Source organism: Serinus canaria, chromosome 11, assembly GCF_022539315.1.
Source record: "Serinus canaria isolate serCan28SL12 chromosome 11, serCan2020, whole genome shotgun sequence".
Lineage (NCBI taxonomy): Eukaryota > Metazoa > Chordata > Aves > Passeriformes > Fringillidae > Serinus > Serinus canaria.
The window spans coordinates 6600976-6886808 of NC_066325.1; the positions used below are offsets into that span (position 1 = coordinate 6600976).

The window sequence follows — 285833 nt, forward strand, 5'->3', positions numbered from 1 at the left end:
TGAGCACAGGTGAAAAGGATGCTGTAGCACAAAGCAGATCCTTACCTGTATGTGCCATGGGTCTCCAAACTATCCCACATCATCCCAGCAGGCTTCCACCCTCCTGTACAAGGGCACTTCCTTCCTGCACCTTATTTTTCCTGATCTGTTACTTCTGCAGGTGCTCCCATTACTAAGAGCTGAATATAAATCTCTGTGGTGCTTCTGATTAACAAAGTGGTGGCACAAAGAGGTCTTTTCTCCTCTCCATTCCCACACCACATTGTTTTATTCAGGTACTTCTCCAAGGTGGGGGCCATGCAAGTGAATGTCTCTCCCTACTGAGCAGCTGGGCACTGCCTCCAAAGGTGGTGGGTTCAGCACACAGAGGGCAATTCTCTTCATCTCTTCTGAACAGCAGTAAGGCAAGCTGCCAAGTCAGAACCTTATTCATGTCTCAGCTTGTGAAAAATTGTAACAGAGCTGGTCCTGGTATCACCTGCAGGCAGTTTGGGGCACCAATGCTAAACCTGCTCTATGTGAGCCACATAGTTATGTTCAAGTCCAGAGAAGTAGAAACTTTTAAGTTTCCATGATGGAAGTTAAATTCAATGAAAATGATGAAAATAAAAATGCTGCATCAGATTAGGAAGAGGCCCTAAATGAATGAGAGGCCATTTCCACACTTGCAGGTATGAAGGTGGGAATGTGAAGCACAGCACAAAAGCCAAGTTTCCCTTTAAATAAGTTGCAAGTTAGGCCAAGCAAATGTCTGCTGGTTCTACATGCACACTTGAGCACTTTGCTTCAAAATTGTGGCTCACAATCTGGCTGGTCTTATGAAATTAGAAGCTAGGGACACAGATCTAATCCCAGCTCTGATTCTGCTTCTTCTATATGGCCTTGAGCAAATCACAACCTCTCAGTCTACATTTCTTCATCTGCAAAATGGGGATAATAGTATTAACCTACCCACCTCAGAGTGTTTAATGATGATTAATTAATGTGAGAAAAGCACTCTAAAGATGTAAGAGCACTATATAAGTGATAAAGCATTATTTACCACTTGAAAAGTAATCTGAATAAAATCAGATATGCAAGTAATTTGTTTACATGTAGCAATAATATAATTTGTGACTATTTAATCTTGAATTAGTCTCACTTTAAACATCCCTTTCAATCACATTTCCAGTTACTTAGGGAAAAATGACAGTATGGAATACTTTTTGTGGAAGCAAAGCAAGTAATGAGGTGGTAATTAAAGTAAGGGTCTAATAAAGTCTAAAACCAATGACTTGCCTTCAGGAGACTGTCCCTGCCATTTGGGACTATAAAAATATCTGTTTCAACCTAGGTCCTGTTGATCAGAACCTTCCACCAGTGAATGCTGACACGTGTTTTCCTGACATGCAGATCCATGTTTGCAAGGCTCATGATAAATCCAACATCATTTCCATTACTGAGTTCCTTCAGGTGACTACAACTCTGCACAGCTCTAAATGTTAAATATTCCACACTCAAGTATTTACTGTGGTTCATACATGCACATGAGCTGCCTCCATCTGGAAATGTTTGCAGTATCAAAACCCTCTCTGCCATGCAACTCATGCATGAGATTTCCCCCTTGTACCCCCAAACACTAAAATTTTACCCATGAAATTACCAGTTCACATACCACTTTACATTACAGAACACTAACGGGTGGTCAAATATTTAATCATCTCTTGGTAACAAGGATGTAACAAGCCACAGAAAAAAATAAACATTTTAAATGAATTTTCATTTTTTCCTCTAGGAAACTACACAGTACTTGCCTAGAACACAGCAATCACTGATGGAGAAAGACAGAATTAACATTTGTACAATTGTTTTTCCTAGAGCCCCATTTTCAATCAAAAAAATGAAATAAAACTATTAAAAATTCTTCAGTCTGTTGGCACACTGTACGATCTAATGCAAAAGGAAGAAAGCACTTCTGAATTCTCATATTCATTTATTAAATCATATTACTCAAAAATACTACATTCCAACAAATTATTAACATAAAACCCCCTTTGGGTGGAAACTTTTGCCTTTTGAAGAAATGGGTTTGGGAAGAATACTGCAGGAAAAGAGAGAAAGAAATCTGAATCATGGCAAACATTTTTTTCTAAAGTAAAAAATCTGACTTAGAAATATAGCCATGATTTTGACTTTTCTTTACAAGAAACCATGTGAGATCTACTATTTTTCTGTTAATTGTGTACACACCTGTGAGTCTTGCAGTTTTTCAGAATAAGCAGTACATAACTATTATTTATCAATAAATAAATACTAAGTTCTGACCAAAATTATTTTGGGGAGTTCAAAAATTCTACACAGCAGGATGTCTTCTGCTGAGTGAGTTCACTAACTCCAAACCGATTGAAGTGGGGCAAGCAAGGAACACAGAGTAAGATCTCATCCTTCACTGGCACCACTCCAGTGTCCATGTCCTGTAACCTCATCTTGAGACAGAGATAAGAACTCAAAACTTACTATTTCAGCTGAGGTCAGGTAAATATATCTGTGTGGCTACACCACAGCCAGGTTCACTCAGGGACCTAGAGAGCAGCAGACCAGCACAGGCACAGAACTCCTATGATCTAAGCCGCCCAACATCTCAAGCAGGTTTTGCAAGTTTTGATGGAGTTTATGGTACAAAAACTATGCTGCTAGCAAAACCTAAGCTTAACTGGCTTAAAACTGCCATGAGCTGTGACACCTGCCTCACAGACATAGCTGCAGGCTGTGGTTCAGCTTTCAGCCACAGTCCTGAGTAAACTCAGCATCATCCCTCCCTGGCTCCTGCTACTCAGCTCCACTGTCTCATCCTCCCAAATCTGACACGATCTGCTGACAGACATTTGTAACCACATTAGGGATCCACAGTGGATGAAAAATAGTCCAGGAAAGAGGGGGGGAAAAAAGGGGCAAAAAGGTCAATAAAGTTTGGTTTTAAGCTGGATCCCAGCCCAGTTCACTAAGCACTGCCACAAATGTGCCACCCTAAAACTGCTAAAGAATTGAAAGAAGTACACACAAAAAGATTAACAAGTTGTTCAAATTTAAGTCAGTTGGACAACTTACATGACCATTGCTGAAAACTTTGAGCAAGGGTCTGAGGCTGTTGTTCCTGTGCTGAGGCTGTTGTTCCTGTGTTAACAGACAAGAGGAACTACAAAAGCAGCACCTGCACAGTGCAGCAGTGTCCCAATGCAACCAAACAAACACAAAGCCTTAACATACCTGCTGATCTGAGGGCAAAAGAGGTAAGCTCTGAGCCAGCAGATCCACCTGCAACACTGCAGGCTCAGACTAAAACAAAATATTATTTCACAACCTCAAAGGATGAAAGAAGTACTTGAGACATGGAGCATCCAAACAGACCTGAGAAGACAGGTTACAAGCTGAACCTATGGAATGGAGATCTGCAAAGGTACTGAAGACCATTCCCAAATGGTACCCTGGTCACTGCATCTACTCACAGCCTCTGCAGACAGCTGTAAGAGCAGTACAATTCAGTAAGACTTCTATTTTTGTCATCTACACATATAATCTCATCTGCACATTTTAGTTACCAATGAGGTTGAACACAGGTTTGCCCTGTCCAGCATAAAGGCAATGATCTTTCAACTCTTTTGTCAAGTCTCCTCCAATTACCATTAAAAAACCTACTGAAGATCTGTTAATTTATTTCACAGCTCTTGGTTCTATATAAACTTGTGGGTATTTAACTCATACTAATAAGAACATGGACAAATATTGACTAAAAAAGTTAAAGTGATGATCAATTAACATTGAAGGAACAATACATATTCCATAAAAAGCTTCCAGATCATGATTGAATTAGCCCTTTTACTTGAATGCAGTACCTGAAAAAACATTACTGGAACCAGTGGACAGGGTGGAGTGTATGTCATCACAATTTCCAAAAAGGTAATTATCCAGGTAGCTCTTAAAAAGGAATAGGGCAAATAAAGCTTCACACATGTTCTTTTTAAAAGGAGCACATCAAACCAAGCTTTAGACACTCTGTTCCCCTTTCTCAAACAGTTACTGTGCAAAATGAAGTCCTGCTGCACTGGTGGCTCATACCCAGGCGTTCTCTGGATTCTGTGAACTTGGACATAGGTTGGAAAAAGTACAAACCATGGGAGACACTGCACTGGAAAGCACATCTGAGTCTCATCTGTGAGTCCACAGGCAAGCACTTCCTGATTTCCAGTGGCTCCCACAGCAGCATCAAGTGAATGAGACCCTACTCTGCTTCACTGCTCCTTTTCAGACTGCAGGAACAGCTCTAAAACTGCCAAGTTGCTGATTTCATAGCACAGATATTACTTGGAAAAGACAAACAGAAGCAGTCAGCCCCAAAGGTAAATCATGTAGAAGAGGAAACAATTTAAAAGAGTGTAAGCTTAGGATTCTGTGATTTGTTTCTCTATAACCCACCTACAAGTTTTTTAACTGTCAAAAAACTTTAAGTACCCGGGATATTGAAAATCATTTGGAAATTAAAGATTATACAACTCTACCATTTAAATTCATAAAAATTAAGAATATGTCATAATGCACAATGGCCAACGAGTTACAGTAAGAGCTGCACTCAATCTACTTGTGCTTTGCTGTCATGGTGAGTGACAGGAGAGTCACTTCCTTGTCCTAATTTTTCTAACAGGAAAATAAAAAAGTGTGTTTGTCAGTGCAATACAAAAAAAAGATCATATTGCCATCTAATACTGGAATCCTTTAGATTCTCCATGCCCGTGTCTGCACTCTGCAAATGTCTCTTGGGTCTAATTGGCTCTGTAATGTCTCCCATTACACGTATTGTCATTGCATTGCTCAGGAACTATAGAACCTATCATCCCACTGTAAATTCACTGTCTACACAAGTCTTTCCACATCACACACATCTGACTTGTCAACTTCCCATCAGTTAGTAATCCCAACCCACTTGACTGCAGGAATAAATGTATATCAAATATTATGTTTAAACGCAGGGCCTATAGCATGAGAAACCTCCTATTTAAATATTCATTTTCTAATTCCTCTACTAACTTGCAATAGATTTACTGCAGTATTTTCAGCTAACATATATTGCTTTTACAAGTAATCCATGACACATACATTATATTCTTCTTACAGAAATATTCAAAACTTTACGCAGGCACTGTGCTTCCAATGATGGTCTTTATCATGAAAATTACTAGATATTCTTCTATAATTTATCCCCAAGATACACATTCTAAGTCATGTTTTTATACAAAGTGCCCTTAGTAGGAGCACTGAAAATTGCTTTTAACAGTTTGGTCTTACTATCATCACAAATTAACAAGATGAAATCTGTCCAACAGGCAAGCACTCCTAAACAAAAATTAAAATTACTTTTCACCAGGGGTCCTAAACCTAGAAGTTGCAGCCTCCATCTGATTAAAAACAGAAAGTCATGGGCATCCTTTTCTTTCAGTATTTTTAAGCAGGAAGGAAGCCTCAGTTCACAAGTTCTCCAGGGCAGCTCTTTAGCATTTAAAAGCTCAAACCCATAGCTGAACCAGGGCTGTACAATGGCCTGGGTGTTAAAACAACCAACCACAAATCAAATATTATCTTTAATGCTGCAGATAGGTACTGCTGCATTCCATGATTTCACTAAAGGTTGCCCTCAGATTAATGGGAATAAATAGGTTTCCTTGTACTTAATCAAGCATCACTGGGACAGCACAACATCCCAGTAATTAAAAGAAATGTATTTGCCTGCCAGTATATAGAGATATTGTTCTGGCTAAGTAACTTCACTCTTTTCTATGATCCTCACACTACAATTACTAGTTTACTGAAGTACTGGGTAACTAATTCTCCTTCATCTTTGTGCTGAGACAAAACAGGAGCCTTCAGTGATTCTGTGGGAAAAATACGGATCTCTAAGAAGAGGCAGCTGAAATGAAAAGACCTCCTCCATCTTAAAATACAATATTTTTGTAACTGAAAATACCGTTGTAATCCAATTATATATATTCATTGCATAGAGGGAAAGTCTACTATATCTTCATCACGACACTCCATTGTAACCAAGATATGTAGTTCTTTAGTATAATTTCATCTTGAAGCTGAAGTGTTCCATTTTTTTCAGCCAATTTGCAGAAATTATGTAAAGTTTCCGTATGATAAAATATAACTTTGGTACATCAGCCTAACAGAGGCTTAATTAATGGTCTCCTGGGCCTCTTTTCCACTGGAGCAGATCTGTTTAAGAAGAGTCTTAAACTTGCTTACAGAGGGGTCTTACCATGAACTGGGAATAATTCTCTGTGCCTATGGCAGATGTGTGCTTACACATTAGGCCTGACACTAATGTAGAAGGCAAATTATTCTTCACCAGATTCCACCACCCTGAAAATTAACTGAAGGAGCCCAAGCAGGCGAGTTCCTATCCCCAGTTATTGGCATGATGGGCTCCAATCTGTGCAGGGCAGATGATTCCAGCAGACCCTCTCAATGTCCATCCACAGTAATGGTCAGTTGGCTACACAGGTCTTCTAGTAACGATCTAATGGGTATTCAAAAGTAGACTCATTTGTGCGCACAATATTCCAGACAAGGCACATTTCTATACCCCACAGGTGTTACTCACTTTTTCTCAACTAAACCAGCATGTGACAAAATACAGGCTAAAGATAAAATCTTCCATTATAACTGAGGAACTCTAATGTGCATCTTACCATCTGCTTAAAATTTTTTTAATCACACGAACAGAAAAAGTGAAAGGTCTGTAGACTGTATTTGTGTCAACAACACCCTGCACATGACCACAAGTTATTTCCAGTGACTCCTGCACCCACACAGAGTGGGGTGGAAGGCTGGAACCTGCAAGTCCCAAATCGCACTCCTTAGGTTTTCAGGACCCACTTGAGTTAGATCATGAGCGTAATCAATGCGAAAAAGTATCCTGAGTTTTGTGCTATGGTCTCAGGTGGAACCAGCCTCTGACCTCTTGGGAATAATTTCTGCAGAAAAATCTGGTTCTTTGAAACCCATTTCAAATATACCCAATGATTCCTAAGAAAAAGTCATGAACAACTAAGTTTTGACACACGGTCTCCTCAAGCTGGCCCAGGAGCACGCTGGCCCCCGGCATGACGCAGGTCACAGACACTGCTGGGAGGTTTTGGAGGCGTGACTGTCCCGAAGGCCGGAAAAATCACGGAGAGGCGTGTAGAGGATAAAAACACGCGTTCATGGGCGCGCTGCTAACCGCGGCAGCGGGGCACGGCGTGCGGGCAGGGCCTTCCCTCCTGCCGCCTCCCGACCTCGCTCCTCGCGGTGTCCCGGGGCGCTGTGTCCCAGGGGGCTGAATTCCGGGGGGCTGTGTCTCGGGGAGCTGAATTCCGGGGAGCTATGTCCCAGGGACTGTGTCCCCGGCCCGAGGGTCTCCGGGGGTCTCCGGGTGCCCCGGCCCGCCTCGCCCGCCGCCCGTGACGTCACGCGGCCACGTGCCCTCCCCGCCCCGGGCCCCCCAGCCCGACCCTGGCCCCCCGCGCCCCCCGGCCCGGCCCCGGTGCCCCCTTTACCTTCTCGTGCTCCCGGCGGAGCCGCCCCACCAGCGCGGGGCTCAGCGGCGAGGCGCCGCCGCCGGGGGCCTCCATGCGGGCCGGGCCGCGCCGGCGGTCTCCGGGGCAGCGGGGAAAGGGAGGGGAGGGAAAGCGGCCGGTCTGGGCCGATCTCCTCAGCAGGGAGAATGAGTCCTATAGAAATGTTTGTGCAGGGCGAAGCGCCGGCTCCAGAGCCGCATCCACGCGGGGGCCGCCGCCGCCTGGGCCCGGGGCGCCGCCGCTGCCGGGGGAAGAAGCATCTCAGTGTCGCATTCTGGGCCGCGCCGCCGCCGCCTGGGCCCGGCTCCCGCTGCGCCGGGGGAGAGCCGGCCGTGGGTGCCGGCGCTGGGTCCGGCCGCGCCGCCGCCCGCCCGCCTGCTGCACTCTGGGTACGCGCCCGCGGCCCGCGGGAGGCACCCGGCTGCGAGCCGCGAGAGGCGGGCGCTCCACACCCCCTGCCCGGCCCGGCCCGGCCCCCGCGCCGGGGTCCGGCACCCCCGGGGCTGCCTGGCAGCCCGGGCCGCCCCGGTGCTCCGGAGCGCAGGCCCCGGGCGCCAAGGCCTCGGCGTCAGAAAGCGGAGCGGCGGCTGCGAGGCGCTCAGATGGGCCTGCACTAATCCCGGATCCACGCAGAGACAGAGCCGTGTGTCCTTTGTAACTGCGAGGTGCTGTCACAGGCAGAGCCCTCGGGATGCCGGCTCTGGAGAGTGCGTGTGCCCTGGCAGGGCGGCTGGCCCTGAACAATCACAGAATCATAGAAAGGACCTTAAAGATAGAATAGAATCATCACGATGAGAAGAGACCTTCAAGATCATCAACTCCAACTATCTGCTTAGCACTACCCCTGTAACTCGTAAACCGCATTGCCCAGCACTTGTGCCCGACACCTCTTAAACACTCCTGGCATGGTCACTCCAGCACATCCCTGGGCAGCCCGTGCCTAACACCTGAATGTTCCAATGCCTGACACCCAGTGAAAAAAACTTTTTTAAGTCTCTAATCCAAATCCCACATCCCCTCTGCCATGAGTAAGGACACCTTCTGCTAGACCAGGTTGCTCCAAGCTCCATCCAACCTGGCCTTGAACACTTTTGGGTAATCCACAACCTCTACGGGCAGCCTGTGCCAGGGCCTCACCACACTCACGTGAAAGAATTTCTCCCCAGTATCTAACCTGAATTTCCCCTCTTTCAATTTTTACCCATTACAACTTGTTCTTTTTCTACAGTGGGCTGCCATGACTTGGCAGATTGCAAAATACTCATTTAAAATCAGAGTAGCGCTCGGACTTGCCTACATGGAAAACTCCCTGCATGGGAAGCGAGTGGTGTACAGCCACCCTTGGAATACCACAGGTAATTTATGTGCAGTGAACTCGCTAGCCAGCTCTGTGAATGCCACTACACACCTCTGGCATAACACACTGCTGGAAGAGAGCCATGCTTTAACAGCGTGCTGGATGGCAGCGCTGCTGAAGGCCTGAGCAGCTTCTCGTGGTGCTTGATGCCACCCTAGCAGCTATATGTCAACTCCAAACACCACAGAGGCCTGTTTATAGATCTTGTGTTTAGTGCTGAACCTTTCCCTTGAGTGAATGAGGTTTTATGTTTGCTGGAAGAGTTGAGGGGCTCATACTGTCTCCCCCACAGGTTTACTGAGTATGTCATAAGATGGAGGTACAAAGGGGCATCATGCCCACATTTAGATTAAGGATTTCCTTCTCCTGCCAAAGAATCAACGCTTCCTTTCCATGAGCAGAACTAACCCCATACACACCACAAAACAACTATTTGTGTTATACACACGACACAGTATTTGCTGTGCACTTTTGTAAATCCGTGTTCCCATCCCCCTTGAAGAGCTTGTTAAAGCTCTACAGATGAGGAATTTAGAAACAATTTTCTAAGCATGGTTACTCAAGCTGGAAGTTAGCTTTTAGCCAGACTTTAATACAGCTTGCAATATTGCAAATAAAAATTTGCAACTGCAGCTGGGTAGTTTGGTTTTTGAAATAACTACATCCATAATCTTCAAGAATAATTGAAAGTTAGCTAAAATCTCTGGCACGTGTTTGTCACTGAGGGAGGGATTCTGGATCCTTTAAATGGACAAGAGAGATCCATATATTTTTATCAGAAAACAGCTCACCAGCAATAAGATATCTCAAGTTTAAACAGGTTATACAAATCTTGCAGTCCTTCTAAATGCCCATTGTAGGTAATTCCCTTTAAACCTGCTCAGAACCTCTTCAGAGCTCCACTTCAGGGCTCACAGAGAAGATAGTATAAATACAGGTAATTTTTAATGTTCTGGTTGATTTCATTTCATCTCAACTAGATCGGAAGATAAAACAGATGTACAATATAAAGATACAATATCTTGAGATTTTAATTTTTTGTCTTACATAAAAAACCCCTTAAGTAACAAGAGGAGCCAGGAAGTAGAAATTCTATATCACAAGACACTATTTTCTAAATAGAATATAAAGACATGCAATCATTTCTTTTGGTTCCTCTTCCAAAAACTTCACCATTTCCTGTGCCTTGAGTAGACCATTTAGTCACTGAATGTGTTGGGTTGAAGGCCTCTGACAGTTCCAAAGTGAGAGGCTACATCATTATCAGAGTAATGACTGCTTGCCTTTGGTTGCACTGATGATAGTATGGAATAGTTTATGGCATCCTTTTGTACATTTTGTTTTTCAGCTGCCAATGAAGAAATGTTCTAATAGTGACAAACAGATGGGATACAGCATTTGCCAAAGATGAGCATGAAGCCTCACATTCTTTTGCACTTATAACCTGTACAAAACCACTGCCACCATTGAAACTATAGATTAAAAAATAAATCAAATTGAAATTTGGCCTTCTAAGCTGCAGATTTTTGTTTACTTGTTTACAACATTAAATCTTTAGATGCCCTACCAGATGATTTTCATAAAACCTTGGAGAAAACTCTGGAGGACTCTAATTAAGTGAGGGAAAGGCAAATAAGCAAAGCTTACATGTTCTCTTCCAAGTGTCTGGCTTAGCGCTCAGCAGACATGCCCGTACTGGAGCTGAAGACAGAGCTGCTGGCAGAGCTTCTTCCAATCCCCAAGCTGGTCAGATTGGATGAACTTTTAAAATGAGAAATCAGTGTCATGTTTTCAATTCTGATATGAACAGGTCAGCTGTACCTGTGAGAGCAGCGGATTAGAAGCAAAGTCTTGGAGAGGTCAAGTTAAGTTTGCAGCTGAAAACCTCACACCAGGGCTCCAGTGTAAAGACATTCTTCTTTGGCAAAGAAGTCTGTGCCTTCTCCCATATTCATTCAAAGTCATTCACCACCTCTCTGCACAGACAGCAGTCACAAGGGAAGAGGAAAACAAGGAGAGGGGAAAACAAAAAGGAGGCACTGGAGAAAATGCCCCAGCCAGTCTTTCTGCAGAGAGAAACAAAGCTGAATCCATGACCCCTCTGTTTTACAAAACCAGAGCTTAGATCTTAAAAGCAGGGATTGCAACAAAAAGTTGTGGATGAAGAGAAGAGGGTTAAGAATCATGGAGCTCACACGTGTGCAAATACATGCAGAGCTATGCTAAGAAAACCAGTTGTGTGGAGATTGACTGGAAACTGGGTACAGGGGAAAAGCTACAAGGAGCTCATCATTATCAAGTGGGAGAAAAAGTTATCCTTAGACAGAGCTCCCACAAGTGGAATGCGTCTTTGGAAAACAAGATATGACCCATTTGGTCAGAGATGTGACCACCTCTGTAGTCAGCACACGGAGACAGTGTGAGAACAGGAATAGTGAATGAACTCCCCAGGCCATGAGCAGGCTCCCTGATCTGCTGAAGGGAAATTTCATACTTAGTCTTATGTCATGAAAAGCACATGCTAGAACTGTTGGGAAAAAACCCCAGACTAGTATCCTTTTGTTAAAGCTAAATCATAATCAAAATGCCATAAGACCAAGTCCATCTTAGGATTGTATATATAATTCTGGCTGCAACACCCACCCTGCATGCTTATTATGAACTTTTAGTGATTCTTAAATTCCTGTGAAAGATTAAAAGCCTTTCCTTGTTGCTGTGATTTGCCAGGAGGGTAAGTGCCCTAGCAAATATTTAAGAATAACTGTCTCCACTCTGCCAGCAATAATTGAATATTTTTTTCTATCCAAAAGTTTTATTCTGAACAAAATCACAATTATCTTTTCTAATGAATGTTCTTTATGTTGCAGATAAGTCCTTTTGGGCCTTCCTGTTGAAAAAAAAATATGGCCATGAGTACCTCTCTTTTGGTAAATCAGGAAGGCAACCCAGTTCCACTTGAGCTACATAAAGGAGTGTAGCTCTGCAATGCTTGCAGAGCCATTGTCAAAGCCTGCACCACCCTTAGTTTAATCAGCCTGAAACAGCCAGTGGTTTTTGTTCAGATAATGACAATGGAGTCAAACTACAAGACACCTTTCATTGTCCAGACATGGAACAAGAAAGGCTTTTATTTGGTTGTTGTTCTGAAACATCATGGTGCTGACATTAGCATGTTCCTCCCTCCTGTCTTTTCTCATTAGAGAAAGGTGAGAGGCTTCAGGGATGACACCAACATGCTACTCTCTTTTTGGTTACATACTTAAATACCTTAACTCATGCTTGAAATGTAAGTTATGGGGCACTAGGTGACGGCTAAATATTTATGTACTCTCTGTCACCAACTTAGCCTCACTCTTGCTATCCATCCACACAACTATCCCACGTTTAACATTCTGATACCTGAGAAGCATCACCTCAGGTTCAGTTTTTGGACAGGGTTAAGTATTAAGTTAATGTTAATTTGTTTCTGAAGGGGCCTGATTTTCTGGTTGAAGCTACTGGACAATAAAGTCCATCAATACAGTGTGTTTTGTTTCCACATTAGTAATGATGAAGAGGAGTCTGGATCTGTGTATTGGATTCAGTCAGGATACAGAAAATTGTCAGAAATAGCCCATACCTATGCAAGAACATACATTACCATACACATCTAGGGCCTGCTAGTTAAAAAAAAAAAAAGCTGGAACAAACTGTAAGCTGTCTGGTGAGACCATCTGTAGAAATTTCATTTTTCCTGATAAAAAAGGCATCTATGTAAAATATACATAACGCAGGATAAGCAACTATTAGTGTGCATTATGCTTTAACCTTATTACATGTTTGCTAATAATAACAACAGAGCTTGTTTTCATGTTACTGTCACACAGCAAAGTTCTGGGCCCCTCGCAGCAACACAGCTGACTGTAGTCTAGCTGCTATTCTGTGACTACTGTCATGGTTGGTTTGGTACATGAAACTTGGATGCTTTATTTGTATGCTTTGTAGTTGCTTCTGCCATCTTTGATTAGTATCACCTGGAAATCCCTGCTTTTCTGCATGTAGTCACACCCAAGAGGAAAGCCTGACTCGGAAAAGATTAGTGTCACTTTGCTTTTTCCCCTCATCTTTTCCCTGTAAAGGAGGAGAGCTTTCTGATCATGGCAGTGTATCAGTAAAGATAGCCTAGATACCAAATACCTTAAGGGCCTCAATCTCCTCTCATATGTCCCAGAATTAAAGCTGAAATAACTCTGTTGACTTCACTGGTGATTTATACCTGTACTAGTGAAAGGAGAATCATGTTCTGAGCTTTGTATGAGGGGTACTGTGAAATTTATTCTTTTAGCTTGTTAAACAGACAGTACCAAAGGCAAATTTCCATTAACAGGAAGATTGTGACATTAAAGATGCCTGTTTTTCTCACAAACTATTTCCTCTCTTGTGTTAAGGTGCTGATGAGGGTGGCAGTGTGAGAGCAGCCCTTGTGCAGACTCAAGGGGCAGATTTAGAGGTCTCCCACACCACAAATGCACAACTTCTTGTCTGATGTTTGGGTCACTAACTCTCTTCAATATAGCAACTGTCAAACAAAGCTGGTAGCACAAAGTGTGAGTGAAAGCAAAGCCTGCACTTCACTTTTGCAAGCTAAAACCTTGGCCCACTACAGTGTGTTTAATACAGGTCTTGCATCAGGTCCAGCATGAGCCAGCTGGGCCAGAGCCAGACAATTCTCAACCAGAAGTGGCCTTGTTAAATACTCTTTAGTGGGTATGTTTTTCTGCCCATTATTGATCAAGAGCAGGTTATACACCATTATTTTTTGCTGTAGCACAGTTTGATGCTGTTAATGTCTCAAAAAACTCTTCCTCAGGTTTCCAGTTTATATGAGGGGTACCTGCTAAGTGGACATTCCCACTGCCTTCTTTCCAAGTGATCAAGGGACATTTCTCCAAATAACTGGGTTCTTGTCTCTACAATGCAGCAAGGCAGCACAGAAGCCCTAAACTGTTTCTCAGATTTTTTACCTCAGTTTCTGTGACTGAAGTAAAGCTTGTAACTACAAAGGTTGGGTTTATCATTATTTTCAATTAATAACTTTGTCTATCCTTTTAATTGTAATTTCTTATTCACTTCAGGGAACTATTTACATATATTTACATATATTTATTTATACACTTTAACAAATGTACTCATATTAAAACAGGGCATTTCTCTGACAAGCTCAAACCTGTTTCCCTATCATTCAACTTCCCTTTCATTTCACCTTTTGTTTTCTTTCTTAGCATTTTTTCTACTTTAAAACACTGCATTTTGTTGGTAAAGGCACCTTTGGTTTCCAGATATCCTTCCAATTTTCTTTGATTCTTCTCAGTAAAATCGCAAATGATATTGAGCAATTCATTGATTTTTAACAAAATAACTGGAATGGGAATATGACAAACCTAAGGAAGCCAGAAACCACAGTACTACTTCTGCTGTTACAAACCAAAAACATATTACAATTCATTCCTACAATTCATTCCTGCAAGTCCTTTCTTAAGCATGTAATCCCAATTATGGACACAGTCCCCATGGCTTCAGGGAAAGTAACTTCATGATCCAGGACTCTCCTCAAGAGAGAAAAATTCATCAGCTTGCCTAAGAAGGAGTTTCTCTGGAAGCTGTAGACTGAGGAGAGTCAGAGCACGACTGGAACTCTTTTTTGCATAACCAGATCAAATCTGGCCTTGGTAATAGTGAGAAATTATTACCATCTGAATTCTAATCCATGGCATATGCAATTGGGGCTGGGTGGTCTCATTATAACTTCTAGGAGAGCAAGCCTCATCTCATAAACCACCACTGCAGGTGGCACTTCAAATGGAGGTCTGCAGGCTCAGCAGTGTAACTCCACTTCTTGTTGAACTCACAGAGCATTTTTAGCAAAGGAAATGCAACAAAGTCAGTTGTCTTCATATTTTCTGACCCCTGAAGATTCCCACGAGATGTTGATCATCATTATTTAGAGAAATAAAGAAGAATAAAAGACTTGAAGTACATATTTTCTGTGGAGTGATGTGAACTACAAATATTTAAGCAAACATCAGTAAGATGACCCCAACACATAAGGCAAGCAACAATGAGCCCCAAAGAGGGGAATGCTTCCAAAAGATGCAGTCTGTGTTTTCAGGACACATGTACAAATAATACCAATTTTATAAAACACAACTAATTAGGATTTGTTAGACTCCTATGCTAAAGACAAGTGGGTTTTTCCATATCAAATGCAATTGACCTCATTGAGAGGAGAGACATTCAAAGTGTTTTAATAACCTGAGCTGGGCTCCATATCAATTTACATGAAGAGCCTTAACTGGTGTCTGTTTACTGGCATTTATTGGGTTCCATTACAAGGAAGGTCCTGCCTGCCCATCTCACCTCATTTCTGTTTTCATCTCCATGCAAACCTGGCCCATTCTGCCACAGCAACAGCTAGCAGGCATCCTTGAGTGGCATCCCTGTGGTTTAAAATTTGCATGGAAAATTATAGCTGGCCCAAAAGCAAGTCCAAAACATCATCACCCATGGTGGCAGGACTGGAAGGGCAGCACTTCTGTACACCCCCTCAACAAGAGGGTGGAAGCTCAGCAAAGAGAAGATGCATCAATATTTGCCATTCTTGGGAACAAAGATGTTAGGGCTACTTGTCCATGAAGAGTCCTGCACTTTGGGCCAGACATGTTTGCTCTTGGCTAAAACCCAAGTTTTTGACATGAGACAGCCTTGATGGAGAAGTTGCTGCTAAGGCACAAAAGTGATGCTGGTAGATCCAAGACATTAGTGTAGCTCAGTTAAGAGCAGATGCTACTTTTATATTTGATTTCAATGTATTTTGAATTTATTTGTTTTCAAAAGCATCTAGAATTTAGGAGACATGTATATATATATATATATATATAATAAATCAAAATAAGTGAGGAAGTGACAGCATAAAGAACTGAAGACTTTGAATAATATGTTTCATTTTAAAATTACAAGAGCATAAATGCACAAAGTCTTAGAGGCCTCCATCCAACAAAGCACTTACATGTATACTTAATTTTAAGTCTCCCTACAGTCACGCTTTGCTGAATTGAGGCATAATAATGGTAAACTTATAGGCCAAATTCTGGACTGAATTCAGTAGATGCAGATGGCTTTAAAAGGAAACAATATGTGTATGTAGAAAGCACATCTCTAGACACGCATGCCTGATCACTTGCATTCATGTTCAGAAACTGTCAAATGCAGGAACATTTGTTTCCCCTGATTTAAAATACTTGCCTTGTTTGACACAGAGCCACTTTGCCAGCAGAAAAAATGGTCTCTGCCCAGAAGACCTTACAGTCTGAAATTTGGACAGATGAATAGCAGGTAAAATATAGAAAAGGATGAGAATGGAAGAGAGCTGAAGTAATAAGCTCACATGGTTATTCATTATAGACATGTGCATTCCGTGGTTGCCAAGTTATAAGTTTTAAATATAGAAGTTTACTTTTATGTACAAGTAATAATTATTAACAGAACACAAATCTTAGGGGGCTCTACAGATCATTTTGACAATCCAGAGTGAATGGGAGCCTTGCCACTCATTTCAATAGAGTCAGGCTTTTATCCTGAGACTCTGCTTTAACCCATATGTCCCCAAAAGAGAGCACACACAAACCTTTACAGCCCTGACCTACAGAGCCTGGAAACTGGGGTGCAAACATCTGGTAACTCCCAGCTCTCAGAAAGAGGAAGTGTCATTCATCACACATCTGTAATAAACAGCAGCATGCCAAGCAGCAACAAACCTTCTCCAGCCTTTCTTTACAACCAAGCCTCCCAATTAATCTCCTGTCATCCAGAGATCAAGTAGGAGACTCTCACAGAAGAAGACTTGCTCCAGAACACCTCTGCCTGCAATTCTGCCACACTTTTATGAGATGAAAGGGGAAGAACACAGTGGAGAACTGCTGGGGAGGAATGGTCTGTGCACATGGCCATGCTCATGGCTCCCCCCACTCCTGCAACACTGGGAGCTCCTAATGCCTCATGCCCCCAGCTCACATAGGAAAAGGGATTTAAAACTGTCAGGCAGCAGCTTTCACTATTAACTTTCAGTTTTGAAACAGCTGAAACTTAGAGCCTTTGAGGAAATCTGGGTCTGATTTTTATTTTTAGATAAACTGCCAGGGAAATAAATCACACAATAATGATTTTCAGTAATTTTTATAGGAGAACTGACAACTCACTGTGGTGACTCAGTATTTGCAGAGTACTCTACAATATTGTGTAAGCACTTTAATTTCATCCATGATTGAATGAATTCAAGGGGTCTGGGCTTTGTTCCTTTAGCACTTTGATGGTGTCTCAGCATGAGGTAGGAAGAAGGTAGCAAAGGACAGATTTTGTCCATGTTTTTGCAGTAGATAGTTTCAGGAATCATGCAAAGTCATATGGAATTCACATTTCTTCTACTACATCAGAACTTTCACCTCACCCAAGAGAAAAAAAAATCAGTTATTAGAGAGATAGATACTACCTTTAATAAAGTCACTGTAAGGTTGGAGTGATACAGGGGTTAGCCATGCTCTTGCCCTGTTTCAGTGAATCTGTTTGGGAGGAAAGCTTTCCAGAACAATGATTCTGATAAGCAAAATAGCTTTGTAGTAATAGCAAAGAAAACCCCCTAAAAATTGGTTTGTTTTTTTTTCTTTGTGAGTTTGGTTTTTTTCCTTTGGGAGTTTTTTGAGGGGTTTTTTGGGTTTTTGTGTGGGCATTTTTAAACTTCTCTCAAAAAATCCAAAAACTGACACCCCTCTGAACGGAAGCAGGCTCCTTGGGCTCTGAGTAAAGAAACTGGCATTAGTTCAGTGACTTCCACCCGGCTCCACGCTGTCTGAAAGGTCCTTTCACAGGGAAGTTAATGCAATATCTTGGCCTGAATTACCTCCTTTTTATCACCACCTCCATGCTATTTAGATATAGATTTTTTAGTTAAATGTACTTGTTAAATTTTAATGTTCTTTTGAAACACTGATGAATTCAAATACCACTATATGCAGCTTGCTGGGTCCCACGGTGGGAATGAAGCTGTACTTGAGCCATGCTGAAGTAGTTTAGCTGGAGCAGAGGATTTTTGTTTTTTCACTGGAGGCATGATGCAATAACCACCCAGCTGATAAGCTTTAACTAATTTGCAGTTTCCCATTTATTCTTATAAAACACTACAGTGAGCTATGTTTGGAGTGGGTCTTCCCCCAGATTCCATACACTGTGACCTGATTTTCTCCCTGCCACATGCTCAGCACCCCCAGACACTCAGCTGTCTGTGTGAGACAGGCATGCCCTTGTCCAAGGGGTTGCACAGACAGTCACTGTCCCCTGGGCATGGGCCAGGCTGAAGGCAGCCCCAGCCAAGTACACACAGCTGCAGTGCATTTGGAGTATTGCACAAACTCAGATTTTGGAGAGAACTAACCCTTAATGTAGCTATAGGAGCAACCAGATATTATGTGAATGAGAGGAAATAAATACTGGGTTCTTTACTTGCAAATGTTCTTTTGGTTGGAATGATGGTTTGTTATGCAACTGAAATGTGAGAAAAAACAAGGAACCAGTAATTTCCTCTTGCACTCGCAAGACAACACCAAATATCTCTTGAAGCTCAATTAGGATGGACAAGGAAGTATAATGGCTAGGTCTGGTTATATCAAGGCAAGAGAGGAATATTAGATCAGCTACCCCAACTTGCACAGCAAAAGCTCCTAGACCACCAAAATAGGTTTGCTTTAATACTTTAGACTTTGATTAACAGCTTCTACATGACTAAATTGTACTGTTCAGAGACACCTTGTGATAGTCTGAAGACCACCAAGACAGGCAGAACCCATCATGAAACCCAGCAGAGTTCCAGCAGGCCCTTGGAAACAGCAGCTTCATTTCCAGTTTCCACTTCAGTTTGCAGACATTGGTTGCTCTGACACATTTCCTTGCTAGCTGAAAAAGCTCCCTGGTACCCTGTATTTTCTTCCCATGAAGGTGCTTATACATTATAATTGAGTCACTTCTCAATCTTCTCTTTATAATGAAAGATAGACTAAAACAGCCTGCAGCCTTTAGAGCACAGGCAGCTTTCCAGAAGAGTTTATGAAGGAGCAGAGGAAGTCTTAATTTCCCTATTTACAATACAGTATCAGTCATCTCCCTTTTCAAACTTGCCAGAAGCTTTTGATTCCTTTTGGAAAAAGCTGTATACTCACATTAAAAGGCACATAAGCACATATCAGCTCAGTTAGCCCTTGGTCCCTCAGCCTGTTTTTGTGGACATGAGCACTATTTATGACAAATCAATTTGGACTTGCATGGCAGGTGAAAATGTAAATCTTATCTAAAGCCAAAGCTCCAGTGCTACTTTCAACAGCAGCTTTTATTTCACTGAAGTATTTTCTTTTCATAGAAGTAGATTTCAACTAATCTTACACTGATTTGAGAAAGCCCTTTGCAGATCCCAGTGTCATAACAGATTGTTTGCAAGGGCTGGACACTGATTGCTGCCAGCACAGTCATCAATGGACAGGGGCTGCTCCCCTCCCAGCACCTTCTGGAGGGCCTGCCAAGACCTCTGACACACAGCTATTTTCTGAACACAAGAACCAGCATGCTTTGGTTGGTTTCTAGCATAAGCACCTGTATATGTTCTCATTATTAAAGAAGGAGTCAGTGTGGAAAAGAGAGTTTCCCCTCTGGTGGCCCATGTAGCATCCCCCAAGAGCTGTGCCTCAGCCTCCCCTCTGGGGGCTCAGGGTGGCACAGACCAGCTCACAGCCAGGTGTGTGCCAGGAGGCCCCTCCACAGCCACCTGAGGTGCTCCTGAGATGGTTCCACAAATCCATCCCAGCCCTTGCTGGTGCCCAGTGGGGCCCAGCCCCTGGAGCTATAGCCAGCAGCTCCCTGTGAAAGCCTTGCTGTCCCCTTCCTGCTTCCCTGCTGGTGGCAGCAGCTCCCCTTGCTCATCACTGGGGACCCATTTCCATGAAACCTGCCAGGGGAGGCTCCCCAGTGCCCTGGCCAGCCTGCAGGGCCGTGCCTGAGCCCCTGGTAATCATGGCTTGTAGGAGGAAAGAGCTGCTCAGTTCCCTGACACAGCACAGCCACTGGCACCCACGGTATCACAAATCCTGTCAGGGCTTCCCTGTCTGGCACTAAAACCATACCTATTATTTATGGATACCCCTTTTTAAAATTAGATGATTACAAATTAGAAAATACATGTCCTTAAATCTGAAAGTGCAAAGAGGGGTTATAAATATGTTAAGTCATTCTTTTATGTGACCTGAATAATTATGGAAACTGTAAGAGTTGCAGTTTAAAAGGATTTTGAAAACACATCATCTTTCAAAAGATACATCAGTAGAAGGTCATCTGTGACCCCTGCATTGTGTGAATTTTCTGATGGAATAGATAGACCTAAAGTAAGATTACAGCTGCCCTCTCATAATTAACAAGTAGGAGGCTGAAACAAACTGAAAGCCACCCAAAATATCAATATCAAAGTACACATAAAGGAGTCAGCATGAAGATAAGCACTGTGCTTAAATCTCAACGAGATGCTGCACTGGGCTTAAAGGAAGAGGCTGATTTTAAATGCAGACACAATACATCTGTAATTATGACATACTACAATTATTGCACAGCAGATGCAGACACTGCCCTGTGCAGCCTGAGAGCAGGCTGAGCACACAGCCCAGGCTGTGCTGTGGGGCAGTCCCAGCCCGGGCAGACACAAACCTGCACGTGCACCTCCAGAGCCTCCCTTCTGTGCCTCTGTCACAGCAACCCTCAGCCAGCCACACATCAGCACTGTCACTTCTAATGGTGAGGGACACGTCCCATTGTCTTCTGGCATATCACATTTTCTTTGAAATGGCTTGTCCTAGATTTTTAGATTAAAAATAACGAGTATATAATTCATATATAACACATAAATTTTATATTAAAAAAAAAACCCTTAAAACCATACCTACAGTACTTTAGTACCTGACTTGTATATTTATGTGACTATTGTTAGAAGTGACTAATTGGGTTTGATTAGCTTCATCATTAATATTCTGTCCATAATTTAACATGCTTCAATAAAATACCCTAAAGCAGTATAATGATTAGATTTCAGGAATATGTGTTTTGCAATTAAGTTGCTCTTGATTTTGATATGCAGATTAAGAAATGGTGGTCTCATTTAAAAAAAACTGCCCTTATTAACTCAGCAGTATACTCTGAAGATTAGGTAAGAAATCCAAGATTTTCTCTTTGTATATGCTAGTTAAAATGTATTTCAATCAAGCATATGTGGGCAAATCAGATTTGATTAGTTTAAGTTCACAGTCATTCTATCTAAATGAATAATGTGTCACCTAACATTGCAAAAATTTGATTAATAGTTTATCAGTTAATTAAAAATGGGGTTTAATTTTTCTTTTTTAGGAAAATGCAAGGTAGATATTCCTTGTCTTCATCATAAATGCAAATTATTTCAGCTTGAATCTATTGTTCCTTGCTCGCTTCTTAGCCAACTGGCAAGAAAATAAAGCTTTTAAAACTATCTCTTTTAGAGAAGCAGTAAAACTTTGTTTGCTTACACATATGGCTGCCAGTTGTCCAAGTTCAAGTGGGATTGTTCCTGTACATGCTTATTCCTCCCCCAGACTCTGAAGGGACTTTTTGGAGAGAACTGGCTTTGCTCCATCCCACAGCAGGTCCGGGAGGACTCTGTGAGTGAGGAGTCCAGGTGAGACCCACCAAAGGGGTCAGGGAGAAGAGAGGAGATTCCAGCTGTGCTGGGGAGTAAAAGGGACAGCACCAGGGGACAGGCAGCCCCAGCCAGCCCCGAGGGGGGAGCACCACAGCCATGGGCAGCCCTTGGTGACTCCTGTTGGCCAGCATCAGCCCAGCATGAGCCCTCAGGGGCACAGGAGGAGGGTGGCAGGCAGGGCTCCAGCCAGGCTGGGTGTCTGAGCACTGCTGCTGTGGGTAGCACCATGTGTGCGTCTGTGTCTTATTGATGATGTATAGAATATAGAATATTACACAAGCAGGGAGGAGAGGAGAGCAGGATGGAGCTCTCAGTGGTGTGGGCATTTGTGTGAGCACTCTGGACTTGCCTGCTCTGTGTCCCCAGCTCTGTGTGTATACACACACACACAAATCTATCTAGCTAGATATCTCTTTGTGGTACATGATTTGCTTACTGTAAATTTATCTTCAGCCTGGCTGCTGGTTGGACAAGAACATGAAGCTGCAGCAGCTTCACCTCTCAGGCCCTCAGATCCTGCTTGGCATGTTTTCCTCTAACATTATGTCCACAGAACAACATGGAAGGAAGGGAGGGGAAACTTCCTCCATCTAAGGAGCTTTTCACGTTGTTTACAAACACCAACATTAAGAAAATGGCAGTGCTACAAAAAGAAACTAATATGAAAAGCTAAAAACTGGGAAAACAGACAACTGGTTTCTTCAAGAACTCAATTAAGTTATTTGGTGCAACCACATCATATAGTTTTAATTATATTCTCCCACATTACACTTTCTACATGATTTTACATTATCCAGGGCACAGCATGAATGGCACTCTGAGTTAGCAAGCGTGACATATGTACAACTACACACGAGTCAAGCACACAATCAAAGATGCTCAGCACAGCCTCTCCTAAAGATGCTCCTACATGTCCCCATGACACCCTGAGGAAAACAGCCAGGATTTTAGCAGGGAACACAGCACAGCCTTCACACTGCAGGAAACACCCACTGGAGGTGCCTCTCATCACTCTGAGGGTGGGGCTGCTACACAGAGCAGCCTGTGCTCCCTGTCAGCATCACCACTCTGAGGGTGGGGCTGCTACACAGAGCATCACCATCAGAGCAGGTGAGATGGGCAGGATGGTGGCTCCTCTGGTAACTCTTCAGCAACAACCAAGAAAATTTGCCTGCTTTTCTTTCAGAAGCCTGTTCCATTTTTTTAAAATTTATTTTTAAAGTTTAATTTTAATGTTAAAACCAGTCCAGAATATTAAAACTACTTGCTCCTAAACAGTTGGATGAACTCATGCATTCGAGTTCATTGCTTCTCCCATCCAGCACTGTCCTCCCTCTGGCTCACACACACTGCCTTCAGTGCTCCAGGAACACAGACTGCTCCACCCTGTTTTCATCCACTCAAACATTTCTACATTATTTTCAATCTGTGTAAATCAAACCTCCTATTTTAGTCCTTTTATCACTAACTCTTCTGTTCCCTTGTCACCTGTGCTTTATATCTTTATTTTCTTGTATAAGGCAGCCTCACAGAAATGACTGCAAAAACTATTACCCTTTCTCCTTCTCTCCATAGCCACTGTTGCTGCCACATCAGGAAGAAATCAGCTACTTAATTACAGTGTATGAGACAGATAAAATGCCAATTTTGCCTCCTATTTATAATGATCACTTAATTTTGCAGGCACCCCACAAAGAGCAGAATCTGCATGCTGGTCCCTCGTATTTTCATATTGTTATTAATAATCTGAGCATGAGGGGGGTGAAAGACAGAAGAGATCATATTTGCTGCTGTACAGCTCTGCACTAGCTATCATAACTGTAGCACAATAATCCTATTTGTGAGCAACTAAATGTATCTATATTAATCACTGAGTGATACAATTATTGAAGTTAGAAAGGACCTTTAAAATCGAGTCCAACTGTTAACCCAGCACTAACAAGCCCACACTAAACCACAGCCCTCTGTGCCACATCCACATATCTTAAACCCAGCCAGGGGTGGCACTGCCCCACTGCCCTGTGCAGCCTGCTCCAGTGCCTGACCACCCTTGTAGTAGAGAAATCTTTCCCACTATCCAACCAAAAGCTGTCCTGGCACAAGGTGAGGGCCTTTCCTCTTGTTGTTTCACTTGTTCCCCAGGAGCAGAGCCCACCTGGCTGCACCCTGCTGTCAGGGAGCTGTGGAGAGCAATAATGTCCCCCCAAGGTTCCTTTTCTCCAGGCTGAGCCCCCCCCAGCTGCTCCTCATAATGCTTGTGCTCAGGGGGACCATCACTGCCCTGTCCTGGTGGCCACACAGGTACAGACCAGGTGCCACTGGCCTGTGAGCCCACCTGGCTCGTGTTCAGCTGCTGCCAACCAGCACCCCAAGGTCTTTTTCCACAGGCAGCTTTCTAGCCACTTTGCTCTCAGCCTGGAGCAGCACATGCTTTCCTGACATAAACAGTCCCTTCTGACCTTACAGACATCTTTTGATTGATTGATTGAGAAGACAAATAGAAAAGGAAAGAAAAGCATTATTTGATTATCTATTGAGTAAAAGCAGAAGAAAACCATTAACAGTAAAAGAACTGAAAAATCTCCAAGTGCAAGTGGAAATGTAGAGTTACAGTGATGTGCCCACAGGTTGTGTTAGGGGCTTTGAGTAACCTGGAAAAATGGATCCATCAGGAAACACAATTCACTTCAGTGGAAGCTAGGAATGCTCAGACTTCTTAAAATCAGGTCCATAAAGACTAACACCTAGAGAAGTGTGTCCCTAAGATAGCCAGAAGCTAATTGGTCATGGATAATAATATAACATGCTTGCCCTCCACCATTAATATGGGGCTCTATTAATATATCCTGGCTTGGTAACATAGTATGACTGGAATCTATAGCAAATGATTATGTCAATGGTCCATTAAGCAAATAGTACATTAAACCAATAGAAGAGCATTAGGTGTTTGCTCCATAAATGGGTATATAACAGCAGGTTTAGGATTTAAGACTCCCCAATAAATGCAATATTATATAAGCTGCAGGTTAGCAAGGAATTTGCTCTAGCTCGTTGATTTCCATATAGAACCAGACACAAGGAGCCATTTTCTATCCTAAGGTTTGCACTGTAGCCAGTTAATATGAAATATTTTCCTATGAAAAGCCATACAAACACGACCATGTAATTCCCTTCTAACAGAAATGTTTCATTAGTGTTTCTGACAGAGGTCATCAATTCTTCTTCATCACATTACTTCCATCTTGTCCAGCAATTATTTACAGTACTAATGACACCAAACACCTCTCCTATGCTTTTTTCCCCCCACCAGTGTTTGAGTTCAGCTTGTCACAAAAGTTTAGAGATGATGAAAACTCTTGGACAGGAGCCTGTGCAGGGTGAAACCCATCCTGTAGTGCCCTGATGTTGAAAGGAAATTATTCAGATGAAAGGGGTTTGACTCCTATACCCATTCCCTTTGCAGGGTTGGAATGAAGACTTAAAAAAAAAAAAAAAAAACCACCACAAAACAAACAAACAAACAAAACTACCACAACAAATTCAAGTTGTAACTGGAGATATTTATCCACAGTTCCAGGAATGCATTGGAATTGCAACACTTGCACAGGTCACCAGGCTGCCATCAGCTGGCATCTGACCCAGCCACACCAGGTGGAAGCTGGACAAGTGTCCAGGTGAGGGGCACCACATAACAACAGGAAGGTCACAAAGAGCTGAGTCCCTCCGATGTCAAGCTCTGTCTCTGGGCACAGCATTAGCCCCAAAGTCACTCCAGTTGTGTTTTGCTGCACAGCCTCTGCCAGGCACCCCCCAGCTTTGCCTGGCCTCTCTCACTGCAGCTGCTGAGAAAATTCTGACAAGAGGCTGGGCTGCTCTTTACCTCCCAAGTCTCCTCTTCAAACCATCTGCAAGGAAAATCCCTTCCACCTTATAAAGAAAACACAGGAGACCATTCTTCAAACAAACAAAGAAACTGAAATTAAATTATAAAAATCTTTAAGTGGGTTCCTGTGTCCTGTCCCACCAGCAGAGCACAGGGCTGATGTCCTTCAGCTCTCAGCTAAGTCATGGCAGCAATCACTCCCCCACCAGCACCTTCCCAACCTGCCTGTCCTGGACTCTAGATCAAGAGTCACCTTTTTTGTGTATCCTTTAACAAACTCACGTAAATAAAAGCCATGTGGTATTGATAGACACTGTTACTCTATAACAAAGACTTCAATAAAACAACATGGATAGGAGATGCAGAACCCAAAGGTTCAGGCCCGTTATTATAAACTGAAAAGGAATTCAAAAATAAACCAGTAAGTCACTCAGTACAAGCTGCAGCTGGGGCCGTGTCTCTCCCACTGCACGAGCTGAGGAGCAGCAGAGCTTTGGGGGCACAGACCCTGCATCCCAGAGCTGCCCCACCATTGTCTGTGTGGTTCAGGTGCCCAGCCCTGGTTTTGGGCAGCTCAGCTGCAGGTCCATGCCGTGTCCCCAGGCCAGGCAGGCTGCCATCACTCAGTGCCTCTTCTCCACAGCAGGGCTGTCACCACCACTCCCTCGCAGCACGCTCCTGGGGTTCCTAACACAGCTCTCCCCACCTCCACGCCTCAAGGGCTGCCCAGAGTGGTTCCTATGCACCTCTGCTGAGGCCCCCATGGCCCTTCCCTTGCTGGGGTTTTTCCCCAGCACACCCAAGTTACAGCTATTCTGCTTCTCTCACACATCAAGCATAAACTGCTCCCCTCCACATGTGTTTCTGTTCATCAATACACAGATCTGGTGACAGTAATCCTCTCCAGTTTCAAAATGGTTAATGGTTTTGGGCTCAGCTTCTCTCCACTGTGTGTTCAGCTTTCTGGCCTCTACAAAGAGAGCATAAAACAGAGTTTCAGACACTTCTGTTCACTGTGCACAAGAGTAAAGTGCTTGAAAAGATGCAAGATAGTGAAAAATCAGTGCGGTGTGTTTCTGCCTCATTCATGCCTGCCAATATCATTTTAAAAAAATCAATAGATTGCAATTTGCATTCATTTTAATACATTTGCATAAACTCAGGCAAATACATTGAAAGCTTTGTCCCTAACAACTTTAAAGTTATGCTGGAGCAAAAACACCAGCACGGAGAGCTCATTGCAAGCTGCTGCCTTGGGGGGTGGTTGAAGTGGGCAGGTTTTCCTCTCCCTGCTCAGCTCCACCTGGGCAGGCAGCGTGGGCAGGGAGCAGGGCTGGGCTCTGCCCTGGCAGCACGCTTGGGAGGGATGAGCTCGTCCCTGCTTACAGCAGGGCAACCCCTAGGTGAGCCCAGACTGGTTTTATGACTGCAGGTAAGTTCTCAGGCTCAGACTCTGAGCAGTCTGCTTTGTTTCACTCCCACGCTTTGGAGCCTGGTGTTAGGTCCCTGAGGAGCTGATCAGGCTCACACTACCTGCAGCAGTCACTGAGCAGGAGATAGTTCAGGGATACACAGAAATATGATTTCACATTGGGACACTGAGGCTGGAGCTGGCCAAAAATATTTCTTCCCTTTGCTGAGCCTCTAGGTCAGACCTGTGAATTCACCTAGCTCCACCAGCAGCTGTTTCTCTTTCCTAGAAGGTGTGTTTCATTTCCCAAACCCATAGCTGATCAGGTATAAAATTTGTTGCAAGACTATGGGGTTGCTTTCAAAAGCACCAGGTCTGCTGGCTCTCAGCTGAGTTCAGCCAGAGCAGCATCCCCTCAGCCTGTGGCACAACCTGCTGCCCAGTGGGACTGTCCCTTGCCTTGCCAGGCACTTCCTGGCATGGCCAGGTAAACCCAAGCAGGCAGGGCACTGCAGCAGTGGCAGGGAAAGCCACAAGCCCCCATATCCACCCTGCCCATCCCAAACTGGCACTGTGCAGCTCAGTCCTTCAGCAGGGCACACAGCCCACCCCAGCAGCCCTCAGCACAGAGTCTGAGCAGACACAGGGCTTCTCCAAGGTTTCCAAGCCACGTTGCTCTGCAGAAGTGATGCTGGTGGCACACGGGCACAGCGTGGGGCCCTCAACCTCAGCAGTCAGCCACGGGCCATGAGCAGCACCACCAGAGCCTACCAAGACTTAAGGAGAAGAAAAACGGTGCTGCTTACAGGCCTAAAACAAAAAATACAGGGGTAAGAATGGAACAAGTCATGGCTTTTCTGCAAAATGTGTAAAATGTCATCGAGAGAATAAAATCTGCAGTTGGCTGGAATATGAAGAGTAAAAAAATTCACAAATACACAGAGGCCTTCAACATTGCTCCTTTTTGGTCTAGATGCAATGTGTTGGAAAAAATTCTTTCAAATTCAGTTCAGAGAAACTGATTTCTGATGTTCTTCAGCTCAGAACTTGGAATAATTTTTTCCCCCCGTAAGAACTTATACAAAAATGACAAAGAAGGAAAAATATATAAAAAGCCAAGAAATAATGACTTTTTAATCTTTGATGATATCTACTCAGAGGGTAACTATCTACAAGGATTGCAAAATTTAACCTATCATTTCCATAGTGACAACAGAATTTATAGATTAATAGATTTATAGAATTTAAACATTTGGAACGAAACCATCTGGCTCTGCAATAGCCAGCCCCAGACTTAGTGCTTCAATAGCTAGAGCTCTTCTCGCTGAACAAAAGCCAAACCTCAAGTCATCAACAGCATCTGGCTATGATAAAGCCCTGCTCCAACACCAACTATTCAGAGATGCTCTGCTAAATTAGCAGGATGCGCCTGAGAAGCTGAACTGCACAAAGGGCTAAGTGGAGACACAGTAGGTGTCCTCTGGGAAGGCTGGAGAAGGTGCTGAGCATGTGCCCCACTGGGGCAGGAAGAGGATGATTGAAGAGGAGGAGACAGATTCAATTTTTTGATCCTGCTCTCACAGGGGTCAATTGCTGTCTGGGTGCTCACAGATGTTTCCAGCTGGGCAGGAGGCAGCTCCTTGGAGCAGCCAGAGGGATGGTGCCATGCCAGGGAGGGTGACAATGCAGAACCCAGCTCCACTTGCCCAAGGAAGCCACCTCCACACTCTCCCTGTCCCCATCCTCGGCCTGGGGACACAAACCACCCAATTCCCCATCAGGGAAGCAGCATCTCCAGGGCTGGGGTGGCCAGAGGCTTGCTCCCCACCCAGCCTCCAGCCCATCTGGAAGCCACTTTCTGTCCCTCAGTGTTAAGGTAGAAATAGAAAACTTGAAACGAAGCTCTGACATTTTATAACTGCATTTGCACTAACAAATGTAGACGACACATTTATTGACATTGTAACAACTCCTCCAGGACAACTACATTTTTTAAAAAATGGGAGAATAAAGATAAATCTCCCATAGATATTGCAATGAATCTTACCCTGACATCCTAACAGCTCTGATTCAATCCTTGAATAGGGAAGAGCTCATTAAAAATATCTTCGCCAGCCGCTGCATGGGGCCGATGGCTCCTTCAGCCCAGCCCCAGCGACTCCGGCATGCAGCTGGTGATGCCAGACAGGCACAATTTATGGTTTCATGAATTTGATGAAGTGATATATACACTCAGATTAGTATGTTTGTAAGAATTGTAAAGGTTTCAGGCCCAGATTTTGTGAACTACAAGTTTAATTGGCCCGCGATTACTATGACTGCATATGCAAATTAGATCAGCGCAATTTCACATGTAAATGGCCATAAATTGGGCACGAAGAGCCTGCTGTGGACTCACTGCCACTCGAGCCAGCCCCTGAGCTCTCTACACCTGCATCTTGCTGGTGCTGCTGCCCCCAGGATCCAGCTACACAGCTCTGTCAGCATTGCTGGGAAGCGTGGCTGGAGGTCAGGTCTGGGCTGGGCAAAGCACAGAGGGATGCACGGCCAGAGCATGGCAGGCAGCAGGGGCTGCCACCCAGAAACTGAGCCAGAGCCTCTCCAAGGAGGCTGCTCTTCCCTCTCACCTCATTAAATCCTCCCCCAGACCTCTGCCAAGGGCTTGTCCATGCTGGTAACTCTCCAGCAGCTAGAAACAAGTTTTACCCCAAAGTTTTTCATACAGGCTTGGTTGCACTTCAGAATTTTCACAAGTTTTCCAGACTTCAGCACCTTCCCCCAGGACAGCCTCTCCCTCCTGGGTTTTGATTCAAGCCAAGGAATGTCCACAGTCAATGGGAATCCTGAGCCACAGGACTGAGACCAAGCCCTCATTTTAAGGCCGTTTGGTAGATTTCAACCCAGGCTGGTGCATTTCCAACCAGGGCTTGGAGTTTGGTGCACTGCAGGGCAGCATCTTGTCTTGCTGCAGAGCTGGGGACACCCAGCTTTGGGGCCCAGGGGGAGATGCTGCAGCACCTGGGGACACTGCAGAGGAGCAACCCAACCCAGACAGAGCAGAAGCTGCTCTGTTTCCCTAAACATCTCATTTGCACACTGTAGTTGTTGTTGCTCTTTTTAACAGACTTCAGATCTTCAGCCATGGACTCGGAGTGCTTCAAAAAGAAACTATTCAAATGCTAAAACCCTGATATTAATGAAGAAAAACAGAGCTTTGCAAGCCTGAGACCACTAATAACCTGTGCAGAGCTATAAACTGATAAAGATTTGCTGGTCTTTAGCAAGAAGCAAAGCACCAAGAGTTTTCACATAATAGGAGGACTCCTGCATTCAGTCTATGTGAACAAGGTGCTTTAGGCTTAGTTTCCTCAAGACTTTTGTGCCATTTATGGACCATTTCTGCATGTAAAACAGGAAATTAGTGCACTAAAAATGACTTACGCACCAAATTAGTCTGTTTTCATACCCACAAAATCCCAAAGCAGCTCTATTTAACTCTGACCCAAGTATTCACCTCAGGGGTGAATTACCTAGAGAAGCTGGAGTCAGATGGAAAAGCACTTGCAGCTTTAGGAAGCTTATTTTACATATTCACCAATAACTTCATTTTGTGGAAACAAGTGCAGATTTGGTGCACGTTGTGCCATGACCCAACGTGGCAGGAACCCTTCCCATAGCACCAGATCCCCACACTGCTGCCCCTTCTGACCATGTCTGCTCTTCTCATGTCTTTCCTTTTTAGATGAGCCCTAAAAACGTATTCCAAAATAAAAATGAGTCCAAGGTACCCAACCTCAATAACCTGCACACATCACAGTGCCACAGTTTCAGCATCTACTGCTGCTGGGCTGTGAATCTCACATGGGAATTGGGGCACAGGCCTTTTATTCCCCTTCCATGTCATCCTCTGCCTGACACAGCAGCTGAAGCACTTGGGAAGGAAAGCTGAACATGTTGTACAACAGCCTCCCAGACTGCAGAATTTGTTCCCACCCATTTTGGGAGCATTTTCCAGGAATATGGATCTCCTCCCAGTGCAGGAGGCACTGCTCAAAACTTCCCTGTAACTGTTTCCCAGCCTCTGGGTGTGGGGTGGCTTTCAGGAGGTCACAAGCAATAACTGGAATAGAAATTTGTATCTTTTACTCCCTTTAACTCCATGCAATCTCCTCTGTTTACATCTGCAAGCTACATCAGCAAAAACATCCTGCACAGATGAACTCTACAAGTACATAATAAATAAATAATAACAATAACCGTTTGTGTTAATATAGCACCTCTAATCCAATTATCTGAAAGCTCTTTGCAAATACTAATTAATTAAGTCTTGCAACACCCCTGTGACATAGGTTATTATTATCCCCACTTTATATATGACAAACGGGAGTCACCAGAACTCCCCTTCCCTCCAGCACGTGTTCAGAGCAGCACGGCCAGAGCCTGAGGGCTGTGCTCCAGCACACCACATCACTCTGAAAAGGGTTGCTTTTGGTAAAGACCATCACCCTGCAGCAGCAGAAAGGTGGGAAGCTCCCCAGCCATTACAGGATACAGCCAGAGCCAGCCCTCAGGCAGAGCCCAGCGCCAGGCTCCTGCTCGCTGCCCTCCTGCCCCAGAGGATCCCTGCAGAGCCACACCGAGGGAACATGAGCTCACACCTTAGCTCTCCAGCCAGCAGCACAGCATGAAGCAATAGTTATTTGCCTTGGGTCCACTCCAAGGCCAGGCTTGCAAAACACAGGTGCTGAGAAAGAGCCCAAGCCCCCAAAGCACTCACAGGACTCTTTCCTGCCTTTAGTTTCCTTCAGGTGCTTTGAATTTCAGCATCCCCTGAAAGCTCTGTAATTTATACCAGGTGGAAACAATTGTCTTCCATCAGGAAATGGTCCATCCCAAAAGCACAAGTGGGTGGAGGTTGGAGGGAGTGGTGCTGCCCAAGGGCTCCTCACCCTCTTGCCTGTGGCTGCTGGGGAGGCTTGGGCTCAGCCCCAGATACACAGGTAATCCATCCTGCTGCCTTTTACATCTCTCAGCAGTTTCAGCACTCACCTTTTTCATAAACTTTTAGAAGATATCCTAACATGGAAGCAAATAATTTTTTAGCTTGCATTTTATGGGAAATTGTTTAAAAGAAAGAGAGTTGCTGCTCTCTCTCTGTGGAAAGCAGGCTGGGTTACTTTATGTATTGGGAAAATTGAGGCAAAATACCTCTGGAAATGATTCTGTTTTGCTCTCTTCTGACAGGGAAGCACATATGAAGGCCTATGACTTGTTAGAACTCCTTTATGCCCACACTGTTTAATCATCTGCTGTAGTCTGGAAGAGCTTTTGGAGTTCCCTGGACCAACCATCCAAGTCCTCCTTGGTGCACCTTTGGCAGTGCGTAGTTGGAACCATCCATCACCTCATTTCAGCTTATCCCAACACCAATGAAATGTGGTGAAAATGGAAATATTTCACATTACAGTTGTACCTTTTCAGGAACATGCTGACCTTTGCCCCAGAAGTGTGTTTCTAACAAACTCATCCCTGCAGTGCACTGAGCTATGGTCTGCTTGGTAGTAACAAGGAGGAACCACCCTTTCATCTGCAGTGAAATCCATCCTCCTCATTTTTAACATCCAAGTAATAAAATTCACACAGCTAAATGAAAGATGTTGTTAATTATTTTATGGACTTGCTGCCAATTCATTCTCCTCTGTGTTATAGTGAGGTCAGGTGGTGAGGTGTACAGTGAGGTGCTGCTGGGGAGGCAGCAAAGCTGCAGCACCACACGTGCCACGTGGAGAAAAATGGGCAAGAAGGTGTGCTGCTTTAAGTCAAACAAGATAAGGCGTGTTTGCCAGTTGATTGCTAAACCCAGGAAAGATCAAACGGCTCCACTGGAGGAGAACTGGGTACAGCAGCTCGTAGCAAGTGCTGTGGCTAATTCCAGACCAAAGGGGAAGCAGGATAAGAGGAAATTTATGAGTAAGCTCTTGAAGTAATGAAACGAAAGTAATGCTGATTGGCCTCATTTGCAGCAGTTCAAAAGCTGATCAGCATCGCTGAAGTAGCGAAGGATCAACTGACAATCATTTCCGTGGTGAGGAGCGGGGCTGACCCGCTGAACACGGCCCGGGGGGTCCGGGCACGGGGGCCACAGCTGCTCCCAAATTCCCTCTCTGCATCACCCGCACATCCTGCTGGCCCTGCCAGGGCAACTTCCTTGGGAAACGGGGGATGCAGCGCTACGTGGTGACCGGAGCAGCTCACAGGGCGCTGTAAAATGGGGAGACAGAGCTGGAGAGTGGGGAGTGCCCGGAGACACCTCCCAGGAGCTGAGTGCATGGAAAGCACTGCCCCAGGGCAAAGAGGAACCTGTCACCAGGTGGGCTTCACAAGGACAGGACATGGGCTGAGATCCCAGCAAGAGCTCCTGTCCTTGGAGCTGGAGGGGCTGTGGCAGCCCGGGGGGTCCATGGTCCCTGCAGCACATGATCTTCCCTGTGTACAACCACGGGAGCCAGGAACCAACAAATCCACATGAAAGCTGCTGGATCTTCAACTGCCCTAGAGCCTATATTTCAGATAACAACAGTTTGTAGTGTGCTCACTCAGAAATGGGGTGGGGAGGAAAAGTGGCACATTTGTTACTAATATGCCTTTGCTTCAAGACTGAGTCTGACCCGTGTCCTGGTCAGAGTTGTATGGGAATACATTATTTGTGAACATGGAGCCATCTGGAACACATGTGATTCCACTGAATTTGGAAAAAACCATCTGCCTATAGGTTGCAATGAAACGCTGATGGAACATGCAGTTTATGGAAATGTTTGTCTCTTCCTGGCTGATGTGCTGTATTATGACTAATTTTTGAAGGCCACATTGCATTAAGTCAGGATGTGCAGTGGAAACAACATGCCTGATAAAATCTTATGTGAGACAATGAATTGTAATATGTACATTTTAAGACTGTAGAGGGAAAAAAGGGCCTTTTTCATCTACATATTGATTCAAGTTCTTACATAAGCACAAAATCGCTGACCATAAACAAATACAGCCAAAACCATTGTGTTTCCAGTAGTGTTTCACATACCTGGGAGGGAAAAAAAATATTAACCCCAAACTAGTAGAGTACATTTGAGCTTTGTATTTTGACAAGTGACCTGGTTTAATTTAGTCACTCTAATGGAGAGAATACTAATCCACTCCTGCACCAGCAGGATTGCAGGATACAGTGGCTGTGCCTCAGTGAATCTCTTCTACACCAAACTTTATTGTGTGAAGAACAAAATCCTCTAAGCGCCCAAGAGTCCCCGTGTGTCTGTGCGGTGGCCCTACGTGAGGCTGGGCCGGGCCGGGATGCTGGGCCAGAAATTCCCTGCACGAGAATCTTCTTCTTGTGGGGTGGGAGAGGTGGAGGGGCAGGAGGATGGACGGGAGTCTGTGGTTGCTGTGGGGGTATACGGACGCGGCGGGAGCATGCGGTGCCGCGGGAGGGATGCGGGATGCAATACCGCGGGAGGTTGTGGTGCTGTGGAAGGATGCAGTGCCGCGGGAGGATGCGGTGCCGCGGGAGGGATGCGGGATGCAATGCCGCGGGAGGATGTGATGCTGTGGAAGGATGCGGTACCGCGCCGGGGATGCGGTATCGCGGCGGGGATGCGCGGCGGGAGGCTCTGCGGGGCCGTGCGGAGCTCTGCGCGGCGGGGCCGGGCGCGGCGCGGCCCACGAGGTGGCAGCAGACCCTTTGGAATGCGGCGGCGGGGCCGGCGGCGGGCGGGGGCTCCGCCGGGACTGCCCGGCCCCGCCGCGCCGCGGGACCAGCCGCCTCCAGAGGGGTCGGTCCCACGGAGCAGCGGCACCGGCCCGCCCCGGCAGGGCTCTGGCAGGGCTGGGCCGTGCGGGAGCATCCCCAGGCCGTACCGGAGCATCCCCAGTCCGTACCGCACCGCAGCCCGAGGGGCAGAGGGCTCAGCCCCAAGAAGCGCTGCCCGGGCTCCAGCCCCCTCTGCCGCCCGCCCCGGGACGCCCCTTCCCGCTGCCGGCACAGCTGCTGCGAGGCTGCCGGAACGAGAAGGAATTTAATGCTGTCGAGATCTTTTAAACGTCACAGCAGGAGGAAATTGTTCCTGGAATACCTGTGGTTCCCTCGGGGCAGTGGGGCTGCTGAGGACTCAGCAGTGCTGGGGCTCGCACGGCCCCTCGCCCACCCCGTGTGTCACAGGCAGAAACAAGTTCCTCCTTTCCTCTTTTTCTGCTTCGTCTGCCTGCCGGGGCAAAATTGAGACCAAGCAGCCCTGCACTGTCCCCTGCACTGTCCCCTGCACTGTCCCCTGCACTGTCCCCTGCGCTGCCCACGCTGCCGTGTCCTGGGCACCGCTGCCTTGGGTACGCGGGCTGTGACCGGGCTGAGCGGGCGGGCTGGGACCGCTGGGGCTGGGTTTAACTACAGCTCCACGGCAAACCCAGACACGGCACCGTCAAAATTCAGCGGCTGCCAAGGCTATCTGGGGACCTGCGGGCTGATGGCAGATGGCGGAAGGAGTTTCTTTATAAACTGAGAATGCAGACGTGGAATTGCTGTCCGCACTGATTTTCCCCCCAAAAGAGCTCACTCGCTGTTAGAGACTGCTACACATCTCCGCAATTAAGCAGTCAAGACGTGCTGAATAATAAATGAGCACAGGAAGGCCTGGGCTGCAGCTGGGGCCGGGTCCCCGCTAATGTGACAAGTGCAGCAGGCACACGCCGCGCTGGCAGAGCGCTCCCAGCACGGCTGAGCCGGGGAAGCTCCCTCCGAGGAGAGCGGCGTTCTCTCCAGCCCAGTGCCTTCTCCATCCGCTGTGCCTCCCCACCCAGCACGGGGACCAACCCCAGCCCCGCAGTCGCTGTCCCCTCTCTGCTGACAGGGGCCGGTTCCTGCCCCCTTCGCACCTCTGACACACAGCCCGCTGTACATGAGCTGCGGAGGCAGTCTGTGTACACGTGAGAATAAAGGAAAAGGTAATTAAAAGACATGACCTACATCAAGCTAGACCATCAAGCGCCTGTTACATTAAATGAGGAGGATGAGTCCTCCATCCTGCCCGGTTTTAGCCTTTATTTTTGGGCAAAGCATTAGCACAATGGCATTTTACCTCCCCCTCCGTACTTTGGGTGGCAATATACCTTTGTTTAAAAGACTGTAAGGAGCAGAGAAGTGAAAGGAATGAATGTAGTTTGAGGTTATTGCTTGAGTGGGCAGAAGAACATGAAAATTCAAAACATCCCAGTAGCCTATAGATGTAGGCAAACTCCTGGCTGTTCAGGCAACTGATTGTTCAATAAATGCAAATGGACAAAGCAAAGCATCACTGAACTTGAGAGATAAAGGTCCCCTAACAATAGAGGCTTTTTACAGCATTGAGTCCAATTTTTTTTTTCCTGTTTGTATAAGTAAAACCCAATTTGAGCAACTGAAGCATCAGCTCTTTACAGTGAAAGATAATTTGTCTGGAGCAGCCAATAAGATAGTGTAAGATCCTCTAAAGAAAGCCCAAAATATGTATCCTCATTTCATTAATAAATGGCTTGAATCCAAGCATAAAAATGATGTGACTTTAATGGTTTTTCCAACTGGTAGCCACATTCCTTGTTAGCGAGAGATCCCATGTGGGAACATTAAAGTGAGACAACCCCACACAGGCTGGGAGTGATGAAACATGACCTAGCAGCTTCAGCATGCATCAGAGGATGGAGCTTGGTGATAAAATATTCAGATAAGCAATTCAGCCCCAAATGATGCTCACTGTCCAGATTTTGAAACTGGGGTTTATTCATTTTTTGAAGTGCCAAGTTTCCATAAGTACATATGAACCTGGAAGTCAAAAGCTAGTAATTACAACCTGGTTGTGCCTGGATATCTGTCTGGTTAATTTAAACATGTGTTTTGGGTTAGTCCAGGAAAACCATCAAAATCTAGCATCTCTTTGTGAATAAATCTTTGTGAAGTTGGCATGCCACAGGTAGGAAAGGGGTCACGTGATATGGCATGTTCTCATTTTTTGCTTCAGTAGACTCATTTTTTATTGAATAGCAGAGTAAATATTTAAGCAAAACTAGTGTAAACTGCTGGCAGGTATGCCATGCTAAGTAGCAATCATTTACTTTTAAATAATTAAAAGTCAATATACAAGCATAGCATTCTTGTTGCAGTGCAGCACACGGTGCCACTGCTCTGCCTGTGTGTCACTTCAGAGCCTGATTTACTAACAAAGCATTTAGTTCAGCTCATTTGGAGGGAAAAACAAAAAAAAGGAGTGTTTGTAATAACCCACCTTCTCTGTTGTGTGTGTTTGCAGGTATTCTGGCTATGCAGACCCCAGCTCTTTCTGAGTAAGGCTGAGTCTGCATTACTTGTGGGGCTGGTAAAGGAAAGCCCTGATTTCCTTTGCATTATGCATAGTGGAAGTGTCAGGATGGCTCTGATGGTGTTTAATTAAATATTTGGCAGTGTTTAATTAATTAAATATTTAAACATTAAATACTAAATAGGATGTGATGTCTGCTTAGTGGACATTATGTCTCAATAGCCATTAGTCATTAAATAGGACTCAAATTGGCCCTAGAAGACTCCCCTTAGCTAAGCAAGGTCTTAAGTACATGCACTTTTGGATCTTCATTAATAAGTAATAGAGGCCAATTCAGACTATGTAGCAACACAGAGATCCCTATTAATGGAAACATTAATGTCTCTGTTTGAGACCAGGCTCTCAGTCTAGACAGCAGATGAGCTGCTGGGGGCAGAGGGCTGGGCTGGTCTGTGGCCAGGGCGGGAGGGCAGCGACAGCACACAGATCCCCACCGTGGCTGTGGGGTGCCTGCAGCACAGCACCTTCCCTGGCAAGGACAGGGGTGCAGCCAGCCCGTGCCTGTGCTCTACCAGCACCACAATGCCTCTGTGGGACTGTTTTGGGTTAACCTGGGGGGGATTTTAAATTCGTTACATGGTTTTGTGTTCACACGCACTTAGGCTCACCCAGGGAGCCCTGTGCAGCCACCTCGAGGTAAATGAGAATCAGGCTCCTCACACCCACCCTTGGCCACATTCCCACGAGTGCTGATCCAGCCAAACATTCCCACGTGCCAGCTCTCTCAGCCTGCACTCCTCCCACAGGCACAGCAGCTCACAGGCTGAAAACTGAGCACAGGCAGAAGGGCCTGTTGAAGTGGGGTCTATAAAAGTGAAGGGGACTGATGTTTTTAAGATTTTTCTGTAATATAATTTCAGCAGGGAAACAACATTTTACAGGCCCATGTGGTTTTGAATTTGCTAATTTATTATTCTCTATTCCCCAGACAACCACTAGTGGCAAACACTTCATACTTTTCACCTCGGTGGTATTTTTGGTAAGATTTATTGGTTTTACCATTAGATCCAGGGCTGCACTAACACACACTGACACTGCCTTCCAGCAGCACACTGCTCAGCAGGGCTTGTGTAGCCCACACTAGGGACTCAGACTCCCTGGGGACAACAAGTGACCCTGGAACCCACCCTGCCAGTGATCTGGGGCTTTTCAGGGTGTGATAAACTGATTGCAACTTGAAGCAAGCCTGAGATTGTTTTAATCGGTGCTAAAGTCAAATTATTATCCAGCAGAGGGATCCCTAATTAACTCAAGGTTTTACTTCTTTAGGGAACTGTGGTAACAAGCCACATGCCAGCAGTGGGACCAGGGTAGGCAGCCACTGCAAGGGGCCTGGTGTGCTCCTAGCCTGGTGCTCCTCTGTGGATTCAGCATCCATAGATCTCCCGTGCCTGCCAGGCTGCAAACACACTGGTAATCAGATTGTGCTTCTGCCTAGTAGTTCTTACTTGAAATATCATTGAGTTAGCTCTTGAGGGATTTGTGTCTGGTGACATATATATTGGTAGTGAAGTCAGAGGTCGCCTATTGCACAGATCATCTTGATAGGATGATTATGAAGAAAGCCATGCTGGTTAGAAGACCCTCTAACTAGATTTGGCCATCTTCTTTCAGCGTCACATTAGCGGGTCCTGGTTTCTCTCTCAGTTTTAGTGATCCAATCTTTCTTCTCCTGAATTTCTCCCTTGGGAACTTTCTACACAGACATTTTAATATATCACACTATTCTCTGCAGAAGTCATTTGCTTAATAAAGAGACTGGCTATTTTTTAATTGTAATGTTAGCAGTGTTCAAGAGCAGCCACGATGCCCGCACCTACGCCTGGCATGGGCTGGGAAGGGCTGGTCCTGGGCCAGAGCCATCCCAGCAGTGAGTCAGGGGTTTCACCTTCACATTTCCACCAGGCACAGCTCCCAGGGTGGCTGGGAATGGCTTTGGAGGGGATGGTCTGGCTGCTGGGAGCAGTGCTCTCCACAGGATGTTCCTCCACCATTTTGCTCCACACAGACTCCAGCAGGACCATTTGTAGTTTTTAAGAAATTGTCAGTGATGGGATGGGCACTCTAAAGGGAGCACCCAATCAAATATTAAGTAGCACAGTCAGTGAATTGCCAGCCAACTGCCAAACGCAGGGTTCTTTTTCAGTTTTAACACTTCTTGTTGCACAATGTCAAGCTGTCAGAAGACACTGTCTGCAGAACACAAAACAAATATCAGTGCCACGCTGCCTAGCAGCTCAGACAGCCTGCTCAGCATCTTCTGCCCACTCCAGGTGACACGAGGTGAGCCCACACGAGCTGCAGGTGGGCTGTGCTGCTCCCCACTTATTTCTCCTGGTAGCTTTGCATGCTTGTTGCGTGCTGTTAAAAGGCTTTTCATTTCCTGACAATTTATAAATATGTATTGGGCCTGAAGGATGAGGGTAAAGCAACTGCTGTTTCTTTTTTTAAAGAAAATTAAACATGACAAACTTAGTTATTCATGCAAACCATCCGCCTGTTATCTCTGATTATGCAGGATCCAAATGGTGAAGCTGAGTGAATGAGTGCATTCATCAAAGTAAACTGTCAGAGGCAGGAACACTGGGTTTAACCTACCCCTACCTATTCTCTTTTGTACTTCTGTTTCATCATCTTCAACAAGGCAGTGCAGTTGCTTGGTATCAGGAGCACCTATTTCACTACCCCTCTCTTTAGGGGGGTTAATTAACCTCCAGAAAACAGAAGAGACCCTGTCTGTAGTGCTCTCCTGCTTTAAAACATCACTTCACCAGGATATTTTAGCCAGATCATGTGGTATTTCAGGGGCAGAAATTTCAGGGTATTTCAGTGCTCTGTGTCCCTGCACTCACACAGAGTGAAAAGATGTGCAGTGTTTTGTTAAGCCTTGGCACTCGTGCATGTGTACACGTGTGGGAGAAATACATAGAAATAAACTTCACACACTGGGAAGTGACAGATTGATTCCCCCCCTTCCACCAACCTGCCCCACAGCAGCAGAGAAAACCTGGGACACATAAACATGAGAAAACAAGAAAGTTTGTATCATACTGTCTGCAATTTGTGGCAAGAGCCACTGTTCGCCGGTCTGTTTCAGTGCAGAGAAGCTGCTTCAGACACCAGCTCATACTCAGGAACAGCTTTGATGGATCTTATGAGGAAGATGCCCCTTACCTGGCCTGGGAGGATTGGATGGGGCCAGGTCCCTTCCTGAGGCTCCAGAATCACAGAATGAGCTGAGCTGGAAGGGTCCCCCAGGGCTGATGGAGTGCAGCCCCTGGTCTGCCCAGCACCATCCCCAGGAGTTACACCATGTGCCCGGCACCATGTGTCCAAATGCCTCTCAACCCCTGACAGGCTTACAAGCCATTCCTCCTTTTCCCCTACAAGCATTACCAGTGCCCTGAAGGGCACCTCCTAACTGCACCATGCCTAGGTGCCCCCTGAGGCCCCCTCTGTCCTGCACTCCCCTTCACTGCCAATTCTGCTCATTTTGGTGCAAGCCAGGGACCAGAATTTTAAGCCCTGTGGTGCTGTGCCATGCCAGGGGGTTTAAGGTGTCCAAGGGTTTTTAGGGGGGGGCGGAGGGCAAGGAGGACTTCCTGCAGCTTGCAATACCTTCTGTGGTACAATATAATGCTTTAGCACCAGGCAGAAGCCACAGCACTCTCCCAGCATGATTTACACTCTGCTTGAGTCAGTGTGACAGCAGGACTACTTAACGCTACCCTCCGCCCCCACTGTTACAGAGTTATGACTTTAAACGCCAAATATGAATCAAAAATTTCCTCTCCATTCAAGTCCTCCTTCTGCCCTTCTTATCTGACTCATTTCCAGGCTGCCCACTGACCTTCATGCTAATTGATCATTACTAATAGATAAGGGTAATGCAGCTTTTGAGCTGTGCTTACTGTGTGCTTTGTGCTTCTTGATTGGCACCGGCGGCATCTTTTTGCCTAGACTGAAATTAAGTCAGAGGCCCGTGGACAACACCCCTGCACGCTGGAGTGAGCTGCCATGCTGCTGGAAAAGCCCAATTCCATCAGAGGTGGGCATTTGCAGGAGGCTGGGGCTCTCTGACACCCCCAGAGAGCACAGTGAGCATCACCGAGCCCTCTTACACCAGCAGGTACCTCCCTGAAGGTGCCTGAATTCACTGCTGTGGGTGCAGCACTCACCAGCCGCCCTTTCCTGGAGGCTGAGGTGTTTCACAGGTGTTAGTGAGCTCAGGAAGCCACACGGCAGCCCAGGTGTCTGTGGAGCTGAGCCTTGTGTGGATCCAGGGCACCGGGGAGGATTTAGGTGACTTGTCAGGAGTTATCGGGAGAGCCCGAGGTGCAGCTCAGATCACACTTGCTGCCTGCAGCCCCTCTGCAGCTATCAGATAATGCCAGCCCTCTGCTCTGCACTGATGCTGGGGAGCATGTTTCAGACTCAAATGGATTATTACTGCAATCCTATAGATAAAGCCATTCATCTTCTGTGGCCCTTGGGAGTCTGAGAAGCTAATACACACCACGCAGCAGGACACATAAAGCATGCAGCACAAAGACACAGTGAGAAGCACCTGCAGGAGCACTGAAAGGGAGACAGGAGCCAGAGCAGGAGAGCAAATTGCACGAGATACACAGATGTACACACAAACTTCACCAAAAATCCCACATCTTCAAGCACTTTCAGGTGAAGCCTTCAGAAATATCAACAAGAGCTAAAAGCTTCAAACTCCTTTTGTTCAGCCACCGATTTTCTTGGCGACACTGTCGATGATAGCAGCAATTATCAGCCTTGTTCTCAGACTTGCCCATGCGGGAGCAGTGCAGGTGGAGGCAGGTGCTGGTGGCAGGGGACACCCGGCCTGCCCAGCCCAGGTGTTTGTACATCTGCCCCTTTATCCACCCACGGGACAAAAGTAAGAGCAGAAATCCCAACGCCCCGTTTTCACCAGCTTAAACCCTGGTGATGAGCACTCTAAGAACCCATTTCAGGCAGAATAGAAAATTAATGAGGGAATAAAAGAGGTTGAGTCACACATCTTACATCTCAAATATGCCTTGCACAAATCGGCCGTGATGAATTGTTGTATGAAGTCTGGGCAAGGCTCCTCGCCGGTCAGAATACTGATAAAGCATGTGTGGGGCTTCTCACATGTTAAACAGAGCTCATTAAGGGAAAGATGCTGTTTATCCTTTTAATTCTGACCACATCATTCACTCGTCATCTTATTTAGACCCTATTTTTCCCCAGACTGGCAGGTGATATGATTGCATTGGCCTCAATACAATCACAGCTCACACTTTGCTTGACAATCCAGCAGCAGTGACCAGAGCTTTTGTGCTGGTGCAGCTGGGAGAGCCGGGTGCCTGCTCATGGACATCCCAGCCCAGCGGCCAGCACGGGAACAAAACCAGGCAACTCTCGGGCCATGAATATACATCTCGTTCAGAGCAAAAAGGAGGCTCTCCAGCAGCAATGCCAAACATGCAGATTAATGACAATGCTTCGCCTGTGAAAATGGCCTTGCTGAGTCCAAACACGTTCTCCCGAGATGCCAGATTTTCTAAGTTAGCAAAAATGTTGAGCTGTCTGTTTGCTTTAAACAATTATGTCAGCTCTGCAAGTAAAATATGTTCCCTTGCCTGACCTCCCCATGCTGCTAGGTAGGGCAGCATTTGGCTGGCTCTTGCTTTAACACAGACATCAGGGGACAGCTGGAGATTTCCCTGAGAGGAGAAGGGCACGGCCAGCAAGGGGAGAGGTGGCGGGACCAGCAGCACCGACAGGACCCTGCAGCAATGAGTGTTATCACCTGCTGCAAGCCCTAGTACCCTAGCACAGGTAAAAGCCCTGGTCAGGTGTGGGTTTAAGCCTTCAGCAACAAGTGAAAACAGACCTGTTTTCAGAAGGCAAATCCTGAGGTAGAGATCTGGTGCCACACTTTATTAAAAATACAGACCTAAAGCAGACAATACAAAGGAGCCTGGTGTTGCTGCTCCCACCTCTCTCCCCAAGGGAGAGCTGCTGCAGAAAGAGAGATTAAATGATTTATCCCAGGTCGCAGTAGAAGTTAGTGGCAGAACTGGGAATTGCAGAGGCTCCCCTGGGTGCCCACCCAGTACATTAAGCACAAACTGAGCCCTCTCATCCTCAGCAGTGGGTGAGAGGCCAGGTCAGGCATTCCCTGCTCTGGGACAGGCTGTCAGAGCCTGGCTCTGGGCTGCTGAGCAGGAAACACTGGCTGTCAGCACCCAGGGCAGAGCAGCAATATTTATATCAGAGCTAATGGAGGCAAACACCCCTCGCCTTCCTGTGATTTACACCCAGCACAGCACGGCCAGGCTGAGCCACAGGAACCCATCCTTCCAGCTCCTTTCCAAAGCCAGCACCCCAACCAGTGGGACAGGGCTGGGGCCAGCCTGCAGGGCGTTTTCTCATGGGGACAAACACTCACTTGACAAACAATGAGTCACACAAGCACACTTACCCCAGGGCTGGCACTTAATGTGACACCACTGGGGCTCCCAGCCTGGAAAACACTGCTTGGACAAACCTGGGCAAGATGGCAACAGCCTGGGGTGAACTGCAGTGGAAATAGAACTAGAGGGCAACCTAGTGCTCAAACACACATCCCAAGTATTTCCTTACCAGCATCTCCAGAGCCCATCTAGGCAGATTTCTGGTATGCAGGAAATCAGGTTTGGGAGAGCCAAAAAAAATCCAGAATGTTACTGGGGGTTGTGCTGGGATGGTTGATCAGAACTGGAGACAGTTCTGAACACTGTGGGGGAAAAATAAAAAACAAAACCATGGCGAAAAAAGCCATACAAAAAACACACAAGAAAAATAAAGGGGTTGTTCAGTTGTGCACTGCACTGCAGGGACTGTGGGGTGGCACATCTGGGAGTCCCTGGGCCACAAAGCTCCTGCACACTCTGGTACCTCAGCCTGCTCTGCAGGTCCCTGCTCACACAGAGCTCCCTGGCCTCTACATGGAACCTCCTGCACCTTTGAGCTGCCAATTCACAGAAGTGGCTTCTTGGGATGCAGCTGCATACAAAGCCTATATTCATCTTGTCTCAAACACAGCAAAGAACTGTGTGGAAATGCACAATTGAAGGTACTTCCCGTGCTGTAATCATGTGACAGTTCTGAGAGAACAGAACTGTGCAACAAATCCAAAAGCCATGACACTTCTGACTGTGATGATCTCACTTCCAAGCTTAGCAGCAGGTGAGGACAACACAGTTTGCTCTTTCCAATATTCAAAGACAGTTTAGCATCAAAAAATCTTTCAGAGTGATCACAGTCCAGGAGAATACATCTAATTCCCTTTAAAATAATTTGGAGCTTCACTGGGTAGAAAATTGCTATTTCTGCTCCAATGCCAGAGAATTCTATTTTTAATTATAGAAATTTCTGTTATGCACAATTATAATATTCTTTCATATTCTCCCTCACTCTTAGCTGGAACACACTATTAGCTACTTAAACTGCTGCAATGCATCAGGCAGACACAGGTCACTCCTGCTGCACAGCAATGCTGATGGTCCTGCCTCCAGAACCAGCTCAGACCAAAGAACAGAGGATGAAGCACCTTTTTTTCTGTATATTCCAGGACAAATTACCCTAAGAATCAATGACTCTTTGGATGCAACCTTCAGCCAGATGCAATTAGAAGGTAAAAATATTAAATACTTTCTCCAGAGTGCAGCTATATGGACTGATGCCTTGTGGAATGCAAGCTAAGGACCAAATTCAGTGAGCAGAGTGAGAAATGCCAGGTGAGAATCCACAGCAGAAGTCAGTGAAAAAGAGCAGCCCCTTGCTACTACCTCTGTTTGCAGGATCAGGAAATAGAGGGATAAATTCTCATGTCCCAAACCAATAAACACAAAATTGTCTTTACACACAAATTAATCATCCTGTGGAATGAATCAGCTGAACCAAAAAATATCAACCTGTTTCTGAGGAGCTGTTAGGGGCAGCAGCTGGAGATTCACAGCTCAAACCTGTCCCAGTCAGATGAAAGAAGAAGACTCCAAGCACACAGGAGTGTGTCCAGACACACATCCCTGGGATTAGTGCTTGCAGAGGTGCAAAGATGATGAATGAGTTGCTGTAGTCTGTGGCTGCATTAAACAGATTGTCTCTGTACATTTAGTACCTGCTTTTTCAGTTCCAGGGGGAATTTAGTACCTTTGCTGATCAGAATCGATAACTTTAATTGGTAGTTTAGAGTTAGGTGCAAGGTGCATTGACACTAATGAAAATTAGTTGCTTAATTTGCCAGTGACACCAGGGAGCAGGCTGGGGAAGGCAGTGGGAAAGCCAGGCAAGGCTGCTGCTCTGTGTGCCCCCTTCCTTGGGCATGGAGGGACAGAGGGATAGAGGACAGAGGGATGGATGGGAGGGGGATGGCACAGAGGGATGGATGGGACAGAGGGATAGAGGACAGAGGGATAGATGGGAAGGGGATGGCGCAGAGGGACAGAGGGATGGATGGGAGGGGGATGGCACAGAGGGACAGAGGCATGGCTGGGAAGGGTCTGATGCAGTGAGGCAGCAGGAGGGTGTGCAGGCAGCTGGCCAAGCTCGTCCAGGAGCCCAGCCAGGGGCCACATGGCTGTGTGGGTGGGCACAGAGCACAGAGCAGTGACTCAGGGACTCAGGAGAGCCGGGTTTCTGCTGCTGCCCAGGGAGCTTGGAGCACACACCGGGTGCCCCAGGAGCCCAGGGAGGAGGGCTCCCCATGCCCCTGGCACGGGCAGGCTGCTCTGTAGCCTTGGGGCTTTCTGGGCACCCAGCAGGTCCCTGGCTCCTCGAGGAGCAAAGCTCTCCTTGCTACCCAGCCCAGCAGTGCCCCGAGGGCAGCAGGGGAGGCAGGGGCTGTGCCCTGGGCAGGGGGTTCCTGGTGCCAGCACAGCCACCCTACCTCACCAGAGCCACCCCTGGCCTCTGCTCCAGCCACAGCCTCTGCTCTCCAGACTGAAGAGGCACATGCATCAACCCCCTCAGGGTCTTCCCATTAAGCTCTTTTGGTGGGGATCAGAGTGAAAACACAGCTACCTTGTGGGCACGTTGGAAGCCCTCACTAGCCAGCAATTGAAGGGTTCTGGCTGGCCCTGCTCCCTTTGAAGCATGCCTGCTGGCTGTAGGTTTCTCTTGTGCTCCCTCGCAATTACAGCACTTTTCAGCTTCTCTCTCTCCTTTTTTCTTTAATTTAAATAGATTGAGAGGAATTAAAAAACCCTCATCAATCAGATTTATCAAATAAAACTGTTGAGGTAGGGCCAGCTGCAGCTACATATGTCAAACTCAGCTGCAGATATGAAAGGAGAGGCTGTAATTCACAGGGTGCTCAGCTTTTTGAGGGTTTAGCAGCAAAGCTAATCCCACTGCTATATTCCTAGGCCTATACAGATGCCTCCAAGCCAGGCAAGGACCAGTCCCTGCATACACAGGTCTGTCTGGACCCTGCCCCCTGTGAAAGGGGGTGTCCATACTGTACTTGCTGCCAGGGCACATTCCTTCATGAGCTGCTGCATTGTCTCCCTTCTCAGGGCTTGGGAAGGACTCAACAGACCTTTGGCTTCTTTCCTTGTCCTTGTACCACTCGTGTGGCTGAAGAGCCTGGGTGCATCATCTGACTGAGACAGTGTTACTGCACTTGTAAGGGCTCAGGTGAAAGAGAAGAGTAACAGCAAAACTTCTCATTGATTAACGTGGGTCAGCATGTCCCCAGCCTTGGCAAATGTTGGTTCAGAGAGGTCCACTTTTGTTGAACACTATTAGCTGAGTGACAGTGCAGCCAAAGAAATCCAGAAGCAGGTAACATCCCCAGATACCTGCACAAGGACCTTGAGGTGTGGCTGAGAGCAGTCTTCAGGGGCACAAGCTGAAAATGATGAGGAACAGATATCTTGGCAATGGAGAAAGAGGTGGAGCAGCCTTTCCCCGCTCTGTTTAAAGCACTGCTGCTCCCATGCCAGCCCCAATGCCCCTGCTCTGGGACACCAGGGATGCCCATGGTTCTCCTGCAGCTCCTGCTGGCCGCTGCTTTTTGCCAACACCCTGATCACAACCCTCCTTCTGTCATGGCAAAGTGTCAAGGGGAGCACTGAGAAGCCACAGCACCCTCTCCTCTCCCTCTGCTTTTCCACACTGCTGTGGAAGGGCCAGCTCTGTGCCAGGAGCATCCCAGCAGCTGCTGACCACAAATACACCCCAGGACATTCAGGGACAGACACGTGTCCAGGGATGCAGAAGTGTGGAAGGGCTTCATGGTTTTCCTCGTGGTTACTTTAACAAAAACAGAGTCTAAAAGCTGCTCTCTGCAGAGGTCGCTGCTGCAGCATCCACCACCTTCTTCAGCAGAGGTGTCCAGAGCTCATCTCTCAGGGTAAAACCGAGCTGCTCTCCCAGGCTGCTGCCAGGCCCTGTGTCCTCCAGCAGACTCCATCTGCTGGTTTTTCAGACAAGCAGCTCCTGCAAGGACAGAAATCTATCGAGTTAAATAATACACACTTCATCTTCTGTTTCTCTCAGCAAAACCGTGCAATTTTTGGAGATATTTTGTAAATTCAGATTTATGATGATTATTTTTCATGCTATGGCTACCACAGTGACCATAGAGAATTTATGGAGGTAATAATGTATTTAAATAGCCAATTTTGAAAAAAAACTGAGCCATTGCAATGGATTAACACTCAAACCATTAATATTCAAACGTATTAAGTCACTTGAAGGATTTTTTTTGTGTGGATGCATATTTTGGGGTATATTCTCCTCATAATACGTGGAGAGGAGATATGCTTTACTGTTGACATTTAACACATTTTCTTTATTGCTTTTCATTTCATTGTGAGTAAAAGCGTTATTTGTCCACCCAGCCTTCCTTAGGACGAATGCCATCATTTCTGTTTGCAGAAGCAACCAAAAATTAAAGGAAATATTTCAGATGTCAACATTAAATGTCAAAAACTGATTTCAAGTAATTAGTAATACCCTGGCACATATGCATTTTATTCAGAAAACTCCTGTTAAAAATATTCATCGGGGGATATTCAAATTTATTATGTAGAACAACATGGCATTAACGTGCTGGCTTCTATTTAATGCTTTGGTTCATAGCAACAAAGATACCAATGGGAAATCATTAAACAAATATGAGATTTTTTGCAGCATAATGGGTCTATGTTTGGTATCACTTGAAAAAAGAAGAAACCCCTCACCGAGCTCAAACTGGCAGAAAAAAATGCAATGATCAGGCGAAGTTACAGCAACATTATACATGTGAACAGATTTCAGAAAGTGAATTTATGTTAATTCCGATGTTAACGCTGTCCGAGGCTGCAGAAGGGAGCGCGGGGCTGCGGGAGGAGAGAGACGGTGCCGGCAGGGAGCACAAAGCGCTGCCTCTTGCTGGGGGGCGGGGGGGCTTTTATTAATTATATTTCCTTTGGAGCCCTAACAATAACATGTCAGTAATGCACACATTCTGTACTTAATTGACGCTAATGATTTGGCCGGCCTGGAGCCTCCCCGCGCCGTGAGAATCGCGGCGGTGCCGCGTTCCTCGGCCCGCGCCGCAGCCCCAATTAACTCGATGAGCGTGGGGCCGCCGAGCATCCCCCGCCATGGCCAGGGCCCCCAGCTCCCACCTTCCAGCCCTCCTGGGCAGGAGCACAGCCCCCAGCACAGCAGCCCCGCACAAAGGGACATTCAGGGACGCACCCGCAGGAATGACCGCCAGCACGCACGGCCACCCTGCCTGGTGGCACAGGCGGGGCTGGGGCAGCTCCTCTGGCTCCCCTCTGACACCACAGCTGGGGAGAGTCTGGCACTTCTCTCTCATGCAGGTGTGCAGCAGGTGCCATAGCCATCCATCCCAAAAAACCCAGCCATCCCCAAAGAGCCCATCCATCCCCAAAAACCCTATCCATCCCAAAGAGCCCAGCTGTTCCAAAAACCCCAGCCATCCAAAAAACCCAGCCATCCCAAAGAGCCCAGATATCCTGAAAAACCCAGCCACCCCAAAAACCCCAGCCATCCCCAAAGAGCCCATCCATCCCCAAAAACCCTATCCATCCCAAAGAGCCCAGCTGTTCCAAAAACCCCAGCCATCCAAAAAACCCAGCTGCCTCAAAAACCCCAGCTATCCCAAAAAAACCCAGCCGTCCCAAAAACCCCAGCCATCCAAAAAACCCAGCTGCCCCAAAAACCCCAGCTATCCCAAAAAAACCCAGCCGTCCCAAAAACCCCAGGTATCCCAAAAAATCCAGCCCAGCCCCAGGCATCCCATGTGCCTGCAGCCACCCTCGAGGTGCCATCCGCCCGCAGGCACTCTGCCAAGTCAGTCACAGCAGGGAAGTGATGCCTCTCAAAGCAGCCCCTGCCTGGGTTGCTGTAGTAACTTCACCTGTGGTGCCACTCAGCCAGCACACAGTGCCCCAGATTCCCATGATTTTCATCTCTGGAGCCAACTCTTTCTGTGACAGCAGCCCCTGGAGAGGTGGTTTGTCTGTGGGCAGGCAGCTGGGGAGAAAGCCCACTGGGCAGCAGCAGGATGCATACCCACTGCAGCTGCTGGCACTTCCAGAGCTTGTGCCAGTGGCAGGCAGTCCTTGGAAATGGTAGGAGAAGCCTGGAGTCCTACCACAGCCCAAAAACACATGGAAGTTACAGCAACAGCACCACTGGATTGCTCTGGGCAGATGCAGGATGGCCTCCTGGTGTGCTGCACCAGTGTATCCCCTGCATCCTCCCAGCACAGTGGAATGCAAGGAAGTCATGCAAATTCCTCCCTGAGGACCAGTAACAAACCTGCTTTTGTGTATGGCATGTCCTCCCTCCTTGGGGCTACTCTTAGGCTCAGCCCACTCCAGTGCCAGATGGGCATCACATCTGCCAGTGCTACAGCCCCAGTTCCTGCTTCCTCTCTTCCCACCTTTGATCCTGCCAGCACAGAGCCTCCACCATCACTCCTCCAGGCTGTGGCCAAGCACAGAGCACGGTGGATGAGCCTGTGCTGCTCCTTCACAGGGGATCAGTAGCTTGTCTGACTCCTTTTTCTTCTCACCTGCACTGGCAGAAGCCAGATCTTCTTTAAGTTATCCAATGGAAGCCATGAGACAGGGAAGGGGGGAGAGGAACCACAAAAAAACCCCATGAGTTGAGGTTTGGTAGGAAATCAGGTTTAAAAACCAACCAACCAACCCAGTCACTGCAAGCAAATACCACCCCCTATTTAGGGGTGTCTGGAGCAGCCATCCCACAAGCAGCACCTCTCCCACTCCCAGCAGAACAGGGTGGCCCAGGCAGCAAAACATCCAACAAATTGTTCCGTTGCCACTTCTCAGGGGAAAACATTTGCTTAAAACCAGTCAGATGAATTTGGAGTGATCTATAGGGCACTTTGTTATGTTAATGACTGTTACCAACTGTCTGTTCTTTATATTAAAGTGTTGACTCATTGTCAGCTGGGGCGAGACAAGACAGCTTGCTTGTGCCTTGCAGTCCTTTTGCACTCACCCAAACTACTCATGTGAAGACACTTTAATATGAAGAGACACTGTCTGTGGCTATTATTAATCTCCTGACTGAAGCCCAGAATACTAATAACAGCATGCAGGATCAGCTAACCTTTCCTCAGAGCATCCTTCATTCTGCAAGATTTTGGCCAAAACGAAAACATTTTTCTCTGCTCTCACGAGGCTGACAACCAGACTTCCCAATCAGAGATGTAAAAAGGTTTTCATTTGCCCTCTCCTGTGCTCAAATAACATCACCATCATCATCATTCTGGCAGAGGTAAGAGGGGTGCCTCCTGCAAGCCCAGAAACATCAGCTTTACCCACATCAGACAGCAGCATTTGGCAGGTCTGGCTGAGGTGAGAAGCAACTTGTTTATTCTCAGACTGATCTTAAACCCAAGTGTAACAACCAAACCTCACCGTGAGCTGTACAGCCCAAAAATGGCATTGGCATCTGCTAAGAACTGGAAATGGATAATGGGATGAAAAGATAAAAGTTATCTTTTAAGTCTTGTAATGGACAATAACTCTTGATATGTAGAAAAATTGGGCTGAGGTACAGAGGCTGGTACCCTGATAGAGTGCCCTCCCTCAAAAAAATCCTTGCACAGAACTGCAAAACAAAGCACCATATTACTCTTCTCCATCTGATGCTGCTGCTCTGGGATCCAGTCCAAGACAGCTCAAACCATTTATCCTGGCTGCACACAGAGCACACCATAGGTAAGTTTGTGTAACTGGAGTCTGAACACGATAACCTGAGCAAGTCACAGCTGTCCCTACTTCTCCTTTTGCCTTGGGAGGAGCCCAAACACATTCCTACACAGTTTCATTATATTTTTATTCTCTTCTTTCCAGCCAAGCCACTTATTTTTAGTTGTATGGGAGGCCTCTTCCATCCATAGTTAAGAACAGCAGTCCTAGACCCAGAGCAGTGTCTGGTCCCTGCTCAGGCACACCAGCCACTCTCACCCTGTCAGCTTTAGGGGACTTCCCATCCTTGTGTCACCAACAGCTTCTTTCTAGAAACACATCTGTACATAAGTTACTTTGGGCTCCTACTGAAATTGAAAGAATCTGCCCCCCAAAGGAAGAAAATAGACCCAGCTTTGCTTTTAGCACCAGGAAAAACAGCCACCCCACACACATGATAACTGCATGATTTTCCAGAAATTGTTTAGGCTTGTTGCTTTTCTCTGTCAGGAAAATTGTTTAGCTCTTGATTGAGAGCTAAACAATTGTTTAGCTCTAGATTGAGATCTCAACCCATTATTTCATTTCCAAGGAATGCTACTGTATACAGTTTGTGAGAGACCCAAACATTTGATGCTTTGATGTTGCCTTTATAGCATAAAAGTATAATATATGTGACCAAATACTGATTTTTAAATGAAGAGTGACCAATTGTAGTATTGCCAGAAAGACATTAAGTGCATTTAGATTTACAGAAGCATTTCCCCTCCCCAGCCACTGTCTATAAACAAAGTAACTTCTCTTTTTCCAATAGTCATGGGAATTTAAGAAAGCAACAAAACTCTTACTTCTTTACCCAAGCCAAGGCAGAAGTTAACATTTGAGACTTATAACAGCACAGGCTGATAACGAAAACCTTTTCCCCTCAAATAAAGACAGCTCTTGTCAGGCACTGCTCTCCTCCACGCCAGGAGTAAGGCTGGGGGGCACATCTGACAGAACAGGCACAGGTGGGAAAAGCTCCACACATAATTTTTTCTCATATCCCAGGCAAACACATATGCTGAGGCAAACATTTAGGATTTCATAATTTTCCTCCTTGAATATTATTGCCATCATGCTGAAAATCAAAAAATCAGTTCATTATAAAAACATTTGCTTTCTTACTATATGAGTTACATGAGAATATGTTTGGCTTGGTAAAACAAACCCAGTTTTCAAGATTTGCACCTCCAGTAGACACTGTGCTCCCCTGAATTGGCAGCATCTGTAGGACCAAAGCCCCTGGGATCAGAGAGGTTTTCCTTCCTTCCTTGATAGCCACCTCGTTTGATTTGCCCTCCAACAAGCCAGTCTGTGGAGTTTTGAAATCCCTGGTTTTATTCTGCCTACAAAGAACACTTCCTTTCTTTTTCTAATGTGAAACTCACCTTTAACAGAAGTGAAAAGCTTCATATACAAACCTGCCCTTTCTGCTGAACATAAACTTCTTATTCCAAGAGATTGAAAGGGGATAGCTCATATAGCATTGCAATATTCTGCAGTCTTAAATGATTGATTATGTCCAAGTTGTGGCAAGAGTGGACTACTCAAAATTTGAGAGAAACACATTTTGTACTTTAAAGCTGGCTTGCAGATAGCGTGGCTGAAAGAGCACAGGATCATCATCAAAATTCTCACTGTTCATCAACTCAAGCCAGGTGGATGCTCTGCTGTAATTTTAACTTCAAAGCAGAAAAGTTTCACAAATTGCTATAACAACAAGAAATGAACATGAAAGTCTGCTCATATTTGTACTTGCTTTTCTTCTGCCATCTCACAGACACAGAAAAATAAAATACAGCCCCCAAACCTCTCAGTTTGTCCACCTTGTCTGGCCACCCCATGGCTGGGGCGAGGGCAGGATGACCAGAAGGGGAAGAGCCCTGGCTGCTTCCTGCCACAGGCAGCACATGACAGAACTACATCCCCTATTTAAAATGCCAAACCTGAACAGAGACCAGAGTCCAGGCCAAGCTGCCCCTGGCCTTGCCAGCAAGGCAGAGCTGTTGTTAATCCCCAGCAAATTCAAGGCTAGACAAAGCTAACCTGTGCTATTTCACAGCATGTGTCAGTGTCACTTTTTTTTTTTGATAGTAGAGGCTTGTGGAAGATGGAGTATAAATAATCTGGTGTTTTAAATGCTTGTTGTTAAATACCCAGAGAGAGCAGTTCTCTGAATCCCCAGAACAGAAGGTTCATGCCAACAGACTAGGGGAAGTGGCATGAACATCCATTGTCAACCTGCACGCTCACCAGCCCCCTGCTGCACTGCACACTGACCCCAGCTGTTCCACAAGGCTTTGCCTTGCAGGTGTTACTCCAAATAGAGCCTGGAAAAAGCCCTTTGCAGCCTATGGCAACTCCCAAGGCAAGGTTCAGGTTCCCTGACACTTCCTCCAGGAGTGGATGGTGCTGTGAGCCTCAAACACTGGCAGTGAGGTGTGCCCTGACAGCCTGGCTGAAGAAGAGTGTCCCACCCAGCCAGCCTCCTGCACTCAGGCTGCTGGGCTGAGCTGTGGGCAGCAAACAGCACCCAGGAACAGAGAGAACCCTGAGCCAGGCCTGAGGGCTGGCTCTTGCCTCCACCTTGAGCAAGCAGGGATGTAACAAACCCCTCATGTTGCAATTCCTGAGAACCAGGAGGAGATGCTGACCTGAGACCTAGAAATAGAACCAGAGAAAACACCCTCGTGCTTTAGGGCAGACAAGCCATGCACAGCTATTTCTGTGAACTATTTATACCAGTAACTATTTCTGTTAGGTACCTACAGCATTTACAGGAGCTGAACATCTGGCTGGCTCAGTGGGGACCACCATGCCTCCATCCTTTCTTCTCATCACCAGCCCTGTTCCCCTCCACCCCAGCTCACAACTGCAGCCTCAGCTCACTCATTTGGGGCTATTTCCTTCAATACACCCACAGCAACCCCCAACTTCCAATTTCACAGCAGCAGTAATGCAAAATTAGCACTGGATTCATTCCTGTTGTTGTTTCTCTGATGCCCCCAGCTTTCAGACCAAGGTGAGGGTTTGATGCATTGTTATGACAAACCTTTCAGGAGGAGAAGATAATCATGCACCACCTGGGTTACTGCAAATTCAATTTACTTTGCAGCATGCTTTATGCTGGTCTGGAGCTATTAAGGAGAGACAGTTTCCAGTTGAGGAGCGTGCAGCACTGCACAGCTAAATTGCTTTCTCAGGATGGCCCAGTGCTACTCCTCCTGCATCACCCTGGGGCTGTTCCCTCCTGGAGGCCTCTCCCCACCTCTTGGGGTGACACACCTGAGGTCAGAGCCTGCAGGAATATTTGGTATCAGCCTATCTTCTTTGCACAAACTTCAGCCCAACACCCCAAACCTTTTTCTCTTATCTAGCCAGGCAGAGCTGACTTCCCCCTACCAGACTGGGCCAGGAACAAAATTTAGAATAGGATCCACAAGCAAATAAAAAGGGAGGCAACTCCCTCTTGGAGGTGGATGGCTTTTTTTCTAATAGGGACAACTATCTTCCTTAAAATTACCTGTACTCTTCTCCTCTAAATAACTTCTTTTCAGCTTGTGGTAACCAATGCCATTTTTTTTTTTTCAATCCACCCTAGAAAGACAGCACTGGACAGAAAACACAGTATCCATGTGTTGCAATAGAAAACCAGAAACAATTCTTATAAAAGGTGAGAAAGTAAGAAAATAGCTCTCAAGGTAGCCCCCCCACCCTCAGTTAGGATGTGACAGCATTCCTACCTGGGGAGCTGCAAATCACCATCTCCACATTCTGAACACACTGTCTTCCATCAGAATAAAGGAGGCTGGCCTTGCACAGAAGAAAGAATTGTCAAATTCACAGAATTACCATCTGAAGCAGAGATCACACCTGGAGAGAGGACTGTTGTCTGAACAAGTTTCATTTACAGGTGTATCAGTCTCTCAGCTCCTGGTTTCCCACACAGCTCAGGAACACATGGAACATCTACAGACACTCTTGCATAGGTATTAACCACAGCTAAATATTCAGCTTCAACTGAAAGTTAAGACTTTCCCCTATCTCTAATATTGCTATGGGATATTTTCTTGAACAGTTAAATACAATCCCCATTTTGAAGAGGACAACTAGAAATTTAAAAAATGGAATTGTGGTTTTGCTGTGAAACATCTAAAAGGGACTAAGATCTGAAAATAAACACCAAAAGGCCTAGCACTGAAGCATGGTTGCTGATTTAGGAATTAAGCCTGGAGACTACCTTTCAGGAGGATTAGTTTCTCTCATCCACCCCCATTTTGTGTTCTACATTTAAGGACAAATCACCAAAATAAGCCTTGGTAAATCCTTTGATAATCAGCAAAAATTACATCCCCCTTGTCTAGGGCATGCAATTCTCTGAGAAATTAAAACCTCTCTAAACTGGCACCAGCAAACATGTTCAGCTCACATTTGCACTTGTTAACACAGAACTTACAACCATTCATTGCAAGGAAAAAAGCCAGCAGCACCAAAGAACTTGCTTACCGTTAATTACCATAGGCATTTTTATTACATTAAAGCTTTAACATTTATCAGAATACTGGGTCAGGGAAGAGAAAATAGTAGAATAACTTAAAATAATCAAAAGCAGCCTGACTGGGAACTATTGTTTTTTTTAAAAAAAAAAATCTAACCAACAACAGAAGAGAAGCTTCCTGAAATATTAAATGTCGCATTTAAGTTATCTGCAGCAGGACATGAGGAACCCTGGTAGTCTCACAAAAGTTTTCAGTGTTATGGAACAGTCCTTCAAAATAAGCACCAAAAAACACACAAAAAACAAAGAACCATTTATTTCTGTGCTCCCCTTCTCTCCAGAATCATGAGTTTCCAGAAAACGTCCCACTAGGACCTCTGTGATTCTCACATTGCAAAAGTCAAAGACTTTCCTGTAACAAGGCACATACCTCTCCAGAATTAAACTCTGCACACATGATTGTTTGTCAAATACTGTGCCAAACCCCCAATGTTTAAATGACTTTTTAGGAAGAGGTAGACTTTTCCTACTGATCACCTCAGGGTAACAATCTAGACAACCGGATTCAAGAATTTCCCAGTAAGCTGATCATTACAGAGTGTTAATTCCCCATGTACTTTGTCATGTCTATTATCCCCTCCCCAGCCTCCTGCACCTGGCTAGAGGAAATCCAAGTAGACCAACATGACAATTTTACCTTAGTATCCAAATAAAAGTTTCCATGGATAAGCCAATAGTGGTAAATAAATAAAGCAATAGTTACTACACTATTCATCCCCAACTCCCACACTTATTAATGGTCACAGTCTGAAAAAACCTTAACTGATCATAGTTAAAAGAAATATAGAAATATACATAAAACCAGCTGTCTTAGACAGCATTTTTATTAAAAATGAATACACAGAGACATAGCAGCTTTTACAGTAAAGAGATTTTTAAAAGGCATCAAGTTGTAAGCCAACCATTCGAAAAAGAGGCTTTGAAATGTTGTTTTCCACAGCACTTTTTGCCCATTTGTCAACAAGGGAGAGAAATCTGCAGATTACCCAAAGGACAAACAGGCACAGTAACTAATTTAAACTTCAAGCCCTTTTTCTGAACAGTTGATCAAGCATCACCCTCCGTAGCAGCATCTGGAGCACACTTCAGTGTTCTTTCAAGTGGCTGGTGTACTTGATCCATTTCTTTAAAATACTTTAACATTCAATAAAACTATTTCAAATAGAAAAACTTCTGTCAGATGAAAGTAAGGTTTCCTTTTCAGATTCCGTGAAAGCTTATGAACTTCACTGGCAGCATTTCTGTAATGGAGCAGGAGCTAAAACCAGCAGAACAGGCACTTGAGCAAATTGTCCACCAACAGTTCCTAAAGTCAGATTGATTGCAGTCCAGAAGACAGTTTCTTACTACTTTGTGGTGGTGTAAGGACACCAGTAGGGAAAGGTGAAGTCCTATTTTGCTCAGCCAATATGGCTTGTTTTGCTTGAGCTCTGTCCTGAAAGCACATGAAAAAGAGGGAAAAAAAAATTAAATCTTTACTTTGGTGTGCCTATGCAACAGAGCAACAGAATTCAGTGTTTTATGATCTGATGGACTGTTAATCTGGAAATGCATATGCATATCCATATCTAACTCTCCTAACAGTAACTGATAAATCACACAGTACACAGTAGTTACTTGTAGTACAACTCAAAGTGATCAGTATTCATTTTTGGAATCTGATGATTAGCATTAGGCATTCATAACACACACACACTCCTGTGCCTTCAAGAAAGCAAAATGGAGAAATAATTGAGCAGAAAGAACTTCAACTTCCACCTAGAATTCAATAACCTTAAGAGAAAAACTAACCCCAATAGCTTAAACCACAATTCTTTGAACAAGATTTTGATCCTCTACAAGTTTCTCACACTAAAAACCACTCTTGGTCCACTGCTTGTCAGTGACCACTGTCACGTAACAATCCCAGCACATCAGTCTCAAGTGATCAATCTTTGTTTTTCTCCAGATCAGACAAGACTCTATTAGTGGTATTTCCTAGAGAGAATGGTCTAACACATGGTATTTGAAGTACCCCAAAGGGTAGAGAAATGCTTCTGATTTCTAGGGTAATCAGAAGTCAAATTTTCATATGAGAGGCTGAAGGCATATCTTTTTAAATAAAATACTGAACAAGTCAGTCCCAAGAAAAGTCTTTGTCTCAAGAATTTTGTATCTGGACTACAACTTTATAACTTTTGTAATCTAAATACACTCAGTCTCAGCCTGCTCATGCATTTCTTAAGCTAACTGTATGTTCAAACCAAAGAAGCAAGACTTCAGAGACTTCACAGACAGCTTTTTGTCTTTGTTTGCACATACATACCAGCAAATCAAAGCTGTTGATGTGTGTCTGTATATTGTGCAAATCTTCAGGAGCTATCCCACTAAAGTGTTTGAGTTTGGAGCTTCCTACTTCCCTCAGAGCCATGGCAAATGGGACCATCCATTTCACACAGTCCTCTATCTCACAGAACTCATAACCTGCAACACAAGACACAGGCTTATCTGCCTGAATCAAGACAATGTTTGTCAACATACAAGATTAAATCTATAAATGCCAATACCTGAAACTTTCTGCATCAACTCAGATGAGGAGAAGTGATACAAAGCAGAGGCTGCAAGTATTCCATAGGTATATTCCAAGCAGCCAATATCCAGCACACAGAGATCCAAGAGCTAAAAGACAAGAGATGTTGAATAAGCATGAGAGAAAAACACTTGTTCAGGTGAAACAGCATTTGAAGGAAATCAGTCTCACCTCTGTTATTTGTACAAATATCTGCTGTGGATATTGTGGCAGCATTACCTCATAAAGATCATTTAAATATGCAACTTGCAGGTAAATGTTTAGCCATGATACAACTGTCAGTGGATTTAAGTTCCAATTAAGAGCCTGAAAGAACAGACATACACAAGATTTCAGTGCCAATAAAGTTCCTAACTTAAACCATGCAAGATGGTTAAACAATCAAAAGCTCTAATCCCAGTTGGTTAAGGCATCTTTAGAACATGCAAATCAAATACTCTCCTGTAGCTCTACCTGCTGATACAGCCAGGGAACAAATAATTTTGTTAATACACATACTGGTGGATGCTTAGATCACTTGTTACCTAAAGAAAACACTGCTTTCTAATTAGCAAGAGAAACTGTGCCTCTTAGCAGCACCTAAGGTTAACTGAGAAGCTCTGCTTTTAGTCTGATTATGCTATACATTTCTAATAACTAATTCCACTTGTAAATATTACCTTCATAATGATCAATTCCATACTGATGATTTCATCTTCTGTACAGGCTCCATCTGTAACATAGGCAAACTGGTGCAACTTTGGTGGATAAATTTCCTGAAAGATAGGGGATCAAGTATTTAATCTGTGGAATAGGTTGCAATTACATTCATGTGTTACTTTTTGTAAAAGTAAAGAAATAAACAGAACAACAACTGTTTCAGGCTGCCAAAACAGAAAGGGGAGAGGGGATAGTTCCTTATTGCCCCATTTTAAATCTTGTGTTCTCTGCCTTTAATAGACACAGATTTCTTGTCCATCACAGCCTTCAACTCTCACTTTGGATGGATCAGTACAAACCTACATTATTTGACTACAGCACCACTGTGACTGCATCACAACTGACACCAGGATTTTTTTTTAAGCACCCTAAAGAAAAGGCCTTTTATTCCTTGCTTAAGAACAGACTGAACATCAGCTCTTTTAAACAACTAAGAACTTAAAGCACTGTGTATGTTAGTAGTTCAAAATGTTCTAGTAAATAATAGCTCAGACTATCATGCAGTAGGTACTCTATTGCAATGAAATTGCAACAAGTGGTCTCTGTATACAGCAGCCAGCCAAAAATTCATTTAGCAACTGCAACTAAAACTTTAGATTTACTCTAACACTGAATTCTCTAATGAGAAAACTAGATTACATCCCAGCATAATTTTACCCACTTCTAAAAAAACCAGGAATATTGAAAACAAACAAACAAAAAAAAATCTTTGTTGTCTCCCAGTTGAAAAAAAATTACAGCAAGTAACTCCATAAAGCTTTCCACAATACATCCAGCATCCAAGAATTCTGCTGTGTGTCCATTCAGATTTTTATGGCAAGCAAAGCTGGAGACACTTACCTCAAGCTTTGCTGCTATGAATAGAGAAGTGACACCAATAAGCTGCAATAGTGTTTTTACAACATCCTGTTGCGTTGCCATAAAGCGATCAAAGAAATCTTGTGCTAAATAAAAAGTTTCTCTATGAAGTTTGTAGGCTTCACAAACCTGGACAGACAGAGATTACAAAGGTCAAGAACAGTGTTAAAAAGTCAAAACTAGATGCTACATATGTATCCAAAAAAAAAGGCATTAAGATAGACATAAAATTTATATTGGCTTTCTACTTCACTGCTATTGTGAAGTAACATGTTAACTAACTGCAAGAGTTAAACAGTTTCCTTTGACACAAGATGACTGTCATTACACTAACTTCCAAGAAAAAAAACAGATCAGAGTGAAAATCCTTCTAGGAAATTCAGGCACATATTCCAAAAATGTCAGAACATCAGTTCCTCATTTTTTGCAAAGATCCATTATTCCAACACCTAAAAGAGAAAATTCTCATAAGCACTTTACAACAAAGAACAAGGATTATGCCACCAAGTCATCCAAATAGTGAAACAGACTCAGACACAAGAGCAGCTGTAGCACATTCTGCATGACAAAAACAGATAAAAAGGCCAGGAGATGGATCTGATCTCAGAACTACCCACCTTCCTTCTTACAGTGACTTTTGTAATTATTTGTTCAGCCTTTGTCTGCAGTATGACCTTAAAAGCTTACCCTGTGTTAGGGACAAATTGATTATTGCCCACTATCAATCTAAATGAGTAACAGAATGTATTGACAGTCTGAAAATCATCAGCTCAGTACATCATATATTCTTTAAGTTTGGTGTCATTCATTGACAAAATTTAAGATGAAGACAAGTATCTGGAGCTAAACATGCTCCTGAAGTGCACTCATGACAGTTATTAGTGCACTCAACAAAAGCACACTTGAAACACTCAGAAGCACAGAAAAGCTTACCTCCATTAGCCAGTCTAGAAGGATGGTTCTCATCTTAGGCTGCAGCTGGGGGTGCCTTTGCATGTAGAATTTATCCCTCACGTAGGTCTCTTCTTTGTTTATCATGTTTTTCCATACATCATCCCTGTTTGCCCAGCTAAAAGAGATCAATGTTTAGTCTTGGCTCATTAAACAGGAGGAAGACAGAGCAGCAGCAGCCCAGCACACTCACCCTAGAGCTGGGAGTGGGGTAGCTCTGGTGGGAACAACGCTCAGATGGATAAAGCGCGAGTAATCGACACGGACAGGATCGTCGTCATCTTTATCCGGAGTGGGAATCAGCATGTGGGCATGCTCGTGGATGTTAGTCCAGGACTTCTGTCAAACCAAACACCACATTTCACACTGTGCTTTTTAAAGTAACCATTTTAGCTGTAGATAGATAATACTCATAACCTCTGTCAGAATTTCTTTCCAGAGTCTTATCTCCTTGAACTGCACAGAATAGTAGAGGCTGGAAGGCACCTCTAGGTCTTTCCATCAAGCTCCCTGCTCACACAGGGCCACCAAGAGCCAGTCACCCAGGATCATGACCAGAAGGTTTTAGAGTATCTTCAAGGATGGAGACTCCAGAATTATTTTGGACAACTTGTGCCATGCTTGCCTGTCCTCACAGTAAAAAGTGTTCCATGATATTTAGAGGGAACCTCTTCTGCTTCAGTTTGTGTCCATCTCCTTTTGTCCCATCACACAGAGAAGAGCTTAGGTCCATCTTCTTTACATCTTCCCTTCAAATAGTTATAAAAAATTGACACAAGTTGCCACAGACCTTTTCTCCAGGCTTAACAGCCCCAGCTTCCTCAGCCTTTCCTTATCAGCAAGATGCTCTGGTTCCTGAATTACCTTAATGGACCTTTCTGGACTCTTTCCTGTATGCTCAAGTCTCTTTTTTACTGGGGACCCCACAACTGGACACAACACTACAGATGACCTCACCTGTGCTGAGTAGAGGGGGTGCTGCTTATAAGCACAGAAGAAAAGTTTGGAACTAAAGCTGAAGAACATTCACCCTGCTCTTTTGAAGGACCACAAGTGTTTCATGGAAGGATACCCAAGTCAGAACCTCCTACTCATGCTGTGCTTTGTTTTTACCAAAATTATACTTGCCCTCAAGTAAAGAACAAGCAGATGGAACTCAAAGACCCAAATATGAGGTCAGGATTTCTGGTCAGGAATATGTAGATAATGTGCCTGAAGCCATGCTTTCATTCAAAGCATCTCAGATGGTGAACACAGCAAAACATTTTGTAGGATTTTGTACTCATTCATTTAGCAGAGTTAAGATAAAAAACCAAAGCACTTATGACCCAATTTTCAGAATATAGCCAAGTACATGTTAAGCAATTGCTACTAAAATATCAAGCTGACAATTTTGTATGTCAAATTCTGCCATGGTCTGCAAACATCAGCTATGCAAAACTTCACCTGGCATGTCCTTTCAACTTAGATTTAAGTTCTGGCCCAAATAAAAGTTTACTCTTCTACCATCTAACTTTTAAATAGGATCTTGTACACTTCACACAGTGCCTGAGGAAAACACTATTTTATTTGCAGAATACAAAGCCAGTACCATGTCATCATGCCTAAGCAAATTAAAATATGGTATTTCTGTTTAATAATGAAGTCAGCCATCTTGCTGCAAATTGATCAGTTTTGCACCACTAAAAGAACAGAACTCCCTAACAGATTTCTAATATACTGAGAAAAAAAAAATAAAAACAAGTTCAGAAGAATCATTAGGCACTATCAAATAACACTATGTGAAACTTTGCCTCTTGCAAAAAAGCTTCCACAGCTGATTTTTGCCATCTTTCTTACATGTGACATCACTTTCTAGCAAAATGGCTCCTTCCTGCACCAGATTCACAAACAGAAACCACTGACTTGATGAAACCAAAACCACATTTCACAGTTCTCTCACAGCTAAGACTGCTTTGCACTCTGAGTTACTGACACACAGATCAGTCTTTTTTCTTCCTGGGAGTTCTACATGCAAATACAGCATAGCTACATACCCAGCCATGCCAGGATTTAATTTGGGTAGGAAGGCGGCAAAACAAGGGAATAGTATCCTTATCCTAAAAATGACAGACTCCTTACAAACTGAAAGTTCAAATGAAAATGTCACATCAGCATTGCTTTAAGTTAATTTTTGTCCTCCCTCAAAACTAGACTTTAGTCACACTTTGTTCTCAAAATGCACAGCAAGCCCAGCTGCCAACAGCCTTTGCAGAAGTGCTGTCTTATCAGTTAATCAGCAAACAGAAAAGCAGTAGATTATACAGTATCTATTTAAAGGTGCCTACTACACCAGCAGCTTCTGAAGGACAAGAGACTTGCTCACAAAGCTCTCAAAGCAGACACATCACATGCAACAATATTAAAGATATTTCACCACCCTCAACTTTCTAAAAGGAAATAGAAATCAAAGCTCAAGAGCCTCTTAGGTGTTTTGACAAGAAGGGAAAACACAATTTTTGACAACATAATGTCACTTAACAAGACACTGGGGAAGAGATGTGAGATGTACACTACAAGTACACAGCTCAGCTAGAGAAAAGAATGAAACTAATGTGCAGGGCCTCAAAAGAAAGCAGCCTATGGGGAAGGAGACAGGAATTAATTAGTGTGGGTGAGGGAGCACCATAACTCTGGCACAGATTTTGGCTGAGAGAATGAGAATATCAATCAGGCTCTTGAGTCTTTAAAACAGATTTAGCAAGACACTCAATCGAAAGCAAGAAACACTATCAAGAAACTGCATTACCTCACACTGCAACTGTGAGGAAATAGGAGCCACTACTGAAAAAGAACAGTTTAAGGTGGGGAAGGTATGAGGAAACCATGAAGAACTTCCTTTGGTCTTGCACAGAGCCAATCCAAAAGTAGAGACCTGTCAGAAAGCAACAGATGCTACCCAGAATCTCTGCAGCCTAACAGAGGAAACACTGCAGTCCTGAGCTTACTTCTGAGACAAACAGGAGCTGAAGCAGCACGCAAGCAAAAACATCAGTGGGGACAACAGCCTGCCTCTTCAACTCTGTGTGAAGCCCAGCAAGAAAGCTTGGTGAATGACTCCACAGTAATGTTCCAGGTACAGGAGCAGCTAATCAGATGCTGATCTCTATCTCAGACCTAAGAACAAAAGACAGACTGGAGGAAAAAAGCACCTGAGAAGGCTCATTAAGAGAGGAGGTACAAAGAGGGAAGATGGTGGATAAGCCCATTACAGCACCCAAGCCCATACAGCTCCAAATACAGAAAACCCAGGAGTTCAGAGGTGGGGGTCTTTATAAAGCTCAAATCAAACATTAGTAGGCCTCAGTTCCCTGCAGCATGCCACCATTCACTGATACATCAAATACTCACAGAAAATCTTTTTGAACAACCTTCAGGCTATAGATCAGACACAAGACAGAGCAGGTTGACCACTGGGGTTATTGGTTACAGGCCAGGCAGGGCCTTCAGTGAAGAACACCTAAAAATGCAAATTGCTGAAATACTTGTGTGCCTCAACGTGAGCTAGAAGCCACCAGAATGAGCTTCCACTGACAAGCAAGGAGTGCAGCAGGAGGAAGAGAATGACACAGAACTGCATTCAAACAGCAGCATCAGAGGTTATTCAGATTGGAACTCAATGGCAGGGGAACAAGCCTGTTTGCCACCCTTAATGCACCACCTTATACCATAGACAATGGTATCACTTCCAAGTCCACAGCCTTAGTCTGCCCATCAGAAATAGCAAGATCTACAATTTTAGCCACTTTTCACTCATAGGATGCATTACTTTGAAGTACTGAACTTTGCCATCAGAAGGGAATTCCAGATTCAGCAAACAGGACAACAACTGAAAAGAGCAACTCACACTATTAAGTTGGTCCAATCCTCTTCTACACCTTTGAAATAAGAGTCTAATCCAGATTAGAGCCAAGTCAGTTCTCAACCAGTGTATAGTTTAGACTCCTCTTTTGTGGGCTTTGTTTTGTTTGGTTTTTGTTAATTGAATCTTCAAAAAATCTAGATTAGTAAAAGCAACTTTTTTGAGGTTATTTTCAAAACACTTAGGTGGAACACTTTGACAATGCTGAAATCAGATTCTGAAAAACATCTAGTAAGAAACTGATCAAAACTCCTTCCTGAGAGTTTACTCCACCTTTACATGTGAAAACATTAGCTAGTTTCATCTAAAGAAACTAACTTACAGATTCCATTCTTCACTTTATACGGAGGTGACCATGCAACTTGCATCACAATTACACAAATTATTCTAATCTAGTTAGATGAATTTTGTTTTACATGGAGCCTCAGAAGTGTACTCATCCCCACAAAGCAGCCAGAATTAGTATGAGAATTGCTAGCAGAATTACAGCAGTGCCAGTTCTCCAAAATCAAACACAGAATTTATGCAATATTCTGCTGTCACAGACCTGATGATATAGCCACCCTTTCATTACATAAAGGGTAACGGCATCCTAATTAAGAACTGAGGCCTTATGTTCCACAGAAGCAAACTAATGAATTGACTATGAAGATGTCATAAAGTGGGATGTGACTCTGATATTTTGCCTTGTGGATAAACTAGTGTCAGTAAACAATTTATTTAATGCAGAAGTCATGTGGTATAGGCTGCAGTGGATTTATAGCTGCTTGCATTTTAGAACTGTCGTGTCTCCACAGAATAACTGTCGCCCTGGCTATCATTCCAGCCTGCTATACTGCTGCTGGAACCGTAAACATATTCTCATTAGTGGTCCATGGCAATTTATATCAGAGAATAGCTTGTGTCACACCATAGACTGAAGAGCTGCTGCTGTGCAGCCAAATGTTAGCTTTTTTAACCAGATCTGGAACAATCTGGCTACTTTGTCGCAACAAAAATACCTGATCTATGCAGGGAAAGATATTTAGGTGTGATATTATTTATTGTTTATAGAATGAAAGGGTCAAATTCCACCAGCATCCTATAATGACCTTGGAAAATTACCAAGAAATATTTTTGATGCCTACTGCCTAAATCTAAGTTTTAGTTTACCTATCCATCTTGAAGTAACACTGAATGGCTACCAGGCCAAGAGCACAAACAAGAAGACAAAATTGGAAGTCTTTATCTGCTTTGAAAGTTGAAGGTCAACATATGCAAAAGATACTTCAAGTTTCCTTCCACTGCCTTCCTGGAAGATAGTAATATTGGGTGCCCATTGAGATTTTCTAACAAACACCCTGTTATTATGCAATAAACATGCACAAGAAGGCCTTGCTCAGTTTGAACAGAATGAATCTTCTGGTGAAGGAGAAAGCTGCAGTGAAGGACAGGCAGCTCTTCCTTGTCAGAAGTGAGAAATTAGTTTAATATACTGTGCAAAAGAAAGACAGAAGGGAAGGAGAGATCCCCTCATTAAATGCTCACCATTTGAGCCCTGCTTAATATGTTGACTGATAACTAGTGTACGCAGTTGCAACAAGCAGAGGCCATTCCAAACAATGATGCCCATCTGTTATGGTAGCACTTCAGTCTTAGAACTTCCAGCTGCCACTTCGGCTTAGATGTGCCACATTATGCACAGCCTGGCCTACCAAACGAGGACAGGCTGCACACCCTGCCCGTGACTTCTGCACCTTCAGCATCACCCTGGGGGCAGTGACAGGCTGAAGTGACAGGGACTGAGCAGGAATGCACGTGTTCAGGGAAAAAAGGGGAATGCACCTATTCCTAAACACAGGCTACTCAAGGTACAAAAAGTGTCACGCTTTCTACATTACACACCACACAGCATCCAACAGAGATACCAAAAGCATCTGCTTTTTCAGGAATATGGAAAGCACACAAATGGAACTAGAGGACACCAGTAAAACTAACTTTGATTTTTTAAGCTGGTTCATTCTACGTGTCTTGCTGAGAAAGGTGGCAATGGTCACTATTAATCTCCACTGCAGAACTGATTTTCACAGACAGAGTGACTTTATAGAAATATTCCTTTGTTCTGCAGAGAAACAGAGCCTGTTTTACCACACCATGAGCATCAAGTATACACTTCCAAGTTCTAACTAGGAACCCCTTACTTAATCTGTCTGATAACTACCCCTGTCAATAGGAATAGAGCTGATCTAGGAGAAAAGGAGACACTTTCCTCTTTCCCAGATGACAGAGAAGTAGAGACATGACTACAAGGAGAACCACCTCAAGAGATGATCCTGCCTGCATGCTTAAGGAGCACATGTACAAGGTACATGTGCACATGACTGTACTTTTGCACCTCTCTAGAGAAGTAAATGCAGAGTAGGCCTAAAGGCTTGACAGGTGCACCCTTGCAACCCCAGGACAGCTGAATTCACTTCAGCATTAACATAATGCTTCAGATCAACACATGCCTTGTATCTTACAAAGGCTTCATAACTACATATATGAAATGAATTGTTCTGCACACTCCATCATCAACCAGGGCCAGCAGTCCCTCTTGCCCACTGTTATGCAGCATGTGGCAGCAGCATACCTGTTTCACCAGGCTGCCATAAATAATGAGGTGCTGCAAAGTAAGTACAGGGTTAAGTAAGACTACAACACTTATATATAAGGCAAATTTAATTACCTGTTTTTCGCACGGCTTTTTTCTAGTCATCTCCATTTTGGCAATTTCTTCATCAGGATCCTGTAAGAACTACAGAAAGCGACATATGATTTCCGGAGTACAAACCGCGGGCCCAGCAGCTGTTGGCCGCTGTGACACGCGCCTGGTCCCGCAGGAGCACAGCCCCGCAGGCCCACCCTGCCCCGGCCCACCGCGTGGGGCCCGCACCCCCAACAAAAGGCAGCGAGGCCGCGGGAGCCCAGCCCGGCGGGCTCTGGCCCGCGGGCACCGAGCCGGGCCCGCACTCACCGTGGCCACATCAGCTTTCCTCTTGCGGGCTCGCATGGCGTACTCCGCACCCGCGTCCCCCTTGGCAGGACCCTTGTCGTCCGCGCAGTCGCTGCGGAGAGAGGAGAAGCTGAGCGAGCGCCGGCCGGGGAGCCGCCCGGGGTGCCCGGCCTGCAGGGCCCCACGCAGGGCGGGCCCGGCGCACTCACCTCTCCCGGCGCATGGCACCCGCCTTGGCCGGCGGGCCGAGCCGAGCGCCGCGCGGGACGGGGCCGAGCGGGCCCGAGCCGCAGACCCCCCCACAAAGCCCAGCAGAGGCGCGCAACGGGCGGCCGGACCAGCCCCACCGGCTCCCCCCGCCCCGCGGCCGCCCACCGCCCCCTGCCCGCCCGCGCTGCCGCTCACTCACCGCCGCACCGGCCCTTGCCGGCCGGGAGCGGGTGGTCGGCGGGTGCCGGGCCGGTGGCGCAGGGCGGGAGGCGGGCGGGTTCCGCCGGGCGCCTGCTGCCTCACGGCGCGGCCGCTCCCGTCCCTGCGCGCGGCGCGGGCCGCGCCCGGCGGGACATTTAAACGCGCGGCGACGGCGCGGGGCCGCCTCCCGACCGCGCACGTGGGCCCGCGCGCGGGCCGGGGCGGGGCCGCCGGGGCGCGGGAGCCGCGCGGAGTCCCGCGCGCGGCAGGGGGCGGGGCCGGAGGCGGGGCCTGCGGATCCCGCGCGGAGCGGGCCGGAGGGGCGGGGCCGGGGCGGGGCCCGGACGCGGAAGCGGCGGGAGCGGCTGGGGCACGTGGGACCGCGCTGGGGTGGGCCGGGCCGATCCGATCGGGGCCGAGGGGCTGAAGATCCTGTCCCGGACTCGGTCCGGGCCCTGGCTCCCGGCTCAGTCCCTGTCCCAGTCCCGGTCTCGGTCCGCGGTGGCAGGCGGGGCCGCCAGCACGCTCGGCCGGGCTCCGCTCACGCCCTCCTTCCCTCCCCGCAGGCCATGCAGCGGCCCGGGCTGTTCGGGCGGCTCAAGGCCGCGGTCGTCGGAATGGTGCACGTGGGAGCACTGCCAGGTAAGCGGCGGGCGGGCGGCACGGCTGCCGGGACCAGGACCGGGTCTGTGTCGCCGGCGCCAGCCCTTAGCCCGGCTGCGGTCCCCTGGAGCGCCGTCAGTTTGGGCGCTCCCCGTTCAGAGGTAAAAAAGGCGGGAAACAGTTCCACACAGGGTGCTCGGCTGAGAAAACAAGAGTTTGGGCTCAGTGAGCTCTGTGTTTCAAGCAGCGAGGGTCAGGGAGTTGCACGGATGGGTATTGGGATGGGATGGAGGTTGGATGGAGCTCTCCCATACCCTTAGAGGCAGCGGGAAGCTCAGACAACAGGCGGGATCTGTTCCAGCCTGGCTCAGGATGGGCAGGGCTGCTCAAGACAGCCCACCTTGCTCTCGACAGGCTGATGCCCGGAGCTCAGGGTGCCCCAGAAGCAGCCCCAGGCGGTAGGGCCAGCTCCCCCTGTGCTGGGAAATCAGGCCAGCTAACAGAGCTGGCACAGGGCTCAGCACAGTCCCCATCTCAGACTCCCACTGCCTGACCTTAGGGGCCCAAATGTCAGAAGAGACTTTGGTCTTAAGGCAAATTCATTGAACTCAACAAAATCTGTATGTGTGTATTTCTGCCATCCAATCATCCTTGCAGATTAAGGAGAGCTTTAACTGGTTTTAAACTCACTGTTTAGTACAGGTGTTCTGTGCTGTCACAGAGGTCAGTCTTGCCCATGGGTTGTATTGTCTGGAGCATCACTAATGCAGGATAAATTACAAGTATGTGAATAGCAAGCTAAGAGCAGACAGGGGATTATAGCAGACATTCTTTAAGTTTGTGAATTAGATTTAGGAGCTGAATGGTTACAGCAGTTCTGCCAAGTTCAGCTAAGGAAAGAGATGTCACTAAGGCATGTCACAAGGAGACAGGGCAGCCTTTGGACAAAACTTGCCCTATATGTCTCTGTATGCTATCCCCATGGATGTCCTGCCCAAAGCTGTTACTGTCCATAGGTTTGATTTGTGCATGCCCTGGGGTTAGCAGCATTATTCTTGCTTGCAGGGACACCAAGAAGTTCTCTTCCACTGACCCAGATCATTGATCAAGCTTGTCAAGAGGCAGAAGTTTACAAGGATGCTGGAGTTGTAAGTTTTGGTTTCGTGCTTCGCATGATGGCTCTTACACTTCTGCATAGCCAGAATTTTAAATTGAGCTATAGTTCATCAAAAGCATCTTGAAGCTCATAGATTAGAGATGCATAAATCCATATTGTTTATTTCAACATAGGAAGTAGGTCTTTAGATTACAAAAAAAACCCTAAGATAAGTATCACCTGCACCCAAAACAATTGAAAAAGCTTGGATTTAAATAGTACAGTTCAAGTTGTTTGAGTTGGACGAATCAAGTCAATTTAAGGAGTTAAAAAAAAAAAAGTGGCCTGAAATACAGGCTGTTGCTGGCATTCAAGGTCTCTGGCTGTAGAAAGCTTCATCAATCTAGTCTGACAAGGAACTGTATTTTTAGCTCTGTGCAAGCCTCTGGTTTCCTGAGGTCGTGGAGGTGTGCCATGTGCACAGCTGATACACTGCATGCACACCTCAGGAACCTGGAGAGTGCAGGATCACCCCACAGCTGTGTTTGTAACAAAACAAGACAGATAATTCAGGATCTAAAAAAAAAAAAGGCTCAGGCCCTTTTCTGCCCTCTCTAAGCCTCTCTCCAGGCCCCTGGCAGCAAACATGGCTGCTTTGCACGTCCAGAAGAGCAGGCCCAAAAGGCCATTCTCAGCCAGAGGCAAGAAGAGACTGCTGTCAGAATTGCTGTTGGACCTGAAGTGGTGTAGTAATCTTCATAGGTCAGTACATTTTAACAGGGTGTATGTCCTTTTGAAAGGTCAGATATGTTTTAAACATTTCATTACACTTTGTCTTGGGGTGTTGATGTGCTTTTTCTTTGACCTGCCCACAGCATTATGAACATTTTCTGGTGGTGTACTAATGTCCAAGGTTTGAAAATGTCTTCAGTGAACAAGCAGTCACTGCTCTGAGCTGCTGTTTTCAGAAAAACTTTATTGACAAGCAGGTTGAAGCATCTATTTTAATCTATAAATTAGAATGATACTCTACAGACAGAACAAAATTAAATACCGTAGAAGACCAAGGTCAAAATGCAAGACAAGTCACACAAGGTAGGTTATGGGCAGAGCCCTGGTAAGGCTAAACTAGGAAAGAATGCTGAGAATAGAATCATTGAAAGGATAAACAGCACCGGGGTAAAATGGGTAAATGATGGGGTAAAAAGCCTAGTGGGCTTTAGTACCTGTGAACCAGATGAACATGTGTGAGATCTCCACCCAGTTAGAATAGTCCCTGACTGCAAGCTGAACAGAACAAGGAAGTTTTCTTCCTTTTCATTCCTCCTGAAGAACAGGTGTGCAATAACTGTATTCTGTACTGTGCCTTTATATTTTGTTGCAATATCACCATGAGGTATAATGTGATTCGATCTACATCAGAAGAGTAGCAAACACTAATCTCTGCCTTCCTGTGCCAGAGGAAGTGCTTGCACAGATAATCTGTAACTCATAAAGCCATTGCTCCACACTGCAGTGCTTGTTTGCCCATTTCCTTACATAATTATTACACATTGAAAGCTTCAACAGCAGGGGGAAGACACCAAATACTCCTGAAGATGAAGGAAGGTACAGAAGCAGTTACTGCCACTGCTGGCATGCACAAAGCTGGAGCAGCTTTGAGATAAGCTCTAAAATTAGTACTAACAAGTTTTAATTTGGCTTTTATACTTTGTCTTTTCAACAGTAGTACTGAATTCTGCAGTTCCAGCTCTAACTGGTTTACCTTTTCTGCAAGTGCATTGCAGTCTCTGAACTTGAATATATCTTTAAACCTACCTGTCAGGAGACACCTGAGGTGCAGTCATTTCTCTACACATTTGGACTAATTCAGGGCTTAGAGTTGTAATTAACCCATTTTCCTATAGAAGTCACAGGAACACCAATATATTTCCACACCAGTCTTCATTGTAAAGGTCTGCACAGTGCTAGAGAAAAGAACAGAACAGAGTCAGAGCAATACATGAAACAAATCTTTTATTAAGGAGATAAGTCTCAGAGATAATCAGGAGAGCCTCCATAAATACCAATGGGGTTGTTTTACACTTTCTGCAATTCAATTCTTTAGTTTTTGTGTTACTTTAAGAGAAATGCAAATTTTCATGATAGGTGCTTTCAGGAGCTTCCCAGCTTTTACAGAGAGGCCACTACTGCCAAACTATTCTGGAATGGGAATCTATTTGGGTTTCTTGCTCAGTATTCCAAAGGAGCTGTTAAGTATAGGGGGATATGGGTAAATGAAGGTGGTATAGAAGGTGATCTTATCCCCCAATGAGTTGCAGCTGAACCAATTACTAAAGATTAGAAGCAGGGCTGATCTTAACAGGCCACACCTGTAGCAAATAAGAACAAGTGATATAAAAGAGTGGATTGGTGGGATCTGGAGTCAGATGGCTGCTCCAAGCACCAGGAACAGTCAGTGCTTAGAAGAGCTGCCTGTGAGAAACATCAAGGAGGTGCGGAGCTCTGGAGATGTGAAATCCTTGCACTATAGTGACATTAGAACTGGTGCTATATAAGACAACAGTTAAGCTGTCCAATTTTCTTGTGAAAGAAGAGCTAGAGAAATGGTTTTTTTTCCCATAGATATTTGTACTGACAGTGTTCCCAAATGCTGCCCACAGTAGCCCTTAAAAAGATACAAAACCATTTGCTGCTATTTAGATGTTTACATATTGTCTCAAATTGTTCAGATTGGTGTTAACACTTAAAAATAAAGTATATGGTCTTGCTCATTCCATCTGTGTTGCACTTGGAAGTAAATCCTGGTATATTCAGAGTAAGGTGACTTGTCTGGCACATTCACAGCTTCACATAATAAATATGAAAGATTTGTGATATTAGAGCATAGTAATGAAAACAAGTGAGTGCTCAGTTAGGAAGCCATCTGTGCTCAAAATGTATATGCTTTGTACTTGTGTGTTGCTAAACAATGAAATTCCCTAGACAAGATTTTATAAGCAGCAGGCTATGAGCCATTATAATCCCTCCAATTTGTACCTGCTTTTCTTTAAGGAAGAGGCAAAATGTATCTATGCAGGTTAACTTTTATTCATTCTATTCAGCCTGGCTGACATTTGTTTTGGAGCTAGAAAATAGAGCACAGGTTTCCACTTGACTGTTAGTTACTGTTCCTAATTGTAGCTACTGGAGAACATTAAAAACAGTTACTAGTATATGTTTTATATTGGTGTTTTTAAAAAGTAAAAGAGTGGTAAGCCTGTTGCTCTTATAACTACAGTGATAACTGGAATTCACAACACTTAGAATTTAATAACAGTGGAGACAGAATAAAGTAGTATTTCTGCATAAAAACATGTAGGTAGCTTTCACTTTGATTACAGAGTTTAACATTTCAAATCTCAGCTGTATTACAGGAAATAAAATAGCAGACAGACTGCCCACAGCTACCTCCTCTGGCATGTGCAGGAGAACATGAGATAGCAGCTTACTTCTGTTAAGGCAGCAATCTGCTCTGGAGGTGAGTTTTTAAAGAAGTTGCTAAGAGCTGTGCTTACAAATAGCAATTAAATGCTCTGCAAAGGCACCTGATTTCCTCTCTAAGGGGTGCATGAGGGGTGTGGGGGTAATTGCTGCCACTGTCTTAGTCCCCACCTAAGCCTCTATAATAACAGGGATGGTGCCAGCCCTGCTCCCTTTCTGGAGGAAGGAGTAGAAGTGTTGAGCTTGGAGAGGTTGGTACTGAGGTGCACATGTTTGCAGGTAAAGCCTTTCTCTGGGAGGAAGCACTGGGGTTAAAGTTGCCTGGGAAAAAGTTATGTTAGGCATATGCTGAGTTAAAACTTATGCAATTGTTGCCTCATTTGTGGTTTGTTACTGTTTTGAGGCTTTCCTGCTGTAATATGTGTGAGGCTGAAGTATTTTAAGAGGTTATTTCTGTAAGCAGAATACAGCTAAGGAAATTATTTTTCATGTAGTTAGAGAGCTAATTAAAGGATCTATTTTTCAGTAGCTAACTGTGATACAAAGGGCACTTCATGTGTAGCACTTCAAAACTCTTTCAAAGTAAAAAGGAAATACATTGCTTGAAAATTACTTATAATAAGGCTATTGCATATAAGCAACACTTAAATTATCTTAACATTCAATGGAAAAGGAGCACAGAAGGCACTTGCAAGAGTTTTATCTCATGCTGTCTACCTAAATCCTGCTTTGGAGGATATAATGCAGAAGCTGTTTCCATAGGCTTCTAAACCATAAGCTTAAGTTCCAAGAATTTTAATTTAGCATAACTGTTTTCTTCCCCCCGTTTTAATTAGCTGTCTGATAGTACTGAAGTTTGTTTCCTATACATATCAAGTCAGTAAACACAAATCTGTGGTGTTATATTTTTATATAAAATATGAAAGAAAGCTTTGACTTAATGCATCTGTAATTCAGCTTTCTGTATTGCAGAACATATGTTGTTCTCTTTTTAATTAAACAAAGCATAATATGCAAAAGAACAGTCGGATGGTACCAAAAGAATAACACATTATTAAAGTTCTACCAAAAATATTCACTGTAACTGTGGACCTTAAGGCTATAGGAAGAGGCAGTTGCTGAAAAGTGAATATAGTAAATTTAAAGCAGGAGAGAGAACTGTTGCAATCCTCCCATATGCCTGCACTTTGAGTTAGAATTTAATGAGACACTTTTTATGTGTAGTACTATGGCTAGGGGTTTTTATAACTTATTAAATGAATTAATTCATTAATGTAGCTAATGGAATAATTTGCTTTATGCAAATCCAGAACGGTCAAAGTAGTAGCAAGTTGTGAAAGGCTCAGTTTCACTGTGGAATTCTGCCAGCCCCTTCTCTTGCTTTTTTTTTGGCTTCTAGTGTGGCTCTTTCGGAGCTGAGCATTTTGAAACCCCATTCCCAGTTGCCTTTCTTCCTGTTGAGATTGATTCTTGGTTGCCTGGAAGCCTGGGGATGCTGTTTTGCAGATCCTGATTCCTGGCCTTTATGATAAGCTTGGAGTTTCCCTAATACCCAGATTCTGCTGAAATCTGCCAAGTAGAGCATTTCTGAGCCAAGGGCTCCCAGGCCTTTTGGCCTCAAGGAATTACCTGTTTTGATAGCTTGTTGCATTTTTTTTTTTGAATTTGCTTTGTTAAAGTATTTTAGTTCTACATTAGTCTTTTTGCCACATGCAACTTCTGACCAACTTTGCATTCTTGCTGAGACTGACTTAATATGTTTATATGTAGTGAGAAAAAGAGGCTACAGGGTTTCTGTTTCTGTAGGTACCCCAAGGGATTCAGTAGCTGTGCCTCAGAGACCAAGACCATTTGGTCAGTTCAGGAGCAGTCCTAACCCAAAAAAAAAGACTAAACATTGTGGGGTTTTTTTGTGGTTTTCTTAGGACAGGTTGTGATCTTGGTCATATGGCTACCTCCCATCACAGGTACAGAAGTGTGAATGTTCCATATTGGCACACAGCCAAGGTCAAGTGCAGATGTTTTGATTGGTTGCCATACCTGCTGCTCCTTTGCCTAATTCAGGTGTTCCTGGGCTGAAATTATGTAATTGAATATGTTGGTGAATGGCATCACATAGTGCAAAGGTCTGATGTGGAGTGTTATCATATCAGGTCACCCTTTCTGTTAACAGCTCACATGCCATTGATTTCTGGGTAGCATGTCTCTTGCGTATTTAAATACTGAGCTGGGAGTAATTTGGAGAAGGCAGCGGTGCCCTAGTGCATTGAATGTTTGCAGGTTCTGTGCTTGGACTGACCATGTTGCTCCACTGGATTATTTCCTTCTCACTTTTCCCCACCCTCTGTGTTGGGGTGTTCATTTATGATGCCTGTGCCATAGCCTGTAATTCAGCCATTAAATGCTGACACTATTTTATATACTGTTGTATCTTTTACTACCAGAAGGCCTTCCACACTACAGCAAAGATTAGAGAAGTGTCACATATAAAAGATTTTTTTAAAAGGAAACTTTTTTTTGTTTCCCCTTCCTGATTCTCTGGGTTATTAAGAACCAAACTGCTATACTTAATCTCTAATTGTATTTTTTCCCAAAAAATGTTCTTTCTAGTCTTGTTCAGTTACCATCTCTGTGAAAGGTAAAGTTCTCATTTTAAAGGATTAAGATGTCTGGTAAAACTCCAGAGAGAGCAGAATTTATTTGCTATATATACAATTAGTTTGTCTATTAAACTTTTTGCATTTGTAGAATTAAGCTGGTGAAAAAGATCTGGTTTTCTTTTCATCTTCTTACTGCTAATGCAAAATACCAGGCATGGAATAGGTTTCAAGGCTTTACTTTTACTCTTATTATTAATCCTTAACAAAATTATGCATTATGTGCAGCTGTTGCAAACTTTTTGGTATAGCCTATACAATGATTAGAAATGTGTGTGGCATCAAGTAATGTACAAATTGTATCAGCAGCGTGTTTTGTCATCACTCCATTGTTTGTAAGAGTATGTCCATGTGGATGGAGAGGTATAATAGGCAAAAAATAGCAATATCTTCTTTCCAGTAGAAATTCTGAATACAGAATGGGGGAAATATCACTAGTTCATATTGTGGCATTTGGCACAATAACAGTCAAACAAAAAATTCCTTTATTTACCCAAAGTAACACTTATTTTCTGACATTAATTGAATTGAAAATTGCCCTGATTATCTCAGAGTCCTCTGTTATCCAAACATACTCAATATTCTGTATTCCCCTTGGATAATTGAAGTTTGACTTTACACTATTTTTAATGAGGTATAAGATTTAACTCATTTGCCTATAGTTCACATTTTAGGATGGATCAAAGGAACCCAAATTGATGACTGTATAATTAAAATCACATTTATTTCTCTTCATGATTTCACTGCAAATACCATGCTGTTGATGAAAGCACTTTCATAAGTGGCTGTGTGCATCAAATGCATCAGCCCAACTTGCTGTAGATAATCCTCCCTCTGAAGGAACACCTTTACACTTGTATGTCTCAGTGCACAATGCATAATGGTGAGCTAGCCATGTTTGTCCAGTGCAGTGATATTTTTTCTTGTTCTTTGCCCAGGATGGGTTGATCCTGGAGAACATGCACGATGTGCCGTACATGGTGCACCCGGGCCCGGAGGTCACCGCAGCCATGGCCGTGCTCAGTGCTGCCATCAGACACAGCTGTCCCCGTGTCCCTCTGGGTGTCCAGGTGCTGTGTGCTGCCAACCAGCAGGCAATAGCCATTGCTCTGGCTGCAGGTAATGCAAAGAGCTCCTCAGGTATAGATGCTGTTCTGTGGTGTTCACTCTCCACAGCTGCACCTTGTGCTGGCATAGATACCATGCAAAGCTGACTGTGCCCTGAAACAGCAGCAGTTAGGTTCTGAGAATGATGCCTGCTTGATTAGAGTGGTGGTTGTGCACTGCTTCACTTGGAGGCTGCTAAAGGCTGCCACCACAGCTTTCTAGGTGAAACTTGTCCTAATGTAATCATTAGTTGAAATCTGCTGGTGTCTAAAAGCCCCCTTTGGTGTAACTCTTATTTATTTCAGTTATATTATATGTGAGGATAAATTTAACCCACGGGGGTTAAGCATCCTGTTTCAGTATCTATTTATATGTTGTTGCTGCTACTGCTGTCCATGAAAACTAAGTTTTCGTTGTCTTTTTTAATGAATGAGTAGAATCAAACTTTATATAATGACAAAAATTGAGTGTATAGATAGCCAAAGTACTTAAAATTAAATTGCCTTTGGGGGAATTAAATATAAATTAATCTATCCTTATTGCATGAATCCTGGGCTTGGCTAAACTTCTTGCTCTTACTGTTTGCTGAAGCAATTTTGGTTTTTCATATGTAACCCTCCCTGATGTAAAGGTGTAGCCTGGCTTAATATGGAAAGCCTGTACTTTCTAAATTCACAAAATGAGGTTAATGCATGTTTTTGCCCAAATTGGCTGGCATTATGCTAAGGCTGAACATTTTTGCATGTACCAGTTTCACAGAACCAGGCAGAAGATGCTGGTGTTAAGTGAAAGCCATACTTCAGGTACAATCATGCAGGCTAACCCATCTGCAGTGGCAGTTGTAATTATGCCTAATATGTTCTAAAAGCTTTAAATTCTTGTTAATAGATGTTTTTTGAACTGGCATTTGTTTTGTGAGCTTTAAAATCAGATGTTGCCATTTTCAAAGTATCTAGCCGTTTGACAAATTGAGAAAACCTAATTTTTATTGCTGCCTTGGAATCTATATAACAATCTCAAATAGAAATGGTAACAGAAACCAGTTTTAGTTTTTAAAGGTTGCTGCATGTGGGCCCCTTGAGGTACATAGGTATTTAAAAAAAATAGCACATATATACCCTATTTTTAAAAGCAATCCTTTGAGGAGTGAAAATCATCACTAAATAAGGGATATGGTCTAGGAACAATGTATTTCTCTTCTTTGCAATTATTAATGAAGGGGAGAATTCCTGGAGGGCTTGGGTTTTGCTCAGCTCCACTACTGTTCTGCACTATTTCCTCTGTAACTGTAGAACACCAACCAGGAAGGGCCTGTGTTTAATGCATTTCATTGCACTTCTCTAAAAATGATTGTCTCAAGTTCACTGAACAGGGAAGCAAAAAGAAAATCACTTTAAGCAAAACCATAGTCAAGTGGGTACTACTTTGTAGATAGCAAATCTTTAAACACAACTTAGTAGTGGCTTTAATGTCAATACAATTTTGATAGGTAGCTATTAACAAAGCAAATCCTGTATGCTCTCACTACACAAATAACTTGTTGAAGGTGTTCTAGCTAAAAACGATATGTAGCATCTTCTGCCTACTGTACAGTCATTTCATTTTCCCTGTGGAGATCCCTGTCTTTGGTAGGAATAACTGTTCTTAAGAGAACCATGCAGGGAATTCCTAACTGGTCTCTAGGAGAAGGTAATGATTTTATTTGGTAAAGGGTGGGGGGAAATCCACAGGTCTGCAGTGTGACTAGGAGCTCAGCTAGCTTGAGCAAGATCTGTAGGATCCTGTGCCTAGGTGAGCCTGGGGCACTCAATCAGGGCTCAATTTTTAGTTTATCTTACCTCATAAATTTAGAAAAAAATGTTTCAGTTGGAAGGGACTTTAAACAGTCATCTAGTCCAACTGCCCTCTCTACCTGAAACTGCCCTTTTCCCTTTAAGAATCAATTACTGAAATTCCAGTTCTGGATCAGTCCACATCAATGATGGTGGCACAGCTGATAGCTGATAAATGAGGCTTAATTGTCAGGAGATATCCCAGATCTCTCCATGTCTTTTGCAAACACAGCTTTGCTGTCTGAGCCCATTCCTTTCCCTCCTGCACCAGCAGAATGGGAATTCAGCTACTGTCATCCACAACACTGTTTAGGATAATACAGAATTAGGCAGAGCTGTGTGCTGTGGTTTTTGCTGCCCCTTTTAAGTGCCACCATATTAATGCAGTGGTGAGGGGAGGCAGCTCAGCTGAGAACTGCAGCAGGGAGCACCCAGAGGTGCTGTGAAAGGCAGGGAGTGCTGTGGGTCCTGCTGGGAGAGCTGCTGGAGACCCTGCTCCTGTGCCTGCAGCCCATGCTGAGCACGGCAGGAGCTGCTGCAAGACTGTGTCCTGAGAAGTATTTTTGCAGCACAGACACACTGTGCCTCCAGTGTCAACAGCAGACAAAGTCAGTGCTCCTCTAAGAGTCCTGTTTATTAGTTTTTATTGGATATTCCCTATTCTTGTTTTCCAATGAAACTACAAAATGTGTTGTTCCCATAGAAGTCAGAAATGGGACTGCCTATTAACTATTCAGTGGTTATTACTTTTCAACTTGCCAAATGTTCAAGTAAGCAGTAGTATCATTCTCACAATTTTATGAGCATAAAAATGAATTCATTAGCAGAATCTGATTATGGCTTCATAAAACAGAAGGGTAATGATATGGTGTCTGCACCTATTACACTTGGTTAAAAATTGTATTTTCATGGCCTCCAAAAACCCAGACTGAGTGTGCAGCCTTGTTAAACTAACAATCCAATGTTTAGCAGAAAGTCTTATATTACTGCACTACGGAAACACAAACCAAACATCAACAAAGAAGGTGTAAGCAGTGGCTTCAATTAATGAAATTACTCAATGAATAGCTCCTGTCCCGAGTTAAACCTTGATTGCTGTGAAAGTGTCATGTCTCTAGGCTTAGTTTTATGATTAGAGAAATCATTTTTCTTATATAACTCTGGATTGTACTGTGAGCTTGGGTGATGTAATTAGAAGCTATAGCTTTTGTTCCTAGATGTAGAAATCTCAGTTTAGCTATTTGCACTGTGTTTATCACCCAGTGTCTACAAGCACCTGCAGTGGTACTTGTGGCACACTCTTGTCTTTGGATCCTGGGAATACTGTGTGCTTTGCACTAATCTCAAGGCACAGGACAGCTTGCATTTGATTTGGCATCCATCTGTGATGTTTCTTGTGAGCTGGAGTCTGTGTTGCTAAGCAATGCAGGCTCTTCTCTATCAGGCAGAGCTTCTGTTTCTGCAACTTCAGGGCTTTTGGAATGAAACTGGAATTTTAAAATAAACAGACACCTTGTCATTTGGTAAATAAATTTTCAAGATCAGCTATGTTTATAGTTGGAATGTGCTAAGGTAATGCCTCTGTTGCCTAATCAGTTGTGGGTAGGATTGCATTCTTGATGACTGTTTCCACATGCATTGCTTTCCTTTGAATGATGTCAGCTCTAATTAAATGTGCATCTGACTCCAAAGTTGGAGCAGTAGCAGAGCTTCAGAAGGGCTTGGAAGACACCTCCAAAGCAAGCTGGAAGAGCAGCAAAACTGCCCAAGATGAGTGCAGAGCTTTTACAAAAAAGTGTAAAAGAGGCAGGATTTAAGTGACAGGTTCAAGGCTATGAAAGCCAGGAGAGAAGTGGGGATTGCAATAAGGGAGTCAGAATTAAATCTTGTGCCTCTCTGCTGTGGGCTTACTGCTCTGTGGTCCAAGGCTTCAGTCTTACAGCAGAGATATTTCAAGGCTGTGGAGGGGGGCCCTGAATGTCAATGACTGGCCCTTATGAAGTAATTACAATTCATAATCTTCCTCTTCAGTATCCATCCCACAAAACCTTCCTAGTGACAAAACTTAATGAATATGGTGGAACCTGTGTTGCTAAGGCATGGCAGAATTGATGGTTGGAGTAGAATGGCAAATGTTTGACTCTTCCTAAGCCTCTGGCACAGCTCTAGAAGCAATTTGTTGATGTGGTGCTGTGTAGAAAACACAAGCTAAGTTCAGATGAAGTTACATGGGTTGCATAGAACATGCTTCAGGCTGTGTTTTCTTACCTAATTTCCTAAAGAAAGATGACAGTGCTATTCCTCTGTGTCTGTAGCCTGGAAAGGGGGAAGAGATGCAAGTCAGTGACCCTTTTTGGAGAGAAAACATGTCATTAGAGTATTAGAGCTGTGTTTTACCCACCTACTCCTCTGCATGGCACATCATGGCAGCAGACAGGGCAGGGTGTGCAGCTGCCTGCTCTGAGCCACACAGGGACAAACTGAGGGGGGGGAAAAGGGGGAAAACTGGTGGGATCAGTGGGAGAGATGAGAGCTGAAAGCCATGAGATGGAAAGAAGTCAGAGAGAATAGAGGCAAAAATAAAGAATGGAAAATATGTGGAAAAATGAGGTGGGTTAGTCCTAGGGCACATGAAACAATTTGTGTTGAGATCAAATATGAAGGGCAGTAAGGTGGATTTTTGTTTGCTTTTAGTGTTTTTCTTTTAATGTTGCTTTTTGAATGTTTTCAGGTCTTGATTTTATCCGGGCTGAAGGGTTTGTGTTTTCTCATGTGGCTGATGAAGGGATTATAAATGCCTGTGCAGGTGACCTGCTACGATACCGAAAACACATTGGAGCAGACAGCATTCAGATTTTTGCTGATATTAAAAAGAAGCATAGGTAAATACAAGCAAATTTTTATGTAAATATGAATGCAATAATGATCTCGTATTTTTCTCCCTTTTCTGTTGGTTTTTTTTTTTTTTTTTTAATGTCAATTTTCTTCCAGGAAAGTTAATCATATAGGGAGAAGTTTATTATTTAAGCACAGACTTGCACTGCTGTAAGGGGATACATTTGGAAATAAATTTGCAGCTGTAAGTTGCAAGTTGCTTTATCTGTGATGTTTGTAGTTGTTTAACTTTCAGGTTTTCAGTATGCCAGCTATGAAAGCCTTGCATCTGGTATTGAGACTTTGTATGCATGTGTAAATGTCTATTATTTTTAAAGAAGTTTTGTTTCTGAAAGTTAGGTATCCAAGGTTATTTTTTATGAAGGCAGTTGCCATATAAAAGCATCCAAGTGATCATAGTTTGGCATTTTAAAAAGCCTTTCTTCTCCTTCCTGCCAATAATACTGATTCCTGCTACTTAAATCAGTGCTGCCTATGTATGGGTTATGTTCTATGATTATCAAACAGAAGGAACTTATGACAGATAAATTCAGTTTCTTTTCTGCTCATACTTTATCTTACCTGTCACATGGTACTTTCAGCTATTTAGATGTCACTCTTTGGATTTGTTGTTTTTTTTTCCCCAGAAGAACTGCTCAAGTGCTATGTATTATACATGCTAAATAACCTAATTAAAATGTTTGTGTGTAGTATGTGAGCAATCATGAGAATAATCAAGTTTGGAAGATCTTAAATATGTAATAAGCAGGTAATAAATTTCAAAAGAGAAAGGAAACAATGCGGTGTCGTGGTCAGATAAAGCTTTTCAGGTCCTTTCTGTGCAGTTTGTTTCTGATTATTTTTTATGTATATATATAAATGCAAATACACTGCATGAGACTTTTTGTAAATGAAATTGCATCATGTAATTTTTATTTTTAGTCTTGATAATTTGATGAATTGATATTTGGATTATACTTCCCATTTTTCAAAGAGTTGGCATTTAAGAAAGGCAAAGAAGTTTTTGTTTCAGGCAGAAACATAAAAGGAAATGCTGAAGGACTTCTTGGTCGAGCTTTTTAATGTAGATAAGTGCAGCTGCCACTGAGAGCTGCTATGCTCCTGTTCTTTAAATGAGGAGAAACTGTTCTTGTGCCATCAGCACTCAGCAGTGCAACATGTTTGCCATAGCTGTTGTTTTCTGTTTAAATACAGAAAATCCAACAGTGTTGGATGTTCAACCAGCAATGGCTGGAATTCTCTCCAAGTTTGGGACCACATAAATTAATAGTTACTATTGCAATAGATTTCAGACAAAGTGTGTCACCCATACATCAAAACCTGCTGTTGAACAGCTGGGATGCAGGTGTAATTGATGCTTGTAATTGCTGTGTAAAATGATTCCTGTGGTTATATCATAGGTATTAACTATACTTTCTGTTATTGGACTTGTGGAGGTTGTTGATTCTGCCCTAAGCAACAGGATCTGATTTATGAATGAGGGCACATCCACAACTCCCACTTGAAGTCAGAGAGCTCTGTGTGCTCAACACTTCTGAAATACAGGTGCTTGACATGTAAGCAGCTGTCTCAATTGACACTTGGTGGTTCACACTTAGCACTCCCTCTCTAGAGCCAGGAGACCCGGGGCAATCACCGATCAATGAAGGAAAGGGTTGGTTTTTAACTCCTGCTCAGGTGGCAGTGGCCCCTGGTGGCAGTGTCACCTGCCAGTGTGAGGCTGGACGCTGCTAAAGCCGCCCCTGGGGGTTCTGCCAGCGGGAGGGTGGGGACACAGGGCGTGGGTCCCTGGTGTGTGACAGGCTGTGTCCCTGCAGTGCCCATGCCCTGACGGCCGATGTCAGCGTGGCGCAGACGGCGAGCGCAGCCCAGCTGTTCCTGGCCGACGGCGTGGTGCTCACGGGCACGGCCACCGGGCACCCAGCTGACCCCCGGCAGCTGCAAGGTGAGCCAGGGCACCCAGCTGGGAGGGGGCAGCTGCCAGGTGAGCCAGGGCACCAGCCCAGGCAGCAGGGAGTGGGGATGCTGGGGACAAGGAACTCTCACTGTGGTATCACCAAAGGGGTATCGGGACAGACAAAGGTGATACAGAGACTCCATCATCAGAAAGCATGAAAAGGCACTTCATTAGTGAAATCCACAGTTCTTATAGAAACAATGGTGGACCTAAGACCTGATTGGCCTTTAGGAATCTTCTCTCACCTATTGGTCAAGAAGGGTCAGCTCCTTCTTATAAATGTCTTTGACAAACAGAGATTACCTGCCTGGTGCAGAGATTGAGATAATAATTGTTTTAATTCTTTCTCTGAGCTTTCTCACAGCTTCCTAGGAAAACCCTGGGAGAGCTATGTCTCTCTCTGTTCAGAGGTGATGTGATACCACACTGTGGGGTTTGATTTGATCACAATGATCATATTTGAGGTGTTACTTAGATGGGCTGTGATATGTTTCTATACAACAGTTTGGCAGGGCAAAAATGACAATTATTCCAAGCTTTTATAACACTGGGTGATGCTGAGGCTGGAAGAAAATACTGTTTCATTTGTAAAAACCCCTAATATGAGAAAAAGCCACTTTATAAACCTAGAAAACTAGCTATACCAGAACTAGCCATATTAAACTAACTAGCCAACCATAAATCTTTTCATTGAAGGGTTCAGTGTTTTTAACTTTCACAATGAAAATTGAATTCCTGCAAGAAAAGGGGCATTTTCCTAAGGCAACATTCCAAACATTAATACCAGAGAAAGTACTGCTTGGAAGATTTTCAGAAAGAATACAAATTCATTGCTAGACAGGAAGATATTAACATCAAAATAATTTTTAAATAGTGTGGACTTTTGTCAAGGGAGACTCATTTGACCTATGAGTTCTGACCTTTGCAGAACTGCTGTGATTCTTGATATTTTTATATTAGCATCAGTTTGGGCTGTGTTCATGAAACAGTATTGCTCCCATGCTAGAATTAAAGGTCTATCATGGGGACATTTAGTTTTCATCACTAGTTTTAATTTAGATCAATGGCTTGAATTTGAATGTCTCACTACATAAAATAGAGTGTGTATTTTTTTAGGTTTTTCTTTACCCAGCACTCTAGCTTGGCATGTTTTGAAGTTCCAGTGCACTGTATTGTATCCAACTTACCAGCAAGAAAAACATACTTTACCTGTCAGAGATAACCTGGACCTCAACAGGCTGTATTTCTATCTTTTGTTTTGTATTTTTGCATCTCTTGAACAACATAAAATCATTCCATGTTTTCAGGGCTTTATGTATATCACACATGCTTAAGAGCATTTAAAATGAATGTTGAACTTGTCAGAATGGTTTTCTTATTTCATACATATTAAACTTTTTGTTAAAAAAAACAGATTACAAATTGCTCAGTCACCAATGCTAAAAAGAAAATGATGGCTTGGTGTGAACACTGAGCCTCTTGAATTAGCTGGGTCTTTGGTACAGCAAATCAGAAATGATCTGTGGAACAGGTGATACTGGAAGCTATGCCTGCTTTGGAGACTGCAAAATTTTGTTAATCTAGAGATCCATCCCTGTTTGTACTTAATGTCTCCACTGTTATTAGTGCAGATCAAATAGCTTTTAAAAAATATTTGATATGTCTTTGGGCAAAATCCTAGGTTAAATTCTGCTTTCATGTATGCACATGCAACCTCCATTGATTTACTGCATCAGAGAGCAAAACCTGACCTGTAGGCCCAGAGGCTTTTTTGTCACAGGACCCCAGCCAGACAGAACCACAGCTTCTGCTTTTCTTTCATGTGAACAAACTTGTCAGTCCCTGTCTCTTTCTCTTTCTGGGTCCAAAGAACAAAATGAATCAGAGTTGGCAGCTGTAATGAAGTACACATTAATTCTGTGTTTGGATTTGTGTTATGAAAGCAGGAGCGTGCAGATCATTGTACTTAGATCACAGCATTTTGGATGTTAGCAGGTCTCTCATGAGAAAGATGTCTTAAAACAGGTAAGAGAAGAACTTAAGAACTTAAAAATTCCACAGTATAAAAAAATGACAAATTCGGCATATCTATGTCAGGAAATTCTTAAAAGGGATCAGATCTACAGTCTACAAAGTTGGTGTTGATGTGAGTGAGATTTTGCATTTCAGGAATTTATGCAGCCCTGGCAGTGCTGTATTACAGTGATACAATTGGGCACCTTTCATCACACTGCAAAGCAGCTCTTGAAAGCAAAGCTGAGAGGCAGATGAGATTTTTGTCATGTCTCTTTTTCAGCTTTGTTGTGCAGTAATATAGAAGTGGTTTTGTCTTTGTGTAGAATTGATTGATTTGTGATGGGCTGTGGGAAGTGTTTCCCTCTCAGGGCAGAGATGTGTTCAGTCAGGTTTTGTTTGCAGTTTGTGTTGCTGCCTTCTGGAGGCTGGCAGGCTCTGCTCCAGGGCTGCCTGGGCACTGCAGGGCACCAGAGGTCGAGGGAGTACCAGGTCTGAAAAATCAGGCTTCCTGTTGTTAAGGAGCAAGAATTATAGCTGAGCATTTTGAATTCATTAATAAACCATCTTTTCATCTTAGAGGTTATAGGAGTTCCAGTTTGCTGCCTTGTGGAATATTCTTTGGTTGGATGTGTGATGTGTGAACCCATCAGGTTTTTTCTTTGGCTCTAACTGCTGAACTACCTGCTTTGCATCCAGTTTGTATTTGGAGTGACCAAAGCTTTGCATAATGACTGCTCAGTTATCTCTTTGAGCAAAACAAAGTGTCTCAGCTGAGTAACCTGTGGAAAACAGGTACATAATGAATTCCAACAGCTGGCTGTGACTGTCACCTCCTTAATTACTGTTCCTAAAAGGGGCCTCAAGACTGGCTCACCCCCTCTCATCTTTTGATGGCCAAAATAGAGACTGCTGCCTGTGTGATACCCTCAGAGACAGAAAAAGTACTGATCACTCACATCTCCTGTTTAAGCCCTAAATTTAATGACAGAGAAAAAGTCCTTTGAATTAAAAACCTAAAATGTGTTAAGAGGGGGAGCATTACCATAAACAGAGTGTTTTGTATGGTACAGTGATCACTGCAATGAGAAAGCTGTTAGAGAAGAGTAGTCAAGCAAGTTATTGGCACAGTGGTGCTTATTTTTACACCACTCTTTGCCATTGTTTTCAAGCTAGGAGCACTTGGCCTTTATTTCATGAAACTTGTGCATACCATAGTTCAAATGCTTTCATTGTGCTTTGCAACCAAGCACGATTTCATTGGCTTTTATTAAAGACCTGTGTGCAGCTGTGCTGCCACAAGAAAGAGCACAGTGCCCTCTAGTTACAGTCCACTGGAACAGAGAAATCTGTGTAAACTTCAGCATTTTGTACCTGTAACATGAAAAAATTTTCTCCTTTTTCTCACTGTGTCAAAAAAAAAAAAAAAAAAAAAAAGAATGCCAGGAAAACTGAGGGATTTGAAGCAGAGCTCCATGTTTAGAGGTATTTTGACAGTGACTGAACATTGCCACACAGAAGCACATCTCACTGCTGTTGCTTTATTTTCTTTTACAGGTTAGAATTTGTATTAGCACAGCCAATAGACAAATCACCTACTGATCAACTTTAGGCCCTCATGTGCTTGGAAAGGACTTAAAAGTAGCATCTGTAGCATACTTAATGAGGTAACACATCTCAGTGCACACTGAGCACTCCCTTTGCCATTCTTCACATTGTCATTCTGGATAGATCTGCAGCCCAGGAGACGTGTGTGCAGTCTGTGTGCCACGTGTAGAGCACAGCAGCACTTGATGCCTTCCACTTTGGAAGGCTTTGGGTTGTTCTGGAGTTTCTCATCAGTCTCAGGCTCCACTGGCTTTTTTCCTTTGCCCAGTTGTTTCAGACCCATATGAACTTGCTCTGTTTAATTATTTGGCTCTTTGTTTTTCCTGCTGATGTGAAATAATTATGAAGCAGCTCCCTACTAACGTGCTTTACACACTTGTAAGAACAAATATTGACTTGGAGCCTGGTTCCTCTGGGGATTCAGTCAAGTACTGTCACAAATCTGTGGTCAGATGCACCTTAATTGTGTGCTGGTAGTGATGTAAAGCAGATAGGATAATCCTAAGAGCATCTAGATATTATAGAAATAAAAACTAAAATTTCAAGGAAATATCCTGGTTTTAGAACAGGATATTCATAATAATGCTATAAGTAACTAGAAATTATTTTGTTGTTGTAAGCAGAATGACTAAGACGATCAAATATGCCTAGAAATAACCTAAGTGTTAATCATATATGCATGAGCCATTTGATTTGTTTGTATATTTTCAGGAAGGGCTCTGTTGAATGGTTTTATTTTCATGTTAAAATCTTTTTAAGAGGGAGTTATTGTTCCTAGATGGAAAAATGGAAGAGCATGTGACCTAAAAAGAGATTCAAGAACATTTTAATTGATCCCCTTTCTTCAGTGAAGTAGGAAGGTGATAAATAATTAGTCTTCCCTGAAGCATAATTAATAAGTTAGGCTTCTGATGAAACTTCATTTAAACAGTGTTTTGAAGCAGACTTTTATTTGTTGCATGTGTGCTTTCCAAAGTTACCTCAAGCTATAACTACCTTGCCATCAGCTTATCACTAATTAAGCCAATTTATATGTTTTTAAAGGTCAGAAATAATGGCTCACATCATTCCTCTAAGGGATGAAGCATCTAGTCCTATGAGTCACTCTTTGGATGGTCAGTTTGACATAAAATGATGAGAAGGCTGCTTAAGTAATTCTTGAACTGGGCTTTTTTTTTTCCTCCTCCCAAAGCTAGGATGTTATTTTGAGCCTTGTTTTGGTCTGTTTTTCCTCTTGAAACCAGGTAAAAGATTAGGTAACACTGTGTATAGGAAAAATAAGAGGCTTTTTATTCCATTGTCATTCCTCATACTGATAAAAGACCACTCTTCTTTCTGGCTTTTGCTTTCTGGCAAAACTAGCTGAGCTGTCAGTGGTGCCTGGATGATCCTTGCTCTCTTTCACACAAGCAAATATAGGAAGCATTCCAGATAACAGAATGTAAAGTAAGATTTTTTTTTTTCCTCTCTTTTTAGAGCTAGGGGTGTTTTTTCTAGAGAGCCTGTTTCATTCTGCAGTAGAAGTAATAAATACCACAATCACAAATTTCTCAATATATTTATCTGCTGAAAAACTAGGCAAATTAAAGTCTTTATGGGGAGTTTCAAAGACAGGAATTAACCCTGATTTTGGTTTTCTTCTCCTCAGAGGTTAAGCATGCTGTGAAGATTCCTGTGCTGATTGGGTCTGGAGTGACTCTGGAGAATGTCAGCAATTACCTGGATGCAGATGCTCTAATAATTGGTTCATATTTCAAGAAAGAAGGATACTGGGCAAATGCTGTTGATCCTGACCGAGTCAAGAAATTCATGGAACACATCAGTAAACTGAGGGGATGAGTTTGTCAGCAAACACTGTTTGTGTTTGTTTGTAGAAATGCAGTGTGGTAAGTCCTACAGAATTAAAGCACAAATGTGTGGCCAAATGGCAAATAATAGCAAACAAAAATGCACATCATCTCCATAACTAGCTGGGAAGCCTGGTGACATACTGCACAATAACCTGGTGCTCTGATGTTTGCTTCTAGGCAGCACATTTCTGTGGTGCTCAAAGCTACCATCAATGCAAAACCAGCTCTGAAATCTTGTGTGAGATATTCTCTCCTATAAGTCAAACATTTCCAGAGTTTAGGAATTTTTAGAAATGTTCATCACAGGTGAGCTGAGTTCTGTTTTGCCTTTAAGTACAATAGGATGCCCTAAGTTTACAGCTAAAAGTGTTGTAAATTGGGCAAGTTAATTAGCCTTTCAGTTTCCACATCTGTAAAATGATGATAATAGCACCTACATCACACAGGGGCCATAAGACATAATGAAGGAAAGAATGTACAGCACTTTCATCTCTCCAAATGAAGGGCTCTTTTAAAGTTCAAGATCATTATTTTTTCATTAGAATTGTGTATTTATACAATTGCTACATTTTTGTAATACCACACAAAAATTTAAGATAATTGGGGTATTGATTTACTTACAATACTTATTAGAGAGTATATGTAAATATTTAATTACATTTTAAGTAGATTTGGAATATAGTCAAAATGCTTTTGCAGAAACTGGAGATTTTAATAAAGGTTTATTATTTTTCAGCAAGCACCTGCAGCTTTGTACCTCTCTAGACTAGTAATAGTGATGTAAAAAAGTTCCTTGAAATACACAAGGTATAATTACAATAGAAACCTTTCTACCAAAGCCACAGGTGAACACAGATTTTTTTATTTTTCATGTAAAATGTAGAGGAAAAATATTGCAGTCTCACTGTGTATGTTGTAAGACAATCCCTTGAATTTGATCCTTTAGCTCTAAGGAATCTTAGAAGAAGCCAAGGAATACCAGGTGTGTCATGGCTGCACAGAATGTGGGCATTTATTTTCATTCCTTGGGACTGGGAGCTGAGTTTGTCCTCTGGGATCTCTTTTTTCTTGATGTGTACACATCAGGTTTGTGCTGATGCCAATGAAAGTGGAATTGTGGATATCAAAGCAAGCATACAAGCATGGGGTTTGTGGCAGCTGGCAGAGCACCCATGCTTCTATGAACAAGATACATCCTCCTTCCAAAGACAAAATGATTTTCAAGATACTTAGTTTTGTTAACATAATGGTGATTCCAGAACATCACAGTATGAGACTGTCTTCTCAGGATTCTTTTTTCTGGACTGATCTGTTTCCCACATGACTCCCATCAAAAGCAATGAAATTTTTGGTGTGTTGCCCTGCTGGAAAATATGTTCTTTAGGTTCTGTGGCAACCATGGCTTAACTCCCTTTTGCTCCTAAATGCACTGACACAGCTTCAGAGCTCAGAAATCCTTTCAGGTGTCTGTTTTCTGTGGCTGGCACTGCTTTGTCAGAGTTCACATTTACACAGGCACTTTAAACCTGTGTCATAGTGCTTTCCTCAGAACCAACCCCATCCCTGTGGCCTTACAGGGCTCAGGAGACTGGTTCTAGCTGGAACCTAACCCAGCTTGTACCAGCCATACTCAGGGGCTGGGGAAGGGAGAATTGAGGTTATCTTCCTGAGTCCTTGCATCTGCAGCTCACCAGGTTCTTGGTAGAGGCAGTCAAGGATCATGAAGATGCTTTTTGAATTTTGATTCCACACAGACACAGCATCTTTGCTAGGTAAAGCAATGATCTGGTTTAGTCTTAAAATTCTTAGCCTGAGTGATAAATGTTATTTTATGTCCTCTGTATTGTGAAAAACAATTAAACCACATTAAATTAAAATAAATTCACTTAGATACTAGTAATATCCATCTGTTTAAATCAGTACATGTGTTTGATCTTTGTGCATTTTGGACTGTCTTGTGTGTGTTTCCATACAGCATTGCACAGAAGATGCAGTGAAGGTTGTCCCAACAGGTATGCACTATTACAGTTGTTATGAGCTTTGGAAGTTGTTTTCAGTAAACCTGTGAGCTTGAAAGGCTGATGTGCAAGCAATGAGCACTGGTGCTCTAGTGCCACAAGAGTAAAAATCTTTAGTCAGCTGAAAACTACAACAGATCTACTGATAAAGATTCTTCAGTGGTGATAGTTGTTTTCAAAGAAACTGGTGCCTGTTGTCAAAAGTCACATGCACCACTGTGAGTATAAGAATTTTGTGTTTGCCAGTATGTTTCTTGAATTGGTTTCTACTTACATCCTAAAAACTCATAAGTGCCTGAAACTCAAATGGGTTTTCATCTTAATAAGAGGAGGGGGTAAGTGAGAACTTCCTCAGTGCTGTGTGCAAGGTCCAGAGGCAGTGATGTTATACACAGTAGTTGTTTGAAACAGAAGCCTCAATGAGTTGGTGTAATACTCAAAATAAAGCAGTGAATACTGTAGACAGCACTTCCACTGCTAGGGTTTCATGTGTGAGGGACACCAGCACTTGTGGAAGGAACAGGTCATAATTTGGGTTTGTATTGTTACATAGGAAAGGTAAGTGCAGGATTTAGGGAACAGAAGCAAAGGAGAGCTGATTTTCAAGCCTGAAAATGTGACTGATCTCCAGCTCTATGTCATTCTTTGTGCCAAAAGTATTTGTCTAGCAGCATTAAGCATCTGCTTGTCTGTTTCACACAGATGCTGTAAGTAGAATTTGACCTTTTGTTCAGCAAGTGTTTGAATATTTAACGTGAAAATATTAAGTTATCAGAAAGGCTGACTTTTGGGAAGACTGTTCAATTTTTATACAGCCCAAGTTGTTAAAGTACTTTGGAGCATGAACAACTTCAGAGCAGAACAAAGCAGCCAGTGCTAATGTGTAGAAACTCCAGAAGTAAATAACAGCTGTTCAAGAAGACTTCTATTAAATATGTATTAATTAACTTGAAGTGCATCACTTAAACATGTGAAGAGATTATCTTGTGTTAATTTACATTAAAACACACAGCACTTGTTAGCCTCATTACACCACCCTAAGTATATCCTAAGCTATCACCTCATCTTACACTGAGCGTTTTGTTGGGTGTTGATTGCTTTCGATTTGCCCTTTTAAAATGTCAGACAGTGGCCTCCTTTTCTTGTTGGATCTCTTCTCTCTCTCAGGTTTTGCTCTTGCATAGTAACTGTTCTTACTTGTGTCTGTTCTGTGCTGAGCAGAAAGAAAAATAACAATAGGTTGTGAAAATATAATAGTAATTGCACACCCAGACTTCACAGGTGGATCCTGCTGTTAACCTGTGCACCAGCAGAGAATATAAGTGTCCATTTGTATAGGAAAATTGTTTTATTTGAAGATTCAGTATCACCTTTGGACCAAGAAAGATAAATAGTGAAATGGAGTCTCTTTAGTGAAATTATAGATAAATGAGACACAGTGCTAATAATAGTGGTCTAGATCAATGTGTCAGTCTTCATAAACTCTCATTCCATCCATAAAACAAGTATTTAGGTGGATATAAGTAAAAACCCATCTTTCTTACTATTTTGGTGCTGAAAATGTATAAACTTACAAGATTTTATTTAGTTTCATTTTAGCAGCAGATCCACCTGCTGGGCTGTTCTTTGATCCAGCATTTTGACTCCACAGACTCCCTGATCACAAGCTGGAGTCCAGTTGTTGTTTCTCACACCTATCCCAGCACACTCCTCACTAGGGAGAGACTGAGGAATGTGAGAACTCTCAGGCAGGCCCTGGCAGAGCAGGCAGGGCAAATGAAACCAAAATATTTGGCTTTGGCAGAACCTTGAAGTCCTGGACAAGTTGCTTCATTGCACGGCTCTCCTGAGGGAAGTGAGTGGGGCTGTTTGCTCTACTTTCAGGTTGTTTGCAGCCTCTTCAGTTAAGATTGTGAATTTGCACCTAGATTGTGTTTCCAAGATTCTCTTTGCTGTATTTGTGCTTAGGGTGACATTTTTCTCAAGTGAAAGCTGGTTTCCAAGGTAATTATGGCAATATGGGAAGTGCTACCTGTAGAGAAATCCAGGCTTGGAACTCACAGCCTTTTGGTTCAAGAGCAGATTTAGATACATGCATCTTCAAACAAACCTTTCAAGGTGACTTAAATTAAACCTTCACTGACTGTGCCCTACATCCAGGCAGTGTTTGCTGTGCTGAGGAAGTTTGAGCTTAGGAACAGAACTGACTGTGGCTTTTTGTTGTGCATTTACAGTGCTTATCTCTGTGACCTAAAGGATGTATTTTTCAGAAAGGCTGGAGAACTGGGCTGAGATACTGCTTTTGTGGGCTGAAATGCCGTGGTGGGTGTAGTAGAACTGACCACCCCTGCACTGAAGATGCTTTTCCTAATACCCAACCTAAACCTCCCCTGGTGCAGCCAAACTAGAATGCCAGGTGGTCTCCAGTGAAATCTTGAGAGTAGTAATCTGGAGAGATGCTTTTTCACCCTAATTTTTTAAAACACAGAAAATTATAGGTGGAAAAAAATCTCTCTGCAATGCAAACAGGAAAGCCTTTCACATGAGGTAAAAGGGTTGCAATTCCCAACATAATCTGGTTCTTTGCTTACAGTTGGAAGCTTTAGAAGTAGTAGAGCTAAGGAGAGCCTAAGATGTTTCTTGTTAAACACTTAAGGATAGGAAAAGATGTGTGAGGGTAATTATCTTGATTAAAAAAATTGATCATCTTAAATAGGTATTTTTCAAGGTGCTAAAAAGGGATTTTGCTGATTTGGGCTGAAACTACTACTCTCTATGTTTAACTCCTCTCTTTCCTGTCACTCAAATTTTTGTTTCATGAAGTAAATTCAGTGTCAGCAGCAAATGTTAGTGTTTTATAATTCCTTTTTTAAAAAGATGTCGCTCCTTTAAAAATGAGTGATCAGTGAATGGGACAGTGATGCTGTTTAGTGCATGGGTTACTGGGTGTTTTGTATGTTAAAATGCAGTTTCTCCCTCTGTCCTATCACCTGTGCAAAGGGAGATGGAATATTCAGTGTAGAGAGTAAGAGCTGCTGAATTGGTGGGTATTTAGGACCTTTTTATTACTCAGTGAACAACAGTAATTGTAAAAAAAAGATTATACATCTAAATTTGGCAAATCTGATATGAAACCAAGTGTTCAGGATAGTAGTTGAACTGAGAATTCTTTGACTTTGTGCCTGGTCACTGTGTTAGATGTGCTGTGTCACATTGCTTCAGAAAGAGGTCACCAAACAGAGAACATTGAAATCATGTTTCATGCAAATGTAGGAGGAATCCTAAATTCAGCAGTAAACAAAAATGAAAAGGAAGGCAGCACAATAAGGGCAAGAAAAGATGCTTAAGTTTCCCACAGTTCCTGCCTCATTGTTTATTCCAGCTTCCTGTTTTTTCAGTCTGCTTCTCAAGCCTTTCTTGTGCATATACACAGATTACAGAATGCACAAGAATAAGCTGAAGGCAGAAACTGACTTAATGAAGACATTCTTGTGAGAGAGAAAAGATTTTGTTGTCCACAGATGCGCAAAGAAAAACAGAAAAGCAGCTGCCCTTAGAAATGGAGTAAAAGTAGAGCTGAGTGCCACGTCATGGTGCTTTACTCAAAATCTGGTGTGTTCAAAGTCTTTGAGAGCTTCTGTACTGTTGTGCAGGGATGTAACCAAGAGGTGGAACAAGAAGCTTTTGTAAGTCTCATGTCTTAGATATTGTCCTGAGCAGTGCTGACTCTTTGCCAGTTTTCAGATGGCAAATAAGGATAAAAGGAAATAGCTTTCATAACTCTGGTATGGATGACACTGTTACTATTCAGTTTTGTGTCCAAAACTTCTCTTTCCTTAAATCCAAGCTATTGAGAGAGTCATGTGTTGTCGTCCTCTTCTTCAGAGGAGGATTCTGAAGGGCAGAGGTCCTCAGCTCACCAGTTCCCATCTCTGTGGGAAATTAGCTTGTCTTTTCTGAAACCTTTGAGGACAGGGACAGTATAAATGGTGAAAAAAAATGTGTGGCAAGTGGGTGGGGAGGTGAAATGAAGTGGAGCTGAGATTTAGCAATTAAATGAAGGCTTCTGGTCACTTGGCCTGCAGAGTTAAGGAGCTAGGGATGTTGTTTAGCAACAATTATTAAATTTAAGGAATATCTGCATTACACCCACAAGGCTGTGAGCACTGGCATCTGGGTGAATTGGGCTGGTTTATTCTACTCCTTGTGTTATTTATCAGCTGAAGCGTTTATGAGAGCAAATGCAGCTGGTGGCATTTGGGCTGTGGAAATTATAGTTTGTAATATTCTTCTAACAGTAATTTGAGAGTTTAAAGAATTCTGTAACTAATATTTCAGTCATGCACTGAAAACCTTCAAGTTTTAGGAAATTTTTTTTTTTTTGCACTGCCTTTATCAAAGAGCCAAAAATTCTGTAGGATTTCTCTGAATCACTAACCATGGCTGCAGCAGCATACCTGGTGAAATAGATCAGTGGTCCAGTCTGCTTTGACAACTCCTATGTAACCAAATATAGGAGAAAGAGAAGAGAAAATTTGTAGGGCTGGTAGTGGCTTGTATTTTTCAATAATTTATCAAGATTGGAGAGCACAGATTTCCTTTGGGAAATATTAGTTCTGAGGTTTACAAAGTGCCTCAGTTGTAAATACCCATAAAAATGACAATTTGGTAGGTCATATTTATTCTTAAGCGGGTCAAAGGACATTAGCGTATTCCTACTGCATAAATCTGTCAAGTACAGAATTCCTTTATGCTCCCAAATCACAAAAGCACCTCTTACAGTCAAGGAGAAAGCATCACATTATTGCCAATCAAGGACAACAAGCAAGAATATTGATCTCTACCCAATAACTTTTGCCCTGCTCACTAAGTTTTTATTACTGAAACTGGACACATCAAGGGATTGGATTTAATATATACATATAGTGCTGATTTATTACAGAGGAGAAATATGCTCTGGCCTTACTTCTGGCTCAATATTTTAAGACTTATTTTATTCCTTGCATGGAAGCTTTTTCTACAGACAAAGTATAAAATTTCCAGCTAGCCCTGGGTGTGCACAAATCTTCAGCTCACAGAGGTGCATTGACTTATGGTGTACAAGCATCCTGCCTTTGGTGGCCTTACGGTCATGAGTCTTGATTTTAGGAGTTTATGTATGTGAAAGTCTGTATAGGAGGATTGTTACTTCAGAGAGACATCACTAAAGATGACCTTGGGGAGAGAGGAGGGGAGATGGAAGGGCACAAAAGGTCTGGGTGCTGCTTGCTGAGCCTGGTGTTGGCTTTCTGCTCATCTGTGGAGCTGTGCATGTAAAGCCCTTTGTACAGGGGCTGCTTAGCTGTCACAGGTATTGGAACGAAGCAGAGGGCCAGCATCCTGCATCTTGGGCTCCTGTTGATGAAACTTCATATTTTGTGGTCATTTTTGGTTGATCACTGCAGAGGATTTGGCCTGCTCCACAAATACAGCATCTCTGAACTCTGTCCACAGTGACAGCCATAGCTGAAGGCAGAGCTAGGATCCATCAGCTGCTTTTTAGAAAGGAAGTGCATCTACAAAACTGAAGGGAGAGTTCTTCACCACAGCATTACAGAACAGTGGACATTGGAAGGAGCACCTAGTGTGATCCACCAGCTCAAAGCACAGTCCACTCAGTGTTGCTCAGTGCACAGGTTGTTTGCTCCACTGAACAGGTTGCTCAGGATCTTGTCAGGTTTTGAGTGCCAGGATGGTGTTTCCACAGCCTCTCTGGGTAACCTGTTCAGTATTTCAGTGATCAAGGATAAGCTACTGAGTTAAAAATACAGGCCATGTAAGTCAGCAGGACCAGATGTCTGTTGATTTTGCATCCTAGAGAGCAGCCAAATCCCTGTGCAATTGTAAGCCCTGCTGGCTTTTTACCTGTCTAGGCAAAAGATAGGAGTTTTGATTGCTCTTTGGCCTTTCAAGAGCTGGTCAGCCCTTTCACAGAATAAATGCATGCAGAAGTAGCTGATGGATTTGCTGCTCATGTTCATAATGCTGTGGAGAGACCTGCAGAGGCCATCCCCCACTCTCCATCATTTCCTGACAGAGCAGGCAGAGGGACACACGCTGAATTTCTCCAGACATGTCATTTCCACACCAGACAATTTGTCAAGAGGTTATGTGCAAGGATTATGTGTTTGTCAGGATTTCCAGATGTCAAGTAATCCCAGCACAGGAGCAAATCCTACTGTGCCTCTAGAGCAAACCTGACACTCCCTGGAAGTGCCCTGCACGTGGTGTGCACACTCCCACTGCATCTGATGTGGCTGGGGGTCCTGTGCCTGTGCCCTCCTGTGGATTTCCACAAGCACAGCAAATTGGATGTGACCCAAACATTTTGGATTAACTCTGCATGTTCAGACCATCTGTGCAGCACATGTAGCACTGGGCTGGTGGTGCTCTGAGGGTTGGACACAGTACTTCTACCACACAGCTCCTGGGGGTGCATTTCAGTGTAAGAAGAGTTCAGAACATGATCATTGCACAATCAGAAATCATGCTTTTTACTGGGAACCTCTAGGAAGAATTCTGCCATAGGAAGAAGCTGATTTTTTTGGGTTCTTCAGCCTCCTGACTTGCTACAGCTAATTGTGTAGTCAGCCTTACCCTGCCTTGAGGGTGCTTTCCTATGGCACAGATTTCAGAAGGATCTCAGAAGGCTGTTTATTTTGCATCTGTGTTTCTTAACTGGAACATAATTTCTTTACCAATGGGAATTCAAACCAGAAAGAAAAACAAAAAATGTAGAGTTGAAATGAAAATATGACCCAGGGTATGCATTGTCTACTTTAAGTGTCAGGTGGAAATGCTGACTTCTGCCAGCTGCCTTTAAAATCACCTCTCAGAATCAAGCCTAAAATGAGAAAGTGACAATGACTTCCATGTCACCTTTTCAGGTAAATACAGAAAGCTGTAGTTGCCAGAGCAGTGATGAATCATGATTTTCTTCCATCCAAAGAGCCTTGGGCTTTTTCCTCATTCAAACATTTAACTTACTTGCAAGGCTGACAGAAAAGCAGTAGATTTTTTTTTCCAAATATCCATTTGCCTTTCCATTTATCTACTTTGATCTAAAATATAGAACCTGATAGATGCCCTAGGTAAATCAAACATTTTCCGTCTGCCAAAACGGTTTTGCAAATGCTTATTTCATGCCATTACCATTTTTCTGTTTCTAGCAGTAAATCAAAAAGTATCAGCCATTCATCCACTTTAAAAGTAATGCCTTTCCTTAGCATAATTACACATACCCAGTGGAGATCTGTGTGCACAGTAAATCTATTCCTTTAAAAGGTTTCGCCTTAAGTACCACAGTGACATAAATTGGTGAAGCACAAATTTATTTATTTAAAAGGTTTATTCTTTTAACTGATAGAGTAACTGTTACACATCCATTGTTTGGGTTGGGTGGGGAGGGCTTTTATTAATGTATCAGATTTAATTTTGCAGCAGATGTTTATGTAGAAAGGTCTCACTCCTTACAGGACTTGTAGCAATTGATATGCATGTGTAATTTATTCTCATTACAGGTTTATTCTTAACTGGTGTTCAGGGGGTCTTCACTGTATCTCTAGTAGATCCTTGAGAATTAAACAGTTTAACCAATGTAATGAGCAAGCCTGAAAGAAGTACAGGTAAAGCAGAATATGGATTTGGGTATTACTTCTCCAGATTTGCAAATAATGTAAGTATGGTATTAAAAGGGAGTGAGAAATTGCCAGAAATAAATATCTTCAAGTAATAAATGCCCTGGATGGTATTTTGGCAAAGCAAAGATTTAAAAAATGGTTCTTTTCATCATTCTCACGTAAACTTGCTCATCTTTGTAAGTCATGCTTGTAGCTCTCAGGGGTGTCAAACCTAAAGCAGACAAGCCCAGCTGGTGGAAGCCTGGGAGTGAAATGATGAATTTTTTAGCAGATCTGAGTTTATTTTTAGGCTTTATAGAATTATGTTTCATTTCCCTGTGAGTGAAATTGTAGGAAGTAGCTTAGAAGAAAAACAAATTAAGAAACTTCACCAGAACAGCAAAAAATAGCAAAACACTGGACCCTAACTACAGTTGAGCACAACATATCCTGATTGCATTTGAAATTGTGGCTACAGTTTAGTCCTGCAAATATTTACATACATGTTCAGTTTAATGCATATGAGAATTCTTGTAACAAGCAGTAAGTCTGAAGAGACAGCAGACTGCATGGGGAACTGAACAAAATTTCCAGTGAGAATATACTTTCTTTGGATATATTTTCCATGCTACTGAATGTGGGAATAAAATTCCAGGTGTCTGGATTTTGTTAGGTTATGCAGTAAAAGAAGTGTAGAAACATTTTGGGAGAGAGAAGAGTTCATAGGAAGGTTCTGGGTCTGGAATCTTGTTTGGTTAGTGAAGATAATTTCATTAACACAATCAACATATTCAACCCTATGATTTCATACTATCCATTTTTGCTGGCATTACAGAATTGTCAACTCTTTCCTGCAGATAGAACAGAAAAACTGCATTAGTATCCAAGGCAAGTGTGGGAAAATGCCATGGACCTGGGATGAGGAGATGCATATGATAGTTACAGGTCTAGCAAGGGCTGGTTTTTGCAGGAAGTTTATCACATGCAGCTACATGTCCCATGTCCATTAAGGTCACTCTTTTGAGATTTCATTTTAAGTGAACTTGCCTTTTTGGGGTCTTTTCTACATGGAGTAGATCAGATGTTGCCAACCATGCTTTTTTCTCAGAGTTGATGGTGGTGCTGCCATGGGGTTTTGCCTGTGATAGAAAGTGGATTAGTAGTGACAAAGATGCCTCTTTATATCTCACATCCTAGAATGTGCTCCTGGGAGTGCTGGGGACTGCAGCCTTCCCCAGTGAAACAGCCTCCCCTCTGTTCTGCAGTTGGGAACCAAAGGAGCCACCTTAGAGGGTGAGAGAGTACCTCAGCTTCCAAACTGGCTCAATCTTTGTCTTCCCATGCTGTTTGCATCGATGCTAATCAATGTTAATTATGGTAGTGGGGCTTGTGATGTACTCATTATAAAAGCCATCCTATTTTTCTGTGCTTGTACAGTCTGTCACACAATAGAGCCCTGATTGGGGTTCCCTAGATGCAACAAATAGCAATACAATTTGTTATAATAATGAATATGTGGTTCATGGTGCAAGACCACCAAACTCAGTTCATGGAGCTTGGGAGCATCCCTTGATAATTGTGTTTGCTGTTACCACTGACTATGGCATTCAGGATATGTCTTGACAGTTGAGGTCTCAGCAGTAAACCAGTTAAGTTTTTGTTACTGTTTTAATAGGTGCTTCTTAAATTTGCATTTGAGTCTGTGGGTTTTTGTATTTGGTGTAAATACATGCTTGAAGTTAGCTGTGCTTAAGGACTCTTCTGACTCAGCATCCTCACTGTGCTGGGTTCATGAACCCACCAGCCCTCCCTGTACTGTGGGTGCTGAAGGATGGGGTGCCAGGGAGTTTCTCTCCTAGGCTGAAGGTAAGAGTAGGAAGGTGCTTCATCCCAGGTGCTGAGCAGCTGCTGGGTGTGTTTGTAACCAGGGTGCCCAGCTCCTGCAGGAGCTGGAAGACCAGAGCTGGGAGCTGATGCTTTCCTTCCTCCCAAAACTGCTGCAGCCTCCTCTTCTGTTACTAAGAGCTGACACCCAAGAGGTGCAGTCTCCTATGATGAATTTGGTTCAGTCCTACTGTTACCCTCACTGGAAATTTCAGCACCATTGTTTATAGTAATTAATTTGTATAAATAACTGTGTTAATAATAATAACTTTGTATAAGTAACTGTAATTTTTATATATTAATTTGTAAACATAACTCTGCACTACCTTTGTGAGTTTTGGTGACTTATATAGACTCTTTTTTTCTTTCTTTTCAGAGAATGTTTTCCACAGTGTTATTGCTTGTTACCTGGTTTGTTATGGATATTGGTCCAATCTCATTTTTTCCATTCCCACCAGACTGCATGCCTGAATTTTAGTTACTTACATGCAGTTTTGGTGTGTGATTATCTGCCTGACTCTAGTTTTCTGCTAGAGTGCTGACCAAGCCTCATACAAAAATGTTTTAGATGTTCCATTACCTCTCTTGAGTGTTTATTTTGTTTTAAGAAGAATTTAAGTCAGTGGAGAGCTGCTTCTGTGTTTGTAATTAATTTAAAATATTTATTATAGCAGATTTTTTCCCTGCTAATGGTGCTTTACTGAAATTTCATGATCTACAGCACACCCTAGTGATATCTGGAAATCATGAAGTTACACGCAGTCAATTTTATTTCCTTTGTGGTGAAACACATCTTAGGGCTCCAATAAGCCAAGTCCAGGAAAGTAAGTACCTAAATGCTTTTGTACCCAAAATAGGAAATGGGTTTATAAAACAAAACACAGCCTTAGAAACTGAGACTACAGGCTAGTCCTCTGTGAAAAGAACATCTGTATAATGAGTTCATCTGACTTGCAATCTGTAATGTTTGACATGTTTAACAACATGGGGAAAAGCAGCCCAGGGTTATGTGAGAAGAGTGAGGAATATCTCTTGGGTTCCCATTTAGACTGGAGAGAGAAACTAGATATAAATAAAAGCACTGTGGAGGAAACCTGCAGGCAGATTTCATGGGTCAGAAGCATGAATGATCATTTACTCTCTTACAGCCAGAACATTAAAAATTATGCTATGTATTAAATTCCTCCTTTTGCAGGATGTTAGGTCACTTGGTTTTTCAGGTACCTGTATTGAGTTTTGAGTGGCCATCAGGCTCCATATGATCCTGCAGAGTTGCGTGCACCTTCTTAACTTTTTAGGTTATTGTTCACTCAGTTTTTCCTGGATTTCTGTATTTCAGTCATTTATTTTCTTATGATTTGTCTAAACACAGAGAATGTCAAGGGTTCTGATTTGGCTACTGTTGACCCCATGATGGGGTGAGAGGAGAAAGCAGGTTTTGAGAAGGAATCTGACAAAGTTTAATTAAGTAGTCAAGAAGGAAGGCAAATATTTATTGGAGGTGAAATCAAATAGGTGACATGTGGATGATACTGAAAGAAAGTGAAAGCAGTATGAGCTGCAGCTTGGAAGATCTGATCCCATATCTTTGTTTCATGTACAGAGCATTCCTTTACTATGTCAGGCAAAGCTGAATATGGGGTCCTGCTTTCTGGTTTTCTCAGGCATGAGAAATCTGTAATACTTTAGGGAGAGACAGGTTTCCTCTCAGACCTCTGCATTTCACTCTTGTCAGGTAATCCAAACAATAATGGAAATTAGTATTTTGTTTTATGTAAATAAAAACAAAAAGTTTGCAATAATTTACGGTATTTATTTAAATGACATGCAAATTACTTTGTGAAACTTAGGGGGGAAAGCAGCACAACTGAAACAGCACAATTGTTTCCGAGAACATTCATTTCAAATCCACATACAATATTTTATTCATGCTTAATTATTTCCCCAATGCTAGTCTAAGCATTACTAGTTTCCTTTGTCTTTTTGCTTTTGCATGCAGCATGATTAGCAAAACTGCTTGTGCTCTACCAACTCCTGCACATATGGGGTTTAGCCTCATTGTTCAAGGGGTGGAGCAACAAGCAGTATGAACACTCATGCTGCCAAATTTGGCACACGTGAGCCCTCCAAAGTATACAGATAGCACCAGTTTCATTTAAATCCCTGTCTGTATTTTGCATTGCTACCATAATGGCAACTCCATTGTCTGGGTGTATTATTTGAAGCAGCTTTTCTCCCATTGTTTGTGCTCTGTAATCCTGGAGGTTTCTGTAGTCGTCGTGAGCAGCTTACGTGGAAGAAATCCTTTAGCTTGCAGTGAACCTGCTGGCAAAGGAACAGGCCATGACTAAAGCATGAGACTTGTGATCTTTCTGAAGAAAATCTCTTCAGTAGATTGCATAATGTCTTGTTTCATGAGACCCTGTTCTCAGGTTTGGACTCAGTATTTCCTTTTGTCACCTCGGAGGCATGATGGGAGTATCAGCTGAAAAAGAGCAATGATGCTGGCTGTGGATGTGTACCCTAAGAACATTTTATACACATCTCAAATGCTACCTAAGAGACACAGCTCCTGTTTGTCAGAAATTTAGGACAGTTGTTTATTCTAACTGCAGCAAAGTCTTGGCCTTTTATTCTTCCATGGTATTGATTGAATTGGCACATCCTGCTGTGAGTCTGTTGGAAAGACTTTGAAAACTTAATGCTTGTCTGCTTAGGGAAGAGTAAAGAATTTCCTGGAACTTATTGTAGAGAAAGAGCTGCCCAGTTCTTTCCCTTTCTAGCATTCAGTCACCTGCCTGGGCAGTGCCCTCTCCTCCAGTGGTGCTTGCCTCTTGTGACTGTGGTATGCACACACTGTAGTCCACAAAGCCAATCAGCATTAGCTGTTGTTTACAAATTATGCCCTTTACTGGTTTTGCATGCACATAATTTACTCTTGACACAGTCATTTGTGACAGTTTTAAAGCAATGGCTCCCAAGTTTAGGGCTGCAGAAAGCCAGCAAAAGGTCCCTTTGTACTTTGCAAAGTTTCCAGTTCATTTTGTTTCCAAAGTCTAGCTCATGTTAGAGGACAATATAAATGCTATATAAACAATGCCCTACTCTTCATTTAGCTTAGTTCTTCAGAGAACCCTGCTGCAGCCACATAGGCATCATGTGATCCATCCCAAAGGGTGACACCTTTGTGCTTGCATGTGACACTGAGGGATGACCCAGAAGAAAGTATTGAAATCTGCTAAAATGTGAGTCTGAAAATCCCATTTTATATTTGAGCATTTACAGTGACTTCTGGAAGTTTCAATCTGGTCCATCATTGTAAAGAGCAATTCAAATTCACCTTTTCATCTTTTTGCCTCCAATTTACCATGATAAAAGAAAATCAGGTAATGTAATCTGTACAAGAGCTGGCCTCTTTCACTCTACTGCCCAGCTGCCTGCAGCTTCCCCTCCTGCCTGCCACATTATCAGAACTCCAACCCAGGAATGCTGGAAAGAATGATTCTGTGTTCCTTTGGAAAACTGGGGCTCTCATTCAGCACCTCTGGAGTGGGTGTAAGGTTGGAAGTGAAGTCAGCCAAGGACCCTTGGCTCTGGTGGGACTGAAATCAGCTTCTTTGGGCTTACAGCATGTCTCCAAAGTAATGTGTGTGGGGGCCAGAACTACTCAATTACTGTCCTCAGACTCCAGAAGTGCCATGCACATCTCACACCACTGAATAGTACTGAGCATGGAAATGTATTGCTGATGTTATTCCAGACACCTTCAAATGTCATCCATCCTTGATACTCAAGTGTTTTGTTCCTTAACTGATTGTACAATAGGCATTTTAGATCTGATTTTTATATTTGTCTACTTAATGTATGTCCTTTAATTAGAGTTTTGACAAAAGCTCAGGTGCACTCTTTTAGACACACTCTGCAAGAGTGCTGTAGGAGATGGGGATTATTTTTTTTAGCTCCTCTCTGGGAATCTTTCTAGCTCCTCTCTGGTATTTTGTGTAGCTATTTTTTCACCAGGTTTTTATTTCCACATCAGTGTTCGTCCATGCTATAACCTACAAACATGTAAGCTAATTTCAGGACACTGACTTTTACATTCAGATTGCTGTAGCTTTTTTTCTGAAAAGGTCACAAAATGACTATACCAGTAAACACAATTAGTGAATTAGGTTGCTGAGGAAGTAAAAACCAGCATAAATGACTACTGTAAAAGAGACTAAAAGAGCAGGAGATAGGTTATTCCATTTGCAGGTAAGAGCATGCCTAAAGTACCTTAACAGCTTGCATGGATAATGCTGGCTAGCAATGTGTGCTCTGTTCCAAAGCACCAGCCTGTATTTTTGAATCATCTTTCAAGACTGAGATGATATAAGGCAATTAATAGTGTTTTGTGACCTTCTGCACCAGTAGTCCATCTTTTTGGCATTAAAACTGATTTTGCCCAACTTGGCATTTTATCACCTAGGAGTACGTGGGGAGATCAAAGAGACACCTTTTACAGCAGCAGTGGAATGATTTACTTCTGTCACACTGTTCTTCAAATTCACCGTTTCTTACAAGATGATGAGGCAAACCTCTTCTTTGCTTAATGTCACATAAGGTACATTGAAAGGCTGTGAAGAGGCAGATGTTCTATAGCTTCACTTCATATGCAAAAACCTGTTATTCTTTATTTGCATTCAATTAGAAGGCAGACCCCAATGAATATCTAGTGTAGGAAATGGAGAAAAGATTTGCCATCAAGCACATGCTTTGCTTGTGGTGGATCTCAGTAACTTGCTCTTGTGTCTTCCTGCAGTGATTTGGTCATTTCTACTCTATTATTTACATCTTCCAGCTCAGGGATAAAGACTTTTAATAGGTGACAACTGGAGTTATGGTCCTGCCTTTAGAAATGTTGCCTTTTCTCATTCCTTTTAAAAAGCCATTCTGCAGTTGCAAATTTCCCTTACCAAGTAGCTCTGTTTAAGGATTTAAATGCTGTAGCATTACTTCCACATTCATTTTCGTTTTTGATACAGTTGTGCCTTGTTTGAGCCTGTGAAGGCTCACCATTCTCCTGGCAATCCTGAGTATAATAAGAGGAGCTCAGAAATTATAAAACTGTTGTGTTGTTTTATAGGGAAGGTTTAAATGATTGCTATGAAGCAGAAGTGGCTTCATAGCAATCATTTCAACTCTTCCAGAACAGCTGCTGTGCTTGCTGTGACCTGTAAGAGCACACATACCAGGGTATTACAGTACCTAGGGAGAGATGGAAGTTCTCTGGAGCCTAAGACAGAAGAGACAGGGATAAGCACAGCAGCTTTTCATCACTGCAGCACAGGGTTTTCCAGCCTTTGGGGGGGGGAAACAAGAGGAATCTCATACCCTCCTAAACTGGGATGTGATTAGAAACTTGCTTTGTTACATCCTCCATCCCCTTTCTTCTCCATGGCCCACTCCCACCACATGTTCTGGAGAACACATGACATTTTCTTCCTTTTTCCTCTTTTCTCTTTGCTTTGATCTAACATTAAATTAAACCATCCTCACCCCTATCCAAGCGATGCATTGACACTAAAGGAAAACCTTGAGGGTATTTTTAGGTGCTTTGCAAACTTAGACAAAAAAATCAATATTACTTCATGCATGCCTCAAGTTTGGAATGGTTCTTTGTCCTGCCATTGTGATGATAAAAAAATTCAAGATTTTAAGGAAAAAAAAAAAGTGCAACTAGATGAAATGATGAAACATTCTGTCACACACAGTTGCCTAATCCTCATGTTTTCCCTGGGATCTCTAGTGTGGAATAAAATGTAGAGACACAACCTTTTTTCTCTGCAACAAGATTAAGTGTCTCATCTTGAAAAAAAATATCTGTCAGGGTTTCCTGTGAAGGTAATAGGTGTTTCAGATAATTGGATCAGGTGTCTCTGGACAGTTTCTCCAGACTGAGCCTGCTTCCTATGAGCATTTTCCCAAGATGTACTAAAGGACAGGCTGAAAGCCAGAATGAATCATTGTTTTGGTAGCAACAGCCTCTCTGCAGCTGAAACCATTTGTGATGCCCCTTGGCCTATCTCTTAGTATGTCAAAAGCTGTGCAAACATGAGGCTGAGGATACAATGAAGGGCTTGCAGTCATTTTGGGTTCTGCTGTGTGTTAGGGAAGCCCTTTACAGAAATCTGCCAAGAGACTCTTCAAATCAAAATGCCAGTGTACCACTGCTGTGGTTGATTTCTGATGCCTGCTTTTGACACATAATGAGGATTTTTGGGGGTAAAAGGGTGGCTTTTATCTTGATTTTTAAAAGCATAGAGATCCTAGTAACCTGAAGAGGAAAAATACATAAAACATCCTGATACAGGAAATGAAATAGTGAATCAATGCTGATAAAAGGGATGGGGGAAGAGCAATGACATCTAGTATTTATTAAGAGCCCAGCTCACTGCAGTGAATAGGGAATCACAGAATGTGTCAGGTTGGAAGGGAACAGAGTGTCCCAACCTCCCTGCTCCAGCAGGGCCATCCCAGAGCACACAGCCCAGGATTGTGTCCAGGATCGTTGTGGAATGCCCCAGTGAGGGAAACCCCACATCCTCTGTGGGCAGCCTGTTCAGTGCTCAGTCCCTGCACAGGAAAGTTCTCCCTGATGTACAGGTGGAACCTCCTGGGCATCAGTTCCTGCCTGTTCCTCTTGTTCCATTGCTGAGCCCTACGGAGCAGAGCCGGGTCTGTGCTCTGACAGACACTGCCCTTTGGACACTGCCAGACAGGGATGGGGTTCCTTCTCAGTCATCTCTTCTCTAGGCCCAATTCTCTCAGCCTGTCCTCCAAAGAGAGAAGTTCCAGTCCCTAAATAGAGAATACAGTGAGATTATTGGCAGGGTCGGATGTGCAGCAGGACTGCCTTGAGCTGCTCTCACTCCACCAGCTCCTAGAATTAAAAAGCACTCGATCGTCTGTCCCCGGAGCAAAGCTGTCCCTGCGTGTGCTCAGGAGGCCCTTCCCAAGGGACGGAGCTGCGGCTTCCCCAGCTCCCTGAGAGGAGCTGCGGGCCCTCCCGAGCTGCGGCTGCCGCCAGATGGAGCCGCCGGGCAGCGGGACCTGGGCGCGGAAAAACCGAACCAGCGCCGGGATCCAGCCCGAGCCCACCGAGAGAGAGCCGGGCTGACACACGGGCATGGCTGGGTGCTCACCCAGGGCAGGAACAGGCTGGCTGCATCAGATCCTGGCTGGGAACCGCGGACACAATCGTACCTTAACCCAGCGGATGCGAGAACCAGATTCCCGTTAACTAGATTCCCTTAAAGAACCAGATTTTCGTTAACCAGATTCCCTTAAAGAACCAGATTCCTGCCGGCTGCAGCTGAGTCAGCGATTGCATAAGGCTGCAGTGCGATTACAGCAGCCCGTACAGCGTTAAAGGATACCTACACAGTTATCTTACATCTTGATTTTAGTAATTCCCATCATACTAAAAATCAGACCTAGTAAATACCCACTGATGTAGCCCTAATAACCCGTGTGTATTTTTAACTGGAGTAGTGAAGTAATGATTCCATTTGGCATAGTGATAAAAATTCCCTCCTTAGAGGGTTGGCAGACTTCATTGCTTTTAATTTTGTCCCATGGAAAGCTGCTTGCAGCTGGAATTTGGGGTGTAATGTACATGGCATTTAGGCTCTTTGCTCATTTTAGGAATTACATTTGTGTTTTACGTCCAAATCATAAAAATCAAGAGCATCAGTAGACCTGTAACATTTTGAGTTGTTACACAGAGAGTTATTTTATGTGATCATATAAAGCATGGGGAGGTTAAGAAGTCCCCAGTGCAGCTGCAGGAAAGGGACAAAAATTGTGAGTTATATTTCTCCTCCATTTTCTCATCCTGCATTTTTGGTTTCTGAATAAGGAACTGAGGGGAGATGGTTTATCTTAAATCAGAAATGAAATTATAATGAAGGCGTAGTTTACAAACCTAAAAACCTCTGTTATTAAACCATTCTTGAGGAAATGGCAGCATTTTTAACATTTGGCAGTAACTTTTCCAAGACTGTTCTAGTATTAGGAATCAGTGTGGTATTTCAGAAGCCATATGTGACACAGCTGTTTTAATGCTTGTTTGATTGCTCCTGGTGCTCTATCACACTAGCACATTGCATTTTACTGAGCTGGTGGCTGAAACAAACCTGGATGACAAGCATGCAAAAATATTCTGAGACTAAATTCTCAGAGTAGGGCCAGGTACCGTTTTGTGGCAGGCAGCCCCTTCCCTCCTCCTTTATCCCAGCTCAGGTGGTTCTGGGATGTTCCATTCCACAACCATGTTCCTACAATCATAGCATCATAGAATGGTTGGGTTAGAAGGAGACCTTGAGGAACATCTTGTTCTACCCCTCTGCCATAGGCAGGGACACCTTCCACACTCCCAGGCTGCTCCAAGCCCCATCCAACCTGGCCTTGGGCACTTCCAGGATGGGGCAACCACAATGCCTCTCCTTCCCTATTCCAATGCCTCACCACAACCCAAGAATTTTTCCCAATGAAAGCAATGAGAGGGAGGTGTCTTTACAAACAAACTGTGGGCTTGCTGGTAGATTAAGCCAGATACTGATAGGTGAAAGAAGCAGTGAGGGGAACCAAAAATTTCAGAATTCCACTAACTGACACAGACTGCAGCTCATCCAAGGCCGTGCTAAATTCCTGGACTTATAGAAAAAGAGCAGGATACATGTTAGAAGAGGCTCTGTATTAAGCGATTTGGGAAGTCTGTACCTCTCAAGACTTCAGCCCCTGGCGAAAGAGAGGGGGAAATGCAGTTGGGAAATCAGGATAAAAAGGAGGCCGCCTCCTCAAGCAATTTGAGACCCCATGGGAAATGCTCCATGGCCTCTCCCTTTATCCAAATAAAGCTACAGAACTTTACTTACTCCTCTGTCTCCTTTTTGGACATAAACCTCTGGCATCATGAATTAATTTCCTGACACATCTCTAATCTAAACCTACTCTCTGTCCGTGTGAACCCATTCCCCCCTTGTCCTGTCACTACATGCTCTACTAAACAGCCTTTCCGTATCTTTTCTCCAAGTTCCCTTCGGGCACTGGAAGGCCGCAGTGCGGTCACCCCAAAGCTCCTCTCCCCCAGGCTGAACCATCACAGCTCTCCCAGCCTTCCCTCGCAGGCTGGGCGCTCCATCGCTCTGACCACCCTGCCGTCTGCCCTGGGCCCGGCACAGCGTGCGGCGCCCCGCACACAGCCCGTGTCCGGCCGGGCCGTTCCGGGCCGTTCCCCCGGCCCCGGGGCTGCACTCGGCGGTGGAGCAGGCGGGCAGGGCCCGAGGCCGCGGCGGTGAGCGCGGGCCCGGCCGCCCAGGCCCGGCGCTCCGCAGCCGCCAGAGCTGAGGGCGGGCCGGGCGCTCCGCGGGGCCCCTCCTCCGCCGCCACCGCTGTTTCCTGCCCGGCCGGCGGAGAGCCGGGCGCTGCCGGCGCAGGTAGGCGGGGGAGAGAGGGGAGGCGGGAGGGGAGGAAGGAAGGGTGGTGCGGCGGATCGTAGTGCTGGCACTGTCTGTGAGGGCCCCGGGCAGCGCCATCGGCCCGCGGGGTTCGCGGGTGCGGCCGGCGGGGCCGCGCTGCCCGGGGAGGGAGCGCCGGGGGAGCCGCCCCAGCGCCTGCGGCCGGGCCCGGACCTGGACCTGGGGCCATGGTTCGGTGTGTCGCTAATGCCCCTAAAGACCTTCAGGCCCCACTGAAGTCCTCTTTGCGCTGCACAGAATCCCCGAGTCATTATGGTGGGAAGGGAGCTCTGAGATCACCCAGCCCAGCCCTCGTGCCCAAGCAGGGTCACCCCGAGCAGGTGACACAGGAACGCGTTCAGGTGGATAGGGAATGAACATCTCATTCCCCATTTCTCCAAGTCACATTGGGCTGGAGCAATGCTTCAGCAACAGTGAACCTGAAATTAACAGGGAAATAAATAAAGAAATAGCTATAGTGTAATTGAATTTTGGCTATTTCAAAGGATTTATAATTACATTTTATGCTCAGCCTGTTTTAGTCATAACATTTTTAATAAATTTTAAAGCATTCAGAACATGTTGATTAATTTTAATGAGCTGAAGTTCTGTGTTTTTGCAGTGAGTCAGGGAAAACATCTTTAATTTTCAGGCTTACTTCAGATTTTGAAGATATCACCACCGTATGCTGTGCTAAGTACCTCTACAGTGGAACAGCTCTTCTATTTGTGTTTCTGAGTGTCAGCTCTTTCCTCTTTCTTAACTGAAAGTCTCATTATTGGCTTCAGTATCAGCTGGCTGATGAAAGCAACCTGTAACTTTTTTGAATACAGCTTTCAGAATGGAGAAACTGGCTAGGAAACGTGGGGAAGGAATTGCTCTTAGTTTATAATTAGAAGGACAATTAATGAAGTCTATAAAAATTCAAGGGCAGAAGGAGTTATAGCCAGTCTTTCACAGATGCTGTGTAATTCAGCAGACCAGGTAAGCTGGGTATCTTAAGTGCCTAGACAGGTTAGGTGCCAAATTTCCTTTTATCTCAGTGGAATGAGATCATTCCCATTGAATATTTAGCTGCATTTTTAGGCATCTAAAACCTTGTAAAATCAGCTTCTAGGTCCCTACAAGTAGTTTGCTCATCTAATGAGTGAATTTGTTACCTCAAGTGAATTTGTTACCTCTTGTGTTAAATAAACCTATTAAGTACTTTGATTATATTACATGCTTTGATAAATACACAGAAGAAGAGCAATGCTCTTAAGGCCTCAGTACTTACACAACTATATTAAAATGCTCTTTTATGCATTTCAATTGAATTCAGGTTGTCTTGCAAATACAAGAGTTTCTTACCATCTCCCCATATAATTGAAACTAAAAGAAATCTGAGTAAATATATAGTCAGTAATATATTATTACAGTAAATATTTGTAGATATAGTGAATCCTTATGGTTGGGAAAGAAGAGTACCAAATGCTGAGATGAGAATGGCAGTAAGCATATTTTAACTGTTATGTCACCAAGCAGGAGTAAACCCTTTCTTAGCAAAATAAATGAAAATTGTAAATGCAGAGCAGGTTCAAAACTGGTAGATTTACTGGCTGCTGATGCCAGTCATGATTTATATCAGACAGGGCACATGCTTTGCAGGTTCCAAGTACAAGACCAGGCTGTAAAGGTAGGGTTTTCAGAAAGTGATGGTTTAGCAGCCAGATGCTGCTCATGCTTACAGGATGTGTAGGGACCAGTGATGAGATAGTCCTCCTCTGCAGATGGACTCAGTATCTTGAGTCCCTGCCTGTCCAGCAGCTGTTATTGAAATTATTGATGGACTTCTGGCCTGTTCAGTCAATCAGGTGATGTTGTCCTGCACACTGTTGTTTGTGAAGTTGTGTTCTTTAGTCTGTCTGAGTGTCTGAGTACCTTGTGTTTGGAATTTCTCCAGTGCTGTTCTCCTATTTCTATAAAAGGTTGCAGTTCATAGAGAGCTGTCACTGTAGAGTTGAGAGAGAAGAAATTGTCACATTCTTGTTCATCACCATCTGCTGTCCACCATGATACGGACAGGCACAGGTAAGAAGACTTATCTCTGTATCTTCCTAGTGGGTTTGGAATGTGCTGTGGGGGTGGGATCTTGTGCTGTGTACATGCCCGTGGCAGAGATGTTCCCTCAGTTCCCTCCATGAGAAGCTGTAAGGAGCAGTGAGGACAGCTTGGGGCAGGCTGGGTGCTGGTGGGAATGTCTGCTGTGTGGGCATTGGGAAGAGGCTCCTTTTTCTCTGAGTGGGATAGTGAGTGCAGGGATAGAAGGGCTTTTGCTTGTCTGAGGTCATCATTTGGTGAAGGGGGAAGTAGGCTGATGAGATAGGAATATTAACCTGGGAACAGCTGAAATGAGCTTCACACCACTGAGTTACCCTGCAAACCCTTGTCAGTTATTTGTATTGGCAGGACTTTCAGTGAATTGGGTATGATGTTGTTTTAATTCTTTCTGTGGCGTTTTTCTTCTTAAGAAAACCTTCTGGCTATAGGTTCAAAGTTGAGATGTTGGAATATGATCTCTTTAGATAGGAAGAGCAGGAGCATTGCTCACTTTTTTCTCCTGTCTTTGGGGTGGAAGTGAGGGAGGGAGCATCAGCTGAAGTACAGAATCTAAGACTTGGGATCAGTATCTGGGGAGACCACAAAGACACCAGGAGAGCAGCCATCAAACTGCAGTTCAATAAAAACATTGCACAACAGAGCTTGGTTTCTTAGCAGCTTCATGTTCTGGAACTCTTGGGTTTGTTTTTCCCTTGAGGTGTTGGAAGATTCTCAGTACCACGTGAAATCAGTAGGAGCTGTGGGGACTTAGCACCTTTGAAAGCTGCACACAGTTTTATGGATGTTGACATTTCTATCCTTCATTAGACCAAAGCCAGTGGTTTACAATTGTGATGTTTCCTAATGTCTGGGTGAATTCAGTAGGGAACAATTTGTTCCTAGAATCAAACTGCGCATTAAGTTACTAGTCAGTTACACCATCAGAGTTTCTAAATGTTTTTGGCTATCATGTGATAGTACCTCTAACACACAAAGTTTACAGCTCCTTCTGTGCTGTTCTGGGGTAGGATCCTTAGTCCTTTGTAGCACCAGTGGAACTCTGCAACATGCCTTTCTTCCTCTTCTCCTTGTTTGTGATTCTGATCAGTAGGTTGATGTCAGATGCAACTTTGTGCTCCACATTTTTGCAGTTGGCTTCTCACAGACCTCACCAGTGTGTGAGATGTTAGAGGTTTGCAGCTGTAGAGCTTTATAAGCCTTTTGTTTGATTTCCTGAGTAAGCTGGCTGGCTGCTGACAGTTATTTAAATTGGTTTTTTGGTAGGGGCTGCTTATCCTAATAGCAGGTTAAATGCTTTGTGGTGTCTCTGTGATGCAACTTGTTAGTGTATTGTCAAAATATCCTTTAATGGCCTGGAGTGTGTGGTTGAATAAATACCAGCTCACTGAAATTTACCTGATTAATCATCTTGATTCTTAATTGAATTTTTTCAAAGAGTTCATAATTCTATGTGCCAAATGTAGGAATCTGGGATTGCTTTACATGTTAGGACATGGTTTATGTTTCAGTGGCTCCCACTACTGCTCTGTATGTACAGTTTAAAAAAAATAGCCAACCTTATGTGGTCTGTCAGGTACTGTGTTCACTAATGTTCTATGCAGGACTTAAATTATAGTGAGTATGACAAGAGATCATAGAAATACCTATAAGAGTTTGGAGAAAATGAGTGCTCCTTGTGAAATCTTTGAGAGTTTGGAGTGTGATGCTCACATCCAAAATTAAGCAGGACCCACTCTGCTATGCAAAGAACCTTGTTCAGTCAAGCCAAAAGAGCCCAAATAAATGTTAATATTGCGAGTGCAAATTTCCTCTGGGGGAGTTGGGGGGGGGAGTGAAATGATCAGTAATTTAGTATGGAAAACCTATTTTCAGTTTCTGGAGTCCCAGTAAGTTTCTGCTTTATATCAAGGATGATTGATAAGTTCCAAATTTGCCTTGCCACAAATTCATACACAACCAGACAGCAGTTTGATTACAACTTCCTTATGGTCTGGCTATTTTTTAAATTTAGGTCAACTGCTCTTTAAAGGTAGTTATTAAGGAGTGTTTTGTTTATCCGGAGTAACCAAGGCTGGCAGGTCACCTTTGCACTGTGTCACCTTTGCCATGTCACTGTGAGAACACCTTGTAGTGTTGGCCCTGTGGAGGATGGTAGTGCAGGTGACTTTGGGCAGCCAGCTTCAACCCAGTGCTAAAAACTGGTGCTACAGGTGTGGGCATGTCTGCTCACAAAACATCATTGCACATCTGGTACAATTAGATTGCTCTAGGAAATTGTAGCACTGCCTCAGTTTGAGGGGGCAAAGCTGATTATCTTACCATCAGTGGGAGCCCTGGGTTGTCAGCTCTCCCAGATGTGTTGTCCCACTCATGCTGCAGAGCCTCCATCCTGGAGGGCTTTGTGTGGGACATGGACTGAATTTAGCCCAGAGAGGAGATGCAAATTGTTTTCATCACTTTGGGTTAGTGTGAGACATGGCACGGAGGTGAAGCTCAAGCACAAATCAGTGTCTGAGAGGAGGGAGTGAATCCTGCAGCACCTCAGCCTGCTGGGGGCTGCTCTGAATGGCACTCTGAGTGGAAAGCTGCTCACCTTTGAATAGAAAGGTGAAAAACAAGCACTTAATTGTCTCTTTTTCCAGGCCTGGCAGTGGGAGCTGTTCCAGCAGTATCTTCTGGGGGTTTTCCCTACTGCTCTAGGACAGGCAGGGCAGCCATTTGTTCATGACTTGGAGCTGGAGCCCTGTGGAATGAGAGAATCTGTAACTCTGGGAGCAGAGTGTGTGGCTCTGCTGTCACTGACCACACACTCTGCCACTCTGAGCCACTGCTGGGTCAGCAGCCTGCCAAGAACCCAAAAGCAGCAGTGGTAAAATGGTGAACTTGGATCTTTCCTTGAGACTGGCGCCAAGAGGAATGAAGCACTGAGAAATCAACTACTTGATGGATTTCCTGCTGTGCCTCTTTGCAGCTATGGAGCATATGTGGTCTCTTCCAAAAACCCAGACCCTTCTTCAGGGTCAGCAGTGCTTGGATCCTGCAGTGCCATGGATGATTTGCAGGCAGCCATTTTAGTGTAAAGGACAGCTTTTTCTGTTGCAGTAGTTAATTTTTAATATGAAAAATAGTGAGATACCACTCTACTTTCACTTTGCACTGAGGAGATTTGTTCAAGAAATACTCTGAAACAGGTTGGCCTGGGCTGAGCAAATATTGCATACACACTGGGATAAGAGGTTTCCTAGGGGTCAAAAAACCCCAAATGCTCATCTGTTCTATAGTGCTGACATTACAGGTACAACAAGAAAACTACAATTTTTTGTGTGTATTATTTTATTTTTAATCCCATTGAATACTTTTTTGTTTGTTTTTACTTATTCCTGGAAGCCCTTTCCTTAGCTGGTGTGCAGAGTGGGCAGAATTTATGTAGTGAGCAGCAGCAAGTGACTGAGGTGAAGTTTTGGTCTCAGAGTGCTTGTTCTCATCAGGGACAGCCTTGTTCTCACGTCCCTGTCCCTTGCTGAGGACATGTGACAGCATTTCACAAACTGGCCTCTTGTGTCTCTGCTTGCTCCTTTGTGAGACTCTCCTGGCGTCTGTGCTCTGAGTCCTGAGAAGACACCTGATGAGTCAATTATAATCTGCTAGCAGTAGTAGAGTGAAGCTCTGTCTTTTTCCCAGAGCTGTGTGTGATGCTGAACATGAATGGGAATTGCTCAGTCCAACAGCAATGTACTGAAGAATTTGATTCTGTAGAATCTCTGAACTTGTTATAAACCCATTTTTTTTTTCTGGTCTAACCTGAGATCTCGTTGGCATTTCCAGTAACCTTCCACACATGCTGCATGGGGTGGTTTTCTGAGAATAGAGAAAGTTAGTATTTCTGGTGTTTGTCCTTAAACACTAGGGTTTTGTTCCCCCCAGATTCATTTAGCAGTCAGGTTTTGTCTCGGTTGCAGTGACCAAAAGATAACTTAAACATCTTTTGCAGGATTTGGAGACGCCGGGCTGCCGGTGCGTGCTGATGATGTGATGACGCTGCTCAGCCACGTTGCCACAGTGAAGGGCATGAAAGCTGCTGTCTCCCAATCTGGCCGGGGAGCCATGCTCACAGGGGCATCAGCATTTGTGGGGGGGATGCTGGGAGGCCCTCCTGGAATTGCTGTAGGTGAGTGTGCTTCGCTTTAGGAACAAAAGGGTGGTTAAATCTTGGACATCAATGCTTCTAGTGGCTTTTGCATTAAGTGCCCCTAAATCAGTTATTGATGTTCTCATAAAAATCCCTTGAAAATGAATTCAGCCATCGGAGGCTTTCAAGTATTTCTGTGCTGTCATGGGGAAAATTGCTAACTGAGTAAAAGCTGCAAACTGCATCCCTGTGAGTGCCTAGATGACTTTTCAGGAACAGTCTCTGGGGGTGGCAATTTTGGTGGCAGGGTCAATTCTGCCACCTCTCCATGGGGAGGGTTCTCTCTGTCTCTCCTTTCTGCCTTCATTCCATCTGTCCATCCATGCCAGGCCATGTGTGCTCTGGGCAGTGCTGCCCTGTGGATTGCTGTGCTGCACTCACACTGCTGCTGGAGGGCAGCCCTGCAGGGCTGCTGGGCTGCTTTCTCAGCAGGCACAGGCACATCAGCTGGAGATCCATCCCTCTGCTGTTATCCTGATAAGCTGGGACCTTCCACTTGCCCAGCATGTCCTGTCCACCTGGGGAGGATGGGGTGTTCCCATGGTAGGAGAAAGCCTGGGTGTGTCTGATGGGCTTGGTCTCTGACACCTGCAGAGGTGGACTTCAGGCGTGTTGGACACTGCAGTGTGTGACTCCTAAAGAACCAGAAAGCTCTGACCAGTCTGGGAGTATCAAGTAAGAGATTATGCCACTGCTGAGGCAGCTGTTGGTCTGGTGTTTTTCTTGGGCAAGGTTTTATTTAGCAGTAGAGCTCACCCTAAGGGAGAGTCCCAGGGAGTGTTTTGGTTCTGGTTTCTAGCTTGAAGCTATTAGTATTGATTGTTCAAAGGGTTTCTTTACTATTGCTGTGTTTTTAAAGAGCTTTTAAAATCCTTTGTGATGCTTTGAATACTGTGTATAAAGAAGACACAACTCTGTGTTGATTTCTAATCAAGGTGGGAATATTGTTGGTGAAGGCTGTGGACAGAATTCCAGGCTTTAACATTAACTGGTAAGGACTAATGTTTCATTCTGTTTCCTAGGAGGAGCAGTGGGTGGATTGCTTGGATGGATGACTTCTGGACAGTTCAAGTCAGTCCCTCAGATTTTAATGGAATTGCCTGCTGCTGAGAAGGAGAAGCTCTGTGCTGAAGCCATGGCTGTTGTCAAGAACTTAGACTGGACTGATGCTGCTCAGCTGATTGCTCTTGTAATGTCAAATTCTGCTCTCACAGAAAAGGTATTAGGAGTGCTGACCACTTTCCTTACCAATGAGTTAAAAGCACAACTAAAATATGCAGAATAATCCTCTACAGAGCAGGATTTTTATGCTGAATTGCATATTATTCCCACAGTTGTGAATCTTCTCCAATTATCAGTACGTATTATAAATATATGCTGATCTAAGTTTGGGGTGTTCAGTTTTGGTATTTGGGGGTTTTAAAATTTTTATCATTTATTATTATCATTTTGCTTTGTGTGAATTTGTAAAGATAGTATTAGATTACTGCATTATCCTGACACTGACTTGCTATGTAATTTTGGATTGCCCTGCACTAGGACTAATTCAAATTGCTGAAGGGAATCATGATATTCTCAGGCTAATGTGTCACTTGTGAAAATTTTCAAAGTAATTTTGTTTTATTTTGGAGAATTAATTATATTTGTTTAAGTGCTTTAATTTTTTTCCCTGTGAATGACACACAAGGTGCCAAAGTAGCTGGGGCACTGAAGAATTTTACCTGTTGTTTGTTTCAGCCCTGCATAGGAAAGTTTTATAAGGAAGTAAATTACTGTGAACTCAAAAGACTCAGTCCATATTTTGTCACATTTTAATTGTAATTCTTGAGGTATCCTTTTATTTAAGAAGTGAAGCAAATACTTAAACAAGATTTCAAGTAACAGGAAAGCAAAACTGTGAACCTTTCAATTCAGTTTTCACCAGGCTCCTGTGCCCTAGGATGGGAGGGTGGGACATTAAAAAATGGGGAGCTGAATCTGCCAGTTTTATATGAGCCCCAGGATGAAGGTTGTCATTTGAGCCTTGGTTTCTGGACTGAGTCTGTACAGCTGGTCCTGTGTTTTCATTAAAATCTTAATAAGAAACCTCCTCTTGATCTGTGTGTTGCTCAAACGAAAGGAAGCCTTCAGGAGCTGAGGCAGGCCTGCAGTGGCAGCCAGCAGCTGGCAGCAGCAGCGCTGCTGGGCTGGGGTGATGTGCCAGCTGCATTGTTACTGTCAGCTCCAAATGCTGTGGGGCTGAGTGTCCTGGCCAGTTGGTCACACTGGGTTTGAAGGCCCTCATAAGACAAGTTTGTAGGTAGGAAGATGGGCAGGTGTGCCTTTTTTTTATGTATAGACATGTGGAACTGTGGGGCACTTGTGGCAGTGGTGCCTGCGGGTGAGCGTGGAGAACTTGGTGTGCGTGCAGCGCATGCAGATGTCCGTGGCCTTGTCTGGGATCCAGGGAGCCGCGGGCTCCCTGCAGGGCTGCCGGCCCGTCTTGCTCAGCAGGTGCTTGATGCACTCCTCCAGGTGGCTGATCCACTCCTTCCTCTCCGTCAGGGAGGCTGCGGACACCACAAAGGACTTCTTGGAGGTTTTAATCATCCAGCGGTTCTTCATCTGCAGGGTGTCCGGCAGCGTCTCCAGAGTGACGTCTTCAAGGGGGATGATGTGCTGGGAGTTGTACTTCCTTTTGTTGATGATGATGCTGCCGTAGACCAGGATGTCGTTGAAAAGGAAGAATATGCGAGGCTTTGGCTTCTTGCGGCATTCCTTGGTTAAAATCCCTTCTCCCAGGAGCACCCTGCCCGGCAAGGCTAAGGGCTGCCCAGAAGCCCCAAAGCAGTTTTCCACTGCAGCGATGCGCTGGCTGTTGATCTCCGTGTTTGCAAGGTGGTCCATCATGTCCAGCTGGCTCTGCAGAGAGGAAAACAAAGAGGGAGGTGCTGAAACTGCAGACATCTGCACCAGGGTGGAGGTGGGTAGCCAGTGGGTGCACAGGTGAGATGCTCCTGAAGCAGTCTGAGGCTACAGGTGATCTCCTGAGCACTCCTGGCTTTAGTCTGTTTCCTTTCTAAATAAAATCTTCAAACTTTTGACCTCATTTTGCAACAGCCCAAGCTATACTGGTTTATACAGTTTCTGACTGCACATCTGCTTTCTCAGGGAGTGTTTAGACACACACTCTCCCACAGTTCCATTTTGGGCCAGAGGTGAGGCAGGAACAAAAGAAAACTCTGTGGTATGTCTTGCTCCTGCTGGTCTTCCATGCTTGACAGAAAGGGTAAAAAAAAAAGAAGAAATGAAAAACATCCTCATCATGTGAATAAATTCTCACAAGCCAAGCCTTTCCTTCATTTTCCCAGGACTGATAGTGCTTCCAAATCCAAGACACATCATTCTGAAAACAGTCAGCTCTGCTGAAGGGGAAGTGGAATGGAGCACACTCATCTTTCCCACACCTCTGCAACCTCCTTCTCACACAGTCTGGGGGTTTGACAGGGTGCTGTGCTTTTGTTCTAGCAAGAAACCCAGGTAAGGGTAACTCTGAAGTGAAAGCAGCTGCTGGCTCTTGGCAGGCTGCAGTAAGGGAGGTGCTCCCTGTCAGTGGATTTTCTCCCTGCTCCCTGCAGGCTGGAGGGTGCTGCCCAAGGCCAGCTGGCCATGGCAATGTGAGTCATTTCCTCCTGCACAGAGGTAGCTCAGCCATCACAAGGCACATCACAGGGCCATGTGTTGGTACCCTGGTTGCTGCTGCTGGTTGATGGAAGCACTCATGCAGAGTTGCTCTCCTCTGGTATCCCTGTGCTCCTTGCCCAGGGTCCCTGCTGCCAAGGAGGCTGGAGGGAATGGGGAGAAGTGGTAGGATTTTCAGAAAGTGATGATTTAGGATCCAGATGCTGCTTGTGCTTACAGGATGTGTATGGACCAGTGATGAGATAGTCCTCCTTTGCAGGTGGGATTGTCTTGAGTCCCTGTCCATTCACCAGCTGTTATTGAAGTAATTCATGGACTTCTGGTCTGTCTAATCAATCGGGTGATATCTTGCACACTGTTGATTGTGGAATTGTATTTGTTCATTCCTTGGAGCTTAAGCCCTATGGAATGAGATAATATGTAACTCTGGGAGCAGAGTGTGTGGCTGTCAGGGAAGCGCTTCTTTATTGCCACAGACACCCTCCTGCCTTCAGAAATTAGCTTGGATGTGTTTAAACATGTAACAGAAAAGTGGGAGGAGCTGATATGTGAAAATAATTGACTGATTTGTGGTAAAAGGACAATGAGAAGATACCTTGTTGCAGTTTGTTTTTATTTGGCAGGTTTGTTGTTTGCTTTGTGGTTTAGTAGTCCTTTTAGGTTTTTTCTTCCCCTGTTTTAGAGTGACACAGACCTGCCTTTGTTATTCAATTGAGCCAGGTGTGGGTTTTCCTGTTGGTACTTAGCTACTTCCCTACCAAGTTTCAAACTATTACCCCCCCCCCCACCCCCAAAAACCCATCCGGTTGTTAACCCCTCCTATCCCAAGCAGTTTTCCTCCCTTGAAATCCTTCACTGGTTAAGACATTGTATTTCCTGCCTTTTGTTCCACCTCCAGTTCTCCTGATTAGTTGAACATTGTATTCTCCCTTGATACCTGCTGCCCTTTATAAGCTGTTGTTTGCCCGCAGTTCAGCGCCTGGGACCCTGGCACTCAGGGAGTTTACCATCAAATAAAGTAACCCAGTGCCCCCCAGGCCCGTGCTGTGGCCTTTTGTTCCGTGTTTTGCCTCCACTGGTAGCTGGGATTTTGCGGAGCCCCGAAAGAGGGGGACTGTTGCCCCGCCCACTGTCACCATCTACCTGGGACGTGTGACAATACCTGATAGTTTAGTCAATCTGCTAGCTGGGGCAGAGTGAAGCTCTGTCTTTTTCCCAGAGCTGTGTGTGATGCTGAACACACATGGGAATTGCTCAGGCAAACAGGAATGTACTGAAGAATTTGATTCCGTAGAATCTCTGAATTTGTTATAAACCCATTGTTTTTCTGGTCTGACGTGTGATCTCATTGGCATTTCCAGTAAACTTCAGCAATTCTTGGAAGGGGTGGTTTTCTGAGACTCAAAAGTGAAAGCATTTACTATTTCCTGTGTTTTTTCCTTAAAAACTAGGGATTTGTTCTCCTCATATTCATTTAGCCGCTGGGTTTAGTCTCGTTTGCAGTGGTCAGAAGATAACTTTAAAAATTCCTTCCCAGGATTTGGAGATACCAGGATACCAATCTGTGTTTAATGAGATGAGTTTTTCTGTTTTTGCATCGAGTCAGGGAAAACATCTTTAATTTTCAGGCTTAGCTGAGATTTTGAAGATATCACCACCGTGTGTTGTGTTCAATACCTCTACAGGAGAAGACCAGGCTGTAAAGGTAGGGTTTTCAGAAAGTGATGGTTTAGCAGCCAGATGCTGCTCATGCTTACAGGATGTGTAGGGACCAGTGATGAGATAGTCCTCCTCTGCAGATGGACTCAGTATCTTGAGTCCCTGCCTGTCCAGCAGCTGTTATTGAAATTATTGATGGACTTCTGGCCTGTTCAGTCAATCAGGTGATGTTGCCCTGCACACTGTTATTTGTGAAGTTGTGTTCTTTAGTCTGTCTGAGTGTCTGAGTACCTTGTGTTTGGAATTTCTCCAGTGCTGTTCTCCTATTTCTATAAAAGGTTGCAGTTCATAGAGAGCTGTCACTGTAGAGTTGAGAGAGAAGAAATTGTCACATTCTTGTTCATCACCATCTGCTGTCCACCATGATACGGACAGGTGCAGGTAAGAAGACTTATCTCTGTATCTTCCCAGTGGGTTTGGAATGTGCTGTGTGGGTGGGATCTTGTGATGTGTACATCTGTCCATGGCAGAGATGTTCCCTCAGTCCCCTCCATGAGAAGCTGTAAGGAGCAGTGAGGACAGCTTGGGGCAGGCTGGGTGCTGGTGGGAATGTCTGCTGTGTGGGCATTGGGAAGAGGCTCATTTTTCTCTGAGTGGGATAGTGAGTGCAGGGATAGAAGGGCTTTTGCTTGTCTGAGGTCATCATTTGGTGAAGGGGGAAGTAGGCTGATGAGATGGGAATGTTAACCTGGGAACAGCTGAAATGAGCTTCACACCACTGAGTTACCTGGGAACCCTCTTCAATTATTTGTATTGGCAGGACTTTCAGCGAGTTGGGTATGATGTTGTTTTAATTCTTTCTGTGGCATTTTTCTTCTTAAGAAAACCTTACCAGAGTGTCAGGTGTTAGAGGTTTGCAGCTGTAGAGCTTCATAAGCCTTTTGTTTGATTTCCTGAGTAAGCTGGCTGGCTGCTGACAGTTGGTTTTTTGGTCGGGGCTGCTTATCCTAATAGAAGGTTAAATGCTTTTGTGGTGTCTCTGTGCTGCAACTTGTTAGTGTATTGTCAAAATATCCTTTAATGGCCTGGAGTGTGTGGTTGAATAAATACCAGCTCACTGAAAATTGCCTGATTGATCATCTTGATTCCTAATTAAATTTTTTCAAGGAATTCTGTGTGCTAATAGCTCATTTCTGTATGCAAAATGTAGGAATCTGGGATTGCTTTACATGTTAGGACATGGTTTATGTTTCAGTGGCTCCCACTACTGCTCTGTATGTACAGTTTAAAAAAAATCCTTGTATTTGCTGTGCCTCAGGTACTGTGTTCACTAATGTTCTCTGCAGGCTTAAATTATAGTGAATATGAAAAGAGATCAAGAGTTTGGAGAAAATGAGTTCTCCTTGTGAAGTCTTTGAGAGCTTGGAGTGTGATGCTCACGTCCAGAATTAAGCAGGACCCACTCTGCTATGCAAAGAACCTTGTTCAGTCAAGCCAAAAGAGCCCAAATAAATGTTAATATTGCGAGTGGCAATTTCCTCTGGGGGAGTTGGGGGGGAGTGAAATGATCAGTAATTTAGTATGGAGAAACTACTTTCAGTTTCTGGAGTGCCAGTAAATTTCTGCTTTATCTTGAGGCTGATTAATTTGCTCACCAGTAATTTGTATACCACCAGCCAACAGTGTTACTACCACCTTGCTTATAGCCTGGCTATTTTTTTGGCTTTGAGTCAACTGCACTTCGAAGTTTGATATTGAGGAGTGTTTTATTTATCCAGAGAAACCGAGGGTAGCAGGTCCCCTTTGCACTGTGTGGTAGGTACAGTTTGTGGTATTTGGGAGTGGACCTGGGGCCAAGCCTCATCCCTAGTGAGCTCCAACTGCATAGAATAGGTGAATAGCACTGAAGGCAATGAGCCATGGAGTGCCCAGCTGTAGTGAACAATCACAGACTGGTACAGAGGGCACACAGATGTAAGGCATGTAGGGTGGAGGGTATAAAAGGTTGTGTTGAGGGAATAGAAGGGGCAGACGCCTGAAGCCTTCTCAAGTTGTCTGGTGTTATTTTGTGTAACATGCTTGTCTCCAAAGTAAGGTATGCTGACAGCAACACTGTGGCCGATGTAGCTGTACGGGAAGGTACAGGCATAGACACAGCCCAGTCCGAGTATGACGCCTACGAGAAGGGGTATCCGCTGTCTTCTGAGAACCTGGACGATCCCCAATTCATGACTACAGGTGAGCCTCTTGAGACACAGTGGGGACCAACTTATTATGTGAGGACAGCTTGTTTTATCTACGTGGAAAGCTTTGATGAAAAGGAAAGACATTGAGAGTACTGACTACACCCTTCGTAGTGTTTTACCCTGGGAAAAGTCACCAGATTTTGAGAGTGATGCAAGTACTGCTTTTAGTGTTAGAGCATGGAAAGGAGTTGGGGCAAGTCTATGAGATGTGGCATCCAAAGGAGACAAGGTGGCTGCAGATTCGGCTACCACCTGGTGATTGCTCTATGAGACTTTAAACGAATGGAAAATAGAGGTGGAGGTGGAAGAGGAATCGGAGCCTGAGAGCTTGCAGAACTGAGCAGGTGGACCAAGGGCTGTAGCAATGGTGGTTGCCTTTGCAAGTTGTCTGGTGTTATTTGTGTATCATGACTGTCTGGACTGTGTCACCTTTGCCATGTCACTGTGAGAACACCTTGTAGTGTTGGCCCTGTGGAGGATGGTAGTGCAGGTGACTTTGGGCAGCCAGCTTCAACCCAGTGCTAAAAACTGGTGCTGCAGGTGTGGCATGTCTGCTCACAAAACATCATTGCACATCTGGTACAATTAGATTGCTCTAGGAAATTGTAGCACTGCCTCAGTTTGAGGGGGCAAAGCTGATTATCTTACCATCAGTGGGAGCCCTGGGTTGTCAGCTCTCCCAGATGTGTTGTCCCACTCATGCTGCAGAGCCTCCATCCTGGAGGGCTTTGTGTGGGACATGGACTGAATTTAGCCCAGAGAGGAGATGCAAATTGTTTTCATCACTTTGGGTTAGTGTGAGACATGGCACGGAGGTGAAGCTCAAGCACAAATCAGTGTCTGAGAGGAGGGAGTGAATCCTGCAGCACCTCAGCCTGCTGGGGGCAGCTCTGAATGGCACTCTGAGTGGAAAGCTTCTCACCTTTGAATAGAAAGGTGAAAAACAAGCACTTAATTGTCTCTTTTTCCAGGCCTGGCAGTGGGAGCTGTTCCAGCAGTATCTTCTGGGGGTTTTCCCCACTGCTCTAGGACAGGCAGGACAGCCATTTGTTCATGACTTGGAGCTGGAGCCCTGTGGAATGAGAGAATCTGTAACTCTGGGAGCAGAGTGTGTGGCTCTGCTGTCACTGACCACACACTCTGCCACTCTGAGCCACTGCTGGGTCAGCAGCCTGCCAAGAACCCAAAAGCAGCAGTGGTAAAATGGTGAACTTGGATCTTTCCTTGAGACTGGCGCCAAGAGGAATGAAGCACTGAGAAATCAACTACTTGATGGATTTCCTGCTGTGCCTCTTTGCAGCTATGGAGCATATGTGGTCTCTTCCAAAAACCCAGACCCTTCTTCAGGGTCAGCAGTGCTTGGATCCTGCAGTGCCATGGATGATTTGCAGGCAGCCATTTTAGTGTAAAGGACAGCTTTCTCTGTTGCAGTAATTAATTTTTAATATGCAAAATAGTGAGATACCACTCCACTTTCACTTTGCACTGAGGAGATTTGTTCAAGAAATATTCTGAAACAGGTTGGCCTGGGCTGATCAAATATTGCATACACACTGGGATAAGAGGTTTCCTAGGGGTCAAAAAACCCCAAATGCTCATCTGTTCTATAGTGCTGACATTATAGGTACAACGAGAAAACTGCAATTTTTTTGTGTGTATTATTTTATTTTTAATCCCATTGAATACTTTTTTGTTTGTTTTTACTTATCCCTGGAAGCCCTTTCCTCAGCTGGTGCGCAGAGTGAGCAGTTACTAGTTACAATGGGTTTTGTTCCACAGAAATTCCTTTAGCAGCTATGTTTAGTCTTGGTTGCAATGGTCCAAAGATAAATTAAGATAAATTAATGTCTTAAATTAAGACATCTTTTGCAGGATCTGTTGAGGCAGAGGTGACAACCAGTGTTGAAGATGTGATGAAACTTCTCATCCACGTTGCCACAGTGAAGGGCTTGAAAGCTGCATACACTCATTCTTCCCGGGGAGCATCGGTGGCAAGTTTATTTATCATTGCTGGGGGGATGCTGCTTGGCCCAGTTGGAATTTTTATAGGTAAGTGTGCTTTGCTTTAGGAACAAGAGGGTGGTTAAATCCCTGAGTGAAGAAATGAGGAGGTGTGGATTGAAGGAAGGGGATATTCAGGATTGAGATTTCCTGCTGCCATGGGGGTGAGGCTGAATAAGCCTTATAATGGGGTAGGATCATTTCTCACTAAAAATGATCCTTATTTCTTTATTTTAAAAGTTCCTGGTACCCATGTCCTGATCAATTGGGGTTTTTCCTGCTGGGATTCTTCTCTGTCACTTTGCTTTTCTTCTTGTTACAGAAAGTTACAGAAATGTCAAAGTCTAATAGTACAGAATTGTTTCTCCTCTGTAACTCTGGAATTAAGAGCTGAATAGTTTTAAAGCTGCCTTGTTGCTGAAGGCATGTGGACCCTGGCCCACAATGTTGAGCAGTTGAATGTCCTGTGAGCAGTTGCAGGAATTTCACAGGCTTATTGGTTCTGGGGTAAATTGCAGTGTGCCTCTGTCAGGGTGAGTTACAAAAACAAGCAATTAATTTGTGAGGAGTGATAATAGAAAATGCAAAGTGAAGCTGTGCATTAATTCCTAGTACAGGTACAAAACTTAATTGCTGGAATAATATGTTGACAAATGTATGACTGAAGTTATCAGGAACAAAGAAGGGAAATTAAGCTTTTGTAAGGAATTTGTAAGCTTAAAATCTGAAGTAGAGGTAATAATGTAAGTGGCTTCATTCTTGAGTGAGATCGAGAGAAATACTGAAGTTATTAATAGATGCATTTTCTCTTTTAAGTGTTTGTTTAAGCTTTCAAATTGTCTCAAGTCAAGCTTAATGTTCGTTCACCACTGAAGAAAGCACTGGAACAAGTATACCTATTACTTTATATTGAAAGTACACATTAATAAATATAAATAATAAGAGTAATAAGTACTAACTAAGCTATGAGCCACAGCTCAATTACAGTTTAACTAAATCATAACCCTCTCATTTAACTTTTAAAATGGGAGAGGTAAATAAGCCAGATAAGTTTAGAACAGTTAGAGAAGACACTTGCAATCAAGTGCACTTTGCTCAGACAGCCAGGATAGGTGTGGGACTGGGTGGCAGGGGTTGTGGGTTTGTGGCCTGGGGAAGAAAGTGTGATTGTGAAACAAATCTTGTCTCAATGGACAAGGAGATTGGATATCAATGCTTCTAGTGGCTTTTGCATTAAGTGCCCCTAAATCAGTTATTGATGTTCTCATAAAAATCCCTTGAAAATGAATTCAGCCATCAGAGGCTTTCAAGTATTTCTGTGCTGTCATGGGGAAAATTGCTAACTGAGTAAAAGCTGCAAACTGCATCCCTGTGAGTGCCTAGATGACTTTTCAGGAACAGTCTCTGGGGGTGGCAATTTTGGTGGCAGGGTCAATTCTGCCACCTCTCCATGGGGAGGGTTCTCTCTGTCTCTCCTTTCTGCCTTCATTCCATCTGTCCATCCATGCCAGGCCATGTGTGCTCTGGGCAGTGCTGCCCTGTGGCTTGCTGTGCTGCACTCACACTGCTGCTGGAGGGCAGCCCTGCAGGGCTGCTGGGCTGCTTTCTCAGCAGGCACAGGCACATCAGCTGGAGATCCATCCCTCTGCTGTTATCCTGATAAGCTGGGACCTTCCACTTGCCCCAGCATGTCCTGTCCACCTGGGGAGGATGGGGTGTTCCCATGGTAGGAGAAAGCCTGGGTGTGTCTGATGGGCTTGGTCTCTGACACCTGCAGAGGTGGGCTTCAGGTGTGTTGGACACTGCAGTGTGTGACTCCTAAAGAACCAGAAAGCTCTGACCAGTCTGGGAGTATCAAGTAAGAGATTATGCCACTGCTGAGGCAGCTGTTGGTCTGGTGTTTTTCTTGGGCAAGGTTTTATTTAGCAGTAGAGCTCACCCTAAGGGAGAGTCCCAGGGAGTGTTTTGGTTCTGGTTTCTAGCTTGAAGCTATTAGTATTGATTGTTCAAAGGGTTTCTTTACTATTGCTGTGTTTTTAAAGAGCTTTTAAAATCCTTTTTGATGCTTTGTTTACTGTGTGTAAAGCAGACACATACACAACTCTGTGTTGATTTCTAATCAAGGTGGGAATATTGTTGGTGAAGGCTGTGGACAGAATTCCAGGCTTCAACATTAACTGGTAAGGACTAATGTTTCATTCTGTTTCCTAGGAGGAGCAGTGGGTGGTTTCGTTGGATGGAGGATTTCTAAAGATTTCAAGTCAGTCCCTCAGATTTTAATGGCATTGCCTGCTGCTGAGAAGAAGAAGCTCTGTGCTGAAGTCATGGCTGCTGTCAAGAACGTAAAATGGCATAGGGGTGATGCTTCTTACCTGATTAAACTTGCAATGTCAAATTCTGCTATCCTAGACAAGATACTAAGAGTGCTGAACTGTTTCATTACCAAAAAGCTAAAAGCAAAACCAAAGTATAGAAAATAATCCTCTACAGAGCAGGATTTTTATGCTGGAATGCATTTTACTCCCATAGTTGTGAATCTTTAACACAGCAATTGCTAGTCATCCGTACTAATTACAAATATATGCTGATCTAAGTAATTTTGGGGTGTTTGGGTTTAGTATTTGGGATTTTAAAATTTTTATCATTATTATCATTTTTGCTTTGTGTGGATTTGTAAGGATAGTATTAGATTACAGCATTATCCTGACACTGACTTGCTATGTAATTTTGGATTGCCCTGCTCTAGGACTAATTCAGATTGCTGAAGGGAATGCTCTTAGGCTAATGTGTCACTTGTGAAAATTTGCAAAGTCATTTTGTTTTATTTAGGAGACTTGACTCTGTTTAAGTGCTTTAATTTTTTTTTTCCCTGTGAATGACACACAAGGTGCTAAAGTAGCTGGGGCACTGAAGAATTTTACCTGTTGTTTGTTTCAGCCCTGCATAGGAAAGTTTTATAAGGAAGTAAATTACTGTGAACTCAAAAGACTCAGTCCATATTTTGTCACTTTTTTATTGTAATTCTTGAGGTATCCCTTTAATTAAGAAGTGAAGCAAATACTTAAACAAGATTTCAAGTAACAGGAAAGCAAAACTGTGAACACTTTCAATTCAGTTTTCACCAGGCTCCTGTGCCCTAGGATGGGAGGGTGGGACATTAAAAAATGGGGAGCTGAATCTGCCAGTTTTATATGAGCCCCAGGATGAAGGTTGTCATTTGAGCCTTGGTTTCTGGACTGAGTCTGTACAGCTGGTCCTGTGTTTTCTTAAAATCTTAATAAGAAACCTCCTCTTGATCTGTGTGTTGCTCAAACGAAAGGAAGCCTTCAGGAGCTGAGGCAGGCCTGCAGTGGCAGCCAGCAGCTGGCAGCAGCAGCGCTGCTGGGCTGGGGTGATGTGCCAGCTGCATTGTTACTGTCAGCTCCAAATGCTGTGGGGCTGAGTGTCCTGGCCAGTTGGTCACATTGGGTTTGAAGGCCCTCATAAGACAAGTTTGTAGGTAGGAAGATGGGCAGGTGTGCCTTCTTTTTATGTATAGACACAACTGAAACTGTTCTGCCAAGTTCATTTTTTTGCCTGAAATAAAGATCTATCTGTTTGTGTGTGTGATGAGATTTTTATAAGGTTAAAAGGTAAAGCTTGAAACTCATTAGCTGTTGTTGTATGTATTTGATTAATTTACTTCTGCAGGTGCAATTTACCTTTGATAAATTCAGTGGCATGCAGGGCAGTTATTGTTCTCAGCATTTAATAACACTTTTTCAGTGATGTGAGAAGGAGGTGAAAAAGAATGGTAACTGGGCACTCCTAGCCTTGTCTGAGTTTCATAATGCCATGCCTGAAATCAGCTGGGTTTCCATTTCTTTGGCAGATTCTACACACTGCAACTTTTAAAAGATTTTACAAACTATGTCCACTTAAAAATACTATTTTTTATTAATCCTGTCACTTTTACTTGCAATTTTCTGGTTATTTCACAAATTAAATTCAGTCTTTCCAAACCAACACGCTGCTAGCAGTGGCAGATGATTGAATGATCCAGTGGGGTGGAGTTGGCATCCTATGCTCAGCTGTTCAAACTCAGAATGAACAGAGCTGACAACTGATTGTAAAGCAGGCCATAGGAAAAATGGGGGTTCCAGTTCATCTCTAATAGTGTTTAGTATTTAAACAGACCTTTACAAGTTTCACTGGTTTCAGACACCAATATCATGACCCCCATTTCACAGGTATTTATAAATGTGGGCCCCAACGTAGGTTGTGATTTGATTTTTATCACTTGTATCAGTGTAAGAGGCATGGATGGAGTTTAGATTATTTTACTCTGGTCCTCTGCTCTCCTGTGATACTCTAAGAGTATTCTTTGAAATGCCTTTTATTATTACCCTCAGAAATTGTAAACCAATTGTAACTACACTCTTAGCCTTCACTGTGGTATAAAAGGGGCATGTGTTAGATGGATGCCAGCAGAACTCAGGTCCCAGTAGTTCAGAGTTCTCTGCAGAGCAGTCCTAGCTCATGTCAAAACCCACTGCTCCTCAGAAGCTTTATGCCACAGAGGAGCATGCTCTTAGTCATTACAATAAATTTAACTTACAGAGGTTTTCAGATGACTGGAGTAGAGCCAGAAGAAAGGAATTTAATTCTGTTTGTTCTCTGTATCTTTATTTAACAGATTTGATGCTCTTGGAGCTCCGTGGAAGGTGGCAGGTTTTCAAAGTGGTAGCAGTAGGTTTGCAGACTGGTCTGAAACACATTTCACTGCTGGCAATGGAAGAACAAAGATGAGCTCAATGCTCATCTCACATGAGTTTGGACTTGAGACAATGAGGAAATGACCACTCCTCTTGGACACCCTGATATTAATTACTGGGGGAAAATGAGCATGGCAGCCACAAAGATTTTGTTGTTTGTGTTTCAGTAGTTTCTAACAGTTTATATTGCTGAATGCTGCAGGAAGAGCAAATTGTACCTTTAGTGCTGTGACTGCAGCCCCATTGCTGTCATATTGAGGTCACCATGATATTGGTCTGTAGCCTTGAGTGGGAATTTGGGCAAGTTAAAAGCACCCTTCATCAGATTTGGTCATCTGAGGGAGCAGAGCAGCTGTGCAGGAGTGCTTTAATATCCATCTGTTGCTGCTCTTTGGTAGAGACATGGCTGTCCACCACTGCAGCCCTTGCTAGTGCTGGAAACAGCCACAGGCAGGGGATGGCATCTTCTGAAATCCATTCCAGCTGCATAATGTCCAGGCTGAGTGTGAGGCACAGCCATTGCCTGGGAAACGAGGTAACACAGTGCCAGCAGCTTTGGGAAGCAGCTGAAAGAGTCACTGTGGGGAGATGTACATATCTGTATAAAGCCATCTGTGATGCTGCTTATAACCTGGTTTGGTTGTAGATGTGACAGAATCAAGCTAGGTTTTCACTGGCAGATAGTGTACTTTTAGTTAAAACTTATTTTTTAATTTGGGGGTTTTTAAGCTTTCTGATTTCAAAATAGGAAGCAACACTAAGTGTTCTGTTAGCAAGAGCAGGGAATATACATGCTTCTTTAAAAGGCAGTCCTGAATTCAGATACAGACTAGTAAATGAGATGTGCCATCTAGTGGCAATTAGATTAATTCTTAAACTCAGCCTCTCAAGGCTGACTCAGTATCTGAATAACACGGTTAGTTAGTTACCTTTTTCTATGAAAAGTAAGGTTGCATCCTTTTTTTGCTCTTACTCTGTCAAATTTCTAGCTTTAATGAATTTCTATTAGACTAAAAATATCAGCCCAGCTACAGCCTGGACTCAAATTTATATGCATTCCCCGCAGAAGTTGGCTCTTTGGTGATTATCATATGTGAGTGTGACAGCACAAATATTTACTGCAGCTGCATGTCACATTTAATTATAGTGAGAAAATACAGGATCAGGCAGAGGAGGGCAGTTTCCTTCTTGATTACAGAGGGACAAGTGGATTTTGTGAGCTGAGCTGCAGCTGGTTTGCAAAGGCAGATTGTCCACAGTGGAACTGGCAAGCCAGGGAGGAGCTTGTTACCTGCAGGGCTGCATTTCTTGGTGCCCCACCAAGGAGGGTGGTTCTTGGCTCAGCCTGTTCACGTCGTATTTGTCACATCATCTGCCACCTCTTAGGCACTATGAAAAGTAACAGGGGCTGGCATTCCCTGGGCAGCTTTTCTAAGTGAGCCTCTCTCCTTGCAGGGCTGCACACCCGCACCTGCAGAGGGCTTTGCTGGGCAGAGCATTCCCAGAGGAGCCGCTCCGCAGGGCTGCTGGCAGGAGCTGCTGTGCTGTCCCCGTGCGGGCACACACGCGTGTCCCTGTCCCTCCTGCCCAGGTGCTGTGCTGTCCCCGAGCAGGGCACACACGCGTGTCCCTGTCCCTCCTGCCCAGCTGCTGTGCTGTCCCCGTGCGGGCACACACGCGTGTCCCTGTCCCTCCTGCCCAGCTGCTGTGCTGTCCCCGAGCAGGGCACACACGCGTGTCCCTGTCCCTCCTGCCCAGCTGCTGTGCTGTCCCCGTGCGGGCACACACGCGTGTCCCTGTCCCTCCTGCCCAGCTGCTGTGCTGTCCCCGTGCGGGCACACACGCGTGTCCCTGTCCCTCCTGCCCAGCTGCTGTGCTGTCCCCGTGCGGGCACACACGCGTGTCCCTGTCCCTCCTGCCCAGGTGCTGTGCTGTCCCCGAGCAGGGCACACACGCGTGTCCCTGTCCCTTCTGAGCAGGCTGGGGAGTGGCTCTGTGCCTGAGCGCTGTGTAAGGGGGCTGAACGTTCTCCTGCAGCAGTGCTTTGCTGATGGGGACATTCACCCAGATTCCCCATCAGCTGCTGGGGTGTGCGGGGGTGAGGGCAGCACCCAGCTGGCGGTGGGTGCTGTGTGAGCTCAGTGACAGTGACTGGGTGTGATATTCCAGCATGTTGTCAGTGTTTGATTGTTTCTCAGCCTAATCTCAGGTGGTTCCAGCAGTGTGGGCTGTGCTACTATGTGCTTGCAGGCTGCTGTGCCCTGGCAGAGCTCTTGTCCCTCTTCCAGGTCACAATTTACAGCTCCTGCCAAATGTGCTCCAGCAGCTGGGGCACAGGTTGGGGGGGGATGACTGCCATCCCCTGCTGCCACACTCACCTCTTTAGGGAGGAAACCCTGTGCTTCAGAGGGCTGGGTGGGCCAGGACAGCTGCTCTTTTGAGGCACAGCTCTTTAGCACCCATAGCATAAAGCTATTTATTTAGACCCACAGTGTGTGTCCATCCTTCTTTCAGATGACACCCCTCTGATGACTGCAACCCAGTGGAGGTGAGCATGCCTTTTCTCACTTTGGTTGGTTTGTGGGAAATTAGGGCTACAAAACTCGCCGAAAGGTTATTGGAAGGGGGTTGCAACATTCAAAGTCATTAAGCAGTTTGGTTTTATACAGCCATACTCTCATGGCATACCTGCTCAGAGGGTCTGGCCAGGTTTGCTCATCCACATGGAGGATGAGTCAAATCCTCACTTCATCTCCTGGTTCTTCTTGATTGTCAGTGATTAGCTAACTTTTTGGACAAACCTTTTCTTTCCTTTAGGATATAAAAGATATCCTACTGCTGCTGCCTTCCTGCTAGCCTTCCTGTGAGCCCCTTGGCCTGTTGGGCTGACAGGAGGACTGGTATATGTGGTTTGCTGAGAATTCTGTGCCTGTCCTGCTATCATGCAGGGTCTTGGTCAGGAGCTGCCTGTGCTGTGTTCTCACCAGTGTGGGGCCCTCTGGGGCTGGACAGCAGGAGTGAATCCTCCATTTGATGGAATAGCATCCCTCACTATCCAGAGAGGCCTCCAATGAACAAATTGTTCTTGTACTTTCACATACACACACTTCCAATCACTTATTCCAAAATTAATACTCCTGTTCAAAACTGTGCAGATTCATGTGGAGATGAGATTTTCCCATTTTTTTCCTCACAGAATGTCAGCAGCTCCAGCAGAGCTCACTGGGGACTCAGGGGCAGGCTCAGGGTTGGATCCTGTGTAGCTGCAGTGGTAGGACCTGCTGAGCTCAGTCTTCATCAGCAGTTTGGCAGTGCTGGTGCAGCCAGAGGATGTAAAAGCAATGCATTTTTCCCCCAACTAAAAGCTCTTACAGAGAAAGCAGTAGCTTAGGCTGTCACTGCTTGATCAGCTGACGTATAACTCCAGACTAATTGAGTAGCAGCCTTTCAGCTGGGTTGGAAAGCTTTTAAAAAACCAAAGGCCTTTGTATTGAAGTGAACTAAAGCTATTAGCCCCTAATTAAAACGTGAGGTTTCATCTTTACCTTTCTAGAGATCACAGAAATCTATGTATTTTTCAGGCTGTAAGCCAGAAATCAAACATTCATCATGTAATTGCAGTAAGTGTGGGCTAATACTTCTCATTAAGTGTGATTTATGAATTCCAGAAGAGCCTACGAGGTAAATATATAAAATTATTCCAAAGTCTGCAAAAATGAAGGTATTCATTTCTTTGGATGACTGTTCAGCAGGAAGAATTTAATGTGAACATTACAGCTTTCAACACTCAGTACAGACACTGCATTTGGACACCTGTACCTTTGCAGTTCCCTCCGAGCCACTGCTCATCTCTCACCCCAGCTCACCCTTCAGCTGGCAGCAGGGAAAGCAGGGTGGCTTTGAGGCAGGCCCATTCTGCTGGGCCTCAGAAGATCTGTCACCTTCTCTGGCTCTTCTGCTTGTTTGCTGGGTGACCTTGAGTAACTTCCCATCTCGATCCTGAATGTGCTTTTTGTTAAACACTTTGTAATCTGTCAGTAGGAAATGATGTGTTACAGAAATGTGATAGCACTGTTCTGTAGCTAACCAATCTCTGCTCCTGCAGTCAGGACATGAGCATCAAAGAAGGAATGTAATAAATGTTAGCAGAGCTTCACAGCAATCAGGACAAAGAAGAAACTGCTAAGTTTTGAAATGTAGCTCCTTTCTTTGTGGCAGGGGAGTGAAAGATCTACACTGATGTTTGACCTTAACTAATTAGACCCTGTACAGGAGTGTCTAGGAGGATGCAAATGTTTTGTGTTCCTTAGTCCCTGCTCAGCTTCAGTAGGCAGGAGTGAATTAGGGTGAAATTAAATCTGTCCTGTGCTCTGACATGCTGCTTTGGAGTAGAGCACTCTCAGATTACTTTGTACATGTAATCTGAGGACAGAATGAAGGGTTTGTTATTTCAGGATCAGTCAGTGAGATATGATGAATAATCTTGGTAATTTTGGTTCATTCTACAAAGCTTTGAAGCTCTTATTTTTACCTGGTCCTGCTGCAGCTCCCTGAGCAGCTCCTTGTGCTGAGACCTTAAGGCAAAATAATTGAAGAATCAGAATCAGCTCCTGATCATTTACAGAGATCTGAGTGTTTGCAGTGGGAGAGACCATGGAGCCAGTGCAGGTGTGTGTTTAGCCTCACCTATACCTCCCCAGGTACCTCACAGCAGCCTCTCCTTATGAAGTGAGTAAAGCCTGTCCTGGCTGTAGGAAAACTCATTCTTCTGATATTGGTGTAGATTCCTAAAATTAGTTTTTGTTCTCACCCAGCTAGCTGTCCAACGGATATTTCCTCTCCATTTCTGCCCTCTCCCTGGCAGACAATTCTGCTTGATACTGCTGGAAGTTTTCTGCAAGAAAGGAGCCCAGCAGCTCTGATTTTTGCCTGCTGTCTGCATTTACCCAAACCTCTCTGGCTCTACAAATCCTCCTCTTTAGGGAAAAAAAAATGAGGGGGCCATCTCACCTTTCTACCTTGCTCTTCCTGGTAAATTTTAAGCCCTACATAACCAGTTTTTCAAAATCCAAAGTTAAAAACTTGCTCCCTTTTAGAGCAGTGAAGGATACAAAAGACACAAAAGCTGAATGTAATATTCAGGCTTGAGAGAGACAGGGTGCAAGAGCAAATGCTTGGTTACTCAACAAAGCAGGGGATAGGGTAAAATGGTCCAGAAAATAGCAGACTGCAGCAGAATCCTTGCTGAAGTATCAGTAGGAATCAGCTGCCTGCTCTGTGCCTCTCTGTGAGCCACAGTTCCTGCAGCAGACTTTGACCAAACTGCAGTTTATTAATGACCTGTGCAGGAACAAAGTCAGTAATAAAAGGCTAACTAGGGTGGTGGTGAGGAAGTCTCCTGGATCTGATTTTGCTGGCTTCCATAAAAGGGGCAGGCATGCTTTTTCCCAGCCATTCTCTCCAGGAATCTGTGTATAAAAACATTTGTTCCATAACCACAGCGAACAGCCTGGCAGCCGCCTGCATGCTTGAGGCTTTCTGCTGTCTGAAGTTTAACTCTGCAGGAGCCTGTGCTGACGCTGAGTCTAATCCTAATTTCAGACTTTCATGTCCTCAACCCGTCCCCGTGGGACTGGGGCTGCTACAATGGCAGCAGCACATCCCTGGTGGCTGCGGGGTGAGGATCAGCCTTCACACCGTGCCGCTAATGATAAGTGCCAGTGAGGATAATAAGGAGCACTCTTGTAGTGCTTTGCACCTTCCAAGTGCTCTGCTCTTGCTGACTAATTGAGCTGCCTTGTGACAAAGGTATGTGTTTGTGTTGTGCCCGAAGTAACTGTGCTGTACTGTTATGTAACAGACCGAAATTGGAGGGTGTCTGCAGATAGCACTCAGGAAATCAATAACCAACTGCTCACACCCCAACAACAGAGCCAGCTTCAAAGCTGCCCCACTCCTCTGGGTAGCCTTGGCTTGTCTTTGGGAACCTGGGATATTCATGGAAAGCTGCATGTGCCAAGTGTTTGATGATGTGGTTGCAGTGTTTTGCAGCAGCTCTGTTTCCAGCCACACCATCTCCCAGCCCTGCCCAGAGGATGCAGTCCCAGTGCTCCTGAGTTAAACCCAGGCACTGCTGGGCTTAGCCCGAGAGCCCAGCTCTGTGCTGAGTTCTAAGAACAGGATTGTCCTGGTGTGGAGGGGTCGCAAAGGAAAACAAGGTCGCGCTGTGCTGTGCTGCTGCAGGGAGGAATAGAGGGGATGCTCTGCTTTATCTGCAAGATTTCAAAACCTCACTGGGCAGCAAAGGCACCTTCCACAGCACCCAGTGCCTGCCAGCAGCTGCAGACATTGCCACCAGCCTGCAGTCAGCAGAACCTGCGTGTTGGTAAGTGCCACCAAGTAACCCTGACCACACAGTGCTGACCTGTTTTCTCTCAGGAAGGGGCTTGAGGTCACTGGACAGATTTCTGACAGTGCTCAGCAGTGAGTCAGAAGGCAACAAGAAAGGTAGGACAGGTGGGAAAGGAAACCAAGAAGTAAATGTAGTTAGGTCACTGAACAAACCCAGGTAGCTGCCACATCTTGGATAGTCTGTGCAGCCTGCTTGCTCCACTGGCCAAGTTTGTCCTTTGGGAGCCAGAGGGCATTGCAGGGCTGGGAGGGATACAGAGAAGGATAGCTCTGTATGGAAAGGCACCTGAATAAAGAGATATGGGCTGGTTTAAACTCTTCCACCTGGGAAAGGCACTAATGGGGGGAGATTTTGTCACAGCTGTGACTGGCCCAGAGCTGAGCAGGAGGAACAATACTGTGCTGTAGAAGGCAGGGTGCACCCCTGAACTGGCAGAGGTGAGGGGAAGTGCTTGTTCACACAGTGTGACAGGGAATTGTGGAGCTCATTGGCACAGGATGCTCCAAGTGCCAAAACAAAAATGTGTTCAGCAAGTGATTAAGGCAAATTGAGAGTGAGGGCTGGTCACACCAACCAGTGCCTCCACAAGTTTCTCAGCAGGCTGACAGGAGACTAAAGCAGCAGCAGTATTGCTCTGTAGGTGCCTCTTCAATGCTGTCCCTCAGGATTTTGGATAGGTGAACTCTGGCTCTGGGTTAGGCAGACTGCTTTCATGTTCTCCCAGATCCTGCAGTGCTGTGCCAGCACATGTGCTGCTGGGAGTAAAACACAACCTAGGAGCTGCCAAAGCAATCACACTCTGAAAAAAGTGTGGCATTTTCTGTGTTGTACAAAAGGGGTTTCCTGTGCTAGGGAAGACCTGCCCATTTGCCTTTGTGTCTTTTATTCTGCTCAGGAGTGGAGCCTTCCTCTCCCACTGCTTTCCCATGTACAAACAAGTGATTAAGCAGAGGACCTGACCTCTCCAGGTCCATCAGTTGCCATCAGTTACTTCATGACCTCAAAATTGCAATATCAACTTAAAATTAAACCAAATGCCTTTATTACTTGCACCATAGAGGAAATGTCTTCAAGCTACCAGAACCCAAAGCACTAGACCATATTTTTAAAGAGGGAAATCTTTATTCACACCCTTTTAAAGTGGAATTTGTACTAAGATATGGTCATGCAATTGCTTTGTTTTGCAGAATTTCTCTTTATATATATATATATATATATATATATATTATATATATATTTATATATATATTTCTATATATTAAACAAGCTCCTTCTCTTCCCTGTCTTGCTGTCACTGCTAAACCTGCAGCCAGGAACTCTCCAGCTGACGGAGGTGCCTGTTGTGCAGGGCTGGTACAGCTGGGAGGGAGGCCCTGCTTGCAGCCTTGTCCCAGTGTAGCTGGATGAGCTGGCCCCACGAAAATCCAGCCTCCAGAGGCAAATTCTGATGGGGAGGATGAGCAGGAGGAGAAAGTTCCAGGGCTCTGAGTGGGAGGCAGAGCTGGACAGGAGGTGCTGAGCCTCCAGAGAGCAGTTAAAGCCACATCTGTTCTGCAGCAGCCTGTCACAGTCTGTGTCCAGGGTGCTGTGCTGCTTGTGCTTGGGCAATGCCCAGCTCCTGTGCCAGCTTCCAGCACAGGGCCTTCCCCCATTTCCCAAGGGGAGCAGCATTTCCAGGGCTGGAGGCTCCCCCACTCTTCCTGCACTGCCCAGATGGTTCTCCCAAAGGGTGAGGGTGCTGAAATGGGGGAAGCTCTGTGGAGCTCTGACTTGTAAGGTCTCAACCAACAAACACATCCCTTCTGTGCCCCAGCCATGGCTGGGCTTTGGCTGCTGAGTGTCCCTGAGGAGAGGGAGGCTGTCAGCTGGTGGGAGGGGTGCTTGCTTGCTGCTGCTCCAGAGGGCTGTCCTTAGGCTCCAGGCTGTGCTGAAAGGGCTGTCCCTGCTCCAGGGCTACACCAGCTGCACTCCAGATCCCATTTTTCTGGAGGTAACACCTCTCCAAATGTGGTATTAGAGGGAGCAGCAGCAGGACTGTTAAGTCCTGAAGCAGCCAAGTGTGACAGTCTCCATTTGTCATTGTCCCCAGATGAACAGCTCTTTGCCAGTGGATTCTGTAGAGCCTCTCATCATGAGAGCTGTCTCCTTGCAAACAGATGGCTGCAGTGTGACATCCCGAGTGCCTGTGGGACCAGCACAAACAGAGGGGCTTGCTCAGCCTGCAGGGGCTGTGTCTGCCTCCAGCCTGGTGCTGTGAGTGAACAAATGCAGCCTCACACCCTGCAGGATGGATGTGCTGACACCAGGCACCTCTGCTGAGGTTTGGGGGGACACATCTGCCCTGTCTGAGCCCCAGCAGGCAGCTGTGCTGCAGAGGGCCCTTGCAGCAGGGTCAATGCACAGCAGCACTGCCTCTGCTCCCCAGCTTGGGAGTGTCAGGAGAGCAGCTGGATGCTGCCCAGCCAGAGCAGAGAGCCCTGCAGTGCTGTGAGCTGCCTGCTGCTGGGAGCTGTGCAGGGCAGGATGCTGGCACTGGGTGCAGGGCACCAGGGCTGCTCACAGGCTGTGCATGTGAGAGGCTTCTGGACTATGAACAGCACCTGGCTCTCAGGAGCTGCTCAGACAGGAAACAGGTGTGCTCAAGGACATTCTGGGCAGGATCTAGAGACTCAGCTCAGTTTGCCTGGAACTTGCTGCTGAGCACTCATCAAGTCAGAAGCTCTGACAAGCCAAGGAGCTGTGACCTGGGTGCTGGTGGCTGTGAGTTGGTTCTGGCTCTCACCCCACTATTGGAGCTGTTTGAGCCATTGAGGATGCCTGTGAGGGGCACTCCTGAAAGCACTCTGGAAATTCTTTCTATTTGAAGCCACTAAGACTCTGGTTTTATCTTATTTAATAAGTCTTCCTTTAAAAAACATGATTTTTATTTTTCTTGTTGCTGTTAGAGAGGAAGAGACCTGTCTGGCTTTGAGTTAATGCTTTTTCCTTCTCAAATCCATTTTTTCCATAGGCTATCACCAAAACACATTGTGTTTATGATTTTAAAAGAGGAGAGGTTGGCCTTGCTGCACAGGGTAAGGTTGGGCAGCAGGATCAAAGGTAGCAGGGTGGCTGCCAGCAGCAGATGCTCTGTCCCAGGGTGTGTGCAATAGAAGGTGCTGCTGGAGCTTTGCTGAAGTAAAACCTTTGCTCTAGCTGCCCTCCTCCTCTTTCTCTCCCCTCCCTACAGCAACAGACTGGGAGGTTGTGTGGCTCACTCTGGGCCATGAACTCTCCATAAGAGGTTTACAGAAAATCTGCTCATTGCTTCTTTGCATTTCTGGCCCTCACTGGAACTAAAGTCAAATGCCAGCTTTGGTGTTGCTGGGGGTTCACCAGCACCTCCCTGCCTGCCTCCTCTCCTCCACCTGCAGCACAGGACCACAGAGTGGCTGCATTTGGAGGTTTTGTGAACCAGGTCACAGGCAGGAGAGGCTCCCTCCCAAACAGCTGTATGGCACTGGGGTTGTTCTGCCTGTGACAGGTACCATAAAGCAGAGCTGGCTGGGTATTGCCCTGCAGTGCTGTGCACCCTGGTGTGCAGCCTGTGCTCCTGGTCTGGGACCCTGGACACCATCCCAGCACACAGGTCTTGGGCAAGGGTTTCTTGCAGCTGTTTTGTGTCCACCATGTGGGACAGCAGTGCAACATCTCCTTCCTGCCAGCACCATTCTTAAAGGTCCATGGCCTGCAGCAGAAGGGGTGAGAAACAGAAGCCTGTGCTTTTCATTGGAGACACCACTTCATGGCTCAGGAGCAGCTGGCACTGTGTGTATTCCTCAGTTCCTCCTCCTACTCAAAAACCCAGCCTGAGTGAGGAACATGAGAAACTGCCTTACAGCAGTTGGAAGAGACTCTGAGCTGTGGCAGAGCCAGAAATCCAGCTTGGATAGAAACTGAGTGTTTGAGTAACTGGGAGCAAGACTTGGAGCAGCTAGCTCACTTCTCCCTCTTGAGTACTGTGAATGCTGAGTCAGCACTGTGCTGGGGTGTGCCTGAGCTGTGCCTTAGAACAGCAGGACATACAGCTTTCCTTGAACCTTTCAGTTTATTTGCAGAGCAAAGCTCCCCATTTCCTTCTCTTAAGCTTTCATGACTGGCTGCTGCACCAGTGCCATCCTCTTCCTCCCCTTGTAACCAGCTTTGGAGAGGATGGAGTGCAATGGGGACACCCTGACCCTGCTGTGCTCTTTGGGCTGTGACACCTTCAGGCAGGTTTGAGCAAGGAACCTCTTCTGGCACATGATCCCACAGCTGATGTCTGGGAGCCCTTCAGGAGGAGGCTGTGACCCCACAAACCCTCCAGCCTGCAGATGTTCCCCCAGGTGAGCACTGGAGCTGCTGCTCTTCCTGCAAAGGGGCTGCAAACTGGAATGAATCTCTGCTAAGGCTTTATTGAGCTAAAATAGAGCACAAACCATCAGGAAATGCCCTATTAATGCACTGGAGATAGAATCAGGCTGGAAAACTCCGGGCTGGACTGTAACAGCACACAGTCTGTGATTTAAAACCCATGTGTTCAGCAGGCCAGAAGCCAGGAGCCCCAGGCTCAATCCCAGTGCTGAGTTCCACAACAGAACTTCAGGAAGTGGGGGAGAGGCTTTGTTTGAATTTCCCCATGTTTTCCTGGGCAGGATCCTTTTACCCTAGGCATTAAAAGTTTAAGAATTGCTTGGTTTCTTGGGGCTTGCAGTCGGTGGAAGATGTGTGCATTCCCCCAGCACCAGAGAAAGGGGCTGGGCTGTTTTTGGTGGTTTGTTCTGATTTTTTTCCCCTGCTGTGATTAAGGAAAGCTTTTGCCCACCAAGAAGGCATTCTTTAGAGGCATGCCTGTCCCTCATTAGAGCATAAAAGCAGTTCATAGGTCTTTTGGGGCTGGCAGCAGTAAGACCTTCGATCACACCAAGTAAGCTGATCTCTACAGAACTGAGGATTAGGTTCCAAACTGCAGTACATTTTGATTGGATGCAGACTCAGCAGCTGGGCTATTTTTGGCTCATGACCCACTCTAATGGCCGTTTATTTTTAAGGTCATTTTCTGTTTGCATAGCATGTACACCCTTCTGGTGGGTGGGAGGCATTATAAAAACAATCACTGCTGTGCAGAGTTAGGAACTAAGTCTGGAGAGGGATGGAAAAAACAGAACTCGGTGTACTTATTGCTTTAAAGCCCAAAAACATCTGCTTAGGTCATAAGGTTTGCTGGCCCACTCTGAGCTGTGTCCCCACCGGAAAAATACTGTTCCAGTTAATACAGACTACTGCAGGGATTGCAGGAGACTTGGGGAAAGCCTGTCAGACAACAACATGGTATAAATAGAAAGGAAGCATCAGATCTGATGCCCTTACCTTCAAGGAGTAAACAGAAACCAGAGCAGTCTCCCCAGAGCTGAGGAGTCACCACTTGTGCTGGGCTGGCCAGGCCTGGATCCCAGCTCCTGTTAAGACCCTTGTTCAATAATAACATGCTTTATTGTCCTGTTTTCCTGACTCCTTCCTGTTGGCAGTATCTTTATTCACACACAGTCAAGTGATACAAATTCACTGGAACAGTAGCAGTTTATAAAAGAGAGGAGTAAGAATAATTATCTTGAACTGAAATTTAAAAAAACACATGGCCACCTGTCAAGCAATGCTCTGCTTGTAACAGGTCATGGCAAGGAAACATTTTACAGCATTGGCAGTGTATTCCCAGCCATGTTGCTTTTCCAGACCACAAAATACACAATTCAAAAATATACTAAAAGTAATAATGGAGTTTGTAGAAATGTCTGCTGCAAAACAATTGCTGTTGTCTGATTTCCCCTATATTTACTCCCTTGCTACATTATGATAGAATACTTGAATAAACACAGTTTATTTCTAACTGAATTTGAACTTTAAAGTTGATCTCAAGTAAACTGTAAAGTCTTTGGCTCCCATCCTTGAAGTACATAAAGGACCTTAACTTTGGACTTGTGAGACTGATAAGGCAGGAGGTGAGCCCACAAGTGAGAATCCGATGCCTTGGGCAGCAGCCCAGGAGGGAAGGGGAAGCTGAAGTGCTGTACTTCACAGGATCTTAATTTGGGGCTTTTCCCTGGATTTTCACAGACTTTTAACAAGTCTTCCCTGGGCTCTCCCTTTACCTGATAGGCTTGATATTTCAAGTTTCTAGTAATCTGGTATAACTGCCTGTGTTTGAGATCTGGGCTCAGTTGAGTGAACTGCAGTACCTCTCTCCCACCATATTTCACTGCTCAGGGTAATTTTCCCTGTCCCTTTGCCCTCCCCTCCCTCCTCCTGGTACAGAGGCCCAATACCACTGGCCTGGCCTCTATCCATCAGAGAGAGCTGGATGTTCCATGCTTTGCTGAGGCTCACACTGAGCCCCACACAAGCTCCCTGCATTCCAAGTACCATTCTCTTAGTGTTTCCAGCCTTGAGAAGACAGGGAATCCAGTGCTGGCTGCACTGTGCAGGGATGAGCAGCTATTCCCTCAGGCTGGCATGCCTGCAGTGAGAATCTCAGAATGCTCATGGAAAGTGATACCCAGAGTGGCCCTTGCCGTGAGGAACAAACCGTGAGCAGGCCAATGTGTTCAGCTCTGGGATTTCATGCTCCTTTTCCTCCTCAAGAGCCAATCTCAAAACATTTCAAACAAGAGATGTTTTAGCAGAGAGGAAGAATAAGGCACTGAAGGTGAGCTCATTTGGACAAGACTGATCCACAGGGTGCTGCCCCAGTCCTCAGTGCTCTTCACTGAGCTGTTCTCTCTGTGCTCTCTGTGATCGTATGAGACGTTCTCAGAGGGGAAACCTTGTCTCAGCTCTGACACCACACACAGGGGCCAAGACCCACCTGCCTAGGCACGGCCTTCAGAGAAATCATGGAGAAGGACACGCACTGGAGGCCAGAGGTTGGCTTCCCAGTGTTTAAATGCCACCAACTCCCAGGAAGGTCAGCTGTGGAAAGATGACCAGGATACCTGTGAGGTATAGAACTCTGTGTCAGCTGGCCACTGCTCAGCTTTCTCATCGTCAGACTTGTCGCTGTCATCGCCGCTGGAGGGTTCGTAGCCCTGCATGGCAGAGGGGATGGGCTCCGTCTGCCTGCGATCCGCCTCTGCCTCCTTCTTCTTCTCTGCCAGCAGCTGCCTGTAGCACAGGTTGCAGACCCTCAGGGGCTTGGGGGACAGCCGGGGCATCAGGAACCTCTGCCGGGAGCAGTCGGCGCACACGACGAAGCCGCACTTGCGGCAGTGGTGCCTGCGGGTGAGCGTGGAGAACTTGGTGTGCGTGCAGCGCATGCAGATGTCCGTGGCCTTGTCTGGGATCCAGGGAGCCGCGGGCTCCCTGCAGGGCTGCCGGCCCGTCTTGCTCAGCAGGTGCTTGATGCACTCCTCCAGGTGGCTGATCCACTCCTTCCTCTCCGTCAGGGAGGCTGCGGACACCACAAAGGACTTCTTGGAGGTTTTAATCATCCAGCGGTTCTTCATCTGCAGGGTGTCCGGCAGCGTCTCCAGAGTGACGTCTTCAAGGGGGATGATGTGCTGGGAGTTGTACTTCCTTTTGTTGATGATGATGCTGCCGTAGACCAGGATGTCGTTGAAAAGGAAGAATATGCGAGGCTTTGGCTTCTTGCGGCATTCCTTGGTTAAAATCCCTTCTCCCAGGAGCACCCTGCCTGGCAAGGCTAAGGGCTGCCCAGAAGCCCCAAAGCAGTTTTCCACTGCAGCGATGCGCTGGCTGTTGATCTCTGTGTTTGCAAGGTGGTCCATCATGTCCAGCTGGCTCTGCAGAGAGGAAAACAAAGAGGGAGGTGCTGAAACTGCAGACATCTGCACCAGGGTGGAGGTGGGTAGCCAGGGGGTGCACAGGTGAGATGCTCCTGAAGCAGTCTGAGGCTACAGGTGATCTCCTGAGCACTCCTGGCTTTAGTCTGTTACCTTTCTAAATAAAATCTTCAAACTTTCTGACCTCATTTTGCAACAGCCCAGGCTCTACTGGGACGGCTCAATTTGCAGCAGTAGAAGCCCTTGAAGGCAGAGCCAGGTCTTCCTGGTTGTGCTTTTTACCAGTCTCCCTCTGTGCCCTTAGAAAAGAAAGCTGCTTGGTCTGAACCTGATTTTATGCAGATTCATAGATCTGCATAAAAGGGTCTTGAGAGCAAGCCTCCCATTTCTGACTGCACATCTGCTTTCTCAAGGATTGCTTACAGACACACACCCCCCACAGCTCCATTTTGGGCCAGAGCTGAGGCAGAAAAAAAAAAAAAGAAAATCCTGTGATATCACTTGTTCCATGTATGACAAAAAGGGTAAAAAGAAGAAATTAAAAAAGCCTTCATGATGCGAATAAACCCACACAAGCCAAGCCTTTCCTCTGTTATCCCAGGACTGATGGCGCTTCCAAATGCAAGACACATCATTCTGAAAACAGTCAGCTCTGCTTGAAGGGGAAGTGGAATGGAGCACACTCATCTTTCCCACACCTCTGCAACCTCCTTCTCACACAGTCTGGGGGTTTGACAGGGTGCTGTGCTTTTGTTCTAGCAGGAAACCCAGGTAAGGGTAACTCTGAAGTGAAAGCAGCTGCTGGCTCTTGGCAGGCTGCAGTAAGGGAGGTGCTCCCTGTCAGTGGATTTTCTCCCTGCTCCCTGCAGGCTGGAGGGTGCTGCCCAAGGCCAGCTGGCCATGGCAGTGTGAGTCATTTCCTCCTGCACAGAGGTAGCTCAGCCATCACAAGGCACATCACAGGGCCATGTGTTGGTACCCTGGTTGCTGCTGCTGGTTGATGGAAGCACTCATGCAGAGTTGCTCTCCACTGGTATCCCTGTGCTCCTTGCCCAGGGTCCCTGCTGCCAAGGAGGCTGGAGGGAAGAGGAGGATGACAACATGCCTGGTCCTGTGTGTGGGACATTCTACCCTTGCCCCTCACACCCAATCACTCCTTTGCTGTGCTGGAAGGGAAACCACAGAGCTGCTGCACACCATGCACCTCTCAGCTGACCCATCTGGCAGACAGACTGGGCAATTCCTCTGAGTTCCCAGAGCTTCCTTCTCTAGGGTGAAAAGGCACAAGGTTTAGCCATGGCAGACCTAAATGGAGTGACCCAGCCTGCAGGAACAGCTTTCACTGAGTGCTGAGTGCTCCTGAAGAGCTGCCTTCCTCGGGGTTCCCCTCAAGCTGGAGGGAGGGTGTGACTCCTTGGGGCATCAAAGCCCTGGAGTGCACTGGGTGGGGCTGGGCACTGCTGGGCACATCCACTCATGTGGGTGGCACATGACATGGACTGAGTGCTCTGGCCAGGCTGCAGCCAGAGGGGGGATCCAGGGGCTGCCTCCAGCAGCAGGGGCTGAAAGCACTCCCCAGCCAACCTGCCATGGCACAGATGTGCAGCAGCTCGGCCAAGGATCTGTTCTTGTCATCAGAGAGGAGAGAGCCTCCATTCCCAGTGTGGCTCCCTCAGCCTGAGTGGATCTGCGCAAGGAGAGGAAATGTCCTGCTGCAATAAGCACCACATGTTTTTACCCTCTCCCTCTTAAATACACAAGTGAGGCTGAAGAGCAAACAGGCAGGGCAAACTGTTGTCCACAAACTCCCTGACTAGGGTTAGCCAGACTCCCACCTATCCTGGGATGTGATTTCTCCACAAATCCCTTGATGAGGAGTTTCTGTGTGAAAGAGCAAAATAAGCACACAAATAATAAAAGAAAAACTCAAATTACAGCTTGGGATCCTTGGTCTGCAAAGACTGCGAATGCAAGAATATACTGTCAAAAACTTTTGGCACCAACAACACCAAATAAACCAAAGCAGTCTCACCAGTTTCCTTCCCTCATGCTTCTGGATTATGGAGCTCTTAGCCTACCTCTTTCATTTTATGTAGTTTAGAAGCATGGCCCAACCTCTCAAGAACTTGGGGCACCTGACATGACTCTGTTTCTAGGGATCTCTGACAGCAGATTCCAGTGGAAACTAAAATATTTTATCAGATATAGAGACCTTGCCTGCACAGAGCCAGGAAACCCGAGCTCCTTTCCAAAGAGGAGTGTAAGCTCTGCTGCTGTGAAAGCTTTAGCTATTGCACTGACCTGGGTCCCTGCACAGAAAGCTCTTGGACTTACTGCATGGAGCAAAAGGAGAAGGGGCTGGACACAATCCTGTAGTGTGAAAAAACCCGAAGGTGAGCTCTCCTTACACATCAGACTTCTACTTGCAGGTATGTCCTTTCTCCTCCAGCCTCTGGTTTGCTGCCTACTTAAAATACCACGAGTTAATCTCAGAAAAGCCACTCTGTCATGGGAAAATAATCTCTGCTAAGACTAAAATTGTTGGCTGCTCTAGCCCAGGGTATTTCTTGAAGGAGTTTTCATGGGATACAAAAGCAGAATGTTTTCCTCCCATCTCTCTCCTCCCTCAAGCATAAGTGACTGGAGAACAGCACATACACATAATAAAAAGTAAAAAAAACCAAGAAATGGTAGGAGTGCGACTTAGAGTGCCTACCTTTAGGCTGGGACAACTCTATCCCTGTGTTATCCCTGTTTAAGTAGGGGGGAATAAACAGCCATCTGAGGGGCTGACTCATCACCTCCCACCACAAGCCAGATCCATCCTGCCCCGAGTTCCACACAGCGCTCGGCTGGACCAACCACATAAAACCCAGTTTCATGTTAATACTGTGACTCACTGCAAATAATCCACAGTTTGCCTTTGGAATGCAAGCACTTTGTGAATCTGGTAAATAAAGATAGCTGCTGAGTGTTACTATGGGCTCCTTTCCTGGGAGATGGGAGCCTCTCCCTTTGTTCCAAAGTGAGGGTATGAAGTCTAATCTATTTTACTCATTTTGGTAAATGCTTTTTTTTCCTGTTTGCTCAGGTTTGCTGTGTCAGGTCAGCATGGTCACAGTGCTTATTAGCAAGTGCTACATGTGCCCATGTACCACATGCAGCAGGCAGCAGTTTACCCAGCTGAAATTAAGGTGGCAAGATATGTTTTTCTGGCACACTGCTTTTCACAGAAGTTTCTGGCATGGCAAATTCTGGGCTTTTTTTTTCCATCAAGATCTGCTGGGTCTGCATGTGATCAAATACTATGCAGTGAATATGACTGATGTTCAAAGGAAAAAAACACAGCTTGGCACTCCCCTCCAGAAGTAAGCACGCCACAACACTTAACAATGAGGGCTTGTTCACTTGTGATTATAAACAGCCATGTTGATGCCTGCCAGGCACAACATTTCAACTTCAGCTCACGGGTCAGCAAGTCTGGGGTATGTTTTTCAAGTCTGTATGTACCTAAGGCTTAGGTGTACTGATGCAGAGAGCTGTTCTACCTGATCCTTCCATTCCTGCCATCGGGCAGAACTGACAGCCTTGGTATCCACTGCATACCTCATGCATTCCACACATGGGATGGTCCATGACACCCAGATCTGACTGCTGAGGGCTGCCAGCAGAAAATGCCCCGAGCCTCATCTCTCTGCAGCTTTCCCTGACTCCCTCTTTCTGCTCTGCTCTGAGAAATCTTTCCTGGAGTTAAGGCTCTTGCTCACCAAGGACAGCAAGTAGGATGCAGCTGCCCGACCAGGCATTTAGAGCAAGAAGAATAAAGTTCCTCTCCTTTTCCTGCCTGAGGGCATTTCAGCTTGCTTCTCCCTCTCTGCCGGCATGCTGTAACTGCTGGGGTGAGGAGGGCAGGCTCTGGTAAACCCCTTTCTGCCATGCTTACAAGGAACCCAATTCAGCACATGTACATTTTGGGACTGGCTGTCATAGCGGACCTTTAGGAATGTCACAGTCCCAGTGGGACAGGGACTGACTGAGCTGCCAAGCTTCTCGCCACTGCTGCTCAGCACAGGGCCAGAGCAAGGGGACGGCCGGACAGGGTTTCGAGGAGCTCAGACTGATGCTACCCACCCCAGCTGCTGGCAGCCCGAGCTCAGCTGTGGCTCTTGCAAGTGCCAGCCAGGCTCAGAGGCGCCCAAGCAGCAGAGGAAGGGCAGGAAGGGAGGGAGGAAGGGGGAAAGCCACGAAACTCAAGGCAGAGCCTTACCCCGTCCGTCCCCCCGCTCATCCCGAGGCACTCCGGCCGCGCCTCCCGCTCCGCCGCTCTCCGCACTCGTGACCAACAGCACACAGGGCTGGCGGCCGGGGGGAACCGCTGGGGGAAGCGACAATTGTCCCTCCCTGTCCCTCCCAGCGCCCGGGAACTCAGCGCCCCTCGGGGACAGGCGCAGGGCCCAAGCGGGGTCCCGCTTACCGCTCTGCAGCGGGACAGCGTCCGGGGCTTGGTACACGGGCAAAGTTGGCACTTAGAGTCCCTCTAAAACCCCAACACACCCGCCCCTCTGGAGCGGCGTTCGGGCCGCAGGCTCCGCACACGCGTGACGGGACCCCCGGGCCGGGCACACCGCGGGGACCCCCGGGCCGGGCACACCGCGGGACCCCCGGGCCGGGCACACCGCGGGACCCCCGGGCCGGGCACACGCGGGGATCCCCCGGGCCGGGCACACCGCGGGGACCCCCGGGCCGAGCCCGGCAGCCCGCACGGCCCCCCCACCCCGCCGCTCTGTCCCACGGCGGGCGGTGCGGAGCCGCCAGACCGCTCCTGTCTCCCGCTCCGGCCCGGCAGCGGAAAACCCCCGGCACTCTCCTCTGCCCCGAACCGAACCTCCGGCACTCCCCTCCGCCCCGAAACGAACCGAACCGAACCGAACCGAACCGAGCCCCGCTCGCCCCGTACCTGCCGGCCGGCCCCGGCAGCGCTCCCGCGGGCCGCGCCGGGCGGCTCCGCTCCGCTCCAGGGCCGGGCCCCGCTGCCGCTCCCCGCCCACCGCCACCGCCGCCAATGGGCGCCCCGGGGCCGGGCTGGGGCTGTGGGGCTGGACTGCCCCACGGGGCCGCCTCAGTGGGGCCGTCTGAGGCCCGCGGCTGTGTGTGCCCCTCGCCTGTGTGTGCTCCACGGCTGTGTGCCCCCCATGGCTGCCTGTGTCCCCGGAGGACTGTGTGTGTGTCTTGCTGACATCCAGCACCCTCCTTCTCACTCTCCGCTTGGCCCCACAAGCACAACTCAGTGTATTTAGTTTGCTGGCAGTTTTAAGTTTCCAGTTTCATCGCCCCCTAATCACAGTGTATTCCATCCAGCAGAATGGATGGCATTGTGTAAATGTTGTTTCAGTGATAAAGTACCCCCGGTGTTTTACAGTTAAGAAGAGAGATATAAATAGAACTACACATTAATCTGGTCCAAAACAGAAACCAGACCTGCTCCCAAGCCCTGGATCACATCTTCTAACCACTTTTGTGGTTACTTACAGATGTTTGTGTAGAAAACGAGCTATTAACACCGAAATTGGCATTGCAGGGAAATCCTTTGCATTCCTCTCTCCCACCCTCTCATGACAGTGCCAGGAGGGTGGTGGGGCTGGTGGGCAGAGGCTGGGAGTGCCCCCAGCACTGCTGAAGGTGCTGCAGGGCAGCCGAGCTCTGGCCCTTGCCAGGTGCAGTCACACCACCCCAGGCCTGTGCTGATCTATAATTCAGGTGCTTGCTCACTTTCTGTAATAGCTTTTCTATTTTTAATGGGAAGTGATGGACCTGTCAAGGTATTAGAAATATTTTTTTTCCCAGGTTTTCATTTTCTTTGGTAATAATAATGTGGGCTGGGAAGCTCGCGGTGCACTTTAGAGCTAAAGTGCTTGGCAATCATGGGAGTTTCCACAAGACCTTATTTCTTCACACTTTGTGTTTGTGTCAGACTAGCAGATAAATGAGGACACAGACTAAGTTAAGTGCCTAGCAGTGTATGAGGGGGGATTGCAGAGAGGGCCACGAGGTCACTGACAAACCCCTGAAAACCTGGGAGAAAGCACAGAGGGGAGGCTGCTGGGCTGAACAGATTCAGGTTATCACTATAAATATAGTGATATATATACATATACACCTATATCTCAGGGTTTTAGGGTGGGGTCTTTTCAGTCCTCCTCCCTTTTCTGTGGGACTGAGTGGTCTGTCAGTGCAAGGAGCCTTTGCAGGCTGGTTCTCACACCTGGGAGCTGGTTTGTGTTGAGCTGGAGTACCAGCTCTCTGTCCTGGCTGCCCTGGGAGCAGGCTGCTAACTCTGAGGAGATCTGCCCAGCTTAGAAATTAATTCTCTACAGAATGCTGGGGGTTTTAAAACAAGGTCTAACGGTAAATATCTGTAAACTATAAATAGACAAAGCATTGAACTAAATATGCCAGAGTTTGTCTTAGCTGTCAGACTAATTCAGATCTAACCAGCCACAGATTATTACTCTGAAACTGTTTTTTTCCCCTCCTACATGCTAAAATTATTCTGAAGTTGCTCTCACATGCTAATGAGACTATGCTAATCATAGTCTATTACTGAGATGTAATACTTTAATTTATTTTTCTTGTTGTTTCTCAGTATGCTCACCTGGACAACACATCAGCCAAACACAGCATTGGGCTGGCCAAACCACCTGGGATTTGAAGGTTTTTTCTTTGTTTCTCTCCAGTCAGAAGTGGAGGTGTGCTCAGGCAAGTGCTGCACGAGGCAAGGGAAGCCCTGAGATCCACTTTGTGCTCACAGTCAGTATTAGCAGTTGCAATTGAGGGCTGACTTTCTGTTGGTATTTTGTTTGTTTGTTTTGGAAGCTCTTACATGCTTGTTTGAATTCCTTACTGAGATGCAAACTGGGAGTTTCACCAGTAATCTTAAGAGTTATTTGAGAGGCAGGCTCAGGAGCTCTGTTTTTCCTGGCTATAAACCCAAACATTTGTGGGACCACTTGAAAAAGCTGCAGCCCAAATTACCAGCTTTTAATGCAGCTAGAGCAAGGTGAAGAGACTTTATCTGATTGCCTCTGGCATTTTCTCCGAAGCCACTTGTTTCTCAGTAGCAGAAATATCTTGCCCAATTGGGATGCAATAATTTCAAAGCAAGTAAAGGAAAGTGCAGCTGCTCAGCTGAGTCAGCCAAAGGTAAGCTCTGCAGGGGAGAAAATGTTTTTTTATTATCTTCTAGTGGCAAAATTACTACAACAGCCTGCAGGAAAAGATTAGATTATAATAGTAACAAAAACATCTGTTAAATTCTCAGCTCAGTGTATGTTTAGTGCATGTTTGGAAAAGAAGAAAAAACAACGCAGGCATTTGATAAAATTCTTTTGAATAAAACTCAATATTTAGATTCAGTTTGGGATGTTAGGAGCCCACTGTGATGATAGGATAGACAGTGATTTTAACTAATTGACTACATGGGGCATTTAATCAGTGGACAAGACAGCCTTTAGCAAGGGAGATTTTACTGAATTGAGCTTGGCATACTGTGACCTAATGAAGGAATAAGACAACTTGTGTTCATCATCCAGGTTACCTGTAGGGATGAGTGACCTCTGTCCTGAGTGAGAGTGTGGGGTGTGGGGGATGAATGTTTGTGTGATCTGGCTCCTGGGGGATTCAGCTAATCAGCCTCTTCAGAAATGTGTGACCTGCCATGATTGATTTGTGTCTCTGAAGCCCTACCAGCTCCATCTGCCTGCTTTAGAAATGAGTTGTTCCAAGTCTGACAGTGCAGAAGTCACATCCGTGCTCAGCTCTGTCAGTCCAGGCTGGAACTTCAGGTGCCAGTTTCCAGATTCTCACTGGTCCTCATGCCTTGAGGCTGCTGCCCAGCAAACCTTTCAGAGGCTGCCTGTGCTTCAGGGCATCTCTCAACCCTGGTGCAGGAAATCACCCACTTCTTGAGAGGCTCTGGGAGCCTGGCTGCAAAATGATTGCCCAAGTGATGAAAGTATTCCAGAAAGCAAGCTTTGCTTGCTCCCCTGCCCTTTGCATAAAGCAATGTTCAATCAAAGTGCTTTTGTTTTTTACAGAGGCGTTGCTGTGCTTTGCCTGTGCACAGCACTTTATCCTCAGGATCTTGAAGGGCAGCATAAATTCTAATAGCTGTGAGGTTTTGTAGCCTTCTGACAGGGAGTTGCACTCTTGGAGAGTTCCCTGTGGTCACAGGGTGCCTGGTCACTGACACAGAGCAGTGGGTGATTTGCTATTGCCTTCATCAGCAGCAGGCTCTGGCTCCGAGTGAATCACCCCAGAGCTCCTGACTCACACCCGTGTGCCTCACCACAGGGCCATGTCCCAGCTCCCCAACCTCAGTGACCCTCACAAAAGCTCTTGTGTGCAAGGACAACAAAACCTCTCACATCTGCAGATTCTAAAGTTACAAGTTTGTCTTGGTGTTTGCTGCTCCCTTCCCTGCTCAGACCTCAGCCCTGCTCCTGGGTCACATGAGTGCAGTGCTGTGGAGTTGGAACTTCAGTCATGAATAACCAACAATGATCAATAATTTCTGAGTGGATCAAGTGGGTTGGTCACGAGGAGTCTCCAGGCTGCACCCAAGAACTGCCCAGTGCAGGGACTCACAAGAGGGGCAGCTCAGAAGTCTGAGCTCTCCTGAGGAGCAGGAGGGGTGAGCACACACTGAGGAACAAGCAGGAGCCCTGATGCTGCAGCCCCTGCTCTGAGTAGTGTTCCCCAGTAGTGGGAACAGGCTGGAGTTGAAACACAAAAGGTGAAGGTGAGGAAAAGCTGAGATATGAGAATATAAAATGTCAGTACTGTGAGAAGGTGCAGCTGTTCAGCGCAGAGAGGGATGTAATATTAGAACAAAATGCATGAAATTATATGGGGAAAAAAGAGGTGTGTCCAGAAAAGTTCCTGAATGCATTTTTCAGCATGCTGTGAGAGAGTGCTGCACCTTCTGAGCCCAGCCTTCCTTGCAGAAGGCACCATTCTGGGCACGTGCTTCTGAGCTCTTTTCCTACTGCTCCCATTCTGTCTGAGCAGTGATCTCCTATTCAGTGGGCTTTCATTGCACAAGATAAATCTGGTGAACAAATACCTGGTGAGCAAGTGTTTCAAAGGCTAAACTGAGGTAGATTAGCCATTTCAAATATTGAAATAGGGAAAAAGTGTGGGGAACAGAGTGTGATAATCACTGGCTAATGCAAAAAGATGTAAATGACTGATTGACTGATTAGTGAAAGACAAATAAAAGTGTGTCATTCCTGAACCTGCTTTGCCTATGGATATAGCTTCTATTTATGTGAAGAACATGCTTTGGTCTCTTTCCTTTGTAACTGCTACCCAGGCTGAATGTGTGCATTGCTCAGAAAGGAAAAACCTTCTCTTTGTAAGGGACCTTGCCCCACACCAGTGTCTTTTGTGCAGGAAGGCATCTGCTGCCATTGCCTGGGGAAGGTTCATGCACTGAGTGCATGTGCAGAGAGCTCTGTGAAGGGGGAGCAAAGAGGGGAATCTTTGTTTCCTTTTGTTATCTTCAAATACAAGGGAACACAGCCATGTGGTGTGGTTTTTTTCCAAGGTGTTCTGCTGACATCCTGGAAACCAAGAGAGCAAACCTCAGCTTGGCTGAGATCCTCATCCATTGGCACGCTGGATCTTTAGGTGCAGAGGTGCTGATCTGAATGAGGAATTGGGGATTTCTTCTGAGGTAGCAGAGGTTTATTGGCTTTTAGAGACTGTGTTGCTGCCTGGGCGGTGCAGGATGTACGAGATGTGACACAGAGGATGTATGAAGGATCACACCTTCATTTGTGAAGTGTAAAAATTGGTGTCTGGTTGAGAAACCAGGGGGATGTTGTGTAATAGGAGGTTTGTGGTTGCTGTTGGGGGACATCTGAAGGAGGAGCTGAGAATTCTGCTCTGCACTTCAGCTCAAGCTCTGCAAAAATTATCCAGGTGATACCATTCTGCATTTTTGGGAGAATTTTGGAAGAATTAACATTTTCCTGAGATTTCTCTCTTACACCTCTTCTGGTGTACTGAAATGCAGGAGGCTTTGGTTTTCTTTTTCTTTTTCTTTTTTTTTTTTTAATTTATTTTGGTTTTGCTTTTACTTTTGTTTTATCTGTTCCCAGAATGACATATTTCATCTCTAACCTGACCCCTGAAGAGCAGCTGGGGGAAGGCACTGCAGGTCGGCTCTGTACCATTTGGCTTGTTTGATTTCATTAGCTTGGGAGCCCTCACAAATGCCTCAGGCCATGCACCTCCTCATGGACCCAACTTGGGAGAATCTCTTGTGCTGCTGCATGCATTAGCCTTCATTAATACAATTAGCATAATAGCAGTTAGGATTCATTATTCCCAGCAAAAAGATAAAGCTGGTAATACATATCTGGGAATCGAATTCCTCAGCGCCTTGGCCTGGGATTGCTTCATTTGGAGTTGTTTGCTGTTTATATCCTTCCATCTTCTAGAAAAAAAAAGAAAGCCACATAATTGTAAAACTGTTTGGGTCAGAGAAATGCCCTGAGATGATCTTTCAGGCATGCTAAATAGGTGGGGTGATCTATGGGACCCTCACAGCTCACACAGCCACTCAACAGTCAAAACTGCAAACTTCATCTTCTTCAAGCACAAAAACTACTTAGTTTCCCCATGTTGAAGACTTTTTATAATAGCAATAAGACAACTCTAGAGAGAGCCATCTAATATTAACTCCAGGGAGTAATCATCTAATCACAATCTGGGGGTGATTTGAAGCACTCATCTGGACCAAATGCCTCACAACACCCCAGGAGTGGTTTTATTGCATGATAGCAGTACCCCATTGAGCCTTATTGCTTAATTAAAAACAAATTCCCAAGTAATTTTTTTTGCCTTTCCATAAAAACACAGTAGTACATAGCATGTATAAAACATCCATTAAATGATGGTAGATGCAAATTTACATTGTGAGATACAATCCGTTTCTTTACCACTTGGGGTTGAAGTTAAATGTAAAACCATTTCCTATAATCTGTGCACTGCTGTGTTTAGAGAGGAATAAATATGGGAAAGAGAGGTTCATTGTGGGATGCCTTGTTTTTATTAAGTGATATGTTTGGTCCCTTACAAAGGAATTCAAATTCTCATCCATCTTGCAGACACAGGAGTCAGTCATCATTGTGGCCTTTTCTGCTTCTTCCTGGAGATCCCCTCAGCTTGCACCATTCCAGGGCAGCACTTCTGGGGAATGCTGTCCTTGTGTGGGATTGCCATGGCTCTCAGAGCAGGGAGAGCAGTGCTGCTGCTGTGTTTGGGATCTCACAGCACACTGAACAGGGGGTGCCCTCGTGTCCTTGGGGGTTCTGCAGTCTGACAGGGATCTGCCTGGTAGGTGCATGTTTATCCCTTTGGTGGTGCTGACCTCAGGCTGCCCTGGCTGTGGCTGAGATGTCTCCCAGTCCTGCAGTTTCCCTGGGAAAGCTGCTGCAGCTGTGCAAGGGCCCCTGCTCTGCTAGGGACCCAGAGTGTGCATGGGAAGAGTGTGAAAGTCCTTCCAGTTTCTGTAGAGGAATGCCTGGGCTCCCTGACACCTCTGCAGAGTGTTTTCATAGCCCCAAGGACTCTGAGTGTTGTTTACATGGGAAAAGAATAAGATTAATGTGTCCTTACATCCTTACAAACAGAGCATGGGAATCTGCCTGTAGATAGGGCCAGGGACTCACAGATAGGGAAGGAGAGAAGAAACCATCAGTTCTAGAAAATGTTACTAATTGTCACAGACTGCTGCTCATCCAAGGCCGTGATAAATTCCTGAACTTACAGAGAAAGAGCAAAGGCTTAACACAGTTATGAATAGTGTTTTGTTATTAAAGAAAAAATAAAGGGGGAGTGTGTATTACAGGAGGCATGGAGGAGAGGATTCAGGGAGTCTGTGCCTTCAGAGTACCTCAGCCAGTGGGGAGAGGAAGAGGGTGATGTGGCCAGGAGCCTAGGATAAAGAGGGGGCTGCATCCCCCAACAAATTGAGAGACCCCATGGGAAATGCCCTGTGGCCTCCCCTTTATTCAGATAAAGTTACTGGGCTCCTCTGTCGCCCTGATTTTGTAAAACTTTGTTAAGCCTTCTGATGTTTACATTCTTTCAACAAACTTTCTCACACACAATTATGTAAATAACCTATGTTTTGCATTCTTTCATGGAGGTGGAGAGAATTGATGGACCCTTGGTCTGTCCAGTGGCATTGGAGAGGTGGCACTGTCACCCTCCAATCCACTGTCACCCTTGGAAAACTACAAATGTTGGAGTCAGAAAATAAAAGTCCTCTTTTTCTTTGTTCCCCTCGAGAGCAGCAGTGTCTGTGTCATCATTTCGTGCCTTATCACAACACTCCTCTGTCTCCTTTTTGGACACAAGCCTCTGGTGTGGTGGGTTTTTCTGTACCCATGTTACAGGCAGAGGAAGCAAATCCAAGTTTTTAAGAGTTTATTGAAAATCATACAGGGAGTGATGGAGCCACTGCTCAGAAGTCCTGGCAGCCAAAGCTGTAATTGGACTTTTGGCCACAGCACTGAAATAAATGGGGGCAAAAAGGGTTGATATGACATTTTCCTCAGATTTGTTTCTTGGGTTGCCTTTAATTGAATGGAGACAATCTTGCAAGTCCAAATTTTTAAATAAAAGCTGAGAATTATAGTAACTATTGCTCTGTTGTTCCAGGTGCTGGAGCCTTCTCGTGGTATCTACAAGGTCAGGATAGAGGATGACACTTGTCAGTCTGTCCCACTGTGGGCCCACTCTGTGTTGTGCACATCCTTCTGGTTTTGCCTGTCACACGGTGGCTCCCCAAGGAGCAATGTGTGAGTATCTGCTGCTGCATGTGGGGTTATGGAGGCTCTGTGCTTTCTCCTGTACTCAGATTTTGTAAAAAATGATGTCGAGGGGTTGTTTTTTGTGAACACTTTGATAGAATGCTTTGCTGACTTCATTTTTAATGTGCCATTAGAGAGGTGTTGAATGTTATGGTGGAGGATTTGTTACAAAGAGGTTGCAGCATTGTAGTGAGAAAATGGATGAGAGTAAACTGTTGCCTGCTTCTGCTGCCTCAGAGCAGTCTGAAAGAGCAGCTAAAAGAATAATTAAACCTGTGTATTTTCAGCAGTTCTGTACTAACCAGGGGCATTGCCAGGTCAGAAAAAGACATGAAAGGATCTGAGAGTGTTCTTGAACAATAAACATTTTTACCTGGAAGATCTCTGCTGGCATTATTAGGCATGCCATTATCTTGCTTTGATCTGACTCTCTGGGACTGGCTGCTCACACAGCTGACCCAGAGCAAGCAGCCAACAAAGGAAAGCCCTAATGGACTTTAATACCTTTAGTGAAGGGTTTCTCTTCCCATCAGATCTGTGTCATTTTACAAAGGCCCCTTTCATCTTCATGTGCCTGCAGGAGCTGGCTGGCAGCAGTGGGACCAGCACAGCCCTGGCTCAGGCTGGGGGTGGCAGAGTGGTGTCACTGCTCCAGCCCTGTGTCCCCTGACCAGCTCAGGGTGGAGCTGAGGGGTCAGCAGCGCCACTGCTGCAGCCTGGATCATGGGCAGGGGTGGTTCTGCTGAAAAACCTACTGCAAAAAAACCCAAACAGACTGTGGGAGATGCCCTACCATGGCTGGGGTGGTGTTTTTTTTTTTTTTTTTTGGCTTGTTTTGGTTTTTTGGGTTTTTTTTGGGGTTTTTTTTGGTGTTTTTTTTGTCTTTTCTTTTTGTTTGTTTTTCTTTTGTTTTTTTTTTTTTTTGGAGGGGGGGTTGTGGGGTTGGTTTTTTTTTTGTTTTTTTTTTTTTTTTTGAAGTAGGTTTTGAAGCAGAACCAGGGGTTTGTTGGGGTGGGCCAAAGCACACCTTGGCCATGTGAAATACCTGCCTTACTCTGACTGCAGCAGAGCACAGACCTAGCCTGTTCTGTCACCTGAGCACATACAGATAAACATTAGGACACAGAATAAAAATTATATCTGCCTTTATTTGGCCTTTTAAGATGAGGAGTCAGGAATCTTGTGTTGATATTCTGGGATATTTATGATTCCCTTTAAGAGTAGATCCTACCACTGAGGAGTGAAGTGTGTGATATTTTAGCTGTTGGAAATGCCTGGCTTAGTTTGGTTCTGTTTCCCCATTTCATTTTGCCATGGTAGGCAATTCAGAAAATCCATTTGCAGCAAGGAAAATGGAGTTGTTATGGAAACATCTGAGCGAGGCAGCTGACAGGGGTGAGGCTGTGCACGCAGACACACTAAACCAGCGAGTTCATGTAAGGTAAGGGAGCAGTTTCGAGGCACTGTCTGCTTCCTGGGTGGGTTTTCTGGCGCAAGAGGAAAAAAAAAACCACTTTAAAACTGTGAGCATGTAGCTCCATCTTCTGGTACCAAAGCAAAGTGTGTTGCTCTGGATACAGACAGAGGTGAAATTTCTGTATCGTTTTTATGTCAGCTTCTACGAAAGCAACAACAAACCCAGCAGCAACAACAATAATTATAAATTAAAGTACCTGTGCCTTAGAGCCAAGCTACGAGTAGATTTCCTGAAGCTACAAACCATTCTGCTGGGAGAAAACTGCCTTTTGAAACATTCTCTTAGCTGTTGAGCCCCCAGGTGGAACTGGTGTTTGCTCAGCGTGGGCTCTCCCAGGGCAGCCTGGTGCCCCTGCAGGTGCTGCTCTCCTGCTCTTGGCTGTGGGATGCATTTCCCCTCTGCAACAACATCTTTGGCAAAGCAGCCCAAATTCCTGATGCATCCTCGTGGAAATGCTAGCTGGGTAGAAGCAGGAATCAGGAATGGATGGCTCTTGGAGGCAGACTGCCAGAAGTCAAAAGAAAATGAAGCTGTTTATGACTTCAGCAAAGAGTGAATGTTGTTACAGTGCACATTGCCATGCTTAATTGAGCTTGGTTACTCAATCTGTTCACCTGAGCAACTCATTTTGCTTTAATCAGAAGTAAGGCATTGCTCAAAACCAGGAGGTGTTATCATTTGCTGGGTAAACCTTGGGTTTCTGAATAATCCTAAAGAATTGCCCCAACTTTGCTGCTTTAGAACAGCACCCAGCACAGGGAATCAGAACAAAAGGTAATTATCTTGTAGAGCTGCTGTCCTAGAGCTGTTATTTGCAAGTCATTGCAAACAGGAAGCACTGCTCTGTAAACACAAATTTAAAGCTGTGGACCATGGGTTTTACTGGGTTTATTCTCTGTAGATATGTAAATATCTTCTTTTTACCCCCTGGATAATGAGCCTAGGATAGAAGGACCCCAAATTCTTTGTACAAAGCTCTAGTTTTCAGTCCAAACCACTTCATGGCTGAACTGTGGCAGCAAAGGTAAGGGAATAGAAATGTAATGGCCCCATGCTTGTGCCACTGTAAGATCACTACCATGAGTGGTAAGTTACTTGCATGCAGCATTGATCCGTGGGGAGGGTTGTGTGGAGACCTGCTTGGAAAGAGTGCATTCCTCTATGGCAAGGAATCCTAGCACAAAAATCAGTCCTAAAGTTATAACTAGCCAGGGCTGCCCATCACAGCCTCAGCAGCAAGGCTGTGGGTCAAAACTAGAGGTGAAACCAGCCTTTACTCTTCACTGTGGTGCTTTAAGGCCCCACACTGAGGGAAGCATTTTAAATGGCCACAGGCTGTGCTGATAAAATACAGTTGCAACCTCCACAGCTGGTATTTAGTGTTTCTAACCTGTCCCTGCACTTCCCCTTGGCCCTACCTGAGGTTATCTCTTGGGGCTGCCTGCAGTTCCTACAATCTTTTTCCCCTCTCCCTATATTTCACCTTCAATTTAATCCTGTTTCATTGCTGAAACCAAGCTCTAATTTCTAGGGTCTGTGTCTGTCTCCATATCCTGAGGATTATTCAAAGGGATCTACTCACCTTTTGTAGAGGGTGATCTTGTCCCCCAGTGAGTTGCAGCTGGGTCAGTTGCTGAAGATTGGAGGTGGGCCTGACCTTAACAGGCCACAGCTGCAATCAATAAGAACTAGTGCTAGATAAGAGTAAGGAAAGAGGAGTGAGGAGAGTCAGATTGCTGTGAGGACCTGGAACAGTCAGTGTGTAGAGGAGCTGCCTGTGAGCAACATCAAGAAGGTGTGAAGCTCTGATAATATGAAATCCTTGAACTATGATGATGATGATAGAACCTTTGATATCTAAGACAAAAACCTTTCACTACAGATCTCTTTTATTAGGAAGTACAAATCCTACCCAGAGTGTGTTTGATAAATCAGATCTTTTGCAGACATCTGGAGATTATATTTGCAAATCCCCAGCCAGCTTGTTTTGTAGTCATTGTTGCCATAATTCAGGTTAATGTTGTTGCCACTTTTTACTTGCTAAAACATGTGTGGTGCTTTATTGTTTAAGAAAAAAAAAAAGTGGCTGCCTTGGAACAGAAGTTCTTTTAAAACCCTTCCTGAAAGTTTGCTGTTTGGAGAAACAAATGTCAAATCAATTGTCCTATCTTTGAATTGCCATTCTGAAAATGCAAGCTGTGAAAAGAGATTACTTGGGTTCTGCAGTGGGGAGAGGGTAAGAGTCTAGACTGAGAATTATGCACCAATGGAGACCTAAAATAACAAGTGGAACAAGTAAACTTTTAGCTTTTCCTGTAAAGATTTACTTAAAAAATATTAGATCCCCAGCGAGGCTGCTCATGCCAAGTTTGAAATCTGATTTGAATTTTTATAGCTGTTATAATCTCTGATATATCACCTTGGAAATAGGGGCTCGTAACAGAAATGCCAAGTCCCTTGACTATTGCCTGGCAAAAAAGAGCTGCTGTAATAGGCTGCAGTTCTGAGACAAGTGTGCAAGTCTGGCTCATGTCTGCATATCATCATTCAAATGGGTCTAAGCTGGGCTCTTCACATTATCTGGGGTTATTTGTGTGGGTGATGAGCTGTGTGCAGCTGTGCCAGCAGTGCCAGCCTTCCCAGCAGGGCAGCATAGCCCAGCATGTCCTTATCCACAGGGAGAGCCTTGGAGCTTGGACATGCTGCTAGGGAAAGTAAAGAACAGCTTATTTTCTGCTTTGCTGTCCTTATTCTCCTGCATTTCTGCACAGGAGAAATGGAAGTTCCCAAGGAGCCCAAAGGATTCCACATGCCAGTGCTCTTTTCCCTCTCATTATCATACGCTTGCAATCAAACTCTAATTTTTGAAATAAAAAACCTGCAGGATTCTTTATTGGGACTATTAAACCTTCAATCTTCATTATTTAGGACGGCTACTTACCTTTTACTCAATGAAGCCATAATGCAACTGCTCCTATAAAAACTATGGAAATGGCTACTGTGGCAGTGAGTAGATTTTCCTGCGTGTAAAATAATCTTCTGTGAGTAAGACATAACTATCATTCACATTAATTAGGCAGCCATATAATGGGGTGTTCAATAGCTATTACATCATTTAAATTCTTCAGTGAGCACCTCAGCCACCCAAGAACTATCCAGCTGAACATTTCTGAGTCCATAATTTTGAAATAATCCTGTGGAGGAAGAATATGCGTGGCAGAGTGTCGCAGACAATTTCACCAAGAAAAAAAATTAATTTTTTTCAGATTTATGGAATTATTTTAACATTTACAAGAAGTGCATAATCCTTTTCTTCCCTCCCTCCCAGAGTAATGGTGCTGTAAAGTGGAGTCTGTTTTGGGGCTGCACTGTGTGTACACCGGAGAATGTCCAAGATAGCCAGAGGCCAGTGATGGCAGCTGGACACAGACACACAACAAGCACATTTCCCTACACATTCTGCTGTGAACCTGGGGCCCTGAGCCACAAGGCTCAGCTGAAAAACCCTGACCCACAGAAGAGTGAGTGCAGTCCTGCTTGAGGTTTTGGGTTTGATGTCTTTTCCCTTTAAAAATCATATGAGCCCTTAAGCATTTACATTCAGTTCGGGTTAGTGATTTAAAAATTTTGAGGTGAAGCCAGAGTCCTTTGATTTGAATATCATAAATAATGTTCTGACTATGTTATGATACATTTTTGTACCTTTTAGGATTAGATTTTTGGTTGTCCAACAGCAGGAAGGAAGGTGAGCATTTGGTATGGGAATGGGCACATGGAACTGCTCTGGTAAGGGGCTGAGGACCTGCCCAAAATCAGGGCCACCCTGGTTTTGAGAAAATACTGCTGCTGTTTCCTGAAAGCATGGTCTGGATCAGAATTTTGTGCTCTCTCTTACACTCCTCTAAAACACTGGATGAATTGAATATATAGAGTTAACACCAGCTACTTGCTGCTGTTATTTCAGTGATTTAATATGAGTTTGTCAGTCATAGATGGTTTTTTGGGGTTTCCACTGTATTGCTATGTAACCCATTTTTTAGATGAAATCCCCCTCAAAGAGAATTTTCCATGTGTTGTCTTGGATGTGAAATGGCTTCAATTTCAAACGTTTCCTACAGTGAATTATTTTGAGGTTTCAGACGAAAATTATGGAATTTTTGGTTTTCTGTTTTTACACGTTCAAAATTCAGTAACTGAATTGCTTACAATTGTTTTAGTTCATTTTAGTTATAAATATACATACACAGTATAGGGGAGCAGAAATATGTCTAAGGACATTGCTCACTGCTGTTCATTATTCCCTGGTTAGTGAGAGTTTAGGTGTAAAAATCCTTACAAAAAAGTCTCTGCTGAGTGCAATCCAGAGCTGAACATGTGAAGGACAAAGCATATTAGAGACAGCTGTGATTAGTTCTCCAAATTCCCAGTATTTAATCCATGAGGTATTTACATTCTCAGCTAATGGAGAGACAGGGAATGTCTGTGAATGGGCAGGGGAGGGCTGGTGAGCTGTCATTGTTACCTCTCCCAGGTTCTGAGGAAGTGACAAGCACGGGGGAGTTTAATGAGTTCTAGGAAAAGTGAGCACAGAGCCCTGCCAGGTGGGATTAGAATGATTTGCTGGGGGTGGGCAGGGGTCCCAGCTCAGCATCCCAGGTGCTGCAGTGAGTCATGGGCTGTTTGGAACACCTGGAGGCTTTGCAAAAAGGCCTCAGCTGATTTACCAGCTGCAGGAAAGGATCCTGAATGCCTGGGCTGTTCAGCTCTTGTTACTCTGCATTTGTCACCTCTCTGTGCCACTGGCCTGGCATTACTCTGGGGAGCCCTTTGACATCTCCTGGGCACTCTTCACTGTAAATATCAAAAGCCTTGTCCTTACCAAGGCACTGCCAGGCCGTGTTTGTTCTTGTGCTTGCTGAAATAGCTTAAAAAATGCAAGTGCCAGTAGCTATGGGAAGTTGTGTTGTGTTCATGTATGTGTCCATATGGTAGAACATGTTCTGTCCTTCACAGCACAATGAGACATGATTGTGCCTAATTCCAATTTGTATGGCATCCCCATTAATGTCTCTTCCAGCCCTCCATTAAAGGCCCGTAATGTTAATTAACTGGACTATGCCAATAAAGTTCTATTAGCTTCCCCCTATTAATTTAATATTATAGGCATTTAACAGATGTCTTAATTAGATGTTACACTGAAGGCTATAAGCAAAATTAAAACTAGGTCATTGTCATGAAAGGAAAGTTTCTGTTATGATTTATGGCTTCTGCAGCTTTGTTTGTTTCTCCTTCTGACCTCTGACAGGAATCTGAGTTTTAATTTTAGAACATTGAAAGGAGTAATGGGTGGAAAGTAGAATAATAACTTATGTCTAACCACTTTGACACAGTCTGTTCTTACTTCATAGATAAAAGTTCTCCTGGGTGTGAAATGACTATTTCCCCATGTAAAATATCTGTCCCTGGCAAGAACACTGTTTTCCCCAGCTCAAGGGCAATACTTCATAGAATTGCAACAAAGATTATTTCTAGACCAACTGCTTCAATTTCCTGATTCCAAAGGATCTGTTCTTGAGCACCAGAATTGCCCACACTGTGAGCTCTCCCATTCAGGGATGGTGAAGGTGGTTTGTGGCTGAGGTGCCAGGGAGGTGCAGCTCTCCTGTGACCTCTCCCAGCAACAGGTCTGAAAAGGACCTGGGAGCTCTGGGGGCCAGGCACGTGTTGTGGAGCATTGGAGTTGGAGGTGGTGATGAGCTCTGGCTCTCTCCTGCCTTGTGTGTCCCCAGTGCAGGTGAAAGCTCTGACTGCCCTCCCAACCCAGTTACTCAGCTTTGGGGTGTGATTGTGTCAGGAACAGCTGTGTTCTCTTTAAAGAAATTATCCTGGTTGGCTACAAATGCTGGAATGGTGACAGGGAAAAAACTTCCTAGGTACAAGTCTTTCATTTGATAGTGAAGTTGATGAAAAGCTTCAGGAAATTACACTTAAAGCCACTTCTATAACAGAAGAATGCTATGCAATCTAAATTCAGGGGTCACTTCCACCTCCCAAACTCATCAAACCTGCCCAGTCAATGAGGGATTGTAATCTGGGCAATCAAAAATGAAATGCACAGTAAAAAATAAAAAAGGGGTGAGAACAGACAAAGCACAATAGCTCTGTGGACAGAGGTTAAATATTCATAAAGCAATTCTGTGGGTAATTTAAATACAAAATTAAATGGGGGCCACTTCCATCTGTGAATTCCTAGCTTCAAGTGCTTCCCTGTTAGGGGCTGTGCTGTGTTCTTGCACTGTGCCATGACAATGTGTGTTTATTGACACAGATACCTGACTTACCCTGAAAGCAGCAGGCTGTCAGTGAGCACTGGGCATCAGACCCCTGCAGGGCTGCATGATTACACATTATTATACATATACATTAACACTGTACACACCTGCTGCCTGTAACAGTATCAACCCCAGCCAGGGAGATACTCAGGATAAAACCTGCCACTGAAACTATTTATTCCCATGTGCCTGCAGCAGGCCAAGATGCTGATGTTGGCCCAGGAAAAATGATTATAAAGAGCAGTGTCAGCACCTGCAGTCTCACTGCAAGCACATAACAGGCAGCTAAAGCCCAATTCATACAGAAGGCAACAATAATATTTATTACCAAGTTACAAGGTATTATTGTCACTGTGCAAATTTACACTTACAAACTGAAACAGAAGTCAGGTAGTTAATATTAATCATATAGCTTTAATACAAGACAGAGTATTATATACAAATTAAAAAACCAGACACAACCAATTTCAACAATTGGTGAGACAGCTTCAAGACAGCAGATACTGCCCAATCTTCAATAAGAAGAAATGCTTTATAAATATTTCACATGGCTGTTGCTTCTTCCATCTGCCAGAGACCCTGCTCTTTGAACTGCAGGAAAACAGTTTCACAGACATTTCTGTGACTGCTTCTGACTTTCCATGAACTCACAGGTCAATAGTTCCTTTCAACTTGAATTTTTTTGCAGATCTCTCACTTGCTCTGAGCAGGAACTTGCTGCCATAGATGTAGGAAATGAACCCATCAAGCTCCAGGCTAAACACGTTGTTAAGTTTGGGAACAACTGAAATGCAAAAGGACACAAACTGAACAAAGTGTGCTAGTGTAAGTCCCTCTTATGGAAATATCCTGACATACCAGGGGATGTTATTCACCTGCAGATCTGAGACTTGACACATTTCAAGGTTTTTATACTTTCTCAAGAGAAGAAAAATAACCCAAGCCTCCTCATTTAACTGGAATTACCATAGTTAGTCCTTGTGCAGGAGCATACACAATACAGTGTTACACTTTTTAAAAACTGCTCATTTCTGATGAGATGTGTTTTGGGTAAGATACTGGGTGTTGGGTGCTGACTCTATGCAAAGAGCCAAAACCACTGATATAAACCACTGTACTCAGAGGCACAAAATGAAGAGTGTGCTCAAGAATTTTTTTATGATTCCTGTAGTGAAAAGAACTAAGAATGCCTTGTATACCTTTTAATTTGTCCTCTTTAGTGATAATTTTGAAGATGTGTTTAAATTCCTGTAGAATGATTCCTGTTATCCCAACGTAAGAGGGGCACTTTGATTTTGTAACTGAAAAAACAGAAGTAGGTATTAGAAAATTTCAGATGCCCTTTACTTGCTCTTCTCCTGTCACCTGGTGATTTTAAACATTTTCAAACATAAACATTTAAATATTCTGAAATAATGTAGTTACAGTAATCACTGGTTAAATGTGCAGTTAACCTTTGCAACCAACAACATGATTTTCAAGAGTAGTTGTAAAGTAATTAGAATTTTTAAGGAGAGAAATATGATCTCAACTATGTGATTTCAGAGTTAATGATACTGAAAGGAATTTAAAAATAAGCTGAACTACAGGATCATCTCCTGAATTTCAGAGGATGTTCTACAAGCAAACAGACTAAATACCTGTAACAATGGCTCCATGGAGATCAGCTTTGAGCAGCTTGCTCTGAATCATATGGGGTTGCCTTGAAGAAGAGAACAGGATCAAAGAGGAGGGAACAGAATCAAATGAACTGTCAGATTTACAAAATGTGACCATGACTATTATAATCATGATAATTCTGTGATTCTGTGAAGTAGTACTAATATGCTTATCAGTTAGCCACAGTGTTTCAAGCAGTAACTCAATAAAACTGAAAGTTTTTCTTCACAAAACCCAGACTAAATTTAAAATATGCCCACGTACGCATCAGGTTTGAGGCCATGGCACAGGTCTCTGATGTACTGTTTCCAGAGCTCATGGAGTGGGAGGAAGATGGCATATCTGCAGTAAAAAGAGATAAATGAAAATATTATACAAAATGTACTTATAAAAAAATCCATTGGTTGATTACTGAAGTAGTCTGTATTTCCACAGAGTTCTTGACATTTTCAAGTTACACAATCTTAAGTTGCCCTGCAAGGTGACCCACTTCAAACCAAACAGCTGGTTTACTTTATAAAACAAGCACAAAGCATGCTCTTTTCTTCCAGCCCAAATCAGTGATGTGTTTTAGAGCATTAGGCTAAGACCAAAGAGATTTCTCCTTTTTACCCCACTCTTTTATCTCCCTACTTACTCTGTTAGCAAAGCAGGGGATTCATTCAGCATGATAAATTCAAGGAACCTTATGCAGAATTTTGACTCTCTGGTCACAGTCCAACTTTACAAACGGAAACCAGAGGGGATTGTGCATGGGTTTGATTTCTTGTCATATTTAGGTACACAAAATGAGCTCAACAGAAATGAACCTTTCACCTATGCACAAAACTAATTCTTTTCTCTTGGTGAAATGCCACAAGTACTGTTTCAGACTGACTTTACACACTGGAGGGTTCCTATCCACATGCATGTGCTGCTGTTTTCACAGACTTTTGATGCAGTTCCTCTTTACTACACAAAGAAGACATTTAAAGCCTTACCTCTGCTGCTCAGGCTCAATTTCAAACAGACGCAGCTCTCGCCTCTGCTTGGCAGTAAAACCTTTTGTCTTTTTCCTCTTCTGCTTGGTCTGTTTCTTGTGATAATGCTCCAGAACCACAGCTTTCCTAGTCAGCATATCCTGGATAGCCTCATCTTTCATTTTGGGCATGCTGCGCTTCAGGAAGGCATGTACCAAAGTCTTGGCTTTTTCTGAGTCCTGGGGCTAAAGACACGTGAAAGGATGCTCTAAAATAGTATGTGTTAATTAAGTTAGAACTTGCTGCTGACTGGGGGTTTCATCCAGTCGGCAAAATCTCCGTGGGAATGGGAGATGTTCCCACGCTGAAGGCCCCGCGGGCAGCACCGAGCGCGGGCACACCCCGGCCCGCTGGCGGAGGAAAACTCTTGTTTTGCATTTCGTTTGAAATGGCGAGTTCAGAGCGGGATATACAGGGGAACCCAACCCACCCCCGGCCCGTCGGTGCCTAGCGGGGTTTAAGAGGCCGTGCAGGAGTGCGAATGGCCAGGTAACCCCGGCACGGCGTGGTCGGTACCTGCAGGCGCAGCTCCCCGGTCTCCTCGGGCGGCAGCCGGCGGTACAGATGCCCTGCAAGGCACGGTGGCGCGGGGGTCGGCCGGGGCGGGCGCTCACCCCATCCCCAGCCCCGCATCCCTCATCCTCCATCGCCGACCGGCGCCCGCCCTCCGTCTCTCACCCTCCACCACACACCCTCCATCCCTCACCTTGCACCGCCCGGCCCCCATTCCTCACCCTCCATCACACACCCTCCATCACCTCACTCTCCAGCCCTCCCCCTCCACCGTTCTTCCCAAGTCTTTCTATGCCTCACCTCCATCCCTCGCTCTCCACCGCTCTCCCCTCAGCCCTCTCCTCCATCCCTCGCCCTCCACCGCTCTCCCCTCATCCCTCCCTCCATCCCTCACCTCCATACCTCGCTCTCCCTCTCCCCCGTCCCTCTGTCTCCCCTCCATCCCTCTGTCTCCCTCTCTCCCTGGTCCCCTCACCCTCCATGGTGTCTCGGCGCAGGCGGCGCAGCAGGCGCGGGCCGATGACGAGTCGGGCGCGCATGCGCACAGCGGCGCTCCCCGACCTGGCCACCAGGCGGCGCCGCCGCCCGCGGGAGCCGTCGGGTTGCTGTGAGGGGAGCTGCTGTAGTAACTGCTGTTTGCTGCTATTTACTATCTTCTACTAATAAATTCTCTGAGTTGGGGGACTCTGAGCAACAGATATTTCATTTACTGTCAATCATACCTTCTGTAACACAGGCCAGCTCATTTTCCGTGGTCACCCAGCATGTGGGTATGGTCACGGACCCGCGAGGTGCTGTGCTCTGGTGTTGGAGTAGGGACATGGCCGTGTCCTTCCCTCAGGAACAGCACGGTCTGACACTCGTCATGGCAGCCTGGCCGTGCCAGTCCTCACTTCTCCCTCATCCTGCCGTTCCATCACCGATGCTGGGGTACACATTTCCACATTTCCATCCTGCAGTCTCCTCGCCTCCTGCTTCTGTTGCCCCATTTGCTCTGGACATTTCCTTCCTCCCCGAGATTTACCAGTGTGGTGCTGGAGCCAGCCATGCCCCAGGGCCATGGCAGGCACAGGTCTCTCTGCCCCTACTGCAGTTCCTCCATTCCTACCTCTCCTGGCAGAATTTCTTTCCTGGGCCCATCCTGTCCTACACGGCCTCTCCAGGCAGAGCCCCAGCTGCCGCTGCAGGGCGTGCTTGGCTCTGCTCTCCATGGTCAGCAGTGTGTCAGGTCTGTCCTGGAGCTGCACACCCAGCAACACGAGATCGTGGGTTAAAATCAGCCCTCCTGTTTTTAGCAATCAAGGTCAAGACATAGGAAGATGCCACACAGGAGATTTGCATGCTCTGACACATCAGGGCCTATTTCCTTCTGGGAAGGGAAAAAGTCCTGCTCACTCTACAAAACTGAAGTGTCTTGAAACCAGCGTGGCCAATTCCTTTTCCTGCCAGCCCAGTCCCAGCTCCTGCAGTCCTCTGCTCAGGCATGATTCTTCTCCAAATACAGAAAAGATTTTTATTCTTGTCACATGGCGATATTTGCTTAGCAGATAATTAAGCACTGCTTGGTAAAGGATATTTGGGGAGGGAGTTTTGGAGGCAGGGTATAGGAAACATGATGATTTTGTGAGTGCTGCTGTGGGGCACAAAGGTACTAAAGTGATCCCTAACAGGGAATGAAATAGTAGATCTCTCTGGTTGTGTGTAAAGGAGAAAGAGCTGGTGTTTGCAGTGATTAAGCATGAACAGCAGCTGGTTTGTGTCACAGACCTCCTGGCAGTTAAATATGTTACCACAGCAAGTGGATCTCTTGGTTTTACAAAGCATGGACTCCTTGAGTTGTCATTGCTACTATGAGAAGATCAATTTTCATGAATGGAGTACCAGGATAAGCGCTATGGGTCTTTAGGGCCGTATGAGTGCTCCTTCACTGGATTTATGCTGCAATTCTTAGGGCACTTCAGGGATTAATAGTCAAATCAGTGTTGGCGGTGCTGGTGTTGTAAATCCAATGATCCAGGCTAAACTGGTGCCTGGGGAAACCAGCCTCTTCCAACAGCTCTACATCTTCATTTCCCAATTTATCTTCAGATATAATGTCTGAGGGAGCGAGCTCAGAGCATTAGTGTGTGTCCCAGCAAGAAGGCTCTGCATCAGGAGTCGAGACTCACATCAAATAAACATGAAAAAGAATAGGTGAAGACACTGAGAAACTGCAGAATAGGCAAAGGCAGTTTGTAGATAAGAAAAAGAAGGCTCAGAGAAATGAGGAAAGATAGGTAAGATGTGAATGTGGAGTGATGTGGAAATATGCCAGCAAATAACTATAATGCATATTTTGGGATGTGCAGCACCCTGTCTTAGAATTTTGAAGCTTCCTTACTTCAAGTAAATCCCTTTGGAATAGGTTTGTAGTGATAAAGTTCCATGATATATATTAATAATACCATATTATAGGTGCCAACATTGGTGTTTCTTATCCAATTAAATCTAAGTGGCTTTATTTATTGCTCTCCAGAGATACTTACACCCCACTGACAGCTATGCAAACCCCTTTCATGGGCCCAATCTTGCTGTGCCCTAGGGGAGGATATTGCTGTGTCTCTTGGGGCTGCTGAACTGCAGGGATGGGCAATGACCCATGTGCAGCAGTGTCCTGGAAGAGCTGAGTGGCTGTGGAGCAATTACACAATGAGCTTTATTGTGACAGTCACAGAAGGCTAAAACTTGAGATGTGAAGTGACCAAAGACAGTATCATTAAAGATATTTGTGTCACACAAGAATAGCAGATCGGGGATTTAAAAAAAAAAGAGTAATTATGAACTGAAGCAAGAGATGAGCGTGAAGTTAACTGGTGTGTGCAAAAAGTCACTGGGCTGTAATCACTATTATACGTTTGCTGACAGTGATGCAGGAAATAAATACTGTAATTCTCTAGAAGGACTGTCTCAGCAAGCATTTGAGCTCTCGAGATCAATATAGTTTATTCCTCTTGGCCAAATTGTATTAGCAGCTGAATTTGGTCCCTAGGGACATCTGTACCAGTGAAAATAATTTCCATTTAAAGCCCTCTGATCTGATTTCCTCTATCCAGATAATATAATTCCCACCCCCTTCCCATGGCTGTGCTGAAGCAGCATCCATCCAGTCCGTGTCAGCCCTGCCACCATCCCACAGCTCCTGCCTGCGCCCAGCCTTGGCATCCTGCTCCTGACATCTCCTTTGGGCCTGGGGGAACAGTTTTAGGACCAGTGGCTGACCATCCCCCACACAGCTGGGCAGCCAGGACCTTTCCAGGGGGTCAGTACTCGGTGTTCCCTGGAAAAACCCATCTAGGAAAGGGTCATGTCTGGGGCTGGTGGGTGGGCGGGCAGGGTGAAATCTGCCATCCAGCCCGGTGGGAACATGGAGTGCCTGACATGGGTAACCTGAACCTTCATCTGGTGTCAGTGTAGGTATACCAGAGGAAGGTTTGCAGTATTTGTGTGTGAGCCCAACTCTTGCATTAGGGCCTTGGTTGACTGATTTTAGATTGCTGAGTTTGAGTGATGAGAAGCATCTTCTGAAGTACCATGTATCCCTCAAATGTGTCTTTTCCATAGAGCTTTCCATTAATTTTTCTGCTTTATCAGCTCGCCCTTAACTCAAGGCTTGTCAGCGTGTTCTGCCCCCGCCCCAAGCTGACAAACTGTCCTTCCCAGCTGAAGGGTCATTATTTCCTTGCACTCCTGGCTCCTTCTCATCTCAAACTGCAGCTGCTGCTCCAGGGCACAGACAAAACACTGGCTTGTCTGTGCCTGACAGAAACAAGAAAGCGCTGGGAAGCACAGTCCAAATAGATCTCAGTGGCAGAGACATCAGAAGCAAATAATAATCTAAAAATATTTTCAGAAAATCTCAATGGCCTAATGGCTGGGTTTTAAAAAAACAAAGTGAAACAAAGCAGGTTTTTGGCAGGCTGTGCCCTGTCTCCACAGCTGCTCACACTAGAGGGCAGCCCAAGACTGTACAGTGCTGTTGGAATTCAGCTCGCTGTCTTAGAGTAAAAAATAAATTATAAAAGTTTACAAATTGTGTCCTCTTATGGAAAAAATGTGCCCGTTTGCAGCTTGGTTCAGCATACAGAACTCCAGTTCCTCCACATACCAGCCTTTTCTGCATCACAGTGTCAGTGAAAAGAGGATTGTGAAGGAATTCAATTTCACCACAAATTAAGGAGGCCACTTTTTAAACGCCAATAAATTCTTATATCAAAATTAGAAGCTATATCCGTCTTCAAATATTTAAAATATGTGAAACCCTAGAATACCTGGAGATAACTACTGCAAACTACAAGAACCTAGCCTTGGCACACAGAGCAGTGCTAAAATAGCAACACTTGCTTCCCAAAACAGTAGCAAGCAGTCAGAAAAGCTGAGGCTTTGGCAGCTGACGTTTGCTTTCCCTGAGTGCTGGGATCATGTATGATCCAAACACACATCAGCATGACAGGCACCACTTCTGCTCCTGAACAGCTTGTATTTACTAATGAATACCAGCACTCAGCATTCATGTATTATTCCATGACAGTGTCTCACAGTCATTACTTTTGCTATGCTTTGAGTCTCATTTAGAACTACTTTAAAACTTAATTAACATTGGGTCATGTGTGATAGGGAGGTATGATGCAGAAATGAGTATTAACAATAGTTAATTAGAAAGTAATAATAGTCATTGGAGTTATAGCAGTTTGACTAGTTTAATGTATTTCATTTGGTTTTGGTTAAACTACATAAAATTAACATAATTCATTACAATTTGAAAATAATCCAGGTGTATTGAAAATAAAAGGTGTATGTAATTTGTGTTTCCCTGAAGCATCTTTTGCTGTGTTTCCCAGCAGGTGCTCGGGCCAGGGGCAGGGGAGGGCACCCTGCAGCCCGGGGTGCTGTGGCTGGGGCCATGGGCACTGTCTGTGACACTGTGACCCACAGGTGAGGGAGCAGGAGGCTCCAGCCACGCTGGGCTCTGTCTGCAGCACGGCTACCTCCTGCCCAGCTCCCAGCCAGCAGCTGCTCCCTGCCAAACAGTGCCTGGAGTTACAGCTGCTGAGAAACCCCAGGGAAGCTGAGAAGGTTCATTAACTGAACAGATAGGAATTTCTCATTTTTCTTCTATAATGAGGCATCCTTCTCAAAAGCATCGCTCTGAGCAAAGCCCTGTTCCTGCCAGACTCTTTGGAAGCAGCGTGCTGAGGCTGTCAGGAGTGAGCCATTCCTTTTAACACAGCAAGTCTGCTTGTGCACCCCAAAGGATGCAGCTGCTGAATACACACTGGAAAGGCTCCTCTGCAGCACTCAGCTTCAGGTCCTGCTGGTTTGAACGTGTCTGTCACAGCATGCCAGCTCATGAGAGTCCTGCCCAGGGGACCTGTGTGTCTCAGGTGGAGTGACCCAGAGGAAAACAAGTGGGAGCTATTTGTCTGTTGAAACTGGGCTGAATGAGCCCTGTTGTCACAGTCAGCACCTGAGCTAGCAGTGCATAAGGCAATCTGAGGGCAGAACTGTGATTCCCAGCTGATAGGGAGTGGTGCAAACTCACACAGGGTGCTGCTAACCCATAACACTGCTGGGACCATGTTGGTAATGCATGGAGGCAGCATTACTTTCATAATGTTCCTGGTGATCTACATTGGTGTTTTATCAACCAATTATAGAGGCATCAGTGACTGTATAACGTGTGACCCAAACCACCAAGGGAAATTCAGCTAATCCCCCTCACTGGACTGCAGTGGAGGGCACTCAGCTGTGCTCAGGACTCTTGAAGTTTTCATCCATGGGAGTGTGAAAAGCAGTCACAGCATCTGAGGGCTTGGACTCCCACTGCAGGCAGGGTCCTTATGAGCAGTGGTCAGCTCCTTGCACAGAGCTGGCAATGAGGCTTTCAGCTCCCTGTCTGTAATCCCATTTCTTTGGGACTGCTGGAGTGTGGTGGGGCAGTGAGGGGGTTAATGCTGTAGCAGTCCTTTGATAATTGAAAAAGAAAAAAGCCTATCCAAAGCTAGCCAAAACAACCCCCTGTTTGAGGTCAGTGCTCTAGTAAGTGCCTTTTAAAGAAACAATAACCTGGTGCAATAGAAAACATTCTGTCCCTCTCTTCAGTAGAAATCTGATAAACCACAGAGAGAGGCAGGTGTCCAAGGAGATAAAAGTAATAAATGTGGCTGCAGTTCGGGAGTGAGTTAGGCTGTCAGGCTGGTAATTAAATGAAAGCCCTCTCAGGAAATGCTGGAAGCTAATAGATACACACGGAGATGCCAATTCATTTGCCTCAGTAATATATGTTAATTTTAGCATGGGATTAATTTATACATTTTGCAGTGGGATGAAATGGCAAGGATGGGAGGGGGAGAGCTTTCATCCTGCCAATGGTAGAGATTATTAAGCACCTTATATTTGTTAAAAACAAAACAGTTTGTGAAAATGGGAGAGAGAAAATGTTTAATTTTAACTCTAAACAGAGTTAACTAATCACAGGCTTATACTTGACCCAAAGCACTCTTGCAGTCAGCTGCCAGGGGCTTCTTGGCTTTGCCACAGCTCAGTAAGTACAGAGCCCTAGTTAGCAGGTAGCTCGAGTCACTCTGTGTTGCTGTGGTTTAAAGGATTTCTGAGTTACGAGAGTGTGAAATGAGGAGTGCTGCAGGGGTGGATCCCACTACAGGAAAAACAGAGTTATTTGGGACTACAGCAAGCTCAAGGATGGATGCTCTGGCAAGTGTACAGAGGAGCTGCAGGAAAGGACAGATTTGTATGTAAAAGCACACTGGTAATCACTGAGAGAGCAGGTATCACCAAGAGCTGGTAATCTTCAGCAGAGCTGTGTGTGCCATGCAGGCTTGGGGCAGTGAGCAAATCACTGCTCAGGACCCCATCAGCTTTAGCTGTGTGGCACATCCTGAGCACAGAGCTGCCCAGCTCCTTCTGGTTTGTGGTTGTCCTCTTCTGGAAGAGAGCTAACTCTGAGGCCAGGCAGACACTGAAGCAGGGAAGATGTTCTCCTGCAGTGGAGGCCAGTGAGAGGGCTGTGACCCTGCTGTGCCCTCAGGAGCTGGGTGTTTGTGTGTTACTGCCCCTCTCTGAGGTAGTTTTTGAGCCTTGCATCACTTCAGTGCTGTCACAGGCACTGAGCTCTCGTGTAGCACCCCTGCAGCTCCAGGTGCACAGCTGAGGACAGACATGCTGCTCCCAGTGCATCTCAGGCCCCTGGTGAGTCTGGAGCTGACAGTGCCTGTGCTGGTGTCTGCCAGGGCAGCACCAGGTGCTGCTGGGGACATGAAATGAGGCCCTGATTTACACATCCAAGAGTAGCATTAAGGGCTTGACTACGGGTATCTCAGTGCTGAAACACACACTGCAGCACAGCAGGCTTCTTTCTAAAAAAAGCACTCTGATCTGTGAAATTATCAGCATTGAGGCAGCAGAAGCAAAGCAGATTTTCCTTTATTTTCTTCTGCCTTAGACAAGGAATACTCACTTGCCCTTCAATATGATTACAGCCCATTTACCAACACTTCTTTTTTCTGAATTTCAGACCTACATTTTGGAACAGTCACAAGGAAGAAGTGTTTCTTTTCAGAGCCTGGAGCAGCCAGAACACGGGTAAAGTTTATTTAACAAAAAGAATAGTTCCAGCTGAATACATATTGTAAAATAACAGTATCATTTAAAGAAAAATAGAAATGGTTGTGGGTCAGGGTCAGGGAAGGAAGATAATGACATCTGCTGCAAAGTGCATCCAACAACTGTCTTCAAATTTTAAAGTTTTTTTTATTGGATGTTTTTTCTTTTCTCTGTGTAATTACGGAAAATAATAGAACTGAAAGAAATGCACTGGATGCTGAAAGCAAGATGGAAGCTTGCTCAGGGATTGCAAGTGGAGGCATTATAAGTGGTGTCTCAAATGCTGATTTCAGAGTTGTGGGCTCTGTCTTTCCAGGATGGAGGTCTGTGTCCTTCCTGCCCTCACATGTGTCCCCTGAGGGACATCCTCCCTGCATGGCTGGCCAGGGCAGGACAGGGCTGGCTGCACACTCCTTAACAGCCATTGCCCTGGTGCCACAGAAGTCACCTCAATCCTTTTTGTTCCAGACTGCAGCTGTCAAAGTCCACACTCTTCATCAGAAGGAGAGTTGTTACCCACTTTTGATAATGGTACTTTTAGTTGGCTCTTGCCGCTCTTGCTACACAGTCTGGCTGCTGGGTCTCCTCCCAGGCTCTGCTGTAGTGTCCTTCTGCTCCTGCTTCAAGGGCTCTCAGAGTTTCCATAACACTGGGAGGTGAGCTGGGAGCAAACCCAGGGACATCCTGTCAGTCCTACCAGCATTGGCCCTGGGTGAGCTGTGGGAGACATGGAGGAGTCAGGAGAGCTCATGTCATTACAGGAGGGGCTCCTGTGCCAAGGAGGTCATCTTGATGAAACCCTTCCTGTCCCCTGAGGACTGACTTACAGGGATTTTAAGGGACTGTGGGGTATGCTTTAATGTGTCTTTGTCTTGACATTACTTGAATCCTACTGAGCCCTTCCATAACTCTGGCATTTAAACACAGATGTTGTGTATTGTGTGTTGTCCTCATCTTATGAATTGAAACAAAACAAAACAAGCAAACAAAAAGGTAGAAATAATAATTTTCCTCATTGTTATGCATGTAAAACTACCAAACTCCACAGCTGAGACGTTTTTGGTGCTCACACAGATGCACAGAGTCAGTTCTGGGTGTAGGAAACAGGGATGTTCCAGTTGCCAGTGCAGATACATTCCCCGCAGCTCAGATTCTGCTCTGGCTGGGAAGCACCAAGGCGTTCCCCATCTTTGGCCAGAGGTGATGACCGAGCAGGGCAGCTGGAGCCCTCGTTCTCTCTGAGTGTGGAGGGGGCGTTTCCGAGCCCGGCGCCTCTCCAGGTGCGGCACAAAGCTCCGCTCCAGGTCCTGCTGCTGCCCCGGGCTGTGCTTCAAAACCAGCTGAGCCTCCCACATGGCAGCGTGATTTACTAAACCGCTAAGATATTGGGTCAGCCTTATAAATCATTTTAATTATTTCACTAAACAGGTTGTGGAAATAGATCAATAGAAAATATGGCATTTAGGCTTACAGTGCTGTGCATTCATTATGGGAAAGGAGTTATATTAACTGATTTAGGAGCTAATAATAACTGAAAATAACAATTTAATGGAAGCCTTCCAATCCTGCACTTTCAAAGCAGGATACAGCTATATGCAGTCTACTCATTTTAATCTCAGTCAAGTATACAGAGCAATCTTTTGACTCTCAGAGAAATGTCAGTCAAGTACAAGTACTTGCAGACTTTCAGCATCCCATAAATTACATTATAATAAAACCAAAACAAAGAAACTGTCAACAATCATTTTTGCATACTGGCAGGGTCACACGAACCAGACACATGAAAAATAAGAAAATATATTGCAATCTAACAAAGTGAAAGAGTTGCACAGTAGGGCCTACTTTGCTCTTGCAGTTTGTGTTTCTGTGAGACTGTAGTTTGTGCTGCAGAGCTTGAAGGACACTTCTCTCTCTAAAATATTGGGGGTTTATCTCAAACATCTGAATAGTAAATATATGGTATATTTCTGTGAATATACACTATATTTGTGATTTATATATGCAAGGAGACAGGTAGGAAAGCAAACCAGAAAAACCTAATCTCACCTGTACAGCAAAAGCCAGGTCTCACCATTCAGTAGTTGGGGTCAGCATTGCTCTGTTACAATTATCTGTAGCTGAACTTAATTTGGTATGCTGTGCCCTGGTTTTCTTAATGCATGCACGACAGTCACCTGTGCTGTTAAAATATTTCCCCCTGAAATAAGCTGTACATTGTGACTCTTTAATGCCTTATTGGCCATCAAGTAACTGCTGAAGCCAGCAGCAGGGCTGTGGGCAGAATTGGAGCTGCAATCAGATAGTGGCCCTGTGTCAGGCTGGTTCGAAAGCCTGCAGCCTCCTGATAGGCAGTTGTCACACCAGCTATCTCCACTCTGCTTTGCAGGCACAGTTAAGCTTTTCTTTAAACCCTCAGGGTAGATAGCTTTGGAATTATGCACTTCATCACACCCCAATTAGCTAGGGATGCATGACAGAACCCGTTATCACTTGGTTTAGGTGGGAAAACACCTTATTTTGCTTCTTGGTTCAGCACGTGAAGAATAAAAAACCACACCCTCTTTTTCTCCACCGGGAAAAGCTTGTTTTAGAGTAGAGTGAAACTTCGAGCTGTGTCAAATCATGCTGTTCCTGCTTATTTACCTGTGTCCTTGAGCTCCACCCGACTGTTTTGGGAATGCTAAGTGTTGCTAACATAAAAATGAAATGCTTCAGCATGACCACAACACTCGCTGAGCACATTGCCTGTGCTGGCTGTGCCTCAAGGTGTGTCTCATGGTCCTGAGTCCCCAGAGCAGGTGACATTGTTTCCCAGGTAAATGGTCCCCAAGACTCCCCTCTCCATTTTGCAGTTGCACTCCCGGCTGTAAAAAACAAACTGGACGGATGGTTTTCCCAAGCCAGCAGCAACAGATGAGCACAGACCGAAGGGAAATGTGAACACTTGGCATTTTCATGGCCCTGAACATGAGCAGGGCTTTCTCTGGTGCTGCTGTGCTCCAAAAGACCTGCTGTGGCAAGGTTTGAATTACCCAGGGTAATGAGCCTAAACTGGGTTGACTTTTCCATACACATTTACAAGCAGGTTGACAAACACTTTCTGAACCCAGCAAAGCTCCTCGCATTCGCTTTTGAGATGGTTTTCTTTAGTGAAGTGCTTTAGTCTAGCATAAGTAGTGTAAGCCATCTCTGGTCATTAAATAATTAACTCTGCTTCATAAAGGGAGTTTATGTTCTTTAAAAAACCAGCATAAGTTCAACTACTCGCATTTGACACTGTGGCAAGCTGGATTTAGTTCCTTTTATTCAGTCTTGTCATTAAGTCATGTTACAGCTGCCATTCTGACAGGAGCCTGGTGTGGTTGCTCACTGCTCTGGGCTGGGGCTGCAGCCCCCAGCCTTGAGGGCAGAGCCCACCTTCTGTCTCTCCCTAGTGCTGGAGAGCTGCAAGGTGACCACACCCACAGATTCCTCCAGGACTGAAGCACTAATAGGTACTCAGTTTTGGTCTTCCTGTCTTGTCGAGCCCTGCTTGCTTCTCTGGAGACTGAAATGCCAGGGTTATTAATTATTAAAGGATGTCATAAGGAGTCTGGCTGCGTGGTTCTTGGCTAGCTTGGGTGCAAAGTCATTATCAGTGACTTAACCATAAATGGAGGCTCATTCTAACCAGGATTGCAATTAGCACCTTGCTGTGCATTTAACTAACTTGAGACTTTCATACCACTGTACTATAAAAGTTGAAATTATATCCAGGCACTCTGTAAATGGATTACACTATTATCATTATTTGTAGCACTGAATGATTGTACTTTTACTATCTTGCACTGAATTAGCATAAATGAATAACAAACACGAGTGTATTTGGTAAAGACCATAAAGTAACTGATGTTTCCTTAATCAAACTGTAAATTTTCACTGTCTCATTTGATTTTGTTGCCTTTAGCCTCTCTTGTGCACTTTCTCAAGTGCTGCATTCCCCTTGGGGTACCAGTATCACTGACAGACATGTCCAGCTTAGATCTCTCTCAGTACAGTTATCCCTTGGCCTGACTTGGGTTTAGATGTGCCTTTGTCTGAAGGTTTATTGACATTCCCAAGCAAGTGCAGCTCCAGAGCTCACACACTGCTTGGCTCAGTCAGGGTAAGACACACTGGGTAGGCAGGCACTGCTGGCTTCCTGGGGCATTGTAAATTCAGGATAGCACTGGGGGGTGTTTCAGCAGCATCCAAATTCCTGCCACAGACACAGGATGACTGTCTAAGGAAAACAGGCTTTTAAATCTTGAGGCACTTGAGGGTCCCTTCAGGAAGAGATGGGTGGCTTTTCCTTGTGCTCCCACTGTCCCTGCCTGCTCAGAGCAGTGGGAGCAGCAGTGCCTCTCCTTCCAGAACAGAGTGTGAGGCTGAGCTGTGCCCTGGAGCACAGGAGCTTTCCTGAGTTGCACTGGCTGTGGCTGGCAGCCTGGTAATACAGCCCCTGCCATCCTGCTTTCAGAGCTTTGCAGGGGATCCCAGAAAAGAAGGACAAATTAGGAGTCCTCAGCACCATGCTGGTGGTGCTCCATAGGCTCCAGAGAACTGACTGTGATTCTCAGAGCACAAACCCCCAGCCTGGGGCTGCCTGATGACAGGAGAGGGCACAATAATTCCCAAGGGGGAATTTAACTCTCAGGTCCTTGGCTAAGATCTGGCCAAGCTGCTCCTCTCTGGGTCACAGCCACCACCACATTGCTCTCCTGAGGGAAGGATGAGGCAAAGCCAAGAGGCTGTCAGAGTCCTGGCACTGACCTTCCTCACACCCGGCCCAAGAGCACAGACACTCTCCCTGAGAGGCTGGTGACACATTTGTAAAACTGCAAAGACAGTTGGTTAATGACACACTGACAGGTATCCATCACTTGGATCAACTCTGACAACTCTGGAAGCACTGAAATGCAACAGTCCAGAACAGTAAGTAAATAAATTACAGCATAGGCATTAAAAAGAGGCTCTGCCATGGGAATTTAGAGCTAAATCTCATGTTTAATGTAGACTGTTAATACAGATGGACTCTGTTGGGAAAAAAAAATTAAAACCTAGTATAAAACAACAGCACTTGGAAATCAGAAATATGTTACTAATTTTTGCCAAACTGCTGACTTTGACTGCCTGCCTAAATATCAACACCTGCCTAGGTACTATGTTGATCACCCTAAACCCCAAAGTGAGTCACAATACTCCCTGGATTGTCAGAGCAACTTCAAAGCCTGAAAAATATTTAGTAATGAAGAATTCCTATTTTAGTTTATTAAAACAAATCAATTACTTCAGATTTCCTAGCAAAATTACAAGAAAATAAAAAAATGAGTCCATTTCTGTGGTCATCTGTTTTTTCATCCTGTATAATACTCCCAAAGACTTAACCTGTTGCTTCATATTTCAAGGATAATACTAACACAGAGATGAATGAAAGTTTTTGAAAGATCTGGTCATGGGATAGAAATAAAAGTAACACCCCCTCTTCCATCTTCCCCAGAGTAAATCCTAAACATTTCCTGTTAGGAAAGTATAATCTTCAACTGAGCTATAAACATTTTTGAATTATTTATGAAGATCTTGGTAGTTTAGTTTGCATTACACTACAGATAATTTTCCATAAGAGATTTAAGAACCAGTTCAATAATAACAGGAAAGAAAATCTATATGCAACAAATAGGGAAATCCATTAACTAACTCCACATCACAGTCCTCTTCGATTCAACCCGTAATGTAACTGAGTTTTACTTGCAATGTCCATAATTGCTATAATTCAAAGTTGGGCAGTCACCAGAGGAGAAACAGGAGATTTCAATCCACTGTTACCATTAACATGGATCCTTAAAAAAAGCCACCTTGCTCAGTGCTAAATTTTGGATTGTCATTGTCATAGATCTGAAGCACATGTTTTCCCTGTCTGGCTTCATTTATAATATTATCCATCTCTACTCAGCAGAGGTTGCTGTGTTTTATAAACTTGGTCTAAACTCAGCAACAGCCTCCCATCCTGCTGTTGCAGCATGGCAGGGTGGTAGAAATGCTGCACAAACACCCCACAGGTAGTTCAGCAGAGGAAAGACAGGAAGGATCTTTGTGTGATGTATTCCAGCAAAGGTTTATTCCAAAGCAGGCTGAAGGGATCAGGGACAAAGAGAAACCATGGGGTCTCTTGTGACCAATGACCCAGGGCACAGGGGTGGTGCAAAGGGCAGTAACCTGAAGGGGCAGTGAGGGATGAATATTTGGGATGGGTAGTGTCAACTGGCCAATGTGGGAAGCAATCTAATGTAGATTGGCAATAAGTGCTGCAGAGCACCATGGGCTAGGTCCTCTCTACAGCCTAGCTGGGCAAAACTCTATGGTATATTCTTCCAAGGCAAGGCCCTGGGGATATCCCTGAGAGGGAAGGATTCAGAGGATTCCACACCTGCCCTTCCTCCCTCCTCCCTATCCCATCACACACAGCTTCTGTGCTGGGGCAGGACAGGCTGAGGCAGGGGTTCCTTACAGCCTCCCTTGCTGGGATTCTTCAAGCCTTCATCTTGTTCCATTCAAGGCCTGTTAATTTTCCTGTGGAATAATTGCAGCTGCTCCAACAAAACCCAAACCTGGTCCCTGTGTGCCCACAGCAAACCCCCCAGCTACCCAGCAGCCCCCATTGAGGCACAGGATCTGCAGAACTGCACAGAAATGCCACAGAAGCCCAGAATCAGCAGAAAAGAAAGAACCCCCCATCTTTACTCTGCTGTAATGGATGTTTTACCATTTAAACCCATTAGCAGCAGTAATTCCCACATGCTGGTATTTCAGTGCTCCCCAAGGCCTGCAGCACTGGTTTTCCCTGACATGGAGGCTCAGAGCCCTGGGATGATGCTGAGGGTGTCCCACAGGTGCAGAGCTCAGGGGGCTGCAGGGGCAGAGCTCTCTGGGCAGGGCTGCCAGAGCCCTCCCCCTGCCCAGTGACACCAGCCAGACACGCTTGCTGCGCATTAATATTCTCACAACAACCCCCCTCCAATCAGTCTTTGCTAAAAGCATTAATTAAGACTTTAACATTTCTGATCCCATCAATTTTCTGTTCTCTTCTTATTAAATAGATGTACTAGGGGCGTTTGAATAATAACTGCCCAAACTTTGGGGATAATGAATAAATGAACTTTGCCAGCCTCTGGCTAAGCATGAAATTTGCTGTGGAGTAACAAATGCAACGGAGGCAGCTCATACATTAACCAGCCTAGTTTTGACACACAAGTTTGGGAGCACATTATTTACTTACTTACTAATTCTAAGCAAGACTAGGCTCCAAAATGTTTTATGCAGGAAATGACAAATGACGTGTTCAGACAGTCTTTTGCCCTCTCCATCACAGCGTGAAGCTGCTCATTCACCCATCTTCCCTTCAGTGGGTCTGGCCCTCTTGCCACGCACAGCGAGGTTTCCAGCATTGCAGGCCCCATTTTCCTCAGGAACTTTGCCAGAAAAGGAGCACACCACAGACTGGGTAATTTTGTTTTTTACTCGCTGGGTCTTGGCACTTTGAAGGTCACCTGTGTGCTATCAAACCGCTTTTGTTCCGTGTATTTTTACATGTGCATGGCTCTAGCTCCAGCTCTGTTACACTGCTGTAAATCCATTGGTTTTTGTGGAAATCCATTAACCCGCAGTGGATTTATGGCAGTATAACTGTGAGCGAGCTGCAGCTGATGGCGCAGACTGGAAATATTACAAGGAAAAGTGCAAAGTTCTATTGATTTTCTCTCAGGAAAAATGTGTGTTTCCTTATGATTATATTACAGATGACTCAGCTCTGGCCCCCAACAGCCATCCCTCATGTTTCCCTGCTTGCTGGCTCTGCGAGGAGCCTGTGCTGTCCCCAGTGCAGGGACCCAGGGCTGCCCTCCCCAGGCACCACCCGCCCCACCCGCAGTGCTGGGGGAGCCTGTGCCCGGCTCCCTGTGGCACTGCAGGAGCCACAGCAGCCTCCCACGGCTCTGCAGCACAGGCACTTATTCCTAATCGATTCTGACAGCAGACACCACCAGGAATGCTGAGATTTATGAAAGAGCAAGATTTGCCACCAGCCTCTGTCCATTAAGGGTACGGCAAAACCTTGCTCTGCCCTTTGTAAATACAATCAGCAGAAGTGAGGCAGTTGCCCTTTTCAGAAGAAAGAGCACTCTCAAAGGACAGATGTTTTAGCAAAAGTTCTCAACACACTCACAAGCTATAAGGCTCCAAATTTTTTTACAATTTCTCTTCAAAACGTTTCTCATTCCTTTAAGTGCTTTTTAAAGACTAAATACTGTACTGAAAGCTGCACTCTCCTCTTTAGCCACTTATTTTCCCTGCACTACCGGAATATGGGGCCAATTATAGGCTGTGTGTTATGCTAAAAAAAGCTGGTCTGAATGTGGAAAACATGGCCCCAAAACCGGAAGGACTCATTTTGCACATTTTTAAAGGCAGACATGTAGTGAAGTGAAGGTAAAGTTAAAGAAAGGCAATCTCACTTGTTGAAGTTATCCTGTGTGCTGGGAATGAGTTCTCTCTGCCTGCATACAGGTCTTCACTGGAAAGAAAAGATGCCTTTTGCTCTTGCTAGTAGAGATTTTCCATCAAATCCTCAGGTTATTGTTTAGTATTTCTGGGGTTTTATGGTGAATCGGAATATAAGAATTGTTATTCCTACTGTGGCATGCTTAATTCTGATCTCAGAAAGGATAAAAAAAGTTACTTTTACTTGCAGATTTAATATTTTTTCATCTTTAATGTGATTAAAGTCTAAAAGACCTTGGTAATTATACTCCTGTCATTGCACACAAAACTTGCTGCCACATCCCTTTGCAGGTAACAGGCTACAAAAGGAAGGGAAGGACACACTCGAGATGATTGATATATTTCCTCCAAACCACACAGTCTGTAATTTAAGAGACAATGTACTCTGTAAGTGATGGAACAAAAATATCAGAGCAGACCAGATACCTGTTTACTTGGAGACCAGTTGGGGTAGGGCTGAGTTGAAATAGAAGCATAACTACTCTCAGACAGACATGCTTCACTGCTTCAAGCCTCAGCTATTTATTTAGATCAATTTAGGCAGATTTTCTTCTTTCTCTTGTGGAAAAATTTTAGTTCTCTCCCTTAGAAGGAAGTTGAGGCCCTGAGAAATATGCTCTGCCCTTGACAAAACAGCAGTAGCAATGAAGAGCTGGCCAGAGGACCCCAAACACAGGCAGGTTTCACTTGCGGGACCAGCCCTTGGTGGAAGGGCTAGAACTCCCCTGACATTGCAGGCTCCATGCACACCTCTGCTGGAGATACTGTCCTTGAGCAGATTCCCACACAGGAATGCTGGTATTTGTTCAGACATGGTCCAACATGCAAATCTTTTTCCCACCTACCTTTTCCTTCCCGGTTTAGAAGCTCCCATGTGCACGTGGAAGCCGAGGACTCTGTTCTGCAGTGTCTCATGCTCTGATGCACCTCCAGGCTGGCAACAACCTCCTCCTCCTTGTTCTTCCAAAGAGCAGTTCAGCTTTTTGTGGGAGGATTATGGACTGCTCCCCAGTCCTACAGCTGGCAGTAATGGGATGAACATTACTGTGAAGATTTTGTCCCCTTTGGGTCCCCATGGTGAGTTTGCCCCAGTGCAAGAGGCTTTTATTACCACAGTGTAGTGCATGTATCAAACACAGATCTGTTTGGTCTCAAACCCAGGGAGTTCAAGTGGCACAAATCCCTGGCTGCTGTCACTGGCAGCCCTAGAAAAAGGAAATCCTGAGCACCTGGGAAAATGGCAATCCCTTCCTGCCCTCCTTCTAGGACAGGACTCAGGTACGAGGTGAGGCAGTGGCGTGTCCTGTGTTTGCTCTGCAGCTCCTGCAGGCACAGTCCTGCTGCCACTGGAGCTGTCACTCTGCCTTTCCCACAAGGAAACTCCTCTCTAAAATGCCACACAAGTGACAGGATAAGAGTCAGACATAGGAAATTTCATGGCAGTTCACTAAATTCAGCTAACGAAGGTCATGTTTCTTTTCCAAGTCATCTTACTGGCTCACTTGAAAAACAAGCATTTTGCAACAGAAAAATAACTATTTACTGTAAAAAAGCTTCTTTAAAGGAAGCTCACCTGGATAAGAAAAGTGACAAAAATTATGCATTTTAAAAATCTGAATATATTTTAAACAAACCTTGGAACTAGGTTACACAACATTCCAGGATGATTTATTTTGATTTTCCACTGCTCGATTCACCTTTTTTCAGAGAGGCCTGGGGCAAACCAAAGCAATTTACATTGAATGCCACACACTGTCCCACTGTCCATCTACCAGATCTTGCCCTGACTGCCCAGAGATAGCTGGTGGCACCAAGGAAAAGGCAGCTGCAGCCTGCAGATTCTTGTGTGGGCTTTGGCACAGGTGAGGGTGTCTGAAAAATAACTGATTTCAATTTTATTTTGTTTGTACTGCATCTTTCCTCAAGTCTCTGTGCTGTGACAAGGCAGGGAAGGCATGCAGCCATCAAGCCTTCTCAGGGACATTCAGGACACAGGGAAAGGCACACACATCTGTAAAAACTTTATTTCAAAATCTTTTTATTCAACTGTTATTCAGCAATATACAATACAGTTTATAAACAAATGTCTTACCTTGTTTCCAATCTTCATTTAAAAATAAATATTATTGACAGTGAATATTAATTATGGTAAGATGTACCTTTTTAATGTCTCCAAAAGAAATAATTTAATTAAAAAAGAAAAAGGAAATCCAAAAAAACCTAAACACAATAATCTACTAAAAATATTTCCTTTCTTAGGAAGGGTTTGACCCAACATCTTTACATATTGTCATAAAGATAACTGCTCAACAGTTCGTGCAAAATGAAGAGTCAGAGGAAAGGTTTAGAAAAGAAAAAATATTACATTAAAATAGAGAAATCATAAGTGCCATGCACAGAGCAGGGCTTTACACCATAGAGTCTGGAAACTAGATGCATTATTCTATGTGGTTTACTTTCTTGTGGCATCCCCAAAAATATGTTTTTCCCCCCATGTAGAATTTATCATGCTTCTTTCAGTCTCTTTCTGTCCATCTTTGAAACGGTAGGGATTTCTTTCTCAGGGGTTTTGTTTGTTATTAAATAGGTTCCTTTCTGTTTGGCTGAGGAGGAGTGGAGGGAGCAGTCTGTCAGTGGTTTACTAATAAATGTACAAGCTTATGCAGTATTAACAGGGACATGTATAGGAGTGGGTCTGTAGCATAAATAGGTCCTGTACCTAGAAGAGAAAGAGACAAGGGAGAGAAGGAGATTTGATTTTTTATCTTTTCCAATATAGAAGATTAAATGCAAAAGAGAAATATAGGAAGATTCATTTTTATCACTTCAGTGCCAGGGGTCAGAAGCTTAATTTTAATAGTAAAACAGCATCCTCAAGCTATTCAACTCAAATAGCTTTTTCCTCCCCCTCCCAAATCTGACTCCACTGAGGTCATTTCATTATGTGTTACTAATGGTATGCCTAAACTTGGCTTCAGCCAAGTTACCAGCAATTGAGATTTCTATAAATACACCATAATCTGGTATATAGTTTCTTGAGAAATGACAGGTATCAACCACCCATTACTTTAAAGGGAAATGACAAATGCTGCGTCTGTGCTTCTTGATTAACAGGACATGAACCCATTCCATTTGGAATGGGAACAGCAAGACCTTGACATCTTCTTTACCTTTTATGGAAAAGAGCAGAATTTTAAATTAAAAATGTGCTCAGGAGCTATAGAAAAACAGAGGTCAGGTGTGGAACACATCTGTTCCCGTCAGCCTGTCCTAGGAGAGAGATGAGCTCACTCATGGGGCAGGACACGCCGAGGCAACTGCTCCCAGCAACCAGGGGCAGCCACTCCATGCTGCAGCCACCAAGGCTGTCCCTGCCTCACACCCCTGCACACCAAGATATTCCCTCAGTTCTTCTATTGTCTAGCAAGGTGGGCTGAAAAGATACAAAAAGGTGTGCACACATTTGCTGTGTGCGTTGTGGTGTGGACCCTCTCTCTGGCATGGGAGGGCTGAGCCATGGGGCCGAGGTCTCCTGGCCATGCTCAGCCAAGAGAGCAGGACACACAGGCAGGAGGCTCTGCTGTCACCTCTGAAAGGGCCATTGCTGTGCTGCTGGCAAGGGCAAGGGCAAGGGCAAGGGCAAGGGCAAGGGCAAAGGCAAAGGCAAAGGCAAAGGCAAAGGCAAAGGCAAGGGCAAAGGCAAAGGCAAAGGCAAAGGCAAAGGCAAAGGCAAAGGCAAAGGCAAAGGCAAAGGCAAAGGCAAAGCAGCCCCATTCCCTGGAGCAGCTCCATTCCCTGGAGCAGCCCCTGCCACTGCTGCAGGGCAGGACACAGGTGCCTGGTGCTCCCTGAGCCCGGCTCAGCCCATGCAGACAAGGCCAGGCTGGACCACAGCAGCTGTCTGGGCCAAGTGTCCCTGGGGATACCTTCCTGAGCCACGAGAGGACCAGTGTGTGCAGCTTCACCAGCAGGGGATGGATGTGGGACAAAAGCAGGAGTCCAGTGGGAATTTGCCCTGCAGCTGAAGTGCAGAGGGACTCCTGGGGAGAGAGCTCCTCTCTGCTGAACAGCCCACCTACAGGAGTGACCAATGCCCAAAACACTGACTGCCACCCAGACTGTCAGAGACACTTTGCACAGCATGAAAAATTTAAAAATAAGTTTTCTGTATCTCTGGAAAAGTTATTAGGGCACTTCTGTTTACGAAACTCACTTCAGGCATTGTAATGTGAAGACTTTAGTCTTGGTCTCTAGGACATGTGAGTGTCTCCCAGCTGTGGCATGATCAAAGGAAATGCCTCAAACAGTGCCTGAGCAAAGCACTGCTCTTGGGCTCGCTGCTCCAGCTGCCTCGTAATCTACACACACCTCACCAGCAAGGCTGGAGCACGATTACCCAGCATCAGAAACAGCACACAGCAATGTGGTGTGCAAGTGAGGAACTCAAGAAATGTCCCCACAGTGCTATCTCACAGACACACAGACTGTGTGGTGATTATTTAGTTATTAAGGTTTTAATTAAATCCCTGCATGCACAAACACGTGCTCAGGACTGCCTGCACAGCAACAGCAAGGTATTAAGATGAAGACAGGATTTTTGTTTTGAAAGCTGAAAAATCATTAACAAACACAATTAACTCCAGAAGCCAAAGGAGTTAGTTTGTAACTCATTGCAAAAAGACGCTAGAAGTGTGTGCGGGCCAGTCCTCTCTTCTGGGACAAGGCACAGCTGTAAGAAGGCCAGCCCAGGACAGTCCCCAAGCACTGTCACTGTCCCCTGAGCCTGGGGATAGCAGGGGCAGCCTGGCAGCAGCTGACACTCCTGGCAGCTGCACATACCTCAGTGCCAATTTCGTGCCAATTCCACACCTGGCCAGCACTGCAGGGAAGAGCTGGCCTTGGATATTTATTATGATCAAACCTGAGGGTGCTGAGAAACCATTCTTTCTCTGCTGGGGAAAGAACCCAATCTTCTCTTCTGAGAAGCCATTCTTTCACTGCTTTCAACGAACAGGGCTTGAGTCTGAGATGCTGCCAGCTGCTCAGACAGCAAGATGTGCTTTTGTGAGGGGGAATTCCCCTGGAAACACTGAGAAACTCAACCTGGAGAAATGGGCTCTTGAAGCTCAAGTGTCCTCACAACTGTGGTGCTGAAGGGCTGCCAGAACACCAGCTTAGGATGGTTTCTGCTTTGAAGGGAAAGCACTAGTAGTCACAACTCCTTGCAGCACCTGTGTGCCTGCCTACCAAAATCATTGCTATGTTGGTTTTACCTTTATGTACTAGTTTTAGTGTAAATTTCAATGCAGAACTGTGAATTCAACAGTCCAAGTTCTGTCTTTTCCTTCTGTAGAAACTGCTGTTGTTTTTAACCTATATTCTCCATCTTCTCTGACAGCAGAATGTGAGTTCAGACTCTGTTAACAGAATCTCAGCAGTTAAATGAAACATATTTAAAAAAACTATTTGAAAGTGATTTTTCTTACTGCACACCACATACAAGCTTCATTTTTTCATACTGAATTCAGTGCTGTTCTGCCCTAAGACTTCAGGCACTACTGGACACACAGAACTTCAGAATTCTCCTCCCTCTAAATATAAGCAGACCAGACAAAGAATTTCAACAACAAACTGAACTTAGTGTCCTCACTTCTGCTGTTACTGCAGTAGTGGAAGTCTTGACTTTTAGTTAATAAATTGCTACACCTGAAGATGTAAACAAACAAAATGTGGGCTTGAGCATGAGGCTCTGGACACATGATTGACCCAGGTATGAGAAGAGAGGGTTCTTATCCAGACACCCTAAATCAGGAGTACACAGTAACTTGCAGACTACAGACACTTGCAAGAAAACATTTCACTGATATTTTGAATATTCATTTGATGTTCTGCTATTGCAAGCTTATTTATCACTATACAGACTTACAACTTTGCTTTTAAAATATTTATATGCTCATGGCCAAAAGGGAAAGTCTACCACCATGTAGAACAAGAACAAATTGTTCTCTTTGTGTATGGTGAATTGCTCTCTGGCATCACTCATCCTTTTTTGCAATTTATGACATAATAGTGTTTTACTGCAGTTTTCTAGTTAATTTTTTTTTTATGCCAGAATTAATCACAGTTTGACTTAAAGCAGTTCAATCGAAAACAAACATTAATTGACCAAGTGACTTGTGACACCCAGAAAAAATGGGATGATTCTTTTACAAGCTATATTTAACCAGTGGTCAAAACCCCCAGTTTCCTGCAGTCACCTATTTTTCTTACTAGAAAGAATCTGAAAAGTCCTTTGATGTCTCTTTTTGAGATGGTGGTAAAATGCAGTGGCCCATATAATAAAAAGCTGAAAGACATCAGTAGCCTATTTTCCTTGAAAGATGAGATAACACCTGAAATCTGACTGTCTATTGATGATGGAGCTGGGGCCCTGGTTGGCAGTGTCACGAGACATTTCTCTGTAGTGCCTTTTATGCAGTGACCTGTTAGCCTTGGCCTATTTCCATACAGAACAATATCCAATTAAAGCACTCAAACCTGGCATTTCATTAAGAGGTGGCCATATAGATTGATTTGTTCTATCAGTCCAGAAAATTTGAACTGCACTTGATACATGTTCTTGTTCTGGTATCTATGGAAAAAATGGAGTTTTACATGGGTTGCTAGTCAAGGATCGTTACAAACAATAACCTCCTAGATGAAACAGATTCTCACTCACTGACATACATTTGGAACACTTGCATTGAATTGAATTTCCCCAGCTTCAGACCTATGATCTTCTTAGAAGCTTTTAATTGAAATTTCTAAAGTCACTATACACTTACTGAACCAAAGAGATAATAAGCTACACCCCATTAGAACTATTCCACAGTTTGAGACAAGATCTTATAAACTGTCTACACCCTTCCACTCTTAAGTACTTCCAGCACAATCCACACACTGCCTTTTTGCTTTTTTTTCCATCTTTTGTTTTGCACTTAATGCCTTAAAATTCCCACTTCTCCCCAGGAGCTAATTCTCCAGGATGGTGTGCAGGAGTGCATGCAGAGCCTGTGCTGATTTTAGCAGGCCCTCCCAGCTCAACCCTAGAGCACTGCATGGAGCAGGAGGTGGTGTTGTTCAGAGCAGTACTGGTACAACAGACAAAAACCACTGAACTGTGGTGTCCCCTTGCTCCTGGCTGGCTGTGCATCATCCTGCCCAGGCACAACCAGAAACAGCTCCTCAGCTGCCTTTTGGTGGAGCTAATTTCAGCAGTGCTGACTGCCCACATATTTATGAGCAACTGCATGGGCTCTGCTTGCCACTGAACCTGCCTAGAAGGCATGATGACAAAATTAGTTTTCTATCCACTACAGTTTTTATTTATGATTTGCTGAGTTTTGGAACAGCCTTCCATAACTCATCTCAAGAAAATGCCTCACAGAAGTCAGCATATGTTTTTATTTCTACACAACCATGCAGGTAGAAGCTTGTGATTCTGCTTTGTTCCTTCATCCATGACATCAAGGTTTTTAAGGTCAGGAGTAAATCTTCTCACACAGCCAGGTGAAACTACCAGCATTGCCCTCCACACCCTTCATGATAATGCCCACATTTCACTTCCTTATCCACACCACAGCCTCAAACTCTCCAGGAAGCTGAAAGCAATTTTACTGGCCAGAAAACACTCACCAGAGTTTTTTAAAACTCTGTCATTATTTTAGGTCTTCTCAAATACACCTGAGTTTCACTGTTTCTCCACTTCTCTCTCACAATATCCACTGCAATATTGAGGCCTGTATTTAGAGGTGAATTGCCAAAACCCCACATTACAAGAGTTACTGAAAGCCTCCTGTCCTGGTTTTGGAAACTCAACAGGTTTTAATATTTTAAATAAGATCCATTTGCATTTGGAGTATTTAGGAGTCCTGAAAAGAGGACACTAAATTACAATCATTTACTTGCCCACACCTGTATCTGTTTATGTGCTGGGCTAAACTCACCTGAAAACAATGAGGTGAGGCAGAATTTAAGGCTTGATATCTCTACAGAAGCTGCATACATGACAGCACATAAACTTCCTGAATAGGTAGAAAAATATGTGTATTTGAGGAAAAAAGCCAATTCCTTGTAGCAGCCTGGTGCTTAATTTTGACTGTTCTTGATGTGACAACTTGAAAAGTTCACCTAGGATAGAAGACTGGTGTTTTAGTGGTTTGGTGTTTAAGAATTTAGTGTTTTAGCATGGTAGCACTAAGGCTACAGATTAGAAAACAAATATATTGGTTGGAAATGAGAGAGAGGTGTAGTCATGCAAGGAAATGATGCAGAAATAAAAGTTTGGTTCTGATAAGAAGCTAAGAGAAGAAAAATATTCCTTCTGCAGTATTGATTTTCTGAAGCACTGCAGTGTTCTGCTGGAAGTCAATGTGTGAGTGCCTGTGGGACAGGACAGACACAGGCAGTGGTAGAGGACTTGGGGATGTGTTTCATAGGGCACCTGCAGCTATTGAGGTGGATTTTGACCTCAACAGAGCTCATTTTAACTGAGACTCATTAAGGCCAAATTTTCCTTAAAATGCTTGTGCTGACAATCCCTGCCAAATATGCTCATGGCACACAGACCAGCCAAGTGCTCTGTGATCCTCTGCAGAGGCTCTTCCCTCTCCTGGATCATAAGAACATCATTAGACATAAGGCACAGGATTAAATGGACAATTGGTCTGACCCATTGCACAGCTGCTGCAGGTCTGCAAGGCACAACACTTTTGCATTAACAGCTCTCACAAACAGGAGTTGTTGAACTAGTGGATTTGATGAATGCAGGGAAATGCATATCTGCTATGGAACAAGAAATACTCCTATATTTATACACAAATACTTCTGGTGTTAGGTTCCCAGAGAAATACGCAGTTTTCATTGCCAACAGACTGGCAAAAACTACCACTAAAGTTACAAGAAATAGAGGTAACACAATATGGGAAATATTTTCCCTCATTATCCCCATTTCCCTTCTGTGGTAGCCAAAAGTGTACAGAACAATCAGCACTCTACCCAAAGCCTCCCTCTGCTGCTTCAAACACTCCCTGTGCCTGTGAACACCTCTGTGCTGAGGGCAGGCAGTGCCCACAGACAGCCCAGAGAGCTGCAGCTGAGCTGAGGGAGCCAGGCCCTTGGGGAGCTGCTCTTGGGGTCTCTTCTACACTGGAGAGAGACAAACAAACCACCCAACCACACCAGATCTCCACTTGGGAGAAATTAAAGAGTACCTTCAAGACAACAGCAGGAGTAACTTATACCAAGCTCCAAAAGGAAACACTGCTCTGGATGGTGTCAATGGTGAACAGAACTGCACCCTGACTGCTTAAAATGAGTCATTCATTCCATATGGATTGTACAGTTCAAATTCTTTCTATTGGTTTGCATTTACATAAGCCAGTAACTTTCCTCTTTTAAGACCTGCAGCTGGTCTCTACTTTGTATTACCATCACATAAACAGATTTCTGCTTTGGTATAAGTGAAAAGATCTCTCCTTGCCAAACATCTTATTACAACTCTCAAACCATGCATCTATGAATTTGTTTTAATTTCCAGAATTTTCTGCAGTTCCATAATCTAAAATTAACTTAACAAAACCAAGAACCATTAATTCACTCCCTGAAAGTTAAATAACGAGACAGACAAAATTCTTTGTAATGAAATTTGGCGGAAAATGAATTCTGATTTAAAATATAGAAAAATAAGTAACTGAATGAGTGGTAGTTCAGGTGGTAAATAAGCAGCCAGTCCTACACTTCCTTCTTCTGTACTATTATGTGAGCAATTCCAGAGCATATCCATACACATAAGTAGCAAAAGCAGAACTCAAACTGCACAGAGCATGAGACAATGAAAAATACCGGGATATAGTTTCAGCTGCTGAGCTTTGAAGCAAGTTTGGGGCATATTCTCAGGTTTTCCATTAAAAGTAGGAGGACTAAAAAGTCGTATTGCAGAAAAGCAGGCAAGCTAGATATGGTCACAGAGTTCCATAGGAACTTTATAAAAGGACTAACAATGAGTCCTACTGGACCGAACCACAGATTCCACATTCTGAAATTGATACAAGTTGTAAATATTTGCAACCCAGAAATAAAGATGATGACCCTGTGGTTCTCACTTCACTGTTTTTAGAGTATTTTTGACTTGATCAGGATTAGGAACAAGCTGCCAATGTAGTTGTAATTATCACTCCAATCAGAATTACTAAACTTAAGCAGATGCAAGTGCAGATTAAGGATTTTTTTTTTTTTTGAAAAATAACCCTATCCTGCCCATAATTAAAAAACAGAGCTAAGTGTATTAGCAGAATGCATGATGACACACGAGAAATGGCTGTACTGAGAGCATGTGCCTGGGAAAAAAGCAGAGCCTGTGATTTCAATAAAGAAGGGATCACCTTTTTGCTGAAAACAGCATTTTGGGACTGACCCACAAATACAGACCCTCCAAACATTTCCAGTGACTGATATTTGCTAGGTGTTAGTTACTAAAGACTCTGCTGTGCCCTAGGTGTAAGAGATGCCAAGCTTTGCAGAATAAAGCTGCAAGGGGTTATTTGACAAAACTGTGGACATGGGACATTGCTCAATACCCTCTGTACATGTGAAATCTTCAGCTCCTCTGTGTGAGAGGGATTCAGATTGGCACACCAATTTTAAAAATTATGAAGCCGTAAACTATTTCTAATTATATCAGTTTGATGAATTTTACCCATAGAATCATGGAACTGGTGAGGTTGGAAAAGAGCTGTAAGATCACCAAGCCCAGCCATAGGCTCAGCACCACCAGGCTGTGTACCACTAACCCATGTCCCCAGGTGACAGATTGCTTGTCCCTGAACTCCTCCAGCAGCATGGCAACAAAACAGGCATAGAAGACAATGTCCATGAGAGAGCTCCCTGTGCTCTGCCAGCTTTGGAAGTCAGAGCCTCTCCCTGCTCACACAGGGATGCCCTGCTCCTGATGCCTCAGCTCTTAGCTTTTCTATTTTTCAGATTCTGTGCTGCTTTAGTGGGTGGGTCTGGGTTTCATGTTAGGGGATGGTTCTCTTCACAGAGTAGGGAGACAAAACAATTCCCTCTCTAGCTGGGGACCAAGGACAGCTGACCCAGATCTCAGGCCCAAGAGCACAAACAACTGTAGGACCAAAGAGAGAAAACAAGAAGGATTGGACTTCAAAGGTAAAGCTGTAATTGGACAATTAATACACTAATGGATCAGAACTTATAAAAGTGAGAGACCCCATGACCACTCATCCATTTTTGTAGCCATTTTGGGTTGTGCTGCACAAGTAGATCTATTGAGACCTCCTAATAAATACCTACTTTATTCTTTAGCTCTGTCCAGTCTCTGTTCTAGGTCATCCTTCACAAGGCATCCCTCCCAGCCAGGGGCAGGGTGAGAGCAGCTGTTGTGGGGAGTGCTTGGGCTCCTTTGCTCTGTGAGCACAGCTCCCTCCTCCAGCCCAGCACAAGCTCGTGCTGGCTCACACAGAGCCCTCTGCTGAGCACGGCTGCTGCTCTGCCAAGCTGCTCTTCTTTCCAGCTAATAAAATTGCCTCCCAGCTGATAACAGCCTAGCAATATAAAGTGCTTGGTTGTTAGCTGCTGTTGTGACAAATAATACCATTCTGCTGACAACCCCATTTTTTCCAATACAAACCTACTTGAACTGTTTATTATTGACATATGGGACTGCTCTACCATTATCTAATTTTAAAAAACACATAGTAAACAGCAATAGTGAGCCTGACAGCATTCTTACTGCTTTAGCAAAGCTAAATCAAAATCCAAAGCAACCTCCTTTTATTGCCAGCACAGTCCTGTCAGGCTCTCTTAAGTAAAAAAGAAACACCTACACAGGACTACTGTAAGATTCATTTCCTGGCAGAGGCTACTTAGTGTTTGCTTCCCAACTACAGCCCACACTGCTAAAAGCCTTCTCAAAACCAGTACCAGTAAGGCTGTCTGGGCATTTCTTTGTGCCACCACTGCTAAGCTTTAAACTGTTAGGGACCTATATAAATCGACAGCACAGTTCCAGCATTAGTTTATACATCAGTAAAGCTGCGCCTGTATAGCAGAGGTGGGGAGTGAGTAACAAATACTGCTTCTCATAAAAGATACAAAGTTAGCTGCTGCTGCAAGCCAAGACTCTGTTTTGCAAAGTATCTATTGAAATCATGCATAAAGAACTACATATGTATTCCTGCCCCAAATGCTGTTTGCTCATGCAAAAACACATGTGCGTGCACTGAGCCTTTCTTCATATAAATTTCTAATTCTCACTCACTAATGAATCAATCTTATATAGAAATCTAGACCGGTGTTAGATACAGCTGCAATATTCACTAAAAAGACCTGTAACACACCCCTCGTTATGTTTAGTAATATTTTTAGAAGATTTTTTCATCTATAACTTTAAGATTTCAAAGAAATTCAAATAATATTCAGATTTCTTCAAGGGCACTGAACAGGCTGGAGTAGAATAGGTTAGTACAGTTTTGTCTGTCCTCTGGGGAGCAAGCAAGAACCGCTGAAAGGAGGTTACTCAAATAAATTGCATTTCCACAGTACAAAAACACCCAGGCACAGCTTGTTTCTGCCCTAGATAATGAGGTGACACAGTGCAGCAGTTAGTGCTTTTGTCCAGTTCGAGAATTAATCCACATTACACAGACACAAAAGAAGATATTTGACCTCACTTGTCCCCAAAGCAGTCTAATTTGCCTAGATATTAAAGTGCTAGTGATGTGTATTTAATGAGAATTCTTTTTGCATGTTTATTACCCAGTGACATTTAGGAGGTCAGCCTGATAATTCAGTTATGGCCCCTGTCTTGCTACTTTATTTAATGTAAAGGAAAATGTGACGTGACCCAGGTTGCATTTAACTACAAGTAACATCAGAATTGAGCTCATACATGGTCTCATAAAAAGCACAGGGGAAGTGGAGTAGACCCAGACATTACTGAGAGGGAAAGGCAGGGAGCCTGAGCCAAACAGCCTCACAGACTTTCCTTGCTTGCCATTTCATGTACTGTTCATCTATCAAACATAAAAGAGCTCCACAGGCTGTATCTCAAACTAGCAGAGAGTCATTAAAGCCCTGACAAAGCCAGGAGAGCCCTGAACTCAAACCCTTACCTCAAAGTTAGTCCAAACCCAAGCCCAGAGTGCCCCTAACCAGCCACAGCTCAATGAAACCCTGTGCTCCTTGCTCTGCTGTCTCTGAGCTGCACAGACAGGTCTCCTGCTTGCTAGTGCAGCACAGATCTGAGTCTCCCCGTGCCTCCTGCCTCCAGGTGGGCTGGCCGAGCCTGCCCTGCTCTGCTGAGCACCACGGGCACCCAGGATGCAGGGCTGGGACCTGCTGCTGCTGCTGCTTGATCTTGGCCAAGCAGCCCAGGAGCAGAGCTCCTCCTGCCTCACACATAAAAGGCTTTGAGGAGGGGAGGGACAGGCATGGAGTGAAGATTTGTGTTCTTCCTTGCAATGACCACTTCATCTGTGCATAATACATGAGCCTGTGCTCCTCCTAGAGCTTCTTGTTTCACACTCCCTCCCATCTTTGTTTATTTTATTTAAAGCTTTCACTCCTGAGCTTTGAGGCTGAAGATCAAACAAATAAAAGGGAATTTGGAAGCTGCCATGTCTGATCTACATTCTGCTCAGAAGTTAAACTAAAAATTGCCCCCAAGCCAATACACAGGCACTCATTTTGGAGACCATTTGGTAGGATATAATACAGTCAATTTCCTTCCCAGGAGGTCAGGATGAAGATCCTTGTTTATTACTGCACCATCAGATGACACAGTTAGTCTCACGACTAAGCACTGGACTTAAATTTAGAAGATCTGAAATTAACCTTTCATATTTAATTTCACAGCTGTCACATGACTCAACAAAGTCAGTTATTGTTCTTGTGTCATTTATCTGTCTCAAACACTTGGACTACAAACTTCCTGAGACAGAGATACTGTGTGTTTCACTCAGTGATGGTCCTGCATCCCCCCTACTCTACCCAGGAAAATCCAGGAGCACTTCCAAGCAATAACAACTGTGTAAACTTTCACTTGCTCACCCCCATTTTTCTCCTACAGTGTAAGATTCCATTTGTGTACAAGCATTTAAGCTAAGAGCTCAATATTATTTCATTTAGAACCACAGGGATAACTGCTTCTCTGATAGTGTTAAAAATGTTATTGCCAGCAGGTCTTTGTCTCCTCACAGCCCAAATCCCATTTTCTAGGCTTCCATGAGACCACAGCACCAAGTTTTTATATGGTTGTTTAAACATCACAGATAAAATTCTGTTTATATAGCTAATATTTGTGGCATATTGGTCAATTTTTCAGTTATACTGGATCTATTGCCTTAGTTACCAGAATGCTGACACAAACTTCAGGCAAATACCATTTCTGATGATGTTCAAAACAATGGATTTTCTACTTATACCCAGTTTGTCAGATGAGACTCTCTGCTCCTTAAATAATCTCAGTAACAGACACATTTATCCTAATAAATTCGTTTTTCAGTTCACTTAGAAGATGTAAAGAATCACACTTCTCCCTGGTGCATGGCTGGGGCAGCAGCTGAAGTCAACAAGAGCCCTGCAGGCACATCCCAGTGAAGCATTTGATCTATAATCATGTTTAATGGAATCCAAGTACATAGAGGCCCTCTCTTACTACACTGAAAGTGTTGGGAAGACTTCTATTGCAAGGAAAGTAGGATTAGAGGCCAATTCATGCAGGACACCGTAGCTAGTGCCATGCCATCACCTCTCAGGCAGAACTCTCCAGTGTCTTAAATGAGGATGAGTCTTAATCGCTGATAGCAAATCCATTGTTCAACACATTTCTGCTTTTATACAGAGGAAATATCCCTGTGTACAAGGAAGAGACTTAGAAATGCTAAATACTGTAAATGTATCAGACTATTCAATTATTACACACAGATTTGGTGCAAGCACTTATCTGTATGTGTTATGGAGCTCAAAACAGGATAATGAGGCACGTGCATTACAGTGCTATGCAGATATAACTCATACAGCAACACAAGGTTAGGTCCTGCAGGCTAAACACCACGTGAACAAAGATTTAGTTGGATTTGTTGGCCCTACTGGGTGGAAAACCAGTTACAACACAGCCTCGGGGGGTGGACTCAAAACAGGGCTTCTAGTTCCCAGAAGAAAATAAAAGGAAAAAAACCCATTTCCTATAAAGCAACTGCATTCTTTATGGAGAACAATAATTACTGCACCTAGCTGTAGCCCTAAAGAACACCCCTTTAACATACAAATGGGAAACTCAAAAGGTCTAAAATGTCTTTTTCTTTTAGGACATTTTGAAGAAAGTTTAGTGCTTATCCAACCCAAGTGGCAGCACTGGAGACCCCAGTCTTCCCTTTCCTCCTCTAAGCCCTCATCACACTGGCTGCCATGTTAATATTTTATCCAGGTCTCTATGCAACATTCATGTCTAGGGAAGATTTCTTGCCTCTGCTGAGGCTGTCTCTCTGCTTCATCCCTGTCCCAGACAGTCTTTCTACCCAGGAGATGGGGACTGGGGCAGCAGCAATCTGCTTCTTCTCTTTGGAGCAACCAAAGAGACATCTTGTGGTAACAAGACTCAGGCAGTTCTGGTCCAGAAAGCACCTGAATCAGGAATTTTTGAGGAATTTTCAAGTTCTTCAGCTACAAATTTTCAAAGCCATGCTATGACTGATGTTCTATTGATTGGTAAGTACAGGCAGCTCCAAACTGCCATAGGTGCAGAAATTACAGCAAACCAGGGAGAAGCCTGTTATCCAGGGAGATCTTGATTCAAGCAGAGTGAAAAGGCATTATTTCTACAAGAGGACCATACCAAATACACATTAATTACCTCCCTCTTATGGGGACAAAGGCAGGTTTACACCTTATTAAGTCAGTACAGGAACAGGAACAGTCTGACTTGGCTTTCTCCAGCACTGGAGCTGCCACGGAGTGGCACTGTTCACAGAGACCTGTGTGCCCAGCAGGGAGCTCACAGCACCAGATTTTTGTTTAGCCAGTTTTGTAGCCTTCAGCATCAGTCTCCACCTGGAGACCCCCACTAGATGTTTTTTCTGTATTCTGCATTACCTTTTTCACTGATTTAAATCATATCATTACCTCCACTGCTGGCCACAACACTACCAGTTTATTTTCAGATTTTAATGCAGCCTAGAAATGATGCAGAAGTGCCATACCCCAAACCACAGACATGTAAAAAATCAGGACAGACAGCAGTTTAGCTGATCTGGGCAGGAGGTCTTGCCCTCACAGGCATATGTGACATGCTGTCTTGGCAGCACACGCTCACATCCATCTGTTGATGTGGAACTGAGCCCGCTGCACTTCCACCGTCCTGGTTTCAGTTCATATGCACCACATAAGCTCTGGGTTCAGCAGGCAGGGTGCACAGTGCTCCAAGTCCTGAAGCCAGCCTCTACTGTCAGCATGGAAAACACTGCAGGAATTCTCACAGTCACAGAGTGGAGAGGAAACATGAGAACAAGCCCCAGCCCTGGGGTCCCAGGAGAAGAGCAGATATTTCCAAACAAAAAACAGTAGATCATGAGCCTCTCGTTTAATTTCTTGGGGTCAGTGGATTCAGCAAAAGCAAAATAAACTTCTTTAAATGCCCACAAGCACCTGTAGTTAGATCTCAGGAACTGTCACTTTATCTACCACTAGACAGCAATGAGCAACCAGCTCAGTCTTGGGAATGGTAAGGAGTAAAAATCTAACTTTCACATGTATTTCTACAGAAGAAAGAAACTAAATTATTCAGAAAACAGGAAAAGGCAGTAGCCAGATAAAACACAGCACCTGTAAAGCACCAGCAGGTCACAGTGACCCATATAGGGATGATTTCCATTACTCTGAGCCAACACCTGCAGCTGCTTGCCCAGAAAGTGTGAAGGGGTATCAGGAAGAAGTGTGAGCTTCCCTGCGTGAAGATTATGAACCTGCGTCAGAAGAGACTCAGCAGAGAGGGGAGCTCAGGGCCTTCCCTGCACAGTTAGTGGCATAAAACTGTTTCCTTTTCCCACAGGTAACTTGGCAGGGACATTTGTTCAACATTAGTTAAGTGACAGTGGCTGAGAGGAGAGCTGAAGCCCAGCCAGAGCAGCACCACACCTCTGAAGCTTGAAACACTTTTGCAATATGGATTTAAGACACTGTTCTTCCTCCCAGACATGCCTGTCATTGGATAAATAAAGGTTTATAACTGCCTTCTTTGGCAAACTGCAATATGGTAATGTGGCATTAATAACTTAATACAGTATTAACTGATAGACAATCAGTATTAGCACGATGTTTACATTTGGAAAACGTTATGGAGCACTGTATTTCCAATTCTTATCCTGCCATTAATTCAGATGTGGAGCTCATTACACAGCAATTGACATTTCCCTTCTGAATCTGCATCCTGCTCTGCACAGACCTTGATTCTGCTAGGGACAACCAGCCCTGTAAGCCACTCACTGATCTGAATTCTCTGCAAATCTAAATTCTCTGCAGAACATCCATGATGTTCCGCTCACTTGAGGCTGCAGCTACTGTTTCAGACGCTGCAAGGGGGTTCTGACCGTGAGGCATAACAAAGGGATGCAGGTCCCAGCCTTGTACTCGGACCCATCTCCCCATCCCTGTGCCTGTGTTCACTCCTGTCCAGGGCAAGGCACAGTCCGGGCCTTTGGGACACCCTAAGTGCACTTTGCCAACAGCCTCGGGTGCAATTACTCAGTTTCAGCGTCGCAGCGCGAGTCCCCCACGGCAGCGGGGTCTCGGTGCCCGACCCGCAAGCGCTGGCAGTGCCGGGGCTCTGTGCCGTGCGGGAACGGGGTCCCTCCCGCCCCCGCCCTACCTGACCCGTGCTGCTGGCGGAGGATGGCGGCCTGCCCGGGCGGCGGCGAGGCCGAGGAGGCTGCGGCGGCGGCCGTCGAGGCGGTGGCGGTGGCGGCGGTGCTGGCGGCGGTGCCGCCCGGGGCGGGGGCCGGCGGCGGCGGCGGGCGCTTGGCGGGGCCGGGCGGGGCCGTGGGGCGGGCGGCGGGGCCGTGGCGGCGCGGGGCCGCCCCGCTCTGGATGTGCGACACCGCCTCGGCCGCCTGCACGTCGGGAGGGGCGAAGCGGGACAGGACGCGCAGCAGCGCCTGAGCCTTGTGCTCCTGCGTCTCGTCGTCGCTGTAGTCCGACACGCGGCACTGGTAGACGCCCTCGTCCTGCCGCCGCACGCCCGACAGGCGCAGCCGGTGCGAGATGTCGTTGCCCTGGACGCGGACCGTCTGCAAGAGAGCGCACGGCCGGCACGGCCTCAGCGGGCTGGCCCAGCGCCGTGCCCTCCGCTGCCAGAGCACGGAGCCGGGCTGGTTCCCCCAGAGCAGCGGACAGAGCCCGGCGCCCCGCTGCTGAAGCCCCACCTCGCGGGGGCCAGCCACAACCAGCCCCGTCCCCGTCGTTCCCACGCCACCCCCTTAGCTGTCACCGACAGCGCTCTGTCACCGACAGCGCTCTGTCACCAGTCCCCGCGGGGTTCTCTCCCCCCCCAGCCCTCACCAACCGGCCCGAGCCACCCCCCGGGGAAAGTGCAGCCCCCGGGGGTCGCCCCCCGCCCGCTGCAGCGAGCCAAGGCCGGCTGGTGGCAGGGTCCCCTCTCCGGGTCCAAGGAGCTGCCCCGTGTGCTCAGCACCGCGGAGAGGGGCAGCGGCACCCGGGCCGCATCGCAGGAAAAGGGGCGGGTTTCCTGCAGGACAGCCAGGGAAGGGGTCGCCTCAGGCGACTGGGGGTTGCAGAAGGCTGGGGAAAAATGCAAGATTCCCTTCCTATTTGGCCCACAGTCCTTTTCCAACGTGGCTAAGGAAGGGCTGTAATGCAAGCGTCACCTCCTCTGGATTTGCAAGGAATGAGACGTGACTGCACAAACAGCAACAGATGGTAACAACGTCTCGAGCCGCGGCTCACTGAGGAGGGGAAACGTGCCACACTCCCGCCGTGCTGCAGGAGCACGGCTGCCAGTGAGACCAGCTGCATTTGTGTGTCAGGAAATGAGGGGGGCATGCAGTAAATCCCACGTGCGTGGAAGGAGGGGTGTGCACCCAGCTCAAGCTGCACTTACGCTGATTTTGGTTGCATCCTTATTTGCTACCTAAAAGAACAGAAGAAAAGGGCAATTAGACTCTGCGCTGCCAGCACATCAACAGGATGCTCATATTCCCACCCCGGTGGAAGGACAGGACATGGATAGATGCAACTTTCTCAGCTTGCCATTCACACAGCCTGAGTGGCTCAGGGCAGTTCCCCAGGTGATGGGGAAAGCAGCAAACCAGCGCTCAGCTGGGAGGGCTGTTTGGGTAAAGTTCCCATGCTGCCCCACAGAAGCACTGCCTCCCCCAAGGGTGCGAACGGTAGCCAAAGAAATGCTTGTTGCATGCTCTGCTGCTCACAGTCACTGGCAAACACGGGGGAAGACGCTTCACCAGCAGCACAGCAGGGAAGGGCTTGGGCAAGCTGGATGCTGCATGGCTCAGGGCAGAGCTGAAACACCCTGGGAGCATGTATCACGCAGCACTTTTCATATTTGGTTATGTTTTTGTCTCCAGCCAACCATGGTAAACCTAAGTGATGCCTCAGACCTCACCGATACGCCTCTCAGGGAGACGGTCATCATTCTCCAGGCTTGCTCTGTCATCATTTATTGTAAAAGCAGCTCACAGTTTTTATATAAGGTTAAAGAAGACATTTAAATCCAAGCGATTTATTTCCCAGTCTGACAACTGACTTACACTTTCCCCAGCTAGGCGGCATCACATTAGCTCAGTGTCTATATGCTTTGCATCTCTATTTGAGCTCTGCAGGAAAACAAGCGTGCCACAGAGAGGGGAGCTGGCACACGCACAGAGGCTGCCACGGGCCACCCTGTTGGCACAGAGGATGGGGGCTGGGGAGGATGACATGTCCTGCACAGTAGGGCAACACAGCCTCAAAGTCCTGCTTTACCCCACTCCTTGTACAGCCCTGTTTGGCACCTGCAAGTTGTCTTTGCTCTGGTGGGGAGGGGTGTAGAATGAACCGGCTTATGCTGGGGAAATGCAGCTGAAAAATTTAGACTAAAGCCTGCCCTCAGACCAAGCAGCTTCCTAGGGGGAGGGCAAAAGGCACGCAAGATTTAACTCTGCTTCATGCATTTTAATTGCTACATCTGAGTGAAAACATCTTGCTGAGCTTCAGATATGGACACAAGTGTGGACGTGAACAAGTAACTGTGCCTTTGTAGGTGCAGACTGGTACCACATTAGTGTACCAACAGCGAGGTGTATCCCTCATGCCTTTCTCTGCACTATCAGTGAGCAGAGGCTCTCCCACCTTTTATAGTGATATAGTCTCCCACCTTCCTAGCTCAGTCCACAGAAGCACTGGTTTTGGCTTGTCCACACTTCATACAACAGCTTTTTTTCATTGCTCATTTTGCAGTGGAACACTTATCATTTTCTGTTTACAGTCCTTAAAGCACTGATGTTTTTTCCTGACATGAAGTCCCTCATGGTGCATGCCCTGTACTCCTGCATTCCTCAGAGGGCCTGGGCACACTGATGCTTCCTACTGGTGACTGGCACTGGGCAGAGGAAGCACTCTGGGAATGCTAAGTTTATTCTGATCACTGCCTAAGCATGTTGCATTTGATGAAGAGATATATCTCCATAGCAATGTATTACCTTGCTCCTGCTGCCGGGGACACTGATGGCTAATTCGTGTGCAAGTTCTCTGGCTGGTTCTTTAAGGTACCACCACTGGATTTCCAAGGAGTAAGAGGTGGATCCGCTGGCTCGGAAAGCACAAGGCATCTCAATATCATCTCCCTCCCTAACAGTCACATCTTTGGGAACTTCAGTAAAGGTAGCTGGGAGGGGAAGACAGAGTTACAAGGGCTGGTTAACAAGAGAGATTAGAAGGCAAGATCAGTCCTTTTCAGTCTAACGTGAGCTGCTTCAGCTCAAGAGCTAAGCGCTGACCGCGGCACAGGTTTCCTGGAGCCCAGGGCCCGCAGGGCGAGCAGAGCATCCAGGACTGCGCACCCGGGGCAGGGCCGAGCCGGCCCCCGTCACCCTGCCGCCGTGGCTTCAGTGGAAAGTTTGAAGAGGACTTAAAACCCCCCTGGTCCTTCTAAGAAAGCCCTCGGCTTGATGCAGGGCCACCGGCGTGCCAGTGTCCCCTCCCGCCGAGCGGCGCGGGGACTGTCCCGGGCTGCGCGCCCGCCGCGCCCCGCTCCGTTCCGCTGCGCGCTGCCGGCAGCTGCGGCCCAACAGTGCCACCTTGTTCTGCCAGAGCCCGCCCGGGCAGCTCCCTGCCCCCAGCCCCGCGCTGGGAACGCGCCGGGGAGGCCGGGCCTGGAGCAGCGGGGCGGCTGCGGCTCGGCTGCGGACGGGCGGCCCCGCAGCCCCGACGGCCCCGCAGCCTCCCGCCAGCAAGTTGTGCCCGGAGCGGCGCATCGCCGCGGAAGGAGGCCGAAGTTCCCTACTCACCGGTGACAATGAACAGCAGAGGAGCGTTGAACATCAGGTAACAAAGGGTGCAGAACAGCCCCCGACTTTCCATCGCATCTATGTGGGCTGCGGGCGGGGACCTGGCTGGGGGCGCAGCCGGGCACGCCTCAATCCATCGCACACAGCGGGTCGGGGCAGGGCTCCTTCCCAAAAAGCCAAAGCCTGCCGGCTAACCTCGGTTTGCGGAGAAGCAAATATAAAATCCACAGCTGGCTGCTCAAACTCGCTCGCAGGTGGAAGCGACGTTTCTGGGAATGCAGCAACAAAATCGCGTCCCGCTCCTTCTCTCCGCCGCGGGCGGGATTCAACTGCCCTGCGCTGCGTGGGGGCTCCCGCAGCCCGAGAGCGAGGAGGCGACGCCGGGCGCCTCTCCGAGCCCCATCCCACGGAGCGCTCCGCGCCCGGAGCTCGCCGCGATGTCCAGCGAGGCGGCGGCGGCGGCGGGGACGAGCCTCCCCTCCCCTGGTGCGCCCGGGCAGCGCCCGCCGTGCGCCCGTCGCGGGCTCTGCCCCTGCGCGGGGAGGCGGCGGCAGCCCGAGCCCGCCTCTCCCCGCCCGGCCGATGGATGCCGTGGATCCGATGGATGCGTGGCCCCGGCCGCAGCTGCCCCGCGGGCCCGGCCCCCGCCCGCGCCCCGCACCGCCCCCCGCGCCAGGCCCCGCCCGGCACCGCCCCGGGACCCGCGGAGCCGCTGGGGCTCGCTCGCTGCCCGGCCCGCTCCGCTCCGGCCCCGGCTGGTGCCGGAGGTACCTGCGAGGCACCTGAGAGCGCAGCAATGAAGGCGCTGCTGTTCGCGGCTGCCCCATCCCCGACCGGGGCTACTCCTGGGCTGCGTGCCCGCGGCGGATCGCTCGGCTGCTGTCAGCCTCCCGAACTCGCTGCGTTTGGTGCTTGTTAAAATACATTAAGGAAACAACAAAAAACCAACAACAACAAAACCCGCTCCTATTGATTTAGAAAACAGCATCAAAACAAGAAAACGTTTCCATGTTTCTCAGGCTAATGCCCCAATTAAAAAATAGAAGCATGAAAAGTCATCAGTAAAGTCATTACAGTGAGTATAAATCATAAGCAGAATTTGATTTTTGCAGTAACTAATGCGAGGGAGCTATATTTTAATAAATTTGAAGTGCATTTCTAAAATATTTGCCCTTTCTCCCCCAGAAATTCCATTAAGAGTCTCCATTTTGTTCAGCCACAATTTTATTTAATGACTGTGATGGCCTGGGATGTGTTTTAAGATCTGCAGAAAATTTCCTTTATATTTTTAATGGTTTCATTCTATACCATAAAAAATATGTACAAAGATTTCTATGGAACAAAATATTTGGGAACATTCTCTTTTTGAATAACTAAATCAGACCAGCCTTGATCTAGTATCTAGTTCCCCAGCTACCTCCCTGTCCCATCAGAAAAATCTCTGGTGGAGGCTGGACCCTGCCAGCTGCTGGCTCCCTGCTAGGCACACCCACCTTTGCAAGTTTTCCATCAGGAAGTTCCAGTAAAATTCACACCGTCCTGAAGAATACACAAACTGCATCAAATCAATATTTCTTGCTGGAATTTTTTTTCTTCAGAGTATTTTCAGCCATTCCTACTGATCTTACCATGACTTAAATCCTGTGACAGTCCTCTGGCAGGTCTATGACAATTGGCCTGAAGAGCAACTTGCCTTTCTCCAGATTGGTTACTGGGAGCCTAAATCCTGCCCCAGGCAGGCCCAGTTCCCCAGGCAGGTGGAGTTAGCCCCCACCAGTCAGAGAAACTTACTGTAATAACTAGTAAACACTGTTTAATTAAATTGTGTAATAATTGGTGACACTTTGCTTTTTCACCCAAAAGCTCAGTGTGTTTCACCCAGCATTATTCCTTTTTTCACGTGTGGCCTCGGGCCACCTATCACTGCAGGGGGTTTTATTGTCACTGTGCCAGAGTCCCCAGGCAGTGCTCCACACACCAGGACATGAGGAAGGCAGGGAAAGGCCATCAGGACAGACACACCTGAGAAAGTAAATCCAGCAGCCTCTCTGCTCAGCAGCACAAGTCCCAGGAATGGGTTAAATTGGTCTTCCGCAAGAGAGGCAATTCCACAACTTTGTGCCCTCCACACAAGGATTGATTAGAAAGCTCCTCTTGGAAAAACAGGATCAAAACAAGTAATTTTTATATCAAATGGCTAGGGACAAATCATGTTTTAAACACTTTTACTCAAGTTTTTATTAAAATTGATGTTTAAAAAGTTCTTCTGAGATTGCAACATTGTGAAAATTTACAACAGCTGGGAAGGTGAAAATACCCAGTTTATGTTAAGTGAGTTTTGGTTCTTAGAGATAAAAAATACGTAATAAAAATGAAAAGGAAAGGCAAATGCATTTAAACTTAGTTCTATTTTAATAAATTTAAGGTTGTTATTGTAGGAGTAGTGTTGGTTAAGACAATTCCATCTTGAATGGTTCTCTCAATATATAACACTAAGCCTTCAGTTCTGCTGTATTTACTACCCTCTAAGTTTGATTTTATGTGTAGCAGCTGACACTGAAGTGCTGATATCTTGGTGTTCAATTAAAGTAAGGAATAAGAAACACAACAGTGTGGTTTTCACAGTCTTAAGTTAGAGTAATCCAAGACTCTTTTTATGTCCTCCTGCTAAAACTATAATGAGGGACTATGGTGCTCTACACTCACTAGCAAGTACTCTGTGCAAATCACCGTGCTCTTAAGATCATAACAGCATTTGAAGTCATTTATTGATTCAATCCTGCTAGCAAAAGGGACTTCTACAGCAAAAGCTCTCACCTGCCTGCACTCTCACCCCAAACAGGTGATGAATGGCAGGAATGTCATAGGGAGAAACTCACTTTGTAGTTGCTGATTCTGCAGCATCAGCCAGCAATTCTCAGAAATCAGGGAAAGCACTATTGAGGTGCTTAAAGTAAAGGCCCTGTTTAGTTGATAACCTTATTTTTTTCGCTGCAGCTGTCTGTATGGCAGATAGGTAACAATATTTTACACTTGGGCAAACTGAAGTTGGGTGTTTTTATGGAGAAATCCTATGGCATTTCCATAGCATTCCACTTCCAAATCAGATTTTACTAGAAAATCCCTCTAATGTAGGATAAACCAAAACCCAGGAGCATTTGTTCTGTAACAGGACTCTCCATCACTTTGTACAAGTGGCTTCATCCTTCATCCTTCTGACTTCAGAGCTTTCCCTGCCACCTCGAGGGGATGGTGGCAGGGAAAGCTCTGAAGTCCCCTTCCTGACTCCTGAGCAGCCTTCCAGGTGAGCCAGGAGGAGTCTGAAAGGATGGAACCAGCAGAGTTCCTCTGAAGGGACAGCCATCTCTGAAATCTCTGAGTCCCACTGTCATCCTCCACCAGTAACCCAAATGCCCCTGGTATGAAATGCAGGAGCAGCACTGCCCCTGGGAGGGGATGGATGGTGAGCAGTGGGTGAGTGCCTGGTGCCTCAGGCTGGCACTGTCACTCTCAGGGCTGGCAGTGGCACACCTCTTTTGAAGCTCTTGGACTCTCTTTTACAGCAGCTCATGAAATCCCCTAAGTGGTTCCAGCACCGTGTAGCTGATTACTTTGAAGAATGTCTGTAAATTCTCCCTGTAATACTTTTAAATGACTAGCAGCTCCTCTGTTTGAATGACCAAAATACTTTCTAATGGCTGCTTGAGAGCCTTCTCTCCTGTTTGGAGTTAATCCACTCAGAAATTAGGGCAGTGCAGATTACCTTTGGAATGGAGAAAGCTGCAAAACCAATTTTTGTCCAAATTTACACACACAAAGCATGTGGGATGAGACATACTTTGAGCTGGTGTAACATTCTTGATGTGACATGGTATGCCTACCATATTTAAGTAATGTTCATCTCTCCCTTAAATCCTCTGGCAGAAATAAGTCCTGTTCAACACTCTATTCTTAGATTTTTGTCAGGCTTTTTTTTCCTTCTCATTTTTCTCATTAGACTGACATGTTTTTGTAGTCACAGGAGCCAATTTTGCTTCTAGTCACAGAAAGTAAATGCTTTTGCACGTGACCCCTGTGGACATGGAGGGCTGGAGCAGACAGTGCTGTCACTCACAGCTCCCACGAGGGGTTCCAGCACACTCTGGGGCTCGGGGTGCCCCCCTGGAGCCTGAGGGGCTTCTGCAAACTGCATTTGCTGTACAAAATAGGTGAGGGGTGGGAAAGAACATTGGATGTAAAAGAGAGCCAAAAAAAACAAAAGTAGAGAGATGCTAAAATGTTCACATCTCTGCTTCCAGCACAGTGACCTTCACTGTGGAGCTTCTATCTCAGAGCAGCTCATAAAAACAGGCTGGCAACTGCCACCCTGGTTGCCTTTAAAATGTCACTGGTTTAACATCAAATCAAGAGGTATAATTGCCTTCTCCCCACCCCCTCATAATTCCAGTGCTGATCATGCCCAAAACAATCCCTGGTTTGGGCCTGATCAAACATGAACACCATATTTGTGTTTCTGGAAGGAGATTGTAAAAGGTCATGAAAACTGCAGGTTCAAAGGGCTGGATTGTTTTCAGTATACACTGTGAATTTCCTATTTCCCATCTCCAAGCAGGGACTGCACTGCCTTGAAGTTATTCCAGGATGCAGGTGATAGTCAGAAGTCTACCACAGTATCTGAGAGAGAACTGATTGGTGTCATATGAGGAAATTCAGGGTTAAAACTGGCAGACTGTCTTTGGTTTATTTATCCTTACTCTGGACAAGTGACATTTCCACCACAAAACTGTATTTAACTTTCCATGAAGCTGATTAAGGTAGAAAGCATGTTTCTGCATTCTGGCCAGGCTCACTTTATGCAGCCAATGCATTTTTAATTAACTTTAGTTTCTACTTTTGCTTTCTTATCTGACATTCTTTGTTAAATGATCTAACAGGATGAGACACTCATGCAGAAACACATGGAAAGAGAGGACAGCATCTTCATAGCAATGCAACAGAATCTCACATTCTGCTACACCATGCTTACAACAAAACCAAAGGCAGCCAGAAAGGCAGGTTATTCCACACTGTAAAACATACCTGCAATTTCTAGCATACAGCCTGTTTTCATAACAGACATGATGCTGGCTGCCCAGCAGACAGGAGTATAAGATGGCATGAGAAGAAAACATACAAAAATTGTCATCTGTCAGGTCCATCAGCACGTGGGGCTGGCATTTGGCAGCTCAGCCTGCAGCAGATGGGAGCTGCTGCTCCTCCACTGCTCAGTGCAACCCCTGCATGCGAAAGGGATTGAGCAAATTTATTGGGAAGAGCTTGGATGAGGTGGATCACCCAGAGGCAGAGGGAGGAGTAAAAGCCAACTCAGCTCAGTCTTGGGAATTAGAAAAAATACTCTGCTTTGCAGAAGTATGCTAAGTGCAGGGTAGCAGCCAAGATTCCACATTACCAGGAGAAGCTCTGACTCCAAGATGTCCCAGTGGTGACCAACAGGATGTAGGTGAATTTTTCTGACTCTGAAATGTCTCCACCTACACACTGTGGTTACTTCCTGGGAGTAAAATCATACCAAGATCTTTAGAAATTATACTAGATCACCATATCTAAGTCCAAGAGAGAACACCTTTGAGTTTGGTAATACCTTGTATTTCCCACTGTGCTCACAGATGTTCATAACATCTCCCACATAGAAAACCAACATATATTTGATCTCAGAGAGCTCCCAGCACCTCCTTGTAGAGGGTGATCTTGTCCCCTAGTGAGTTGCAGCTGTTTCAGTTGCTGAAGATTGGAGGTGGGCCTGATCTTAACAGACCACACCTGTAATCAATAAGAACTAGTGCTAGATAAGAGTAAGGAAAGAGGAGTGAGGAGAGTCAGATTGCTGTGAGGACCTGGAACAGTCAGTGAGTAGAGGAGCATCAAGAAGGTATGAAGCTCTGATAATACAGAATCCTTGTGCTATGATGATGATAGAACCTTTGCAATCTAAGACAACACCTCATAAGGAAAGAAATCCATGCAACCAACAGATCTGCAGCGAACTCTTAAACACTTTGACATCTCAGCTCTGCAAGTGTTTCTGTGACCTGCAGTATTAATGCCTCAACAACCTCCAAATGGAAAGGGGGAGGAGATGTACCTGCTGGGCAATATTAGAAAGAAAAATATATGTTCTCCCATGTGTAAAACCAGGGGGTTTGCTTTGCTTTTTTAAAAAGCTAAGATTGTTTTGTCTTTCCTGTACATTATTTTCATTGCCAGGAGCACAGCATGCTGGGCTCTCCACTAGCACGAAGCTAGAAAATCTAAAGGATGAGAAATTCAAGTCACATCTATCCAGTTCTTTGAGAGAGATTCAATGAGTGACTGGAGAATTAGTATAATTACTGCTACATCACAGATACTAAGCAAATAAAGCCTGATTAGTCGAGGTGGGGAAGTGAGTTTTATTTGCTTAGGATACATGATTTATTTTCCTTTCCTTTTTCTTTTTTTTTTTAATAATAAATAATTGATAAACAGTTGGAAGGAAAACAGTTACCATTAGAAAGTCATCTCTTGCATCCCACTGGTCAAGCTGAAGCTAAAGCTGGTAGAAAAGCTTTAGTTTAAGTGTGGTTGAATTAGGTTTTCTGATGTGGCTGCCAGGTAGCTCAGAAATGAGCCCCTGTGTGTGAGAGGAGCAAGCTGAGTCAGCAGGACTTGCAGCATCCTCTGCAGCGTGATGGCCTCTGATTCCTGGCCTCACCAGGTACAGGGGCAATGCTCCTGTCACCAGCACCAGTTGTTATCAAATCTCTTTAACACACAATGCATTCTGTTTTATGTAGGTCTCTATATGGATATGTGGTATTCAGAGCTGTTGTGCTGTAAATGATTTATAAGATTTTCTGTATTAAATACCTTTATAAATGGCACTTATGTGAGAACATAGGGGGATGCTCCAAGTGGATGTGGGTTACTGCAGCTGGCAGTTTGGGGGTTGAGTCCATAGCACATCAATGTGCCCTGTTTTGGAGTCATGGGTGAGTGAGACAGCAGGATAAAAGGTGTTGACAGTATGAATCTGGTGAGCTGGTAAAGCCAAAACCATGACCTCTGTTAAATCAGTGTAATCAGGAAATGTGCAGAAATCCCATCTTTCCAATGCATACTGGAGCACAAAAGATCAGAGTGCAAGGAAAAGTTCAAGTGAAACAAGAACCTATAGTACACATAAAACACATGCAACATGGGAAATCACACTGGGTGCAAATCTGTGGACTGAGGCACAGAAAAACTTCCAGGTATTCAATTAATTTTCCTTTACAGATTAAGAATAGATTTACATTTTTAAGGAACTGTCTGCACTGCTCTCTGCCTAAACCACAAAAACCTATCCACTTAATAAAAGAATGCAACACAACTCGTTGAAGCCAACAGTCTCAAAAAGCATCCATTAATTTTGGATGCTTCTGGTTTCAGATGTCTCTCTTAATGAGCTTGAATGTAAACACACTCTTAATAATTCTGCCAGAACTGAGCTAATAAGTCAGTGTCTTCGTTTATCAAGTGAAACACCTGACCTCATGCTGTATGGATGAATCAGATGCTCTGACTTAATCATTTATATTACCCTTTTTTTTTTTGTAATATGAAAAAGAAGGAAAATTTGGCCCCAGCTCCCTGTTCTGTCCTCGCTCCTCTCAGCAGCTGTGGCTGGAGCAGCCTGGCTGAGAGGGGCTCCCTGCACACCCCCACCCCAGCCTGCATTTGTGGGAAGCAGAAGGGAACAGGACAGGAGGAGAGTTTGCAATAACCCTTCCACTGAGCATGTACCTCCTCAGTCTGTGGTGATCCAAGCCCTTTCCCACTGCTTCAGGGGCACTGTGGGAGCCCATTGCAGGGAGAGCTGCAATGACTCTTTGCTCCAGGCAGGATCAGCTGCTGCTGGTGTGTCCTCAGTGCTCGCTGTGGTTACAAAGTTGTGCGGCTGATGGATGTGGGAGGTGACACTGGGAGCTTTGGAATGGCCTGTTGGCACATCACCCAGCATTTTCTGGTAGGAAGGGCTCAGACTGAAGAAAAATCCATCCAGAAAATGGAACTGCTTATCCCCAAGGCGACAGGAACTGGCCAGTGGGGCTCTATCAGGCAGATGCTGGTGTTCAGTTATGAGAGGCTGGGTTCAGAGCTCCAGCCACTGACCTGGGACACTGAGGTGTGAGGGATGCCTTCAGCTTCTGGCTGCAAGGTTGGAACACACTCCTGGCCAGGAAAAATTTTCTTATGGGTAATTTTCCTGCAGCCTGTGGCCCAAAAGAATTTTTTTCCAAAGAAGAAAGAGTTGCATAGCCCCAAAGGATCAAAAACATCCAGGAAGAGGAGCCTCTCCCCATTCTCCAAAGAGTTTGTGGTACTAAAAGACTTGGGGAGATACTGCCATAAAAAAAGGAATGAATATGGAAACTAAAAGGCAGATCATTCTTGATTCCACATCCTTCATGTGCAGACTCTGATGTTTTTTCTCAGTGTTCTCATGGAAATGAAATTTAAAAATAATTATTTCTCACCTCCCTTATCTGAAGATCTGCACTGGTTAACTTCTGACAGGTCATCCTTTTGTACAGATTCTAGTAAGAAACACCAAAACCTAACCTCAGCAGCTCATTTGGTAGGTGTGGATTAGAAGCTGTGCATTACAGAGTGGTAATTAATAATTTTCATCAGACAGGAGTTTGTTTGGTGTGAAAAGGGTGGGCAGAAAACACTGGCTGTAGACAAAGCCCAATACTCAGAAGAGATATTTAACATATGGGAAGATGGATGCAAGGAAAATAGCAATGACCACTGCAGAAATACACAAGTCCCCGTAATTAATCTACAAGAGCATCCTGGAAGAGTCTGAGACAAAATGTCTTCATTAAATGAATCATTAGAGGTGAGAAAATGTTTTAACAAAGAGTTTCACGGACAAATAGTTATATTTGCAGACTTTTAGAAAAAAACTGCAACACACACTTGTTCAGAGTGGCTGCTGTTAGGGATGAGCACGTGTCTGACTGCAGGTGCTCCTCCTGCAGGGATAACACAGAGATACCAAAACTCAGACACATAAACATGTCTCTCCCTTCCTGGTCTCTTCCTGGGTGAGAGTCCTGGTGCTTGGATGTGACTTTGCTCTGCCTTAGACCCTCTGCACAGTGCCAAACGTTGTGCAGAATGCTTCTTCCTCAAGCTGCACCTCAGTCATGTGCAGCTCACTGCAGGCAGCCATCCCAGCGTGGGGCCATGAAGGGAATTCCAGGTGGATTCCAGGTGGATTGGGCAGGACAGGCTCCACAGATGCTGGGAATTCATTTCTGGGACTCAGGCTGTGTGGGTGACACTTGTGAGGCTTTGCAGGGCAGTGGTGCCAGGGCTGGGGGTCTGCAGCTCCAGGAAGGTCCTGCCCAGCCCAGGAGCCAGAGCCTGCTCAGAGCCTGCAGTGCATTGCAGCCACGGGGGGAAGATAAAGGTTTCATCAGCAGAAAGGTGTTTGAAACAAACAGTTACAACTTCATAAAAACTCTAGAATTCCGATGTTGACAGATGCTTAAATGTTAAGGCTTTCACTTCACTAATCTGAGATTAATCCACCACGTAAAAATAGACATTTGTTTAAATAAATTGACCACACTGCTAGTTAGAGATTTCCATTGTTCAGAAGGTCTGCCTTATTTTGATCTTTTTTAGGAGATAATCCTCATAATCCTGTGGAAAGTTGACCACAATAAGTGTTCTCTCTTAGGGCTCTTTGCATTCAGCTGTGATCCTGCCACCACTCTCTAGTTTTGGCTACTGTGGAGCTCAGGTTTTCAGGGGGAAGCTGGGAAGAAGTTATGAAGATGTTAACTGGGGTGACACTCAGAATGGATTCAGCCACAATACTGATTATTTCTAATTACTAATACAATGTTAGCAGGTGAGCACTGAGGACAAATCTAAGCACTGACTGAGTTTTCTATCCAGCAAAAGCAGTGTTTTCCTTAGAGCTGGGTGTGCCTTTGCAGTCCATTCCATGCTCCCAAGTTAAACCAGTGTGTGTGGAAGCTCAGCCTGTTTCCCAGTTATAATTCAGTGTATGAAAGCTCAACATGTGACACTTTATCTATTTTACTGCATCTTCCCCAGCAGTGCAGCCTCTCAGGGCTTGCTTTACTCCTCAGAAGGAGTGTATTTTAAAGTCCAACTCAATGGCCTTGTTTTGTGGATTAGAAAAGCCAAGTCATATAGGCAGGACTGGCTGGCTGATCAGACTTTGGTGAAGTTCATGGCAGTGAGTCACGTGGTTATTGAAAACTCTGATAAAAACAAGCAATATATTTTTGCATTAGGAAGCTCTTCTGTCTGTAGGTTCTCTGTCAACATGATACCATCAAGTCAAAAGCAGGTCTGGGGAAAGCAGAGGCCTGAAATTGGCAATTATGGCTAAAAGGACACAGGCAGTGAGGCCAGGGTGGCCTCCCCAGCACTGCTGTCATGAACCCTCCAAAATATCTCACCTTTTCAGGGTTAAATTAATAACCAGAGATGACTAAAATCAGGCAGGCTTCTCCTATAATGTGACTACTGTAAAGGTTTATGTTTTTAAGACACTGTCATATGTACTTTGTTTTTCTTCCAAGATCCTTTTTGATGTTTTGGTGTGCTTGGACCAAGCTGTACATCCAGCCCCAGCTGCTGGCAGTTGTGGCAGTTATCTCTTCCTGAGAAATAGCTGATAACTCTCCAGACTCCTTGGGTAATGGTAGACTTTAAGCTAAGACTAAAATGTTCATCTGATTGCATTTGAACTTGGGGCTTGCTCAGGTAGGAAAAACAAGCTGCACTTTTGACAGAGACCTGCTTCCAAAACCATTGAGCAAGCTACAACTTTCTAGGCTATGGAGTTGTATTGCACTGAGCATTTGACACGCTATTCCACACACTCTGAAAACAGCCTTTGTAGATGATGAAATGTAAATACCATTGCATTAATTTCTATAGATATATGAGTAGAAATTAGAGGCTGTGGAAAAGGTCATATTTACAAAGTTAAATTTTTTGCAAAACTTAATGATTCACCTTTTAGTTTACAAATATATTAGCCTACAATTTTTAAAAATTCTCCAAAGTTATTGATAGGCTTTAGTGCAACCTTGATAATATATGGGGGCATTTTCACAAGTGAATGTTTCGGCTGTGGTGAATCCACTATTAATTACAGAAATGGTCTGCTTACAAATCTAGGATAGCAACTGTCCTAGAACTATCCTTTATTAGCTCTCTGCCTCCATTCTGTGCAGCTGTACTTTGCCATTGCACTCAAAATAAACAGGAGTATGCTGCAGTACAAGTTAATGAATAAATGACAAACTACTAAAACTGTCTGACCAAATGATTCAATCTCTTCATCATGAATCAGAAATTCTACTTATGTTTCTTCATCATCTGCATTTGCTTGTGTATGCTCCCTCAAAGCATGCTTTTTAGTTATCACTGTTATTACACACTTTAATGGTTGGTTAGAGTTGTCAGATTTCTGCAAATTCAATGAAATGCCAAACAGAGAAAGCACATGAAACACAGAGTTGTTTCTAGTGAAGAATTATTTTTCTCCACATTTGATTTGTGCTGGTGTTTAGAGACAGAGGAAAGGAGGAAGGTGTTCCTGATACCACATGCCCATGCTGCCAAACTGAACACCGAGTTCCTGTCTTGGACTTGGTTTTTGGTTTTATCCCTGTCTTTGGGCTGGAGGTTTTGTGAGTTGAGTTTAACAATCTCTAAAGAGACTGCACCTTATCTCCAGGCCAAAGAGCCACATAAACCTTTGGTTGAGTTGAACAGCAGTGGTGGGGATCCATTCTTTGGTTAGGACCCTATGGAAATACCAGCCTGGAGTGGCATGGAGAGTCTGTTATTTCCCCCAGCTGCTCATTGTCATCAGTCACCTCTCATGGCTGATTATCTGGAATGCTCTGGCAGGTGCCTGATGGGCACTGCAGCATTTGTGTTTGAAAAACTTGCCTTGCTTGTGCCCATAATGAATCATTTCTAGAACTTTGGTTGATGCTTTTCTCCTCAACCCAAGAAGTAAATTTTTCTTCCATTCCTGTAGCAAAACCTGAGTAAATTTTATATGAATGTTATTACTGACCTTTGTTCTCATTGGGAACTGCTGGAACCTCCTGCTCATGGAGTTGAATGGCTCCTTTCCCCAACCATCTTAGCAGGAAATGCCTTTCAGGGCTCCAGACATTGGCTAACTCCCACCAGGGCCTCCTTCCAGCTGAGGATGAGTCAGGAATGCACAGGGATGCACGTGTGGAGCTGCAGCCCCTGCCTGCAGCAGTGAGGGCCAACACAGCCCCTGGACCTGAGCAGGTGGGACACAGCAGGTGGGGGCAGACAGATTTAGGACATTTCTTCCAAGCTGTTATACCAAATTTGTGTGGTTTTAAGCAGTGGTTTTGATTGTCTGGGATCACCCACAGATAACAATCTCCATCCTCAGGGAACAGGAAGGGAAAAGTCTCTGTGATGGAGAAGGAGAACTTCAAAGCCTTCATTTCAGCTCCTTCATCTGACACTCCTTTTCACCTAGCAGTACCTGATCACAGCCTACATGAATCAGTTCTGCCTCAGGGTCACCATCTCCTCTGTTCTTTGACCCTCTGCAGAGGAGAGCCTCTGCACCCTTCCTGGGGATGGACACTGCTGGCTGGGGCTGCTGAGGAATGGACCTTGTCATCTCACCCTGGCTCCCTTTCCCCTGGTCATCAGCTGAGTGCATTTCTATACCTTATTGAAATGCACAGAAATGCACTGTCCAATTTGACAAAACTCCCAACTAATTACAAAGTACTTTTTGCAATTTCCTCTGTAATATCCTTTTGAAAGTTGCCCTGTTTTCTTTCTCTTTGAATGCGTATTCAGAGCAGGCAGAGTTGTAGGCACACAATAAGAAGTTGATTTTGAAAAGAGGTAAATAAATTGCACTGGCTGGAAAAGGGTTTCTTGCTGCCCTTTTATTATGATGTGCACAGAACTTGCTACAAATTCTTTACTTTGCATTTCTATCACAAAGATAAATGAAATTGTCAATCCTGTTCACATTTCCTTTTGATGGCTATATAAAAGTAATAGTCAGGGTGCCAAAAAAAGCTTTCATTAATTCTTCTATTTATTAAGGTGAAAGGAGGACTATTTTGCAAACAAAGAAGAATAAACAAACTGTGGTGAATGTCCCCTCTTTTTCTACAGAACATTCCTTCTTTATTCCTAACTTTAGAATGACTTTGAGCAGTTTTAAAATAGATAAAAAACTTCTTGATTTCAGATTTCTGTAGCTCCATCTCAGTATTCACTACTGCAACCCTACACAGGATAAGTGAAATGTTGTATGGCAATGTTGAAATTTAATCCAGGGAATAAGGCCACACTTTAAAAACAGGAAAAAAAAAAAGGTAAATTCTTGTACTTGTTCCACAGAGATATCTGATATTAAGCAAAATAAAATCAAACAAAAATGAAACAAAAAACCACCCCACTCTGCTTTTTATATGTGATAGATATAGATATCAACATCATTCCTTCAAAACCATCTTGGGAAAAGAAGCCCTCATAAATCACATTTATTAGGAGAAGTCTGGAGCAGAACCAGCCCTGCCTGCTGCCATGGAGCTGACCCAGGGTCTGCCCCAGCTCCCCCTCCCCTGGCAGCACCCCAGGGACAGCAGGAGCTGCTCCAGGGGCAGGGGGGTGGCACACAGTGCTGGCTTTGTCCCCACTGCTCTGGGGTGGCAGCACCCAGGGCTGCAGGAGCTGCTCCAGGGGCAGGGGGGTGGCACAGAGCACCGGGTTTGTCCCCACTGTGCTGCCAAACTGAGCACCTGGGCAAGAGCAGGAGGATGGGCACAAAGCCCCTGGGGAGGCAGCAGAAAGCTGCACAGCAGGGGAGGGTCATGGGGAAGTGACACAGGCACTGCCCTGGCATGGGGCACCCTCTGAGATGGGCACCAGGGCAAGGAGAGCTGGGGCCCTCAGAGCAAGAGGAAAAACCAGATTATTCTTTCTCTGCAGAGGGGGGTGAATCTGCCTGCAGAGAGGGTCAATTCTTAGAGTCTCAGAAATTTATGTGGACTTTGGCCCTTTACTTTTTACACAGCATTGCTTATATTTTATTTTATTTTATTTTATTTTATTTTATTTTATTTTATTTTATTTTATTTTATTTTATTTATTTTTTTCTATTTTTATTTTTATTTTATTTTTTCTTTTTCTTTTTTATTTTATTTTATCTTATTTTATTTTATTTTTTCTTAATTTATTTTAACTTATTTTATTTATTTCCCCCATAGTTTTGTCATTACTTGCAGAGGAATGGGATTTATTAGATTTTGAAAAACCAGCAAGCCCCAAGAGACAAATGAATCTTCAGAGCCTCTGATAATTAAGATGGGGAGATTTGAAAATCACACCAAGTTTAGCAGTATCCTTGTGACTTCCTGGCTGCCTGGGAAGTATTTGAGCAGAGAGTTTGTACATGTCCAGATGAGGAAGAATTCTCTTCCTCTGAAGGACAAGGTGAGGGCAACACTTCCCTGAACTCCATGAAACAGGATCAAGACACCAAAGTTGTCTTTGTCCTTCCTAAGAGCTGCAAAAGGTCTCAGGACAATTAGTCCCATCATTTTATTGTTTCAGTGTGGAGTTCAAAACCCCTGACCTTTTACCACATCTATTTAGCTCTATATCCACAGCTCAGGAAAAAATTAAAAATGAGATGGATATTCTGTGCTTGGCAGAGAAATGCAGTGCTAATTCATTTTCTGGCTACAACAGTCCAACTGTGTTTAGCTTTTCCTTCCTGCATTCACTTCTAAATCTGCCTCCTCCCTTCCACTGCTCCTCACCCACGTTAGCATCTCTATGTGTTTATGTGTCTGTGAATCCTCAGAGTCCTCTTTCACCACAGTTCTTATTAGGATAGAATATATGAGACTTTCTGCAGAGGTTGGAGTTCTCAGAATATGAAACTCTTGCTGGTTCAGACGTGGTTCAGGCTGCTCTGGAGGTGCCCATAAAGGATTCATTCCCAGGCACTCAGAGGCCACAAAGCATGATACTGACTGCTCCTGGTGGCAGCCACAGCCAAAGCCCCAAGCCATCTTTCTACTCCACTTTGAAGGAATCACTCTCTTTATCAGTGCAGAAAACAAGCAGCTTGTCTGCTACAACACTCAGAAACCTCCCCTTCCATCTCCTCCCCTCCCTTAGCCACAATATGAAAATCAGATATGGGAGAAAAATAACACTGTGTTTCCTGATGCAATTAATTTTGCAATAGTTCAACTTTAACACCTTTGGACATAAACACAAATGGGAAGAAAAATTAAAGCTCAGATTCACAAAGCCATGAAAACAGCAGTAAACATCCAGCAAAAAAAAAAAAAAAGTTTCCTTATCATCTGCAAGCAAAGGATTTAGCCACTGGGAGATGTTTTAAAACCAATTATTTTAAAACCTACATAAACACTATTTCTGATTCCATGGGAAAATCACATCCAGTTCCAAAGGCTTCAGGAAAACCAGGCAGAAAAGCTTGAGATCTTACTTGAAAGCAAGAGGTCTCTGAAAGTGCAGCCTTCCCTAAGGAAGCCACAATTTAAATTTTAGGTTTCAGACAAAGCAGAAGGACAAAACCTCAGGACCAACCCCCACTTGTGTCAAACCCAGCTGGTATTAAAGATCAGCCCTAGGATTTCATGACAGCCTGCTGTGGCAGACGTGGTGCCACCCATGGGCTGGGGACACTGCTCTGGCAGCACCCTGTGCAGGAGCCCTGCTGGGCTGACAGAGAAGATGGGCTCAATCAGATCAACCTCTGATTGCTCCAAAGCAGAGACAAACCTCTCTTTGCCCAGCCCAGCATTAAAAGAAGCTTCCACTGTGGTGAAAATGTCAGTATGCAAGAGCTGAGTCCCTGGAGCTTTCCCAGCTAGATTGCTTTTCCTCCCTACCCCTTCACCCATGCTTTGCTTTTTTTTTCCCTTTTCATTTTGGATTTTTTCCCCCGTGACACCTAAAAATGATATAAATACTATAGGCTAGGTTCTGGTCTCCTGAAGTAATAATATTGGAGCAGCAAAGGTGTTTTTGTTTAAGAACACAGGACTTTCAGCAGCTGCTTGGCTGAATGTTCTTTGCTATGCAAAGCTCTGCAATATTTCCAGCAGTGCCTTATAATGTCAGCCTTTGGAGTATGATAAGGTGTCTCTGAGGTTTCATATTGCATCAAGTGGAAATCCAGCATACAAATGACTTGCTTGGGAATATTCTACACAAAATTATTGAGATTTTTAAGCTGTTTCTGCCTTTACTGGGGGAGTGAAATAGATTATATGGTATTGAAGCTTTTTTGTTTTTGAAAGTTTTACTTTTTGAAAAGATCATTTAAGTGAGGAGTGTTATATTTATGGACTATCATATATTAGTGCTCCTGTACATTCCCCTCCATCACCCAGAAGAAAGGGCAGTATGTCAGGACAGCAAAAATCAGGTCTGGTTGGTAATAATGCTGTTTCCAGACCATGCAACTACCAACCCATGTGAGATTTTACTGGAATATCACTCTCTTGCCTGCAGAATGTTTCTGTACCTGATGTTCAATCATTATGTTCATTAGTGGGGAAAAATCCTTCAGGAGTATCATTCTTTCTAAAAAGCCATATGCAATTGTGTGGCTAAAAAGCAGAAATGTCTTTAATTATATCAACCATGCTTGCAAATTAAAGGCATAACAACCCATCTGCATCTGTGTAAATCGGGTATTAGGCCTGAAGTCAGGAGCCATTTGTGTACATCTATTCAAAAAATAAAGGAGTAAAACACATGCACAAGCACAATGTTTAGAGTTTGTGATGGGTTGGATTGATATCAAAGGGTGTCAGAACAGTACATTAGTGATATCACACAAACAGAAAATCATGGGAGATGCTCGATGATGGCAGGAAAAAAAAGGAAAATTTACTTCCACATTTAGAAACTTTTCTCCACAAAGGCAATGTGAATACTCTCACTCAGTCCCTCACTTTGCCAAATTTGCAGGACAAGGCTTAGGAGTATCTTAAAACTGGAGTACCAAGCTGGCATCCTTCCCTGAGTGTCAAAATATCTCAGGAGAGCTTCCAGTAGCAGGCATCAATATGTTCATTTAACTTTCTCCTCCAGATCAGCCTCCAGATTCTGGCAGGGAGCTACACTCCCTCATTTTAGATGTAAAATTAAAATTTACACTAAAAGAGTTTAAACATCTATAAGGAACATCTGGAAGTCTTTCCCCAAACACTGAATAAGCAAAGGCTCCAGGACTGGCTCCTTTGTTTGTGTGTATTTGGTTAAAATACACAACAGCATCAGTGTCAAGCAAATGGATGCACTTGAAAGAGCTACAAGGAATTACAAAAGACTCTTGCTCTCTTTACATCAGCTCTGTGATGCTTCCTGCTCCCTCCTCTTGTTGAAGCTGCTGCTGTAAACAAACAAACAAATCCCAGAGCTGCACAGAGGGTGTTGGAAACAGCACCAGCCACGGCTGGGGAATGAACCCAGGCACTGGCACTGGAAGGGAGCACACACCTGGTGAGGCTTCGTGGGACTGCTCCCTCCAGCCCTGGGACAGGGCAAGGCAGCAAGGACTGTCTGAGCAAAGCCAGCTGGTCTCAGGATGCTTCTCAGGACTGTTGTGGAACTGCTGCTAGGATTAATAACTGGGCAGTGAAATCCTTGTGATCCAACCGTGGAAAACAAAAGAGTTCATAGGAGAAAATAAACATCTCAACTCCAAATGCATTCTACTGGGTCATTGCCTGCTGCCCTGATTTATCTGAGCACTCAGGCCTTGGCTAAGGTGAGAGCAGCCCTGTCTACAGCCAGGGCTGGTGCCAGTCCCAGCCATTCCAGCTTTATCTGCTCCCCTTTGGGAATTCACTGGGAAGCTCCATTAAGGGCTTATGGCCCCAGTGCAGAAATTGCACAGGGAGTAGAGAGTTCCCTCCAACACAGATTTAAACCCTGGCTCTGTGTCTGTTAGCAGTCAGGAACCTTGCCCTGTTAGTGCAGTTTGTATTTTGTAGTGGTCCTACATTTAACAGTAAAGTACATTTGGTTAATAGATCTGTGCCAAAGAGCACAGGAATGCAAGTAATTCTTACAAAGAAAACTCCTAAAAATAATGCTGCCTCTTCTGAGAGATGCAAAGGGATATTACTGATCCAGGGTCGCTGCCTCCTCCCCACTGGGACAATTTCTGTGCTTGGGTTGGGCAGCCTGGGCTGGGGGAGAGAGCTTGGGCTGATGACAGAAATTAGGGGAGCGCATTCAATAGTGACATGAGACCTGGAGGAGTTGATTTCTTGTCTCTGGGTTCCTATGCCACAAAAACGAGGAAATTTTGTTCTTTTGTGCTATACATATTTGTTCTCCTTTATTCTTTTTTATTTAATGTCTGCCTGAAAGAAAATCCAGTTTTATCTGGTCTTAGACCAATTAGTACTTCTGCCTGTGGAACCTATTAGCAGCATCAAGAACAGCAGATATATTCAAAATATAAAGCTGGTCATTCCTGTGCTTTAATCTTAATTGGAGCTTTAAATCTAACACTGTTTTAATCACTACAATAATGCTGGAAAGAAAAGCGTGGGTTTGGGGGGGGGCTAAAAATCTTTTATTTCCTGTGTTCTTTTCAAAAAGTTATGGTAATTATTTTTATAGTGACAAGAAGATTATTTGACTTAATTTAATACAGAAGATTAAGTTCTCAGGGAAAAAAAAATACTGTAATGTACACAACAATGCCAACATTCCCCTACATCATTAGAATTATTTTCTCATCCTTCTGTGGGACAATTGTGTCCTGGGATGTGTGGTAAAATTAAAGGTACAAATAAAATGTGGGGCACAACCAAGGGTCAGACATCTACATCCCACTCCCAGCTCTTGAAAGTCCTTCCCCCACCCCCTCCCCAAAATAGCTCTACACTGGGAAGTCTCTAGGTTTTCTCCCTTATAATCAATTTTTTAGAAATTCTTTTAAATTAAGTTTAGCTATGAACTAATGGAAATAAATTATCTCTGAAGCATATCATGGTGGTCCTGCTCTGCAGTCTGCGGTGTGATGATGAATGGCCAGCGTCGTAAAATAGCTGTTAATAGATTTTAAAGCCAGAGGGGAAAATTATGATCATCTAATTCTGACCTCCAGCATGGTGCTGGTGCCTGGACACCCCCCTGTACCTTCTGCAGCAGGGCCACAGCTGCTCACAGAGTGCCAGGACATTTTTCAGCCAGACAAGCCCAGCAGCCCCTTTGGAAAGGGTGAGGTGGATTCTCACCTGGTGAAAATCAGATTGCTCACAGCACTGTGTTACACCACATGGAAATCTGGGCTAGTTCTTGCTTTTTTCAGGTGCCATGACTCCTGTTCTCCCCCCGACAGGGCCATTCTCTTTCTCTCTTTGCCTGAGCCATGCCTCTTAAGCTTTCCTATTGCTCTTGGATTTCCATCCCAGCAAATACCAGCTTTGCCTCTCCTCTCTGCAAACTGCCCTCAGCCCCTGTCCCTTTTGTGGTCACCGTGTCCTCTGTGCTGGCTCTACCAAATCCACTTGTTGGCTCTGGTTTTTGGGGACTGACAGCAATGTCTTGCTCAAGACAGCACAGTCTCTTTCCATCGGCTTGGGGAATGCTCCACTGATTATAAAGAAACCATGAACAGAGAGAAGGGATAAATTACTTAACCAATCCTCTACCAGTGACTTTGTTATGTCTGCTCTCAGAATTGTGAGCACCATAACTCTCCAATTTCAAGGTTTGTGCTCTAATCAATTACTTTGAGATAGGAAACAAAGAGTTTTGTTCAGTTTGCTGTATTTTCCTGCCTCTATTTCCACATCCAGGAGAAACTCTGCAAAGTAGAGTTCATGGCTGGCAGTGCTGGTCATTACTGTTCAGAAATGCTACACTGTCCTCCACCTACTTAAAAAGTTTTAATGCCCTGTAGGTTTTAAAGCTAATTTTTTTTTACTAGAAAAAGTCCAAAATGTAGTTTGAGTCCTGAGAACTTGCCAGTTTTGATTTGCTCAGCATCACTCTATTTGTGCAGGCACTTTTCACCCTGCTGGGGCAATGTTTGCCAGCCCAGACTATCTATGATTCCTATTAAATAAATACACAAATAACTAACTAAATAAAGCAGATCTACAGGCAGAAGATTACCAGGTCTTGCTCAAAACCAGAGCATGACAGTGACAGGAGAAAGCCCAGAGTGGGCTCCACTGGCTGTCCCTAAGAGCTCTTCCCAGCCACCAGGGAATCACTGAAGCAATTGCTGAAAACTCACCTGAAGGGCATGGGAAGTGCCTGCAGCATTTCCTTAGGGACATGGGCTCCTGGGCAAACACCAGTGCAGGGAGCAAAGGGAAGTCACTCTTGTGCTGGCTTACTCTGATCAAAAAGGATCAAAAGTGGGCTCTGAAGGATCTGAACTGGCTCTTGAGGGTGGCTTTTCTTGTTAGCACCATACAGTGCCCATTACAGCGCTGTCAGGACTTGAGGATGCGAGGGCATAAAGCAGATTTCAAGCCTGAAGAGCAAAATAAATTACTTGGCTTGGGCAGATGGAAAAGGACACTTCTTTTCTCAGCTGTCTAGCAAGCCAGGAGTAGAGTTTAGTCCAGTGAGAACAAAAATAGCCCAATAAAACCTACTGGCTGCAGCAGTACAGATGGCTTGTACCATCTCCTAAGCCATTTACTTTTAGAAGCTGAAAAATGGCAGAGCTGAAATTTTAGGTGATAGTTTCCACCTGCAGGTGATCATCGTGGTGAGAAGTGTTAACTCGGGCCCTTATCTTGTATCCCTCCTCTCAGTGTTTTAACACCTCAACTCTCCTGACTCCTTCTCTCCCCAAAAGACCTTGAGGAGAACTAATTGTAGGGGTTCATTTCAAAATCTCACAGTACATTGTTCCTGCCCTCAGAAACAGTTGCTGATTATCACTTTCACAAATATTTACTGCTATGTGATTCTTGAATAGAATATATTATGGAAATCTCCATATGCCCAGGCACAGCTTGACTTAGTGGGTGAAAGACAACGACTCTATTTTGGATTCACACTGCTGAGAGAAGAACTCTGTGTTGAATTCCTACGTCACTTCAAATTGCCTTTACAGATAATAAATCCAAATGTTCCTTTGATAATTATCCTGTACTAAAATTAATGCCAAATAATGTGCAAGCAAGCAGGCAGGCCTTTATGGGTATGATTACAGCATTTACTTCTCTTTGGGAACTGCTGGAACTGTCTACATAAATAATACCATGCCATTATCCTTAAAGCAGCACATTTGTTTTACAATGAGCCCTTGCCGGGGGAACTTTTCACATAGATACCATTGAAGCTTTCTGTGCACCTTAATCATCTCTCACATCCTTTAAGGAAACATCCCTTAGAAGAGAACTCTTCTTCCCCCCCACTACTGCTTGACATAAAACTATAAAAGTTGCTAGGAATATTGGAAACCCTCCCTCCCTTCTAAAAGACAATTTATCTTCTTTATTCATTCTGCTCGAATGCGTCTGTACCAAAAGAAACTTTTACTGTGCTTTGCCTGAAATCCACAGAAGTGCAAATGTTATAAAGGCACGGTGATCTGCCAGAGTTTCAATGTCTCTCCCAGCCTGACGTGGTTTTCTCCTTCCCTGCTGTGTTGCAGCCCCTTTAATTGAATCCAAGCTTTTGGGGGCACTTGCACCTGCCTGGGGCAATGCCTGTTGTGCATTTGGCTCCTGAACTTTGTGTGAAATCTCAGTCGAGACAATTCCTGTGCCCGGTGACCAGAGCTGACAAATTATAACCCCAGCCTGTTTGTTCTATCAATGAATTCCAAGTCAACAGCCACATTTTGTGCTGAAGTCAAATAAGCACTAGGAATTGGGAGATAACAGCTTAATTACAAGCTGGAGGGACCTGTGCAGCACCTAGTCCATGAAATTACTGAGCTGCTCCTGACTGACTGGCATCAGAAAACCAAAAATACAAGGAGGAGGAAAACTGGCAGTTTTGTTGCCAACTGCTACTGAGCAGCCATTACACTCTAATCAGAAACTTTAAAAGGAAAAGCAGGAGTAACTCAATTCAGAGCCCTTTTATTGTCAGTTACAGCAGACCTTTTCTTATTCATTTTGCTGAGCAGCTCCTGAGTGATTCTGATGGAGTGAAATCACAAGTGCTGCTCACCAATGCAGCTGCAGCTCTCCCAGTCTCACCACGTGGAGGCTTCTTGCAAGTCAAAATGGGATCTGATAAATTATGAAACAAGGGCTCCAAAATTCAGATTGCATTATGAGTGGATTTATATTCTTGGATCCTTCCTTCCCTAGAGAGACAAGTTGGAAATTGAGGTTGGAGGATATACATTGAGTGTATTTTCTCTTCCAGGGCTCCTCAGCAGGTGAAGTGTCACTGCCTTCCTCCAACACATTCCTGTGCACTGCTCTCTAAATTACCAGGCTCTTCTCTGCTCTGCAATGGAAAAAGAAGATTTAAAACCTAGGAAAACCCATCATGGACAAGGGCTTTCCAGCCTGGCCTTGCCTCTGGCTCCCTCCTGCTTTAGGCACTGTTGGGCCTGCTGATAACTCCATTCCATAAAGGAGGAGAGCTGATGCTTGGTCAGGGTAGGAATACAACAACACTGAACACTGAGCAGGATGGATAAACCTCTTGGCCCTTGGAGTGCCCAGCCTCAAAGCTAATAAGGCCACTCTGCAGTAGATGCTGAGAACAGCTTTTTTCTCAGCTTTAAAACTTTTTTCAAGAACTTTGTAGATTGCCTTGCACCCCTAATTTTCCTTCACAACATACATTTGGGTTCCTAGATTTTAGAACTCTTGTAAATGGGAATATTTTTTTTTTTGAGAGTATGATTTAAAGAGCCACCTTTCTGCCCTGATTTTAACATGTGCTCTCTGAACAATTTTCCACACCCAGTAGTGTGCTCATCCTGTAACAAAGGCAGGCAACACACGCTCCTGAGACACACCATGGTGTCTTTATTGAGAGCTGGAAATGTTCTGACTCCTCAGGGTGCCAAATGATTTCATAAGCACTTCCAGGGTCACTTGCTGGGTTGGTGAGACCATCAGCAGTTGGTGTCTGAACTTTTCTTTTCTCAGTTGCAGTAAACTTTAATTGCACCAGTCACCTTTGGAAGTGTGCAGGCTGCACTGAGACTGGAGGGAGGGCAGGATGATTCCCTGGGAAAGCTGGAGAGGTGAAAGGGAGCAAAAGAAGTTTACAACTCCCTGAAAGCAGTGGACTGGGGATAGGACAAGAGGACACAGTCTTAAGCTGCACCAGGGGAGACTTAGGTTGGACATCAGGAGGAATTTCTTTCAAGGAAGGGAGATCAGGCCCTGGAATGGGCTGCCCAGGGAGGTGCTGGAGTTGCTGTGACTGGAGTATGTGAGGGAAGACTGGCTGTGGCACTCAGTGCCAAGCTCTGGCTGGCCTGGAGGTGTTTGGTCACAGGCTGGGCTCGCTGCTCTCAGGGCTCTTTCCCCCCCTCATTGATTCTGTGATTCTGTGAGGTTGCACCTCCCCTGGCACTGCTGCCCTGCAGTGGCTGCTGTTGGATCACAGGACACTGCAAATTCCTGTCCCCACTTCTGCCACCCCTGAGCTGAGCCAGGTGCTGTGTTTGCCTTGGAGGAGCTGAGCCAGGGCTCCCCTGGGGCTGGGGACAGCAGGGTGCAGCAGCTGGGTGCTGTGCCAAAGCAGGGGGCAGGTGCTCCCTCTGTGCCAGCACTGCAGCTGGCACAAACCAAAACCCCCAGAGAGGCACGAGACATGGCTGTGGAAACTAAAACTGGACCTGAAGGGGTTTTTGGAAGTTCTCACACGAAAGACAACACGGAGGGAAGGGTCATCTCTCCTCAGCACTGGAAATCTGGAGAATGCCAGAGTTTAGAAAATGCAAACAAGACCTGCCAGAATGAGAAGGTGAAATGCAGCTATTGGTGCTGTGACAGAAAACAGGAGAATCCACATCCAAGGGGAAATAGTTTATTCTGTGTTGAGGTGCCTGATGGAAATGGACAACAACTGCACAGACCCAGTCCAATTAGGAAAAAAGATTTAATTTAATTGCTTTCCACAGATCTTGGTCTCTGAGAACCAGTCAAATGCAGAGCTAGAAAAGATAAAGGGCTGCCTTAGGGGTGAATATTTTCAGCAGTTAAGTTCAACAACATAGGAAACTCCATGCAGAAGAAGATCTATTTCTCCTCCAAGCTTACTTACTCTTTGGTGAAGTATTTGCCAACTTTTTTCAATTAGTTTTCTCAGTTGAAGGAACCCTGGAATTGTGAAGCCTTGCAAGGACACCTGATTAAATTGGCTTTGACAGGTGAGGTTCAGAGCTCACTAAAAGGTCATACAATTTAAACTGACAGGTATCACAGAAGAAAACCTGACTAGCCCAATCTATTTCCCCTGCTAGAAAAGCCAAGGACTTTTAGGCAACAGATTATCATGGATGCTGCTACCAGAAGTTATTTAACCCAGAGAGTAAGTGAGAGTTCTAGGTACAGAGACAGAGCTGGCTGCTGAGCCTGCCACTGCCTGTGTGATGGGAAATCATTCCTGATTTCCTGCCCTGCTGTTCCCAGGCCCTTGCAGACACTCCAGTGCCAGGAACACCATGCCCTGATCCTGGATGCAGTGCAGTTCCCTCAGTGAGAGTCAGAGGACAGCCCAGCCTGGCCCAGCTCCTGCTCCTCTCACCAGTGGCCATACCCTGATAAGGAGAACAATCTAATCAGCCAGTGCATTCCCTCCTCATGGAAGGTGACTAATTGCAAAGACTTTCTATCTCTGGCTGAGGCTGCACTGCAGTAACTGCATGAAGACACATCAGCAGGACACATGCAGATATTTTAAACAATTTTAGGCTGTTTTACTAGTCCTGCTTAGACAGCCCCAGTTAGGCAGAAAATTCAGTGTTCATGAGGATTTGAGAAAGAGAACCAAAACCATCCAAGGTTTATTTAAAACCCCTTATTTAGTAACAGACCATCTGTTGTAAAGATGGAGAGACCTTCCCTAATTTCCTCTCAGGACAGGGATACAGCTGTAACCCTGGCAAAAGGACCAAGGCAAGAGCTATGCAACTTTACACAGCCAGGCTCCCATGGTGGAGCAACAGCACAACATCTTCCCACAAAGTGAGCTCCAACACCCTCCAGAGGTGCCCACAAAGTGGAAATAATCGCTGTGAAATATTCACAGACCTGCACAGCACATTTCTCCTCATCTCAATGTGACTGAAGCAAGTGCAGGAACTGGTGAGTGGTGGACCTGGATAACTGAGAGCTGCTTCACAGCCCCTCAGTTCCTGTAGTTTGTGGAGAAAATAACCAGGTGGATCACACATGCCTGCTTGCCTTGACTGGAATGCCATTTTCTTAGGTGTTGTTATTTATACACTCAGCTGCTCTGGGCTCTGAGTGGCAGACAAGGTGTCTCAGAGATGAGTCCGACTGCTCTCCTTGTAGCACTAAATTACAGAGGGATTTTCAGTGCACACTGATCCCAGCAGTATGAAAGGTCAGCACACACGGATCTCCAGCTTCCAATGGGAGATGAGGAAATGCTTAAGCTTTTATCTTGTTTCTGAGTGCTCTGGGTTAAGCCTTACAAGTTTGCTGAAAGCTTTAGGGGCTTATATCTGCTGAATGATAGTGTTCAGTCAGGACTGGAGGGGTGTCTTGCACAGCCCTGTTTGTGGCCAGCTCACCAACATTGCTGCTGTCTGTGAGAGAAGCACAAGGAGGTAAAGGGCTTGGGAAGGGGGCTCTGCCCTCTCTGCCTCCACGGGGTGAGACAGGAGCAGCCACCCGTGCAGGCTGAGCGTGCTGAGGTGCTTGGGCCACTTTTGGAGGAGAGACACGGCACTCTGCTTGAAGAACTAACAGGGACAGAGGGGAAAGGGGAGAAAATGAAACTTAAAAAAAGGTATTAAATGCTGCCAGAGAGATCAAACAAACACAGAAACAATTCCAGTAGCAAAGCTGCACGATGGGGGAGTTCACTGGCACACACCACTGGAAGCTGAAATAAAAGTGACCAGAGGATCTCAGTCCAGCAGTGAGGGGATGAGGGAGGGGCAGTGCACCTCAGGGGACCTTCACTGAGTTTGTGCCTGTTTGCTGCTGAGGCAGGATGCTCTCACTGCTCATGTCAGCAGTTAGAAGTCACAGCATTCTGTCTCAGAGGTAGCACAGGGTCCCCCTCAGCCCTGTGCAGGCTGGCAAGGTCAGAGCCAACCTGGAGGGAATAAATCTTCTCCCTTGAATGTCACAAAGCCAAAACCTGGCTGTTCACTCTGCCCTCAAACTCCAGAGCTGCTGTGTTTGTGGTTTGCTTCTGCACTACTCCTTCAGGTCATGATTGTCACCAGATTTTGTGAAGCACAAGTTTGAAACAAACTAAAAGCTTTCCTGAATTTTTAGGAAGAAGCGAAGCAGAAGAATCCTTTCTTTCCTGATTGCAACAGCCCTGGCATTCCCCACAGATCAAGCTCACCCTCAGAGACCTTGCATTTCTATTATTAGCATCACTGCCTTTTGCATTCTATCTTTACATTTCAGCTCTGGGTTGTACCATGGGACTACTCAAAATTTCTGCTTCCTTTCCATTTCATAAATAAACATGCACGGGAGCAAAATCCCCAAGCACTCTTTATATGCATGAAACTGATTCACCAACAAATAGCAATTTTGCTAGGAAAACTGATATTTAGCTTTTCCTGTTGCTGCCTCTGCAAACGGAGAGCAGTGACTTTTATTTTGTGTGTGTGTTATTTCTCACTAACACCATTTTTGGTAGAGCTTTCAGGAGCTGACTAAAAACTGGCAAAACCTCCAGGATATTTGTTTTATGGTAATAACACAAGTGATTACACTTCCTAAAGCCAAACAAGTGCTGAGAAATTCTCTGCTTGTCTGAAACGAGGTTTTGCTTGTAAGCCTTTCCCTCACCACCACCAGCTCCAGGAGAAGAAGCAAAGCTGATGAGTTTCAAACACTCCTGCTCTGAGCATCAGTGCAGTGCAGCTCCTCTGACTTGTGCTGACCTGCTCCTGTTTTGGGGAGCATGAAGGAAAGGAGAATGAGCCCTCCTGCAGTCAGCTACGTGATGGACAGAGCTGCTCTGTGTGCCCCAGGGCTGTGCTCTGGTGCTGGCTGGGGAAATAACCAAATTCTGCCACTGTTCCCCTGGCCAAAACCCCCACCCACTACAGTCCTGTTCAAAATGCTGCCAGAGGAGCTCTAGGAGCCAGGCCTGAGCCTTTTCCCAGCATGTGCTGTGAGCTCAGGGCACACTCACACACAGAGGTGACCCTGGGCCAGGCTCTGCAGCCACACAGGGACACTGGAGAGTCTTCTGCCCCTGGGGACAGCTGCTCCTGGAGCAGCAGGAGCCTCCTGGCACAGCCACAGAGCATTTAACACAATTCCTTCCCTCTCTCCTTCTGCAGAAGGAGCAATGAAATCTGCAGTGTGATGCATTCAGCAAAGTTTAAATGATGAATGCTGATGGCATTTCCACTCACTGGTAATATTAGGAAGCTGGGGAAGACTCCCTCTCCTGAGGTGAGCCACTGCAAATCTGGAATATTTTAAATCAAAAGAGACACGGGGCCGACTTGCAGTGAACTCCAAATTACAGGGAATTCAGGCAATGTGCTGAATTTGGGGATCCTGTTTAGGCCAGCCCTGCCTGCAAGGTAAGGGGAGGTGTTCAGTGCCATCCCACCCTTGGATGGTAGCTGAATTCCTTTCTGGAAGGATCTGACAACCCTGGCCTTTCCCTGTTTTCTGTGCAGAGCTATTTCAAACCTTCTGTAGAACAGAGCTCACAGATGTCCTTTTAGCAACAGTATCTCTCCAATGTTGAAAAAAAGTGTAATTCATTGTTTTCTTCTTTTTATGGTCAAAGTCAACATTCATTTTTGTATGGAAGTGTGTGGGTATACTGAAATGATATTTGCTTTGCCTGAAATCTACCTGTGTATGTAATATTTATAGCAAACATGTTTTGATCAGAAACAGGCAATTAGGAAACATTTCAAAGACACTGCTGGAATATGCCACGAAGACTTTCCTTCTGCAGCTGTGGCTGAGAAGGAATTCTGGTCTCAGGAACTCCAGGAAAGCCGAGGAGCTCCACAGCTCTCTGGGATTTCTGATGCAGACAGTGGCAAGTGAAGTGAGCCAAAGGGTGAGGGAGTGGGAGCTGCAGCAGTGCAGAGGTGCAGAAGGGAAGCTGAGCACTGCCATTTGACAAGGAAATTCCAGAACAGTAATTTCCTCTAGGAACAGCAGAGGTGACAGTGCTGACATCTGGCATATCTGTGGAAAGCACAGACATTTCTGCACAGAACCCTGAGAAGGGAAGAGTGGAATTTCATGGTGTCCTTTTGCCTGGTGTCCATGAGGCCTTGGACCACTCATCAGGTTCACCTTGAATGCAGTAAGAAAGGATAATAAATAACTTTTAGGGCTCACTGTCAGCACTGATGAGCTCCAAGGGCTTTCCCAGGCACTCACTCAGAGCAGGGCACAGGGAGCCCTGCAGGAGCTGAGCCCCTGGGGCTGGACACAACAAAACCTTTAGAGATGGTTTTTTTTTGGTCCAGGCTCTCCTTTGGGACCCCTCTGTCAAGCTGTGCTTAGTTTCACTAAGGTGAAAATGAAACAGAAATGCTTCAATAGATCTCTGAGAGGAGCACCTTGAGCAGCAAGCTGGCTGCAGCATTTAATGGGAGGGTGAGGGCAAGGTGGGATTAGAAATCCAATCCTTCTTAGGGCCAAAGAGGGGTTTTGGAAGGTGCAGGGAGCTGTTCAGGGATGGGCTGCCTGGAGCTTGGCTGCATGTTCCACTCAGGACATGGCTGGGGTTGCTCTGAAGGGATGCAGAAGCCACCAAAGCAACAAAGCATCTGTCCCTCCTCCCAAGAGTTACTGAATTTCTGAGCAAGCTGCTCGAGCTGACGCCATACAGCCAAGGGAAGCAGACTGGGAGCCCTTAACATGATTTGCTGCATTCACCTTTAGGTAATTGACAAGCAAATATCCACCATAAAATCTGAGTTCACTCACACGGAGAGAAAGGGGCTGTGAAACTGTCACCATTTGGAGGTTCCAAGAGAAATCTATCCAAAAGAAGTGAGCTTGGAGAGAGGAGCTGCCACAAACCCTAAACCCAGACAGTCCCAGATCCTCACATCCCAACCCAATTGCTCAGCAAGGCTTCACCAGGAGCCCAGCTCACACAGAGGCACCAGGCTGAGTTCAAAAATACATCTCTGACCTGGTCAAACTGTTTTGTCTAAGAAAACAACATTTCCTCAGAGCAGAGCCATTAATCCAGTTAAGTGTAATTAAAGCATTTGCACAAGTCTGAACTAATTTCTCTGTTTACAGAACAGATTGGATAAATATCCCTGTGAGAGGCAGAAAATTCATTACAGCAACAGCTTAGGTCCCTGTATTTCTAAGCTGTCCTGATATGAGGAAATTACTTTGGTACCCTAACAAATATATCATTTCAGTAAGCTCTTAATGTAAAAGCACTGTGGAAATAATGTCAACAACCTTGTGATGACTAATAAACAGGCTGATCTACATCCAGCTGCACATAATAAACCTTTGGAGAGCCTAATGTCAGCAGAAGCCAAAGGAAAAGGTATCACAAAATTAAACCCCAGCTTTTATACACAGGCACAACACTTCTCTCATATTAACACTTATTTTTCTCCTTATTCTCCCCAGATTGCTGCCCTTGCTGGCTCCACTGGCAGCCCTCTGAGCTGCCTCATGACACTCCCAGCTCTTTCTGGGCTTTGAACTTCCTCAGCAGAAAATCCTGGAGCTGCTGCACTGCTGGATGAAGCTTTTCACTTGCTTTTGGACAGAATTTTGATATTCTTGGTGCTGTGTGAGGACTGAAACCCCCAGGGCTGCACTCAGGGAGGGAGAGGAGGGACAGAGAGGTGACAGGGCTGGTTGGGGTGCAGGTGTTTGGTGCCAGCCCCACCTCAGAGCAGGCACTGAAGGGCTGTGGAGCAGGAGGGACCTGTCCCTTCAGCCTCCTGCTCCAACACAAAGACACAGCTCAAAACCTCAGCTGGGCAATTCTGATTCTCCTTCAGGCACAGCAGAGTTTTGGTTCATTGTCCCCCAGCTGAGCTGTGTTAGTGTGTTAGAAAAACCCTAAACTGAGTGTGCTCCAAACCCATGGGATTTGAGTTGTAAGGACATACAGCCATGTGGTGGAACTGTAAGTCCAGGGGGTACTAAAAGTGGAAGAGCATCCCTCAGTACCAATCTCCTGAGCATCCAAAAGTGCATGTTTGAATTCAGCACAGCTGTAGATTAGGGAATTAGAAAGGATACTGGCTGTCAGTTCACATTTTTTAAATAACTGATTTTTTTTTTCCTGTAAACCTCTGATTATAAATGGGTTTCACTACAACACAGACTTTTGGAATGGAGAATGTTCACAAATTCTCTTTCCTTTCCAAGTTCCTCTTCAGTATTAACAAATTTCTGTGCATTCCAATCTCACAGGAAAAATCTCTTTGAGCAACAATTTTCCCTGTCCTTATTTTAAAAGATCTCAAAGAAATCTAGCTAGTGTTGCTGATCAGAAGCATCTAACATTTAATTTGTATTCTTCACCTTTAGTCTCCAGGGTGTTAAGGCGTGTGGTAAGCACACAGAAGAACACATCTAGCTCTTCCCAGCACCCCACACACTTCTCTTGTGCTCCTGTTTCCACAGCTCCAGGTCTTGTCCTGGCCATGGGAGGCTGTGGGAAGGGAGCCCTTCTCCCTGAGCAGGTGGCCAGGGTGCTGTGCTGGCTGCTCCTGGGAGCCTCCTGCTGCCCTGGTGGGATGGGATGGGAAAAGCCCAGCCAGCAGCTGCTGGTGCTTTCAGGTTTGTCTTTTCTGACATCCTGCCTCTTGGCTGTGAGCTGGCAGCTCGGCACCTTGTGAGGAGATGTGTCTTGGAGGAGAATGATTTTTATGGTCTCCCAGCAGCCAGATGAAGCTGCTGCTAAAGCACCCTTGCCATTCCAAAATCACTGTCTCTTTAGTTTGCATACAATAAAGGCACCAGCAAAACACAGCACAGGCAGAGACAGCCAGCCCTGGGAATAGCATGGCAGCCCTTGAAGTCCTTGAAGTGGTAATTGCACCACCTCTTTATTTATCCATTTGGGTCCATATATCAGTTCTCCACAGGAATCCTGGAGAATTTTAAGTGGCTCTTGTTAATACAGTGAAGAGATAGGCTGATTACCTCGTGCTCATTAGAAGTGTACAAGGCTACCAGAGATAATTGGAGAGCTCTGTGAAATATTTGCCTTTCTCGGGTTGCAAATATTGTAGAAGCTCATTAGTTTACCCTGCCATTGCCCATTGACTTACTAACCAGGGGTTTGCAACCTGAAAGGACAGTGGATGAATCCCTAATAAAACAGGGCAAGGTACTATTCCTGTTTTCTCCTATTCCTGCAGTTTTACTGCACTGAACAAACCTTCTGGTAGAGTTTTGTCTGTGCAACAGAGAATGCACTGTGAGTGAGGAAACCAAGGTAAAAGAGGATTCAACTTGATGCCATATCAACAGTGTTAATAAAAGTGCTAATAAAAAGGGTTCTGCAAATGTGAAAAAGAAAACAAAACCTTTATTTAGTATTTATGATTCATTTCAGACAGGAGAGCAGTGAAACTAATTTAGTGTGAAATAGTTTTGTGCCAATGTTCACCCGGGAGCTGCAGCAACACATTGACACGGGTTCAGGGATGCAAAGGGATCAATGCATCCACATTCCCAGCACAGTGCTTCCAAAGGCTGTCCTGGCCATGGCTGCAAGGAGGACAGGGACAGAGCTGCTGTACCACCCTGCCAGGACACCCTGCAGCATGTCCCTGAGCGAGGCTGGGCAGCCAGGCTGGCTCTGGACACAGAGGAATCACCTCCTCCTGTGCCACAAACAGCTCTCCCTGACACAGAGCTGGGTCCTTCTGCCCCAGAGAACCATCTCACAGCTCATGGTCTGCTTGAACAGCCCTGAAGCACCAAAGGAGCCTGTGCACAGCAGCCTTCCTCTGTGACCTCTGACAGACACACCCCAGCTGACACCACTGCACCCTAACCACTGCCAGCAAATCACCTGCACCTGCTCCCAGTGCTACCAACTGGTTCTGAACCACCTGCACCTGGTTTTAGTGCCATTAACTGGTTCTGAACCACCTGCACCTGCTCCCAGTGCCATTAACTGGTTCTGAACCACCTGCACCTGGTTTTAGTGCCATTAACTGGTTCTGAACCACCTGCACCTGCTCCCAGTGCCATTAACTGGTTCTGAACCACCTGCACCTGCTCCCAGTGCCATTAACTGGTTCTGAAGCACCTGCACCTGGCTCTCAATGCCACCCACTGGTTCTGAACCACCTGCTCCCAGTGCCATTAACTGGTTCTGAAGCACAGCAGGTATTTGAATACAAACTCTAATCTTGATTAATCTCAAACTATTGATAGGAGAAGGAGGGAGGAGCTCTCAGCTGAACTGGAAGTCTTTCTAATTGGCCTGTGGCAACTGCATTACAACAAAAAAAATCTTAAAAAGAGCTCTCCAGAAATGCTAGTACCATTTTAAAAACCCTGTAGTTTCATGGCACAATTTAGTTCTAAATGATTATATAATTACATTTGTGAACATAATCCTGTGGGGTATTATTCTAATTATAGACCACAATCCTTCTTAGCAGCTTTCAGAGAAATAATTTGTGTAATGAAATGAAGGTTTCCAGCTGCAGCAAACAAACCAATCTCAAACCTATTTTGTAAATGACAGGCTCCCCTTAATGGTGTGATCCAGCTTGGATCAATCCACTGGCTCTGTATTTGCCTGGATTTTGGGGGATTCCTTATTCCAGAGCAGAAAATGGCTGAGGGCAGCATGCTACCTGCAGAACCCACAGAACAAGCAGGGGCTGAACCTTTTCAGTTTGGCCTGTATATTTTGGGCTGAAGCTTACACATTCATGTACTGGGGGACACTGCATATATCTTCTGTTCTTGATTCTTCCTGAGGTTTTTTTATCCTTACTTCCTTAAGCAAGCAACCAGCAGACTCTCAATTTTTTTTTTTTTTGGCTCAACATTGTTATAAATGTTGATTATTGGTGTTATCATTCCTATAAGTAGGGATACTTTGATCTATAAAATCACAGTGCTCACACTAGAGCCAACACACAGGATGGCTGTGCCTGTGCAATCCAAGACAAAGGCACATGACACAAGAACATCTGGAAATTACTAGCACTTGCTGTACCTTTAGTCAAGCATGCCTGCTAGGCCAGGGCAAGAAAACAGAAATGCCTATTTCATGCAGCTCTTCTTTTACAATAATGGTGTTTGTAGAATTGGTAGTCAGTTTGAATTGTGTTCTGTACACTGCATTATATATGCAAATTAATTCCTATTAATCTTTATAATGTTAAGCTCCTGCTAAAAATGTTCATTTAAGAAGTGCCTTTGTTCTTCTGTCTCCCTAATTTCAATTCCCTTCAGTCTCTTCACCCTGTGTATTAAAGCACTTTATTAATTTTGTCACGTTAATCTGATCAGTGCTAAGCACACCCCCATTTCTAAAGACCTGAAACATGAGGCTAAGCTGCAGTGACACACAAACAAAAAGCCCAACGAGCAACAGGCACAGCAGCTCCCTGTGCCTGCTGCCACCAGGAGGTGACAACCCCTGCCCACCCACCCTGGCACCGTGGCCAGGCTGAGCTGCCCCAGGGCAGGGCAGGCAGGGCAGGGCACTCAATTCAAACCTCGTTAGAGTAACAGGGGTTAATTGTGTCACCAGAAGGGAGGGGATCAAACCTGACAGCAGCAAACCCACCGAATTCTGTGCCATGCTGCATGTCAGGGAAAGGAAGGCCTGGAGCAGAGAGGATTATCTCTGAATGGTGGTTATCCAGCTCTGTGGAACTGGCATTATTCTGAAATTATGGGATGAAAAGACAGAAGTTTCAGCAAACAGAACTGTCTCTCCCATTACAAGATGTGCATGTTCACAAATTGAGGTTTATGCCAGAACACATCTGTATAGAAAGCAGGAATTCATGAGAATTCATAAAAGACTATGTAATTAAAAGGACAAATTTCTATTTTAAGATTAATTTCCATTCCCAAAAATGAGTGTCTAGAAATCTGTTGTTGATTTAAACACACCAATGCTTTGCTAGAAATATCTTTTCCTTTTCCATTTATGTTTGCTAAATTCTTGCAAGGTTTTAGCGAGTGATGAAAATGTAGATAGTTTGATGTTCAGGGGGCACTGAAATAGAGCTGTACTATATAATTTGCCCAGAGCTCCAGGCAGAAGCAACAGCAGGCACAAACAGATTTTTCTGACCGAGCATATTTGATCTCATTATGTGATTGTTGATTAAGTTATGCCTAACAGGTAGGTTGTGATTGATAGCACAGACTCTTAAAAAAAAAAAAAAGAAAGAAAGAAAGAAAGAAAACCCAACCATTTTTCTTGACATGCAGTCTTAAAACAGAATTTCAAAACTTGCTTCAGAAGCAATCCACAGTCTGTCAGCTTTTTGCTTACATGTAGTATTAGCTATTCTATGCCAAAATTATTTTCTCATTAATAACAGACTCAAATTATTATCTTGAATACTTCCAGTTCATTAAATGCCAGTAACATAATTGGGAACTGTATGATATGAGGAGGAAAGATGTGGCTGGCAGTAAGCACAAATATTAATTTAATTTCATTTTTCAATTCATTTTGAGTAATGAAGAAGGGAAAGAAAAGGAAACAAAATAATGTGATCCAATGACACTGGTGTGCAGCAAGACTAAACAGGACATAAACTAAAAGACAAACTGCAATAGTCACATCTGCATGCTCAATAATGAAAAATATACCTATGTTTGGAATGAATTTTCAAGGCCTGAGACAGACAACTGCATGATCTGTGATTAATCACAGAAGAAAAAAAAAGCCCAGTCCCATACCAATTGCTTCTCTGAGAGCTGGAATTGTTGAACATGCAGTTCACCTACACAGTCCATACACAGTTTTGAGACATAATCTAGATACCTGCTGAAATACAAGAAGAATAAAAAGGACAGCAAGTGGTAAGAATTCCTTTTCCTATCACTGGAAAACAAAAACATTTGTAATTATACCATTTTCAAGTTCAGCTCAGTTCAGGAAGATTTAAATTCCTTGTACAGTTTTATGCACAAAGCCACATTGTCTTAGAAAACACGACTGCATCACAAATTCTGCCTTCTGTGAGAGCCTTGTTAAACTCATTTAGAGAGGGTGTATTTTGGAAACTTTTATTCTGTGTTCAAAAAGCTTTCAAATCACAGAACATTTGAGATGGAGAGCGAATTGGTTTGGAGGAGAGGTTAAAGGCTTTGGCCACAGTCCCCACTCCTGCTGCCCACCCAGCAGAGCGTGGCTATGGCTGGCTGAAAGGCTGAAAGGCCTCCCATCATTATTTATTCTTGTCTTCACCAAAGGGCTGAGCAGGCAGAATGGCTCAGACACACTGACAGCTCCACAGAACTTTAATTCTCTGGTTCAGAAAAGGTTCCTGATGCGTCTGATGAGTGCAGGGGTCACTGATCACCACAAAGCCTGGATCCAGAGCTGGTCAAGAGCAGCACACACAGGGACTGGCCCTGCCCCTTTGGGCTGCTCAGGACACCAGGCAGCCAAGGCAAGCAGCTCTGGACAAGCTGCTGAGCACTTTGCTGGTGTGAAGGGTGCAGCAAGCCCACTGGCAGTAAGGACAAGCACAGCACCACTCAGATTCTGCCAAGGCACAAAGGAGGGGATGGACCCCTGCCCTGGTGTGCAGAGGAGGGGTTTCAATGGCTCAGATCCAGAGCACAGCACTGCCTGCTGCAGCAGGGAGCAGTGGGGCTCTGGGGGGCTGCAGGCTGCCAGCAGCTCCTCCCAGCTGCTGCCTGGTCCCAGGAACACAGGGATGGGCTGCCACACTCTGCCAGTCTAACGAGATACCACCAGGGCAAATGTCCTCAGCCTTCCAGAGCAGCACATTGCTCTTGGGAGCAGCACCTGTGCAACTTCCACTAGTGAGCAGGGGAGCCCAGAAGGCTGCAGGACCTTTCCTCTCCCTGCAGAGGAAAGCCTGTCCTGCTCTGAATATACTAAATAAAACCATAAACACACATACAGCTTGTTTATTTTTTTTTTCCTCATCTGTCATAATTTCTAAGCAATAATCCTGTGTTTTAAACAGCTGTTGGCAAAGACTGCTGTCTGTAAGTTTTCAAACAAGACCCCTGGGTGTCATTTAAAACCCGAAATTCCCTAGATCTGGATAGATTCACTGAACCCAGGTGAAACAGTGCCATGGTACTGAAGGTGGATTTTCTCAAAGTGAGCATCATCCTCTCTGCAAACACATCATCAGCACAAGTGTGAAACACTTTCCCACCCCCCATGCTTTTCCCCATGCTTCAACTATTAATGAGAGAATATTCTAGTTCAATAAATATAAAAAAGAAATAGCATCTAGCTTCAAGCACTTGAAATAAGGCTCACTACATGCCTCCTACAGCCCAAAAGAGATACATAAGCCCAATCCAAACCATGAGACTCTGCCAGGGATGCAAAAATTGGGGCAACAGCAGCTTAAGCATTATTACAGATTTCCTAAAGGTGCACGGTGGGTTTCTGAGTGCTCAATTTCCACAGAAACCAAGCTACAGATTTCTTGCCTTTTTAAAGTCTAAGCTCTATTAGAGACATAACTTTATTGCAGTTTTACCTGTTTAGTTGAAGTAAATATGTTTTGTAAACTTTGGAAAAGTACATCTCTGCAAAACTTAGTTATCATTGTCTCCATCTATCCAAAACACACAGATATCAAACACAGGCAGGAGCCTTGTAGCAGTCAGTGGCACAGTGCTAATGGCAATAATTCAAATTCTCTTCACCCCTCCACAGAGAAGCCTGTCATCAAGGTACACTGGCCATAAAGGTTCAGTGAGTTTTGGCAGAATTACAAGATGATTACAATTAAAACCAATAACTTCAGAGATGCAGAAGTGTGAGAGGAGAGTTGTCTGTGCCTTCTGCAGCACAGGGGATTGAGATTCTGCCCAGCTCCTCACATATTTGATTGCTTGATTTATTTCCTGGGAGCCCTTCATTTCAGATGGCATTCCATTTCTTTATCTTTTTTGTGCACATTTTAACTTGTTTACTGATTTACTAAGCAACTTTATATTAGCTCCCACCCAAAGGACTGCTGAAACTGCTCTAAGTATTTACTTTCAATCAGACAGCTTTTCTCTTCCATTTGTTTTCCTGACACTATCAGTGCCTTCATATGAAAGAAGAAGCTCCAGCAGGGCACCTCTATCACAGTGGCTACACATTTTAATCAGAAGGTAGAGGAAACAAATCTGAAAAAATTAATATAAATAGGATGCTTGAACTTTATAACATGACTCTCTCACAGCTTTATGTCACAGGCATGATAGCTGCTGCAATAGGAAAAGTTCCTCTCAGTGAATAATTGGAGAATACACTTCTGATGTTTTTTTCAGAGGCAATTTACAGAATACAGCTGCCTCCACTCAGATCAAAGCCCCTGTTAAAATGGCCAGATTTCCCCTCCCTGATAGGATCTGCTCTTCAGCTTCTACACTGAGGGGTCCTCTGATCTCCCTCTCACAGCTACAGCAGAGGTCCTCATTGGAACGTGGTCTTTCAGTAAAAAATCAAAGTATGCCAGCAGCTACAGATGAATATATAACCTGAGCCTCCAGATCTAAGCCTGCCAGAGTAACCTGCTCATCTCTTATAATCACCAGTAGTTTCAAAAACATACATGCTTATTTTCATTTTTGACTCAACTAAAACAAACCTTGGTCTCTTTCAGTGAGAAGAACACACATGTGTAGGTTTCAGCATACTGAAGTTTATAGGGAAGGTTTCAGGGGTGGAAATGCTCAGATTCAGGGAAAAATGCTCAGTTTCCCTTTAGTGGATTCTATAGGGCTTGGTTATTTATAGCTGCTTTCCCATGGGAAGGACTTTAGAGCAGACCAGGTTGTCACTGCAGGTCAGTATGAAAATCCCTTTAATTTCATGAGTCAACTTCCAAGCTCTTTTGTGGTTAAATCACCAAATACAAGCACTGAACACCAAATAAGTGCCAAAGAACACCACTAACTTTAAACTTCCACTGTTCCTAGAAACTGCTGGGAGTACAGTGAGCTTAACATTTTAGGTGGTAGACACAGACAGATCATTAAATAGTTATATTGGTTCTTCTGAAAGGAACCCTTTGAGTCCCCCAGAGCCAGAGCAGCACCCACACTGCCTGACTTAGCTGTTCCTACTGCTTTCAATTCAAGCTATGAAGAAGCAGACACAAACCTCAGAAGCAGTAAAACCATGGCTCCTTCTCCCATGGAAAAAAAAACCCCAAAACTACCCAGCTCCCATGTTCCTGAATTTCTGCAGCTGATTTCTTGGTGACATTTTTCATCTTGACAGCACATTCATGAAATGTGACAAATTTAGGCAACAGTCTCGCACTGAAAAATGTTCCTGTGAACTTTTCCCAGTTAAGCTGCAATGAATTTGCTTAGCAAAAAACAAAAGGTTTTCCCTCAGCTTAGCTTCCAGTTACTTTGATACATGATGCTTCAAGTAGTTTTAAAAAATGGACTTGGCTTGGGTGTTGTATTAGTTTTTGAAGCTCAGCTCATTGTTCAAGATGCTGTGACATTGCTCACTGCTGGGGCTGAGAGAGGACTGTGGCTTTTGCAGTCCCAAGGCATCCCCAGCACCCAGCATTTCCACAGGGTCCAGTTTTCCAAAGTGCCCTTTCAGCCTGTGACATCAGCTGGCTCTGCCAGTGCAGCACTGCTGCAGAATGCAATCTTTAATTGTCAGGTGTTGGAGCTCTGGCCAAGGGAGCTGGGAACCTGGCTGCTGCTCTCCAGCCACCCAGGGATGAGTCAGGCAGGCTGGGGAGGTCTCACAGGCCTGAAATGAAGCCATAAACTCTGTCACAAAACTGAAGTGAAAGCTCTGGCAAGCTGAGAATGACTGCAGGGTCACAGACAAGGTAGCTGGGCTCAGCAGGTACCTGTGGAATTTCATGGATTATTGCTCCAAAGAGAAATACAGGCTGGCACGTTTGTGTGGGATGCAGAGGAAGAGGGCAAGGAGCTGCTCATGGAGAGGGGTGTCCAGGAGGCTCTCAGCCAGCTGCACTCACAGCCAAGAGCCTTTTAATCCTCTTCTGCTTTTATACCCTCTCCATACCTCAGGAGTGGGATTTCAGCACCAAAACTCTGAAGGCCATGTCTTTGGTGGATGTTTAGCTTCACAGCCATACTTTCTACTCATCCTTGGGGCTTTAACCAAGACTGCAGGACAAATGTACTTTCTGAGATAAATTCTGACTTGGGTGCATGACCAGGTTACCACAAATTATTATAGAAAAAATTCTTTGTATTCACGACTGGAGACTTCTGAGATGAAGAGCAAAACTAAAACTTCAAGATCCTTTCAAAGCATATCCTAAAGCCCCCTGGCTATTTCTATTTTATATAAGCTGCTCTTATGCTCTGCCTACAAGGGTCTGACTGTAAATGTAAGGAGCCTTTGAGGCTGTGCTAGCAGGACTCAATTGGAAGATGGACCAGCCACACAAACCCCCAGCTTCTTCTTGTGGTGGAATTTGTTCTTACAATAGAAACCAGGCAGGAAGAAATTAAAAATCAGCTGCCACAGCAAATGGGGACAAAAGTTGTTTTGGATGCTACATGCAACAATGAGAAACAGAAACCAAGGTGCAGTGGGGTAACACACACATTTTATCACCACCACTGAATTACCAAAGCCCACAGCCAGTCTGGAACAGAACAAAAAGCACACAAAGGAGAATTTTATACTGCCAGTGCTCTCCTAGGGGATAAATGTTATACAAATACCAGAAATGCCTAACCTTGCCCTTGAGAAGCAAAGTGTTTCTTGAAATGGGATGCTAGCATGTTCAATACTAAACTAGTCTTTGTGTTCTTAGGAACTCTGCACTGCAAACATTACTCTGCTTCTGGAAACTTCCCTTTTCCAGGCTGCTGGGGTAGATTAACAACACACCTATTAATTTCATCACTCCCCATGAAACAACCAGTATGCTGAGCTCCAAATACTGTGCCTGTGGGAACAGTTTGTTTATTCTTGCTTAGCATGAGAAATTCTGTAAGAACAACTTGTGAATAGAAATTTTAGAAACTTTAAAATTAGAAGATTGGAACCATTATTTCAAATTGAGCACCAACAATTCATTTAGGGGAAATTCACTAGTGTGAAATTTAAGTTTCTTAGAGCTTCAGGCACACTGGACAATTGCTGGCCTTCCATCTTCAACAAAACACAGTTCAGCTCTTCCATCCACAGTTCTTAAAACCTTTTGAGCACATACTACAAAATGCAAATCAGGCTAGGAAATGTTCATCTGTGATCAGCACCTGATGATTTGAGTGACCTGAATTTGGAGAATATTCATGGAAGCATAATAATTAGACATGGAAAAGACCTGAGGCTGTCTTCTATTACCTAGTTAGTGCAGCACTGAGCCAGGACTGATTACTTCTGACCAATCTCATTTTGCAAAGAGCTCTGTGAAGAATCTTCCACTCTTTCTCTTGAGAGGCTTTCCCAATAAAGCAGATCTTGCTTTTAAAATATTTGTCTTGATAACCTGTACCCACTTTTGAGCAGCCTACTTCACTTTCATACTAGGCACATGTTGCCTTGCTTTAAAGGAAAGTGTGTTCAGCTTTATCAGGTATCCAAGGACATCCCAGTGGCTCTGGAGCTTTTGTTGGGTTGCATTTTGTTCTCTATGTGCTCTTCTCTTCAGCACTTCAGAATCTCAAGGGCATTCCTCATGCATCTCCTGTACAAGTTCAGCCCTCCAGAAAATGGATAAGAAATGAGAAATTTTACTAGAAGTAGTCTATGAAATCCCCACTAGACTGCACAGATGGCCAGAAATCATAATTGGAAGCATTCATACATATTTCAGAGTGATACACTGGATACAAAAGAGATAAAATGCAAGAGGAAAAGGAGCAAAACCCCCTCAACTCAAGATGAACTTTGGCTAAAACTAAGTTGGTGTTTCCCCTAAACATCCATCATGCCACCCAAATGACAACACTTGAATTAAAGAGGTGCAAGTGAAGCCCTGCTAAACAGGACTCTCTCAAGAACAGAGACTGCCACAACTTGATTGCCTGTCTTATCTTCAGCCAGAATATTAAATATATGGACAAAACAATTCTGCTAGATACAAACTACCCAACAGGATCTGTGTAAATACAGAGTGAATTAGAAAACACAAACAGCCCAGGCTCTAGGGCTGGACCTTACTGCCAAGGCAACTCTGTGGCTGACATCATGCATAAACAATAACAACAAGGCCTCTGGAGCCCAGCCAGCATGTGGGGTTTGTCTTAAAGGATGCACTAGCCTGGTGTCAACATCATTATTAAAATAATGCAAAAATTCACAGATTTAGAAAAAGAAAGGAAAAAAACACCACACCCAGAAAATGAGTGAAGAAACAGGAAGAAATCTAAATATAGCTATTCCATCACAAAGGTTTTGTTGGTGCCAGTTAGGAGTGATTTTCTCACTCGTATCTTCAGCAGATTTGTGCCAATTTTGCAATTTTTGTGCTTTTACATCCCCCCTGTCAGTACATCAGACATTCCCCTCCCTTTGGAGTACACCCAAGGAAAATGTATTCCAACCCCAGGGTTGGATGAGCCATGGCTGTAAGCCAGGGTTTCTGCCCTGAATTCCCAGGTTTTTTTCCAAATGTCTCCGCATGTGCTCTGCCAGTTCATTGTCTCCAGAAGGAAGAAGAAGCTAATAAAGCTGTGTTGGTGTGTTCAGTATGGTTCAGCAGCCTCTGCTAACCTCCTGTGGCACTGGGCTGAGATCCACCTTCCAGGGCTAAGGCATGCTGGCACTTTTGGAGAGGTGCTACTGGAGGGCATTTCCAAAGAGCTCAGTGCAGGTCACTCACAAACTGCACAGAATGTCAGAGGCTGTCTGTGAAGGCAGGACAGATTTGCAGGATCAGGGCCTTGTATTCTGAAGAGGTGATCTGGACTGGTTCTTTGCCAGTCTGACTGGTTGGACTTCACTAGAATTGCTCTTGACACATCAGCAGCAGAGAAAGGGAAAAAATGGCCTTTGAAGATGCAAGTGACATTTCCCATGGCTTCTTTAGCTTCAAGGACTTTGATAATACCACTGTGCAGAGAAGGGAAGCCTCTGCTAGGTCTAAAGTAACCTATTTTATTAAAAATTTTCATCTCTGATGTTTAGTAAAAGCCAAGTGCCCTCCATTATCTACACAAAAACACCCACTAGGTATTCAGGGCTGTCTTTTCTAGTGGCTCTGCACACCCTGTAGCCCTGGGTATGTTCCTTGTGCATTACTGAACAGGATTCTCCGAACTGCTCCTCCATCTGTGGCACACTCCACATTTAACACTGTTGTGCACTCACTCACTGAACCATTTTTAAACTCAGCCCCCTGCTGAGAGCTAAATGCACTGTTTGTATTCCAATCTTTGTACCTACTGCAGATAAAGTATAGTGGTTCCACAGCTAGAAGGCAATAGCTAAAGTGGAGGAAATGTAATTAAGAAGAATAAAAAAAAAATAAAAGACTGATAGAAAATGCAGCACATTGCTCTAGACATATTAATTTAGTGCTATCTGAGTGACTTGAACAACTAATTTATTAAAATTACCTGGAAGCATCTTATGATTACCCCAACATAAGCAGTCTGTAATTTGCCTCTGCCTCTATTCCTGGCAAGACAGTCCACGCTCTGCATGCTCAATGTACAAGATGCAGGAAAACCAATTAATGCTGTTGACCCAGACAAATAGGATAACACCAGTGGACCTGATTGCCATCAGACAAGTGCAGATAACTGGTAAATGAAGGACTTGCTCCTGATTTGTGAAGTCCAGTCAGAATCCAAACATGCTGAACTCTCCCTGCCTTGGATGGGAGGTGGGAATGTTTGGTGTCCTGTGCCACTCTGAGATGGTTGTGACACTTCACAGGTTCACTGCCTGTAGCAGCCAGAAAATGAGCCCTGGAAGGGAGAGGTGGCTGTGATGGGAGGAATGGCACACACTTCCATGTCAGGCTCCTGCCCTCTTTGGCCTCACAGCTCCATCCCTCCCAAAGGTGCCCTTGTGTGACCAGCTCATGGCTCCTCCAGCAGAGCTACAGCCACACCACAGGCTCCTTCAGGCTGCTGCTGACTGCCCCAGCACAGCTCAGTCTCCCTCACTGCATGGAAACATTCCAGAGGCTTGGTCAGGAAACACAGAGAAGGCTCTGGTCTCTCACTCCACCTGTAAATATGTTGCTTATTATTGAAATGACTCTCAGGGTTTGGGGATGTTTCCATGGTGGTTTAAATGCACCAAGCTCATCACACACTCCTATGTGCTTGCTCAGAGATGTCAGGATGAAATCCCTGAAAAAATCTGAACTGGTTCATCCAGAATACCACAGAAAAGAATCTGTCCTATAAAAAACCCAAGTCTAATAGCAGAAGACATCAGACATAAGTTGGAAATCACTTTAGAGAACATTTTTTGTTGGAACATAAAAGGAGGTTTTGTCCCTGAGCAGAAAGTGGCGATAAAAGTGGAAACTGATGAGCAGGACATGTCCAAGGGACAGCAGGAGAGAGCCAGGCTGACAGGTGCAGGGCTGTTCCACTGCACTCAGAGCTGGAGAGCAGCACCAGCCCTGTGCTGACTGCTGGCACAGTGGCTGCCACAGTGAGCCATGAGGAGAGAGAACTACTGGCAGACAAAAGAAAAGCCCCAGAGGTTCAGTTCAGAGGGGCAGAAACGCTCAATCCACAGAAGCCTTTTGCTGCTGGAGCCATGTTCCAATGGTTTAGGAATAAAAGGTTTTGACATCCTCAGGTTTCTGGTAGTTGACCAAGCAGTGTCTCCTCCCTGGAGCTACAGTGTCACATGAGTCTGCTCCCCAAGGCTTCACCCAAAGGCCAGGCACTGTTCTGTCACCCCTCAGTGTCACACAGAGAGAATGCACACCATCTGTGGCCCTTGGAGCTGAAAGCCCTCCCTGGACTGGCTGGCTGCTGGAGTGCTCCCCAGTCAGTGCCCAGGGACACTGTGGTCCCAGCAGCACTTCCACCTGACAGAGAGACAGGCACAGCCACCTGGTGATAACTGCCATGGCCCATCACTGTGGAGAAAAACTGTTCCATGGGGATGGAAAACATCTCCTTTTAATTTCTGGTGAAAGGCTGCAATTCACAGCCAGTGTGAACCAAATTTACCTACAGTGCTCCTTCAGCAAAGTGAGGGGGATTGCAGCAAGGAATGGTTTGGCCCCTTGTGTGCAATCAGAACTCCATAAAGGCTCTGCTGAAATGACCCCCCGCTCTGCAGAGCAGCTGCTGGAGGCCAGGGAAAGGCCCCTCTCTGTCTGTAGGGATGGCAGGGCACAGCCACAAAGCCTGATGTTAATGCCTCTCTCAGATTTGCCCTCAAGTTCACTTTCTCAGTGGTTACCCAGCACATGGCTCTCCCAGCCCTGTGTCTCTTCTGGTGATTTTGCTGCCAGCTCAGGCTACATGGATCATCCCCGAGTCCATAATGGGAAAGATATTAATTATAGTCAGGGAAAATGAGTTTCGTGGCTCCCAGAGGACCATGCCACAGTCTCCATGAAACAACTTCTTTCCACCTTTTTATGTCAAGTACAACAGACTCCACATAAATGGTGCAAGACATTTTTATGAGTTACATCATGAATGAAAAAGAGCAGGAATTGTATCGAACTGCCTGTGTGCATTAACCTCGTTTCTGAGGAGCTAAAATTATGTTTGGAAGGGAAGTTAAAGATACTGCACTAAGAGCCTGTCACTTCTTCTTCCTTCTCCTCTTTTGCCTTTTAGCAGAGGTCATAGCCCTGCCTGCTCGAGCACTGGAGAGGGTTCTAGATGGTGAATAAAATTTGCAAACCCTAAAGCCATGCACTAAAGTTCTCACCCAAAGGGACATTTCACAGAGGCACCATAGAGAGAGCCAAACCCAGTGTACATTAAGTACAGTACAAACTAATTTCAGGAGGCAAGTGGCACTGGAGAACAAACCTTAGTTCCACCAGATAACCATTTCTTATTGCTCTTATCATGACAGCATCCTCCAGAAAGACCATTGCTCTCCCAGAAACAAGTGAATTATCCTAAATTCATTAAGGACTAAATCAGAGATTGCTGTTACATTTTGCTTGGATTGTGCTGCATACTGATAATCATTAAAACACAGCTTTCTGGATCACTCACTTTTTATTACTTGAGGTTTCTCTGTGTGAGGAATATACTTTCCCAAGCAGCATAATCTGGAAGTGACAGCACAGAACTGGGAGGAAAAAAACCCCTTATGTTTGAGTCCTTACCCTGCCACTGCAAAAAAGGAAAAAGGGAAAAAACCTCCCTCACTCTCTCACTTCTGAAGAATGGGAATTAATTGCCTTGCACACAGCCACACACAGTTTCAAACAGGCTCAAGCAGCATACATACAGAATTAATTGCACATGCCCGTTTGCTCTGAAGTAGAGACACATTCAGGATGTAAAGACATTTCCAGACCCATGGGAACAGTGTTCTTAGACCAGCAGCACTCTGCTGGAATACAAAGGAACCAGTGGGGTTTGCTTTTTGAAATGTGTTGAGCATGGCTGAGGAGCCTGGGGCTGCTGCTGAGCCCCTGCCAGTCCCGTGCCAGGGGCACAGGGAACGTGAGGAGCCTGGGCCCTGTGTCCCCAAAGCTGATGGACACACAGAAGACACATCTGCAGACAAGAGGAGGGATGTGTGAGCAGGAGCTCTGACACTGCTGGGCTGGAGAGGGTGATCCTGCAAGCCCAATGAGTTGCAGCTGGTTCAGTTGCTGAAGATTGGAGGTGGGCCTGACCTTAACAGGCCACACCTGTAATCAATAATGCTATATATGTATAGCATTATTATATATGTATAGTATTATTATTATAACTCAATTTTCCCTGACTATAATTAATATCTATATATGTATAATGTAATCCATAGTGCTATATAAGAGTAAGGAAAGAGGAGTGAGGAGAGTCAGATTACTGTGAGGACCTGGAGAAGTCAGTGTGTAGAGGAGCTGCCTGTGAGGAGCATCAAGAAGGTATGAAGCTCTGATAATATGAAATCCTTGTGCTATGATGATGATAGAACCTTTGCTATCTAAGACAACACTGGGCAGATAGGGGAAGGGCAGCAGGGGCAGGAGTGGACACAGAAGTAGATGGTGCCAGGGGCTGAACTGAGTTTGAGCATCCTCTCCTGCCCTTCTCCTTCCCTCCTATGTTTTAGTCATTCCTTTCCAATCTCCTCCAAAGCACTGAGAAAAGGAGAATGAAGAGCACACCCTGCTCACAACGAAGCCCTGAGTTCTGCTTCTCCCCCTGCTCCTGTTTTACCCTGGAGAAAGAGGAGGCAAGGCTCCCCAGCACTGCCAGGGTTCAGCCAGGTCCCCTCTGTGCCTGCCCTGGGAGCATGGAGCAGGCACAGGGCACTGCTCCTCCCTCCCTGGTCCTGCCAGGACAGCTCCCAGCTCGGCTGGGTGGGCTGAGCCATCCCTCACCTCCCCTCAGGTGAGAGCCAAGGGCAAGACAGACAAACCCAGCCCAGGCAGAGAAAGCAATAGCCCAGGGCAGCAGGGGAAGGAGCTTCTTCCCCTGCCCCAGGTCAGTGGCACCAAGAGCCCAGCCAGAGTCCAGGCTGGGGTGCTGCTCCTTGTCTCAGCAGCAGCAACCTGGGCTGGGCATCCTGGGGGCAAGAAAAGGGCTTGAAATGGAAATTGCCATTTCTGTCATCTGAGAGATGGAGGGAAAACCCTAAAGTTTCCCTGTCTCACTCTTCCTGAAAAGAGAAGATGCAGGTTCTGTGTGCAGGGACCTCAGGCTAGTTCAGAGTGCCTTGTGTGCCCATTGACACCAATATGCAATAGAAAATTCCAGTTCTAGAACAGTCAAGGGCTTAAAACACAGAAAAATCTAGCCTTAAATTTCATGGAGGCAATTTAAAACAAGAGAAACTTTCCAGATTCTTAAAAATGCTGGATTCCAGTTTTCGTAAAATCTTATTCTTGATTAAATGCTGCCTCATTGAAAATGGAGAGTGATTTCTCATCAGCATGATTAATCTGCTATAATACCTGTGTAGGCTGTCAAACTATTGTCAAATTGAAACACTGATTTCCCCTTTCTGTCAATTTGATCATAAATTCCATTTTGGATTTCTCTGCTTTCTCTAAAAAGGCTTTGGAGCTCAAGATTGCAGAGACAATCTGGCAATAAAAACATTCAAGCAGTAATACAGAGAGCTGGGAATTTATTGTATCAAGATTTATTTTTAAAATATAGGTTTCTCCTGATAAACTAATATTGTCATCTGTTCTGGTGGCAGAGCATACTGCAAACAGCAATCTTCCCCTAGAGAAAAAATGTCAGATTGTGATTTATGAACAGGCAGCCACTAAAGAGTATGATTTCACCCTAAATTAGTAATTTATCAAGTAAAGAACAACAAGCAAATAGCTGAATATTGGTGTCTTAAAGGGTCAATAGACTTTTCACTAACTTTTGCTTCAAGCACAAATAACCAGAGACTCCTCCAAGGAAAAGCTGTTCTAGTGGATGCCCTAGAAAATGAAAACATTTAGGTCTCAGTGTTGGGGAAAACATTCCCAATGTGACCTTTGAGTGTCCACGTGGGCTCAGAGGAGCCCCACACAAGGGGACTGCACAGAGCTGCTAAATGTAGCCAGTGCTTTGAAATGGGCTAGTGTAAATCAAAAGGACTTAGTGGGGAGAAGAGGAGCAAGGGGAGGAAAACAAAGCCATCTGAAAGGGTGAGGGTTGGTTTGCAACCTTAATTAACTGTCTGAAGTGAAGCAGTTGATTTCCATGTACAATGGATTATGAATTATTGGAAATCACTATGACACAAGTCAACAGAACAATTGCTTTGTAAAATCCCCATACAGGCCTGGGAAATGAGTTTCTAGACATCCATCTGGGAGGAGGTTCCCTCTACCTCTGATCAATTTTGGCAGGAAACATATACCATCAGTGCCTAAAGGCATGACCAAGGATGCAAAGTTATTCAGCCAGGACTTCAAGCAAACCAAGGAAGATCAAACTGTAATTCCCCAGTCACTCCCTCAGAAATCTTTTCCCCAGGCTCCCCAGCCTTCACTCCCAAGAATTTCAATGATTTGTAATTTTGTTGGCTTAGGAGCCGCAGTGCACTCACATTCCCACTGCTTTCAATCTTACACATGAATTATAAGTTCTTTTTTTCCCAAACACCATACTGCAGATGGAGATGTCTGGATCTGGGTCCATAATTTCCACTAAATTAGGCAATTAAAATTTTACTTGTGGCAGTTTAAGTGCATCTGTAAAACTGCTACTAGACGTGTCAATAGAACAATTTATGGTTCTGTGCCTTTAGATCTGGACTGTTAGAAGATTTCATGGTGCATCAATCCACAACTGCCATGAAAAATGGGTGTTTATTTTACTGGTTACATGCCATCAATCTGCTTCTTTATATGGCACAGCTGGATTTAATAATGAATGAAGAACTTAGTTTCTTAACTACTGCAAAAATTTCTTGTCCATTCAAGAACTGCTTCAGATTTCTATTGGTGTAATTCCACTGTCTCCTGTCAATTTGTAGAGGTCTGCATCTTTTTCTGAGATTGCTTAAATAACTGCAATTAAGCCAATACTCAGAGCAAGCAAAAGAAGATTCTCCAAGCCTCAGCCTCTCATTGTGTAGCAGAAGGGTGCTGGATATACTACTTTTCTAATAACATTCTGTGGTTTTTTTTCTCATCCTTTGTAATGATGCTAGAATTTCTTGGGTGATGGTATGGTCTCTGCTCTTTCAAATGGCAGAGAACAAATGCAGTGGTAACCAGAGATATGCAGAAGTAAAGAGCTGCCAAAGAAGAAGATTGCTGTATCACAGGAAATTCAGTGAGAGACACCCAAAGCCAACCATGTAAATCAGTGTCACTGGTAAAGGTACTGGAAAGGAAGCCCTTTCCCATCTCATCTGTAGCTTTCCTGAACACTCACAACATCTGCAAATGGTGTATTTTGGCTTGGTGAGAAATAAGAGTTGCCTTACTCAGTAGTGTATGCTCACAGCTCAGGTGGCCTCAGTGCTGTGGGCTTTAACAATTACACGAGATGTGCTTTAAAAAATGAAGTATTACTCATTCTGCCTGAAGAATGTGTGTATTTATTCTAAAAGGTGGCAAAGAGGGCAGGGTGACAGCTGCTCTTTATGTCTGACCACCAGCTCTCCCCTGGTTCCTTGGACCAGAAGCATTTCCCAGGCTGGAGGAGCAAGTCTCTCCCCTGGTGGCATCCTCTACTTTGTTTAACCTTTGGCACAAGAACTGAGTCTAGAACGACCTGAATTCACATTCAGGGGAAACAGACTGGGACAATCCATAGCAAGAGAGGCCAAGATTCAGCTCTGACCCAACCTGATTACAAATTTATCTGGGCAGCAGACAGGCAGCCTAGAGAACCACATCCAAGAGCTTGCTCTGGCATTCCTGCATCAATTGCCTGAAACAACCCCCCTTGTGCAGCACAAAAGCTGCAATGAGACATGAAACAGGGCCCAGAAAGGCCAGAGCATTCATGGTCAGTGCCCACCCAGGAGCACAAAAGGAGGGAGGCAGCTCTTTCATTCTGCTGTCCTTAGGAGAGACAGCAGGGAGGCCACAGCCAGGGTGTTTGCAGGGGCTGAAGCCTTGCAAGAAGCCAGGGGGTTGCAGCAGCTCTGAGGAATGGCCTGGTCCCCTTGGGCCATCTGCTGAGGCAGAGGGCTCAGAGCCCTCCCAAAAAGCTGATTGATGTGAGGAGCTCTGTGCCAGCCAGAGGCTGGGCAGCTCTGGGCTCAGGGCTGACAGGTTTCACTGGCAGCAGGTCTGCAGGCTGCTGGGGGCTGAGCAGCCCAGGGATGCTCCGAGGGCCCTGCCTGCTGCAGGACAGCAGAGTGCCCTTCTGTCACATGCTGGATCTGAGCTGACTGAGCTGTCAGCATTCCTGCTGCCCTCCATGAGCACTGCTGTGATGCTGGAAATGGAGAGGGACACCTGGGATCACTGCCCCACACAACCCATCCCCAGGCTGTCCTGTGCAATCTCTTCTGCATTTTCCCAGCAATGACATTTCATCACTTTTGAATGAAATAAGTTCTTTTGCAGTGAAATTGCTTTTTTTTTTTTCTGTCAGCCAGAGGTCAGACTGTCTGCTTAAAAGCAAAGCAAACCAAAATTGCTGCCTTCTTTTTATTCTGATTTTATTTCTTTCAATAAACATTGCAATTGTTTTAATTTAACTCCCTATATGTATTTATTTGATTATGAAAAGCTTTTCTGGGCATGCTTGCAGTCCCCTGAATTCCTATGAGAAGCACTCAAGTCAACAGTTTTAAAGCACTTAATACCCCACTGCTCTGTACCACCAAAATGTTATTTTTGACACATAATGTGCATTTCAAAAGCAGAGGTTATTTCCCAGAGAGCATCACATAGAGCACACAGCCCTTGGACCCACCTGCAGTCAAACACTTTGACATATATTGAGGCTGCCAAGAGTATTTCATAGCAGCTTCCCATTTGAGATGGGTTTATCTGACATAAGTCATGGGAATTGATTTACTCTGCCAAGAGAAACAGCTGCAGCTTCTTTACCCCTGTAGTAGTGCCCCTGGAGAGCCCTGATGGACAGTGGAAATTGCCAGTGCAAGGAGCAGCCCAGAGCTAACTGGCAGAGGCCAGATTATCTCACTGTGCAGCAACTTCCACATGGACTTTTCTGTCCCATCCCATTCATCCTCCCGTGATAACAGACCATCATAAAACCTCAACACCCAAAAATCCTTGCTGAGGGCTTCTTCAAGATTGATTTAGGCAGCAAGAAGCATCTAAAGTGACAAGTCTCAAAAGAGACCTTTCAGGTTCTTGTGTGAAGGCCATGCTAGCTGAGGTTTGTAAGATCAACAGAGACCTCTGCTCATATTAGAACTGCTTTGTTAACAGTGTTCACTTAGCCACAAAAGCAGTTAGAAAAAAGGGCATTTGCTGGCAGAAAATAAAGCAAAGATGGATAGGCCTTGCTGGACATAAAATACAGGACTACTCAAAATCTAGTAACAGCTCCCAAGTTGAAGGAAGAGTCAAGGACAAAACTGGAGTGCAAGAGAAGAAAAATGAAGGCAGACTGAGAGAACTCTGTTGACATAAAAAAAGGTATAAAAGGCAGGTTTGTTTGGTTGGTTTTTTTCAAAAAGCCAAAATAAAATCCTAGTTAACAGCTTCCCATGAACAATGACCTACAGAACCAATCAGCACAGAAATCTGCATTCAGCAGTTTGCTGCCAAAGTCCTACTCTTTACTCCCTGGAGCACGCAGCCCTCCCAGAGCCATTTGCAGTAATGAATGGGTCCCATTTGCTGTGAAAAGAGACCCAGGAATAGGGCAAGCTTCTCAGCAGAGAGCTCTCTTGTAAAGCCCCTGAGTACACAACACAGCTTGAATGCCTGGGGAATGTTATGCTGCTGCTGCTGGCTGAGACAAAGCACTGTGGAAAGCCAAATCTGTATGTCAATCAGTTCTAAAAGTAATATTTACCCTGGCTACATTATAATTTCACAGAAATAAGGAGATCTTATTTAAGTCAAAAAGGCAAACCTGCTCTTACACTACTCCCTGCTTGTAATAGTCTGATCCTCTATCCACCTTCTTGTATTACAGGAGTTTTTCCCTTCATATCTTACACAATGATTAATTGACAAAGGTAGCTCGTGTGCCATATCTATCAGGGAGTTTTAGAGAGAGGTATGCAAGGCAAATCTTCAGTTCTTTCATATTCCTCAAATGGTTTAACATTCAGAATGAGTATAGACTTTATGGCCTATTTTTACTTTTCAGGAAATTCTGACTCATCCTTCCAAATTAAAAAAAAAAAAAAGAAAGAAGCATTTGGGAGTTATATTCCTTGCATAATCATTACAGATACATACATATAAAATCAACTCCATAAATTAATAAATATAAAAAGAAAATATGTATTTATATAGAGCTAGTCATCTTTCCCCAAGTTATGATGGGCTTTGAGACTTGCATTAAAAAGACCTGTGCAGCATAATTTTGGAATGCTCTGACATTCTGGGTTGTGAAATCATGTCTGTAACTGATGAGGATTAGTGGATTCTGACAAAGGAAAGGGATTACTTAGGCCAGAATTTCTTGCAGTTGCTATAAGCAGACACAGAAAGCACAGCAAAATGAGTAACTCCCCTCCTGCCCTAACCACAGGGTGACAAGGATGACACTGACCCACAAGTTCTCAGAAAATCCTGCCTGAACAGCCAAAGCTGCCAGCCTGGAATGCCAACAGCATGTGCAGGGCTCCAGAAGAGCAGAGCTCAGAGAGGTCACCAGAAGAAAAACCCCCACAGGTTTCCTGTGCTCAGAGAGAGCAGCAGCTCCTCCAAGACCCCTTGGCACCAGCCCCAAGAGCAGAGCACAGGAGCAGCTCAGGAGCAGTGACACCTCAGTGGATCTGCAGGTGTTGCACCCCCTGTCCTGAGCACATCGAGCCATGCACAGTTGGGTGCTCCCAAATGAAAGGGCACAAAACTAAAACTAATCAGGACAATTTCAGTAGGTGAAGGAATCTGATGCTTCACCTACTTTTTCCACTTGGCTTTACAAACACAAATGATGTTTCTGTGACTTTTCCCTCTCTGGAAGGAAGTGGAGTGGCCAGGGACTGACTTTCATCCTCCCACCATGCTGCACATAGCAAACAAGAGGGAGAATATTAAGCTCCTTTTTCTCAATAATGATCTGATCTAAAAAAACTCTTTTACCTCTTACAACTAAAAATATGTGAAGTGAGGGGAATTAGAACAAAAGCAGCTCCACTTCAGAATGCAAATATCCTTATGAGTTGGGAGCTCAGGAACACCACTGTGAATACAAATATATTGCATTTGAAACAGAAGAGACTTTTTATCAATACAGAAGAGAGGAATAAATCCCCAAATTGGGTCATGAAAGGGCACTTTGGACTTATCTTTATTCTTAATGGAAAGCCCATTCCTGCAGTTTTTAGGGAACAACTCCAAAGAAGCTCTGGTACAAGGAGAACTTCACACACTTCCAAGTGCAGAGTGCTTCTCATTATTGCCTTTTTTTTTTTTTAAGTTACAGAAAATATTCTCTCCAGAGGCAGAAAAGAAGACAAATAGTTTACATTATTCAAAGAAAAAAAAACCAACTGATCCTGCCCACTATAAGATCTCTAAATATCCCTGCCTTACCAGCAGAGCCCATCTTGGAGGATGGATCAAATTTCTGGCATCAATAATTCTGCAGAGGTAATGCATTATCTCCTCCCTCAACTGTTTGCCAACAGGAAAAACAATCTGTGGGGAAGCAGCATGAAAATACCAGAAACTCAAGTGCTGAATACTCCAAACAAGAACCCTCATTAATGTTGTCAGTAGAAGGTTCTTAAACAAACAATCACTCTTTCTGTCCCAGCTCTCAGCAGACTTAGACATCCTCTTCCTTCTCTGTGCTGCCTATTGCAGGCTTACATTCCATCTACAAGTTTTTGTTAGGAAAAGCCAGATCAGTTCATGCCACTGATCTGCTCCTGAGGCCAGCAGATGTCTGTGTTCTGCACTGAGAGCTTGTGAAACTCATCGTGGTTGAACACAGGCAGATGAAAGTGACACATTGCCTCTAAATGCTGTGCTACAATTTATTATTTTATTGTTTTCTATTAAGGAATTGTGAGGATTGCACTTGCAATACACTCCCCTGCTAAAGGTAAGGGTGCTTATTACACATTGTCAAAACCAATATTTCTCAGTAAAACAGCTCTTATTAAAATTGTGGGAATTTTTTCATTGGGAATTTTGGCTTTTTTTTTAGATGTCAGATTTGAGTAACAAGTCAAAATGTCAAACTCTACAGCAAAATCAGATTCCAGAAATACTTTCTTTAAGGAGAATCAAACTGCTTTGTGTCCAGAAGGATTTTTCAATCTTCATTGAATAATAGTTGATAGAAAATATTTGACACATAAGGTTCCAATGATTTCCCACAGCATTCTGATAAAACATTACACATTTTTGGGAAATGCTCCCATTTTGCCAAATCAGTAATATCAGACAGAAAACTGCATCAACCAGCACCAGTCAGTCACCTCTGAATTCAATTTCATTCCTTCAATTGCTGCACATGATTTCCCGCCCCCCCCCCCCCCACTTTTTATTGACTGAACTTTGTTCATTGGATATCAAAAGTGTTTTCCCAATAGTTTCTTTAGAAAATGCAAGAGAAAAGGTTCTGGGCTGGTGGAGGCTGGCAGAGCTCCAGCCCAGTCTCTGGGGCTCAGCTGAGCTCTGGCCCTTTGTGAGTGCTCACAGAGGCTTTTTATGTCTGCAGGGATGCTGGGCTCTGCAGAGCAGCCAGCCAGCCCCTCTGTGTCTCCAGCCTGGATATCTGAGCAGTCACCAGCCTAATGGTTCAGGGACAGTTCTGGAAAAAGGAGAAACTCAGAGGGTTCAGCTGACTCTGATTGCTGTACCTGCCCAGAGCCAGGGGAGCCATGGTCAGGCAGGCAAACACAGACCTGGAAACTGCCAAAAGCACCTCCTGCTGCTCCTTGCTTTCATTTTCACTTGGGTTCTGAGCAGTCTGAGGAACAGAACCTGCACCATAAAGCTGGAGGGGGAACGTTCTGTGGCAGAGCTTGCAGGAGAGAACATTCTGGGAGGGAATGGGATGTCCAGGAGAGGCCTCCAGGCCATGGCATCCTCCTGTCCTGGGGCTGTTTGCTGGAAGGGGAGGGACCCTGGGTGCAGCCTGGGCATCTGAAACTGTTCTCCTTCCCAGCAAATGATCTCAAACCTGCAGAAACATTTCCATGTTGGGTCTAGAGCAAAGGCTTGAGCAAATGGCATTTCTGCATAAATTTGCATTACTTTTTGCTGTGCAAATTGGCCAGCAGTCCCAAGGACTTTCATCATTGTGGCTTTTCACCACAACTTTTTATTGCTTAGTCTGAATAGAGCCTGCCATGCATGGCCATTGCTTGCACACAGGAATTTATTTGACCCCACAGTAACCCAGACACATCCCATGGGCTGTGGAGAAGTCAAAGTTCCTCAGAAACCCTCCCTCATCCCTTCAATTTTCTGTAGTCTCTGAACAAGTGAAAATCAGTACCTCTGCTCTAGCCACACTAAAGATGGAAAATCAGCAGAAGGATGACAACAAAAGAGGAAAGAAAAAATGAAATTATAGAAAAATGCTAATGTGATAGCTGGTCTTGATCCACCCCAAAAAAGTAACCGAAATCAGTAAAGAAAACTGATTTCCATGTGATCAGCCTTTGGCTCTGCCATGATGCTGCTGACTTGTTGAAAGTGGTGTCAGTTTAGGAATTTCCTGATAAGGACACTGCATTTCCATGAGAGTAAGAGAAGTTCATCTTGCAGAGCTGCTCACGTGTCAGATCTGACTTAGCCAAATGAAGAGTTTTTAATTTCAAGAGAATTGAAAAGTATTTCAGGGCATATTGCTGAATTTTTAAGTTCAGATGTTAAAAATATCCACCATATAGTAGCATCTGTAGCATAATAAAGCATCTCCTATTTTATAATTTAATTTCACTGAAAGTGAAATTAGAGTGCTATTGGTGAGAGAAAGAAAGAGAAAAATCTGCTACTGCACAAGAAATACAGCTCAGTAGTCTGGAAATCAAAAATAGGCAGGAATAAAGAAGGCAAAAGAGAGTGAAACAATATCAAACCCAAGAGAAGAGCAGTGCATTTTAATCCAGTTCTTAATACAAAGGCATGCCTCAGTGCACAGATGGGCAGGAGCAATAAGAGAATCCTGGAGTCAAAAGCCCAGGACCACACCTTCCTATTCCTCCCCCCAAAACACAAAACAAAAAAAATCTTGTTTGAGACTGCAGGAGATGAGGCTTTGACTCTGCCAGCAGCAGAAACAAACCCCTCTGAGTGATGGCTTCAGAGTGGGAACCAGAAACACCAGAAACAATTCTCACCAAGTTTTTTAGAGTGGAGGATATCTAGGATTTTTATCTAGGTTAAAAATCATCCTCCTGAATACAGCAAGTGCAGTAGCTGTTTGCTGGGAGAAAGTGAGCTGCACTCAGTGCAGAGATGTGACCAGAGCCCTGGAATCAGTGGAAAACCCAGCTGGGCAGCAGTGCCAGGGAGGCTGCACTGCTGCAAGGCAGGAAAATTGTCCCCCTGCTCAGCTCAGCATGTCTGCAGAGACAGAGCTTAAGGCAGGACTCTGCAATAAACAGTTTAAGGAAATGGTTGGCAAAAATGCTGTTCTGAGGGGCTGGGAACACGGACAATTCACCTGAAAGCTTTGTCACAGCTGCTCTGCCCAGGGATGACAAATGTCACCTCCTCTGCTGAAAGATGGAGAGAGAGAAATCAAACGTGTCAGCTGCTTTTACTGGGTAATGCTGCTTTCCAATCTTTGAAAAATATCAGATATTAAGACAAACTTGTGGGGAGAATGTGAACAGGCATTCTGAAATAGAATTACCCAGGAAAAATGTTGAAGGCATTTTAAAATACCCTGAGAGGTATACAACCATCACACAGCAAGGAGAGAGAAAAATTACAGCTGATAGAAAACTTGTTCTGTGTTCCTCTGGCATTGTGAAATAAAATAGAACCTGCTGGAAAATGAATGTCAGGGTATGAGAGCTGATTGCTGTCAGATCTGGCACCCAAATGTTAAGTTTTTGGGCACTCTAAAAACAATGGATACAATAGGTGAGTTTAGAAATGGAGGAAAACGGAGGGAAGTAAAAGGAAAAAACCTTGAATACTTTTTCAAAAACAGTACAGGACCTTGTAAGATAAACCTCAGGTGTAAATGCCATTTAATACTTCTTAACTTGTTACCACCTTCTATTTTCCCCCTAGTTGTTAAACAAACCTGTGTTTTTCCACTACATCCCCCAATGCTGTAAGGGGACACTGAAGATCTGGACTGTAGCTGCACCTTGGTTTTAGCCTCTAAGAATGTGAATATTTCCTTCCTACTTCACTCAGTTCCCCCACATATGACAGTCAAAATACCCACTCACAAACCCCTGTGTGCAATAACCCTGAAATTGCATTTTTGTACAAAAATATTATTTATATTTATACATATATATTAAATATATTTATATATTCTACAAAACCTCATTCCTATACATAGCTCTCTATAGAGAGCTTTCCTACATCTAGAAGTTATTTGAATACCCATTTGATGTGTCTGTAAAACTTTCTCAACTGCTTATTCACAGGGATGATTTTGGTTTGCCTTTGCTCTGTTTAAGAGCAGATAATGCTTCAGGTGAGGCAGGATCTGTGCCTGGTGCACAGGACCCTTTCCTCCTTCAGGGATTCATCCCTGGCATGAGGATGGCAGTGGGGATAGGGCAGGGGCAGCCCTGATGTGCTGCTCTGTCACTGCCTGCTGGGGCTGGGCATGGCCAGGCATCCCTTGATGATGTTTTTGTAACTCCACCACTCAGGGAATTCAATACAGGACTTTCAGACTCAGCCTGGCAAAGCACCGAAGGAGAACCACCCTGGGTGTTCTGAGGTTCTCATGGGGCTTTGGCAGCATTTGCCATCCACCCTGGTGCAAGGTGAAGGCTTTCTTAGTGGGTAGTGCTTTGGAAAAACATGAGGAAACTGCTGTCTGGGTTTTCTTGAGACCCCCATTGAAGGGAGGAATGATGCATCTGACTCTGTTGATATCAGAAGGCTAATTTATTATTTTATGATGAATATTATATTAAAGAATGCTATACTAAAACTATATTAAAGAATAGAGAAAGGATACTTACAGAAGGCTTAAAGATAAAAATGAAAAACTCGTGACTCTTTCCAGAGTCCCAACACAGCTTGGCTGTGGTTGGTCATTAAGTCAAAACAGTTCACATGAAACCAATCTAACAATCACCTGTTGGTGAACAATGTCTAAACACATTCCAAAGCAGCAAAACACAGGAGAAGCCAATCAGATAATTATTGTTTTCATTTTTATCTGAGGCTTCTCAGCTTCCCAGGAGCAAAATCCTGGGCAAAGAGATTTTTCCAGAACATAAGATGGTGACACTGCTGTTTGGCTTTTTAGTGGCTGTTTGCTGTTTTTGTTTGTTTGAGTTTAATTTGAGAATGCAGACTCCAAGATGAAACCAGCAGATAAAGGATTATAAATGAGTGCCCTTCACACTTGCAATTAAAATACCAGTAAGAGTGAGTGCTGGCCAGGGGCTGGTTTTGTGACAGGGACAATGACACTGTTAATCTTTCTGCCCCCAAACCCTGATCCCCTGCCTCAGTGACTGCAGGTTTGCTGCCTACCCAGTCAAACACATACCCAGCACCTGTTGCATTAAGCACATTTAACATGTTGAACCCTTCCAAATCTACCTGCAGATTTCCCATTTCCAGAAGGAACTAAATCTTCACATCAGAGAGAAGAAAATGTTCTGTCTGAGGTAAACTCCAGCTTCTGTCCCTACCCTGCAAGGTGGGAAAAGGCACAGCCTTTACTTAGGTTTGATGGAGCTGCATAATGCATTTTGTGGTGTGAAAAGTCTCAAACCTTTCAGAACATTCTGTATTTATGATGCAGGTCTTTGCTGTACCAAAAAAGGCATCTGAGGTGATGTAAAATAATGCCTTTCTTGTTAGACTGCAGCAGAAGCCTTCCTTACTCACTCTCTGCAGCAATTCACTTTTAGTTTGCCATTAGGATAAAATATTTTTTTTCCTCAGAATGGAGCCCAGGAAATTTTTCAAGGTGACACAGGACAATGTTCCCAAAGAAAAAGTTTTGTCACATGTTTTGTAAAGGACAATTTCTTTTGCAGCCTGAAATACCACTTGCTTCTTGTGACAGTGTAGGTAAATCCTGGACTCAAGGTCTCTGAAATTAACCTTTACCTTTCTTAGGGGGTTTGGTCTCAGCTGAAACCCAACCATGGAAACAGCAAATAATTAAAACCAACAAAACAAAACCTCCCAGCTTTTGAGATTTTTTGTTACTGGTAATATTTTACTATAGGGGGACAACACCACCAGTGTTTGGGAGCCAATGGTCAAGAGCAATATATTTGAAAGAAATTAATTAAATAAGACTCCCAGGCTCTATATAAGTCAGATTATTGCATAGGTGTGTTTAACAGACCCAGTTTTACTACTTTCCTGGCTGCAAACACTGAATCAAATCCATTTCTACCTTAAATTGCCCCTATCTCAGAAAAGCAGTCCTTCCCACACTCAGGAAGGGCTAATACTGGCTTTAATGTAAATAAAAGCACCCAGAGGAGGGAGAGGACAGCACTGGTTTCCAGACTCGCCCAGTGACACACACCTGAGGAGCTGCAGGAAAGGCCAGGTAGAGAGAGAGCTGCTGGGAAGAGGGCAGCATCATCTCCTGCTCCACCTCTGTGAGCAGAGGCATCTTGGAGAACAGGTCTTAGTAAATAATTTGCTTTATGGGTGAGGAGAGAAGCCTGGGCTTGGAAATAGCATGGAGGTTTCCCTCCTCCTCCTCCTCAGCTGCAACACAGAGCTCAGAACGTTCATCCCCACCTAATTCCCATGAGAAAGCATGATCATTTCATGAAAATACTGCTGCAAGAACTCCTGCAGGTCCAGACAGTTATTTTTGCTTAGAATACTGTAACTATTAACAAACCAGCCATTTAAACTAACAGAGTACTTGGTTTTCTGGTGCTGTTTATTTTACTGTCGTCAAACAGGAAAATGACATTGCAAGGCTCAACACTTTATTATAAACTAATACCTTTGCTAGTAACTGAGGTTTTCCTGTAATTCCCAGCCTGGCTCTCACTCTGACTGAAAGGCTGAGTTAATTTCTCAGTGGAACAGCAGCTGAGAGAGGGATAGAAGAAAAAGAAAGAAAGCTGAGATAAGGCTGTATAAACGTGAATTTTCTTCTAATTTGGTAAAGGCACATTGAGTGGCATAACAGGAATTTGGATATTTCTGATGAAATTGTTTTGTTGAAGTCTTTGTGGAAAAGATTTATTTAATGCCAGCTTATGGGGAGAAGAAGAGCCAGCACTCCAGCAGGCACACAGAGCCTGGGAGCCTCCCTTCCCACGAGTCAGCATCACCAGGGCCAGGAGATTAAATTTACTGAGTTCTGCCCTCAACACACAGGGTCAGATTTAAGCCCACAGTAAATGTGAACCTTTTCACACACCATTATTGAAAAAGGTCTTCAGAAATTACCTGGAAAAAATTAGTGCCTGTCCTCCAGCTTCTGGGGACATAATGGAAGGCTTTCAGAGAGCTTCCCTTGTCTGGCAGAATCTTTCTGAGAAACTGAAATGTTTGCATTCTCTCTTGATAAAAGACTGCTATGAGTTCTTTTTTTTTTTTTTTTTTTTTTTGTCTTCTAGCTCTTGACCATTTCCTAAGACTAAAGCTTTCTTTCAGTCAGTCTTACATTTATCACAGCTCAGCTAATTGGTTTTCCTGTTTCTGTCCAGAAGCATTTGCATTTTTAGATTCCTATAACAATATATACTACTGGTATTTTTGTATTGACATAAAAGTGGCACAATACCTGACTATGCTTTTTATATTCAGCTTTATAACTCATCTGAAGTAAAAGGGTAAAGGGTAGAGTTCTGTGTCCCAGGGAAATGCACTCACTACCAGTGAATTTCAAATGCAGCTGAACTAAACTATCACTATCAGTGTAATACATGTTAGACCATAACAAATGTACAGTAAGATAAACCAGTGATCACAGCTATACATTGCCAGGTATAAATCACCTTCTGCAAAATGCTCCCATTCAAATTTTTCTTTCACCTAATTTCCTTAAGGATACCTTCATGTACACCACTACTGTAAGTTACTTTTCCACTTCAGCTTTCTAATTACTTAGAATAGAAATCAGATCTTATTTCTAAAATAACACTCTTATTTACATTGCTAAATGGACAAAAGGGAATGAATTTGATCTTTCTGTGCTATCAGCTCAGTTTTCTGCCATCTAAGTTAAAAACCTGTATACTTTCAAACTCTGAACTGCTGCAGAAATGCTCTGCCAAATGCAGGATGCTGCAGAGCCAGGTTTTGCAGCCTTCTGTGGGGTTCCTGGGAGCTGGAGCACAGTCCCTGCAGCTCCCATGCAGCCTGGAGCGTGCTGGTGCAGCTGTGCCAGGAGGGCTGTTATACACAAGGTAGGCAGAGACATAAATAGAGAGAGAGAAAGAGAGAAAATGAAAAGGCTTTTTTCACTGACACAGCTTAGAGCAGACCCTGAACAGCCCTAAGTTATGGTGTGGTGTGCTTTGAGCTATTTCCTTCCCTGACACAGCTGAACCTCTGCTAACCCCCCTCCCTCAGCAGGAAAAGGCTGGCTTGGTGAGCTCCATTTGCTGCTGACCTGGAGCTGCCCTTGCTCTTTGTGGTGCCCAGAGATGAGGCAGAACAGACACCCACAGCCCTGTGCAGAGCCATCCCCCAGCCCTGCCCTGCTGCACGGTGCCAAACGTGCCCCAGAGCAGCCCCTGCCCCACGGAGCCAGGGGAGGGTGCTGCTGCCGTGGCACCCATGGCAGCACAGCCCTGCCCTCTGCCTCAGCAGCCCCGACAGCCCTGGCAGCACAGCTGGGACACAGCCAGGCTGAACATCTACCAGCTTGATCAAAAGTTGTACAAGATTCCTGTTCCAAGGCACACAAGCTTTCCTCAGGCTGCCTTGGTGTAGAGGGTGATCTTGTCCCCCAGTGAGTTGCAGCTGGGTCAGTTGCTGAAGATTGGAGGTGGGTCTGATCTTAACAGGCCACAGCTGCAATCAATAAGAACTAGTGCTAGATAAGAGTAAGGAAAGAGGAGTGAGGAGAGTCAGATTGCTGCGAGGAGCTGCCTGTATCAAGAAGGTATGAAGCTCTGATAATATGAAATCCTTGTGCTATGATGATGATAGAACCTTTGTTATCTAAGACAACACCTTGGCAGCCCCCTGGCCCTGCAGCCCTGTTTGCCCCCACATGCAGAGTTTGTAATTGTGCCCACCCCACTCTCCATCACAGCATTCCTGCTCACAGGCTGGCACCACCTCACACAAGTGACACATGCTCTCTGCTAAACTGTTGTGACTTCTACAGACTTTTCCCTGTTACAACCATTTCAATCAACAATCAAGGTTTCTTTCTCTGTTTTGTTGTTTGCATTATGTGGCATTTTAATTCATTGTATACTGATTCCAGTTCTGCATTAATTGTATCTTTCTGCACAGTAATTAACTAATCACTATGTCACTCCCTCTCTATTATGAATAACCTCATTAATTCCAGTCTGAAAGCTTGGTGCCTGCTGCCATTGCTATCAATTTTCTTGGTTCTTTCTGCTGCTTCTTGACTTATAATCAAATATGAAACTCATGTATTTTTAAATACTCTGTCTTCTGTTTCTCCCACTGAAAAATTAATTGTGCTATCAAGCCCTTTAAAATAATGTTTATTCATTATGCATTTCCTTGCTAGGCAATCAAGAGCTGTTACAATAAAGTGTGTGACTTGCTCTCTCTGTGGCTGCCATTCTGCTGTGTCAACGTCTCCATTTTAATCCTGAGTTTACTAAAAATTAGAAATTAGATCTGAAATTTATCTCCAAGGTTAAAGGCGCCATCATGGGGGGGAAATTTCTTGATTATTACAATGAATAGTTTGGGCATTTTTAGATTATATTTGTGGAGGCAAATGTTCAGACAGCTCAGCAATGGCAGCAGAGCAGTGCCTGGGAGGTCAGAGCCTGGCCAGTGGGAGAAGGTGCTGGGAGATGCCACAGCACAGACACAGTGCTGATGGCCAGGCTGCAGGGATGTTAAACCAGTCACACACAGCTCTGAGCAAGTGCTCTGAGCTGCAGCATGGCAGCTCCCAACTGCAAGGCTTAGATCCAAAATTTGCTCAATCAAGGTCCTGCTCCTCTAAAAAAAATTATTCGAAACAACATATTCCATACAGTCTATTCATAGAGTACCCTCTTGTCTTTTTATGCTCAAAGGCAACAAGAGGCTTGGAGATATATATGTATATATATATCTATCTAATGGTTCTGCATTTGCACAGTCCTAATCCAAACCCACTGCAAAGTCAGCTGACATAGTTTTCAATTAAGGATTAATTTTAAATTGTTGCTAATTTTCAATTAAGGATTAAAGTACCATTTTTCAAACACAGATAAATGCCTGGGCAGCCCTAGGGGGCAAGAGGATGGTTCTCTTCTTGGTTGCAAGTTGCTGCAGTGCAATGTAATTCAAAGGGAGAATGTGCACCTGCAACAGCTAAGGGATTGCTGCAAAGTTTGTAAAGGAAAAGGAAGAGGAATTGTGAAAGTCATCCTGGAGTCCAGGAAATGTATTAAGGGGTATATTCATCCTTTAAGAAAGACACATTTGGTGTCCAAAGTATTTTCCCATTAAAAAGAACTATAAAATACTAAACTAAGCTTACAAATAATGAATAAAAACCTGAAAAGTTTATCTGGAAATTTTGGAGTGGTTTGGTTACAAAAACCTTAATTGCTGCCTCTCTCAGAGAGGAGAAGAGGCTCCTCTGCTGAGAGGCTGCTGCCCATGACTGCCCTGGCTCCAGGGCTGCTGCAAACACACAGCAACTCCTGTTCCTGCCCTGCACCATTTATCCCAACACATATTTGTACAATGGACCATGATGGGCTGTTTGCTCTCTCACAGTCCATTAAGCCACCCCTAAATGTGTGGTTTGGGTGTGCAGTGAGAGGAGATTTCACTGCTGGTGCTATTTCAGCATCTGCTCCTGTCCCAGCTACCAGCACTGCTCTCATTTCTGCCTCTGCTCTTAGAGCCACCCACCCCTTTTCCATGTGCCTTTAGAGCTGCCTTTTTATGCATGTCCAAGGTTTTCTGCTAGCCTGGTTGAATATTTATATTTTCCCTCTTTTTTTTACTGGTTTTGCCATTACATGAACTTATTTTTGCTTCCCTTTGACTAATCCCACTGGAAACCTTCACCTCTATGAATAACAGGTATGATTTTGTTCATATTAAGAACTGGCCCCCAACATCAGCACCTCTTAAAGTTCAACTGAACCCACAGTTGTAATTCAGAAAGATGATTTTTTTTTTCCCCTCAAAATCACTGTTTCCCACTGCCTGACTAAATACTAAATTCTACTTCAGCAGAAAGCAGAGAAGAGGGAAATGCAGATATATACATAGCTATGTATTCATGTAGAGAAAAGGATGCTCTGGAAGCTGAGAAAGCTGCAGTAAGCGAGTTATTGATGTCCATAATTAATGAATTGAGTCCATGGAGGCTCCTCATTAGCCTGTTCCAGTCAGTGTATTCTGGACACCTGAGGAGGGGCTGGTGCTGAAGGCAGCTCCTGCCTTCTCCTGGTGGCACTAAATGAGAGGTCACAGAGAGGGAGCCATAAATATCCATCATCCTCTCCCTCCCCCTTGCACAGGGAGAATTAAATTGTTACCAAGGGTGACACGTAACTGATTGTGCAGGACAGCTGATTAACGTGGTGCCAGGATAAATAAGGCAGTTTGTGCCTCTCCACACCACCACAGCAGGTTCCCTTCAGGTTTAGCTGACATCTCTCCATCACTTATAGCTATTTCATTTGGGAGAGGCAGGGGACAGGGAATGTCTTTAACCATGACCACAGAGACTGCATGAAGGAGTATGTGGAGCAGAAAAGATGGCATGCCATCAATTCACAGCAAATTCACCCTGATTTCTTCAACAGAAAAGCCTTTAGACTCCATTTTAAAAGGGAAACTCAGACCCTGTAGGAAAGAAGTCACTTGGAAACAGTGATAGCTGCATCTCCATGCCCCAGCCTAATCTGTGCCCTGCAGACAGAGTGAGAACCCAGACTGCCTAGGAAAGCAGACTTGCAAGCATTTCCATGACTTATGTCCAGCTCTGCAGACCTCAACAGACCCAAGGATAAACTTTCATGATCACTGCTCCCCCTGAACACAGCCTGGCCAAAGTGATCTGTATCAAATTAGCTTAAAAGAAATACAAATGCCCATATGCTCAATAGCCAGGAACTGCAGAAACCCAGTCTGTGAGAACTGTTTGGGGTGCAACCTGTCTAACCTGTACATTTTGGGAACTAAGACACACTCTGTGTTCTGTGTTCACACCTGGGCCATCTGCATGAGCTCTTCATTTTTAAAACATTAGGTTTATAATTGGGCTGCTGTTAGGAAGAAGGTGGCTGCATGATGTGCCATCAACTCTACTGCCCTTTGAGTCTCAGAACAAAACTTTTATGTTCATTGAACTGCTTCAAAGAAAACTGATCACATATCTACATCCTGTAACCACTGTGTTCAGTGAAAGAATAACACTGGGAATGAAAGAATTACACTGGGAAGGCACTACAGGATTTGCAGGAACTTTCACCTTTGTAGGTTTGCCTTAAGGCAAGTTATTGAAAGCAATTTGTTGTGTTTATTGGGATAAGAGAGGATCCCACTTTATAATCTCTCAGCAAAGCTGGGTTATCATGATTTGAAGAAGCAATAGTGTTGGTACAACTGACTGTTACACATGATTAAATTAGAGTTCTTACATCAGACATCCCAAAGCTAAGTTAAGGTCAAAATTTGATAGGCATTAGAAAAACTCATGGTTTGAATTTAGCTTGGGAAAACAATTTACTATTACTAGTTTTGGATCCTATTTCAGTTCAACTGTAGGCTTTATAAACAAAGACATTTGAGAAAAACAAATGTCACTTTAACTCAAGTCTTTCTCAATACTTACATGAGACACACAGAGCAGCCTCCTGCTTTAGACTGGATCCATATCTATCCTCCATAATCCACCATTTCCACCATCAATCTTGCTAAACTGCCTGCCTGCTTGTCTGCCAGCAGCCTTTCAAATGAAATTACAACACAGTAATTGTTTCTATTGACACTGTGTGTCTTTGCTCTGGGGAGGGGAACTGACATTGTCTGTTTATTAAAAAAAAATTTGATGGCATTTTTTCTCAGCATAACTGAGTTTGAAATTCTTCACCCCTTTTAATGTCATCTCCACATATTTTCTGATGCAAACCTCGAATGAGCGAGACACAGGCAGGACAGAATGGTCAGACAATGCCCCTGGACAGAATCTGTGCTTGCTCTAGTGAGTCTTCACACAGTGCCTCACACACAAGATGAAGCTCTGGCAGAAAAGAACTGGCAGCAGTGGAGTGACAAATAATTGGAATTCACCTTCCTTCCTGGGAATGAGCACAGGATGGGCAGGTCACAGCTCCTGGCTGCCCCATTTCCTGGGCTCTCCCCTTCCTGCTCACACTGGGGTTGCCTTTGAAGAAGTCACTTGTGGGAAACTTTGGCTGCCAAGCACGCTGTGTTTCTGTGGAAGGAGTTATGTTCTCCTGCACTCAGACCATGGCAGGCTGGAAACAGGCTGGGAGCTGGCCATGGACAGCTGGATTTGAATCCTTTAGCACACAGACCTTATTCACCCTTTCCTCAAAAAAAAAAAAATCCTATAAGGAAAAGACAAATCTCCACAGATCTACAGATCTAGTTACAGCGGGAACAAGTGAAACATCAGCACTTTGGCCTGGAGTTGCTGGGACTACATCTCCCCAAATGGGGCAGGAATGACAAAAGCCCTAAAGAATGAAGGCAGTGAGAGTGTGACAGAGAAATCAATCACTGAATTTTGTGCTCCTCTCCCACCCAGGACACCACTGATGGTGTTTGCTGCACTCCTGCTGTGTCCATTTACAAGAGATGTCAGGTCCTTGGTGGCCTGTATAATAACTTATTATCAGAGACAGCTGACACTGTAAACAGAATGAAGAGTGCTCACAGCAAGCCAGAGGTACATATCAGATAATTATGGACCTGAAGATCTCAGAATCAAGCAGAAGATGGGTCAGAGAGCCTCAGGTGATTCACTGAACTTCAGTACCAAGGCAAAAAGTACTTGGAATAACAGTTTCAGTCCAATTGCTGCCCCACACTCCCCTTATCTTTTTTTCCTCCTATACTGAAGATGTGCACTTTTGTTTTGCTAGAGGACATGCATGCCATTGAGTCTGATTTCTTTTTCTATTAATAGACTTGCCAGAAAAAAAACACATTTCAAAATAATTTTGGCAAACGGTGAGATGCAGAGAACCAGGTCAATGGGCTATTTTTGGACAGTGGGTTATCAATTGAAATAAATTTGATTTGAGGTAGAAAGGATCAGTTGGGAAACAGTTTAGGAGGTACAAGGACTGGGCTAAACACAAAGCATTCTCCTTCTGGAGCTCGTCTTCACTGAACTGCTCCTTCCAGGTTCACACCAGTCCCAGTCAGTCAGCCAGGCACAGCTCTGGATTCTCCCTGCAGCTCAGTCCAGCTCTGTTACCTGATGATGAATTGCAGACACCCCCAGCTGCAGCCTGCAGTGGCACATCAGCAGCTGCCCCAGCCTTGGGCACAGTCTAATTAACTTGCTCTTGCTGGTCCTAGCCAGGCAGGGTCCTACTGGCACCTTATGATAAATCCCAGACTGATTTCCCCCTTCATCTGGATCATTAATGCTGGTTTTGAAGGCATTTAAACCAGCAAAAATCTAAGGCAGGGATTTTGCTACTGGATATGAGTAAGATGAAGCAGCACATTCAGGCTCTGCCTCACTCATAACCTTTGGGTTTTCCTATAATTCTCTTTTGATCATCTTTGATGCTAAATAAATATGAAATCCCCATAGAGTGCTATAAACTTCCAATGTGATTTCAAAGAACACATTCAAACATCACAACATTATTAGGTGCTAAGGTTACAGATTCTTTTTAAACCTCAGTTCTGAGATCAGTCTATGGAGCTTTAGGGCTGGATAGAGAGAACAGACAGACTTTTCTTGTTATCATCTAAATCTCAGCACAGATCATTTGTGCCCACACTGGTAAAGTGCCTGCAGTACCTGCACTGCTCTTTATGGGGATTATTCAGAATGCAAAGTGACTTTCACCCACTTCTCTCTGGCTTACAAAGGTCAGTTTTGTAAAACTTGTCAACTTGATTGATACCCTGGTGTCATTTTTTAATAAATGGTTTTGTTGATAGCTGTTGCCATTTGCAGTGGCAGTTTTTTCCACATTACTGAGAAAGCTGAAGTGTGCACCAGGTGCTAAACAATGACCATGTCCATCCACACCTGCCTTGAGACAGATCTGATGTCCTTCCTGAGAGGAGCCACAGGTGTGAGGAGTGTCCCAGGCTGGGGACTGAGTTACCACTTAGAGATCAGCTTTCCCTTTCAGGAAGGTGACCCAGAACCTGGCAAGCAGCAAACTGCAATGCTCCCACAGGATTTTGGACCCTTGTTGCATATTTCCAGCCAGGGAATCATGCAGAGAGGCTTCCTGCTGCACCAAAAACCAGCCTCTGGCCAGGCACTGGGAGTGTACCCAGTGGGGTTCCTGCTGAACACAGAATGTGGCTCTGAATTTGCAGCTCAGCAGTGGGAACATGCCCAGCTCCTCTGGCTCCTCTCAAACACAACTGAATCATTACCAACACCAGCACAGAAGATTGTGGCAAAATCCTTCCTTTCCCTGGAAAAGGCAGATTTATTGAAACCACATCCTTACAAGGCCATAAATCTCGATCATTTTGCAAACAAAATTTTCATGTCCAAGACAAAACTTCTGGTCAGAATGAGATCTGGCAATACTCACATATTCCCTGTGTTTATAAGAAAAGAGATAGCTGAGGTGAAACACAGCCCTCAGCCCATTTTGTGTGGACACATGAACCCATCTGTTCTTTGTCTTAGCAGGGATCCCAAGGCATAAATGAATAGTGAGGAAAAACCCTCCTCATTTCTTTTGGTTATGAAATAAGATTTAAAAAAATTTTTATTCAGTCTAGAGACAAAGCCACACATTCCCAAATGTCAATCAATGTTAAAAACATTATGCATTCAGAAAAGCACTATTTCAGTAAGCTGAGAAGGTCAGAAAGACAACATTTATTACAGCCCTACTGCAGTTTTAAACTCTAGGAGGCTATCAAGACTTACCTAGCAAAGGCTCATTTACAACCTCTATAGATAATGCTTATAAAAAAATTCTGACATTCTTTATACTGCTCATTGCAGGATTTGAACAAAGCAATCTCTCATACAACCCAAATCAGTCCCAAACTTCGGCAGAAGATGTGGTTAGATAAAATTTTAATAGATATAAAAATGCTAGAGGTCTCAATAAATTGCCTGTGCTCTAGAGGAGGATTCTCATGAAACCTGCTCTTTCCTACTTTCACTTGTACCTTATGTCTGCTAGGCCTGTGTATGAAAATGTGAGGAAAAGAAGCAGAAAGGCTCAGAAGATGCTCAAGCTAAGCTGGAAAGTAAATGCAAGACAAAGAGGTAAAAATAAATGCATTCCAGATCTAAAGTTCCATATTCTCTTCACATGGCATCAATTCAAAAACAGACTGCCATTCCACTGAAAAGCAAGTCTGTCTTTTCTCTCTAATCCTGGTAAGGTTTTTTCTATTTATATGTTGTACCTTTTCTCCAAGCACAGTCTCAATGCAAAGGTTCAGCCCTGTTCTGTTTAAATGCCCTTCTGAAGTTCTTTATTCCACTTTATTGCCTTTAGAAATGGGATGAACAGCACTGAAAAAGCCAGAAAATTACTCTGGACATACCTTCTAGCTACAGATGTTCCCTGATATTTCCCAAACAAGCAAAACAACAACTGCAGCTTCATTTCACCCATGACTACTTTCCAGCAATTTTCTGGTGCAATCCAGAATCATTTATTTTACATTTTTCTGAATAACAGAAGTGTGTAGCAATAGTTGCATATGAGTTCCACAGTTTCACTCCAGAGATGTACTCTGGGCTTCCCTTTCAGAAAAATGACCACCAAGAACCAAACAAAATCACTTGAGGATTATTGTCACTAATTTGTCCTTTTCATGTGTAAGACTGAGGCTGCCAATTGAGCTGAAGTATATGCCCCCATATCTCAGTCTGATTTCATATCACAGCACACATAAGATAACTTTTGTCTTTGTTTAAATGCATCATTGATTGCTCCTCTGACTGCAAACTGCAGACCATGGCTGCTGCCAGGCTAAAGGTGCTGCTGAATATCTGCATTAAAAGTACACAGCAATTACTGCATGCATTTCATCACTGTTGACTTCAACATAGCTAATTCTCATTAAGATGCAAATCTGCTGAGTCACAGCAATTAGGAGGAGGAAAGTTTGTGACTCAGGAGCATGTCCTGATTGGGTGCCCTAATGTTCATTTGGGATGGGACCAGGGTCATTCTCCTCAGTGCCCTCAAGAGCCATTTAGAGCTGTAACTCTGCAGTACTGTTTTGCACCCACAGGGAAATGTGCCCATTATGACAGAGTTCTAGGCAATATTTTCTTGGTTTACATGCTTTTCCATGGAATAATTCCTAACATATTTCATATTCTAATCACAGATAACCATGGCTTCAGGAAAAGTAGAAAACAAAAACCAACCAAACAAAAAACCCAAACAAAAACCAAACCAAACAGTCTTATTTCATAACCAAAAGAAATGAGGAGGGTTTTCCCCTCACTATTCATTTATGCCTTGGGATCCCTGTTAAGACAAAGAACAGATGGGTTCATGTATCCATGATGAGCAACTCAAAAAGGGCTGAGGGCTGTGTCTCACCTCAGGTATCTCTTTTCTCTTGTCTTTCTAGGGCCAGTACAATGTGATTGTGCTACCTGATGGCAGCAGAACCAGCAATCAGCATCTGCCTCTCCCAAGAAGTTTGTCAGCCCCATCCCACACCTTACAGAAAGAACCAGGGCTTCACAGAATCCCAGCCAATGTTTCAGCCTCAGTGTGCTCTATATTTAAACTGAAAAATCATTATCTATTGTTACCATTAAATTGTGTCCCTTCTGGAGTCAATAGCTTGTCTTTTTCAAGGAGAAAAGCAGAGAAACATATAATCAAGGCAAGAGGCTGCAGAGGTGGATGCTTCACTGTATTATGGACTTCATTTAATTAAAGTCTCTTAACCTGCTCTTAATCAAAGCAAATGGCAAGTGGCATGCTCAGCAGATGGATACAGCTGTGCATAACAACCATGCAGGTGTTTCATTTTATATTTGGCAAGTACAGCAAGCAGCATTCAAACACTGGAAGAGGAGGGGGTGGTTAGTGAGGGAGGGTTTCCAAGACACATTTCACTGAAAAAGGGAGATTATGCTGCCACTATTAAGTTACTCAATCAACTTCACTGGTTTTGTGTTAAGTCCCAGTTTGAATTACAGGGGCAGATGTATAATCTGTGAGGCTTTCCAGAGTAATCCCTCCCTCCTGCCCCTCCACCCCCACATTTTTTTAAAGGCTAACTGCACTAGAGAGAAGATTTCTGTCTTCTCAGACACCAGAAGGAATTCACTTTTTGTGTTCCTTATTCCCAACACAAAGACAATGAATGAGCCAGAAGTGACAGACACAAACACATTGTAGGTAGAAATTTATCTCTGATGGAGCCAGGAGCTCCAGAAACCTGAGAAGGAGGCAGTGAGAGAAAGAAAGCCAAACACAGAACTTTCCAAAGAGCAAATCCAGAAAAGTAATTACTGAGATTGTCACAAAATAAGAGAGAATTCTGAGTATTCATTTTAACTAGAAATTGGTTGCAAATGTAATTAAAATGAAAAAACAGTCATTCAAAGCAAAGCCAGACTTTGCATTTCATTGACATCAGTTTTCCCCCAATAATTCCCAGAATGATTTACCTGCAAGAACAAAATGGAATAAGGCCAGGTAAATGAAACACAGGCAAAATGGCAAGTATTTGGCATCTCCTGTATGAATTATACCAAAGGAAGGAATTTTGGCAAAGGATCAACACAGAACCAGAGTTTGAAAGGGATCATTACTGAAAGGTAAAAGTGGCAGTACCTTCATCTGCATCAGTAGGTGCAGACCCAGACATTCACTGCAGCTACAGACAAGGAAGGAGGCAGAATGTGGGTGAGGCAGAATATGCAATTTCAAAACATGTGACTCAGTGTTGGTGTTAAAGTGATTCAGAGACTGCCACGATTATTTTTCCACTCATTTTCACTTACTACTGTAGGTTAGCTTAAAATAGATTACACACTTTCATAATATTTCTTTCCCACATGTTCCCCTGATATACTGTAGTCTTTCAAATTAAAATAGAAATATCCATCAGATTCTCTTTGTTTTTCCATGCACAGAAAGAAGTTCAAATATCCTTGTTTAACAATCTGAATATAAAGAGGAAAGGAGCTGCTTAAGAATTCCAGCCATCAGAATTTCTCAGACCTGCTGAAAATACAACCTCACTTTTGGCTCTGTTTCCATCTGCCTGCAAACTCTGAGATAGTTGGTAGAATATTTGAATACTTTACAGCTTTTTCTGCCAGTTTCCAGTTCCTTTGGCATTTTTCTGTAGTCCTCAGGAAGTGGAACACCCCACAGCTGGAGGAACAGTGCCTTGGAGAAGCATCACAATCAGAGCACACAGAATTTTAACTCAGAAATTGCTCAACAGGCTCCTTGTACTAAGTTGGAGGTTTATAAACATATGGAATCTTTCTTGTGCAATAAAAGAAATATTTCTTTTGCTTTCAGTCAGATTAATTGTCAATCCACCCAATGCCATAAGAACTTCAGGTGCTCTCAGAGCCCTTTATGTGGCTGTGATCTCCAAGGTAACCAATGATACAGCAACCCAGAGCCCTCCAACAAGTCCTGTGCCAAGGAGTTTAACAGAGCTACAGGTGAACTGCCAGGAGATCAAGTTCTGAGAGCACTGCTGTAAAAACTTCCCTTTTCTGGCTTCAGTTTTGTGGCATTTGCATTTTACTTGGATCTGTCTGAAGCTGAAATCCCAGGACTTGAACAACCCTTTACCAGTTCTCCTGTTCTAACAGCCAGATTTCAAACAAATAAAGATGAGTGAGTACTCTTGTCCCAAAGAATACGGATCTTATTAATTATCAGCAGCTAGTTTGTTGCACAGATGACAACAATCCATAAAACTACCACCCAACAGTAGCTTCTTTATCTACCAATGATGCAAAAAAGGTTACCCTCAGGTTTCAAAACACCTGATTTATCTGGAAAAGGTCTTGCTGCTGCCTCTGTTGAGGCAAGGATCACAAGGTGGCACGTTTGAAGGCTGCTCCTATTTCCAGAGGCACAGAGTTCCTCCAGAACTGACTGGAGCCACCCTGGGATACCCACTGGCATCTCCCACAGAACAGGATTATCAGGGCAATCAAATCCAATCATTAGAAACACCCTTGACTTTTCTAAGTGAGTATTTGTGGTTTAAAATTTGTCAAAGACAATTGCTTGGATGGTTTTGAAATGCAAGTCTTTAATAGCAAGACAGAGAAGTAGTTGAGAAAGGGGAAAATTAAAATAAAGTAACTTGATTTACCCATAGTCTGCAGCATAAATGAGGTCCAAAGGACCATTATACTCAAAGCACACACATGTGAGAAAAAGTTATAACTCATCACACATTCCTTAAAAACACATTATTCAGCATTTTGATTTACAAAACTTTTTCTGCTCTGTTTCTGCAAGCATAACATGATTTTGTTAAATATTTAAAGGTTTCCTTCTCAGCAATAAGCAAATACTGTATTTGTATAGCAGATGAAACACTAGTTATACCTTGGAGAATTACAAATATAAACAGAAAAAGCATTCAGGTCAAAATAAAAATAAAATTAGAGCCTAAAATGTTTGTAGGAAACAACACAATTTGTATTTACCTAATTCATGTAGAATTAAAGCAGAAGCAGCTGTGTATCCAAAGCTAACTTTTATGACAACATACACTTCCATAAATAGTTTTAATGATAACATATCTAACCAGCTAAACTCTTCTAGCCATATTTGCATTTCAGAGTGATTATTTTTTGCAGACAGCATGTTAATTTCCTTTGAATTAATAATTTATCATGGTTTTTTTTCATTTCTCCCTTGTGTGTATTTTCAAGAAAAAGGTGTCCTAAGGCTTGAATAATTGCCAGTCAAATACTCAGCAGTTGCCTTGATCTTTGCTCAAGCTACATGTACATGTGTGTGTGTTATCAGAGCTTCCCTGTATTTTCTCCAGCAGACAATATCAGATAAGACTGGAAAATAAAGTTACAAGCTGATTCAAATTCTTTTAGAATCACTGTGATTCAGAGTTTTGATAGCAACACTGTGCAGTTGTATGGGGGCTTCTCTTTTGATCTCTGCAGATTATTTGGGTCTATAATTTCCAGCTGCATTCTCTGCTTTTGTCACAGACAGGGGCAGGGGCAGGTCAAACACAGGTGAGGTGCAGGGGCTGCAGCCAATGAAACAGAGCTGCAACATCCCACATTTAGGAAAGAGAAATCATGATGACTCCAGCAGATGCTGCTGGTTTTGAGGGGCATTTCAGGCTTGGTGCTGAAATCCCTTCTGTCCTGGCAGCAAAGCTCCTCCATCACTGCCTCCACAAAGAGGAGCCCCAGCCTCTCCCCCCAGGGGCTCCTCAGCCTGGGACCAGCAGGGGCAGGCACAGATGGAGCAGAAATTTATGGGCTTTCCACACTGTTCTTGACTGGAGGAGGGTTGGACTTCTGGTTGAAACTAAGAGAAAAGAAGGGGGGAAAGACTAGAAAAGGCTAATTCAATAGCTGGTATTCTAGTCAGCAGGTCAAGGGACATGAACTCTCTGTTCTTGATATCTCTGTGTTCCACTCAAAGCTGCTTGGTTTTGTTCCCTGTGCTTAGAGCAAAAGCAACAGAAAGTGCCTTCAGTGGCCACTTTTGAAAAGGTAATTTCTCAGTTTTCCCCTCCTGTTTGGTTCTGGGCAGGAGCAAAGGCAGGCTCAGCAGGGCTGAGGGAGCGCAGTGGCACAGGCAGGCAGTGGCAGTGCCAAGGGCTCTGTGCCCCACTCAGGCTCTTCTGTCCCCAGGGAGCTGCCAGTGGCAGATCCACCAGGGTCTGAAGGAGCCCACAGGGACAGAGTCCCACTCCCACTGCTGCTGCAGACCTGGTGGCACACTGACAAACACAGTGTACTGGGGAAAAGGCCTGTGGTCCATAAAGGGATATTTATGGTCTCAGTGTGTGACAGAAAACTGGATAAAACTCATCAGTGATTACAGAACACCTGGAGCAAAGAAATGCTTTCACTGAGATCCCTCAGAAATGAACAAACAAGCCCAGGAACGTTCCTCAGGAAGGACCAGAACCCAAATGTGGCTCAGCTCTCCATGCAGGACCCCTGTGTCCAGGGACACCCATGGTAGGGGTGGGAGCAGCAGAGCAAGGAAGCCCAGCCCTCTCCTGCTCTCCTGAGCTGCCCAGCCCTGCAGCCAGAGCTGAGTGCAGCTGCTCCTCTGCCCAGGCACCAGCAGCCCCTCTGGCTGAGAACTGGGGAGATGCTCACCCTGATGAATTATTAGCCTCAAAAGAAAACAATCTGCTGGGAAACTGAGTGTGAAGCACTTGCTGTGCTTCAGTAAAGCTGCTCAGCATCAGAATCCTTGGAAAATATCAGAATATGAGTATTTATTGTAGTTCAGTATAGAAACTACACTTTACAGGCAGTATTGACTGTCTCCCAGCTTCAGCAGATAACACACAGCCTGCAAATGGATATGAGAGTCAGCTCTTCCAGAAGGAAGAAAAATGCATTTCCTTCCCTGTAAACTACATGTAAACACCAAATGGAACTACCCAGGCAGTAAATGGATTTCTCTTTCCTTTTCAACTTGCAAAACAGACCCTTGATACAGTAAGCAATGCAGAAGGCTACAAATTACATAATACTGCTATTTCTTAGACAGACCTCCTAAGTATGAATGTTAAATAGATACTCACACCAACTTCTAGACCTAAACCTGTCAGCTTTCCTTATAATCACCTTAAACTTTTTTAAAAATTCAGAAAGTTTGCATAAGGACTAAAGCATTGGTAGTTACAGCACAAGCTGAAGATGGAATTCACTGCTATTGTTCTGCATCTAATGTTTGCACCAGACTAATTGATTGAGACATTCCCAGCTGGTTTTAACATTTAACTGCATCTATACAATGACAGTCAGAATTTTTAATGCTCACAGAGGCACAGCAGAGTGGCATCAATAAGACAAATTGTGTGAGTAACTGGCGTTGGAATGCACTGGCAATGCACCCAAAAAGTTATTTTTAAAGACTGCTACAAGAAATATTCCTATTAGGCTACATAAATTAGCAGAATGCAGCCATCACTACTGAAAAGAGAATTTCCCTTGTTATCATAAAGAGAATTCATTGTACTGACTGGAGAAATATAAACTCTTTTGACTTATTAATAAAATAAATATAACGAGTTATAATTAAATGGCTCTTAAATTGCAATAATTACTTGGAAACAATGAACAGACAGGCACAGGTGAACACTACACACACTGGAGCATGCAGGGAAGAAAATGAGAATAAATGCTCTCTCCCTCTCTTTCAAATGCTGTGTATTCAAGTAAGCAACCTGATTTCAGCTCAGCCAACCAACATAGTTGATGTAATTAAACAATGATACAGGTTGATTATATAACCAAATGGAAGGCTGAAGACAGGTCTGAACAGCACCAAAAGAAGATTTAATTAAGTTTAGAAGATCTAATTATGCGAGCTGGAACCACAGTGTAGGAGCTGGATCTGTTCAGCTCTGACACTTCTTCCCAGCTTTTTATTCTAGAATTTCAAAGATTATTTTAAAAATGTTAAAGAAGGGAAAAAGGAACAGTTGGTCTGAAGTAATGAATTTTTCACTTCAAAAAAGAGAAAGGTACACTGCAACAGAATAATGGCAGCTGCACCAGAGACAAGCTTTTATATTTAACCTCTCAACAAGCAGAACATTCATTGCCTTTCATAAAATGGAGGTGTGAAAACCTAAGCAAATCTCATTGTTAAACCCCCTTCCTGGTACATTTCAGGTTGCCAAGGCCATGCCTAAAGCCCCTAAAGACCTGGGGTGAGTCCAGCTGAGAGCCCTGAGCTCCCCAGGGTCACTCCCCTGTCCCTTTGTCCCTTCCCTGTTCTGGGGGCAATGGCACATCCCCTCTGCCAGTGGCCTGGTGGCCCTGTCCCTGCCCAGGAGGGTTCCCCAGGGGTGACAGCTGGGGAGCAGCAGCTCCATCCTGCCTCCATGGGCTCCTCTCTGCCCTGCTCCTCCTGCAGCAGGCAGAAGCTGCTCCTGCTTTACTGCCACCTGAACCATCAGCTCAGTTTCATGGAACAAATCCTCCTTTTGCAGCAGCAGAAGTTAAAAATCAAATTATGTCAATGTTGGCCTTTCTCCTCAGAAAGGCTCCCTGTGCACAGACCATGCACTCTGTGAGCACTGCCACCCCCAAAAAGGGACAGGATGTTCTTACATAGTTCTTCTTCCCAGGAAATCTGGGAGGGGAGATGCACTTGGAGCTCAGAGCTGCTTGGCTGCACCAGCCCCACAGGCAGCTCCAGCCCCTCTGCAAGCCAGGCTCCTCCTGCAGCAGCTGCAGCTCCACCAGCTATGGTTTCAGAGTATGATGAGAAATGCTTTCAGTAAATACACAGGTGACATTTTAACGCTGCCAGTGGAATAAACTTGTGTTAAGGTACATTCCTCATTATCTACTTTTGTCCAGAATACTTAAATTAGTTTCTCCAGAGGGTTTTTTTCCCTGGTTTCTGTTTGGTAGTTGCCTCTGTGCTTGATCAGGGATTTTTTTTTGCTCCCTTAGCTCTCGTCTGTACAATGACATGCTTAGACACATCTGAGAAATTCAAGTGTCTTGTTCTCCTCACTCATGTCTATCTCAATTCAATTCTCTTTCAGTTCTCTTTTCCTCTCAGACAATTCCTTGTTAGTATAAATCACCTGTCACTTATCTTGATAGATTTAGTTGGATCCAAACTGAGAAAGCTGAGATAATTCTTGGTTCTCAGCATAGCATTTTTCTTTTACCATTCTGACATTCCAC

The 285833-nt window shown here is 44.7% G+C and overlaps 9 protein-coding genes across 19 annotated transcripts in view; 3 read left to right on the plus strand and 6 right to left on the minus strand.

Annotated features, from left to right (window-relative positions):
• URI1 (URI1 prefoldin like chaperone) overlaps positions 1–7825 on the minus strand; it is a 40831-nt gene extending 33006 nt beyond the window's left edge. The window contains exon 1 of the mRNA XM_030227803.2: positions 7572–7825. Within this exon, the coding sequence (XP_030083663.1) occupies positions 7572–7646 (75 nt within the window). The 5' untranslated portion in view covers positions 7647–7825. The remainder of the gene's footprint in view (positions 1–7571) is intronic.
• Positions 7826–56492: 48667 nt separating this feature from the next.
• CCNE1 (cyclin E1) lies at positions 56493–68766 on the minus strand. Of its 3 annotated transcripts, none has more exons than XM_050979007.1 (11): positions 68614–68766; positions 68226–68316; positions 67938–68006; positions 61523–61668; positions 61312–61447; positions 60361–60507; positions 59481–59576; positions 58993–59127; positions 58799–58910; positions 58558–58715; positions 56493–57687 (listed from the first exon to the last, which is right to left on the minus strand). In XM_050979007.1, exons 2-11 carry the CDS (start codon positions 68259–68261, stop codon positions 57565–57567), a joined length of 1158 nt encoding a protein of 385 aa, XP_050834964.1. In that variant the 5' UTR covers positions 68262–68316; positions 68614–68766; the 3' UTR covers positions 56493–57564. The 3 variants fall into 3 exon arrangements, with proteins under 3 accessions (XP_050834964.1, XP_030083616.1, XP_018770077.2); XM_030227756.2 differs by lacking the exon at positions 68614–68766 and adding an exon at positions 68414–68442 and having other exon boundaries at positions 59041–59127; XM_018914532.3 differs by lacking the exon at positions 68614–68766 and adding an exon at positions 68414–68442.
• A 268-nt stretch (positions 68767–69034) lies between these two features.
• Positions 69035–100816, plus strand: LOC103816795 (uncharacterized protein F13E9.13, mitochondrial-like). Of its 2 annotated transcripts, XM_050979099.1 has the most exons (7): positions 69035–69257; positions 70284–70366; positions 77393–77573; positions 82125–82275; positions 84106–84233; positions 89515–89752; positions 99294–100816. In XM_050979099.1, the coding sequence occupies exons 1-6, from the start codon at positions 69185–69187 to the stop codon at positions 89703–89705; spliced, it is 807 nt and encodes a 268-aa protein (XP_050835056.1). In that variant the 5' UTR covers positions 69035–69184; the 3' UTR covers positions 89706–89752; positions 99294–100816. The 2 variants fall into 2 exon arrangements, with proteins under 2 accessions (XP_050835056.1, XP_009089070.3); XM_009090822.4 differs by lacking the exon at positions 99294–100816 and having other exon boundaries at positions 89515–91601.
• Positions 100817–110709: 9893 nt separating this feature from the next.
• LOC108962077 (protein C19orf12 homolog) lies at positions 110710–145413 on the plus strand. Of its 5 annotated transcripts, none has more exons than XM_050979104.1 (5): positions 110710–110755; positions 122744–122846; positions 124497–124643; positions 126524–126700; positions 128864–130250. In XM_050979104.1, exons 2-5 carry the CDS (start codon positions 122828–122830, stop codon positions 129130–129132), a joined length of 612 nt encoding a protein of 203 aa, XP_050835061.1. In that variant the 5' UTR covers positions 110710–110755; positions 122744–122827; the 3' UTR covers positions 129133–130250. The 5 variants fall into 5 exon arrangements, with proteins under 5 accessions (XP_050835061.1, XP_050835059.1, XP_050835062.1 ...); XM_050979102.1 differs by lacking the exon at positions 110710–110755 and adding an exon at positions 111782–112451; XM_050979105.1 differs by lacking the exons at positions 110710–110755; positions 128864–130250 and adding exons at positions 121579–122451; positions 145342–145413.
• C11H19orf12 (chromosome 11 C19orf12 homolog) lies at positions 112719–130250 on the plus strand. Of its 2 annotated transcripts, none has more exons than XM_050979106.1 (4): positions 112719–112846; positions 116868–117044; positions 118088–119364; positions 130152–130250. In XM_050979106.1, exons 1-3 carry the CDS (start codon positions 112828–112830, stop codon positions 118348–118350), a joined length of 459 nt encoding a protein of 152 aa, XP_050835063.1. In that variant the 5' UTR covers positions 112719–112827; the 3' UTR covers positions 118351–119364; positions 130152–130250. The 2 variants fall into 2 exon arrangements, with proteins under 2 accessions (XP_050835063.1, XP_050835064.1); XM_050979107.1 differs by having other exon boundaries at positions 118088–118894; positions 129682–130250.
• On the minus strand, positions 119372–150649 carry LOC127060064 (pleckstrin homology domain-containing family F member 1-like). The gene is made up of 2 exons (XM_050979100.1): positions 150590–150649; positions 119372–119966 (listed from the first exon to the last, which is right to left on the minus strand). The coding sequence occupies exon 2, from the start codon at positions 119952–119954 to the stop codon at positions 119394–119396; it is 561 nt and encodes a 186-aa protein (XP_050835057.1). The 5' UTR covers positions 119955–119966; positions 150590–150649; the 3' UTR covers positions 119372–119393.
• LOC103816603 (pleckstrin homology domain-containing family F member 1) lies at positions 143352–150643 on the minus strand. Of its 2 annotated transcripts, none has more exons than XM_050979098.1 (2): positions 150590–150643; positions 143352–145632 (listed from the first exon to the last, which is right to left on the minus strand). In XM_050979098.1, the coding sequence occupies exon 2, from the start codon at positions 145618–145620 to the stop codon at positions 144799–144801; it is 822 nt and encodes a 273-aa protein (XP_050835055.1). In that variant the 5' UTR covers positions 145621–145632; positions 150590–150643; the 3' UTR covers positions 143352–144798. The 2 variants fall into 2 exon arrangements, with proteins under 2 accessions (XP_050835055.1, XP_050835054.1); XM_050979097.1 differs by lacking the exon at positions 150590–150643 and adding an exon at positions 149900–150153.
• Positions 150650–166622: 15973 nt separating the features above from the next.
• Positions 166623–170052, minus strand: POP4 (POP4 homolog, ribonuclease P/MRP subunit). Of its 2 annotated transcripts, none has more exons than XM_009090599.4 (7): positions 169989–170052; positions 169517–169569; positions 168962–169185; positions 168246–168323; positions 167963–168024; positions 167522–167623; positions 166623–167106 (listed from the first exon to the last, which is right to left on the minus strand). In XM_009090599.4, exons 1-7 carry the CDS (start codon positions 170050–170052, stop codon positions 166970–166972), a joined length of 720 nt encoding a protein of 239 aa, XP_009088847.2. In that variant the 3' UTR covers positions 166623–166969. The 2 variants fall into 2 exon arrangements, with proteins under 2 accessions (XP_009088847.2, XP_050835021.1); XM_050979064.1 differs by lacking the exon at positions 169989–170052 and adding an exon at positions 169916–169966.
• Positions 170053–187844: 17792 nt separating this feature from the next.
• On the minus strand, positions 187845–207756 carry VSTM2B (V-set and transmembrane domain containing 2B). The gene is made up of 5 exons (XM_030227761.2): positions 207319–207756; positions 206512–206696; positions 204915–204944; positions 203667–204084; positions 187845–188465 (listed from the first exon to the last, which is right to left on the minus strand). The coding sequence occupies exons 1-5, from the start codon at positions 207389–207391 to the stop codon at positions 188377–188379; spliced, it is 795 nt and encodes a 264-aa protein (XP_030083621.1). The 5' UTR covers positions 207392–207756; the 3' UTR covers positions 187845–188376.
• Between the last annotated feature and the right edge of the window lie 78077 nt (positions 207757–285833).

Excerpts from the sequence above, each read along its gene's own strand:
- LOC108962077 (XM_050979104.1), top strand. Across the intron at positions 124,644-126,523 it reads TCCCCAATTCATGACTACAG|GATCTGTTGAGGCAGAGGTG; the intron begins GTGAGCCTCTTG and ends CATCTTTTGCAG. Across the intron at positions 126,701-128,863 it reads CCCAGTTGGAATTTTTATAG|GAGGAGCAGTGGGTGGTTTC; the intron begins GTAAGTGTGCTT and ends TCTGTTTCCTAG.
- C11H19orf12 (XM_050979106.1), top strand. Across the intron at positions 117,045-118,087 it reads CCCTCCTGGAATTGCTGTAG|GAGGAGCAGTGGGTGGATTG; the intron begins GTGAGTGTGCTT and ends TCTGTTTCCTAG.
- POP4 (XM_009090599.4), bottom strand. The coding sequence starts at position 170,052 with ATGCGCGCCCGACTCGTCATCGGCCCGCGCCTGCTGCGCCGCCTGCGC. Across the intron at positions 168,025-168,245 it reads CATGGCCTCAAACCTGATGC|GCAACCCCATATGATTCAGA; the intron begins GTACGTGGGCAT and ends CTCTTCTTCAAG. Across the intron at positions 167,107-167,521 it reads TAAAGAGGACAAATTAAAAG|TTGTTCCCAAACTTAACAAC; the intron begins GTATACAAGGCA and ends TTTGCATTTCAG.
- CCNE1 (XM_018914532.3), bottom strand. Across the intron at positions 60,508-61,311 it reads TTCTAGACTGGCTAATGGAG|GTTTGTGAAGCCTACAAACT; the intron begins GTAAGCTTTTCT and ends CTGTCTGTCCAG. Across the intron at positions 58,716-58,798 it reads GTTGATGCAGAAAGTTTCAG|GTTATGAGTTCTGTGAGATA; the intron begins GTATTGGCATTT and ends CTTGTGTTGCAG.
- LOC103816603 (XM_050979097.1), bottom strand. The coding sequence starts at position 149,920 with ATGAGCGGGGGGACGGACGGG. Across the intron at positions 145,633-149,899 it reads TGAGCGGGGGGACGGACGGG|AGCCAGCTGGACATGATGGA; the intron begins GTAAGGCTCTGC and ends TCCTCTCTGCAG.
- LOC127060064 (XM_050979100.1), bottom strand. The coding sequence starts at position 119,954 with ATGATGGACCACCTTGCAAACACGGAGATCAACAGCCAGCGCATCGCT.
- VSTM2B (XM_030227761.2), bottom strand. The coding sequence starts at position 207,391 with ATGGAAAGTCGGGGGCTGTTCTGCACCCTTTGTTACCTGATGTTCAAC. Across the intron at positions 204,945-206,511 it reads TCCCCGGCAGCAGGAGCAAG|GTAGCAAATAAGGATGCAAC; the intron begins GTAATACATTGC and ends CTGTTCTTTTAG. Across the intron at positions 204,085-204,914 it reads AGGATGCAACCAAAATCAGC|ACGGTCCGCGTCCAGGGCAA; the intron begins GTAAGTGCAGCT and ends GCTCTCTTGCAG.
- LOC103816795 (XM_050979099.1), top strand. The coding sequence starts at position 69,185 with ATGCAGCGGCCCGGGCTGTTCGGGCGGCTCAAGGCCGCGGTCGTCGGA. Across the intron at positions 69,258-70,283 it reads GCACGTGGGAGCACTGCCAG|GGACACCAAGAAGTTCTCTT; the intron begins GTAAGCGGCGGG and ends TCTTGCTTGCAG. Across the intron at positions 77,574-82,124 it reads AGCCATTGCTCTGGCTGCAG|GTCTTGATTTTATCCGGGCT; the intron begins GTAATGCAAAGA and ends GAATGTTTTCAG.